At 43.0% G+C, this 288,358-nt stretch overlaps 6 protein-coding genes across 13 annotated transcripts; 3 read left to right on the forward strand and 3 right to left on the reverse strand.

The window, feature by feature from the left end:
- Positions 1–5,748: 5,748 nt before the first annotated feature.
- Positions 5,749–150,006, forward strand: LGR6 (leucine rich repeat containing G protein-coupled receptor 6). Its single transcript, XM_035121513.2, has 16 exons — positions 5,749–7,799; positions 70,113–70,184; positions 73,294–73,365; positions 83,906–83,977; positions 100,129–100,344; positions 108,360–108,431; positions 127,960–128,028; positions 129,677–129,748; positions 130,466–130,537; positions 131,629–131,694; positions 132,566–132,637; positions 134,759–134,830; positions 138,391–138,516; positions 139,827–139,987; positions 144,796–144,876; positions 145,677–150,006. The coding sequence occupies exons 1-16, from the start codon at positions 7,573–7,575 to the stop codon at positions 146,924–146,926; spliced, it is 2,772 nt and encodes a 923-aa protein (XP_034977404.2). The 5' UTR covers positions 5,749–7,572; the 3' UTR covers positions 146,927–150,006.
- Positions 150,007–152,817: 2,811 nt separating this feature from the next.
- UBE2T (ubiquitin conjugating enzyme E2 T) lies at positions 152,818–162,870 on the reverse strand. Its single transcript, XM_035122919.2, has 7 exons — positions 162,754–162,870; positions 159,740–159,852; positions 158,769–158,838; positions 158,179–158,284; positions 157,278–157,376; positions 156,731–156,814; positions 152,818–153,393 (listed from the first exon to the last, which is right to left on the reverse strand). Exons 2-7 carry the CDS (start codon positions 159,846–159,848, stop codon positions 153,265–153,267), a joined length of 597 nt encoding a protein of 198 aa, XP_034978810.1. The 5' UTR covers positions 159,849–159,852; positions 162,754–162,870; the 3' UTR covers positions 152,818–153,264.
- A 6,079-nt stretch (positions 162,871–168,949) lies between these two features.
- LRIF1 (ligand dependent nuclear receptor interacting factor 1) lies at positions 168,950–181,660 on the forward strand. The gene is made up of 4 exons (XM_035122965.2): positions 168,950–169,312; positions 173,435–174,932; positions 176,453–176,698; positions 178,830–181,660. Exons 1-4 carry the CDS (start codon positions 169,224–169,226, stop codon positions 179,292–179,294), a joined length of 2,298 nt encoding a protein of 765 aa, XP_034978856.2. The 5' UTR covers positions 168,950–169,223; the 3' UTR covers positions 179,295–181,660.
- DRAM2 (DNA damage regulated autophagy modulator 2) lies at positions 181,554–204,260 on the reverse strand. 3 transcript variants are annotated; one of them, XM_035122963.2, is made up of 8 exons: positions 204,166–204,260; positions 194,945–195,102; positions 189,367–189,434; positions 188,392–188,531; positions 187,394–187,571; positions 185,724–185,806; positions 184,000–184,092; positions 181,554–182,229 (listed from the first exon to the last, which is right to left on the reverse strand). In XM_035122963.2, the coding sequence occupies exons 2-8, from the start codon at positions 195,073–195,075 to the stop codon at positions 182,122–182,124; spliced, it is 801 nt and encodes a 266-aa protein (XP_034978854.1). In that variant the 5' UTR covers positions 195,076–195,102; positions 204,166–204,260; the 3' UTR covers positions 181,554–182,121. The 3 variants fall into 3 exon arrangements, with proteins under 3 accessions (XP_034978854.1, XP_034978853.1, XP_034978855.1); XM_035122962.2 differs by lacking the exon at positions 204,166–204,260 and adding an exon at positions 203,777–204,159; XM_035122964.2 differs by lacking the exon at positions 204,166–204,260 and adding an exon at positions 194,227–194,336 and having other exon boundaries at positions 194,945–195,074.
- Positions 204,261–204,374: 114 nt separating this feature from the next.
- CEPT1 (choline/ethanolamine phosphotransferase 1) lies at positions 204,375–232,465 on the forward strand. Of its 5 annotated transcripts, none has more exons than XM_035122756.2 (9): positions 204,375–204,534; positions 206,438–206,847; positions 213,550–213,697; positions 216,449–216,590; positions 220,753–220,837; positions 229,129–229,260; positions 230,269–230,427; positions 230,786–230,911; positions 231,402–232,465. In XM_035122756.2, the coding sequence occupies exons 2-9, from the start codon at positions 206,509–206,511 to the stop codon at positions 231,519–231,521; spliced, it is 1,251 nt and encodes a 416-aa protein (XP_034978647.1). In that variant the 5' UTR covers positions 204,375–204,534; positions 206,438–206,508; the 3' UTR covers positions 231,522–232,465. The 5 variants fall into 5 exon arrangements, with proteins under 5 accessions (XP_034978647.1, XP_034978643.1, XP_034978645.1 ...); XM_035122752.2 differs by lacking the exon at positions 220,753–220,837 and adding an exon at positions 225,927–226,011 and having other exon boundaries at positions 231,402–232,429; XM_035122754.2 differs by lacking the exon at positions 220,753–220,837 and adding an exon at positions 225,927–226,011 and having other exon boundaries at positions 204,379–204,534; positions 206,442–206,847; positions 231,402–232,430.
- A 4,571-nt stretch (positions 232,466–237,036) lies between these two features.
- Positions 237,037–275,323, reverse strand: DENND2D (DENN domain containing 2D). Of its 2 annotated transcripts, none has more exons than XM_060277198.1 (12): positions 269,736–274,867; positions 267,757–267,938; positions 263,228–263,340; positions 261,777–261,846; positions 252,964–253,041; positions 252,000–252,140; positions 245,307–245,455; positions 244,833–245,010; positions 243,730–243,771; positions 242,739–242,823; positions 241,455–241,694; positions 237,037–238,461 (listed from the first exon to the last, which is right to left on the reverse strand). In XM_060277198.1, the coding sequence occupies exons 1-12, from the start codon at positions 269,830–269,832 to the stop codon at positions 238,400–238,402; spliced, it is 1,437 nt and encodes a 478-aa protein (XP_060133181.1). In that variant the 5' UTR covers positions 269,833–274,867; the 3' UTR covers positions 237,037–238,399. The 2 variants fall into 2 exon arrangements, with proteins under 2 accessions (XP_060133181.1, XP_034978611.1); XM_035122720.2 differs by lacking the exon at positions 269,736–274,867 and adding an exon at positions 275,045–275,323 and having other exon boundaries at positions 237,040–238,461.
- Positions 275,324–288,358: the final 13,035 nt, after the last annotated feature.

The raw sequence follows: 288,358 nt of genomic DNA on the forward strand, positions 1-288,358 counted from the left end.
TTTGTGGAAATTCTTTTTTGGTTTAAATGCTTGTGAAATGTGAGTTCGAACTTTATTTTTAATAAGACTTGAAGAATGCAGCCAGCTTGTTAAAATGGAGTCGAGAAAATAAACTGTGATCATATTCCACCCCATGTGACAAGTTTTGACCTTGGCAGGATTGAACTATGTCAACAAAAAGGTATTCGCCTGAGTTCCAGCGGTCTGTTTTGACCTTAATGTGGGAAGCAAGAATAGAACTATGTCAAGAGGAGACACAACGGCAAGAGTTACAGCAACAATTCCAGATGGTGATGGCAGAATATGATTTCTTAGAAGATGAAGTTTTTGAAACTGAAGAAGACGAATGTGAGAATGACAATGATGGTGACTGTGATTTGGAAGGAAAAGATGAAGATGAGGACTGTGATGATTTAACACAAAATGAAGCCCACCACGAAAAAAATGATGACTTTACTCTACAAAAAGTTGGATGGAGTGCCTTTCCTTTGAGGGGGGCACGATTGGTATTACTGGAATTTCAGAATGCCCACAGGGAAGAGGGAAAAAATATGCAGAGAAGAGAAGAAACTCAGGGGTCTTGTATGGAGGCCTGGATGGCAAAAGATTGTAAACAGGGGGTGGGGTGAAGGGAAAGTGAAGTTTTGATTATAAGGATGGATTAACAGGTTTATAACTGGTCTGCTGATTATGGAATTTGCTGGATTGGGGGGGTGGAGCCGGTAATCGGGGATGTAAGGTTAAATTGGGAATAGTTATAGTTTTAAAAGTGAATTGATTTTGGAAAAATGTGAAAATATGGAGGCTTATAGAGGGGGTAAAAATTAGGCACGGGAAGATAAAATGAGAGTTTGATTTTTCAGTGATTTGGACATTAGGTGAAAATGATAATAATCAATTTAGAAGTAGTATAAGGTATAAAGGTGTATTTTTACAAAATAAGAAACTGTTGAAGATGATAAAAAAGGGATGAAAACCGGGGAAGGGGGGAGGGTGGGGAAGCCCACAAAATATGGTTTAATAATTATGAATGAAAGAAATTTTTTTTTCTGTTTTGTATTGTCTTTTTCTCTTTTTCGATATTTTTTTCTTCTCTTTTTTCGCTTTTTTTCTATTTTTACTTTTTTTTTTTTGGTATGATAATAGATGGTTGGATGGATGACCTCCTGCGTACTGCCCTGGTTTACTGGAGCTCCCTGGTGGCAGGGGGGGGGCTTTGGGGACAGGGGAGGGGGAGGAGGACAGAAATCCAAGCATAAAATGGACCATCTCTGACTGTTCACTTACATGGGATACTTCTGTGGCAGGGGAGGACCCATGGAGGGGGGTGGGAAGGAGGTGGAAAAGATGTTTATGTATGTACCGTTTTTTTGTAATTTGTAAAATTAATAAAAATTATGTTTAAAAAAAAAACAAATGGTGTGTCTGCACTGTGTCATGTGATCGATTATGCGGAGCGGGGCTTACCTGAGCCCCCAGAATATTTTATTCAAGTTGGCACCCCTGACACAGCCTTTTTCTGGTGGCACACTGTCTTTGGAACTCCCCAATAAGGCTGGCCTGGCACCAAGTCGACAGCAGAAGACCTTATTATGATGCTCTCTACAAGTGTGCATGTGATTTTAGTGTATATTGTTTTTTTTAAAAAAAATTGTGTTTTTATATGCCACTCCACTAGTCTTGTCAGGTGAAAAAGCAGGGCAATAAGTGAAACAAATAAAAGAGATGAAGAGATGCCAGCCTAACTACATTATGCTAGTGGCTAATTCCTCTTGGTGTTGAGAATCTCTATATCAAGGTTATCTGCATGAATATTTTTCTAATTCCTGCCTCATCCCTTGGTCTCAATGAGAAGCAAGCACTTTTGTTTACAGTGGTACCTCTGGATGCGAACGGGATCTATTCCAGATCTATTCCAGAGCAGTATGGAACCTGAAGCACCGAATCTGCACATGCTCACCGCACGATTCGGTGCATGCGCAAATTGCCGAACCCAGAAGTAACCCGTTCCAGCACTTCCGGGTTCAGTGAGTTCGTAACCTGTGATGTACATGCAGCGAACGTAACTAGAGGTATGACTGTACAGCTGCTGTTCCAAAGATTAACAATCCTCACATATATACTCTAGGTTTCCTAAAGTAACTAGATACCCTACATACAGCAATGAATGTAAGTGTATATGTACTTACATACTTCATCCTTTACCAAACCACTATTCCAAGAGTCTTTCCAGAGTTATTAATGAGAGTTAAAGTGGTGCAAAACTGATATAAATCTGACATCTGACAGCAAGTCCAGTGGGACCTGGATTATCAGAACAGAGATGGATGAATCAGTCTACTTACAGCCCATCTCAACATCACATCCATTCTTTCATGAATTTGTTCCCTCTCATTTCTGGCATAAATAATAAAAAAGGTTTTAAAATCTGTATGAAAATTAGTAGTTAAATATGTATTTCCTTACCACATGCACTATTCTAAATTTATCTCTCCCAAAAGCAAACATTTCTAAGCATATTTTATATCTAAATATGCAGTTTTTAAAAACATGTTGTTACTTATTTTTGAGCTGAGGACAGCATTGTAACATTTGGAGATGTACAAAATCCGAAGATTAGCTGCTTTCCAATCTGGACATTATTCTAGGAGGTGCATATTATGCCAGTTTGTATTGGATTAATTTATTTTAAGACATTTATATACAGTGCTTTTTTCTTTAAAAAATGTTTAGGGGTACTCTCATTTTCCAACTCTAATTGAAATACTGCTCCTCAATGAGGCCAAACTCAAGATTCACAAAATGTTTAGGGGCATGCGTACCCCTGCATCCCCCCAGAAAAAGCACTGTTTATATATCACTTAATTATTAGCATTTCTGAGCCATGAACATACAAATAAACTACACAGAGAATAAATCAGCATGATAAAATTGAACACTACCTTACAGGGCTTAAGGCAGCCCTGTATCGGAAAGTTTGTAATGTTTGATGTTTTAGTATGTTCTGATATATGCTGTGAGCTGCCCAGAGTGGCTGGGGAAACGCAGCCAGAGGGGTGGGGTATAAATGATGATGATGATGATGATGATGATAGGAAAAAAATGGGAACACATGGATTTTTCAAGCATCGCTATTCCAGATACCACCAGTGTATATTTACTTCTGGTAAAATATACAAAATAAATCTCTGGCTGTCAGGATGAGTTATTTGATCAACTCAAGTGGGGATCCTATGGTCCTCCAGTTTTTGGAGCCACAGCCTGCATTGCCTATGGTGAAAGGTGGTCTGGAGGATCCAATTTTAGCTTCTCTGATTAACAGATTGCTCAAGCTGCTTCTCATTCATAGTTTCTTAACTGTTTAGAGAGAACTGTTATTTGATGCTGGTTATTTGATTAAAATCCCTTTCTACCATCCACCCCCGTGTTTGGAAATTAAATGATTAAGGTTTCAAACCCTCTGTGAGTTAGGGACTTCCCCTGCAAGTGAAGACAGGCTCCGGCGGATGAAGTGGATGAAACCAGTAGTGGGTCCAACAGTCATGAAGGCGGTTTCTGCGCCTGCTGTAGAGGGAAGTGTGGGGCAGATGGGGTTCGTCCACCTGGGAAGGTAGCCCATCAAGGAGAAGGAAAACTCTAAACCTTCGCTGCCTTGCGGGATATTTTTGGGATAATTAAAGGCTAAGGAATAGCCTCCTTCTGGCAACTCTTGCAGCCAAGCTGGTGCCAAACGTATTGCTCTGCTTTCCTTTATGTAGACCTCCAAACACATTGCTCAAGCTTGTACCCTGGGGATGTCATTTCAGTGCTGCTAATGCAGCAGTTTGACTTCACCCCCAGAGGCGCACTCCATTGTCTCTCAAGACAAATGGATGCCAACAACCAATAAGGTCTGTCTCTAAACTGCCTCTTCCCTGAATTGAGAGTTAAGGAAACTTATGGATGCAATGGTTCAGAAGCTTGGTGGTTCGAGCTCACCCAAGGACAACTATGGGCGAGATTCCTGCATTGTAGGAGGTTGGACTAGATGACCCTCAGGGTCCCTTCCTACTCTACAATTCTATGTTTCCATCTAGTTGGACTTCATCAGGCTCTTTATATGACATTGTAGCTCTAAAGATGTGGTGCATTGGAAGTGCCAGTGCTTTGCTTTACTTAGTTAACAAATAAATCGTGATTGTGCTTCCCATGCTTCCCCAAAAATGCCAGGAAATTACAGCTCTTAGTGCCTCTGTTAAGGGTGTGACCTTTATTTAGGCAATACTGATATCTATCATTCTGTGTGGATGGTATTGGTTGTATTGTGAGACGGTAGCTTTAGCTGAACAGAGGAATCTGGGACTTAGCTCTGCCACCTACAGCCATCCAGCTCCTAGGGAGCAGTGAAGCTTGAATTAATAACAGGAAATAATGCCATATCATATCAATATTGCCTAAATAAGGTGTCTATTAATTGCATGGCCCTAACAGCTGTGATTTGCCTTCATTTTGTAGCTTGAGTGAACATGAGAAGCATGTAACACAATAGGTCAAACTGAAAGGTTGTTTTGTTTCTTTGTTCATTTGTTTTTGGTTAATTGTAAATGTAATTGTATTATATTTAGAGAAGGCTACGTTAGCAACTCTCTCAGCAGGCAAATTTGAAATTGAAAATGAGAATCTCAATGGAAAACTGAGTGGGAGAGATGAGAAGCAGGATTCATTCTATCAGCTCTGTTGAAAAATCAGCTTTATCATCTCATGCCCCAAACTATTTCCAGCTGGTCTTTATAAGAACTACAGTACTATTTAAGAATTGGTGCCTGGGTTAGCTTGTTCTTCTTCCCTCCTCTTTTCCTTGTGTGTTGTATCTTTTAGATTGCAAGCCTGCAGGCAGGCACTATCTTGTTGTCATTGATTGCATGTAAGCCACTCTGGGGAGACTTTTTGGCTGAACAAAAAAGAAAGAAATAGTATCATTAATAAGAAATTACACACCATTTGAAAGAGCAGAGATTTATATGCAAGCTAGGTGGCTAATTTAGGTTAATATGCCCTACATTCACATTTGCACATTGTACTGTTAAAGGGGCAGGGGCAGGCCAGGATGGTGTTTTCTTTAGGTCAATTGGCAAGCCTAGCCTTGAGGTTCACAAAAGAAAAAGGGAAAATTCAGAAGGAAAAAGTGCACACACAAGTCCCCTAAATCTTCTTTCTTACTTTTTCCCCTGAAGGCTCTCATGTGCTTATCAGAAATCCAGCTACTGTGTACCTCTGAAATATTTCTACCTCCCCCATTGCTCTCAAACTATGTTTACTCATCTCCCTGATTTCATCTTCCTATCTCCTTTAACTTCTAACCTCCTACCTTACCTGAACTGTTTAGGGTGAGCCCTGGGTCTGTGAGTACTTTCATATCTCTCTCCTCTCCTTCCCTTGCATCTTTTTCTGTCTGTCATACAGCCACAAGCTTTGATTGTGTACACACTCCCATTTACCCTGCACCCAGGGCACTCTCACTACTGGTTCAAGAAGTGGTGCACACAGGTTAGCCACAATTCACATCTATCCTGTTGTTTCTTATGAAAGACTGCATTTTGATGCATCTTCCCCCGAACCAGTTTTGATCCAAATTGAGGGTCGAAAGTGACCTAGATGTGCTCAAACCAGCCTGATGGCCATATTCAAGCCAGCCTTCTTTGCATTCACAGTCCATTCAACATCACATCTACAACCTTCTCTCACAACAGGTTCCTACTGAGCCTGTGCAGGGGGCATCCTTATGAACTCCCACTGATTAACACTGGCCACAAAATGCCCTTTTAATTAAATAAACAAAACAAATCTACAAACATCCCCCACAACTCGTGGGTAATGGCAAGTGCAAGGTGTTCCCCTTGACCTAATTCAAAAAAACCATTTTCCAAAAAGTGCAGTATAAATGGATGGATATTTCCCTAATAATTACTCTAGGCAGGTCTAGCTTGCATATAAATTATGGTACTGGAGGAAACTCTTGAGCAGGCTTCCCAAACTAAGGCCCGGGGGCCGGATGCGGCCCAATTGCCTTCTAAATCCGGCCCGCGGACGGTCCGGGAATCAGCATGTTTTTACATGAGTAGAATGTGTCCTTTTATTTAAAATGCATCTCTGGGTTATTTGTGGGGCATAGGAATTCATTCATATTTTTTTCAAAATATAGTGCTGTCCTCTACAATGTCTGAGGGACAGTGGACTGGCCCCCTGCTGAAAAAGTTTGCTGACCCCTGCTCTTGAGAGTCCCATGGACTGCAAGAAGATCAAACCTATCCATTCTGAAGGAAATCAGCCCTGAGTGCTCACTGGAAGGACAGATCCTGAAGCTGAGGCTCCAATACTTTGGCCACCTCATGAGAAGAGAAGACTCCCTGGAAAAGACCCTGATGTTGGGAAAGATTGCGGGCACTAGGAGAAGGGGATGACAGAGGACGAGATGGTTGGACAGTGTTCTCGAAGCTACGAACATGAGTTTGACCAAACTGCGGGAGGCAGTGCAAGACAGGAGTGCCTGGCGTGCTATGGTCCATGGGGTCACGAAGAGTCGGACACGACTAAATGACTAAACAACAACAACAGGTCTATGGATGAAAAACAAAAAAAACCCAAAAATACTACCCATCAACTTTGCAAAGTCACTTATTCTCTGTATAATTCAAAATAATTCGTTTCCTATGCCCAAATTTGGTATGGATTACTCTCAAACTTAACTCTTCTACACAGCTAAGTTTGAAATCAGTTCGTTGCACCATTTTCTAAGCCAGAAAAGCCTCCCACCCTGACTTCTCATTATAATGGCAGGATGTGATTCAGCTGACTCACCTTTAACAGAGTACCATGACCCTATAATAGGGAGAGCAATCAAGAGTCTCTTGGCACCTGAAAGAGGAATACATTTACAGGAAAAGATTCTTTTGTGGGCTAGAACTCACTTTGCCCCATAAGGGACTAACCCAAGATATTTTGCAGCTTGAGACAAAGGGAGAGTCCCTTCTTGACTGGCGACTGAATCTTAATTCAACACTGGCAAATGGACTGTGTCCTCCAGTTGGCCAGTTTAGGGGCCACGGGGGGGGCACAAACACCTCCATCCCCCAGCATCTGCTGTCTGATGAGGTTTTAGGCTCTGTCAGTATCTGTTCTTCTTCTTCTTCTCTCTCTCTCTTTAAAAAAACACGTTTCCAGACAAATTCCTGAGCTGCTAACAGGTCTTTCCCCTTTCCTTTTGAATGAAATTTCTGCCAGCCCTGAAGGAGGGAGTGCGGAGAAAGTTCCTCTTTAACTCCTCCCATGCGAGCCTCTCGCTCCCTGCCCAGCCCAGCCCAGCCCGTGTGAAACCCAATAACCGTGATCGTTCAACAATGCCTTCCCTTCTCTGCCTGCATCTTTGCTGCGCCAAGGAGGAGCGCAGGAGATTCAGAAGGTGCTCCTCCTGCCTGTGAGGTGTTGGGTCGGTTCCCTCCACGCGCTGAGCGGAGCAGAGCTCAGAAAGAGAGACACACAGAGAGAGGCAGTGTTGGTGAAGGAGGAGAAGCAGCAGCAGCAGCAGCCCACAGCATGCTTGCTGCCGCGGGAGTCAGGATGGAGCAGCTGTCGCCCTGGTGCTGGCTTCTCCTGTCTCTTCCAGGCGCTCTCCAGATCGCCTCTCTGGAACCAGGCGCTGCGCCTTCCTCGTGCCCTCCGCTGTGCCACTGCGAGGAAGATGGTATCATGCTGTCAGTGGACTGCTCGGAGCTGGCTCTCTCTTCCGTGCCGGGGGGCTTGAGGCCCTTCACAGCCTACCTGTAAGTACAAAACTGTCACACCTTGAGGTTTTCTCTCCCTCCTCGGTGGTAGAAAGTGTGCAGGGGAGCACCGAATTGTCTGCTGGGTGTCTTCAAGGCCACATTTTGCTGAAATAAAAGTTTCCCCTTGCAAATTAGAACCAATAATAACTTTTTAAAAATAATAAAAGCAGGCAGTTGTTATGGCAAGAACCGATTTTCTCTAACACCCCCCCCTCCTCCTGCCCACTCCCCTTGTGGTCCTCTGCAAAGCCTGTTTATATTGTGATGTTCTGCATGCTTTACTTCTTGATTGCTACGGATCAGAGGAGACAGAGCTTGTTTGCTGGGCTGATTCTGATTGTTTGGAAGCATAATGGAGTATTTATACTGAGTAATTACTGCAAACTGCTATGGGATCCGTCTTTCAAACATTTCAAGAGGCAACTTGACTTAGGGTCTGGAACCGTCAGGATCCGGCTTGAAGTTCCCAGCGAATTGGGAAGTCCAGTGAGCTTTGGGAAACGTTTCCCAGCTCTGCCGGGTACGGTGAACCTGAACGAGTCAAGGTAAAGGAGATTTGCTTTATTGGCTTCCAAGCAGCGTTTGAGAAGTTTCACGTCTTCTCTCGGGAGAATTGTTTGTTTGCTCATTGTTCGGTGACTGGAGGATGGCTTGGAAACTGGGGGTTGCCTTTCTGCACGCCTCTTTTCCTTGCCTCTCAGGGCTGGACGGGCGCTCTCGCTTTGAACAAGAGGAGCTGGAAGGCTGCTCGTGAAAGACACTTTGTCTATTTGGGCACACTGTTTGACGAGCGCAAAACTGTCCTGCACGATGGAAGCAAAGATGGGATGCAGATAACCTGGCTTTGCTTTTTATAGAAGGAGAGAATGTTGAAAGTTTGTGAAGGTTGCCTGGCTGTTGAAAAAAATTACACGGCAGACCTGGCAAAGAGGGCTGACGTTTGCTCATCCCCACTAAGCAGTGCTATATTGGGCAGTGTTTCCTAGTGCTTAGAGCGGAGAAACTGGCAGATGACTCAACTCAGTTCTGGTTTTTCCGACTTCCTTGAGTGCGATAACTCACCTGCTGTGCATTTCTCCTAAACACTTTGGAAAGTGTGCATGGACTTCGATAAAGGAAAATCCTGGACCCAGCCAAGATATATGTTCACAGCAAGCCAAGATGCTGCTCTAACGTCCATTTCCCTAGTGCCTCAGAGTAATAGTGGGAGGTGCCTATAAGTAGCAATACTCTGTTGGACCCCCTGGAATGAGTCAGTTGGGAAAGAAAGATACCACCATTTCAGAGGGATGCTATCCTAGCTAATTGGGAAGCGTGACACACAAGGGAACTTGCTGGAGTAAACCGCACACCAGAGCCAAGTTTCCCATTGGTGGTAGTGGTTTGTTGCGCCAGGGCGCTGGCCTCTCAGGGGCACCCTAGCAAGTGGGGGAGCTGTGCTGCTTTGCCGGCGGCCTCCCCTTTCCCTGCACACCCACCATCCCAAGCCTCCATGGGAGGAGAGCGTAGCTTCCCTCCCAAGCCTCTGTGAGGATCGCTCTCCTCCTGAGGAGGCTTGGGAGGGGCACATTTTCACTCGCTGTCCCGCAGTGGCATGGGGGAGAGTTGCGCCCCCCCCCCGGATGGCTGGCAGTGCACAGCTACAGCCACCCCAACACTATCCATGCTGATGTGGGTGCGCTGGGCGGACATTTGCACCCCGGCACTGCATCTGCTAGAGACGGCCCTGCTGCACACACTCATGGTACCCCCTAGGATATTGGCCTCGCGTCGCACTTCACATCCAGAGGCACTCAGCAAATGGATATGGCGGGATCGGTAGCTGCAGCTCAGGAGTTAAAGGGCGGCATTCAACTAAGTTTTACTCAGTGGAGCCATTGAAATCAATGGACCTAACTTGGCCATGTCCATTGATTTCAACGGGTCGACTCTGGTAAAATTTAGTTGGATGCCACCTGAAATCTTACATTCATAGAATTGCAGAGTTGGGAAGGACCACGAGGGTCATCTAGCCCAACCCGTCGCAGTGCAGCAATATTTTGCCCAATGTGGTGCTTGAGCCCACGGCTCTGAGATTAAGAGTCTTATGAGCTATCCTTCAGAAGGAGGCTTACTGATCAGTGGATTAATGAGGGGAAAGCTGGTTAGAATCATAGAGTTGGAAGAGACCACAAGGGGCATCCAGTCCAACCCCCTGCCAAGCAGAAAACACCATCAAAGCATTCCTGACATATTGCCGTCAAGCCTCTGCTTAAAGACCTCCAAAGAAGGAGACTCCACCACACTCCTTGGCAGCAAATTCCACTGTTGAACAGCTCTTACTGTCAGGAAGTTCTTCCTAATGTTTAGGTGGAATCTTCTTTCTTGTAGCTTGAATCCATTGCTCCGTGTCCACTTCTCTGGAGCAGCAGAAAACAAGCTTTCTCCCTCCTTTATATGACATCCTTTTATATATTTGAACATGGCTATCATATCACCCCTTAACCTTCTCTTTTCCAGGCTAAACATACCCAGCTCCCTAAGCCGTTCCTCATAAGGCATCGTTTCCAGGCCTTTGACCATTTTAGTTGCCCTCCTCTGGTTCCTAGCTGGCTATTTGACACAGCCTGAATAAAGAACTGAAGTGTATGTGCCCATGTAAGCTTTGAGCTACCCCAGATCATGCATCCCCATGACCAGAATACGGTCTCCTTTGAGATGCACCAGACTTTTTTCTGGACCAGTGTGTTGGTTTTGCACAGCACACTCCAACACATGATGCCCCCAGCCTTCATCAGGTGTTATAACTAGGTCAGAGGAGTCTGCTTGAGCAGGTCGTCATGTCATTGATCCTAGGATGCTATCTGAGAAGTGCTGTTATGGGACTCAATTTGCCTTTTAAATTCATCTTCACACATCCTGCCTCTAAAACCCAGCAGAAATCTCTTAACATTAGATTTGACCAGATCTTCACTTTCACCCTTCTGTCCTGTTGCCTTGAAGCTGCTTGTACCGCAACAGCAACAGCTGCTATTGCTGTCCCACTGCATTACTGCAGAGCTTGGCTATCACACAGCTAGAAATTAAGACGTGGCAAATGCCCCATTTGTTGGCCCCAAGGTCATCACAACCACCTTCCTACACCCAGACTAGATGATGCACACATAAACTGTGCATAGGAGAACCCACAAAATCTAGACACAAGAACAGGAATGTAGAAGGTGGATCAGGTGTCTGGGCCCAGTTTGCCTCATCAACACCCATAAACTTAGAACTAAACTGTGCAAGGGAGAATGGTAAACATACATTCAAAATCATGTGAGGCAAAAGCCTTTGGGGAAAATTTGGAGTAAATAAATAGTGAGTGGGGAAAGAGTTAAGCATCGCTTCCTTCTCTTTTGGTCTAAATTCCATCCTAAAGTAGTTTAGCTTTTAAAATGAGTTGCGGCATTGTTGCACATACTAATGTACAATTTGCCTCTTAGCTATTACTGAGTTTTGTAACAGTTCTAGCACGATTGCAAGATCACAAAGAACATATTCCTGGCCGTCATAGCTAAAGGAACAGTGCAGTAATCATGAAGGTTGCAACATCTGGGATATAAATATGTATCAGAATTTTCCATTTCCAGGGATATTTCAGCCTCCTTTTCTCTGACCAAGAAGGATACACCAGAATTTGCCACATCTGGAAATATTTGTTGCTTTACACTGATCTAACCCTATTTCTGAGCAAAGCTTTTCAGCAGGATGGGTCGCAAACTTTGCAACGTATCCCTCTTGTAGGCACTTGCCTAGTTTGGGCATGTGGTGGCGCCATTGACAGCTGTTTGTGGTAAGCATCCTTGCACTATAAAGTATAGATTCTCCCAAGGCCATCCTTCGAATAGAAAGGTTTTTCAGGTGTTCTCTATCTGCTCCTTTTTCCTGTCCTCCTGTGTTAGAGTTTCTGTCACATTTTCCAAAGAGTGGATGGATCCCATCCTGTTCGTGGATATTTCAAACTCAGAGGTGTTGCTTGTAACTGGTCATTGTAAGTGTGAGTCTTTCTCATCACCAAGTGTCTCTTGGTGCTATAGATTCCTCCCTCCCTCCCAAGCCCTGCACCTCAGGCTGTCAGGGGCATCCCAGTTTAAACTTGATTGGGAACTCCAATCTAAACGTGATTAGACACATGTGGATCTCGTTGCTCAAGCTTTACCCCATTGGACTAGAACTCTGCAGTGTGAATCAGCAGAGCAACCCCTACTGATGGAGTAGATATCAAGAATTCATGAAGAATAGCTACACTGGTTTATGGATTTGTCTGGCTTATAGATTTATACAAACGGCTTTATAAATGTGTCTTATTTATACAGTTGCTGGTTTCTAGCATCTAAATGCCCAGTTCCTCCAAGTCATTGTTATAAGCTTTCTCAGTTGAGCAGAAAGGGCATAGGCAGTAATGTTGGCAAGAAAAGGCCATTAAACAGAAGGCAGGTGCCATTTGTTCAGAGCATCTTCTTTTGATGCTTTGTATGTGAAAGGTTCTAGGTTTACTTCCTGGCAGCTCCAGGTAGGGCCAGGAATGCCCCCTGATTGGATGAAACCCTGGAGTGCTGCTGCCAATCAGAGTAGACAGTACTGGACTAGGTGGGCCAATGGTCTGCCTTGGTATAGGCCAGGGCAAGTTCCTAATATAAATAGGAAGCTCACAGTACTGTGAATGCCACCAGCTCTTTTTATATTCAGTTCCAGTGAACTGAATACATCATTGACCCTCCTTACTCACCTGCCCTGTTGCTGGTGTTGGGGATGAGGAAGGCACAGAACTCAGTATCTTAAGGCCTCAGGGCCCTAGTGCCAGTCCCTAACCCCTCCTGTTGCTTCCCCCCCACCACCACCACCACTGCCACTTACTCAACAGCTTGGGAAATGTGAAAAAAATAACAGTAAGAAGCAGCAGCCTTTCCCCGCTTGGCTTGCCCACTCTCTCTCCCTCTGGGCAGCGGTGAAAATTGGATCCAGTCGGCTTTCTTGCCCATCTGAAACAGGGCTCTTCACTCCGCTGCAATTCCAAGCGGAATTCAGTTGAGAAGGTGCTCCCAAAGGAGCTTTCCTATGGCTTTGACATTCTTTGTGGGTCTCTGGAATTTCGCAGCCCACCTGCAAATCTGAAACCCAAGTGCCACCCATCTCTCTTCGCTGTTTCTGCTTCCAGTATGGAGGATCACTAACCTTCCGCCCAAGAGGAGCCTGTTAGTCTGGGCTTGGCCTTGCTCTGACCTTTTCACTTGCCCCTCCTGTTGCCCAGCACTGGAGGGTGAGGGACAGACTGGGACCAAACTATGACAGGAATTTGGCACAAGAAATTGCCAGGAAGCTGTCATCTCTAACCCCAATGTCTGTTATGGGGTAGACGCAGCATAGCACTGAGCAGCGTTCATTCCTTCCTAGGGTGGGGCAGAAATATTCTCACTACACTCAAGTGATAATGTCTTCATCGGTTGCCTTTTAGCCCATCGACCATGGATGGCATCATACTAGGGTTTAGCACACCAAAACAATTAGGATATCTGTATCTCCCGTGTGAAACATGCCTTACCAATTCTGATTGCTCTCCATTTCAGTCAGTTTACATATTATTCCAGGAATGTGGCTCAACGTTCCTCTTTTAGCAAAAATGTTCTTTCCAGAACTTGCATTACAGCTACAATCCTAATATGCACATTTTCTGGGGAGTAAGTGTGCATACATAAGTCGTGTTATTCAGAGGAATATCTAAGCATATTTCTTTGATGGCCTGGGTTGTAAGTGTCTCTTCCATGTGGCACCTCATCAAGGAAAGAGGATATCAGATGGCCACCTTAAATATTGGGATTGTTTGTTTGTTTAAAAGGCTCATAAACAACAAAGTGATTTACAGTCACTAAAATACATCAGCAACAATAATTAAAATGCAATAATAAAACTATTGTGGCTGAATACAATAATACAAATAAAACATAGATTTAAAATAGGCTAAAACCAGGATTAGACATGTGGCTCAACCATTCTAACCCAACATTTTAATTGGAAAAGGCTGTAAAAAAATGCTCAAGTAGTACATCTTGGTCCTGAAGCCATAATGGACCAATAAGAGTGCCTATGCTGCTCTGCGTAAGACTTTGTTTGCAGCATTAATTAGGAATCCAGATTTTGTGCTATTTGTTGTGAGAGTGGTGTTGGAACAGTGGGTGGTATTAGCCCTTTCTCTGGTTGTGTACATGTGTCAATGCTTTGCTGTTAGGACTCCTAGCCAAGGAGCTTAGACATTCTCCCCACATTCATTCCTTGCAGAATCAAGATCAGGTAATACAATTCCATTACTAGAATGGTGTGTTTGTAAATTTAGTACTTGTATAGGCAGGATCACATGAACGCATTCATCTGGCCTTGCCACAGCATGATTAGCATTCAGAAAGATCTAAGACTGTTCAACCAGACCCCCAAGCCATCATGTGAGTTGAAAGAAAATCACATGTTCCATGATGTTCCACTGGAACTCAGCCTAATCATGCTAAAGCTGGCAGTTAGGCATCTTAGAGAAAGACGGGCACAAAAAGGGTATAATACAGATCACGCCACACCAAATGTCACCTTGCATTTTGTCTCTGGCTGGCAGCAGAGAGTTCCCATGATCCCCTGGAAGATGAAAGGGCAGTCACATTGGTTTACAGAAGGTTACTGTGAGGGGGTTGGTGGAAGGAGTAGCCGTGCAACATGCATTTTTTAAAGTCACAATTGAATGTGGTGTTGCTGGCAGCTGTGGGATGGAGAGCGAGTCCTCTTGTGCTTGGTTCCCGCTTGCGAGTTTCCCACAGGCACCTGAAGTAAGGTATGCATCGGATTGCAATCTCCTGCACGAGGCACCTGCCCTTAAACCTCATATTGAAAGCATGGGATTCAGAATCTTAGACAAATAGAGTTGGAAGGAGTCTTGTAGTAGACCGTCTAATCCAACTCCTTGCTCAGCACAGGAAATCCAAAGTCAAGAGCATCCCTGGGAAATGAGGGAATGAGCCTCTGTCTAAAGAACTCTAGTGAGGGACACCCCACTACTACCCCTCTAGGTAATTGGTTCCATGGTGGACACATGTGCAGTGTGGCCCGGGAACCAGAAAGGGGCAGTAACATAGTAGCAACTAAAGCAACATGACAAGATCTTGGAATTAATTTTGCCCCAACTTTATTGATTACAAGTGACCGTATGCTTTGGCATAGCCAACTGCTGGATGATTGCTCACAAGGGTTAAGGGTCCCCTCAAGATACAGATCAACTAAGGCGACCCCTCCCAAGTCGTCATCTGGACCTTCAGATGAAACTTCAACCCAGATCCCTTTACTGGGGTACCCTGAAATTTGTATATGCCCAAGGGGAGAGGCTCCCTCTCATCCCCGGGTTAGACTAAGGGTTCTGGTTCCATTGTTGAAGTTTCTCTTAAAGGTACTCCTGACCACTGAGGCCACCTGAGCCTCCAATGACAGAGAATGATGATATGGCTAATATAATTAACCATATGACATCTCATATATATATATATATAATCAGCCTGAACAGGGTTAATTCTAACCTTACAGGGTTGTTGTTGTTGTGACGATTACAATAGGATGTACACAAAGTGGTTTAAACTCTCAGAAGTGCTACAGAAATGCTGAGTTTCATTATAAACCAAAGTTAATTAAGCAGCTCAAATTTCTGTGGAGACAAGCCTTTTTGTGGATCTTCTTAGCCACACATGGTGCTGTAGATGAAAGACATCATGTCAGCAAGATGTCATCATTTTTAATTTTTGCTCAACGGGAAAGAAGTGCTCCTAGCTTAAGGGGAAAAAATGCATCCAGTCTCTGTGAAGGAAGCAAAGCACAGAGGGGACATCTAGGTGCAAAACCCAGAGCACCCCAGTGCTGGTGAAGAGTGCGGTGGAGCCTCGGGCTGGCACCGAGAACTGAGATGGCTGTAAAGGCTCTGGAGCGCTGCAGAATTAGTGGCTTGGTCAGGTCACAGCGAAGCAGCTGCTCCCACCCCCTGGCTTTGGGGAGGACAGTGGAACACAGCAAGCCTAGTCTGGCAGCTCCCTCTCCACCTCGCCCACCCCCCCTTTCTGAAGAAGCAACTTATAAATCTGCCCAGGGCACTGCAAGCACTGAGCTCATGCCCTTAGATCTGCGCGTGAGGAGCTCTAACTAGCGATTATAGGAATTTAAGACTGGCTTTGAAAAGGTTGTTTTTTTAGTTTTTTTTTATTCTGGCAGGTCTTGGGATGCCGAAGGGTGAATGAGGAGGGGCAGGGGCAGCCTATAATGCCATACACTCCTGCTACACCTGCTCATGTTCAGGAAGCAGCAGGCAAAGAGAAAGGCTTCACATTTTCAAACTAGCCTGAGTTTTGGAGCTTTTTCAGTCCACCCTGTCCTTTTTTTCCAGTGTAGTAAACAAGAGATCGGCCCACTTAGAGCCCCTCGGGATGGGTTCCCAGCCCCCAGGTGTATTCTGCAACATGAAACAGACAGACACAATGATAGTGTATCATCAGGAGATTTATACTAGACTGTCCACACAGCATTCAGCTTTCTTGATTGTTTTGCGATGCTTCATCAGGCTCACTGTGGAGGACTTCTGCACGGTGATGCAATGAAAGCAGGATGCGAAAAAGAAAAAAGGTAGAAGAAGCCCGGAACATTTGTAGTGTGAAAGCTTACAGGAAGTAGAAACAGTACTGTAAAAGAAGGATCGTGTGTAACTGTCCCGAAAGCATCATGAGCACAAATAATCATGAATGCATAATAAAAAAAAGACATCTGGAGCAGCAGCCCTGAGATGAAATAAATTATGGTTTATGAGTGGGAACGTCGGAGGCAGCAGTGGAATGCAAGAGAGTTCTCAGCCCTTTGTTTTTCTCTTTGAGGAATGGCTACGGTGACAACCAGTCCAATGATGCACCCTGTAAAATGGCTTTCATAGTTCCAATATTGGATTATATCGAGACACACACACACACACACACACACACACACACACACACACACACACACACACTTGCTGCAGTTTTGAATGGAACACCAGAGTCCATGTGTTGGAATGCAGCTTGTGGCAAACGGAAGTGCAGGAGGCTGGTACGTGGGAAGGGAGCAGCAAATCCTTCCCTGCCTGCATGTTCTCCTATACACCACCAGCCTGTAGCTGCTTTTCTCCCTGTGTAGCTTACACTGGTCTCAGAATCTGGCCAGGAGAAAAACAGCTGGGGGGGGGAGATGGTTCTGGGTGGAAAAGCACAGGCAAGGGAAGGGATCAGCACCCCCCTCACACCTGTTCCTTTTCCCATGAAATATAATCTCTCTCTCTCTCTCTCTCTCTCTCTCTCTCTCTCTCTCTCTCTCTCTCTCTCTCTCCCCTCTACACACACACACACACACACACACACACACACACACACACACAGGCAGCCTGTCACTCATTTGTGGGTTTTATTCAAGTGCTTACTGGGAAATTAGGTTTGCACAATTAAAGCACTCTTTCACCCTAGCACAACAATACAAATATATATGTAACCGGCTTTTTGTAGTTAGGAAAGGCATGGGAAAATGCACTGGAAAGTGAGGGATGAACAGCTAATTAATGGGAAGACCTCTAAACACTATGCAAGAAAATCAGGATGAGTGCTCATTGTCGTATAGCTACCCTGCAAAACCAATGTTCAATAAAGACTCTGAATAGTATAACCTGTGCATAAGCTTTGGGCAAGCAGGATGAATGTTCAATAAACTGATCATCTGAAGGAGGCCCGTATATGTTTGATGGTGACCAATGAGCTAAAACATGGGCTTGCCACTGTCCAATCTAGTTTAAACCCTAAGGGAGGCCCTCTTAAGTGTTGAATGTGCTGTATGGCCCATGTGCATAGTTCCACTGGTGGTATGGGGCTTCCATTTCCTCTGCCATCACTAAAATCTGCCCAGGGAGGAGGGTCAGCTGGAGGAGACAGGAGAGGAAGAGGAAGTTCCACTGCACGCTCAGAAGTTTGTTGCATCGGCAGAGATACAGCGTTGGGGATAGCCTAGTGTATTTAGCAGTCAAATGGTGAGTAGAGATGGAATAAATTATCAGAAATGAGAAAAGGTTTGTAAATGTGCTCAACTTCCATAATTCATACATGGCCTCTTCTGTAGCAAACATTGGGTGGTACTATGTGCTACAAGGTCTCTGATTCAAATGTTGCAGAATCATAGAATTGTAGAGTTGGAAGGGATCCTAAAGGTTATCTAGTCCAACCTCATGCAATGCAGGAATCTCAACTCAAGCATCCATGACAGATGGCCATCCAATCCCTGCTTAAACACCCCAAAGGAAGGAGAGTCCACCACCACCTGAGGAAGACTGTTCCACTGTTGAACAGCTCTTACAGTCAGAAATTTCTTTCTGATGTTTAGTCAGAATCTCCTTTCTTGAAGTTATTTGAAGATGGCTATCATATCTCCTCTCAGTCTCCGCTTATCCAACCTAAACATACCCAACTTCCTCAACCCTTCCTCATAAGGATCCTCTTGGTCACTCTTCTCTGCACATGTTCCAGCTTGTCAATATCCTTCTTAAATTGCAGTGCCCAGAAATGGACACAGTACTCCTGGTGTGGTCTGACCAAGGCAGAAAAGAGTGGGACTATTACCGTACTTCTCTTGAAGTACTAGACTTTTGTTGGTGCAGCCTAGGGTAGCATTAGCTTTTTTTTTCCTGCTGCATCACACTGTTTACTCATGATAAGCTTGTGGTGTACTAAGGCCCCTAGATCCTTTTCACATGTACTACTGTCGAGCCAGGTGTCTTGTAGCTCAGGAAAACGCAAAGGACAAATGCCAGCAAAGAAGCATAGGAAACAAAGAGAGCATGCTAAACCACGATGTAAGCACGCTACTAGCGAGCCATTGTTTTTGGTAGGCAACAGAATTTTCAGGATATTTGCAGGAAATGTAGGGCTTGCTAGAAGATGCTGTCATATTTGGCACAGACCGCGGCGTCATCATGGCACCAGTGTAGGAGAGATGGTAAACAAGGACATGATAGATTATGAAAGTTCTGAGGAGAACTTGAACGGTATGTTTTTGATTCACTGGAGAAAGTAAGAGCCCGTGGAAGTAAACAAGGATGGGACCGGCTAGGGTTGCTCAGTGGAGAAATATGTTTGTTGAATGTTTTTCTGTGTGTTTGTGTGTGTTTGTGTGTTGGATATATTACCTAGTCAAGGCTGGAGAAGGAAATATTGCAATGGTCAAAACACGTTAATGAGCCTAGAGGGAAACTCAGTTGATGAGAGCTTGGAGGGAAAGGAAAGTTTCATTTTTACAGATGTCACAGTTAGAACTTTTGAGAAATCACTGGCCAGGTTTCAGCCTATAAGATCTATGGGGTTTGCTCTGAACAGGCTGTGAGTACCTATCCTGTTCTCACTGGGCTCCCGAGGAAACAAGGGACTTGCCAGTGGCAACACCAATGGGGTAGCAACCAAAACAGTATCCAGGGCCAATCCAATGTCAGAGGCTAAGCAAGCAGAGTCTACAACAAAGGGTCAGGCAAGGGACAAAGTCAGGACAGTACACAGTCAGGTTTGGCATAGTTTCCAGGAACAGGCAGGGCACAGAGCTGGTACAAAGATATTGTTCCAGAAGCTCTTCTAAACCACCACTGGACTTGCTTTCCCTTGAATGTTCATAGGATTGAACATTCATAGGATTGTGCTCTTGGAATATTGCACATAGTTCTGCTTGTGTTGTCTCAAAACAGATATTATAGAATTGGAAAAAGTGCAGAGTATTAAAATGGTCAAGGAGTTGTGAGCACTTCCCTACAAGGAAACCACTTAGAGGTTTTCTTTAAAATTAAGTGGCATACAAGTTTTGTGAAATAAAAGTAAAATAAAGAGAAGCTTAAGTGCTTAGCTCTTTGTTGTTATAAAAAAAAGGGGGAAGGGGGGGGAATGATTGAACGGCATTAAATTTTATATGGTGTGGAAAGAAAAGGTACTGTAAGCTTCCCTCCCTCCCTCTTTCCCTAATAATTCTAGAACTTGGCTAGAACGCAATGGAAATGAGTGGGCAGAAGAGGTTCGAAGAGGTTCTTTTCCATGCAAAATAACAATGATATTGCCTTTAACATTTGTATAGAGCTTTCAAGTGTTCCAAGGGCTTCGTGTGCATTACCTTGTTGCAATCCTTAAAACAGTGCTGAAAGATGCACCAGTAATATAGGATCAATTTATGGAATTCACTACCACAAGATGTGATGATATTTAAAAGCTGAGATGCTTTTTAGAAAGGATGAGGCAAACTCATCAAGGATAGGTCTGTCAACACCTATTAATTGGAATCAGAGGTGCCAGCTTGCGACGGCAATTGGGGTGGGGGGGGTGATGTTGTGTGTGTGATGTACCAACGTCGCACACACAAATTCGGGACATTGGGAGGAGGCAGGGGTAGAACCGAATGCAGTGGCGGTGCAGCTTCAATGGCCGTCAGCTCCTCCTCTTCCTGCTGCCGCCATTGCCAGGGGGTGCTTCAACCCTCTGCAGTAGCAGCAGGAGGAGAAGGAGTCGGCCACTGAAGCTGTGCCGCACTCAGCTCTGTGCTCTGCCTCCTCCACCCCCTGATTTTTGGCACCGGGGGGGGGGGCGGCAAAAGGGCTCAGCCCCCATGAGTTGGCACCCCTGACTGGAATGTATGGATTGCTGTTTCTGATCCATGTCTATTGTGCATGTGCTAGTTCGTAAGACGTTTCTGTGCTGTTTCCACATCCGTCTGTGATTAATGGGGGAGGGGGAAATGAAAATTGCATTGTTTTCTATTATATTTGTTCCATTTTATATATTCTAGTATGCATTTTTACCCTAAAGCAGTGTTTCCCAACCTTGTGCCTCCAGATGTTTTTGGACTACAACTCCCATCATCCCTAGCTAGCAAGACCAGTGGTCAGGAATTATGGGAATTGTAGTCCGAAAACAGCTGGAGGCACAAGGTTGGGAAACACTGCCCTAAAGCATGTATTTCTGATACACTTTTGGTCTGTTTGAGGTAACTACATTGCAAAATTCAGAGAAGTGCAAAAACTGAAGAGTGCTCTAGTCCATGCATTAGACTGAAATGACACCCTCAGGTATGATTAGATTGAATGACATCCTCAGGTATGATTGTTGGCCAGTGTAGCTGACTGGAACTTCCTTGTACAGAGGTGCTCGTAGTACAGACTGCAGGGTAGCAAGGCCGTCCCTTTCATGCCTTTTGTAGGTGCCCAGAGACATCTGCCTGGCTGCTGTTTGAAACAGAATGCTGGATTAAATGGACCTTGATGTGATCCAGCAAGGCAGTTCTTATGTTCATTGTTGGAGCACTCCATGGGGATTTCTCTGTTGCAGCAAAACCAGTCAAGAGCCTCGTGGTATAACCTATTGTGGGTCATGCATCGGACTAAATGGGCTCCTCCAGTGTATTATTATTATTAGATACATTTTAATAATAATATTTTGTGGCTCTCTGTGATTTTATTATATTGCTTTTCCAAGCCTCTTTGAGGGAATAATACTAATACTAATAACAATTTTATTACTTATACCCCACCCATCTGAGTTTAAGTAAATAAATAACTTACCTTACAAGGCGGTTCAGAGGATTAAAAAAAATAAAATCATTCAAACATAACAGTTAGCTACAGGATCAGAGCACCCCACATTAGTTCCATGGCTTGTAATGACATGGAATAAGGGACCCTTGCCCCAGACAAAAAATACCGGTAATGGGTTCTGAGGAAAATGTAGAGCCTTCCTCCCCACCCCACCCAGCCTCGGTTAAAATTGCCTGGCTCTTCTGCCCGTCTTCATCCCAGAACTTTTCTGTAGCTGCCTAAACCCTGCTTGAAGAGAGAGGATTTTTCAAATGAAAGGAGCCCCTATGGGTGGGGGGGGGGAGTGAGTCAGGCACACCTGTACGTGTGGGAGCCGTTCTTGGAACCTCTTGGCTCCCGGCAGGAGCAGCCGCAGGTCCCACTACAAAGGGACCCCGGGGAGACTGAATAGTTTCCAGCCGAGAATGTTCCCCCAGGGCGGGCAATTAATAACATTCCCCCATGTTCAAAGGGAAGGCGAGGCCCAGGCGCGGCAGCATCTTGTTGGGACCCAGCCTGCTTCAGAAAAAAAAGGGATCTGCATGGGAGTGAAATAGAAAGGAAATACCTCCTGTTGACTAAGGAAAGGTGTGTGTGTCTGTGAGATTGTGCGAGGGAACGAGAGGAGAAGGATGATCATTTTCCGAGAGGGAAGGTGGTTTGGTTCAGCACACTCTGCATGCCCATCTAGGTCTCACAATGTCGTGTTTGGCCACCTGCCCATTCTGTTGATGGATTCTCCACATTTTGGGTTGTTCTATGTATAGCATGTAGAAAACGCATGATGGGTGCCTTAAAAGGAAAAAAAGAGTCGAAAAGCATAAGCAGCTGGTTCATTAGAAAAAAATATACAGTGGTACCTTGGTTTACGAACTTAGTCTGTTCCGGACGTCCGTTCTTAAACCAAAGTGTTCTTCAACCGAGGCGTGCTTTCCCTACTGAGGCCTCCTGCCGCCAGTGTACTTCCACCATTCGGCTTCCGTTTGTCTTCCGGGGCAAAGTTCACTAACCTGGAACACCTATTTCCGGTTTTGTGGAGTTTGTTGTCCAAATCGTTTGTTAACAGGACTGTTCGTATACCAAGGTACCACTGTACATAGCATCATAGAGCTGGAAGGGACTGCAAGGACCATCTAGTTCAGGGTAGGCAAACTAAGGCCCGGGAGCCAGATTCACCCCAATCACCTTCTAAATCCGGCCCGCAGACGGTCCGGGAACTGTTTTTACATGAGTAGAATGTGTGCTTTTATTTAAAATGCATCTCTGGGTTATATGTGGGGCATAGGAATTTGTTCGCCCCCCCCCCAAAAAAATATAGTCCGGCCCCCCACAAGGTCTGAGGGACAGTGGACCGGCCCCCTGCTGTAAAAGTTTGCTGACCTCTGATCTAGTCCAACCCCCTGCAATGCAGGAATCTTTTGCCCAACATGGGGCCCGAACCCACAACACTAAGATCTCATGCTTTACCAACTGAGCTTCCAAGGCAGATACATAACTCAAGCAGTGTGTGTGTAGGAGACCGACCCAAAATGACAACATGGAGTGCAAGCTTTTGAGTTTACCAGAACTCTTATTCAAGCTAGATGTTAAACAGAGAAATAAAGTGAGAGAGACAGGGAGATAGAAAGATGTTGCTGGCCTTGTTGGAACCCTGTGTCTGTACTTCATAACAGTTCAAAGGGAGAAGGAGCTTTGCAGACTTATCTAACCCGATTAAGCTTGCAAAATGCCTCCTCCATTATATCTGGAGAGTGTTACAAACACGAGCTTCTGTCATTCCCAGTAATACCTTTTCCCTTCCACCTTCCCCATTTATGTATTTGTTTATGGCTTAACATCCAGCCTGGAGAAGAGTTCTGGTACATTCGAAAGCTTGCGTGTGATTTTTAGCTGGATTTACTTCTACCATCTCCTTATGTTTTGCGAAGGCAGAGCTTTGTGCCCGAGTGATAAGTTCTGTCACTTGTTTCAAAAAAATAAAAATATGTATGGGGGAAAGAGACAAACAGCAAATTTGCTTCTTTAAAATAAATAAATAAATAAATAAATAAATAAATAGCTATTAAGAATTGCAGCCAAATCCTAAATAAGTTTACTTAGGATAAAGCTCCTGTTGAGTTCAGTGGGAATTATTCTCAAGTATGCTCAGTGGAAAAAAACTGCCCCAGGCACAGAAGAAGAAGCAGGGAGCTGTCTTTTGGAATCTATAAATATTTTGGAGGTGCTGCCTGTGTCCCTGGAGATCAGATGTGGGAGCTGTGGACTGTTGGGAGTGTTTAAGGCATGTGCCTCTATGTATGCTCAACCTGTGCATTTGCAAATAAATGCAAATACTGCAAATGTTACAAAATATCAATAAGCTTCCAGGGACCTTCAAAAGGCATCAGCAGGCGGTGGTGCCTTCCTAGTGGTGGTGTACCATGAAAAGGATGGCATGGGATGAGGCAAGGCACATATTTTGTGGCAGCTGGACACAAATGTTTCTTCTCCACCAAAGATGGTGGATTTTATCATAAGTGGTGGACATGCGAAAAAGTAAAAAGATTTTGGGAAATGATATATAATGAATTGAAAAAGGTGTTTAGGTATACCTTTCACAAAAAAACCTGAAGCTTTTCTATTGGGACTAATGGGAGAGGAGATAGCAAAAGGAGACCAGAGACTATTTATGTATGCCAAAACCACGGCAAGGACTTTACTAGCCCAAAAATGGAAACTACAAGAGATACCGACAATTGAGGAGTGGCAGACGAAAATGATTGACAAGCAGAGTTAGCAATGTTGACCTGCGGGATCTGTAACCAGGGAGAGACAAAGTTCTAAAGGGAATGGAGTAAATTCATTGACTATATAGAGAAGAACTGTAGAAGTTTAAAGACACTTGCAGGACTGAAATAAATCCTACTAACTGATTTAAAATGTGGGTAAAAAGGAACTGCGAGATAAGAGTGAGAAATAAAGCCGAATGATGGGAGGGAGGGAAGTCACAGCTCGGCAGAGCGAAATGAACTGAGGTGGGTGAATTGTATAAAAAAAATTGGTTTTGTTTTGTTTGTTTGTTTGTTTGTTTGGGAAAAGTTAATAAAAAAATTAAAAAACAAAAACAAAACAAAACTTTCTCCTCCACCAAGTTAAAAATGACTAAAACAGGTTAATGGGCTGTTTTATGTCCACATCTCATCAGACATTATGTTCTCAGGTCCTCCTGTTACCACAGGACATAGAATGGCCAATCCCCTGGAGGTCTCTATTCCCACTGTAAGTGGCCCTTGTTACAAGCAAAATCCACAGTTTATTTTTATTTATTATTGCATTTATATCCCACCTTTCCTTCAAGGGGCTCAAGGTGGCATATACAACACTGCTTTCCAAACTTCTGCCTCTTTCTTTGGCCAATCAGAGCCTGTACTCAGGCCTGCCCTAGGGTGGGAATTAGCATTTTGTCTCATTCCTATCATAACCCATCTTGTCTGCTGCAAAGCCAGAAAGAGTTCAGGACTCATAGCTTCATACAACTACTGATAGTGATGCCCCACCATATAAATGCAAGCTATAAAGCCTCTTTCATGGACCAGCTTCGTACGAAGATCATAGAGAAGGAATGTGTGTGTGTGTGTGCATATACTTCATGTTTTCCACCCAAGTCAAAAGCAACTGCTGCTCCCTTAAGTAAACAGTCCTGACATTTTTTAAAAAATGAGGAGAGTCACATAACAGCCTTTTACTTTTACTACTAATTTTCTCTTAATGAAAAGGAAGGCTCATTAACTCCTCTGTCTTCCTTCCTTTGGAACACTTAACTTCCTCTCATGTTGGATCTGGCCAGGTAGGGCTTACCCCAACATTGTTTTGCTGACATTCAGAGAATAGCTGTGAGAGTGATAAAAGGAAAATCCTTTCAAGAAAGGTTGAAGCAGCCAGGTATGTTTGGCTCAGGGGCCAAACCACATGTGATGTTGAGAGATCTGTGATTAGCACTCTCGCAGTTGTTGGACTGGTTTTGGGTTGTTGTTTTTTAAAAGTATTGTAAATGTGGCCACAGAGGAACCTAATTCAGATTGGGATTAGAGTGCGAGAGGAGGAGGGTGTTAACCCTCTCTTGCCATGCCATTTCCCTGATCTGCCCCTCGCCAGCAGGTGGTGCTATTTACTCTGCAAGGTGAAACATGCTAGCATCATATTGGATGGAGGAGTGGGATAAAAATATTTTCCAACTGGATGAAAATGTCTCTGCCTTAGGTGTTCATTTGGTAGTGGTGGTTTTTCAGTATTTATTTATTTATTATTTAAAAAGCTGTATTTATAGTGCGCTTGTAATTGACCTTGAGATGTATGTAAAAGATGGCTCATGAAATAATAGTGATGATGATGATGATGATGATGATGATGATGAAGAATCAGTAGGTTTTGCAACCTACCCATTCATCTTGCAGTCCATTTGTCCCTTGAAAATCTTATCTAGAGGACTCTCAGTTCCTAGGATTTGAATTATATAGAACATTAAACAGAAATAAGGATCTGGTAAACAATCCAACCATAGTGACTGAGGTGGACAGTCAAAGGCTGAAAATAATACTAGAGGCACGAAAATGGAAGCAACGTTAAAGGTATTCCAGATGTTCATCTACCTTTGTGTAAATGATTGAGCTCTGTTGAAAAACATTTTGTTATAATACTAGGAATTGATCATTCAGAAGTGGTAGAGCAGACTAGGTGAACTGGACAGGCAACTGGGGGAGAATTATAGACTAACTTGGCTCTTGACAGAAATTTAGTAAGTGGTTCTCAAGCCAGGTCCCTGTACCATCTAGGGGATGGGGAGAAATTTGATTCAGTTTGCGTTTAAAGGAAAATCTACTGTATTTCCATTTTCCAAACAATACATGAACCAAAACATGCCCATCCTTTGAAATGTGCTTTTCTCTGAATTTTGCACCTAATGTGTCCAAAAATGCATATACTGGGATAAAGTGTGCAGAAGAATGCATGTATTGGTGAAAATAACATAGATAAATTCAATAGGTTAAGCGCAATCGCTATGCAAAAGTTTTTATATTAGGAGATGTATTCACTAAGATGCTGATGAATTTTCATGAGGATTTTTTTGTCTTACGTTTTGCAAGCTGATGTGGAAACACGAAGAATAGAACTTAAGATTAGGAAAATGAGAAACTGGCAAGAAATCAGAGTGGTCAGATTCCCCCATCCCCACCTCTCCGTTCCCAATTGCCACTTCCCATTTTCCAACTTTGGGTGGGTCCAGGATATTACAACTGACACCTCAATTTGTGTCACTGATCATATCCTCCTCTTAACTCAGAAGCCAGGCATCCTGAGAGCTGAGAAGATGGTAATTAACTTTGGCTTTCTCTCCTGATAATCAACGGGGCATGTGGCACTACAAAGACCTTGCCACTCAGTCTAAATGAATTTCCCTTCGTCTTGTTCTGCATTCAGATCCTATTAGTACTGGAAGACTTAAGTTAAACCAGGCACCAGGCATGGCTGTGACCCAGTTATGACAGCACCAGTGTTGACTGAGTCAGACTCCACAGGCATTGCAAAACCTTGCAGGGACCAAGCTCAGGTTTCCCCCAGCACCCAGATTGGACCGTCCTTCCAAGTATGGTTTGGATTTCAAGATTTGCTTTCATTTTCCCTAGGTTGGTGTGTGAAACTTCGATAGCGCTTTGGATGGATGGTTATAACCAGCCTCTGAGGCATGGCAAAAGGAGTGTGAACCTTCACAGCAATTTTTTTTGGATGTCAGAATAGATCCTAAATTCCAGATCGGTGGTTTGCCAGCAGACTGAGGCAGGGAAGCCTTGCCTAGACTTTGGTCACATTGGCAAACAGAGCACAGAGCGTTGTCTCCATCATTCTTAAGTAGGGTTGCTATGCTTTGTTGGAGGCTGTCATACTTAAAATAATAGAATTGTAGAGTTGGAAGGCACCCCGAGGGCCATCTAGTCCAACCCCCTGCAATGCAGGAATCTCAGCTCAAGCATCGATGACATGGCATTTACACATATAAATCAACACATGCATATTTATACAAACCACCCTTCTCTTTTGCCTTTTTTGGACAATGTGTAAGTGTCCACCTTGAGGCTACTTTTAATTTTTTTAAGGGTTGAGGTGCTACATGCTACATGGGTGCTACATGCAAGGGTGTGTTGAGGGTAGTTTCCCCCCCTAGGACTGATCAATGGATGCATGTGCTGTGCCTAAACTATATTTCTCCCCTATGTACATGAAAGCAACTTCCACCCATAAAATACATTGATATGCAGGTCTAAATTTTTCAGTATGTGTTGTTGGGTGCCAGTAACAAACCACTTAAATTCCATATTATCTGTTTGTGAATCCATGGCATCGAATCCCCAGTGACGTACATTACTGCAGGATGACATTTTCACAGAATGTGAATGGTTTAGATACTTAATATGCAAGTTTGTACTTGGGGGGGGGGGGAGAGATGAAGTTGTATAACATCTACTTTAGCTGCTGCTCTCTGGGTCATTCCTCATATCTTGTTTTCTAAGGATGGTTCACACAATATAGCTTTTTCTGCATGCTAACATTTGGCTGCCCTATGGAAAACTAGTAGTTTTTGAGTATAGGAAGCTGGTACTCATGTAACATTCCTTTAAAAAATAGATATACAAGTTACCTTACAGATGGGTAGGCCTATATTAAAAGTTACTTAAAATGCTCAACAAGTCACGGAAGCAAACAGAATTAACAAATTATTAATAAATTATAAATTAAACAAAGAAATAACAAATTATTATTATTACTGTATTTATTATTATTATTCATTATAATATTATTATAAATTTTCACTACCTGTTTTCCCACTTTTGCAATGGCCAAAGCAGGTAGAGAAAATTTGTTAATTCTGTTTGCTTCTGTGACTTGTTGAGCATCTTCAGTAACTTTTAAAATACCCAGTTTTCCATAGGGCAGCCAAATGTTAGCATGCAGAAAAGGCTATATTGTGTGAACCCTCCTTAGAAAACAAGATATGAGGAATGACCCAAAGAGCAGCAGCTGAATGGTTCTAACAATTGACTACATTCCTGAAGGTTGTTGTCACCCTCTGCAGTGCTGTTGCTTTGCCTACATAAATATAGAGGGGAAGATTATGCAATGTGTTGTGGAAGGGAAAGATGGCCAAACTTCATTATGTTTAGACCACTACCACATCTAACCATCTCTCCCTTCCACAACCATCTTGGCCAGTACACACATTAGGCAGCAGCAAAACTGGGTTTGCCACCCTACAAAGAGCCAAAGCAAATATATACCTGCATGGAATATATGGGAATATATGGTAGCTTTTCAACCACCTGTTTGTCACATTCACAGTTTCCATTTTTAAATGCACATTTGCAAAATCTTGGGTATACGCGCTCAAAGTATAAGGTATGATGAAGCCATGGTAAGCTTTGAATATAGCAAATCAAAAACCCATTCTCCCCCATGAAGCTAAGGCGAACATTCTGTTCTCCATCTTCCACCAAGAATCTCACTGGCTTTTGAAAAGTAGAACATGAATTTCTTATTACTATCTGCAAAATCTTAACTTGGATGATGCATGTGTATGAACACAACCTTGATTCTGATTGCTTTGTTGATCATCTCATTTGTTTGTTTGTTTGTTTTTTAAAAAACCCAATATGCAAAGTGACCTAACAAAAATATTGTTGCATTAAAAATCCCCTAATGAGTACTAGCCTATCACCTAGATAGGCTAGTACTTCTTTCATGCTTCTGCCCGCCTCCACCACTGCCAAACTTTCATGCAAACTGACAAGCCTTGTAGCATTGTGAGCATTTTCTGATTCTTCTTTCCTTTGGGTGGGGATGGTCTCTGCTGTGTTAAACCCATATGGTTACAAGGAGAGCAAGGCTGAGTTAAGAAAGCTTGCTTAACCTCCTTACAGAAATTGGATTCAGGTAAGAGAGGTAGAGTTGCCAAAAGTAACTTTGCAAGAAATTAGGGAGTTGTAATGTCTCTTCAGTACAGTGCTATGGGGCTGCAGCATGATCTGAAAATGGAGACATACATTATAGAGTGCTGCCACATCCTGGGATAGAGACAACCTTTATAAAGGAAGGGAACACTGTGGGGTCCTGGGACCAGCAACCTTGAGCCTTTTATACATATTAACTGAGTTCAAACAAATGACCCTTTTCACATCTCTAAATCCCAGATTTAATTTGCCTGATATATTATATTGTGAACATAACCTTCTGTATTACTTGTTGTGCTGACTCTTGGAAACAGCTGCCTAGTCCTCTCTCACACATCCTATAGTAATCCAACGGACTGTAACAAGCACCACCCTGTGTGACCCAACTCTTTTTGATCCATCTATTTCCCCACCTTCTTGGACAAACAGAACCACAAGGCAGCTCTTATTTGTTATTGTAATAGATGCATAGACACGAAGGAGACAGGACTTGGCCCCTTTGTGTTTAGCTCCCAGGAAAAAACACACACATGGGAATAGCAATTAGGTACATTGTCAAAGAAAGTTGCTGCAAAGCAGACCTAGATTCTTTTATATCTGAGGAAAAGGTTGCTGGGGGTGGGCAGCTCTTCACTTTAATTATAGGTCTTGTGTAACACTTCCAGCAGTTTATGTACAAAAGTGAAGACAAAATGATTATTATTTTTTTGTCACACTCTGAGGACCTCAGGGTGGAGTTATCCCACCATACTTCTCTACTGATGAGGTAGGTTAGACAGAGAGAGAGAGAGAGAGAGAGAGAGAGAGAGAGAGAGAGAGAGAGAGAGAGACTGATTCAAGATCACCCAGTAAGTTTATAAAGGCTGAATGAGTATTTGAACCCAGGTCTCCGCAGCCCATTTCAGGCACTCGATCAATTATACTACATTGGATCACTTATTGTTGGCTAGCGGCTGGGGAAGGTTGGGTGGGTAGGAAAGACTTTCAACATGTGCAATTTCAGCTTCTGATCCTTGTCAAATTTCACCTTGCCCAGAGTAATAATTTCAGCAGGGGTCAATATTTATAGCTCCAAGAGGAAAGTGGCATATTGAATTGAGCAGAAGGGTTATGTACCAACTTTTGCATCTGTGTAGGAAATGAGATTCATAGCACATGCCAAACACTATCCAAAAGAGATGGTAAACAGACTGGTTTTTTTTTTTAAAAAAAGCAGCCTTTTCCCAGAGAATGAGTCATGTCCTGCCCACCGTGACGAATTTGCCACCTACATTGAAGGCACGAATCTTTTCTATGGAGCTCAGCTTCGGGATACCCGTTTGATAACAAAATTCATGGGACAAGAGTCTGAGCCTTGTGCAGTTTGGATCATTTCAGCTGACACGACCAGAGATGTGGGTGATGAGCTTAGAGGAATGCAAGCAGTCATGTGTGAATCAGTGCCAAACTAGACATAATGCAGGAGACCCATGAATATGAGTTCCTTTTAAAAAAGGTGTTAATATAGCAGCTGGGTGTGTGTGTGCTACTTTGAATTAGGACCATGGTACTGAGGATATAATTCTTTCCCCAGGCACTATTTTCCTGTCCAAAGTTGCCAGTTTACTGTAAGGACCAAAATATATAGATGCCCACTGGACTAATAGCAGCTATAGGAAGGTGATTTTCAATGGGAAAGTGGCATGTAGGTGGGGAGAGTTAATTCCCCCTCTCCCAATGCTACACCCCCTATCTCAGATTGAAAGGTGAGACATGGCTGATATTCACTGCATAGTTTGGCTGTTAGATACAGCAATGTCCCACTGTATTTATTAAAACATTTCTATTGCTCTCCTCACTCTTTTAAAAAAAACACCTGCAAAAGGGCCCTTTTTTTCTGTAGCGACATCACACCTCCTGTAACCCTGGCAACTTCCCCCTCCTAGTTCTCCAGTCTCTGTCCACTACTCAAGAGCCAGGGAATGGTGATGACAGTCTTTGCATTGTCAGTCGCTCTTAATGGCCCGGTAATCTGTTCTCTCTCTCTCTCTGTTTCTTAATGGCACCCCTATTAGCCAATCTCCTGAACAGGAAAACTTGTTTAGTCGTTCAGTCGTGTCCGACTCTTTATGACCCCATGGACCAGAGCACGCCAGGCACTCCTGTCTTCCACTGCCTCCTGCAGTTTGGTCAGACTCATGTTGGTGGTTTCGAGAACACTGTCCAACCATCTCGTCCTCTGTCGTCTCCTTCTCCTTGTGCCCTCCATATTTCCCAACATTAGGGTCTTTTCCAGGGAGTCTTCTCTTCTCATGAGGTGGCCAAAGTATTGGAGCCTCAGCTTCACGATCTGTCCTTCCAGGGAGCACTCAGGGCTGATTTCCTTAAGAATGGATAGGTTTGATCTTCTTGCAGTCCATGGGACTCTCCAGAGTCTCCTCCAGCACAATTCAAAAGCATCAATTCTTCGGCGATCAGCCTTCTTTAAGGTCCAGCTCTCACTTCCATACATCACCACTGGGAAAACCATAGCTTTAACTATACGGACCTTCATTTGCAAGGTGGCGTCTCGGCTTTTTAAGATGCTGTCTAGGTTTGTCATTGCTTTTCTCCCAAGAAGCAGGCATCTTTTAATTTCGTGACTTCTGTCACCATCTGCAATGATCATGGAACCCAAGAAAGTAAAATCTCTCACTGCCTCCATTTCTTCCCCTTCTATTTGCCAGGAGGTGATGGGACCAGTGGCCATGATCTTGGTTTTTTTGATGTTGAGCTTCAGACCATATTTTGTGCTCTCCTCTTTCGCCCTCATTAAAAGGTTCTTTAATTCCTCCTCACTTTCTGCCATCAAGCTTGTGTCATCAGCATATCTGAGGTGGTTGATATTTCTTCCGGCATTCTTAATTCCGGCTTGGGATTCATCCAGTCCAGCCTTTCTCACGATGAATTCTGCATATAAGTTAAATAAGCAGGGAGACAATATACAGCCTTGTCGTTCTCCTTTCCAAATTTTGAACCAATCAGTTATTCCATATCCAGTTCTAACTGTAGCTTCTTGTCCCACATAGAGATTTCTCAGGAGACAGATGAGACGATCAGGCACTCCCATTTCTTTAAGAATTTGCCATAGTTTGCTGTGGTCAACACAGTCAAATGCTTTTGCGTAGTCAATGAAGCAGAAGTAGATGTTTTTCTGGAACTCTTTAGCTTTCTCCATAATCCAGCACATGTTTGCTATTTGGTCTCTGGTTCCTCTGCCCTTTCGAAATCCAGCTTGCACTTCTGGGAGTTCTCGATCCACATACTGCCTAAGCCTGCCTTGTAGAATTTTAAGCATAACCTTGCTAGCGTGTGAAATGAGCGCAATTGTGCGGTAGTTGGAGCATTCTTTGGCACTGCCCTTCTTTGGAATTGGGATGTAGACTGATCTTCTCCAATCCTCTGGCCACTGCTGAGTTTTCCAAACTTGCTGGCATATTGAGTGTAGCACCTTAACAGCATCATCTTTCAGAATTTTAAATAGTTCAGCTGGAATATCATCACTTCCACTGGCCTTGTTATTAGCAGTGCTTTCCAAGGGCCATTTGACTTCACTCTCCAGGATGTCTGGCTCAAGGTCAGCAACCACACTACCTGGGGTGTACGAGACCTCCATATCTTTCTGGTATAATTCCTCTGTGTATTCTTGCCACCTCTTCTTGATGTCTTCTGCTTCTGTTAGGTCCTTTCCACTTTTGTCCTTGATTATGGTAATCTTTGTATGAAATGTTCCTTTCAGATCTCCAATTTTCTTGAACAGATCTCTGGTTTTTCCCATTCTGTTGTTTTCCTCTATTTCTTTGCATTGCTCGTTTAAGAAGGCCCTCTTGTCTCTCTTTGCTCTGTTTTTGGACAGGAAAACTGGTAAAGCCCAAATATTAGCGAAATTATAGGTGATAGGGTTGCCAACTATTTATTTCAGAAAACCTAGGCCCCTGGGTAACTCCTGGTGTTGCAACCAGCTTGGACAGGGGCAGGGCAGGATTTGCTTAACCAAGGATGGAGGATGAGGCTTTCAAAGGCAACTATTGTGGCTTCTGCCATGTTGTGGGATTCCCTCTTAAGAGAGGTTAGACTGGCTTCCTATTTGTTAGCCTTCCGCTAGCAGGCAAAGACCTTATTCAGACAAGCCTTTGAAAAATTAAGGTGCAGGCAATGGTGCAGGTCAGTGAGCAGCTGCCAGGGCAAACTGTTTTTAATTGCCGGTTTTAAATGTGCTTTGATGTGCTTTAATTATTGTTTTTAACTAGTTTGTTTTGATTACTTTGTGTTTTGCAATGTTTGTGAATGTTGTCAGCTGCCCTCAATCTCAACTGGGGAGGAATATATTAATAAATATAGTGAAGAGGAGGAGGAGGAGGAGGAGGAGGAGGAGGAGGAGGAGGAGGAGGAGGAGGAGGAGGAATAGCTATGATAGCTATGTTCCACCTCCTCTATCAGGAGCAGTATGCCTCTGAATGCTGGGAATTGCAAGTGCAGAGAGTGCGGTTTCACTCTGTGTTCTACTTGAGGGCTTCCCCTGGGCATCTGGCTGGCCACCATGGGAACAAGATCCTGGGCTAGATGGATCTTTCGACTGATCTAGCAGGGCTCTTCTGGTGGGTTTGTAGGAAAGCCAGTATGGAATCTGACTAGTATGGGTGCCTTACCTTCCAAGTTCCGGACTGCAGAATCCGGGACCGGCAGCCATTTTACACCGGAAGTTGCGTCGATGTAACTTCCGGTGTTGCTTTGCCCTTCTATGGGCACCCAAAATGGCCATCGCCGGCTTCAAAAGTCGCTTGTACGCATGTCAGGAAGTGTGCCGACGCAACTTCCGGTGTCGCTTCGCCCATCTATGGGCACCAAAATGGCCGCCGCCAACACCGGAAGTCACGTCTATGCACTTCCGGACATGCGTAGATGCGACTTTTGAAGCTGGCGGCGGCCATTTTTGGTGCCCATAGAAGGGCAAATCGGAAAGAAAAAAAATGGCCGCCGGCAGGAGAAAATAATGGAGAAAAACGGGAGACGAAGTGATACGGGGGACCACTGGGAAAAGGTAAGAAAAAAGGGGTTTTCCCGGGGAAAACGGGAGACTTGGCAGCTATGAATTGGGTGCATCCTTGTTGGGCCTGGAATTTACTGTCTTTTCAGACTGCAACTGGTACCCTGACAGAACGAAGTGTTACTGGCAGGGACTTTAATAGGCAGGTTGCCTTCGGCCGACAAATGGAACCTTGTTTGGACCTGTCCATAGCAATGTTCTTCTTTATGTGGGCAACAATTCTAAGAAAGCTACAGAGACTGGCACTTAGATGCCACCTGGTTGAGAGGCCTTAGCTAGGTATGTCTTGTATACATGTGATCAACATCTACGAGATGGCAAATGAAGATGGGCAGGTTGGCTGTATATTTCAAAAGGGTAAGCTAGCACCAGGCATAGAGGGACTCCTCCCCAAGGAGGCAGCAGGCTTGGCTACATTTTCACATTCTAGAGATAGAGGAGGTGTGGGTTGCATTCATGGGGAATGAAAGCAAGCAAAGCACCTGCAGATAAACTGCAGTACAGCAGGGCAGGGTCAGGCCAAATGACGTGCTCTTCTTAGAGCTAACATCAACATTAACCAGCGGGCAGGAAAAGCATTTATGCAGGCATAATCAACAGAGCTGATTAATTTATGTTTAGCAGTGGACGTCAGGCTGGGAAATCCAAGACACCCTATACTGAGAGACATCCTGAATCTTAGCATGTCACGAGAGCCATGCTGTGTGAGCCATGCTGTGCAAGCACAAATCCCAAGTGAATTCTGAGTGAGGTTTGTTTTGTTTTGTTTTGTTTTGGGATAAGGCCCAGTGCACTGTAATTAGAGATAGGATATTTGGCTAGATGGCCCATTGGTCTAACCTAGAAGGGTTGTTGTTCTTGCTGTTGCGTTCTTATAATTAAGAACAGGACAAGCTGAAGATATTTGTATAAACTCTGCCTGCAGCTTCCCAATTTGGAAAGGCTTTCTGGAGCCTCAACACTTCATGATCAGGTTTGCCTCTGGCCAGAAAAAAAAACCCCTATCCTAAATGCAATTAATACAACTTTCCCATTAACAGACACAATGGAATAATTCATAATTACTGAAGCTGTTGCACGCCCAGCTTTCCGGGAGCTTTCTCACAGCCACCAGGAATGTGCAGCCCATTGTACTTAGGGACAGAACTCCTCCTCTGAACAAGAAGATGCTCTACGAGAAGACTCCTCGCTTGTCCATTTTGCTAATCCTCAAAATATCTGCAAGAAAAACAATGTCTCCTCCTTGAGCCCGCTAGGCTCACCATCTGCCTGTTGCAGTAGAGTGCAGCCAATGTGATCAAAGGGCTTGTAGTACCTTCTGAATGAAGAGGGGGAAAGATGACGGGGTGGACAGAGCTTGTATAACATCATGAATGGTACAGAAAAGACTGGGCAGAGATTTTCTCCCCCTCTTCCATAGCACATAATGCTAGATTAGAGGTGGACACACAAAGCATTCAAAACAAAAGAAAACAAAACCCAAGACTGCTAGCACTCTGCTCCACTCCCACTTTCTTCCCAAGCAGGGTGGGCCCTGCTGTCTTCCTGCCCCTCAGAGCCGGTGCCTCACGTGGGGCTGGGCCTTGGCAGAGATAGGCTTTCCTCCTCCTTGCCCACTCTCTAGCAGCTGCTACGAGGTGACCAACGGACAAGGCTGGCAGTGGCAGCCATGAAGAAGCAATGGGATGCTTCCTCACAGCTGCTGATGCCACCACTGCCATCATTTGGGACAAGTGCCAGTTCATCTTCCTCCCTGAGCTCGGTGATGGCACTGGCAGGGGAAATAGGGACATTCCGAGATCAGGCTTTTGTAATTCTGGGACTGTCCCTGGAAAATCGGGATCCCTGGTCTCAAATGTGGTCCTCTCACATTTGAGACAAGTCTTTATTTTCTATTTGTAAATCACTTTTACCATCCCTGAAACTTAGCTTACTCCTACATCTCAAAATGCGACACAGGAATGGGTTAAATTCGTGTAGTTTTGAGAAAGCGCTGCCAAGCTGCTCCATGATTCTCAGGCGTATCCACACCCGAAAACTAAATTGGTGTCATAATTATTTCCTCTTCCTAAGGGATCCTGGGAATTGAAGTTCTGTGAGGAAGGGTAGGAACCTTAACAGAAAATTCCCAGCACCCTCCACCCACCAAAATAAAATTTCCAGAATTCTTTGGGTGAGCTATGATAATTACGACAATATAAAATTTGATAAAAGCTTGTAGTATGGACCTGTTCATTGCCTATATTAGAGGTGGGGCACCTGTCACCCTCCAGAAATTCAGCTGTAGCTTCCACCATGTTGTCTGGGGTGATGGGAACTGTGGTTCAACAACACCTGAGGCCCCATAGGTTTCTCACCCCTTGAAGAAGATCCAGTGCCTTTGCCAGCCAATGCAATTGAACTCCCTTTCCTGATCTTACCCTGCAACGCAACAACCTCAGCCTCGTCCAGAAGGTTCCCCAACTCCCTGGAGCATATTTTGGGAGCACAAGGGGAAGAGTAAATGCCATTTGCTCATGAAATGTCTATTGTACAAGCAGGTTGCCACAAATGGATATCACCCAATGCCTTTATAGTTCTTTCTCAGAATTCTAAGCAGCACAGAAGGAGTGACCCTAAAGGAAGTCATCCCTTTGCAGAATCACTTTGGGCAATGAGTCAGGTTGCTGTTTTCCGAAGATTTTTTCAGTTAATTGCTTGCCCTTCGTTCTTCATTGTTGATTGAATCTGTTGAAAACTGGGTCTAAATCTTTAAAATAATTCTAAAGTCCTTATAAACCACAAGCATTAGATAACAGGAATAACTTGGTAGGAACCCGCCAATGAAAAAACCTAGAATGCAGGGATTGGCCCTACAATCATCTGTCATCTATTTGTCAGTTCCTATAAACAAAAATGTGCCACCCCTTTCCAAAAAGTGCCATCCAACCTTGAGTTTAAAGTCTCAAATGTCTAGTTTTCAACTTTTCTGAAAATGTTTCTCAGAAAGTTTGTCAAAAGGGGGTCAGATTTCTGCTTAACCAGCAGCTTAATTTTTATTGTGAGTCCAGACATGAGCTAGCTGGCCAGCTGGAAACCTCTGCAATTAATAAAAATATTAACAGCTCTGTAAAAGGCTTGGAGGAACCACCTAGGAAGCCAATTAGCTACCATGCTGGTTAGTGGAGAAGGAGAGGGGTGGAACTTTAGAATAACAAATATTTTTGCCAAATATTACCAGTTCCTTCACATTTCCTGTACGGAATGCCCCATCTTCTATATTCTTTGAGGCTGCACTTTTTAGTCTGTTTTTTGGTTCATTGAATGTACCTTTCCTGGGGCATGGGGGGGCAGAGGCAAGTAACAATATTATTTCGCAATTATATAGTGCAACACATTTCATACACATTATCCCTAGAACAACTATAACTATTCGTCTATTATAAGTCTGCTAAAAAGTAGGTTGCCCAAAGCCACTCAGTGACTGCAGGGCTGAGATATTATCAGGAGACTTCTAGCTCATCATGGCTCGTACTCTTGGCTTCTATGCTACTTCAGCTGCTGGTATGAATGTGGACGCATTCCAAAGAGTGAGGACAACACACACAGCAAGCAATTTGCTAGCCATGTGGAGCCCCACATGCAGAAACATTCTGATCACTTCCCTAATGGGGCTGAAACACTTTTCTCAGTCCTTGTGCTCTATAAGTGCCACCACTAGAAGCCAGCATTGCACAGTGGTGACACCTAGTGGTTCCTGGTGGGATGTTAAATATGCAACACTTCCCAGGTGTAACAATTTAACGAGAGGTACAGTACTGTGATGATTTCATATTGGGGAGGGGGCAGTTTCTAGTGGGGTGGAGTTTGAGATCCCAATTTAAGATTTATCTTCCACACAGAAAGTTGGGATCTCATTGGTTAGAATGGCAACCTGAAGCAGGTCGAATGAATAAAGGGGACAAAATATATTTTAAAAATATAGCTAAGTGGGCTTTTTTACTTGTTTTTTAAAAAACCTTTATATTATTATTACCAGGCGTTTTCCCCCCAGTTCCAGCCATTGTCATTATAAGAGAACAAGGGTGAGTTCCAGCACCACTTTTTAAAATTATTAATTAATTAATTAACATTGCATATTGCCCTTCATTCGTAGATCTCAGGGTGGTTCACAACATAAAAATACAAGATAAAAAACACACAAAATATACATAATAAAAACAAGAACAGAAACATAGCCAACAGAACCAAATTGTTAATAACAGCATCAACAAAAGCACATCTCCACCAAACACAAACAAATGAGAAGAGGTTGATACTTATTTTCCACAGGGGGCAAAATGTATTTACCTTGGATATAATAATATAATAATAATTTATTATTTATACCCCGCCCATCTGGCTGGGTTTCCCCAGCCACTCTGGGCGGCTTCCAACCGAATATTAAAAACAGTACAGCATCAAACATTAAAAACTTCCCTAAACAGGGCCGCCTTCAGTTGTCTTTTAAATGTAAAATAATTGTTTATTGCCTTGACATCTGCTGGGAGGGCGTTCCACAGGGCGGGTGCCACTACCGAGAAGGCCCTCTGCCTGGTTCCCTGTAACCTCACTTCTCGCAATGAGGGAACCGCCAGAAGGCCCTCGGTGCTGGATCTCAGTGTCTAGGCTGAATGGTGGGGGTGGAGACGCTCTTTCAGGATAGCATGCCTGTTGCAGGGAATCCAGCATTCTTCTCACATTACTTTGCAGCTAGGAAATGCTGTTTCTCTCCAGATTTAACGCACTGGGTGCTCTGTGGGGTGGGTTAGGGTAGATGTCACAGACACCTATTTGCCAGTGCCTGTGACATCACTGCCAATGAGGGACACATCTTCCTGCACTCGTACCATTTTGTAATATTTAAAGACGTTTACTTCTTTGCTTCTTTAGTAACTGAGCTATTTTCCATAATATTGAGGGGGGGGGGATTTTTCACCGGTGCTGTCCCATTTATAGAACATCTTACTCAGACAAGAGAGGGGGTGTACCAGTTTTCAACCAGAATCAATATTTCTTGATTCTCTTTTATAAATATTTTTATTGGTTTTACAACAAAAGACGACCAAAACAAACAGCACAATAAGACACAATAAACACAAAAGCATAACAATAAAAAGAAAAACACAAAAATCCAAATACACAATCCTTTTCTTTTATTTCTTGATTCTCTGAGCCTTTTAGTGGTTGATTTTAATGCTGTGCTTATTGAATTCTGCTTTAACAATTTTAATAAAAAAAACAAAACCTTAATCTTAGATTGCATTTTATTATTGCTGATTTTTTGTCTGGACTTTTATGACTATCTTGATGCTTGTTCCAAGCCATTTTAGTAGAAAAGTGACAAAGAACATTTTAAACTGAATAAATAACAGGTTTGCAAACACATATTTGTCATGAATACAGTTTTATACTGGGCTTGGATAGAAAGTAGCCAATCCGGAGTTATACTGGATTGCTTTTCTAAATATTATTTACTTATTTACATTTAATTGGCCCAACGTCACCCAGTGAGCTTCATGGCTGAGTGAGGATTCGACCCCTGCTGTCCCAGGTCCTAGTCCAGCACTCTAACCATTACGCCACACTGGCTCTGTGGAAGTCAGCAAAAAGCACTGTGTCAAGGAGTAGAGTAGGCACAAGATGACCCAAGTGAAGGCCTACCAAATCAAGCATCCTTTTCCTCCCAGATGCTTCTGGGAAGCCCACAAGCAGGATGTGAGGGCAGTAGCTCTTTCCTGCTGTACTTTCCTTGCTCTGAAAGCCTGTTGCTGATGAGACATTTGCTAAACCTCTGGTGCTGGAAAACTGATAGAGAACCAGAAAGATTGTGTTACTTCAGAACAGTCTTGCAGGCTTCAGCTTCTATTGACTTCTGGAGTGTGAATTAGCGGTGTTACCTGGGATGCTGGGCTATGTTTGCCCTCAGCCTGGCCACTTCACATGTTGTGTTGGCTTCCCTGCTGTGAAAAGGGCCACCTTATGCCCTTTGACACTGGCCCAGCAAGATGCCTTCCAGACTGAGGAAGACCAGGAAACCGAGGGGTTGTGTTAGCCATGGCCATGGCCGTATCGGCAAGCACCAGAAGCATCCTGGAGGCCATGGCAATGCTGGGGGGGGTTTGCACCACTACAGAATTAATTTTGACAAATATCATCCTGGCTGGATTTCGAAAGGGCAGAGGAACCAGAGACCAAATAGCAAACATGCGCTGGATTATGGAGAAAGCTAGAGAGTTCCAGAAAAATGTCTACTTCTGCTTCATTGACTATGCAAAAGCCTTTGACTGTGTCGACCACAGCAAACTATGACAAGTTCTTAAAGAAATGGGAGTGCCTGATCACCTCATCTGTTTCCTGAGAAATCTCTATGTGGGACAAGAAGCTACAGTTAGAACTGGATATGGAACAACTGAGTGGTTCAAAATTGGGAAAGGAGTACGACAAGGTTGTATATTGTCTCCCTGCTTATTTAACTTATATGCAGAATTCATCATGCGAAAGGCTGGACTAGATGAATCCCAAACCGGAATTAAGATTGCCGGAAGAAATATCAACAACCTCAGATATGCAGATGACACAACCTTGATGGCAGAAAGCGAGGAGGAATTAAAGAACCTTTTAATGAGGGTGAAAGAGGAGAGCGCAAAATATGGTCTGAAGCTCAGCATTAAAAAAACCAAGATCATGGCCACTGGTCCCATCACCTCCTGGCAAATAGAAGGGGAAGAAATGGGGGCAGTGAGAGATTTCACCTTCTTGGGCTCCTTGATCACTGCAGATGGTGACAGCAGTCACGAAATTAAAAGACGCCTGCTTCTTGGGAGAAAAGCAATGACAAACCTAGACAGCATCTTAAAAAGCAGAGACATCACCTTGCCAACAAAGGTCCGTATAGTTAAAGCTATGGTTTTCCCAGTAGTGATGTATGGAAGTGAGAGCTGGACCATAAAGAAGGCTGATCGCTGAAGAATTGATGCTTTTGAATTGTGGTGCTGGAAGAGACTCTTGAGAGTCCCATGGACTGCAAGAAGATCAAACCTATCCATTCTGAAGGAAATCAGCCCTGAGTGCTCCCTGGAAGGACAGATCGTGAAGCTGAGGCTCCAATACTTTGGCCACCTCATGAGAAGAGAAGAATCCTTGGAAAAGACCCTGATGTTGGGAAAGATTGAGGGCAATAGGAGAAGGGGACGTCAGAGGACAAGATGGTTGGACAGTGTTCTCGAAGCTACGAACATGAGTTTGACCAAACTGTGGGAGGCAGTGGAAGACAGGAGTGCCTGGCGTGCTCTGGTCCATGGGGTCACGAAGAGTCGGACACGACTAAACGACTAAACACACACATCATCCTGGTTATTTGGGGGAAGTTGGTATGAGGCATTACCACTTGAAGAAAAAACAGCACTTCTGTCCTACAGTGAATCTGGATAAACTCTAGACACTTGTGGGTGAGCAGACAAGACTCAAAATTCTTCAGCAGAAAGGCAGAAGAGAAAAATCAAAGAAGTTGGTGGTGCCTGTGTGTTAGTGGCATAAAGGATTTTTCTATGTATCCAGGTTTCAATAAACACAATTTCAGCTGTGTATTCATTAAAAAAAAATAGCTAGTGGTTTGAGGAGTGGGGCCATGTGGCAAAGAGATGGGACCGTCCTCCCAGCTCAGACTGAAATGGGGAGTGTGTGGGGGGGTGACGCTCTATGCCTGTCATCCTACCAACTAGGAGGGAAAGGTGGCTTGTGAAGCTTAGCTTCCTGTAAGGACGTCAGCTGCTTTCATCTTATTATTTCCTCCTGCCTTCCCTCTTGACAATGTGAGTTTAATTTTCTTTCTGAAGATGATGGATCTGTTGTTTTCACCCTATTCTCCCCTTCTTTCCGGATGAATTTATTGCCTGTTGTGAGTGGCTATTGATATAGTTTGCCGAGGTTTCTAAGCTACTTTGAAAACACAAATCAAAATGAATAGAAAGTGTCTGGCAAGCCCAGAGGGTAGAGTCTTTGTAGCTGAGTCTCACCCCCCCCCCAACACTTAAAAAAAAAACATTTCTCTGCCAAGCTGCATCTTGGAGCTCAGCAGCATCCCAGGAGAGCCAGTGATCTAGGATGAAAGCCAGTTTCAGACAAAATCTTTGCATTCATTAACCTGGACTTGAGCCAGGAACCCATCGTCCAGAGATCCCAAGCCCAGAAGTCACATGTTAACAGAGACACAGGAAGCATGGTGAATGGGGAATTGCTTTTTCCCTCCTGTGTCTTTTTGGTACAAGTGTGCAATCCTACACGCACAGTTTCAGAGCACATGCATTACACATGGAAGATCCTAGGTTTACTTACCTAGGTTTCCATAGCAGGTGATCAGCAAGAGTTTTTGAAGAGACCCAAGAGATCCTCCTCCAATCAGAGTAGAGAGTGTTGGACTACATGGACAGAGAGGCATCCGTATACAGTATGGGCCTTTCCTTCCATTTCTACAATATTATTCTTTGAAATACACACCCTTTTTTGCAAAGCCATCTCCCTTAAAATATTGAATTTTTGTTATTTTCACTCTATGCATTTTTATGCACACTTCGCCCTGGCAAATGCATCTTTTGTACATGCTACTTGGGTGGAGAACCGCATTGCAAACTTTGGTGAATTTCAAAGGAGGGCTGTATTCCAGTTTGCATATTGTTTGGAAAGTGTAAATTAGGAAGCTTTGGCTTTAAATGCAAACTGAATCAAATTTCTACCCTAGGCAGTTTTGATATGTAACGGAAATATGCATATATTCTTTTTTTTAAAAAGAAGAAGAAAAGAAAATGGTTAAATCTTGAAAGTAATTAAAATGACTGCTAAATCTAAGTTGCAGGAAATGTTGCACAAAGTATAAGATTTATGGATTGGCTGAGCAGAGAATACAGCATTGTATAATTAGGGAGAGGGAATGTTATTTTCCGTGTAATGTTAAAACAGTAGAAAGAAAGATCACTCCTTTCTACACATTAATCTGTGGAATTTGCTGTCACAAGATGTGATGGCCACTAGGTTTAGATAGTTTCAAAAGAGGATTAGACAAACTAATGGAGGATAAGCATAGCTGCCAAGTTTTCCCTTTTCTCGTGAAGAAGCCTATTCAGCATAAGGGAAAATCCCTTTAAAAAAGGGATAACTTGGCAGCTATGAGGATAAGTCTGCCAGCGACAACTATATGCTACCTCCAGGTCAGAAGCAGCACGCCTCTGAATAACAGGTGCTGGGGAAGAACAAACTGCAGGGGAGAGCTATTGACTTCATGCCCTGCTTGTGAGCTTCTCAAAGACATATAGCAGACCCTCCAAGTGTCCCTATTTTCCAGGGACAGTCCTGGATTTACAGAAGCCATCCCGGTTTCTGATTTGATTCTGGAATGTCCTGCTTTTCCTTAGGACGTCCTATTTTCATCAGAGAAATGTTAGAGGGTATGGAGTTATGCAACCCCCAACCAAGGAGATAAGGAGATACAACCTTTAGAAGACATCTGAAGGCAGCCCTGTAGTTTTTATTATGTTTTTATATATGTTGGAAGCCACCAAGAGTAATTGGGGCAACCCAATCAGATGGATGGGGAATAAATAAATGATGGTGATTATGGAATAGGACATGCCTAATTTCATCAGAGAAATGTTGGAGGGTATGATATTGTGCGTCACTGGTGCAAACAAGATGATGGATTAGATGGTGATGAAATTAAAAGACGCCTGCTTCTTGGGAGAAAAGCAATGACAAACCTAGACAGCATCTTAAAAAGCAGAGACATCACCTTGCCAACAAAGGTCTGTATAGTTAAAGCTATGGTTTTCCCAGTAGTGATGTATGGAAGTGAGAGCTGGACCATAAAGAACGCTGATCGCCGAAGAATTCATGCATTTGAATTATGGTGCTGGAGGAGACTCTTGAGAGTCCCATGGACTGCAAGAAGATCAAATCTTTCCATTCTTAAGGAAATCAGCCCTGAGTGCTCACTGGAAGGACAGATCGTGAAGCTGAGGCTCCAATACTTTGGCCACCTCATGAGAAGAGAAGAATCCTTGGAAAAGACCCTGATGTTGGGAAAGATTGAGGGCACTAGGAGAAGGGGACGACAGAGGATGAGATGGTTGGACAGTGTTCTTGAAGCTACGAACATGAGTTTGACCAAACTGCAGGAGGCAGTGGAAGACAGGAGTGCCTGGCGTGCTCTGGTCCATGTGGTCACGAAGATTCGGACACAACTAAATGACTAAACAACAACAAACCAGTCTGTTATAGCTTTCTGTACTGTGTTAGGTTGAATATGTAGTTGTTACTGATTTTGTATTTTGTGCATTTGACTTCCTGGAAAGTCAGTAACTAGAGATCCTTTTGAAAATAGTTCCTAGCCTTGTTGCTGTTGCTTGGGCTTAATAAGCAGCACATCACCCTTCGTCCATTCCACTTTATTAAAGTAATGCCACATATAATTGTGGTTTCAGATTGGCTTGGGCACTACTATGAAATAGAGTGGCTGATCTGCTTTTCATAGTATGGTTACAGCCAAAGGCTACCCAGTGGCTGTTGCTCAGAAAGAATGTCGTAATTCAAGTGGGCAGGATACCTAATTAAACCGCAGCACGGGAGCTGCATGGTGAGGTTTTTAACAATAAAGTGAGTTGTTCTGCTATTGCACCGGGGGTCAAAACAGACAGATCTGCGCAAGGCGGTTCTGATAGTATAAGCAAGTATTATCCCACCACTCTGCCCACTTGCAAGTCTGCATGCATGCCTAAACAAAAAGAACAGAAACAGCACCATATTGCAGCAGGGTTGCCAGGGCAGTTGTCCTGAATTTATTCTACACTGCCTTGCTCAAAAGACTGATTACCCTTCACCTGCATCAGGCAGAAGAGAGAAAAGGAGGGGCCTTGAAGTTGTCCATCAACAGTTAGTACCCGGACAGGAGGCTGAGCAGACAGTCTTCCCCACTATGGTGAGGTGTATAATAATATAATAATAATTTATTATTTATACCCCGCCCATCTGGCTGGGTTTCCCCAGCCAACCTGGGCAGCTTCCAACAGAAATATTATAATACACTAATTTCTTAAAGATTAAAAGCTTCCCTTGTACAGTGGTGCCTTGCAAGACGAATTTAATTTGTTCTGCGAGTCAATTCGTTTTGCGAAAAATTCATCTTGCGAATCATAGGAATGCATTGAAATTTCCTTTTTTGCCCATAGGAACACATTAATTAAATTTCAATTCCTATGGGAAACCGTGATTCGCAAGACGAATTTTTCGCAAAACGAATTCGTCTTGCGAGTCACCATCAGATCGCAAGACGCATTCGTCTTGCGAAAAATTCGTCTTGCAGGGCATTCGTCTTGCAAGGTACCACTGTATTACTATTTAAATTCTAGTATTTTCCCCATATTAGTATAGCCTTGTACAATTTCATAGAGTCGTAGAATTGTAGCATTGGAAGGGACCCTGAGGATCCACTATTCCAGGCATCCCCAAACTGCGGCTCTCCAGATGTTTTGGCCTACAACTCCCATGATCCCTAGCTAACAGGACCAGTGGTCGGGGAAGATGGGAATTGTAGTCCAAAACATCTGGAGGGCCGAAGTTTGGGGATGCCTGCACTCGTCCAACCCCCCTGCAATGCAGGAATCTCAGCTAAGGCATCTCTGGCAGATGGCCATCCAATCTCCCCTTAAGACCCTCCAATGAAGGAGAGTCCACCACCTTCTGAGGGAGCCGTTTCCATCCATTGCATCCCCCTCTGTCATTTGCTTCCCTGCCTTCATGGCTGGCTGTCCACATATCAGGTTAATGGCTAAGCATTTAGGAAACATTGCTTTCTTAGAGCATTGCTGCACCATTCCTCAGCATATAAGCAACTGCCCATCTTTTAAGTGGTGATCCAATCTATAGAGTTGCTCTTTTGTTTAGACCTGGCATAGGCAACCTTGGCTCTCCAGATGTTTTGGAACTACAACTCCCATGATCCCCGACCACTGGCCCTGTTAGCTAGGGATCATGGGAGTTGTAGTTCCAAAACATCTGGAGAGCCAAGGTTGCCTATGCCTGGTTTAGACAAATGATCTTCAGAATCAGGTTTGAATGAAACTGGATCAGTGTACAGTATTGATTTGACAACAAAAGCTGACTGTGTACCGTGTGCCAATATTATTATTATTATTATTATTATTATTATTATTATTATTATTAAATTTTATTTATACCCCGCCCTCCCCAGCCAAGGTCGGGCTCAGGGCGGCTAACACCGGATATAAAACAGCTGATTGAATTACAATATAAGAACAAAATTAAATTAACATTAACATTAACATTAACATTGGCTGGAAACTGATGACATCACAAACCCCCTCCTCCCCAAAGCAATGTTTCCAGGCTATAACAAAACTGATTCTGCTTCCCTTTAAAGGGACACTGAATCAAATAATTGTACATGTAGGCAACCCTTTCAAAATAATAAGAAGAAGGTGGGGCCCATCCCCAAAACATGGAACCACTCCAAAATAGTATCCATCCCAAAACCACTGAAGGACAATCTCAAAGTAGAATCATACCGCCCGATTTCACTAATAAACCAAGACTACAAGATATTCACAACAATCCTGGCCAATCGCCTAAAAACTTTCTTAGGTAAATTAATAGCCCCAGACCAGACCGGCTTTGTCTCTGGTCGCAACATCACGGACCCCATCAGGAAACTACTGAACCTAATTGAACATAGCAAGGCAACTAAACTCCCATTGACAATTATGTCCTTAGACATCCTCAAAGCTTTTGATTGCTTAGAGTGGAAATACCTATTAGCAGTACTAACTAACATGAAATTTGGCCCCAACTTCCTACAAACCCTCAAACAAATATACTCCCAAGCCTCGGCAAAATGCAGAATTAATAGTATGGACTCGAATATCATAGCAATCCAAAGAGGCACAAAGCAAGGATGCCCACTATCTCCCTTCCTATTCATTCTGGCTCTAGAGCCCCTAGCAATCCGAATTCGAGCGTCCACAGACATCAAGGGAGTAGAAATAAAAGGCAGAACATACAAACTAGGGCTCTTTGCAGACGACCTAATGGTCACAACGCCAGACCCCCTAAACACAGCAATCTCCCTAACCAGAGAACTCAACACATTTGCAACGGTGTCAGGCCTACAAGTAAACTTTGCAAAATCAGAAGCTATGTGCTTCAACACTCCCCCTCACACCCAGAAAGAACTCACTAATATCACCAAGATAAAACTCTGTCATACCAAGTTCAGATACCTAGGGGTACAAATAACCAAAAACCTCAACAAATTATACCTTCACAACTATAAACCCCTGTGGCAGCAAATAAACAAAGACCTAAAGAGATGGAGCAATATGAACTTCACCCTCTCAGATAAATTGGCCATGATCAAAATGATCACTCTCCCAAAATTAACCTACTTATTCCAAACCCTCCCAATCTGGATCCCCCCAACCCAACTTCGCAGATGGCAGAAAAAACTACACTCTTTTATCTTCTCGCATAAAAAACCAAGAATAAGTACCAAATACTTGCACCTTCCCACCTCACAAGGAGGATGGGGAATCCCTAACATAGAAATATATTATAGAGCCAACCAAATACGACATATAATCCCATATATACTGGAAGACGAAACAAAACAATGGATACACTTAGAAAGGGACACGATCGATAGTATCTGCACCACAGCATACCCACTCCTCCCAAACAAACTAAGGAAGATTCCCACAACACTAAGTAGGTACACACAAACCATGTTCAAAGCATGGAAAACAGAAACAGACAAACTATCCCCAACCTCATCCCCACTAATCCCCCTGGCTTACCACCCGCTATTCCACCATGCAGCACAAAACCTTCAGATAAAAACCTGGCAGACCAAAGGCTTATATCGCCTAACAGACTTTTATAAAAATAACCAACCTATGACAACACAAGAAATACAGGACAAACTAGAAGACATCCAAATTTCCTGGTTAGCACAACACCAACTACATGCCCTCTTAAACAACCCAGTAGTAAAATCAGCAGCAACCAGGCCCCTAACAACCTTTGAGAACCTCCTCCTAACGACAAAGGGACACGGCAAAGGGATGGTATCTGCAATATATAAAATACTGCTCCAAAACCCCACAAACCCCCTAGACACAATCAAAAGACAATGGGAAGACGACATAAGCTATGAAATTAACCCCACCCAATGGACCAAAATGTGGTCTAAACCCCCCTTTAAATCCATATCAGCAAAAAGGAAAGAACTCACTCTGAAAATCATCTACAGGTGGTACCTAACACCGCGGAAACTAGCGATAATACGCCCAGGAACCTCATCAAAATGCTGGAGAGGATGCACCTCAACAGGCACATATTTCCACATGTGGTGGGCGTGCCCCAAAATCCAACTATTCTGGAAAACAACTATAAGAGAAATAGGTAAAATAACCCAACAAACTTTGGAACTCACCCCAGAATTGGCCTTGCTAAACATCTTCCAGGACAATAACGCGCACCTACATCACAAAGAACTCATAACCCACTTACTCTCAGCAACCAGAAGCACCATAACCAGACACTGGAAAGACCTATCAGGAATAAACATGGACCATTGGTACCAAATAGTATGGGAAACAGCCCTACTAGAAAAATTAACCAATAAACTGAAACTGGCACGGGGACTAATAGAAGAAGATGGCTTCACCCCGGTATGGTTCCCCTTTATCACATACACAGCCCAACAAGATAACGACAAAAACCCACCAACAGCATACAAATCAATATGGTTAACCTGACCCACAACACTCACCCCCCTGCTTACAAACAAACTAAAGACCACCACAGCTAACCACAAAGGAACAACCATATCCGAGGCCAACCCCAGCATCTCTCACCATCAAAAGGAAAACAAGCGAACAACAGAGAACCTATGCAAGCGCTGCTGACAAGAAAAAACCCACCCCATCCCACCCTCCCACCCTCCACCCACTATCCTTCCCCTCCCCTCACCAATGTCTCAACAAATGAAACCAAGCTGTAAAAGTGTTAAGAGAGACATTGCTCCTCTTATCTTTGTAAACCAAGAAAACCCTTAATAAAACAATTTAAAAAAAAAATAAGAAGAAGGTGGATAGCCCAACTGAAGCAAGGTGGGAAGGGGCAATTTATCTACAAAACCAGCTTGTTTCTTTTCTTTTTAGCCATCTTTTGATTTGCTGGCTAGTGGGGGGGGGGAGGAATGGCAGCTCATCCTGATTTGTATGGAAATCTGTGCATGCAGCATGCACCTTACTTACAAAAAAAATGGGGAAAAATGAGGAAGGACAGATGCCAACAAGACCCAGATAACCTGTCTGCTACCTGAGCTGAGTAAACAAGGATTAAAACGAGGGGCGGATGTTGATACAGAGCCACAAATGTACTGACTCTCCCGTCAAGACTCCCCACCCTCTTTGCCTTCTTTGATTCTCTCTTTCTTACAGTCCATCTGATGCCACCCAAACCCACTGTTTGTTTTCCCATTTGTGCCGGGGCAGGAAGCTGAGTTGCCAGACAATGGGCAGACTCGCTGATGACTGCAAAAGAAAGGCAAAAAGATTTGCTGCTGTGGGTGGGTTGGCCAAGGGGCATGTGCTCATTGCTTTAGAAGCTGCCGTCATTGTCCTGACTTTTCAACAGCCATGAAAACAAGTACAGGCAAAGAAGGTGGGGGGGGGAGGTTTATTATGGACAGGAGCAGGAGGTGGGGGGGAGGGGGGCAACAGAACAAAAACAAAGGAACCCAGGCATTCTGTGATGTTCTGAATCTAAGATTTCCTTAGATCCATCCTCGGTTGATAGGTAGCTTATATATATATATTCTAACCTAGGCAGAGAATGAGTCTTATTAGGTGCTGAAACCTCATCATTGTTTTGACATAATTGATGCATCTTTTAGAAGCACTGGGGGCCATTCTGCAGGATCAAAGCAAGCAAGCCTCAACGGCTTTTAGGATTAATGTTTGTCTCCTTAAAGAGACAATAGCACTATATATATACACACATATATATGTTCACATAATGGAAGTCGAGTGGCTAGCCTTGTTGCCGGGGGGGGGGGGGAGAGGCCCTTGTTCCAGGTATCATGTTCGCCCTTTTGTAAATGGAGAGGAAATGGGCATCAGCCTAGGAGAGAGGAGATCACATCCTGCAAAAAGTGAATGAATAGAAGAAAAAGGAAGTTAAATAATAATATCCATGAAATGGTATGTCATAATGGGAGGAGAGGAGAAAATTGCTGTTATTGGGCTTTGTATTTTGTTTAAGGACTACATGAATGCTCCTGATTTTAAGTTACATGACAGAACAGCAGTCCTTTAAATATGCTATTGGACAGAAAATATATGCTGGCAGATAGATAGATAGATTAGGTGGAGAGTTATCATTTTTGCTCCCCGATGCTTATCCATACAGCAAATGCAGTTGCCTCTCTCTGAGCGAAGTGTTGCATTTCCCACAAGTGCAAAATGTTGTGTTTTACATGCTGGGAAAATCTGACAACCTTGCAACAGAAATGCTACGTTTTAAGAAGATATGTAGCTTCCCCATGACCAATGAATAGCAACTACAGGTTAATTTTGAAAAAAACAACAACAATGAAACAGAAGGGACTGTTTGGAACTGTAGTCTTCAACACCCCACTGATCAAAATTAGGATACTCATTTTTGGGTCCCGAGCTCTTGCAGGAGCCAGCTGACACAAGGCCAAAAAAAGAGTGCCTGCTTGGAATTTATTGCCGCCTGTTATAAGATTCAAGAGAACGTCAGTGTGTTCTTCCTATGGAGGCAGTTGGGGATTCTTTTATATACCTTTGAAGCAAGGGTGTTTAAGGACTACTTTGGGACACAGAGAAAAGCAAATCCTATTTTCATGTTCCACAAAGATACCTGCCAAGCCTTTTTCTCAATATAAATCACTCTGGAGTGTTAAGATCCATGCAAACTAGTTCACACCTCTGAGTGAATTATTGCCTTCTATTCCTCCTTGAATGGGTTATGTATGTTTTCAGTACTGGAGAGCTCGGAGAGTGCTCCTTCTCTTACTTATTTTGGCAGAGAATGCAGCGTCTGGGAGAAAACTGCTTTTAAAAGGCCAGGCTCAGCACCGTCTCGCTTTTTAAGCAGGTGTCAGATTATGACATGGTTTTCCCTTCTCAGGGCAACTGCTCTGCAGATGTCTCATTATTTCTAAAGAGAGCAAATGGCCTGGAAACCATTTGCCAAGGCACTTTAGGCTGCCTTGTTCTCTACAGTCAGCCTGTCCTGCCTCCCATCCTACCCCCTTTCTTCTGCACTTGGCACCACTGGATATAGCCTTCTCCGTTTTAGAGGTCCATTTCCCTGCTTTTATCTGGCAACACTCAGAGAAATTTCTGTGTTGCTCTGCTTCATTGGAATGAGGAACAAAGCTTTGCAAAAGTGCCGCAAGTCAAGCTCGGAAGAAATGGCAGAGTTGGGCATCAAAGAGCAGTGAGCTCCTGAGTTCTTGGCACAGGATGGTCAGGAGCAGAGCCTTTGAAATCAGACAATAGAAGAGCTCTGACTTAAGACAAGCAGCTACATGGGGACACCTTCCACAGTTCCTGATGTTTCTCAATGATTGCCCAGAAAACAACCCCCCCCACTTACTATAGTTAGTGGCAGATCATAATTTTAAGGGCCAGTGGGAATACAGCTGTCTATATATTTAAATTCATAGCACCAATCCGGTTCTACCCATAATTTGTCAACTTCAGTTTTTCATTTTCCCAGTCTTCTGACATTTTTTATTTATTTTTATTTTTTGCAGCAATTTGCAAAATCGGCCTTGACTGGTCTGTTTTAGAAAAAAAAATTACTTAAGCTTCTTCATCCCAATAGGTCTTTGATATGAGCAGAGTGTTTGTTGAGCCAGTTTAAATAGTTTTGCTTTGAGTGTTTGGTTTGTTGTTGTTTTTAAAAATTGTTTCATAATTGGATGTGAGAACAGGATGCTGGACTAAATGGGCCTGATCCAGCAGGCTCTTCTTATGTTCTATTCTAACGGTGTTAATAACTGCCTTTATTTGATGGTTTGTGTTAAAAGGTCTTATTTTTGTGAGCCACCTTGGGTACCTAATGGTAGACAGATGGTATACAAGTACAGTGGTACCTCTACTTACGAATAACTCTACTTACGAATGTTTCTACTTACAAATGGAGCTTCGTCCGCCATCTTGGATGTGGTTTAGATAGGATTTTTTCTACTTACGAATTTTTAGATAGGGTTGCTTCGACTTACAAATTTTTTCTCCCAATGCATTCCTATGGGATTCGACTTACACATTTTTTCGACTTACAATTGTGCGTTCGGAACGCATTAAATTCGTAAGGAGAGGTACCACTGTACATAGAAATAAATCAATACTGACTCTGGTGTATATGAGAAGACACATCTCTGCTATGATGACACTGGTGACGGTGACTGTCACAACTACTAAACCTTCCGGGGGTGAAGTCAAACCACAGTGGTTTGACTATTCACTCGTAACTACCTCCTGCATTAGCACCCACACTGGCTCCCAAAGTCACCTCTCAGGTGAGCAAGCATGGGCTTCTGTGTATGGAGGTCCTGGGCTGCCTAGATGGCAAGACCCCTCCTTTGTCTTGCCTGTCTTTGCTCCAGCCTCTTCAAACCTCTTCTGGTTTGGGGATGTCAGGTGGGAGGGAAGCTGGTCACCACAGGAGGGGGGTACAGCCTGCCTCATCTCTAATTCTTGCTTCCGCTCCTGTCTAGCCTCTGCTTCTGCCTCTAATTTGGACTGCTCTCTGCCACTGACTCTTCCTGCCCACTAAAGCTCTTCAACTTCCAACACCTCCTCCCCCCCCCAGCCTGCTCTCCCTTCTCCCTCTGACCACTCACCATCATCCCACCACCCCAACCCCTGGCTTCTTCCCTTGGGAAGGTGCCTCCCACCTTCCTCTTCATCCAGCCAGTCCATGACTTGCTACTCTTGGGTTTAATTACAGTACAGTATAGGCTGAAATCAAAAGGGTTGAACCTAATATTATGATGCATTTGTGTGTGACACTTCTTCTTCTTTAGCCTTTATTACATGCTGTGGAAGACTGTGTGCAGCCTTTCATATGCAAGGGACCTGTCAGGTATAGGATGTATTCCATGTCTATTTTACATATTAAAAAGGTAAAGGTGGACGTGGACGACTCTGGGGTTGCATGCTCATCTCGCTCTATAGGCCGAGGGAGCCGGCATTTGTCCGCAGACAGCTTCCAGGTCATGTGGTATATACTTCTGGTGCAAAGAATGTGCAAGCCATCCATGCAATGTGTGCACCTAGTCTTGGTCTTTAAAAAATAAAATTAATTCCACCTTGAAATCCATGGCTCATTCCTCATATATTCTCTTAAAAGCTTTGTCAGCCCAAAACATGGCAAGCAGAGCCCTGATTTAGGCAACATTCCTTGGGGTCAACTCCTCTGAGATGCGTAGTTTGGCCCTTGTTGAATTTAACTTGGAAGGGACTCTCTGTCCAGCAAACTGAGTGAAGTCTGATTAAAGAGCACATTCTCAAAACAGATAAATAAACAGCAATCAAATAACCACAAACCAGCCTCACAAATTATGTTCTTTCCCCACAGTAGTTATCAGCTAAACTCTTCTGAAAATATCCAGAGTTTTATTATTACCATTTATTAAATTTGTATCCAACCCTTCATCCGAAAATCTCAGGGCAGTTCACAAATCCAGTGATTGGACTGAATCTAGGCAAACTAAGAAATTCATTAAATGATGCGCAAAGTAAGGTTGGATCAAAGTTAGCACCTTGTTCCTGCTCCCATGCTATGAGAAAGCAGGCTGGGTGATACATAGAAAATCAGCAGTAAGGTTTCTCGTGGGATAGAGATAGTGATGGATCAAGCCACCAGCTTCATTTTTGTTTTTCAGTCTGTGTGTCTTGCACAGGAGTAGACCTAGCATTAAAAAGTGAAAACTAATTTTCTTGTAAGACTGTAGCTTTGATTCTGCACATAACCACCTGGTGTGTGTGCGTGTGCGCGCGCATAACTTTTCTAGACACTTGTTATTTAAAAAGTGTTTTGATGCTGCATGTTTGAATGCTTAATAATGTAGTAGAACTTTTTTTATATGATTTGAAAATACTATAGTAGGTATATGGTATATAGATTTTGATGCATACAAGTCAGGATCAATATATTTCTGAAGTGGAAATGACACACACAAAGCCAATGACAATATGGTATTGTGGCTATCTGTTGGGAAACCCTGACTTAAATAGGATTTAATTTAAATGCCTGAAAAGAAGAGCTTTCATCTTTCCCTGCCAGGGATTGGTCTCCTGTACCTCTTTCATGTGTACAATATGCTGAAATTTCATCCAAGAAACTTGATGTAGCATAGAAGTGAACTGCATACCCTCCAACATTTCTCTGATGGAAATAGGGACCAGAGCCGGCTCTAAGGCAAGGCTGGGTGGCGAAATGCGCCAGGGTGCCGGGCCGCCAGGGTGCCGCCGCACTGCTGCGCCCGTCAGGAAAACGGGGGGGGGCGGGCGCCGGAGGGATCTTCGCACCTCGGCGCCACGGCACCAGATATGCTTAGGAAAAGCAGAACATTCCAGGGTCATATCAGAAACCGAGATGGCTTATGTAAATCTGGGACTGTCCATGGAAAATAGGGACATTGGTATGAAAAGGTTTGCCTGCATCATTTCTGTAGCTATTAAAGGCAGAGGAGTCTCAACAGAAACAAAAGGCTTGTCTCTACCTCAGTTTAATGTGGATTGTGAACCCCTTGTGTCTCCTTTAATTCCTCCCCATCTGGCATTTCCCTTCTGCTTTCCCACACCTTTTCCTATCTAAATCTGGAGATTCCCTATGCAGTTAATGTACCGGTAGCTTTCCTTTTTGGAGTAGAAGAGCCCAAAGCTGGCAACTGTAAGCCGTTCAGCTGCTCAGGAAATATTTGTTGAACGGAGACCATTTAAATTTAACATATAAATAAATTCTATTTTTTAAAACAAAAGTCTGACCTGATTAAACCAAAACTTTTTTCTAAAAGCTTTGAAATTGCCTCTGGATGTTCTAGAGCAGATTTAGCACCCAGAAAGAAACTCCTAGGACTAAAGATTTTAAAGAGGGTACAGTAATAGATAACGCACCTGAGAGTTTTTGGAAAGTTTATTTGTTGGTTTAAAGTCTGGTTCATTGGCCATTTTTCCTCTTGCAATACTTGGCTACCTCTCCCCAGGTTGACTAATCAGCACAAACAGCTTAGGGTAAGACATCTCTTACAGACCATGTCAGGAGCAGCCATTGAGGAAGCCCTAAATTGGGAAAGAAGAAAGTAGATAGAACATGCAGCAATTTTGGCCTCCCCTGGAAAAGAAAAGTGATTGCCACGCTTTGTGGCATGCAATCACACAGCCCCAATAATTTGCCACGCTACTATTTTCATTAAGTTTTCTTCCAAGCTCAAACGCATCATTCACCCTGGGAAATTGGAGCTGAGGTTGTGCAACCACATTGCATGTCCTGCAGCAATGCATGCCCTATGGCACTGGTTTTCAGAGTTGTGCCTTCAGATAATGTGTTCTACATTGACTCATCAGCTAAGGAACATCTGCACGTCTGCCATGGTAGCCTAACACATTGCAGGAGATTCTGGGGCATATTGTATTGTGGCCGCTCCGCCAGTTCATGCATGACATTAGCAAAGCCTGGTGGCTCCAGCATCACCTGCTGAGAACTATGAGTTTCTTTGAATAGGAAAGCTGTTTCCTTCAGCCACCTTACACCCTACTTGGAGTACTGAAGGCATGAAACTTGAGGTCAGTGGTAGCTGCTTGTGTAACATGCCATTCCTGCCCAGTACTGTGGGCTCTGGCAGTGTGTGCTGTGGTTGCTGCTGTTTTCACCAGACCGCTCCCTGCCAATCTACCTCGAAGCAGTTGGCAAGAGATCAGAGGTAAGGCGCTGCCAGAATTTTGTGGAATGGGCCATTTGCTTTTGTATACCTATCAGAAGTTTCAGAAAGTATCAAGGAGGCAGGGGAGAGCCTAATCTCTTGAGCTCCTAGAAATGGAATAGTTGAGGAAAGTTGCCCTATTATCAACAAGAGCCAGGCGCAAACTGGTTTTGCTGTCACAATGAGGGAAATGCCATTGTCTGCCTTGGTACATTACAACTTACAAAAATGGAAGAAGTTGCAGTGTTCTCCAACTGCTACTGTCTCGCCCTTTCTCCTCCTTAAATCTGGTCGATGTAGCTCTTCTGATGGGATTTTCAGAGCATAGGGAATATTTGGATTTAGGGAGGAGGAAGTGTATAATATTAATTATTTTAATGATGTATACCACAAGTTATACTTTTAAAATCAATTCCCTTAAAGTGGGTACATTTCTTCGTTTCCCTTTGTAGTTTATGGCCATCCTAGCTGCCATCAAAAAATTAATAAAAAATTTAATAACGCTAATAAAACTCACACGTAGCAGAATAATACCACCAGGGGGTCATCTGGAACCATAACCTGTAATTTCCCTTATGTTTTCACGAATCATATTCCAAAAAATATATAAACTTGGGGGCAATCTCTAACATGCATCGTCAGCTCCAGGGTAAATACAGCTCAGTCTTCTAGCAATTTAATAACATTTGAATATTCTTTTTAAAAAGTTCTTCAAATTCATACAAAATATTCCCGGGGGGCCCTACTTCCACATCAATTTCCAAAAAACTTCTGATGTAATTATACACAGGTATTGCTTCCATTTTCCTTTACTGAAGTTCAGGGTGGGTTATTCATTGGCAGAGGTGTTTGAACGACCTCTGGGGTTCTTTAAAAGCCAAAATCTGCACCGGATCCTAGACCTGACATGCCCGCAGACTCTTAGAGATCTTTGAAGCATCTATGTGGTTATACATATTTAAGGCAGTTCATTACATTTTCACACATTTACCTGGTACTTGGGAGGGAATGGAGACTTGTTATATAAAGGAATGGGAGGAGTCCTGGGGGAGTGAGTAGAATTGGTTTGTGATTACATGTTACTTTTAGCTCTCTTACTTTTGATGTTAATAAATCTTATTTTACTACCGGTAGATATTTCTGAATTTGGCACGGCACATTACTCAACAATCATAGTTCTGTCAGTGGTGTGCGACAAAATATGGTAAGAATAAAAGGAAAAACTGAGCACTTGAAAGTACCTGAGTTATGTTTGTGGCATGGATGGACTTTTAAGACTGTTTGTCCATGGCAGTCCATGTCCTTCGCATAGAACACAAAGTTTGGATTTAGGATCTCTTCATTGCAGATGCGTTATCAAAAGAGAAAGGTCCACTTCAGACATGATGGGGACTGGATTCAAATAAATACAGTGGTACCTTGACTTACGAATGACTCAACAACCAAATTTTTCTACTTACGAATGGGGCAAATGGTTTTGGGGCAAACGCTTACAAATTTCTCGACATCCAAACGGAAACTGTGGCAGTTTTAGATAGGGTTTTTTTCAACTTACGAATTTTTAGATGGGGTTGCTTCGACTTACGAATTTTTTCATTTCCAATGCATTCCTATGGGAAATCGCGTTTCCAGTGGCGCTTTCCGACTCCGGGGCAGTTGGGAGAACACCCAGAACAGAGCATGGGGGGAGGGGAGAAGGGGAATTAATTGGAATTTCCTCTTTTGCACATTAGTGATGTTCAACTTGTTTCTGGAGTTTATTTATTGGATCAAAGGTGTGATCCTGGATTAAGAGCAATAGTCAGCGGGCTTCCCTTAGATTTCTTTAGAGTTGAAAAGGGTGCCACTTTATTACAGTTTTTGTGTCATTTGACAATATGGGGTCTTGATTCATATGCAGAGGATATTGCGCTCTGTCTTCTGCACTTTCGAATTCTGGTGGGAGAATCAACCCTTTTGGAATGGATAGAGCAATAGTCATTAAGGGCAGGGTTTCCCTGCTGAGTCACCTAATACCTGGCAATGCAAATGAATCTCATTTCATATGAAGTACTGGACCTTTGAATTCTTAGAACTCATCCACATTTCCACTGGCCTGCAGCTTTCCCCGGAGTGTGTGTGTGTGTGTGTGTGTGTGGAACCCAATCTTTACTACTGAACTGGAGCAAATGCCATTCGGATTTTCCAGGGGTTGATGTTTGCTCTGATTCAGTGGTAAAAAGCAAGTTTTCCCAGGGAAAGTGGTGGGGCAAATGCAAAACTGTTTGGACCCATGCTTTCTAGGCAGAGAATAAGCAAAGTGTGAACAAGCCCTTGGAGATATCAGGGAGATGGTAAGGCGTCATCTAGCTTGCTGCATTGCCAAAGATTCCACCGACTCGAACAGATAGAGATCTTTAACAATGAATTTATGAGACAAGATTCACAATCAGAGAATGAATACTATTCCCATGTTTATTTATATTTTAAGAATGCTGCCAGTAAGAAATAAAATTTGACAAGAAAGACACCATCTTTATAGAATTTTTATGAGCATCTAATGTCAGCCCTAAAATAGCTTATAAAAAATTAACTTCCTCTAGGAAGGTGGCTTTAATTGCCAGATTTTAGTGGTGATCATAATGTTCTATGAGGCAATGGTCTTCAGACATCTCCGTGTATAATCTTGAGTAGAATTAGCTAAGTTACTTCCTGTTCATGACTGGGCACTTAATACTGGCCACAGATTTTGAAGAAACCAGGCCCACAACCCCCACTGGGAAGCATCTCATGCCACTGGGTAGATTTATCCAACCATATATAATCCTACCAGTAAATATGTTAAGAGACCAGAATTGTTTAGGGGAAGGGTCATTGTTCAGCACCAGATCTACATGCAGAAGGCCATAGGTTTCACCCCCAGCAGCTCCAGGGAGAACTGGGTGGTGTAGTGGTTAGAGTGTTGGACTAGGACCTGGGGTAAAGGTAAAGTTACCCCTGACCATCAGGTCCAGTCGTGACCAACTCTGGGGTTACGCGCTCATCTCGCATTATTGGCCGAGGGAGCCGACATACAACTTCCAGGTCATGTGGCCAGCATGACAAAGCCACTTCTGGCAAACCAGAGCATCACATGGAAACGCCGTTTACCTTCCCACTGTAGCGGTTCCTATTTATCTACTTGCATTTTGACATGCTTTCGAACTGCTAGGTTGGCAGGAGCTGGGACCAAGCAACGGGAGCTCACCCCGTCACGGGGATTCGAACCGCTGACCTTCTGATCAGCAAGCCCTAGGCTCAGTGGTTTAATCCACAGCACCACCTGGGTCCCTGGACCTGGACCTGGGGTACCTGGGTTCAAATTCCTGCTCAGGCATGAAGCCTACTGGGTAACCTTGGGCCTATCAGTATTTCCCAGCCTAACCTATCTCACAGTGTTCTTGGGAAGATAAATTAGAAAGGGGGAGGAGCTGTCTCTGTGGCAGCCCCCAAGTTGTGGAATTCCCTCCCAGAGAGGTGCACCTGGCATCTTCACTGTATAGTTTTCAGCAAATGCGGAAGACGCACCTCTTTACCCTGGCCTTTGACACCTGAGATGTGTTTTTAGGAGCTACTTATTCATATGGTTGTGATTTGCTTCAACTGTTTTCGAGACTGAACTTTAAATTGTTGTAACCTGCCCTGGGACCTGCTGGTGAAGGTCGGATAATACTAATACTAATATTAATATTAATGCTAATAATATTAATAATTAACTGCCTTCAGTTTCTTGGAGGAAAGTGGGGATATACATGTATTAGATAAAACCTAGACAGCTGCTGCCTGTCAATGTAGACTGGTAGTCTTAAACCTTTTCAGATCCAGGACTCACCTTTAACCCAAACATGCATTTTTAGGAACTTCTTTCTTTCTTTCTTTCTTTCTTTCTTTCTTTCTTTCTTTCTTTCTTTCTTTCTTTCTTTCTTTCTTTCCCATACAGTATATTTGTGTTATAGTAGTGCTTCTGTTGTGTCTCAAATTAAATTAGGCTGTGACCCAGCAGCTGGTCCAACCTATAATTTGAAGATCAATGATGTAGTAGACTATACTGAGCTTAGTTAGATGGACAAAATCCAACATCTTAAGTATGCAGAACGGCAAGGGAAGCTTGTTGGAGGAATGAAGCTGCAAGGGCTGGGTTATAGCATATATTATGGATGTGTCCTAAAATAAATTTTAAAATTTGAGGAAGATAAAGCAATGGAAAGTGAAGTGATAGCAGGCTATGCTTCACCCGTGGATCTTATAATTTTACTATCTGGATATGTTAAAGAAACTTTACTTATGCAGGACAGGGAATTAATACAACATCTCTTGACAACTGCCAGAATTATTATTTGTCATGAAAAACTGTCCATGAGATAATGGATAACTAAAATCTAGGACATGGTATGCATATTGAAGCTCACAGATATGGTTAGAACCAGTAAGGGTAGATGGCAAGATAATGTATTTATGAAGAAACAAAGTTTCCTTATAATGTAGTGGATTCTGATTTGGTCAATGGCAGCTCTTTTATTAACCATTCAGCTTGATTTGTTTGCACAGCTTGCCTGGAAGTTATATGACATTGGCTATTTATTGAGCCTTCCTTTTTATTTGTTGCATCCATCAAGCACTTTTCAATGCATTTTCCTGTCACTTTCCTTATGGGAGAAGTCAAATTTGGGGTGGGTGGGAAAGCAGGTTTATTGCACAAGGGCTCCAAATCCACTTTAATTGCCCAGCCTGTATTTGCCAGTATGCTATGGAACCCCAACCACAAAATAGGAATGTGGCCTAAGCATTAAGTGCCCCTGTTAGCTACTGCAAATTCAGCTTCACTTCAATCCAGATTTAACCTTATGGAAAACTCTAGCCTATATGTGTCAGCTGAAAGCTGGTGGGCTGATTGTGGGATTTTAACTTCATTTCATTTAGGTCCAACTAAGAGGTCTTTTTTGAATTTGCAGCATGTCCCTGTGGTCGTAGAAACAGCTAATGCTTAATTTGACCAGATATGTTTATGCCTTTTCAAGAGGTTAGGCCAGAGCAAGAGGTGCCTTTGAACCTCCAAAGAAAACCTCTTTTTTAAAAAAAGGTTTTTCTTTTTCTCCCAAGGCAAACTGAAATCTTGTGCAATCCATCAAAGATGGCCTGACATGGACTATTTGAGAGCTAAGTGGGTTGAGATTTCAGGGTAAAACACTGAACAGCCACAGTGGAGGGTGACCCTTAAATTGTTAATCTCATAATCTATTGGCCTACAGTCTAGGTCAGAAAATGTATTCTGTACTCAGTGGTGTGTCTCATAAAACCTTTGATGTTTGCTTGTTAAAATGATAAAATGCTAGTGTTGTGACAGTCTACAAGCAACTCTGGTCAGCATTTTGGAGATTTCCTAATAGCAAATATTTTTAGATTCTGACAGGCTCTATGGCAAGGATGGATAATTTGTTCCCCTCCAAATGTTGTTGGGCTCCCATCAGCCCCAGCCAGCCCAGGCAATAGACGTCTATATGAAGCGTAGTCCATCATCTAAAGAGCCACAGGTACACTATCATTAGACAGTGCAAGATGAATTTACTTTTTTAAAAAAATTCCTTTTGTTGTGGTGTATTCAGAATATTATTTTTTTTACTTCTTTGCATTGTTTTCATACCAACAAGCCTGTGTAAAGCAGTTTTTCAATGGAAAGGAGTGAAAAAGCAGTCAAGGCCGGAAGGCTCTCAACAGGTGTTTAGTTTGCGACAGAATCTTTGCAGCTGGCATAAGAGAGTAAGGAGACGAGAGTGAAATATGAACACTGAAGAGCAGTGGAGGAAACGGCAGAAGGAACTGCTGTCTTCTTTGGAGGTCTGACCCTATTGTAAGAACTTAGGGAGAGCCTGCTGGATCAGGCCAATGGCCCATCTAGTCCAGCACTGAGTTCTCACACTGGCCAATTAAATGCTTGTGGGATACCCACAAGCAGGATTTGAACACAAGAGCACTCTAACCTCCTGTGGTTTCCAGCAATTGGTCTCAGGGTGCTCAAGAGACGACAGATCTTGCAGTAGGTTCACTGGGATTGAAGGATTAGCCAAGTGTATGGTCCACTCCCGCTCAGGTGCATTCCTTCCTATGCCAGGAACTCTGCACACTGTATGCTTACTTCTTAGAGAACAGCTCCCTCATCCCCCCCCCACACACACCTGTCCCTTTTAAAAAATCTATTCAGTCCAGAATGTTTGATGAAAGCCACAGCTGACCAGAATGATGAAGTAGACAATTCTCCAAGGGCAAAGGGCTCTGAAGAGTTCAGGCATGAAAGCTGAATGAAAAAAACAGTTGTCAGGCCTCCTCTCAGCTATTGGATTGAGGACCAAACCAAATGTGATGTGTTTTAGTGGCACACTGCCTGTGTTGAGAGGAGAAGGGTGGTGGGTGGGGAGGAGAAGAGAGGAAACCCAGCAGAAATGAAGCAGCCATGAGGGGAGAAGGCAGGGGGGCACTGAATGTTCTCATCACAGAGGACACCACTGAAATTTGAAAGACCAAAGCTGGCCCCTGCTTCCTTGTTGTGGGGAAAAGACAGCGGTCTCTTCTTTTACCTCATGCTGTAATAAGATATTATTATATGTGAGGCATAAATAGCAGACCCTCCCAAGTGTCCCTATTTTCCAGGGATGTCCCAGAATATCCCGCTTTTCCTTAGAATGTTCCTTTGTTGTTGTTGTTTAGTCGTTTAGTCGTGTCCGACTCTTCGTGACCCCATGGACCAGAGCACGCCAGGACCACAGCACCCCATGGACCATAGCATGCCAGAATGTTCCTTAAAGGTAAAGGTAAAGGGACCCCTGACCATTAGGTCCAGTCGTGACCGACTCTGGGGTTGCGCGCTCATCTCGCATTATTGGCCGAGGGAGCCGGCGTATAGCTTCCAGGTCATGTGGCCAGCATGACAAAGCTGCTTCTGGCAAACCAGAGCAGCACATGGAAACGCCGTTTACCTTCCCGCTGTAGCGGTTCCTATTTATCTACTTGCATTTTGACGTGCTTTCGAACTGCTAGGTTGGCAGGAGCTGGGACCAAGCAACGGGAGCTCACCCCGTCACAGGGATTCGAACTGCCGACCTTCTGATCAGCAAGCTCTAGGCTCTGCGGTTTAACCACAGCACCACCTGGGTCCCAGAATGTTCCTTAGAATGTTCCTATTTTCACTGGAGAAATGTTGGAGGTTGTGGAGTTATCCAATCCCTGAGCCATCTGAAGGCAATCCTATATACGGAAGGGTTTTTAAAATGTTTAATGTTTTCATGTATGTTAGAAGCTGCCCAGAGTACTGGGACAACCCAGTAAGATGTGTGGGGTATAAATAGTATAATTATCATTATAGAATGGGACGTCCCTATTTTCATCGGAGGAATGTTGGAGGGTATGAAATAGGCCTGTAACATAATTAAGTTGGGGAGAATGTACATTGACCTAGAATTTTTGTTCTCTCTTTCTGTGTCACATTAGTAGCTTTCACTCAACTTGGGGAGCGGTGTTTTGTGTGAAAATGGTTTTAGTGTGTTGCTTAGTATTTTACATTTTGCATGCTTAGCTGTATGTGTGGTGCTTGGCAAGAAGTATACATAAAACGTTGGCCTCTGATGTGGCAAGTGGACTTCAGAAGCTCGTAAGCCTGAGGCTCCTGGTGTCCTTAGATTTAACAGCTGAGGCAGAAAACTGTCAGTGGACTTTGCAAAGTAATGTGAGGGGGGTGTAACTTCTTTTTGCCTTTTAGGCAAAAAAAGAAAAAAATAATGATGCTAACTAAAAGCAGAGGTAAAAAGGTTTGTTTATGAGAGGCGAGGGACATCAAAGAACTTGAATTAAGGAGCCCCTTGAGGGACAGGTGAGTTATGAAGCCTGACTCTGAATCACATGTGGTTCAGTTTCCAGGAACTTTGTCTTAATTTTCCAGTGTATTCAGGTTGGGAATTCATAGGGCAAACAGGAATAAGAAGCTCTCTTGCAAGCTTCTGAAATGTAAGGAAAGTGAGTTAAGGTCTCTAAATTTAGCAAGGCCCAACATTACATAGCACTGCAAAAACTGTTTGGGGCTTTCATCCAGAATGTTGACATTTTAGCAGGGTAGTAGTACAGTGAGTAAGGCTGACTGAAAGCATTCATTCTTTATACTGGGATGCTGCAGAGGCAATATTTTAAAAACTGCAAAAACTTGTTTTCCATTTAGAATTGTGTGTGAATAATATATCTTACCCTCCAACTATCAAGAAGTGTTTAGGCCATAGTGTGACTTAGGGCAGAAATCGGGTCCTCCCTAACAAGAGGGCACGTGTTGCAGTGTGACCTGGCAACCAAACCCTGTGTTGTGGGTGGGAACGTTTTGATGGCCACAACACCCTATTGGAGGTCCCTCGATGCTGGGTGCAATCAGACCAATGGGATGCCAGCTAAAGTCCATCGAGGGACCTCGATTTAAGCTCATGCACATGTCCCTGAGCTTCCTCTTTTGGGCCAGTGCATCGGAACACCCGCCCACCTCTCCCTATATTTAGGGCTTGCACGCATGACCTTGCTATGCCGCCGTGTGTCGTCTGTCATTAGGACAGGAATTTTCCCCACTTGGCTGATTGGCTGGTGCCATTTGGGTTTCGCCTGCCGTGTAGCAAATCGTCACAACTTGTAAGGTTGCAGATAAGCTCTGGTTCAGGTGATAGGGGTGGCAGAGCGGTCTGGCCATCCCTATGTGATGGGTATTCCGTTAAAGGAATCCTGGGACTCTTTGGTTGGTCAACCCTGAGAGGGGTTGTGCCCTGAGCCGGAGTCCATGGGGGCATCTGGCTGGTGGACTGGTTGGACACCGCCTTCCACTTTGCCGGGTGTTCACCCAAGGCTGACTTATGGTTGATGCCCAGAGTCAGCGCTACCTGCAAGAGTGCAGGGAGCTAGTTGAACCAGAGCCTATGCAACCACTCACTTGATTGTAATCAATATACAAAATCAATATAGGTTTTACTGTCCTGGCTTCCTATTGTATTTTACCGAGGATACTGAGAATTCTCTCTAAAATGCTGCATTGTTTAACCTGCCCCTAACATGTAATATAACATCATTTATGAAATGTTTACGTTGTTTCCTATGTACTTTATATGCAATGACCTCTATAATGTAGCTCCTAGATGAGCTGGACTCTGTTGGTATTTTGTGGCCTCTGTTGGTATTTTAATAGTACTCTTACACTTTAAAAAGTACTAATTTAACAAAATGCTGCATTTTTAGTGTATCCCTGGTGTGTATCCCTCACAAACCCTCTCTCACTTTCCTTCCCTTGCTCCTATTTTTTTGTATTTAATTGTGAACCACCCTGGGCAGTGTTTACCTGAAGGAAATAAACAAAACAAATAAGCAAAGAACAGGAGCCTTGAAACAGTTTGGGGCCCATGGGGGGGGGAGATGAAGGAAAAGAGGCATATTTCCCCCCCCTCTCTCTCTCTCTCTGCACCACATGAGGATGAGAGTTAATTTAACTTAAAGACGTTAGTGGCTCAAGAAGGCCAGTTTCACCAACCATCTTTATATCTTCTTTTCTTCTTCTTAACTTTTCATGGCTCAAATTCAGTCAGTCCTGGAAGTCACTGAACATAAGCCCATACTAGAATGCTGTTTTCAGGTTTTTTTTAAAGTAATCTTTTAATTTACAAAGTACTGTAATCTGTAGCGGCTGGTGGGGCAGAGCAGTGTTGGTTAGTGCTGTTTACCTGGCTTTCCAATGCAGAGGTGGCTGCTAGTAACAGAGGGGGAGGTGGTGGATAAGTTGATGCGGCGAGGAGCTTGATGTGGGCACAGAAGCACCGGGGGGGGGGGGGGCTCCTGACTATGAAGCATAGCTGTCAACCTCCCTTTTTTTGCGGGAAACTCCCTTATTCCAAGCCACAGCTGTCAGCCTTCCCTTTTTTTGGGTGGAAATTCCCTTATTCCAGCACCATTTCCCGCTGCTATCCTGGATTGTTAGATATACTGTATAGACCATGGGTGTCAAACACAAGGCCCGGGGGCCAAATCCGGCCCGCCAGACCTCGTCATGTGGCACGCCGAGCGCCCCAGCCAGTGGGACCCAGCAGCGGGACCTTGCTGCTTAAGTGCTGCGCTGACAAAGCACCGACAAACATCTGGGGCCGGGGGGTAGAAAGGCGGCCGGAGCAGCGCTGCGTGGAGCGCCCCGAGCCACAGCAGTAGGAGAAGGAGGAGGCAGCTTGCCGGCTCAGCGCCGGCAACGCCGCACGGAGAGTCCCGAGCATCTGCGACGCAGCAGTGCTCTGTAGCACTTTGAATCCTCCTCCTCCTGCCATGGCTCGGTGCCTGGAAATGGCTGCTGCTGCTGCTGAAGCTGAAGCACAGACAAAGCACCCAGCAGCGCCGCGTGGAGGAGGAGGATGATTCAAAGTGCTACCGAGCACTGCTGCGTCCCAGAGGCTCGGGACTCTCCGCACGGCGCTGCCAGGCACCGACCAGGGCAGCCGCCTCCTCCTCCTCCTCCTCTTGCCTCACCTCCTCCTCCTCCTGCCGCGGCTCAGCCTCATGAACATGAGCTCAGCAGCGGCTCAGCCTCACGAACGTGCAACTCTGAGGCTTTACGCACTTCTCCTAAAACGGAGACCCACTGCCTCACGCTGCACGGGAAATGCTTTTTGCCCCTGGGTCCCTTCGTGCTCTTTTCTGGCGCTGAATCAAGGCGGCGACCCCCCCTTCCCTTTCTTTTTTCCTCTCTCTCGTTCTTATTCTTTCTTTCCCTCTCCTTCCTTCCTTCTTTATCTCTGTCTTCTCTCCATCTTTCTTTTTCTTTCCTTCTTTAGTCCTTCTTTCCTGCTCTTCTTTCTCTCACCTCTTTCCTTCCTCTCTCCCTCCTGCTCCCTCTTTTCTTCCTTCCTTCCTTCCTTCCTTCCTTCTGTCCTTCCCATCTTTCTTCCTCTCCCTCATTCTTATTCTTTCTTTCCCTCTACTTCCTTCCTTCTTTCTCCCTTTCCATCTTCTCTCCCTCTTTCTTTTTCTTTCCTTCTTTATTCCCTTCCTTATTTCCTACTCTTCTTTCTCTCCCCTCTTTCCTTCCTTCCTCTCTCCCTCCCACTCCCTCTTTCCTTCCTTCCTCCCTCCCTCCCTCCCCCCCTCCCCCCTCCCTCTCCCTCTCCTCAGAAACATAGGATGCTGCTTCATACTTCTGGCCCTTAAACCCTGGAACCAGGAGAGCAGCTCCAGTGAGTCAACCTCAGCCAGTCCCTTTGGTGAAAGGTGGTGGCTCACTGGCAGAACATCCGTCCTGCATGCAGAAGGACCCTATTTCACTTCCAAACTGATAGGCATGGGACTACCCAAGTTCAGTATGATCGCCAAATGTTTTTCACCTGACTACTGCCGATGCTTACATGAGGTGGTGGTTCAGCCCACCACACCTTATGTTCTTCCACTGTTGCCTCATTAAAGAGGTATCAGTTGTTGTTGTTGTTGTTGTTGCTGTTAGTGGACCAAACTTCTTCAGCCATTATTCTACCCCAATCTTCTTCAGCATTGGAAAATTGTTTCCTTTTAAAATAAAATACTTCTCAGTGAATTTTCATCTCGCAGTTTTTGTCTGATAGCAGACAAAACTACATGCCTGGCTGCATCATAATCTTTAGATATGACGACTGCAATATATCTGAAATTTGTTTTAAGTTTTTCATCAGATTACTTTTTTTTAACCAGGTATGCTTGGAGAAAAGCACTGCACTCCAGTTTTATTTTTAAAAAACTCCATGCACAGTTCGTGGACAAGAAGGTATCTGTATAGGAAACTTGAAGAAATTGTTTTCAGCAATAGTGATGGGCAATGGCTAAATTATATTTTATGAGGAAGATTATGCAGATAATATATTTCTTGCTTGTTTGTTTCATTTGCGGTATTTATTTCTCATCTTCTTGCCAAAGACCCCAAGTTGGCTTACAATAAAGCTAAAATATGTCAAAAAACAAAACAGCTGCCCAGTAACATTATTCAGGATCATAAAAGCAGCAGATAAGGAAATTAAGGCCATCATATAAAAGCTGAAATGAAACATCTATAAAACAGCAGAAAGACGTTTAAAAGATTACCAAATACTGTTAAATGCCATTAAAGGCTAAGTCGGAGCACTTGCTGAGATTTGAGCCATAAAGTGCGTTTTGTTTAACTCAGTCCAGCTGATGTGTGCTTGTTTTTTTCCCCTCCACTTCCACACCTCTGGTGCCAATAGGATGTGGGGTGATCAATACAGAAGAAGAGACTTAGGGCTTATCCATACTTGCCTTTCCAGGCACATGTCTGCACTTTAAAGCTCCATGTCCAAGCGTTCCTTTTTTTCACCCCAGAGCTTTCTCCATGAAAATCCGCTCTTTAAAGCTGAAGCACAACAAACAGCAATTTGGGTTTTCTGTGGATTGGTATTTGCTCCGATTCTGTGGTAAAAAGCAGGCTTTCATGAGGAAAGCTCCAAAGCAAGAAACAACACCAAAAAGTGATTAGACCTGGAGCTTTAAAGCGCAGACCGTTCCTGGAAAGTGTGGAGGAAAGGTACCGGTAAGTGTGGATAAACTTTATATATTTATTTGTTTCAACTTTACTGAAATAGCTTTTTAAAATTGGAAACTGGGGCAGACAATGTTAGGTACACATCTGCGAGAGTGCAGAATGAATCAATAGAGTTGTGTGGCCAAATTTTGAGGGATGATACTGTTATGAAGGCCAGCACTTCCATGAGATTCTCAGTTATAGCAGATGAAACACTAGATCTTCCTGTCATCAAACAAGTGTCTAGCACATCACTTGACATCCGTTTTATTGTCTTGTGATCATAAGCAAATCTTCTTTGACCCTATAGCCAGTCACCTAAGCTATGCAATCTGTTAGATGTAATGGAAATGAAGGCACATATAGAAGCTGGCAGATGATGTGGATGTGGAACTTAAAGCACCTAGACAAACTAAACAACAGAAAAACCATGTTGGTCACCCCAGCCAATCCACAGAAGAGCTACATTCCTTACTTGGATTCACTTGTTACCTCACTGTGGGCTTGTTTCAGTGATGAAAACCAACCTGTTTAAAGTTTGCTCATACTATATCTATTTCAGTTGTACCACACTGAAGGAAAAGGCCTTCAAGCCCATGTGAATTCCACTTGGGAACTTTATTTGCAAACTTTGGAGACGAATCTGCTACATGGTATGAGTTGAGGGCAAAACGGCATAACAAAGCAATACACCTATTGTGTGGCATATGCAACATGAGCCTTACTGAACTATTCAACCACACAACACTTCCTGCTATTGAAATCGCCATCCAGACAGCATTTCCCCTCCCATTTACAATATGCACAATTGAACAAACCTTTAGCACTTTGTGAAAACATGGTTTTGCCTAACAATGAATGAAGATCTGAGCAGAGCCTACATGAGCAATAGGTTTTTTTTTTTGCAGGCTGGACTAGATCCTATAAGTTTACGTTTTACTCGGGTATTGCAAATGATCCAAACTCTGATTTCCTTTCCTTTCCTTTGTTTTTGTTTCTCAGTGATTTGAGCATGAACAACATCAGTGAGCTGCTGCCTGGGGACTTCCACCACCTGCGCTTTCTAGAAGAACTGTAAGCATAATGAGGTTATATGGCCTCTTGGTTTAGCATTCCCTTCCCAATTCTGAGGCAAAGTGATATAATTTAAAAATAAATTCAAGGGGTGCTTCTAGGTGGAATCAGTACTCCTCATGTTCACAAGTGATTACCAGTGTGCACATCATCAAAATACCAGTCCTTTTTTTAAAAAACATTTATTCCAAATTTCCCCTTCAAAAATTATTTGAACTGTTGCGGGTTTAAGAGATAGAATGTCATACTCAGGCTGAAATGTCACAAGAATAATAACCACACAAACAGAACCAACAGTTTTTACTGAACTTCGTTGGGCTGGCACTTTTCTTTACTCAAAGGAACAGATACTGGGATGGATGAAACCTGGGGTATGAGAGGATAGTGACTTCTTTGATTCCCCCCCCCATGCGTGGAAATGGATTCATAGACTGACTTCCTCCTTACAAAAAGTGGGCATGATTCAATTGAGTTGTTGCTCTAAACCTGTTCTAAATCCCCCCCATAACAGGTTTAGGGGGCACAGGGAGGGAGGAGAGAGGGGAAGAGTTCATTCCACTCATGCATCTCCCACTTAACGTTGCGTTGAATTCTGGCCAATGCTTCTGTCTACGTCCCCTGAAGTTACTTCACAGTGTACATGGCAGACCAGTTGTGTGTACCTCTTGGAAAACTGTCTACAGAAAGATGGGGGCGTAAAATGCCTAATGAAGCAGAGTCTTGTAGGAGCACAATCCAGAGCCCACAACACAGCCCTGGAATCCGAGAACAGCATGTCCACTTGTCACATCAGTCATCAAAATGGAAGTGACTTTGTTGAGCCAAGGCATACAACTTTGTCTTCCCTCTGATGGGGAGAATCAGGCACATGGATGTTTGTGTGAGAAAGTTGCAGCCAGCAAAGAAACTAAGTAGAACTGGGCAGGAATGGGTTTTGCTGATTGACAATAAACACTGGAAGTGCAATGGGAGTGGGGTGGGGGTGTGACCCTGCGCACAGAATGCTATTGTGTCAGGATATACAGGGCTAAATAGTCTGAGTGATTAATGATAGGGAACTGAAACCAGTGTTGACAACTTCAGTGGCATAGCTCCTCTCTCCCTGTTGGTTTGTGGTAAAAGCTTATTACACTAGGCACACACCTCAAGCTGCCCCCCCCCCACGAAAGGGCAAGCACAACAAACTAAACTTTCCCTATATACTTGATGATACAGGAGCGCGTACGCAGACACACAGTCTACTGGAGTCCTGTCTGTCCCTCCCATTCTGAGTTCAGTGCTTCGTCCCTTCCTTTTCAGTGCAAGGCACAAGGAAAACTCTGGAAAACTACTCCTGTGTGTGGAGAAAGGTAACCATCAGAGCAGCGCTCCTCACCTCATGTTACTAACTAGGATATATAGAAAGATAAAAATGCAGGGGGCAGACTCAAGCACATACACACCCCACTTATGTGGGTGCTCTTAGAAACTGTTCAGGTTTCTAAGGGTTAGAAATCTAGTCCCCAGGAAATAGCAGCATATAGAAAATGCACAGAAAGGAGGACAAAACAAAATGTGTTGCATGACCGCCATTTGTGTCATCTCCTATCAGAAACACCGTCCCCTTCAGGGGAGCAGAAATCAACCCAAAGAAGCAATATCAAAAGTTAAAGAGCCCCAGAGTGACAGTAAGCAGAAACTGCAAGGCAGCTGGTGGTGTACTATAAGGAAGGCAGGTTGAAACCTGCTCCTATATATTAAAGAGATGACCCTGTACTCTTTATGCTTTTATAGGACTAATTATGGGCGCCATTTCTTTAAATCCCAGGGAAGGAGAGAGAGACATGCAGCACTTGTCTACTTATGTGCATAAATGCATTCACAAAAGCAATCATACTTTAAATGGATGAAAAGTGACTGGTATTATGTCCATGTCATTGTGTTTGGATGACTCCAGAAAGTCTGCAGACTCCTACAAACACAAGAAGAGCTTTGTTAGATCAGACTGAAAGGACTACCTAGGCCAAAAATCTATTTCCAAAATTAGTCAGCGAGTTGCCTCTGAGAAACTTACTAGAAGAGAGGAAAGGCAAGATCCCTCTCCTCTGCTTTGTCCCCAGCATCTGTGATACTGCCTCTGAACAAGGAGGCTCTTTTCAGCTATCTCAGCTAATAGCCTTCAAGAAATATCTTCTCTATGAATATCTCGAGTCACAACCCCATAAGAACACATTTTTATGGCATTCAAACTAAAATGAGTGGTTGTTGTTATGTTGCCCATCTGACTGGGTTGCCCCAGCCACTGGGCAGCTTTGTAATATCTTAGTCTTAGTCCTAGCAGACTTACTTTAGACATACCCCACAACACAATGATCTTTTTTTGCATGTCACAGTAAGCCAAAGTAGGGCTTACTGGGACAGCACAAACATGTCAACTCCTAGATAAGAGCTCACTCCACCTCTGCTTCTCTCAGGGCTCAGCTCAGCATGGGACAGCAGTTAAGCCAGGGTTTGGTTTAGCATGTCATTTGATAATAGGGCCATGGTTCAGGGCTCTTCTCCTTAACCATATGAGCAAAACTTGGCTATAGACCAGGCATCCCCTCCAGATGTTTTGGCCTACAACTCCCATGATCCCTAGCTAACAGGACCAGTGGTCAGGGATGATGGGAATTGTAGTCCAAAACATCTGGAGGGCCAAAGTTTGGGGATGCCTGCTATAGACTATGGTTAAAGAAGAGCGATCTTAACCACAATCTTGGATTTGGACAACATTCTAAGCCAAACCTTGGCTTTACTGACATGCCCTGGGAGGAGCAATATGGGTTTATGTGCAAACTCAGCCAATGAAACCTTAGCTATAAAGCCAAGAGTAGCCTCTTGATACCGGATACTGCCTTCCACGTGGCTAGTATGAATAGTGACGGGAGGAACATATAGAATTGTTCACAGCAGTTTTAGAAATACCTTCTTCCTGAAATGACTGTTGGTTCCACTCACGAAGCTATATCTAGCTCAGGAGCAAGAGACTTCACTCCAGGTCATAATCATATTTTCTTACAAAAGGCACTAGTAGACTTTCAAATATGTTATCTTGTTATCTTGACCATGTCTCTTTTGTTTATTACAGGCGCCTATCTGGAAATCAACTCTCTAAGATTCCAGGGAAAGCATTTTCTGGCCTCTACAATTTAAAGATTTTGTAAGTTACAATTTCTTCAGTGTACTGCTTTATGTTTGTTCTCCAAACAGGCATTTAGGTCATGGGGTCCATCCCTGTGAATATGTGGTTCACTTGAATTCCCATGTATTAGAGACCATTATAAATATCATCACAGAAATGCTATGTACCAAATGTTCCTTGGAGCTGGGTTCTATCTGATTTCTTCCAAATCATGCTTGAGGGAGATTGCCATCCGAGCAGCTGCAAAATGTTCAGGGCTGCTCAAATCTTAATACACCACTGGAATTCCATTGTGTCTAGGGTATTTAATTTCACTTGAATCAATATCTTTCAAGTTATTTTTCTTCTGTTTTTATTTGTCAACAATTCATACAAGGACAACACATTGTTCAAAGTTATTCGTGTCTCCTTCGTTTCCTCATCTTGTTTCTTCACTGTGATGATGTATCAGTTGTAGGAGCAGGGATTTCTCTATACAGTGTGCTAAGAAATCCTTGTGGCTCTTGATAATGACTTCTATTCAGCCCCAAATAACAGTGGACGGTATCTCAACTTTTGACTTTCATGCTTGACTGCATTTGTAGGATGTAGGTGGAAAGAAATGGCAAAGGAACCAGAACTGTGATTTTGGCTTGGGGGGCATTTGTATGGAGCCTATAATATACAGAGATTAAGACAATTGCCAGTTGCTTTAAATGGCCTTTATTAGTCCAGAATCAATGCAAAGGCATTGGACTTATAGCTACACCTCTGTGATCTCTCATTTTCTGAAATAGCTCTGTCCCTGGTACTTGCCCTGCATTAACACTTCATTCTTAGCAATCGCTGCAGGACAGGCTAACTGAATTGGATATCTTTTCCTCCCGGTCAGCTGTGATTGCCTTAATAGGAAATGCACCTCCAGATATTATGGTGCATTTTTTATTTATTTTCATTTGTTAATTATTTTGCAACAGCAATCCGGTTCTGGTGAGTGTTTATTTAGGTTCTCAGTTCTTCATCTTCCCTTTTTCCAAGGAGATATTTTACAATCCCTTCTCTTTCTGCAATAAACATTTCAGTCCTGAGGGCATGTTTGGAACTCAACCACAATGTGAAATCGCTGTAGCCGACAAAGTTTATATGAACCAAGCAGGTAGTAACCTGCTCCCGGGATTAGAGAGTGCAGTGCTGTTTACTAGGCCTTCTAAAGAATCCTGCCCTAAATCCCTAGGTTTAGAGATGAGTTGCTGCTTTATCCACAGTCTGCATTAGGCACCGAATCAAAGAAACCAAGAAAACCACAGCAAACCCACCCTGTTTCAACAAGGGCAACACTATGCTCAGGGAACTCATGGGCTCTGAATGCCTCTTTTTATCAGTTTACATTGGAGCGCTTCCCAGCGAAATAGCTAAAAATGTTGGAAGTATGCAGGTTTCATTGAAACTAAAACAGCACCTCCTGCAGGTAATAATAGCAAAAACTCTGCTGGCATCAGGAGAAAGCATTGCTTGAGTTATTTTTCTAAGGCTGGAGGCATAGTGCACAGATGAACTGTGGCAATCTCAGTGGCATGGAAATCTGCGTTTGGGCATCCTCAGGTACATCCAAAGCAATCCTGTGAGCTAGTGATGAAGTAGAAGCCTACCTATTAGCTTCATTCCACTTGACAGGAACACAACTTGGGCATCCATATTAACAAAAGGATTGAGCACTATAGCTTTCATTTCAGCATGAAGGATTTATCATCTGAAGAAGTATGGGGGTTGTATCTCCAAGGAAAACATGCAGGTGACCCTATCTCCATGTGCGTACTGTTCCTGTGCTTCTCATTGCAAAAATCTAAAGGCATTTCCCCCTGCTCTATTCTGCCAGTCCACATGGCTGGTCAGAACTAGCATGAGATATAAACACAGGTTATGTTGTCCATGTGGCTTAATTTCCATGGGGATTATCACAGGTACAGTGCCCAGCTAGGAGGCAGAAGTCCCCTGCCTATGCTCAACAAGGGATGAGCCTTATTTTGGCCATTAAAGTAACTCATGCAATAAAGGAGAGAGCTGGGCCACATTTGCTAGCCGTTCACCATCCATTGCATCCATAGCCCCTCCGTATGTGTGGTAATAATAATAATAATAATAATAATAATAATAATAATAATAATAATAATAAATTTATTATTTATACCCCAGCCACTCTGGGCGGCTTCCAACAGAAATATTAAAATACACTAGTTTCTTAAAGATTAAAAGCTTCCCTAAACGGTCTGCCTTCAGATGTCCTCAAAAAGTCTGGTAGTTGTTTTTCTCTTTGACATCTGGTGGGAGGGCGCTCCACAGGGCGGGTGCCACTACCGAGAAGGCCCTCTGCCTGGTTCCCTGTAACTTGGCTTCTCGCAGCGAGGGAACCGCCAGAAGGCCCTCGGCACTGGACCTCAGTGTCCGGGCAGAGCGATGGAGGTGGAGACGCTCCTTCAGGTATACTGGACCGAGGCTGTTTAGGGCTTTAAAGGTCAGCACCAACACTTTGAATTGTGCTCGGAAACGTACTAGGAGCCAATGAAGGTCTTTCAAGAATCCTACACAATAAGGGAAGTCTGAAGCAGCCTACCACCATCACTTCAGACTATCCCAACCAATGTGGGAATGGCCAGCAAATACGGCATTTCTCTCTATATATTTTTCGGGGGGGGGGGTGAGGACTATGGAGAAGCCACAATGTACATCCCACCTAGAAAAGACGCTCTTCCGTTATCCACAGAGTAAAGGATGTTGCCATGTTATAATCGTTTTTATTTTTAATATTTTTGCAATCGAATGTATACCCCCACATGCGCAACTCATGCTACGGCAAACATTCTATTAAAATTAAAACAATTAAAACAGCTAAAACAATAAGATCCAAGGAGCAGCAAGCCGCTCCGTAAAACTGTTTGTTCCAACATTTCCCTGTTGAATCTTAGTTCTTTGCCAGGTTATAGACAGGTTAGGGGCCTTAGATGTTTTTGCACTTCGAGCAAAAAGTAACATGACGCCCAGAAACATTTTTCTCCAGTGAGAGGGAGATGAAAGCCGGGAAAACAGCATGCCTTCTTTTAAGGGGAAGGGCTTATAGAGAACAGCCCCCCCCCCCTCATCAGAAGCAGCCCATCTCCAAGCAGTCATGTAAGCGAAGGGACGGATGAGGAAAGTCAGGAGACGGAAAGGGAGTGCCAGACCTCTGGCAACATCCAAGAGCCCTTGCTCCACAGGCAGGAAGAGAGGGAGGGGGAAAGAGAGGAGAGGAATCAGGCAGAATGCAGACCCTCCCCCCCCCCCCCGACTCTGGAATTGAGGAGGAGGAGAAAGGGGAGGAGATTCACTGTCCCGAGGCTTTTATGTTTGTCCAAATTGCGGAAGGGGGCAGTGCCGGATTCTGATTCGTTACTCAGGAGTAGTCACAATAACCTCTGACACTTCTGAAATCTGCTGCCTGAAGCAAACTACTTCATGTTGCTTCTTGATAAGGTTGGTCCTGTTTGCAGCGATGTGCTATGCTTGTATCCACACAGAGTGCATGCTTAACTTAGTGTTTCCTGCTGAGAACCTGGTGAGAGGCTTTTCCTGTAATGACCCAGTGGGTGCTGCTCTAGGAGTGATCTTCCTGCTAGGCAGGTGGGTGTAGCTGCAATTCTTTGAAGTCTAAAGTGCCACTCTGCTTCTGTGAGAGCACACAGAACCAACTTTTGCTTATTTCACCTTTTTTGGAACTGTGGGATAACGAGGGAGGGCGCAAGCTGAGGAGAGACCAGTGGGACACAGAGGTGAATCTCTCCAGCGGCTTGTTGGAACGAGGCTTGAAAAACCACCAAGTAGGGGTTGCGGGAAGGCTCCTACTTTCATCAAGCCCAAGATGCCCCAGGCAAGGAATGCAAATTAAAACATCCAGAAAACAGCATGTGGGGCAAGCTTTGCCTCTCTCTCTCTCCCCACCTACCCCAGCTCCAGCATGTCAAAACATCTAATACAGCTTTCCATTTGTGGGGTTGCCCAGAGCGTTTGTGTGCCCTTCCATCACCTGGTGCACCACTACTCAGTTCTGCAGGGTGCTGGGCTTCCATGGACAGGGGTACATCATAGAATCATAGAGCCCCGAGGATCATCTAGTCCAACCCCCTGTAATGCAGGAATGTGTGGTTGGCCTATATGGGGACCAAACCTGTGACCATGGCATCACCACACATTGTTTATTAGGGACTCAGTGTTGCTTCATATACCCTTCCCCCAGTTCCTTCTTGGGACACCAGTTGGACTGAGGCTGAGGCTGAGGCTGAGGCCTCAAAACTCACCTTGTAGCTTGCCAGCCTCTCATGTTCCTTCCTAGCACCTTCTCTCTGCTGCACTTCAGGTCAACTAGAAAGGGGAGCAGGCCCTCTCTACCCCAGCCCTTCTGTTGTTCCTTAGTCATAAGGAACTCTGAAACCTCATGGTCAACAGTCGAGCTTCTCCCCAGCTGTTCCTTACCTGGTTTATCACCCAGTCATTCTTCACCAGCAAGCACAGCTGATGGGGGCCCTGATCCTGCGTCCACACGGGAGGGAAGCCTAGGGGGAAATGGGGCAATCCCTGGGGGCCCTTCACATTGAGTTTAATTTTTAGCAACAAGGGATTTCAACCAGGGTATTACTTCAATATGTAGAACACATTACTGTATATACCCATAATTCAATCTGGTTATACAGTGTCATGTCAGCAGTTCACCATACAGATCCTATCATCCCTACATTTCCAACTTGCCAATTTGGTCATGTGAACAAACCCAGGTTTTTGAACCTGGTTCTGTAGTAATTTTTCATGCGAGAGCTTTCAGCAGTAGAGAATCTGTGAGGTGGAGGAGAGGAAACTTTAGCAAGAAAACATCAAACATCCCCCCCACTGATTAGTTAAAATGCACTGTACAGTGGAACCTCGGTTTATGAACACCTCGGTTTACGAATTTTCGGTTTACGAACGCTGCGGACCCATCTGGAACAGATTAATTCACTTTCCATTACTTTCAATGGGAAAGTTCGCTTCAGTTTATGAATGCTTCAGTTTATGAACAGACTTCCGGAACCAAGTACACCCATGCTTCGGGTTAAGTACGCTTCAGGTTGAGTACTCCGCAGACCCGTCTGGAACGGATTAATCCACTTTCCATTACTTTCAATGGGAAAGTTCGCTTCAGTTTATGAACGCTTCAGTTTATGAACAGACTTCCAGAACCAATTGTGTTCATAAACCGAGGTACCACTGTATTGCACAAGAAGAATTGTGATTGTATATGCACAACATGCTGTTCTATGGGAGGGTGCGGAGAAGAAGAGCAGAATAGCAACTCCAAGCTTCGGGTGAGAATGTTTTTGTTACATGCAAGGAGTCATTGAGATAGGCTTCACGGAGTGTCAGTCAATTAGGCGGGAGAGGCTGCTTCAGATGTGGGGCTGTGTGGGAAAGCATTCCTATGATTAAATGAATGGCTTTCCCCAGAAGGCATGGGGAAACACATGAATCGATGCTGTCTCTTTAAATCCCTCCCTGGAGTGGCGGGCAAGCAGCCCTTGATCTATACCTTTCTCCCTTTCATCTTGCTCAATCATTAAAACCAAAGGGAGCAAATAAACATACAGAGACATTCTCCAGGGAGAAGTGGATCAGCCCCAGAGCCCTGCCCTGCCTCTATTACACATACAAATGTGCACACAAGCGTGCGCACACTCACACCCACCAGAGTCCCACTGGAACCCTTACTATCATATGCACAACCATACCTGCATGCAGCAGGCAATAGAGTTGCAGGAATCAAGAACAGGGAGTGCACCACATAGCAATATTTTGTTGCAGGTCCTACTTGCTCCCCCCTGTTTTCATATTCAGGTGTGAGTGTTGTTGCTTATGTAGTGAAAATGGCACCACCTACACACAAGACAAGAGGTTTCAGCAGTCTCAGGGTTTCCTGAACAGCTGTCAAGGCGGGTGGTCAGTAGCAGGTCAGCAATCATTCACACAGTGTCAGTTGAGTTAACTCTCTGGTGAACCGCACTGAGATCTTTTGATGGATAAATAATAATGATAAAATAATATTTATTTATTTTTTAAAAAAACAGCTCAGGAGGCCAGGCCAAATGAGCACAGCAACTCTTCTCAGTTCTCTTGCCCCAATATGGCAGTTGTGAGGACTGAAGGTCTCTGCCTTTGCCCAGCTCCCTAAGTCTCCTCCTCCCCAGCTCCTTCCCAAGCAATCTGAGGCTTCTTCAGTTTGCCCTCTTCATACCTCTTCTGGTTCAGGGAGACCAGGCTGGAGGGAAGTTGGTTGCAGCAGAAGGGGGAGACTGCCTGGCTTCATCACCAACCTCACTCATTATTGACTCTTTCCCCCCCTCCTCCCCAGCCTCCTCTTCTGTCTCTGATTCTGGACTGCTCTCTGCCACAGACTCTCCCTGCTCACTAAACCCTGTTACCTCTTCAGCTTCCAACACCTCCTCCTTCCAGTCTGCCCCCTCTGACCACTCATCATTGTTCCACCAATGAGCCCCTTGCCCCTTGGGTTCCCCAGCTGGTGCCTCCCATCGCTGATCTTATCCCATCTCCATTTTCCCCATGATCACTCATGAATTAAGCAAATAGTGAAATGTGCCTGTTAACCTGTCAATGAGTTTGTTGAAGAGTTTTCTTGAATTTGTTTAATTTATAGTATTTTGCTTCCATGTGTTTATTATCCGGATCACATTCAACAACTTTGCTATTTATATATAATTCTGTATCTGTTCAATATATTAAAAGGGCATAGTTAGAGCAAGTATATACTAGATCTGTGAAACTATGTTTGATTGTTTTCCTTCATTTGGGTGTTCTTTAATATGACGATGAGTGTTTTTCTTTTGTCCTCTGCTGTTTTGTACTGAAGAAAGAAAACACAGCACCCTAGGGACCTGCACTGTCCACGTTGTGCTTCTAGTGTTTACTTGGGTAAATGCAAATTACTATCATTAGTCAGAGATGTTTACTGAAAGCAGTGGGGCTGGCAGGCTACTCCCAGTGTAAACTGCAGCATGTCCACTGAGCCCTGTGATTAGAGCCATTGTTCCAAAAAGAGAAATGAGCTGCCTGGCCCCACACAGTGCAACTTTACTACTCCTTTTGACTGTGACGTCTGTCATTTATCCCTGGCTGGCTGTTCTTAACATGCTAAGCCAGTGCAATAAAGAAAGAGGTGGGTGGAAGACGGTCCCTTCTGTGCTCTACTGTTTCCATGAGAAGCTGCTTTGTAGGAAGTCAGACCATTGTCCAGTCTAACACAGTACTATCTATGTTGACTGGCTGTGGGTGTGTTGTAGCATTACCTGGTGATACTGGGCACCGAACCTCAAACCTTCTACATGCAGGTAGCTGTGATGCATCTCCATAAAGGCTTACCAGCATAGTCCAAGTTCTAAGCTCTGTGCAAATAATAATAATAATAATAATAATAATAATAATAATAATAATAAATTTATTATTTATACCCACCCATCTGGCTGGGTTTCCCCAGCCACTCTGGGCAGCTTCCAACAGACATTAAAATACAATACAGTGGTGCCTCGACTTACGAATTTAATTCGTTCCAAAGGCACCTTCGTAGGTCGAAAAATTCGTAAGTCGAAAAGCGCCATTGGAAACGCGATTATCCATACGAATGCATTGGAAACGGAAAAATTTGTAAGTCGAAGCAACCCCATCTAAAAATTCGTAAGTCGGAAAAACCCTATCTAAAACCGCCACGGTTTCTGTTCGGATGTTGAGAAATTTGTAAGCGTGCGGCCATTTGCCCCATTCGTAAGTCGAAAAATTCGGTTGTCGAGTCGTTCGTGAGTTGAGGTACCACTGTAATCTATTAAACATTAAAAGATTCCCTAAACAGGGCTGCCTTCAGATGTCTCCTAAAAGTCTGGTCGTGGTTTATCTCTTTGACATCTGGTGGAAGGGTGTTCCACAGGGCGGGTGCCACTACCGAGAAGGCCCTCTGCCTGGTTCCCTGTAGCTTGGCTTCTCATAGCGAGGGAACCGCCAGAAGTCCCTCAGCGCTGGACCTTATTATTATTATTATTATTATTATTATTATTATTATTATTATTATTATTATACTTTCTAAAGTGAATCCCAAGCCGGAATTAAGATTGCCGGAAGAAATATCAACAACCTCAGATATGCAGATGACACAACCTTGATGGCAGAAAGCGAGGAGGAATTAAAGAAACTTTTAATGAGGGTGAAAGAGGAGAGCGCAAAATATGGTCTGAAGCTCAACATCAAAAAAACCAAGATCATGGCCACTGGTCCCATCACCTCCTGGCAAATAGAAGGGGAAGAAATGGAGGCAGTGAGAGATTTTACTTTCTTGGGCTCCTTGATCACTGCAGATGGTGACAGCAGTCACGAAATTAAAAGACGCCTGCTTCTTGGGAGAAAAGCAATGACAAACCTAGACAGCATCTTAAAAAGCAGAGACATCACCTTGCCAACAAAGGTCCGTATAGTTAAAGCTATGGTTTTCCCAGTAGTGATGTATGGAAGTGAGAGCTGGACCATAAAGAAGGCTGATCGCCGAAGAATTGATGCTTTTGAATTATGGTGCTGGAGGAGACTCTTGAGAGTCCCATGGACTGCAAGAAGATCAAACCTATCCATTCTGAAGGAAATCAGCCCTGAGTGCTCACTGGAAGGACAGATCATGAAGCTCAGGCTCCAATACTTTGGCCACCTCATGAGAAGAGAAGAATCCTTGGAAAAGACCCTGATGTTGGGAAAGATTGAGGGCACTAGGAGAAGGGGACGACAGAGGACAAGATGGTTGGACAGTGTTCTCGAAGCTACGAACATGAGTTTGACCAAATTGCGGGAGGCAGTGCAAGACAGGAGTGCCTGGCGTGCTATGGTCCATGGGGTCACGAAGAGTCGGACACGACTAAACGACTAAACAACAACTTTCTAAAGTCAGGAGTACGGAATCTTTTTAAGCACATGGTGCATGCCCCAACGTCAGCTGATCATCAGAGCTTGTGAAGCCAGGCAGTGGCGGAGCTGGGTGCTCTGGCACCCGGAGTGGCACACATGCTGTGCACCCGGGGGCGGGGCGATCTACCCATGGGGCCGATCTCAGCATGGCTACGCGATCCTCAGCGGGGGGCCGCCCCCCGCAACCTCCAAGCCTACAGTGAGCCAGGGAAAGGGGGAGAGCCACAGCAGCTGCTTTGCCGCTTTGCCGCTTTGCCGCTCGCTGGGCTTGGGGGAGTCATGGGTGGGGGGCCCTGCGCCAAATGTCACCCCCCTTCAGGATGACACCCGGGGCGCCCCACACACCCCTTCCTACGCCCCTGAAGCCAGGCGCATTCATGCATGAGGGAGAGCTTTAGGCTGGAACCTTTCTCTCTGGTGTGCAATTTTCTGCCAGCAGAAAGTTTAACGTGTTGCATAAAAAATGTGATTCCATGTTTGAAGCCTGAAGCGTACAGTTCCAGAAGGACTTTACTACATGATTTTTCCTGTTTGTGGAGGTCAGCTCCAGATGCCTCAATGAGACCTTTTGTAGCAGTAGAGAAGTACAATATGGGCAAAGCACATGGCATATGTGATACTTTTAACAGTTTTGAAATTGGGTGCCCGTATTTTGGGTTTTATTGGAACTAGTGCGCATATTCAGAATCTGAAGTTGCATCCATGGGTGATTCTGCTCAGATCTGTGCAAGACATTCTCACTTTTCTGAGGTGTCCCAAAAACTCATGTCAAGAGGCCTAAAATTACTCGTCAGAATAAAAAATAATTGTGGTAATATAATATCAGAACTCCGATGAAATTTCACAATATCTATATTCTCCACAAAAGGAATAGGTACATATATTCTCCCAGACACCTGCATGCTATTTCTTTCAGATCCCTCCTCAGAAGCCACCTTTTCCATAATGCCTAGTTTGTATGCCATTCTGTGTCGCGCCTGTAACTAAGCCTAAGCACAGGGAGCTGAAACAATATCTCATTTATCCCGGTTACAATTTACATCATACTCCTCTATCGCTTTTCCTCTGTCAAATTTTAAATGGTTAGTTGTTTGGGCAGAGACGTGTCCTTTTATACCCGGTGAAGCATCACGCACACTGATGGTGCTATATAAAAGGTAACAATAATTATGAACAGAGTGGCCTTTCCCCTAAACTAATTCCCAGTCAGACACACAATTCCAGGTGTTCACTTACTTATCCAGAATACAGTATATACTATCATGGTGCTACTTTGTATAGATTTTACATTGAAAAAGCATTAGCCCTTGACAGGTTTACATTTCTGCCAGAGTCCCACGATTCATCCAAGCAATGGAGTCTGCGGTTTCAGGACAAATGAGTTTCGGAATGCCATTCCTATACCTGTATTCAGCAGCCCTGTGCCCTTGTTAATGGAAGATTTTGTGCCTTGAAAAGCATCTGTTTTCTGAAATCTTGTTTGGGGAGGGGGGTGGAATTCTGTATACCCCATTGTATTGAGGGTTATTTTTGAAAGTTGTCTTTTCCCCCCCTCTTCTAATTATAGGATGTTACAGAACAATCAGCTCAGTCGGATCCCAGCAGAAGCTCTGTGGGATCTTCCAAACCTTCAGTCACTGTAAGTCCTAATGGATTGTCCCTTTAAGCTGTTATGGGATCTCTGAAACAAGTGTCGTTCAATACTTTGTTTTATTTATTTCTTTATTTCAAAAAAAAAAAATATTGGTTAAAAAACACACCTCTGAAACATACTAAAACAGAGTAGAATTACCTCAGCGTTCTAAACATCTGAGTAGGCTTGTCTAAACAAGAATATTTTTAGCTGTTGGGGTGAAATGGGAACATAAGAAGCTGCCTTAGATTGAGCCAGACCATTGGTCCATTTTGCTAAGCATTGCCTGCACTGACTAGCAGTAGCTCTCCATGGTTTCAGATGGGAATCTCTCGCAGCCCAACCATGAGATGCTGGGGACTGAACCTGGGACCTACATGCAAAGCAGATGCTCAACCACTGAGGCATCACATTTTCCCCTCCCAAAAATCCAGTAAGGTTTTCATAGGAACCTTTAGGGCAGACTTCTAGCCTTCTGAGCAGGTGCTAGAGAAAAGAATATGGTACAAAGCATCATAAATTTTAGAACTGGGAGGTAATTTTCAAACGGACACAAATATTTGGAAGCATTTCATTAAAAAAAATTTTTTTTGAAGGATCAGATCTTAATGCGTTGCTTGCAGAAGGTCCCAGGATTAATCCCTGGCATCTTCAGGTGGGGCTAGGAGAGAATTGTGTTTGAAATCCTGGAGCCACTAGATCAGACATCCCCAAACTTCAGCCCTCCAGATGTTTTGGCCTACAACTCCCATGATCCCTAGCTAAGAGGACCAGTGGTCAGGGATTATAGGAACTGGAGTCCAAAACATCTGGAGGGCTGAAGTTTGGGGATGCCTGCACTAGAAAATGCTGAGATAGATGTCCAATGGTCTGACTTGTTATAAGGCAGCTTCCTATGTTCCTAATACCACCTTATGTCTTATTGCAGTATCTCGTTTGGCTTAATAATAATAATATTTTTTTATTTATACTGCACCCACCTAGCTAGGTTTCCCCAGCCACTCTGGGCGGCTTCCAACAGAAATATTAGAATACACTAATTTCTTAAAGATTAAAAGCTTCCCTAAACAGGGCTGCCTTCAGATGTCCTCTAAAAGTCTGGTAGTTTTTTTTTCTTTTTGACATCTGGTGGGAGGGTGTTCCACAGGGCAGGTGCCACTACCGAGAAGGCCCTCTGCCTGGTTCCCTGTAACTTGGCTAATCCATGGTTCCATTCTTTCCTTGAAAAAGATAATAGTGCGGAATTTGAGCTAAAGGAAGTTGGAAGCAGGAGTGCGGAGACATTTGATGTGGTTGCCACTCTATCTGAGTTCTCCCTGGGACCAGGATTAGCAGTTGAATGGTTGTGAGCTTCCATGGACTAGAGCCCAACTGAGCAGAAGCATGAAATGCTATCCTTTGTTTGTAAACACAGAAAAAGTTCATAGACTCTGGAGCCAAATGGCCACGGGGCAGCAGTAGTTCTGTCACACAACAAGTTACACACAGCATTAAGGGTGGTTCCATTACGTATCGGCAAATTCGCTTCCCCAAAATATTGGACATTTTGTGATACGGAAAATGATGGCAAAATGCACTGGGAAATGTGTGATAATACCTGCTTTGGTTCAACATCACTAACCTCAACAGCAGATCAAGATGAATGCCCAATAAACAGGTCACCTGGAATCACCTTAAAGTACAATAAACACAGTGGAATAAAACATATTACTCCCATCTGCTTAAGAAACATCTCAGTAGATTGATTGGTATGGAGGAAGCTAGTCCAAATGATACCTGGGTCTCAAGGAAATGAACCAGGATACAACATAGCTGTTTCAACAGAAGAGAAATATGATCCTGACACACAGTCTTGAGGCTCATCCACTTACCTTTGCCCCATGCTTTCTAGTAACAGGCCTGCATTTTAAAGTGCTGTGTCTGAGCACATTTTCTTTTTAATGTCCCAGCATGTTCCCCATGAAAACCCATTCTTTAATGCTCAGTTGCAGCAAATGACAATCCGCAGAACCTTAATTACCATTTGTTCCAATCCAATGCTAAAAAGTGGCTTATCACAGGGAATGCAAAATATAAAGGAGGGCTGTGCTGGCATCAATAATTTGTAAGGTGCTCATGTCACTAATCCCGGTGGTGTTAGGAATTCTTAGTATAGAGCAGGCATCCCCAAACTGTGGCCCTCAGATGTTTTGGCCTACAACTCCCATGATCCCTAGCTAACAGGACCAGTGGTCAGGGATGATGGGAATTGTAGTCCAAAACATCTGGAGGGCCGAAGTTTGGGGATGCCTGGTACAGTATAGAGATTAGTGCAGTCCCCGTGTGGCTTGCTAGTGTAGGGCACTAAATCTTCAAGCATGACACTTGCAAAACCCACTGTCTGATAGCACCCTGTAACAGCCATGTTCTGATGAAATTGCTTTTTAATGCTGTCACTCAACAATCTAGTCTTTGAGTTATTAGCCTCCATAAGAGGCCAATAGAGAATGCACATGGACAAAGGTATTATCTTTGGAATGAATAAACATGATCTTTGGAGATTTTAAAAGATAATTTTCCTAATGACAGGTGCTTTGCCTAGTTCCATGGCAAGTCATTATGCGGTCCCATTCATTGTACAATCCCTCTGTGATTCCTAATTCAAATAGCTCTCCACATCGTAATTTCCTTTCCCTCCTCCCTCGCACAGCTGTGCTGTTAAAACCATCCAGCCCATAGGTGACTGCATTTTAGCTGTGGGACAAATGAGCTTTTGCTGTCCTTGAGAATGGCCGTTTTCTTTTGTTTTTGAGGCAGTTCGCTCTCTGAAAGGGACAAGATCTTATTGCAGGAACTGTCTCCTCGAAGCAAATGGGAGTATGGACTTACCAATGAAATACCAGTCAGATTCTTATAGGATCTCTTTCAAAGCAAGTGCGCTTTCAATACAAAAGAGGTGATTTTGAACTTTCTCCTCCAATCATGTGGTCTGGAGAGCATCCAAGCACATGAAGCATCTACTTTCCCCCTCAACAATGAGCAGTAATGTGTTGGCTGAAACTGAATAATTAGCATTTGTTGTGTGGAGAGATCCTTTTCTTCCACCGAAGTGAATCATATAAGTATATACCTTGTACTGTGGAAAGGAGCAACAGTGTGCCATTGATTTAGGTCCTACACCATAAGTCTTCAAACCAATGTTATTCAGGTCTCCAAATGTCTGAATGATTGCAATAGTAATCATAATTGGGTATTTGTTCTCTCATCCTTGCTTCCATTTGGTTGGCATTCTTTGGCGTAGCCGGCTGCTGCATTTACACCTTGCAGGAAAATGACAGGGTGGAAAGGCCTAACTTTGGGAGGATTAAGCCTGGGAATACAGGGCCCATCCGCACTACCTGAAATCATCTCATTCCTTGAATGTTCTAGAATTTTTTATTGAGGGACCACACGATGTTGTCAGTGTTCTTCTGACATTTTGCATGTCTTTTAGAGGGGAAAAACAACAACCCCACATTTAGTCTGACCAGTAGTGGTGCAAAAAAAGGGATTCTTTATATGGTAACATGATGTTTTCCCCTGTGATGTCTGTTTAGCATAACAACACTGACCATATTTCCCCTTTTTTAACTCATAAGAGTGCATGCAGACCCAGCTTGGGAACCTTTGTTCATGGTGGTTGCATGATGGGCACCATTCACTGACATAATGCAATAACCATAATAAAGAAGGGCTGTGAATGGTTCCCTTCAGTAGAATCCTGAGATCAAATACTAAAGGTTATGCATCCACCCTGAACTCCATCCGTGTTTATAACATTTGGATTGAACATTAACTCCCACTGCATATGGTCAAAATTGCCTCCATGTCATGCAGCTTGATAGAACTTGAGTCAAATGCTTACCCATGATCTTATGGGGGTGTAACCTATAATCCTACTATAATCACTACCTCGCTATGGATATAGCCACAGATATTCCACTTTCATAAAATTGTTTTAAGCCACCATACCCATGAGTATTGCTTTCAGGTTGCTATTGATGAACAGTGTTACACACTGCAGCTGTTAAAGCCCATCTTCAGGAATGGGTAGGACACATCAAGGGGAGGCAATTTTAATGCAAACTAGTTTATACAGATATTTTACCTGATAAAAAACAAGCCAGAGCTCTCTTTGTTTATTGCACCCTCCCTACAGAAAGAAGAAACCAAAACCCCTCTACAATGGCAATTTATTTCCGGCATCCAGATTTAATAGAGGGGGGAACTCCTCTTTGGAGATCTCCCTACCCTCATTAAGTCCCATTAGGATAAATTAGGTCTGATTTGAGAGAGATGAAAAGTCGTTGAGTAAACAGTTTCCCCCTTAGCAAGGCTGCTTTGTGCGTTAAGCAATATCTGAAGCTAAGCTGATTTCCTCAGATTTCATTGGGGCTGCCAATACTTCTTTATTCAAATTGGCTTTGTGTCAAATGCCCTTCTCTTATTCCTGTATCTTCCCAGGGTTGGTCATTTTATCAGAAGAAAGAGCAGGTCTGTGTTTCCTTCCATCTAGGAGTAATTTTCCACAAGTCTTCTGTATATTTATTGCCAACCTGGAACATCCATAGATCACTGCCGAGTGGCTTCCAAACATTACAAGTTGAGTGGGGACCTGAATCGTTTATTTACATTTGCCTAGAGGCTGTGGTTTTTCCATCTGCCCTGAAGTGTTTCGTTTCATAGAATGCTAACTTACCTACTGCTTGGAAATCAAGCAGCACTCCATAAAATATTCCACACCGGTGTAGGTATTAAAAGCCTTGCACATTGGAGGCCAGGACAGGTAGATGATGCAGAATTGTACAATGTTGCCTTTATTGTTTCTCCATGTGATATTTACAGGTTTGAAATTGGGGGGGGGGGAATCCCATAATCTGTGCTGCAGGAGGTGTTTGTATTTATGATGCCATAATATATCACAATTAACAGACGGCCCTTCAGACTTTTTTTGACGAGGGTTTGTTTCTTTGGCGAGTGTATTCTTCAACATGTTACTGGTATAATAACAACACATTAGTGGTAGAGTTATGCTGGACTGTCCACATAACCATTCCACTTTATGCGTTCTGTGTTGCTGTACTAATGTTATTGCCTTATTGCTGTCTGGGAGTGGGGCACACTTGCACAACAAAAGCAGACAAAAAAATAAAGTGAACATTTGTGGTATAAAAAGTTACAGGAGTTCAGCATTTGTTGGCTGATGTGATGAACATTGTAGTCTGACAACATCTGGAAGGCAGCAAGCAGGCAAAGGCTGTTTTAGATGTTGCCTGGCTGCTCCATATCTGAAGCACTCATTTAACACCTCTGACAATCAGGACCATGAATTATTAGCAGCACCTGCTATTGCAGCTTTTGTCCTCGGTGTTTTAGACTTGCAGCTCTGTGCTGGCTGGAGGGCACCAGGTTGGCAAGGCTGTTCTGTTCTGAAGAGTCGCAGACAGAAAGCCTGAGGAGGAAGCAGCACGAAGTCATTAATGATGGGGTGAGGCAGGGCAAGAGAGTTTGAAGTAGTCCTTTGTGCAATTCTTGTGCTTCCTTTCGTCTGCATTCTTCTCATTTGCAGTCTGCACAAAATGAGAGGATTTGAAGAGGCACATCTACACCTGATGGCAAAAACTCTAAACTACATGTCAGATGCTAGGCCTTATTTAAGGCAGTGATTCAGTCGTGATTCCCTGGCAAAGTGTCTGTCTACCAGCAGTTTTATAGGTGTGGTAAAGGCATACCACGCGCACCCCAGGAGAGTCGTGTGTCAGGCTAATTAACAACTTTGTGGCTACAACAAGCTCTTACCTAAAGCAGATGGGTACACTCTGTTTCTCTGCCAGCCAAAAGTAAACCAAAGCAAGCAGGTGCTATAAGTTATAATTACTGCCTTTTCAGTAAGAGTGAGAAAAAGAAGAGAGCTTGATTGGATTAAAAGCTCAGACAAGACTCTTGAGGTTTGTCTTTCAAATGGAAATAAAAGGCAATGGAAGCAGCTTGGTTTTCTGTAACATTTCAAATGCACATCCCACAGAGATGCTTAGAATGCCATTTCATATGTCCCCATTTCAAGTACTATTAGAACTGAAGCATGGCAGATTCTGAAGCCCTCTTCAAAAGTCATCTTTCAGCCACCTTTTCCTCAGCATGGGGTCTCTGATCCTTAAGGCAATTTTATCTTTCACACACAAATTCGTATCACTCTAGTTATGTATATTTTTACATGTTACAGCATGGCAGCATGGCACCCAACTTTGGTAATATTATATGTGGAAGGCTGTTTTGGCACTGAGCAAAATATGCATTAATAAAGAATAAGAAATGTACAATTTCTGACTGCAGTTCCCCAAACTACAGTGAAGGTTTCCTCAGAGGGTTCCTTGACTTGTGGAAATAGAGAGTGCCTTATATAAAGGGTGCTTTAGAACAGGCATAGGCAACCTTGGCTCTCCAGATGTTTTGGAACTACAACTCCCATTATCCCTAGCTAACAGGGCCAGTGGTCAGGGATCATGGGAGTTGTTGTTCCAAAACATCTGGAGAGCAAAGGTTGCCTATGCCTGCTTTAGAAGCTCTGGTATTTGTACTTAGGATATTCTTTGTAGGCCATTTGAGGTGTTTCCGTGTTTCAACATCTGTGCCACATTTATATAATTGAGGTACCTTCTTCAAAAGGAAAAAGGTGAGGGAGGAAAATGGGCCAAAGTGCCCTGTCCCAGACTAAACACATGTAACACTGGTCATCTAGGTAGAAATTGGCAACTATCAATTCCTCAGCATGTGCTTAATCCAAGCCAGGAGAGACAGATGCAATAGAAGCCATTGTTCCAGCTGGCTGTTTTCCATTGTCACCCCATATTGCAAAATTATTCCAACACTGACTTCAAAGAAGAAGGAAAGACAGATGAATTTGCCCGATAAATGCTGTCCTTCAACATATTGACTTCTATTACACTGCTTGCAAAGAACCAGTGAGACATCTCAATCCATAGAACTGGTGCGCCACCCTCTCCTCATGTCTTTAGGAAAAACATTTTGGAAGCAGACAGAAAGAGTAAAGACCTCTTTAAAAATGTTAAGCCCATGAATAGGGTAATTATCATCATCATTATTATTGCTGAACGTTAAAATGCAAGGAGTGACTTCTTGGAAGTCACGGGGACAGTTGCTTTGATGTTGACAAAGGAGAAGCCTTCCCCACCAGACAAGTCAGTTGTAAGCATATATATTCTGATGACGGATGGAAGGAAGGAAAGGAATCACTTTGGAATTAGCATAGCCTGAGAGCATGTTCCCGCTTTCATAGGCCACCTTTGATCTGTTTGAAATGTGACAGCTCATTGTAAGAGCAATATTGCTTCATATAAATCATTTTTGATAGAATGTGCTTTTGCTTCTTAGAAAAAAAGAAAAAGAAATCTCTTCCACCGAATGTTTAAAGGATAAAAGGCAACAGAAATAGACTGGGGTGTTTAGCATCAACTTATAATTTATTGGCATGGATCTGATTTTGTGGCAAAGCCACATTAAGTATTGTTAAGGTAATTTATGAGGCATAAGCTTTTCCTGGAGCACAAGAAAAGTGAGCCTTCTGGCTGGTTGAAAAGAAGCCATCAAGTAATTGTGAATTTCAGACTTGTAGAGTAATCCACAAACAAGCAAAGCAGCCCTCCTTCAGGAACAACCATAGCTGAGTGGTAGAGCATCTGCTTTGCTTGCAGAAAGTCTTGGGTTCAACCCCCATCCAAATAGGGATGAGGGAGTTTCTTGTCTGAAACCCTGGAGAGCCACTGGCAGTCAGTGTAAACAATACTGAGCTGGGTGGACCCAAGAGTCTCACTCAGTATAAGGTATATTCTATATTCCTATGTTTTTGTGTTCTATGTTCTAAAGGATATACAGTAGTAGCCAATTGCTAAATAAAATGATGAAACCTGACTGGAAACTGCTTTATGCCTTAGAAGCCGTGCCCTATGATTTCCATTGTGTAGTTTTGTGCCTTGTGTGAGGAGAAAGTATTGTTACAAACTTTGAACTTGCCCTAGAGGTGAGAAATTCCAGGGGCAATGCTCTGTGAATTTAGCTTCCTTTTGATGGAGTGATGGCTGGAGAGTTTTTGTAATATTTACACCGGTAGTTTGTGGAGCTAGAGGACAGACTGGCAGAATGTTAGTTAGTTAGTTAGTTAGCATGTAGCAGATCCATTTCCCTATATCATATCCTTAGAGTAGGGTGGTCCAACTTTTCACACCAACTTTGCCACAAGAGTGCTTTAATACGGAACCCATGGGCCACACACTGTCTTGTTGTGCATAGAGAGGGGAGAAGCGAGGCCAAACGAGGTACTGGGCTTTGGGAAGGAGGCACGAGGCTCTGGCAGGGTTCTAGAGCCCTCCTACCTCCTTCCCAAAGCTGGGAAAGCACTAATTAGGCTTTGGTAAGGAGGAGGGAGGGACGGGGGTGGCACTATGGTCTAAACCACTGGGTTTAGGGCTTGCCGATCGGAATGTCGGCAGTTTGAATCCCTGCTACGGGGTGAGCTCCCGTTGCTCGGTCCCAGCTCCTGCCACCCTAGCAATTCGTAAGCACGTCAAAGTGCAAGTACGGTAGATAAATAGGTACCACTACAGCGGGAAGGTAAACGGAATTTCCGTGCGCTGCTCTGGTTTCACCAGAAGCGGCTTAGTCATGCTGGCCACATGACCCGGAAAAACTGTCTGCGGACAAATGTCGGCTCCCTCAGCCAGTAAAGCGAGATGAGCACCGCAACCCCAGAGTCATTCGCGACTGGTCTTAACTGTCAGGGGTCCTTTACCTTTATCTAAGGAGGAGGGAGAACTCTAGAACCCTGACAGAGCCCCCTTGCCTCCTTCCCAAAGCCAATCACCTCATTTACCCAGCTTTGGGAAAGTCACGGGTCACCCCAAAGAGGCTCAAGGGCTGCATACATTGTACCACCCTGCCCTAGAAAGGCATCCTGCACCACAAGGTGTATCTTTGAACTGCAGTTTCTTCACATGCCTATAAGTTGCATCCTCCGCTTCCAGGTTCTAGTAACCTCTCCCATTTGAAACCCTCAGGAAGGTTCTCCAGCTATTTCAAGTAGCTCCCATTGAGAAGACATCTATCAGTCATTCTAGGCCGTTGGCAAGCCATTTGCCTGACAAAGACAAAGCACAATTGGCCAGTCAGCTTTCATAGCATTATTAGCTGAAGCTATGAAGTATGAGTGCTTCATATTTAGGAATCTTTTTTTCTTGAAAAGGACATAAATATAATATTGAAGTACTGGTATATTCACAATAAAGAAGAATCTGCCCAATTGTTTCATGAGCCCACGGGAGGTGAAAAAGAAGGGGGAACATGTTGTGTCTGCTGCCGCTATAAGATCCTGTCTCTCAATGTCCCACAACCTGGTTATGACTGTGGCTTTGGCAGATTGTAAGGACATTGAGCGGAGGAGTTCTACTGAAAGCCCCAGTTGCTGTACCTTCCTATTGAAGTGTTGCAGCCCTGGGGGGAGGAAGGTGTCCGAAAGCATTACCTGGAGGAAGGGATCTCTGTCAGAGTCGAGGCAGATTTTTAGCCAGAATATAAGGAATCTACCCCAGGCGACAGATTCCACCTTGTGTTGAGCTCCCTCTAAACATAAAACTGCATATGGGACGCATCTTGGAACAGAGAAGATATTGTAGAGGAAGGCTGATTGCACTTGCTCTACTGTCTGGGTGAACCCCGGGATCCAGATTGGAATGCCGTAGAGCAGTTGTGAAATGGTCTTGGCATTGAAGATCTTGAGCGCAGAAGGGATATATTTTTTTTTACAATCTGCCCAATTAATTAAGGCTCATATTTTCAGGAACAGCAGAAATATAGCACCATTCCAGGGGAGAGGGGGGCATCTCCCATTCATTCTCCCCTGAACAATATGCCTGGAATATTCTTTTAAAATAAATTGTGTTCACCACAAAAAATGGCCATGAGTGGGGGATGCTATGACAGGTTCAATTTTTCAATTTAACTGAATGTATAAACAGGTATAAATCATAATTCATATAAATATGAATGTATAAATCAGCCCTGAGTGCTCACTGGAAGGACAGATCGTGAAGCTGAGGCTCCAATACTTTGGCCACCTCATGAGAAGAGAAAACTCCATGGAAAAGACCCTGATGTTGGGAAAGATTGAGGGCACAAGGAGAAGGGGACGACAGAGGATGAAGATGGTTGGGCAGTGTTCTCGAAGCTACCAACATGAGTCTGACCAAACTGCAGGAGGCAGTGGAAGACAGGAGTGCTCTGCTCCATGGAGTCACGAAGAGTCGGACACAACTAAACGACTAAACAACAACAACGAACAGGTTCAGAGTAATGAGACGTCAGAGCAAAATAATATTTAGTGAAGCAGAACTCTATGTGTCTCCTATCAGCCAGTGACCCATTCCCACCACCCTTCTGAGTACAGTAGTACCTCGGTTTACAACCACAATTGGTTCCGGAAGCGTACTTAACCTGAAGCGTACTTAACCTGAAGCGAACTTTCCCATTGAATGTAATGGAAAGTGGATTAATCCGTTCCAGACAGGTCCGCGGAGTACTTAAACTGAAAATACTCAAACCGAGGTGTGCTTAAACCGAGGTATGACTGTAATACTTCTCCCCACCCTCTCACTATACATAAGGGTCTGGTAACTTCTGTTTCAGTGTATCTGAAGAAGTGTGATGCACACGAAAGCTCATACCAAGAACAAACTTAGTTGGTCTCTAAGGTGCTACTGGAAGGATTTTTTAATTCATTTTGATTTGACTACAGCAGACCAACACGGCTACCTACCTGTAACTATATATGTGTCTCCGTTAGCCTATTGTAAAAGACTGTCCGCTGAAGTCTATTATAGATATAAGTATGCAGACTTTTCTAGTGAAATCAGCATATGGGAACTGTTGTCAGTCTCCCTGCTGTACTGACACATCTACTGTATTTAACATATGGGACCTATCAACCCAACTGCACAGACATATCTACTGTATAGAACATCTGGGACCAATCACCCATCTTCCCTGTTCTTTGGCTTTTCACTAAGGGAAATGTAACAAGTCATGTACTTAAGTGAGGGGGTTCAGGGTCATGGATCTTCCTAATCAAGGTCAATAAAAAGCACATTGGGGACTTTATAATATTGTTTGTATACTTCTGTATAGGCACGCAGGTTCTGTTGTTATTGTGGGTTTTTTACTCAAGATCCTATTGCATTTTAAGCCACACATAGGATGGCTGCAAGAGATTTTTTTCTGTACTGTACTACATGAGTTTTTCAGGGGGTGGGGAAATGCAAAAGATTACATTATTTGAGAAACTTGCATTCTCTTGTAGTTCTGTAGTCTAGCCACAAGACAGATGAGAAATTAATCTTCACTATGGTTCAAGACTTAAAAACCAGACACACAATATATTTAATTCAATAATGGTGAAATGGAGTAAACCTATGGCATGGCTAGAATTTCCACTTTTCTTCCTGTCAGTATTTATGTGATTTTAATAGTTGAATGGCAGGCAAAGCATGTGACTGATAAACCCTTTCCTGATATGGTTGATACACTCATGTGGAAAAATGAGTGACCTGCCAGAAAAAGGGTTTGCAATCCTACCTATAGATATGAGTGCTGAGATAGAGGGGGTGGACTGGGAAAGATTTTTTTTTTCACATGTCCAGGTTATACAGTTGGTCATATGGCACCTTCCGAGAACAAAAGAAGGTTCCAACAGATGCAAGTGATTTTATCTGCGACCCTCCAAATGTTGTTGGGCAGATAGCTCAGTTGGTAGAGCATGAGACTCTATCTCAGGGTCGTGGGTTCAAGCCCTACGTTGGGCAAAATATTCCTACATTGCAAGGGGTGGGACTAGACGACAACTCTACAATTCTATTATTCCAAGGCTCTTTATTTCCCCAACAGGATAGCTTAGTTGGTTAGAGTGTGGTGCTGATAATGCCATGGTTACAGGCTTGATCCCCAATGGGACCCCTGGTTTTCCTGCCTTCACTGTCACTAGGTAGGCTCAATGATGAACCCTCACATGTAAGATGTGATGTGTGAGATTGCATGTGCAACATTACGGTACCTTTATTCTGTGAACCGCCGTGAGACCTGCGGGTATAGGGCGGTATATACATTCAATACATACATACATACATACATACATACATACATACATACATACCTTGGGGCACATTCTTATACTGAAGATCCACCAGACAATGGGATTAAAATATTGGTGGAAAAGGTCTGTGGAGGATTGGTTTGGCCCTTCACTCGGTGCTACGATTTAGCATTACAGTTGAACCATCTCAGAGCCTCATCTGAGTTCCTCCATATGACATGAACATATGACATGAACATATGGATTGATGCTTGTGATGGAAACTGCAGCATGATCTGAGAAGCACAGCAAAATAAAAAATGTCAACGTCTATGTGGAAATGGAGCAAGTTGGCACTAGCCTACCCTGTCTCCTAATCTGCCCAATTATCCCAGGTATAAACCATAATAGAAAGTGCTTAAGAAGCCATAATCACACAGTGCAGAAAGAGGAGAGCCATGTGGTTGCTTTTTTGTTTTGCTTAATTGATATAATTAGCAGCTTCTTGGTGCCAAGGGAGCTGAGTTTTATATTCGCTCCATCTCTTCCTCAAGAAGAACTACATTTGGGAGCAATAGCAGTTAGTGAGCTTGAACTCTGCTACATGTTTTTATGACAATCCAACTTTATTTCAGAAAGCAAGCAAGCCAGGATACCAAACTACTTCTGGAAGCCAGTTTTCAGTTTATTTATGTCTGCCGGTGTTATTGTTTTCACTCCCACTTTCCCTTTGTGGTGAAGGTTCCAGGGCAGCTTTGCAGGATCGGTTTTTCTTTTGAATAACAGAGCAATGGAGAATTCTGCTGCATTTTGCAATAACTGTTTGTTTACAAATGCACAGATTGGGCAGGCAGCAAGCCAGTAGGACCATGTAGGTGGTGCAGGTTCCAAAATGGCATCAGTTCCTAAGCAACACAGCATCATCTCTAAACAGAAAGCCTGTCTCTTCAGCCAACCCCTGAAACTTAGAACTTCTTTTCCCTTCTTCCTTTAGTCCAATGCAAATTGCTTCTTTTCCAGGTCTCTGGCTGACCCAGTTGCCCAACTCCTTTCTAATTCCAAATATCTGAAGCAATCTGCTTCCCTGGTTCTCCATTCATTGTCTGTCTCCAAGTCACAAAGCAAAATAGAAGTTTTGAAGACTAAAAGGACAGCATGACCTGTATTATTACTGGGTTCAGGGGCACTCATCTATCGAATAAACTGGCTTTTATAACCATACACTCTGCAGTACTGTATTGGAGTCTTTATATTTAAAGACTTACCTGATGCAGCTTCCTCTGAATCCATTGGGAGCTTCATCAAGGGTATGTTATAAAGCCATATGTAGACCCTTCATTTGTTGAGTACTGGAAATTGCATAATTCTTTGGATTTACAAGATGTCGTTAACATGACTCGGTTGTACTTGGTGGTTTTCCAAGTACTCAGACCTCCAAATGATACAAGTGAGGGAAGGGAAACACTAGGTTCTCACCCTCTGCTAAACCTAGCCATTGTCATGGGCAGACTACTAGTTTGTGTAGACTCACAAGACTTTCAGCAGGTGCTTTTCCAAGAAACAGAACCCCCTGCCAAATAATTCCAAAACTGAGATGCATGCAAGGCACGAGAAAACAAAACCTATGGAGTACAAATTGGCATGCTGAGGATATGATATTATTCCATTGGCATTCAGTAAATTTTATTTTCTTTACTAAGAGTTTTATTCAATTCCTTTTGTGCTGAAGCTATTAGTCCCATTGCAAGTTGTTACTGAACACCTATCTCTATGGAACAGCTTTCCAAAGCAACTTGTTCCACCTTGTCACTACACTTTAATGGAAGCAGGGGTGGGGCAGACCTCATTTCCAAACCCAAACACATATAGGAAAATAGTAGGTCACAAAGTAGTAAAACCAGCATCTACAAGCAATGTTTTGGAGTGCCCATTCTTCCCCTAGCTGCAGTTGCGGCTTGAGCCAGAAAACTAAGATTCTCTATAGACTGATTGAAGTGGCCAAAAGATACTACAATAGAACACAAGACACATTCCCCCTAAGCGCCAAGAAAGTGTTTAATTTTCACTTGCATTAGTATTGCACTTGAGAGGTTTTGCAGATTATTTCTAGGACAACTGAAAAATTCATGTTAGATGAAACAGTATCTACATTTAAGAATTTACCATACAAACAAAAGATTAAGAAATTCAGCTTGTATTAGTCGGATGAAGGATATCCCCTTCTCCTCCATTTGCTGACTCATTCAGATGACACAGTAGCAGAAACTGGTATCAAACCCAGCTCTTTAACTGGGTTTAAATCCTTCTTTTTGAGCTCTTCAGCTTTTATGGAACTAAAGAATTCTGATTTTAAAAACCCAACTACTTCTCATTGGTGTCACATTTGACTTATACAGTACTACTGCAGTTCCTATACCAAACCTGCAATTTTTATTTTGTTTTGTATTGTAAACCCAAAAAAAAATGAACCAAACCACAACCTGTCATTCCATAGGAAATGATGTTCAGATACTTTTATTGTTTATTCCTTGGTTTGGGGAAGAGGATTCTGAAGACATCATGGCAGTTCAAGCTGGCCTTGAATCTGTTGTGTAAAGGGTAGGGCTGGGGGAGAATTTCAGTTCATTTCACATTTAAAGGTGAACCTACCTAATTACATTCCAAAACAATACATGAATCCAAACATAATCCCATTCTTCAAAATTTACACAAAATTTTGCACTGCAGCTCTCCAGCCAATTATGTGTACAAAATGCATATGCTAGGATAAAGCTTGCATAAAAATGCGTTTGTTAGTGAATATAGCATGCAAACAGAAAATGGCATTGCAAAAATGTGTTTATTAGGCAATCTTGCATACAGAAATGTGTATATTAGGAGATATTTGCACTATGATGCTGATGAAATTTCTTGGGGACTTTTTAATGAAAAAAAACCACCCACAAACAGATGTGGAAATGCGGAGAAGTAAATTTAAGATTGGAAACATGGGAAACTGAGAGAAACCAAAATTGACAGATTCATCAATTCATCCCTAGTAAAGGGGAAAGTTTATTTATTTTAATAACAGTATATTGTGAGGAATGACAATGTACATCGACAGCAACAGCAGAAGAATTCAGAAGAGCATAACTGTGCTTCCTATAAATTGACTGCACTGCACCTGTATAATGTAATTCTGAACAAGTCCCCAGACACTTTGCAAACACAGAAGATCAGCTAGTTAGATATTTGAATACTGTAATAAGGAGAGATGAATTCAGCATGTTTTCAGTGGTGAAGTGGTTAAGAGCGGTAGACTCGTAATCTGGGGAACCGGGTTCGCATCTCCGCTCCTCCACATGCAGCTGCTAGGTGACCTTGGGCTAGTCATACTTCTCTGAAGTCTCTCAGCCCCACTCACCTCACAGGGTGTCTGTTGTGGGGGAGGAGGGGAAAGGAGATTGTTAGCCGCTTTGAGACTCCTTCGGGTAGTGATAAAGCAGGATATCAAATCAAAACTCTTCTTCTTCTTCACCTGAAGTGGCTAATGTCGCTTCTGCCAAGGTGCTTTTTCTTTTGATTGATTTGAGTTGATTTGATGCAGAATTGCCCTCGAATATCTGTGTGACATAAACTGGAGCCACTGTGTGGGATAGCGGCAGCTGTACAATGTGATTTTGTTGAGATCCACCACCTACACAGGAGTCCAAAGAGTATTATCAAAGGAATTTTCATGCTATATCATTCCAGAGGTATAAACCTCACACCCTCTCTTTCCATTTCCTATCAGGTCAAATCAGCAGGAAGCACGGATATTCCATCAAAGGAAGCAAGAATGTGTAGCCATTTGCATATGTCAGTTGTGCCTCCTGAACCTCTCTATGCAGGCCACTGGTGCTCCAGTAACTTGCTCAAGTCTTTGGCCATTTAATGATAATCAACAGGACACTTTCTGCACTGTGCTATGTCCACACATGCTGTGTTTGTTTGTTTGTTTGTTTGACTGTCTGTTTATTTCCTTTAGGCGCCTGGATGCCAATTTGATCTCTGTGGTACCTGAGAAGAGCTTTGAGAGGCTGCCCTCCTTACGCCACCTTTGGCTGGATGATAATGCTCTGACAGAGATCCCTGTGAAAGCACTCAACAACCTGCCGGCTCTACAGGCCATGACACTGGCCCTCAACCAAATCTGGCACATTCCTAACTACGCCTTCCAGAACCTCACCAGCCTTGTGGTACTGTACGTGCCCCCTTTTACTTTCCTATTATTCTTTCATTATTTCTTTCAGAAGCCCATTTCTCATAACACAATGTACTGTTTAGACAAGCAGGAGATAGTTGCTTGATCAGTGTTTCAGTCTGGGCTGTGTCTCATAAAGGAAATCTCCTTAGTCTACGTAGCAAGTTCATAAAGGCACAGTTTTAAGTTTTTAAGCAGCTTTCAGTATAAAGCCGTCTTCACAAGATACAGTACAGAACAAATTAAAGGAATGATATTACTTCCGGTAACTGCCCATTTCCATATGGGACAGATTTATTTCACAAGCAAGTTTCCCCCACCCCATAGAATACCATACCATGATTATAACAATGAACTCTAATAACCACAAAAATGAGCACACCAGCGAAAACATCAGATAAAATGAAACATACAGTTTTAGCACCATTGCATGTGAGTAGGACCACAATATATATTTTAGGAAATCACACCTGTAGGTTACTTAAAGGTAAAGGGACCCCTGTTAGGTCCAGTCATGACCGACTCTGGGGTTGCGGCGCTCATCTCGCTTTACTGGCCTAGGGAGCCAGCATACAGCTTCCAGGTCATGTGGCCAGCATGACTAAACCACTGCTGGCAAACTAGAGCAGCGCACCGAAATGCCATTTACCTTCCCGCCGGAGCAGTACCTATTTATCTACTTGCACTTTGACGTGCTTTCAGACTGCTAGGTTGGCAGGAGCTGGGACCAAACAACGGGAGCTCACCCTGTAGCGGGGATTTGATCCGCCAACCTTCTGATCGGCAAGCCCTAGGCTCTGTGGTTTACCCCACAGCGCCACCCACGTTATTTAGGGCTTGCTTTAACCAATAGCTTATAGGTCTGCCCATCTTCTCAGATGGAAAGTTATGTGTGTAAATTTGTTAACTGTATATTGTTTGGTGTTGATTAGGAAGTTTTGCTTGTGATTACCAGCTGTCTTAGAATTATTACCATACTCATGAGATATAGGATTGAAACAGCTACTCCCGCTCTGGAAATGCACATGCTTTGTGGCTAGGCTATAAAAAACATCATCAGGAAACTAATACTAAGCCAAAGTGTAGCAAGTGTTTAATGGTAAGACTACTACATGCCTTATGAAAAACAAATGAGGAAAAGAGGATTTCCTAAATTCTCTATGCATTGACTTCAACTGCCTGAACAAAATACAGCAGATTGTTTGAGAGTGATGATTAGAAAATTAAAATATGCAGTTTATTTCCCAAAAGCTCCCGAGAGGCTTATTGTGTAGGACTTTTCCAGCTGCTTAGAGAAAACAAAAGTTATTCAGGCTACTTCTATTAATGCAGGAACAAGAGAAAAATAATAATGAAGTGTTAAATCATGTTCTTCGTGAATGATATTCACCTGTACAGTGGAACCTCGGTTTATGAACACCTCGGTTAATGAATTTTCGGTTTATGAATGCCCCGGACCCATCTGGAACGGATTAATTCATTTTCCATTACTTTCAATGGGAAAGTTCGCTTCAGTTTATGAACGCTTCAGTTTATGAACAGACTTCCGGAACCAATTACACCCATGCTTCAGTTTATGAACATTTCAGTTTAAGTACTCCGCGGACCCATCTGGAACGGATTAATCCACTTTCCATTACTTTCAATGGGAAAGTTTGCTTCAGTTTATGAACGCTTCAGTTTAAGTACTCCGCGGACTGTCTGGTACGGATTAATCCACTTTCCATTACTTTCAATGGGAAAGTTCGCTTCAGTTTATGAACGCTTCAGTTTATGAACAGACTTCCGGAACCAATTGTGTTCATAAACCGAGGTACCACTGTATTGACAACACTACAAATGTGGGGCCCATAGAAATATCTAAATATTCCCATTCCTTGGGGGAACTCTGTGAGCTAGTAGAGTTTGGGCCTTGGTTTGGCGACACTTGAAGATAAATTCTCACCCAGCCATGAAGTTCATTGGATGCAGTGCTTAATCCACCTCAGCTAGCATTGTGAGGATAAAATGATAAAACTTAAGAGATTTTTTTAAAAAATACCCAAATTTTTAAAAAGAATACTACCACTCCTATCAGCCAATCACTCATTCCCCCCACCCTTCTGAGTAATACCCCTCCCCACCCTCTGACTATACATAAGGGTCTGGTGACTTCTGTTTCAGTGTATCTGAAGAAGTGTGCATCCACACAAAAGCTCATACCAATGACAAACCTAGTTGGTGTCTAAGGTGCTGCTGGAAGGAATTTTTTTATTTTTTGGTACAAGACAGGAGTAAGTGATGGCCACCAACCTGGATGGCTTTAAAAGAGTATTTGACAAGCCTACCAACAGCTGCTAGTTGTGATGGCTGTGTTCTACCTCCACCTTCAGAGGCATCACACCTTTGAATACCAGTTTCTGGGAATCACAGGTAGGCAGAGTCCATGTGTGTGCTCATGTCCAGCTTGCAGGCTTCCCATCAACTATTGTGAGAGCGTGTTCCTAGACTAGATGGGCCGTTGTCTGGATCCAGCAGTCTCATGTTGTGTTCTCTTCCCCCAACCCTTACTATTATATATATTTTTAAACTCCAGACATGACTACTTACCATGCATTAAAAGTAGCATCCGATTTGGCCCTTTTGGTGTGTGTGTGTGTGTGTGTGTGTGTGTGTGTGTGTGTGTGTAAGAGAGTAGGTTAAGAAACAGGCATGTGGAGGCAGAAGAAGGGCTTGTCACTGCCATAAACTTTCTAATCTGGGAGCTAATGAAATAGCCACCTTTGGGAGGGGGCCAAAGAACAGCTGTGGAGGGGTACTGGGGAAGATGTCATTTACAGCCTGATTAATACTTCTGGATACCCCCGATCAGCAGTTTCATAGCTAAGGACATGACCTTCCCAGGTGCAGCAATGCTCTTTCCTGCTGCGCACACCTTGGGCCTGTGGGAGCGAAATGGCTGATCATCTGCTGATGGCGGAAAGAGCCAACATGAAAATATACAAGCTTCAATCTGGAACAAGTTAGGGGCATCAGCCTCTGCTAATAAATTATATCCCCACTAAGGAATTCTGCACACCAGTTCCCATCCATTTCTCGCATAGGTTTGTAACGGGGGATGCGGGATACTTTCTGCACAAGGAAAAGTCCTGTAATGTATAGATCTGCATTCTGTTAACATAACCGCAGAAATCATCCTTTCTCATTCTATCATGTCTGGAAATTATGGCTTTATGTACAGTGAGATTTTACACATCACTGCTGCAAGGGAGAAAACGTGCTTAATAACCTCAATGTTTAGGAGACTCACCAAGGGAAATCGAAACACCTACAATCTAGCCCAAAATGAAAAAGACAAAGCATCATTTCATCTTTCCAAGGATTCCTAGATTTCTAACTTTAGGGAATGAAAACATGTGAGCACAATCTAGAGAAGTGCTTTATTTTGTTTTTGAACTTTGCAGATTGATATCAGAGAAAAGGGAATTCAGAACAGACTGATAACAACTGTTGTTGGGGGGGTTGTACCCCCCTGTTTATTTCAATCACTGGAGCAATAGACATCAAAACAAAATTCCTCCTATTTTCTACACAAATTTGACACCCAGAGGCTAAAAGAAGAAATTGGTGCTCTTTCTGTCTGTGAGGTAGACTAAATCCCTATCTGGGAAATTTTTTTTTTCTGTCAGCAGGAAAAAATATAGAAAAATGAGATTTTAAAAGAAAAGGGAAAAATACTGATTGTTTCCAATCTATTCTGAGAAGAGATCTGTAGGTGGGTCAAGTAGGATTATAGTGGGAAAAGACAGGTATTCTGTACTCAGCACAAGTGAACATATTAAACTCATTTTGCAGGATCATTTTGGGGAGGCGCCTGATGTTTGTTATGGGTGCTGGAAATTGCTGTTTAGAGGGGGCTAAACTTTAGTTCCCATGATTCGTTGGGAGAAGCCAGAACTGTGAAAGTGTGGCTGTGACCTAAATGAGTGGATTTCCCTACATGGGAGTCACAGCCAATAAAAGATTGGACCTCTGCTTCATATTTAAAGGGGGGAAACAGCAGTATACACCAGCATTCTTTGGAAATGATGTATTTGTACACAGAATGTGGCATTAGTTGTCATCTTGCCTACACTGGCTATATCCCTATTGCAAGTTTTCCCCTGTGATGCTTAGGAACGCTCAGAACGCAGTGCCGTAATTATCACATTATGTGTGTTTCTTCCTACGTGCCATTAGCTGGCACTAATGTTCTGAATTGCTTTGCAGAAAATAAAAGAAAGTGTTTGATCTGGATTTTTATTTTAAACAAAGCAATTCAAGACCGTGCTATTCTGAAAGCTGCCTCCTTTTTGGAATGATCCCAACTCTCCTTCTTTTCCTGGATTCTGATATGTTATACATATTGTAAAATAGCTCCATTCTGTTTGTCATTGATTCATCAGAGGAAATATGGTCATTAATTTCTCTAGAAACCTGAATGAAATGAAGAATTATAGAACTGTGTCTTCATTTTGTCAAAGCACCACTTCTGCAATTGTCAAACCATCTGTGACTTACCAGGAGAAATGGCTCTGTGTGAGCAGGGAACAGTCTGGCAGGCACTGGAGCGACTGTGATTCCACTTGCTAAAGTAATTTATTTAACATGGATGAGAGGATGGAAGAACGGAAGAGGAGTTCCTCTCCTCAAATATTTACCATCCCAACTTGGACTGTGAGTCAAACTCCCTTTTGTTTATGTTCCTACGGAGCTGATGGCAAAGATTGGGTTCCATTTTCCATGAGAGCCCCAGCATTTCAGATGCTCATAAGATTACAAAACTGTTCTGTGGGGACTGGAATGTTCATGGTTTGCTCCGTTTCAAAACAGAACAAAACATTCCAGCCAAACTTAAGCCAGAACAGCTTGACCTTTGTATCTTTCTGGTTCTCCTATAAAGTCATGACTCTATTTGTGTGATGGTACAACTGGCATTCACCATCTAAGTTTTCCAGTTTAGAAACTTAACTGTTTCCCTGGTTATACAATGCTCGTGTGTCGCCATCCCCCTCACCCCAAGTCGTATTTTATCTAAAATTCAGTATGATGTAATTATACGATGTAATTGTGTGATGTATCTAAAATCAAGTATGATGTCCGAGCACTTTTTGCCCTGCCACCTTCTCTGCCTTTTGCTCCCAGTGGTAAAGAACAAGTTTTTGTGAGGAAAGCCCTAGGGAGGAGGGGAGCTCTCACACATGGCACTTTAAAGTGTCAATCTGTGTTTAGAAAAGGAAGTTTGGATGAGCCCTAAGTTCTATTAAGGTCACTGGGACTTACTCCCAGATAAGTCCCATGGACTGCAAGAAGATCAAACCTATCCTTTCTTAAGGAAATCAGCTCTGAGTGTTCACTGAAAGCACAGATCGTGAAGCTGAGGCTCCAGTACCTTGGCCACCTCATGAGAAGAGAAGACTCCCTGGAAAAGACCCTGATGCTGGGAAAGATTGAGGGCACTAGGAGAAGAGGACGACAGAGGAGGAGATGGTTGGACAGTGTTCTCGAGGCTACCAACATGAGTTTGACCAAACTGTGGGAGGCAGTGGAAGACAAGAGTGCCTGGCGTGCTCTGGTCCATGGGGACATGACTAAACGACTGAACAACAGCAAAGTGTGTATAGGATTACAGCCTTAGTCCCACTTTCTCCTGTGTTCGGATGAAGGGCACTTCCAGACAACCTGTTAGTTGAACATTCAATCTGATTAGTTTGTGGGGAGGCAAGACAATGGGCTCACTCACGCCATCATGTAAAATTGCTTAAAACCCACATTTTCCTTATTCACACTGCCCCATCATAGTCCAAACCTGAACACCTTGCTTCATACTTGGAGCAGACTTTTCTCCTGACCAGGTCCCCTTTTTTATTGGTTCGTTTTTTCCTGTTTACTTGCCTCTGGCCTGCCTCTGCACCTACTTTTCCTCCTCCCTCACTGATCAAGTGAGCTTGGGCGAGTAAGATTTCATGTGTGTTTGGTCCTTGCTCAGTACCTGAGCGTGCAGTTCAGAGTGAATGTGTTCCCCAGATGGAAACTTATTCTACTCAAATGTAATGTCTGCTAGATGCATTTTTGCCTTTATTTAACTTAGAACCATTCCTATTGCTAATTAATCAAAGGTACAAAAGGTGAATCATAGCTTTCCAATTACTAGTGTGCAAGTTTTGGGTATTGTTTCAAATATGGCAATATGTCATGTGTTACTAGTTATAATAGATTTGAACTCTGGATTGCCAAGCCTGGGATCCAGCATTCAGAGCCACTTAAACTGCAGGTGTCATCTTTGTGTAAAGGTCCAAGGTGATGTCAGGGCAGCCTGATCTAGAAATGCCCCATAAAATTTGATAGAGGAAACCATCTGGATATGGGTTTTTTTTTTTTTTTGCTTTCCTACAGTCAGGGAGGAATAACTGTTTTATGCTCTAATCTCCTGGTTTAGTTTTTGAATGAAATTGATCTTCTCAGTTGAAAGTTAGACTGGATCCAAGTTTTCTCTCAAGCATCTGCTTTTCCCTGTTTCCCACTTGCTTTAGAAAAGCAAGCAGTATTCTTTTTCTGCAAAAGAGCAAACACTCTAAGTGCTCATCAGAAACATCCCGGGATGTCATAGGCTTCCATTTACCACCACATATTTACTCTGTTCCTTGTAAATTCAAGCTGCCTTTACATGGAACTCTGCTCTCTGCCAAACCTCCAGTTCTGGAGACCAGTTGGAATGGGATTTCTTTTTTCACTGACACCAGACCAAACACAAATAATTAAGGTGCCATTAATTTCACCTGCTGCTGGGTGGAATCTCCCTGGGGGCTGCATTACATCATGTCACGGCCCCAAACATTGCTTGCTGTTACAAACCAGGATAATATGTCTCTGTTCCATCATAAAGAATATAATGGCCATGAGCTTATCAAAAATATTCCTTAGTGAGTTGGCCACCTCTTTTTGCTCTGTAATGACATCTACTGCCAGCCAAAATTCCAGCATACCAGAAATGATCTCATGGCTGCTCTGGACCCTTAAAAGTGACAAATTTTTCTCTCTACGCTTCCTTTGTGGGTTGGGTTTTAATGAGTAGGAGAGGATTTTGAGGAAGCCCAGCTACAAAGTAAGCTGGCTTTCCCCTTCTTACTCCGCTTAACAAAATATCAGACAACAAAGATTAAAAATATATTCCTGCGTATAAGACTACTTTATAACCCAGGAAAATCTTTCCCCAGGAAAGTCGGGGGTCGTCTTATATGTCAGGTCGTATTTCTTATACGGCGAATATATCCCAAACTCTATATTTTAACTGGAATAGCATGGTCTTGAATTGCTTTGTTTAAAATAAAAATCCAGATCAAACACTTTATTTTATTTTGTGCAAAGCAATTCCCAACATTAGTGCCAGCTAATGGCATGTAGGAAGAAACACTGCCATTGACCACTAGATCTCTGTGCTTCACCTTAAGCCTGCTATCTCTGGGCAGTGGGGAGGTAGGGTTGCCATATTTCAAAATGTGAAAATATGGACAGAAAAGTTGAGCTTTTTTGGGGGGGGTGAGGCATGCAAAGGAGATGGGAGTGAGGAGACCTCCAAGCTTGAATATGTCCCAAGTGACATCATCAGAAGCACAACGGCAACATCGTCTGATTAAGGCATGGGGAGATCTTGAAAATTAGCCAGTCCGGACCCCATCCAAATTCAGTACAGATTAACTAATTTTATGAGCACACAATTTGAAATCAGATAGGGGAGTCTCCCCCATCAGTAGTCATGATGACTGGGGCATATTGCATACAGACAGCAACTGGGTATGCTCCCTTCCAATGATCCCTATTAATTTTGAATACATTCAGTTGTCTGCCATGTTCATGAGTGCTTTGGGAACTCGTGAACACTTGTCTAGGGTCATCTTGCCCTTGGCAGCATTTAGCTTTCAGTGCTTCTCTAGGCAACAAACAAAAAAATCTGTTTGCTGATGTTGAGAATCTAAGGATCTCCTTTCTCTCTGCAGACACCTGCATAATAACCACATCCGCAGCCTCGGACCTCACGGCTTTGAAGGACTCCACAGCTTGGAAACTCTGTAAGTCGTTTCCTTTTTTCTTTGTACCTAGCACTAAATCATCCTTCTTGAAAGAATGGGATAGTCACGCTCTGTGTATTCGTTCCATCTCTCTGCAAGAGGATCTAGAATGGCTTCATCTCTTCAGCTATTGCATCCGAGAGCCAGGGGCATAGCTAGCTGCTCCGGCACCCAGAGTGGCGGGGGTGAGGCGAGCTGCCCATGGAGGCGGGAGCGAGCCGCGCATGAGGGCGCCGTGGTGATCCACGCACAGGGGTGGGGCGGTGAGCCGCGCAGGGGGGCAACATAGCAAGCTGCCCACAGAGTCCGCCTGGCGGACACAAGCCCCACACTGCCGTTTCAGGCAGCGCGGGACCCCAAGCCACCGTGTCACTCCCAGAAGAGACGCAAGGCTTGGGCGTGCTGCAGGCCCCATGGTAAGTGCTGCCCCACAGTGTGCCATTTTGTCACCACCACCCCAAGGATGACACCCGGGGCGGACCACACACCCCTCACCCCCTTTCTACACCCCTGCCTAGAACTGAGCTAGGAAATGGCTATGCTATACCTTTCCGGCACTCATGCCTCTTTTTTCTGGATATAGTATCAGCACTGGAGGAATCAGAAAAATTCAATAAGTCAATGTTGAAACTTTCCCAGGCAAAGCTACATAGCAGACTTTCTTACACCATGCCAGCCTATAGACTTGGGAGGAGGGGGGATTGGACTAGGGGTGAGTAAGCATCCTGCTGCTTGCCTGAGAGAGATTGAGTCTCTGTAGGTATTTAAACTGAGGTTTTTGCAAGCCCTCTATTTGAATGCTTGCCAAAAAAAGAAAGGAAAAGAAATACCTGGCTGGGTGCTCACAAGGCATATTCTGCTGTTATCTACCACTTCTCCTGCTCTCTAAGGGCTTGGAAGCCTATCTGGGTCAGGTCAGGAGAAGGCAGCAGAAATCCTGTGAGACAGCCCTCAAACTTCAGCAAAATGTCTTTAACTGCTGAGGATGAGACAGTGGGTGCTTCCAGACCGTTGCCGTTTTCAGGTGGGATTCTATCACATCCCAGCAAATGCCGGTTGTGCAATTGAAGTTGACTCAGAGCACTAGTGCAACAAACCCACTTCCCTTCCCCAACCACATTGGACTTTATGCACTAAGGAATGAGATGGAGAAATGTGCTGGGCAGTGTGGGACAACATTTGCTTGATGTAACATCATCTAAAAAAGGTAAAAGTTAAAGGACCCCTGACAGTTCAGTCCAGTTGCAGACGACTCTGGAGTTGCGGCACTTATCTCGCTTTACAGGCTGAGGGAGCCAGCGTTTGCCTGCAGACAGTTTTTCCGGGTCATGTGGCCAGCATGACTAAGCCGCTTCTGGTGAACCAGAGCAGCGCATGGAAATGCCGTTTATCTTCCCGCCGGAGCAGTGCCTATTTATCTACTTGCACTTTTTGGCATGCTTTTGAAGTGCTAGGTTGGCAGGAGCTGGGACAACGGGAGCTCACTCCATCACGGGGATTCGAACCACCGGCCTTTTGATTGGCAAGCCCAAGGCTCAGTGGTTTAGACCACAGTGCCACCCATGTATAAGACAACCCTATTTGGGGGGACTCCAAATTAAGAAAACACCCGTTAGCACTACCCATGTATAAGACGAGCCCCAATTTTAAACCTAATTTTTTAGTAAAAAAAAACAACCACTAGCCTTATACATGGATACGGTACTCTATCCAGATACTATCTGCGCAGCATAGAGCCACATTTGGAGGAAACAACTCTCATGTTACAGGGATAATACATGAATCAGGCAAGATATATCTAGATCCTAGAGTTGCACTGGACTTCAAGGGTTATATGTTGCCTCCCCAAACCAAGACCAAAGGCCTTGCCTAACTACTGTGGTGGAAACAGCTTTCTTTGTTATATGATGGCCTAGTAAAAAATAACAAATGAGATAAAGCAGCATTCCAAACATGAAACTAAGAGGTCCAGAGACCTTTGCATCCACTCCAGTAAAACAGTCCTTGACTTTAATGATGGAATCAAACTGTCAAAAGAACAAGAAGGACAAAATGGGGAAAGAGCCAGTAAAAGAGAGCAAAACTCTATCCCAGCATAAAAGTGTCATTCAAGGAGACAAAGCTGCCACCAAGATGTGAAATTCTGCCAAGGATGTCTGTTATCCCCAGAAGCTCTGAGCTAGGAATTAGGAAGAGGCAATATGAGAAATTATGTTTTCCAGACAATAGTATATATAATATCCTCCATTCCTAGAGCCTCCATTTAGGAAGGAGAGAAAGTGGATAATAATAATAATAATAATAATAATAATAATAATAATAATAATAATAATACACCCCACCCCAGCCACTCTGGGCAGCTTCCAGCACACATAAAAATAATAATAAAACATCAAACATTAATAGTAACAGTCTGATCCAAAGTGAGCCATTTGTGATGCACTTCCCAGACAGCAGTGATTGCTGTCTACACAGTAATAAACAAAAACACAAAAAACCTGTCTCTGATAAGAACATGGAGGCTACAGTCTCTTCCTTGTATGCCAGGAAAATGTACTGTGCACACGATCTAAGTTTGTGCACATCATGTGCAACATTTCAAAATATATCTTGGAGTGAAGTTCTTGGATCACACAGCCCCTTGGGGCGTCAAAATGTATAGCACCCAGAAGACAGTGTGTGTGTGTGTGTGTGTGTGTGTGTGTGTGTGTGTGTGTGTGTGTGTTGACAGCAGTGTTATTTACATGGGATGACTTACATCAGAAAAAATGTTTAGGCTGAAAGTCCTAAAGATGGTGGTATCTGTGCTTCAGTTCAGCCCCATCAAATCAAAACAAGGACAATCCAAGAACATTACAGTGGTACCTCGGTTTACAAACACAATTGGTTCCGGAAGTCTGTACTTAACCTGAAGCGTTTAACCTGAAGCGAACTTTCCCATTGAAAGTAATGGAAAGTGGATTAATCTGTTCCAGACAGGTCCGCAGAGTACTTAAACTGAAAGTACTCAAACCAAGGCGTACTTAAACTGAGGCATGACTGTACTTATACCATAGTGCAATAGGGGAACCCTTATACTTAGCCACAACATTGTATTTTAAATTGTTGTAACCTACTCTGGGACCTTAGGGTAAAGAGCGTATAACAACAACAACAACAACAACAACAACAACAACAACAACAACAACAACAAGAGCATTTCACACCATTGTTCCATATATATTTTCATTAATGCAGAGCCAAATTCTGGTGTATATAACCTCTCTTTTAAAGTCACAAAGAAAATAATGTCTAAGATGCAAAGGTTCCTTGTGTGATACATTGTTATATTTTCAAATATCCCTGTATTTCATATTTCTTTATTATTATGTGTAAACACTTCCTCACAAATGTGGATCAGCACAGTGTCTGTCAGTGGCCATTATAATATTGCTAGGATTGTGCTTTTGAAATTCAGAAGACTTGTAGGTGCTCAAATTCAGTAATTTCTAGCAATATGGTAAGGGGCCTCCATAATTTATATTGGCCCAGTTCACATATGCAGGCAGGCATATGAGTGGACACACTGGTCCCAGTACAGTTCCTTGGGAGACTCCATTGTTTGCTTCTTACTGTTCTCCATTTTGTAAGCGAATCATTTATTCCAACCCTCTGGTTCCTGTTCTTTAACCATTCCTCAAACTCTGTGTCTCCTAAATTTACAGAGGGGCCTTCAGTACAGAGCTTTCCCAAAACAAAATCCAGCCACATCATGTCCACCAGGTCAGCCCTACCTACATGCACATTGACAGTTCTAAAAGGCTTGTTGGGCAGGACTGCCTTTTGTGGAAGCCATGTTGATTTTCCTCAGCAAGGCTTGTTAATGTGTTTAACAATTCTGACTTTAATAATACTTTCTTCCAATTTACTTGGAACAGAAGTTACGCTGACAGATCAGTAATTTTCCAGATCCCCTTAGGATGAATTCAAAAAACAAAAAACGGTGTTAACTTTGGCTGCCTTCCAATCTTCTGGTAAAGAGGGTGATTTTCATGATGTTGTATACTTTTCTTAAAAGATCAGCAATTTAGTATTTGAGATATTTAAGACTTTTAAAATGAATGCCACCTGGTCTCAGTTGTCTATAGACCTTTCTATTTACCCAGTTAGCTTTAACAACAGAATCAAGTCATATAAAGAACAACAACTAAGGAGAGAAAAATAGATTTTCTAATTTGCAGTTTTTAAATTAGCTCTAAACCTTGTTCACCTCTGTTGGACATATCTCCTTAGATGCCCTTTCTGAAAACAATGGTACATATGTGGGCATCTCCAACATCTTCCAATTACATAAAAGGCCAGCACAGAGAAGGAATTCATTTAGCCTCTGTACCATTGCCCAGTGTTCCTTTACTACTCCTTTCATGTCTTGGTTGCCATCTAAAAGTCTTACTGCCCCTGGTTGGTTGGTTGGTTGGTTGGTTGCTTGCTTGCTTCTTTACTTTTCACATTACTTAAGAAGAGAGGTTTGTTAGTTGCTTTGTGTCATTAGTAATTTGCTCCTTAAATTTCTTCTTTGCTTTCCTTTATCAATTTACATTGTACTCATTTTTAAATTTTCCTCTGATGCTAAGATACACAGTCATCCACCATACCTTGCCTCCTCGCCCCCCAGTTTGTCATAATCTGCACATACATTTGCCCAAAGGTGGTGATGATCTTTGGCACCCATTATCACAATATTTCCCCTTTTGGCTGCCTGCCTGATTTCTGTCTATATCAAGAACATCACCAGAATTTATATTCATGTTCTCCTTTTATTACTAGGCATTGTAACATGAAAACCAACCAAACATCTCATAGCAAAAATCACAAGCAAAGAAGATATACTAAGGAGGCGGGCGGGAAAGGTGTTTATATGGTAATGCTCACAGCCTCAGAGCTAAGATGATGAGCAACCTGGATTAGACAAATTCATGAGGGATACAGCTATAGCTACCTGCCATTATGACTATGTTCTACTTCCACTGTCAGGGGAAAGAGGCTTCTGAATACCAGTTGCTGTCCAGTCCTGAATACCAGTCCTATCCAGCTTCCCATAGGTATCTATTTAGTCACAGTGAGACCAGGCTGTTGGACTAGATGGGCATTGTGCCTGATCCGACAGGGTTCTCTCGGTGTTCTCCACTATTTCTATGTGATTAAAAAGGTAAAAGGCAAACAACTCTGGGGTTGCAGTGCTCATCTCGCTTTACTGGCTGAGGGAGCTGATGTTTGTCCGCAGACAGTTTTTCTGGGTCATGTGGCCAGCATGACTAAGCCGCTTCTGGCGAAACCAGAGCAGCGCACAGAAACGCCATTTACCTTTCCGCTGGAGTGGTACCTATTTATCTACAGTACTTGCACTTTAATGTGCTTTTGAACTGCTAGGTTAGCAGGAGCTGGGACTAAGCAACGGGAGCTCACCCTGTCATGGTGGTTCAAACCGCCGACCTTCCGATCGGCAAGCCCAAGGCTCAGTGGTTTAGACCACAGCTGTCCTCAGTTTGAGGGCACAGAGCGCTGAGATGATCATCCCTAAGGGACAGGGGTGTTGCTAGGTACATTGCTAACACATAGTGCAGACTCCTGACTTGAAGCACCCTTGTTGCCTGTGTGCTGTAAAGAATATGTGGTTTGGAATTGCTCTTTACCTGGGAGGGATAAATATTGCACGTTTTAAAAGGGTCCACATCCCACAAGTTGTGAATGAAGCAGGTGCTGGAACATGGCGGCAGTGGTGAATGCTTGCTTGACTTGTAGCCAAACTGCAGTGAGGTCCCTTTCCCACCACGCATTGCTCTTGTGCAACTAATTGGCAAGCCATCTCCCCCTGTAGCAATCCCTGATGTTGCCACTAAGTCATCTCCTCTCCTGTGAGATAACAGGAAGAAATAAGGAAACCTCCGTGTTCATTCTCTTTTGTGCGGTTTGGCAGGTTTCCTTTGGAAGTCATTAGGGAGCCTAGCCAGTTCACCTAGGGATAGAAGACACAATGCATGCATGCAGAGGAGAAACTGAAGCACCCCGAGGGCACGGTGGTCACAGAGCCAGGCTTTATTCCGGGAAGCTGATTGATATGAGCATGTTTTTGAAACGGCTTGCCGGGGCTTTTTACCGAAACTGACATTAAATCTCATGAGTTCAAGCTATCGTATGGAATGCTGTGCAAAAAAACAGAGGAATAGTCACGGGAATTAACCTAAAGGAGACGCCAAGCTTTATGGGCACAGGACTGAGGGCAGTGATGAATGTGGCTCTCCAGAAAAGTAAAAGAAGGAAGCATCTTTTAAAGGGTTTGGGGTTTGTTTGTGTTTTGGGTAAAATTGCAATAAGAGAGGGAATTGGAAGAAAAGGAAATAGCATACTTCACACACACAAAATAGCAGGTTCAAGGAACAGAGTTCTTCCTGCCATAGGCACTGATGGTCAAGCCATGAATATTGCTGCATTGCATATACCCTTCAAGCTTATCTATCCAACCCTCAGGGCTCTTCCCCAGCCACACCTCCTGCAGGCCATGCTTTGCTGCCTCCTTGAGCTTTTCTGCCTGATTGAAATATGTCCTTGAACTCTGACAATTCCTTTGCTTCCCTGGACGGAGCATAGAGAGGTGTGTTTGAGCATGTGGAGAAACTAGCCTAGGGCAGGGGTCAACAAACTTTTTCAGCAGGGGGCCGGTCCACTGTCCCTCAGACCTTGTGGTGGGCCGGACTATATTTTGAAAAAAAAATAATGAACAAATTTCTATGCTCCACAAATAACCCAGATATGCATGTTAAATAAAAGCACACATTCTACTCATGTAAAAACACCAGGCAGGCCCCACAAATAACCCAGAGATGCATTTTAAATAAAAAGACACATTCTAATTATGTAAATATATGCTGATTCCCGGACCGTCCGCGGGCCGGATTTAGAAGGCAATTGGGCCGGCTCCGGCTCCCAGGCCTTAGTTTGCCTACCCATGGCCTACTAGGGTATGAAGGCAGAATTTACATTCATTGCTCAGCTTACCTTTGGCTCTGGCATGCCCACCACAGAGGACATGTGGCCCTCAGAAGATTGCCCAGGAGGAATTAGAGCCCTCGGATTGAAGAAGGTTCCCCAAACCATAGCTATGGGTTCACCCTCTGTCTAACAAGCAAGAAGAAACTTGCCTTCTCCCTCCAGATAGTATATTCATGCTAAAGTGATCTGCCTTGTTTTTATGAGCTCCAAACACTTGCACTCCTAAGGCTTCTTCCTAGCCCCTTTTCAGTCTTGGCCTCACCACTGTTCTTTCAGCCCTATCAATTCGGCTCTCCTAGTGGGACAGAAAGTTCTCCCTGAGCCAGACGCAAGGTGTGCTCCTTTGTGTGGGGCAGGGATGTCGATTCTTAAGGAGACAGCACCCTCTTAAGGAAGTTCTAATAACTGACATATCTAAGATCATGGATGTCATAACAACTTAGCACACTCCACTGTGTGAGAGGTACATTTTTCAAAAGCAAAACTTTCCTCTTTCTGAACTGAGAGAATAAAAAAAAATCGAGTGGGGCAGAACAAAGCAAAAGCTGTGCCAATCCTGATAGCCCAGTTATGTTGAAACATGTGATTATCACTTTATTACACACAGTGCTTTTTTTCTTTTAAAAAAATGTTTAGGGGTACTCTCATTTTCCTACTCATACTGAAATACTGCCCTTCAATAAGACCAAACTTAGATTCACAAAATGTTTAGGGGTATGCATACCCCTGCATACCACCCCCCCCAAAAGAAAAGCACTGATTACACATCATTGGCAATAACAGGACTTCAGTTGGGCTGCAGCCCAGATTTAAGTGGGTTATGAAGTAAGCTATGCTGAGACATATTAAAACAGTATTAAATGCTCAAAATGGGTTAATTATAGAATGTCCCTATTTTTTGAGGGAAGTTGGAGAGTATGTGTATGCCCTCTGATTAATGTTTTGGGTACATTTGGTTTAGGGTGTTTTAATTTAAATGTTATTTCCCACGATGTTACAAACATTGGCGAAATGTTGCAACTGGAGGAAAATTAAAATTTTGCACTATTTTAAAGTTCGAGAAAATGTCATAATCTTAATTTGAAACATTTTCAAATAGTGCTTCTGAACTTTATCTTTGAGGGGGCACTTTTCTCGACTTTTGTGTATGTTTAAAAGCCTCAAGATCCAATAACATCCATAATCAGAAATGTTTAAAAATGAATTGGAATATTACATTTGAATTTTTGTTTTATGCAAAACAAACTAGGGGAATCTGCTTGAGAATTAATTTTTCTCAGCTGACGTTCAAAGTGAGCTAAGAAAGAAAAGGGACCGTAGCCCAAGAAATCAGCAATCAAAGGCACGTTATCTGTTCATATGACTCTGAGGAATGGCACAAAGCTGAGCAAAGTCACATAATAGGCTAACATGACAAGTGCAACTTTTCACTGACTACTAAGACTGTCAGCCACAGCCTCCAAGCATCTGGTCAGTGTGTCCAGGGCTGAGTCAGGGTGGCCGTCCATCAGCAGATATATTTTGCAATATACAACCACTGTAGTAACTTTATTCTTTCATTGTAATCTTATATTCTATGTAATTAGAAAGACCTAAAATTCAAAATCCGTCTTTGCTGAATGACCAGAAAGCCCCTCAAAATCAATTTTCAAGTTCACTGATTAGGTCCAAAGCCAACGTTATCCATTTACGCAGACTCTAATTCTGTAGCAATGTTATTTTTCTGGTATGAAAACATACCACTAAATGAGACATACACAATGTGTACCTGATGATAAGTCAGATAAGGAGCTTTTGAATGGATCAGTTTATGACTTATTTCCATTAGAATGGCAGTAGCGCTATGCGCTTTGGCAGTGTACAGGAATAAGCTGTGGGGAGCTGGCTGTGAAGACAAAGAGAGCATTTTGTTTTTAACCAATTAATCTGTTTTGAAAAAGTTGCACACTTGAGGTATTTAAAGCCTGGAGCACTGGCAGCAATCTTGTATGCTGTTTGAAGTCCCATTACGCAAGCAATTCTGTAGCATATAATGTAACAAAAAAAAGTGGGTGGTATGGCAGAATTCCCTACCGATCTCAAGATCATGGCTTCCATTGCCTGGGAATTGTATCCTGACTGGAATCAAATGTCATCACATTACAGTGATTGCAGTCTGGACTAGTATCATTTATGATATGTTATTTTCTTTCTAATCTTAGCTTTTGCCTTACCGTATCAGATACAAGCTGCTTAAGTGTGATATTCTTGTAATGCTTGTTCCTCTAAATTGCACATGCAGATTGGGAATTGGATGTATCTGTTTGTATTATAAAGAGACAATGCACCGTACCCAAATAATGAAAGCTGAGCTGAAGTTTCAGCTTTCCTCTTAAGAGCTGGAGTTAGCAAGAGACTGAGGGAAGCCGGAATAATGAGCGTATGGAATAAGAGCAAGAAGATGAGGAGGAAACGGGAACTAGAGGGTGGGTGCAGATCTAGGAAGACTGTAATGATACATGGGTAGAAATCTGAGAAAGGAAAAAGTATCCTATAATAACAGAAACACAGGAGACTAGAAGTAGATTCTGCTCTGTCTGTCTGGCCTGTGCCAGTTCTCCAGTTTTTCTGAGCATTGTGAACTGAACAGGATTAATCCACCCACTTAAGGTGCAGTTCAATAGGCCTTTCCAGAGGTCATATCCTGGAGTATAAAATGCCAGCCACTGAATGTGAATCTGATCGAACTTTTTATAGTTTCTGACCCCGGGATATGAGCTGTGAAAGAATGTGTTTGTTGTTTGGTAACTGATAGAATTTGACAGATGCTCATGGAATGTAATTTTTGTTTTGCTTATGGTTTTAAGGTCTAAAAGAATTAACTGCTGTTTGAACTTTCATGGTGCATAATGTCTATGTTTCAAATGTGAACCAGGGTCACATTAGAAATCCTTGATACACTAAAGGGATTTAGCAAATGTGCATATTCTGTAGTTATTCCTAGTTGTCCGACACATAGCTCATCATCTGCCCTATCATTTGTGCAGTTTATGAAAGAGGTTTGCATGTATCAGTTTAAGCTTCATTTCCCCCTGACCCCTACCCCCTTTTTGTATGAATGGCATGACATTCCAAATTGAATTGGCACAATTCCACCCTTCTATTCCTAGAGTTAATTTCCGGTTTCTGCTGCCTTTAGCTAGGTGTTGTTCTACTCTCTTGACAAGGACAGGCAATCAATTGCCATGGGTCTCTGGGGCACTTTGGCTCAGTCATCTCCATCACTTGCCTCCATCACCTTGCTGACAGCTTTCATGTTAATGGTGGCATCATGTCATGTGCTTTAAATATATACTGTGGATCTGTAATTTGTGCAAGGCAACTGTCCTCCTGTCTCGGAGGAAGGGGGAATCTCATGCTTTTGAGAGGGAGGAAAGTAAAGTGGAAGCCAGAGCAATACCAAAGCTCTTCATGATCTTTCTGCTCATTCCTGTCCTATCATTTTCAATGTCAACTTCTCCTTGCTGTCTTAGAAAGGACAGCTTCAATGTACAACCTATTCTAGATTCACCTATTCATTCCACAATGCTCTCCAAACCATAAAATGAAATTGGATTTGTCTTTACTGCCAACACAGAAATCTGCAGACTTTCGTATGGTACTTCCCATAATTCATACTGGCATCTAGCCAATGAAGGCACTCTGAGTGTTTCTGGTAAAACATTCACGGCTATTACATCATAAAAAAGCGCCCATGAGGTTGCTTTAATGGCATACTATCATTTTTGTTGTGTATTGAGTCAAAGGATTTTATATCTGTATTCCTATTGTCTGTATTTGCATTAGGGTAAAGTAACTGCCTTTTAGTTCCAGAAGGTACAGCTACTATTGGTTCATTTAAGCTGTTGTATTTGGATCCTCTGTCTTATTGGTTCTCTCCAAAAGGCATCACTGTGATTGCCTGATATTGTTCCCTCCAAAATGTATCCCTTTCCCTGTCCCTATAAATGTTGCTTTCCTCTCCTCAGAGCTCAGTCTTGTTTGCTTTAATAAAGAAGTGTTACTAGAGAACTGTCTCCAGCATATTATGTCAAGAGAGCTGAAATCACGAACCCCACGTCACAACAATTTTACCAATATACATGCATTAAAAGTAAGGGAGCACTATTCATACAAAATAAGTAAATAAATTGTAGAGGAGCATTGCAGAGGTGCTTGCAGATCTACTCTTGGTTTCCTAATCTATGTCTATCATTCTGAGCGTCACCCAATTATGTGGAATTAGTCCTCTCAGGGGTTCCCCCCCCCCCTCTGTAGCTGCAGCCCTGGTGTGCTCATTCATTCATACAGATCCTTCCTGAATCTGTATAGTGAAGGACCCCCCAGGAGAGTCCAGCTCCCGAAGGCCTACTTTTAGCTTGTTAAATAAATTCAGCCCAAATTGAAACCATATTGAATCCAGAAGCTTCCTCGGCTACAGAACAGACAGCTGAGAACAAACACTTTCCAGAAGCATTAAAGAAAAAGAGCTTAGTGTAAGGGGAAGGCCTGGGGGGATTGAAGAGACAGCTGAGTTTTGATCCTATGAAGTGACACTAACGTCTTCTCAGGAACAGTGTGGTCACATTCTAGGACCATCCCAGGTTTGGGGAGTTAAGAGAAGGGGTGAGCTCTCAGTGTTAAGCTATCTGGCTTTCACTGGTTGCAACGTATAGCTAAATACTGTCCTCAAAAAGCCTGACCACTAGCAGTTGTCCCACTCCTCGGCAAAAAAATCTAAATTTATGGTACCATTTCTGTTAGCAGTGACTCGTTTTCCATATGAAGAGGGAAAGCTGATGATGCAGGTAAACCACAATCAAAACCTAACCTTCATCTTTCTTTGGGATCAATTTATTTGAGAAGCGCACAGGGGCTTCTTTCAATTTCTTGTATGAACAAGGCACTCTTAATTCACCTGCCATGCTGAGGTTTATCACATTATGACATAAGAGTGACCCCACTTCACTATGGAGAGTGTGTAGCAAAAATATCCTTTAAAAATTATTTAATTCAAGGGGGAGTTGTTATCCCAGGATAGCAAGCCTGGTATACCAACTTCTAAAACTTAGCTATGTAAAAACAACTTCAGAGTCAAAGCAGATTCCCATGTAACTCCACGCGAAATTTCCTGGGAAATTTTAGCCGGAGTGGATTCTTGCTGATTTGACTTGAGCTAAATTTCTGTAATGTTTAACTCCATGATCCCACTCCCAGTTATACCTCACATTTTGCTCTCTTTGAATGTGGCACGCACCCATAATATTTGCACTGCCCAGATGTGGGCACATGCCCACTCCAAAAAAGGTGCTCACTAAAACACTTCCTGGCGGCCAAAATTATTGGAAAATATCAGCTAGCAATGTAGAAATAATGCCCTAGCAAAAAGTCTGGAAGTGCTATGGACCCCTTTTCCTGCTTTCTTGGGCAACAACTGCCACAGAGTTACAGCAGCAGTCCGAATTACTGGAAGGGGCTGGAAACAGTATGAAACTAAACAGAAAATTTCCAGCTCCAATTTCTGATCTTACTGCATCTGTAGGTTTATTAGCTGCAAATTTGTGGTGTTCTGTGGAAGAGTTTATGGTTCCATATAGGTTTTTTTTCCCCTTGGCTTCCTAAGCAGAACCACTAATAGCCTCTAAGAGGCAGAAAATTGAGCTGAGGCTATCTGTTTTCGTCTCTCTCACTCTCCGGCCCCTCACGAGTTATTATTAGTTCCAGGCTATGTGTCATTGGTTCAAACAAATCACTCTGGCAGGCCAGTCTGGCAGTCATCGTTTTGCTACTGTCGATTTACTTTTACTCTTAAATAAACATTGATCGAGGTGTTCTAAATATGGGTCCATGGAAGCTCTCTAGAACAATAACAAGTTCAGACTAGGCGGGAGTTTTAAGAGGTTCCTCTTTTAAAAGCAGGAATAGGTGAAAAACCTGAACTGGCAGCTCTGAATGTGGTTAAGCGAATAAGGGTTTTATAGCCATACCCCTCACACCCATTCCCCGCCCCCCCCCACCTTTGGCAGAGGACTGAGCTTCAAGAAAGACCATTAACATGGACAAGAGACTCTTTTCATATGCCGGTTTATTTCTATTTGGAGTTCTCTGGAGTGACACGGAATATAGCCTTGCTATTGTTTGCCAATTTTCTTTTAGGGGGGATTGTTTTAGTTTTATAGAATTACAGGAACATTCTCTCGTTGGAGCTATTAAGCAAGGGAGTACTCATCCAACAATATTTTATTTTATTTTTAAGTAAGGAAGACATGAGCAAGTCCTGTCAGGGAGCTCAGCTACTCAACATAATTAATGTCCCAGGCACCAGTCCCAGTTGGTGGGTCACACGACGCTTTCCAAACTGCAGTTGTGTTATAAATTATAGTGCTGGCCAGAGAGAAAACTGTGTTTTCCCAACAATGATACAGCATTCTTCCAGACAGGGACATAGTGGGCCATTCGGCTATTGTGAACAGGTTGTTGACAGCAGGTTGTATGTTTTTTAAATGAATTTCCAAAGAAAGTGGGATTAAATGGGGGGCAGAGGAAATACGGCGTATTGATACCCACAAAATCATGTGGACTCTGTGACAATGCAGTTCTAAGTGCTGTGAAAATGCAGCATCCACCAAGACAACTAGAGCCTTTTCATCCAAAAAAGCAACCAGTTCTTAGTATAACATTCTGTTTTTTCCATGATGTTGACCATTGACTATACGGCTGCTATTTTATATTGTTTTGACTTATATATTTTATTCATTCTACTTTTAGTCTATGCTTTTTATTGTATCTTTTCTTTTGCATTTTTAATGTTCACAGCGTACAGGGAGGGGGAAGGTTTGGACTAAAAAAAATGGTATATAAATTGACCATAGCAGCAGCAGAAGAAGCAATTGCGGCTGCACTGAGCACAGGGCCCCTCCAGCCTAGTGTTTTATCACGGGTATATTGACAATAATAGCGATTTAGTGGTGGGTTTTTAGTTTGTTCTGTGATGCTGTCCCAATGCTACAAAAGAGGGGTACAAATAAACCCAGAACATTTGTGATATAAAAAGTTACAGGATTTCAGCAAGCAGTTATGGGATATGCACTGACTCGTGTGACCACCCCAAAACCTTTGCAGGTGCAAAGAGTATTGAATGCAGAATCACGTCTGACTGCCCTGATAGCATCATGAGCATAAATCATGAATGTGCAATAGAAAGCACCTCTGGGGGCTCCACAAATGAAAAAGTGAAATTATAATCTTACTAAGTAAGCCCTTTGAATCATAGATTCATTTATTCTGCATCCAGTGTGCTCCCAACACACTGGGAAGCAGTGTGCCCACAAAGTAAGCCGCGATCTATATCTATCCTGTATCAGTCCTGTTGCTTTTTATTACATGTTGTGTTTTGATGCACCCCCCCAAAAAAAAACAAGCTTTGATCCAAATTAAGAAAAAGAAAGTCCTTGCTGCATTTTAAGATGCTAATGGATTCGCAGCTTTAGTAGATCCTGCAGCCTGAAGTTTTCCCACCTTAGTGCAAATATTTTTCCCTGTTTTGTTTTGTCTCATTTCTGTTCTCATCCTGAAGCAAAGTTCTTAACCCGAGGTACTATTTCTGGGTTAGTGGAGTCTGTAACCTGAAGCGTCTGTAACCCGAGGTACCACTGTAGTCTAGTGGAAACTAAAGTATTATTCTGAAGGAAATCTTAATTCCTAAATTGGTAGCAAAGCTATACAGTCATACCTCAGGTTACAGATGCTTTAGGTTGTGTGTTTTCAGGTTGCGCACCTCACCGAACCCAGAAGTACCGGAACGGGTTACTTCCGGGTTTCGGCGCTTGCACAGAAACACTAAATCACAATTTGCGCATGCTCAGGAGTGCTGAATCATGACCCATGCGTGCGCAGACACGGCGCTGCGGGTTACGAACGCTGAAGGTTGCGAACGTGCCTCCTGCACAGATCATGTTTGCAACCCGAGCATCCACTGTATTGCAAAGGTTTCTCAAGCAGCTCTTTCATATTTTGCATTGCTCAGTGCTAGCATTCCTAAGAGCAAGCTCTAAGAAAGGGGCTTTTGTGTGTCTCAGTTCATTTGCATTTTGGTATAACTTTTGCCCCTCTAGCAAGTGCATTCCCAAATAGAGTTCAGGAATGGAACCCCTATTCAGAGGGATCTGCTGAAAAATACAGTAATTTTCTCTCTGCCAAGCAGAAACTGAGAGGTTATCCAGATAGGCTCTGTCTGAATGCCAATGCTTATTCGGAAAGAACTATTCTTGTATGTGCTTGCATACTGCTTGATATGCAATCAAAAATTACAACTGTCAATTAAAGCCTGTGAAAGTGCTTGGAAGAGCAACTGAAAAAGCAAATGAGCGGCTTACGTTTTACTAATTATATTAGCTATCAATTGTTGCTTTGTTTTTACTAGTTCTAACATGGATCATGTCAAAAATTGTCAGACTTTTCATGTTCATGGGAGAGGCTGCTCGGAGGACTAGAGTGTCATAATGGAAATATTATATTTCACAATTCCCCACCCTGCATTCATAGGAATTCCATTAGTTATGGAAATTTTGATCTAAGCATGCGCTATATCAACAATTGCAACCCAATATAGTCATCCCTTTAAAGGCTGTCGCTATTTCTGAGTGGGATTCAATCACATATTGGCAAACTCAGGTTGTGCAATTACAGTGGGAAGATCTTGTGCAAGAAACCTACTTCCCCAAAAGATCAGCCTTTTTTTTTTGCAATAAGGAAAATGATGGGAAAATGCAGTGGGAAGTGCATGCTATGATGTAACACCATCTAGTCTTCCCACAAACCAATCAGAGTGAATGCTCTGTAGCTGATGTCTGATCTCCCTGCAAACAATCAGGATAAATGTAAACATCACCACCACCACCCACCCTTCACCACATGGTCTCAGGGAAGGGCGCAACAATTCAAAATATTGAAAACAATTAAAAACAAATCAGACAATATTCCAAGTACACTGCTTTCCAAGTGCCATCGCATCATAAATTTGTGCAATGGCTTTATGATAATGGCAGGTTTATTGTCAGTCCCTTTCCTAATAAATCCTAATACGGATTTTTTTTTTTAAAAAAAAGTAGTATCACAATGGGCACTTTCCAGTCCTTCAATATGGAGGCTGATCTTAGGGACAAGTCACATATTTTTTGTTAAAAGATGAGCAATTTAACACTGTAGTTCTTTAAGAACATTCAGGTAGATGCAGTCTGAACACAGTGATTTTTCCGTTTCCCATTTATCAATAAGGTCTAAGCCTTCCTCTAATTCCCTTCTTGAGAAAGTTAGTTCAAGCACAAGTGATCTGCCCTACGTCTTTCACTGTGTAAACAGAATGCAGAGAATTCATTCAGCTTCTCTGCAATGTCCTTGTCTTCCTTTAGCACACCTTTTACTCCTTGTTGTCTAAAGGCCCAACCACCACCTTAGCCAGTTTCCTCTTTCTAATGTAATTAAATATTTTATTGGTGATGGTCTTTATGTCTAAAATGATGTGCTCCTCAAATACTACTATTGTTACTACTACTACTACTACTAATAATAATAATAATAATTGCATCCTTTCTTGTCTGCTTACATTTCTTTTGCTAAAGTTTGTGTTCCTTTTTGTTCTCTTCATCTGGGCAAGACTTCATTTTACTGGACCACAATTTCTTCCACTCTTCTTGAGGCCTGACTTCTCCCCTTAGCACACTGCTTCACTGGACACCTTTTTAAAAAGCTCTCCCAACCCCCCACATTACCTTTGTACTAATTCTTCAAACCCCATTTTCCCTCAAGCCCATCATTCACTAACCTCCCCACTTCCTGTGGAGATATGATGTAACATCAGAGTCACTCAGGCAGTAGCAGTAGAAGTGCCTTTATCTTATCCAAGTATTTTAGTCCATCTCTGCCAGGAGATTCACCACCACTGCAAAATCTCACAAAGCGTTAGATTATAAAATGATTAGCCATAGTTTTGGGTGTTTTTTTTTAACAGTGTGTATTGCTTAGGCTGTTCTCAAAAGCAGTGCTTTTATCTGAGTTTGCATTTTTCCACGTCTGTAACTGAAGGAAAATATATACTGTAGTGAGAAGATAGTACATCCAATATAAAAATGGCTCTGTAACAAGTGAGACATTTAAGACTCACCTGTTTCTATGTCACTTGAGAAAACACCATTGTAGTAGTGAAGTTTGAAATTAGAATGTCATAGAAGACTGGTGCCTTTAAAAATTGGGAAATATTTCTGGTCACAAGTGGAGCATGCTTACCTCCACTGCAATCACGTACCTTAAGCATACAGAGCAAAGAGTTTTGTGGCAGCTTAACACTAACAGATTTCGCTACAACACTAGATTTCATGGACCAGAGCTATCTTCAGTTGCATGAAGTGTGATTCAGTTTTCAGGTATACATACCCTGGATGTAATGGTGTGTGTGTGTGTGTGTGTGTGTGTGTAAATGTTGGAATTAAGTGTCGATGGAATGCAACAAGTATAGTCTGACAGTTCAGTCAAAGCTCAGATATCTGTATAATAACCCTTTGCAGCAACAGTGGCTGGTGACAACAGAATTGTTTTAGCATTGCTGAGAAAATTCACACCTATAGTGGAACAGGAAACCATTATCTCTACTTTGACCCAAATGAATAGAATTCAATTTTTTGATGTTACAGTTTCACACTGGCGTTTCTCTTTGAAGTTCCTTTGTTCCAGGGTAGCCACTAGTGTGTGTGTGTAAATATCTGAGATGTTCACCTACTGGTCTGCTGTATTGGGGCCTCTGAGTTTAAGTAGGTGTTATAGCATATGGATCTAACTGCATGCAAACACTTTTGACACTGATTTGTGTTACATGGTGCTTCTTTCCGCTGCTAATAAGAGGCATGTCTAGCCCTGCCTACAATGGATAAGGGCACAGGGGAGTTACAGCGTAATTATGAGGCAGTGGTTGTGGGGGAGAAAGGGGGGAAGTGGGCGTTACTAGGCAATTAGACGGCAAATCCCATTTAATTCCAGAGTAAATTCATGGTTGTTTCTGTCCTTTAACCACAATCCCATTCATGTGGTAATTACTTTGGGGTCCATTAAGTGCAATTACAAAGTAATCCACAGGAGCCAGTAATTACTCAAAGGTTCTAAGATATTCACCAATTAAAACCCACTGGGCTACCATGTAAATAGAAATGGTCACATGGCATTTATGAGTCAGGATAGTTCCCTGCAACGTGTTTTATTGTGCTCATTGGCAGTTCAGATGTTCAGGTGGCATCATATTCTTTGGGTTAAGTTTAGCTAGGAGCTTCTCTTGTCTATCTTCATCACTGGCTCAGAAATACAGATAGAGGAGTTTCTCCTGGAAATGGGCATCACTCTCTCAACAATTGAATTAAACCGGTTGGGGGTGAGGGGGACACTATATTAGTTGAAAATTTAAATCCAAATACAGTAGGAGGGTTAACACACTTTGACCACTGAAAAGCATAATGTTGGGGCCTTCTTGCATGTAACTCATGATATATCTCATTTCCCCTTGGAGAATTACTGGTGCTTTCAGATGTTATAGTCACTCAATTTGACATGTGGCAAACATGCCATGCCAACACCAGCATTCCAGAAAAATATATTAAGACCAGTTTCTTAACACAATAAAGCATTAGCTTAGCAGCAAATATAATAACAAACACCAAAACACAACATTTCACTTGCAACAAGATTGCATCGTCATCTTAATTTTATTGGTGTTGAACTACAACTCCCATCATCCCTGGCTATTGGCTGTGCTGGCTGGCAATGATGACAGTTACTGACTCCACACCACTGGGGGGGGGATCATTGGCCATCTATGCCTCTCGATTTCTTTAAAGTACAGTCATACCTCGGTTTAAGTACCGGTACGCCTCGGTTTGAGTATTTTCAGTTTAAGTACTCCGCGGACCCGTCTGGAACGGATTAATCCACTTTCCATTACTTTCAATGGGAAAGTCCCTTGTAGGCTACAGCTGCTGCTTCCCCCTTTCTCTGAAAACTGGGCAAGGCCAAGCAAGCTGTGAAGAAAGCACTCTGTTTGAAAATGCTTTAATAATTTCCTTGCCATTTTGCTTCGTTTTAGAAATGTGCTTGAGAGGAGGACAGTGGTGGTGGGTGAGTGTAGAATGCCAAGTCCTAGAAGGGAAGCTAAGATGCATCAGAGGGAGTAGCTCAGATAGGGTTGCTGGGGGTCCAGGATGGTGGTATTACTAGAGGTCTCTGGAGCTTGGCATGGCTCAGGCCTGATTTGTCTCCTAACAGGGAATATTCCAGCATTTCTTTGATATTGTGTTTCCAGACATGGGTGGCTGGATAAACATACTTGGAAAGCTCATCTCCAGTGCATAATGATTGTGTTTTTCCAACCCTTTGGAATGTGTCACACTCTGCTGAGCTTTTCTAGCTTTCTTAATGATGCCTTTGCTTTTCTCTCTCCCAGGGACCTAAATTATAATGAGTTGGTGGAATTCCCAGTGGCCATTAGGACACTCAGCCGACTTCAAGAGCTGTAAGGCATTTCTTTTGCTTTCCTCGAGGAAGAATTCTCAAAGAGATAATCTGGCCTCAGCTTTTAATGTGGACGGAACTGCCATTCCAAATGCTAATGCGCATTCCTCTTTCACCAGTCCTCTCATAAATTCAGCATGCCCCTCTCCCCGCACTGCAATAAAATGCCTCACGGATATCATTAGTGCCAAATAGAATTTCCAAAGTTGTGGTACCAGTGGGCAGATCGCCATGGGGTGTAATAACTATGGCCTTTGGCCAAACACATGAGCCTCTCGCACACAAACACACCTCCGCAGAGAACTGCTGAAGGACCACAGCACTGATGGGATAGGCATATTTTGCTGTGCCAGTTTCTGCAGCCCCTGCTGCTTTCCACCTCCAGGGCTATGTTCCTTCAGAAGAAGCTTTGAGGCTCTAATTATTACCCTCAGTGGAGCATTCTCATTTTCCACCTCGCTAAGGTCCATTCATTCTTCCAGGACATGGGCAATTTCTGGCTTTCCAAGAAACAGACGTGCATTGTGGGTAATAGGTTTCTCAGCCCTTAGGGTGTGTTCAGATGGTCCTAATTTGGGAGTGGCATGCACTGTCTCAGTGTTTCCCGTTTCTAAAGTCCACATATCTGGGCTGTTTCAGCTGCCCTGGTTCCCACCAGATTACTGTGTCCCAGGATAGGGGTCTAGACTGTGAAGCTTACATTGTTAGCTTGCCAAGAGCACAGGGGGTGTCTCTTGTACTTATCTGCATATATTCTGCTTACATTATAACTGTTGTTTGTGATGTCAGGTTTGACCAATGCTGCTAATTCAGTTTGGCGAAAATGCAGACTTCATTAAATGGTCTTGTCCTATCTTTGCATCTCAAAAATTGATATGCATGCACATTCACTGTAAAGTTGTTGGGAGGCTAAAATCAGGCCCGTCCTAGCCATAGAGGCTAGTGGTGCGGAGAACCACGGCGCCGGGCGCTGGAAGGGCACCAAGTGAGCGCAGGGTTCCAGCGATCTGGCCAGGACTGCGCTCCTTCTCCGAGAACTCCACACTGTGCCTCCTTCTCGTTTCCCCAGCGCTGGGTTCCGCTCAGTCAAGCTTCGCCACCAGCGCGCGCACAGCGCCCAAGCGGCTTTTGCTGGTCCCGCGGTGTGCACGCTGGTGGCGAAGCTTGACTGAGCAGAACCCAGCGCTGGGGAAACGAGAAGGAGGCGCAGCACGGAGTCCTTGGAGGTGGCCTCCCGCTGCTGCCGCGGTCCGCTTGGCACTCCTGGGCCCTTGGAGAGGCTCTGGAGGGGGGCGCTGGAGGGACCTAGCGCCAGGGTGCTGGGTGGGCTTAAGACGCCCCTGGCTAAAATACTTTGAGCTTCATAGAGAATTGAAGTGCATATATTAAGAAATAAAATATGGTAATCATGGCCACATAATGGGCATGTGTCTGTTTTGCAGCATGTATACAAACAACAGGAGGGAAAAACATAAGTGGTGACAGCTCCCTGCCACATCTTCACAAACGCAATGGACTACATTGAAGATTCACACACTATCCATGTAGTAAATTTCATGTTGTGAGAAAGCTAACTTAAGACTTTCCATGTTTAAACAATACTTCTGTGTTCTAATCCTTAACTGCCCTGGTGTTTTCTTGCTCTACAGGGGCTTCCATAACAACAACATCAAGGCTATTCCACAGAAGGCATTTGCTGGGAATCCATTGCTCCAGATTATGTAAGGAATAGGAATATTAAACCCAAGATCACTGCATAACCCCACCACGCTTGTCATCAGGGAGCTCATCATAATTCCCAGGCCTATCATTTCTCTATTTCCTGAGGGGAAAGTTAAAGAAAGGAAACCAACACGAGTTGGAAAGTTGTACTCTAAATTTCCTTTACCTGTTTCTAATGCCATGTAATTTACTGTATTCCATCAGGGGAATGAAAAAGAGGAATCAACAGGTTATAACTGCAGTGTTTTCTTCATCCATATCAGTGCAGGTTCATTGTCCCCTTTCAGCCACTGGAAGATAGGAAAATGTAAGTGAGGTGCAATGCAAAGGAAGCTCCTGAAGGAGCTGCCCAAATATGCTTTTCAGGCAGTTTTCCACTTTCTTTCATGGTGCTGCTTTTTTTAGAATTACTCTGTGGCAGGCAAAGCTTGTCATTAGCTGGACAGGCTATGTCAGAGCTTCATTACTGTAGAAATTTGACTAGGCAAAGGGTATTCTTGGGTCAGCTGGGAAAACATTCTTCACTTTTCCCCATGGTCTCGTACCTGCTTTCGTCCTATTCCCCCAGATGTGATAGACTTCTATATCCCACATGGTGCACCTCTTTTAATTCTCTCCCAGTCACCTTCCTAAGTAGTATTCATACAAGCAACAGGGAAGAGGCCAGGCCTTCCTTGCATATATTGGCATTAACTGTGCCTTCTCCTCTTCTATAGGACTTTGACCCGGGCTGGCATCCATTTGCTTCCTGGAGGAATGTGCCAGCAGTTACCCAGCCTACGAGTTCTGTGAGTTACAAACACGCTTCCCTTTCTTGCTAGGGCTCTTGGCAGGCATATTTCCTACCAACACAGGAAGTCATGGCTCCCTGTTGCTGACCAGTCTGGCACAGAAGTGTACTGGGCAGCCATGGCACATTTTCCACCCTTCTGCCGTCTCCATTCCAGGGAGCTAGCATTAATGGGCTTTCTGGAAATCATATTGTGTCGCTTCAGTTCCATCTGTAGTCATCACTCTTAATCCCCGAATTTAATGAACACCAGTATTGGTACATATTGGGTTAAGAATATCATGGTGATGAGTGGGCAGAAAAACAGGGCAGAGATTATCCAGGATTAAGATCAAAGTTTGTCTTTTGCACAAGTTGAAAGAAGTGCACAAGTTGAAAAATTGCAGACTCTGGAGTGTCATCTACAGCTCTTGCCTAGTCCTCAGCTAACACACAATACATTAAACTGTGGTGTTTTTCAGCTATGCATCCCCAGATGTTGTTGGACTACGGTTCCTATAATCCCGTCATTTTAGCCAGTGATCAGGGATTGCGGGTGTTGTACTTGAGCAATATCCTTGGGACACAAGGTTGAAGAACACTGGTTTCAAGTGAACAGCATCATGCAGAAATATGCTTTATACCAGGCATCCCCAAACTTTGGCCCTCCAGATGTTTTGAACTACAATTCCCATCTTCCCCAACCACTGGTCCTGTTAGCTAGGGATCATGGGAGTTGTAGGCCAAAACATCTGGAGGGCCGCAATTTGGGGGTGCCTGCTTTATACCCATATGTCAACTTAGATAGCCACCAAGTAGTAGCCAGTTACTGCTCTGTTTTTGGCTTTTTTTGGTGAGTCGAACACAGAAAGAAGCTAAATTGAACAGAGGAAGGGTTGAATAATCTAGGAATAATATCAGGAAACTGGGCATATAAATGAATGAAAGGACTGGTGCCAAGCATGGGGTGGGTGCAAAGAGGATATTACCTGTCTCTGGGGTTTCCTGCTTCCCCAGCTGCATAGCCTGGGGACACCCACTCCTTTCCTCCGAACCAAATACATTTCAAGAAGGAAGGCTTTGTTCTCACCTTTGTTGTTTTCCCCACAGTGAGCTCTCGCACAATCAAATTGAGGAGCTACCCAGTTTCCACCACTGCCAGAAGTTGGAAGAGATGTGAGTAACTCTTGCTTCGGGGCAAGCTGAGGTGGAATCCCCAAGCCTGCACAACAAGTTAAGCAGTCTGGAGGTGGATAAACAGTCTGGAGATGGATGCTGTAGCACAGGGACCTAATCAGGATCTTCCTGGGGTTTAATAACATCTCTGGGTTTCTTGTGCCCTGTGTATAACTTTTTGCATGAATGCTTGAAGCTGCCTTATGCAGGAAGCTGCCTTATGCAAAGCCAGGCTGTTGGTCCATCTAGCTCAGTATTGTCTGCACTGGCTGGCGGTGGCTCTCCAGGGTTGCAGGCAGGAGCTTTTCCCAGTCTGACCTAGCATCGGTTGAACTTGAGACCTTCTGAAGGGAAGGCATATGCTCTACCACTGAACATAAAATAGTTTTGAGGGATTTCAGGTTGAGAAGGTCAGGGCAAAACAGACCAGTGAGTATGAGGGCACTGAGTCTTTGCTTTCCCAAGAGTTCCCTTCTCCCCACCCACATGGTATTCCCATGGGTGGGAGCACCAGCTGGTGACACCGAGCCCTGCAGGCTTCATAGTGTGAGCAGATGCTGAAGAGGCCTGGGAACTGCTGGTATAAAGAAACCTTGGTGCTTGTAACTGCGCCACCCCCCCCCGCCTCCCTCAAGCACACTTTTTATTTGAAGGGGGCACTGTCCCAGGCCTGGGGCAGTATGCAGGGAAAGGGGTGGGTGGCAAGGAGTTGTTTTGTTTCTTGATCCACTTTCCCCTTGAAATCTGAACCTTTTCAACCCTGAATAGAAATAACCTTCATGGCTGTCCTCCTTTCTTCTGCTGCCAATGAGGATGGAGATCTCTGTGAAGCAAGTCTCCCTCTCTCATTTCAGCCTCTCTGTCTTTGCAGTGGCCTTCAGCACAACCGCATCCACAAAATTGGAGCAGACACCTTTGGGCAGCTCACAGCCTTGCGCTCCATGTGAGTACAGCCTGCTGGAAGCATCACAAGTTTTTATTTTAGTGGAGTAGTGCTCTGGGCAGTGTGCTCTGGGCATGATTGCAGACGCAGCCGTACAAGGATCTATTCAAAACAAGCCAGCCATGCTAGCCCATGGACAGACAACAGCCCATTCTTGTTATGACATCTACCTTGCCCCCACCAACCGGAAAAAAGGAGCAGTAGCACTGAGTGGAATATGTACAGTAGTTCAATGTGTTGGGCCCAGCTCCAAGCCTGCAAAAGTACCAGATGCAGATGAATTTAAAATATTGTTGCAGAAGCTGGGTGCCACACCCACTCTTTGGTAGCAAGATTCCAGGGGATTTCAGGCACTCACCCAGGGTTTCTGCTCCTTTGGAGGCTTGAAGACCCAGCGAAGACTGTTGTGGCTTTAATAAATATAATTCATTCATCTATTTACACCTTCAGCCTGCATGGAGCGAGTCTAGATTTTTCAGCATGGTCATTTCAAGAGGGGCTTGTCCCGCACAGCAGCGCAGCACTGGAGTCAAAGTTATCTCTCCCAGCAAGCCTTCAGCCAGCCTGCCCAAGATGGATCCCAGTCTCTTCTCTCCCCTCTTCTTCCCAGCACACCTCACTCCAAACTCTCTCTTTTCCTGACACTTCAGTCATACACCTTATCACCATAGCAACCTCTATCTGCCCAGGCCCAAGAATTCCTCTCAGGTGGACCATCAACACCTTTTGTCATGTTTATTCCTCTATCCCAGGTGAGGCCCTGGCTTGGAAAGGAAGCTTAGTCGGTATTCTTCCACTGGCCTGCAATTTTCCCTTCAACCTTCCAACTAATCAAAACCCTACCATGTATTAATTTCTAGGGTTTAGGGGTGCCCCCTTGAAATCTACAACAATATGAACACACACTCTATATCTATCACATGCCTCACACATAGAGAAGACTTGTGATATATTGCATTCCTTAGAGTTACAAGCATACCAGGAACAAGAGATTATTTGTGCACCAAAAAGTTTCAACCCTTTGGACTGAAAAGGGGGGGATTCAAAAATAAGTAAAAACAATGGTTCATCACTCATCTTTCCTGCTCCTTACTCAAGTTCTCGAACAGAGTCCTCTGCTCTGTCCCAAAGCTTAGCCCTAGCCTAGCCCTATCTTGCAAACCTCACAGCCTTGCACTTTCTGTTCAGGCTGTTCCTTACACAACTCTCCCTGTTGAAGCTAGAGGACAACAGCCCCTCATACCCTCCATGGATCGTTCAGAAGCTGTAGGCAAGAACCCTGTTGTGTGACCAGCCAGCTTGTATTCCTAAGGCCCATACTTCTGAGGTTCTGCTGAAATAACAATCCATACCATACCCATACTAAATTCACACATAATAATTCCTCCACCACCCTTTGGTGGGTGGGGAGGTCACAGTGCACAGAAAGGACAGGGTCAACCCTCTCTTCCCCAGGTGCAACCTTTCCCCGAAAATGCCCTCCTGCGCTGCTATCATGCTTAAAAGAAGCTTTCTGTTGCATCCAACAGAAGGCTTTTGAAGCCTAATTGCAGAAAGAGAAGGGGGGACAGGATGCTGCAAGCTGGATGGAGATGCCCCAGGTGCCAGATCCAACCCATGGGTCGGTTGCTACCCCTCCCTAGAAAAATGTGGTTATCTTTTTTTTTCCTGCTTGGACTTCCAGTGGGATGACTTTTTTCATGTGTTCAAGCTTATTCTCTTCCTCATCCTCAAAACTGTGCGGGCAGAGGGTGGGTCCGGTGGGAGGAGGAGAGTGACAGCCTGCCCAGGTGTTTGTGCAGGCAAAGGGTAGGTTCACGAGGAGGAGAGCCAAGGGTGAGAGCATTAGTTATTGCAGGACACAGGTAGGGGGTGGAGTGGGGCAGGGAGGAAGAGTTAGAAAGAGGGTTTTTGCACAGGCAGAGGGTGGGTCACAGAATAAACCACTTTAAACCCTGTGTCATTTCTGCACCAGGTAAAGTAATTTTTAGCCCCACAATCCCCCCTGACCTGCCCTTTATTTTGCCCAACCAAAGGTGGCAACCCTAGCAGTTCCCCACCCCTGACTTACAGACTCTTCAGCATACTTTCTTCATCACTGCATGTACTTTTGCCTTACAGAGACCTGAGCTGGAATTCCATTCAATCTATCCACACGGATGCCTTTGTGACCCTCCGCTCTCTCATCAAGCTGTAAGTTACAGTGGCAGGGATAAATTACTGTTGTTTAAGTTAAATTTATACGCCACCCTCCCTTCCAAAGCAGGCCAGGGCAGTAAGAGAGGTAGGCATTATGTCAAAGGTATGCATTGTGTCAAAAATTAAATACCCCAAACTGAGGTGCTACAGAAGATGTTAATCTACTTTTACACACAGCTAAATATGCTTTTCACCTGACCCAAACCTGATTGCTTATCCATTTTCAATGTCTAAATTAAAAGCATAAAAGTGCTATCACTTTATAATATTTTTAACACCAGGCAAGTGAAAGTCCTTAGTTCTGCCAAGCAGTGAAAATTTTGGAATTATTGAGGAGCTTCAACATCCTAAAGGCCTTCCTTGGCTCCACTGTGCCCTCTCATTTAAACAATAATATACCATTAAATGCCAAGTGTTGTTTCTATTATAGAACAGAGTTTAGCTGAAATAACCCATACAGCATGTTCTGTTACTGGACTAAAACAATGTGCTTATTTTCAAGGGAAAATCAGGTGAAAAGAAAAGAAACATCTTGCTGGCAGATCCCCTTAAAAGTGGCAGGCTAACAGTACAGGGTACAAAAGCCTAGCTCCCTAATTTCTAGGGATAATAGGGTGGGATTTACCCAACCAGCCCCAGCAGTGGAAACACAGTGCATGGATTGCCTCTGGAAAATGAGGCTTTCCCTTCCCCTCCCCACACACCTTCCCATGCCCCCTGAAAGGGGGGTAGTTCCATTTAGCAAACTAGAATGCCAGATGGAGCAATTGGAAGAGCATGATATTAAATTCCACCAATGGACTTTTGTCCAAAGTAAGTCTAAATAGCATGCTTAGGGACAGCAGGCCGCTGGACTGGATTGTTTGAGAATCCAGGCATGGACCCTTGGGTACTGCATGGGCATGTGGAAGCTAGGAAAAGTGTCAGTGTCCTTATAGAATACTTCAGAGTAGGGGGTGGATTTAGGGGCAAGTCTTGCGGGTGGCGCTGTGCTGATCAGAAGGTCGGTGGTTCGAATCCCCACAACGGGGTGAGCTCCCATTGCTCGATCCCAGCTCCTGCCAACCTAGCAGTTCAAAAGCACGTCAAAGTGCAAGTAGATAAACAGGTACCGCTCCGGCGGGAAGGTAAACGGCGTTTCCGTGTGCTGCTTTGGTTCACCAGAAGCGGCTTAGTCATGCTGGCCACATGACCCGGAAGCTGTACGCCGGCTCCCTCGGCCAATAGAGCGAGATGAGCGCCGCAACCCCAGAGTCGGTCACGACTGGACCTAATGGTCAGGGGTCCCTTTACCTTTACCTGCTATCAACAAAAGAGCAACTGAGCATCTAGTACTGCAGCAATAAAACTGCTTGCACATTTGCAAAGCTAAGCAGGGTCCTGTATGATTTCAAGTTGGATGTGGGGCGCTGTGTGTTGAGATTCCTGCATTGCAGGGGTTTGGACTAGATGACCCTCGGGGTCCCTTACAACGCTATAATTCTATGAACTGCTATGGAAGAACCACAAATCAGAATTGCTAAAGTGATGGGCCAGGTGTACATGTGCTGCATTGGCACTGCATCTTCCCGTGGTCTTATTTTGACATGTCTGTGCATAAGCAGAAGCACAGGAAGCATTCCTGAGAAAAGTAGGTAGTTTTCTTGTGGGGCATGCCTCTGCCGACTCCTGGAACTCTGTTGTGCTGAGAACACAACCCACACTGGTCCCACAGCCATTGCAGTTGGCAAGTGTGGGGCCAGTGAATAGACACAAACCGCTTGAGCCATTGGCTTGCAGGGATAAATGGGTCACAAAGGCATATCTGATCACTATGTTGATGTGATGTAAATGTCTCACTGCACTATTACGGTATATTGCAACGTGTGGGACAAAAAGGAGTGCATGAAATCTGTCTATGGGCCTGAGGCTATTATTCGTCTGGCATTTTGGAGAAAAGCCTTGCTTTTTTATTGTGTGGAAAAGATAAAAGGGATCGTGTCTTTTGCCGGCGAAGCTAACAGAGCAACTATACTGAGAAACAATCAGCTACACATAGTGAACTTTGTTGGCCTCTCTTTCCTTAGTGATAATTCAACCTATACTTGGAATCTTTCTGCCATTCAGCACAATAGCTTCCCCTCATACATCCTCAGTGGGTGGATCATGTATTAAAGCTACTTGCTGGCTAGCCTGGGAAGAATGTATAGTATAATAATGCTATTTACATATTTTATTACACTTTTGTACCATTCTTCTTCCCAGGTAGCTCAGGATACTATAAAATATCATACCCTTTCCTATTATAACAACACAGCCACTCTTTGAGGTCACTAGTTAACTTGATTAGCAAAGCAGTGGTTCTTTACCTTTGGTCTCCCTGAGTCCTAGTCCTACACTGCAGCATACCCTCCAACATTTCTCCGGCGAAAATACAAAATGCTACTACAGAGAGCAAAAGAGGCCCACACCTTCCAGAATCTCTGTTTGGTTAGTTTCCCGTTGGGAGACCTTATAGGAACCATGTGTATGCTTCCTTGAGTTCCATGATGGAAGAAAAGTGGGCTTATAAATGATAGAAAATAAATAGATAAAATAAACAAGACTAGTGAGAAGGTTATAGGTTGAAGAGGAAAGAGAAGCCACAGAGATTCACAATGTGTGGATGCTTATTTTTCTTGGCTTCGTGTCACATACAAACAGGGGTTCGTTGTGAATGACCAACGGTTGTTGCATAATTGCTAGTTGATAAAGAAGGCAACTTGAAACCATGAGTCATGAAACTGGCTTGAAACCTATAAGGAGCCTTGTCCATGTAGCCCTAAACCATGATTCAGTTTGACATGTCGTGGAGTGCTTTAAAGCACTATACAGTATATTTTCTAACTGGTAACATCTATTTTTGATGGAAAGAGATCTATTTAAAGCAAATACATCTCCTAAAAGTTAGGTTATTTACCAAGGATTACGTGATGAGCACAAGTTTTCCTGTTCCTATGAATAGTTGCTGCCTTAAAGATGCATGTTTTGGTCAGTGGTTGCCATTTTTACCGTAGAGAAATACAGCATTCTTGGTTCTTTTGGGGGGGGGGCTCTGCTGCTACATTTTGCTGCAAGAAGAATACTTTCCTGTGTAATGTGAGTTGGTGTTTGGCAACATGGTGTAAATGCATCCTGTGTCCTTTCTCCAAGCAGCCTGCCAATTCGTAACAACTTAACCTGAACAAAGGTGTGGAAAAAGCATCCGCCTTTTGTGTTCTTTTCCTTTATTTGTTTATGTAACACAATCTATTGATTTTTAACAATATCCCAACAACTCCCCCAAGGGACTATCAGGATGATTTAACAAAAAATATATTTAAAAAGACATGGCTCTCCTTTAATTGTTTAAATAAATCAACCTTTTAAAAAGTATTTTAAAATCCTCATTAAAACAGTAATGATATAAATTCTAAATATCCTGAACAAATGTATTGTGAGAAGCTCATCTCTTGGGCCCAGCACACTTCTCACTAACCTACACCAGTGTCCCCTCACTTACTCACCCACCCACCCACTGCCTTTTTCTCCAATAGAGATTTGACTGACAATCAGCTGGTTACGCTGCCATTGGCTGGGTTGAGTGGACTGACTCATCTGAAACTTAAAGGCAACCCTGCACTGTCTGAATCCTTCACAAAAGAAAGTTTTCCCAAGATCAGGTGAGCTTTGTTTCTGATTTCTGGCTTCTGGCTCTGTATGATTGGACTTCATTTATTTGCTTTGATCTGCCTTCTGCTGTCCGTGTTTACTAGACGTTTCCGTTAATGCTCTTTGGCCGGAGGTTTGAGCAAGCGTGACTTCCTGCTCATACTCTGAATCCATTGCTGCCTTGAGAAATCGATGAGCCACTGAACGTCTTGTCGCTGGCATCATCCAAGCTCACACACAAGCAGAGACCTTGGAAGCAGGGGGCTCACGCCTGGGGCTCAGCAGAGCGGAAAACCTTTGCAAAAACCAACCTCAGTTAATGACATCCAGCCTTCCCACAGTAAATGCTGTTTGTGTGGCCGTGTCTTGTCTGCTGCGGATTAATGAGCTGCCTGGAGGGATTAGTAAGCAGCTAAGACAATACTCTGTAATGTTCAGAAAACAATGGCAGAAGTGCCAGCAACATGTGGTGCTCAGCACTGGTCCTGCTCAGAGTAGAACCACTTAAGCTAATGGACATGACTAACTTAATTTCAACGCATTCGTTCTGAGGTGCACTTGGCTAAATACAACCGTTAGCACTTACAGTATGTGAATGGGGAGTCTGTGGCATTCCATCCCCAGTTCAGTGCCCTTGCAGTACAGTCGTACCTCGGAAGCCGAACAGAATCCATTCCGGAAGTCCTTTTGACTTTCAAAACGTTCAGAAACCAAGGTGCAGCTTCCGATTGGCTGCAGAAAGCTCCTGCAGCCAATCGGAAGCTGCAGAAACCACGTCGGACGTCCGGGTTCGCAAACCGGAACACTCACTTCTGGGTTTGTAGCCCTCGGGAGCCAAAACGTTCGACTCGCAAGGCGTTCGACTTCCGAGGCACAACTGTATATGGATCACAACGTTCCTTGGATTCGAAACATTATCAGAGACTCAGTATTGTACTCAGGCTCTACCAAGTTTATGGAAAGAAGGCAGTGAGAATTAGCCATGAGCTTGGAAATCAACCATTAAGATGCAGACAGCTGATATAGTTGCAGCCTTTAAAAAAACGGACAGACCTTTGTGTTTGCAGGAAGAGACAGGAACATGGGGCAGGAAGGAGGAAATACCGTAGGAGCACAGATATTGGGAGACCACCTAAATAAACACCTGGGACCGTGTATGTGCTTGTTCTATACCAGTGTAACTATCTTGGCTTGTCCCATATAATATTCATAATTAAAGTGTGGTGAAAGTTCTCTTCCAGGAATCCCTAGCCCCACTCACATAACTACAGTCCTCCCAAGTTCCTTCAAGTAACTAGTAGCTCTATATTCTTCTCTCCAGGGTCCTGGAAGTGCCCTATGCCTACCAGTGCTGTGCGTATGGAGCCTGCAGCAATTTCTTCAAAATGTCTAATCAATGGGACTCTGAGGATATGAGTCCTGAGGATGAGGATAGCCACAAGAGGACCTTGGGACTGTTTACAGGCCATACTGATAATCACTGTGAGTAAGACCGATTTCTGGGTTGCAGTTTAACTTCTGCTTGCAACCCGAGTTTGTTAAATCAGAAGTTAACCTGGGGGGCGGGGGAGTGCAGTCGCTAAGAGGGAAAGCAGGCCTGTGCTCTCATTGTGTTGGAGCAAACTGTGCACTTTCCTGGTGACCCTAATATTTTGATCACTCTGCTAACTGCAGCTTCTCGAGTGCAAGGAACAGAAAGGAAGACTGGGGTGTATTTCAGGGAGGGTTATGTGCAGCAGGGATCAAAGTAGGCCAGCCTAATCGATGTGGCTGTTGCACTGAGGGGGTCTGCTGCTCACTTGGCTGAATCTTTCCTAGCAGGGGGAATTCTCTGTGACAGCAAGTCACATGCAGAAAGCATTGGTGGAAATACACAGATTCCCAAACCACAGCTTGGATTGTTTGTTTGCTGCATGACATGATTGTATAAACACATGGCCCACACACACTGACAAGACCGAGAGACTTAAGTTGAAATGAGAAATACATTCGACACAGTCTACCATTGGGGAGAGGAGACTCGTCATCTCTTGATCCTTCTGAGAAAGCCTCCTGGCCTATATTATAACAGCCGTGTTGCTTCAGTTCTGGAAAAGTCAAGGATGCCCTTCTCACATTTTGTAAGGCAGGGCTCCTGCTTGTATGGGGAAGACCACCACCTGCAGTCTGAAGTTACCATCGCAGTATGGTTGATGCTGTCTGTTTTTTAATAGAATTCATATTTAAGCTTAAGTTTTCTGTTCATTAATAGGTAGTACCAGACGCTTTCCCCCCCTTATTCATGCTCCTTTTTTACACTTCACTGGAGTCGGGGAGCTGAGAAGCATTTACCTTTTTGTGGGAATCCTGGGTGTGCATTTCTTCCCTTTCAGAAAAATAATAATAATTCCATGGAAGGTAGATTTTCTACACCTCACAAAGATACTCTCGGGGTTGCACCCTACCTCCTGCCACCTTCTCTTTCAAAGAGAAGAACTTGGAGACAGTTGCTTCATTACTCACAAAGTATATTTTGAATAGCTGGTTGGTTGGTCACCCACAATCTGATTCCTGGGGGGATGGCAATGCTTGAGTGGACTGATTTGCTCACGGCTCTTCCTGGAAAAGCTTTGCATCGGTCACAGTAGAGGAGGTACTCTACTTTGGAATCCACATAGTGGGTTCAAATTGCCACAAGGAATGGTCCCTGCATACCTTTTATACTGTTATGCTCCTGGGCTTGCATCCAGCAGTGCAGAGAGTAGGGTTTTCCCTGCAAGTTCAGTGGAAGCTCTGTGTGGTTCCCTTTGTACAACCAGCTATTTTGATGGCAGGATGTTTGTGGGAAAGGATATGCACTTTTTTGAAGTTTGCCCAAATCATGTTCTTGACACCTCCAGTAAAATACACAGCCGAGACTCAGCTGTCTAGACTGTTGGGCAACAGGTCTTACTCTTACAGGTGCCAGCATATTCCTAGCCTAGCTGGGATGGAACTGGGCTTTCTGCAATAAGAAGGCATCAGCGATGTGCTGTACACCTCACAGCCGTTCAACCAAAGTTCCTTAGGGAAATATTCATCATAAATTCCATTCTGTCCATGTGTGTGACTATTCAAGGCATGAAAAAAAGCTTACAGAAGAGAGAAATACTTAATACTACATTTGTTGTCATATTTTTTCCCCCAGCAAAGGCTCTCTGTCTTTAACAGCTATTTGACAGGCAGAAATTCTACAGGGGCAGCTTTCTCCATTGCTGTCCAGGCTCTCAGCCTAAAACATACATGCAGAGGATCTTACTTGTAGGGAAGAAAGAGATCTTTATTCGGGCAAGTAACAGTGCAGGCTCAGCAACAGACACAGGGCTCAGGAGTCACAACTCAGGAGTTCAGGGGCAGGGCAAGAAGTTTAGAACAGGATGGAGCAACAAAGATGTCCCAACAAGTTTCCACGCCCTACACGCCATGCTTTTCAAGGCAAGGCATGGCATGCTCAGTCATAAGACTAGGTTACCTTGCAGAAATGTCAAGATGGCAGAGGTGACACCTGGTTTAATGTGACAAGACTGTACCCTCCTGATCTGCCTCCCCAGCCCTCAGCTGTTCAGAGCCCTTCCCAGCTCCACTGATGCTCTCTGCTCCACAGGAAGTTCAGGAAAAGAGCAGGTATCCCTACCCCCCCCCCTTCTGAAGTGGCTCAAGTTGGGGTGAAGATATCCTCCTTCCTCTAACTGAGTTCCCATCATTCAGTCCCACCTTGCCATTTTTTCTTCCTCTTCTTCCTGCATTAGAGCCTGCCAGTCTGGGCTAGATCCTGACCATATTGTGGGGCTCGTGGCAATTACCCCATGATGTGGAAAACTGCCCCTATAGAATTCCTGCATCTGTGAAAAACACAGGGTTTCTCTTGGGGGGGGGGAGAGAGTGGCAAGCCTCCTTTAAAGGACATTCCTTCCGAGCTCTCTCTCAGTGCCCAGTGCTGCCAATTCAAAACTCTGTTTGCCTATTTCAAACATTTACCTTGGTAAATGTTTCCAGCAGTGGTGCACTAATAATATAGATCTGCTCAATATCCATATTCAAAGGCCTGGAGAATTTAAAGAAAGAGATTGTGTTACACACAAAAAGAAATCTGCAAAAACAGAGCTAAACACCTTGCAACCACTCGGGAGTGGGAGAACTTTTTCAGTCAGGCAAGCAAAAGGCATTACCAGAGTGCAAGGACACCTTCTAGCCAGGCAAAAACACCCAAGGAGGGTACAAAGCAGGATCAGTGAGGGGCATGGCTGGGGCAGGAATGTGGCCTAAGGAGATATTATTTGATGATGATGATGATGATTATAATTTATATTCCGCCCTTCATCCAAAGATCACAGGGTGGTTCACAACATAGAAATACAAAATGAGAACACAAAATACACAATAAAATCCAACCAATTACCCCCTCCCACAAACACATTTAAAAGGACGTAGAATGTTAACCAGCCTGGTTAAAGAGAAACGTTTTTGCCCTGGTGAGAGCATTTCACAAACGGGGAGCCACCCCAGAAAAGGACTGTTTTTATCTTGCCACCGTGTGGACCTCTCATATAGGAAACACATGAAGAAAGGCTTCAGATAATGATTGCAGGGTCTGGGATTGATTGCACTAGGCCAGGCATGTCCAAAGTCCATTTCAGGGGCCTAATCTGGCCTGTCGGCCAGTTTAATCCAGCCCCTGTGGCAGTTTATTTCCCGGGGTAAAATCCTAAAAGCTCAACAACTTTGGTTGGCCCCTTGGTCAGCCCCCACGGCCCTTCACTTCATCAAATCTGGCCCTCTTTGGAAAAAAGTTTGGACACCACTGCACTAGGCAAAACCCAGACATGCTCTCGCTGAGATAACAGACTTTCATATTTAAGCTATGGAAAATTTCCTTCAATACTCAGCAAAGTACAATCATTTTGGTAGATTCATTTAAAAAATAAAAAGAAATGTGAAACCACAGTAAATTATAACAGTACCCCATGAGACAGTACCCCTATAGAAAAGAGCAAAACACATTACCTTATCAGAAATACAAATTTGTATTCTGTAGCAGTGTGCAATCAATTCCCATTCCTGAAACTTATTTATCTAGTATATAAAAATATTTATTTCTGTGTCTCTTAACGGGGTGGACCACTGGGTTTGGACTACTCAAATCCTCTCTAGAGTTCTCATGATTTTTCATCGTCACTATTAATTTAATAACTGCTAATTTGCTCCTATAACTTCCTAATCGACCTGGCTTTTGGCTTTCCTTCAGAAGTCTAGCAAATAAAATTCTGGCCAAAGTAAGTATATGTAATATTTGCGCCTGACATTTTTTCTGGAACGCTATGCTTCACAAAATTCATTAGACCTGTTAAAGGAAACTTTGGGAAATGTTTGTTAATGACACCAGCCTCCACAGACCAAACTTTTTCTGTTCTGCTTTTGGGAATTTCCACTACATATGATAGAACTCCTTGTTTTCTCTTTACAGAACCAACATGCACTGTCCTCCCCTTCTACTCTTTGGCTGTGTCTGATGCCATTGCATGGCTGTCCAACACAGTTCTCTTTATAACATACAGCCACCCAAAAAGTTGATTTCTCACTTTAAAACAAAAAACGCACCTCATCCAGACCTGTGTTACATACCTTTGTTTCAGTTCTCCAAATAGACTTGCCTTCCTTGAAAATGCTTCTTTAGTAACATTTGATAAACTTCGTGGAATATTTTTTTCCTCATTTTTAACATTTCAAATTCAGTTTTCTCCAGGTGTAACTCGTGTTTCTGCCCAACCCTATGTATAACAGGGAGTGAGAGTCCTCTTGTGCTTGCGTCCTGCTTGTGGGTTTCCTACATAAAATCATAGAACTGTAGAGTTGGAAGGGACCACTAGGGCCATCTAGTCCAACCCCCCTGCAGTACAGGAATCTTTACCCAATATCTTTTTGGCCACCATGAGAACAGAATGCTGGACTTAATGGGCCATTCACCTGATTGAGCAGGCTCAAAATTAAGGGTTGACTTTTTGGTTTTGAATAGGATATTATTATTATTATTATTATTATTATTATTATTATTATTATTATTTACCCCACTTTTTCCTCCTCGTCGTGTAACTCATAAACCATCATGTTCCAGTTATGAGATTAAGAAACATAGGAATGTATAACAAAGATGACTCTCTTTCCATTTTAACAGCCATGACTTTATGAAAACAAGCTACATGTCTGGCTCACAATGCAAAGCTAAGCATTAACACCCCTGTGATGTTGGTCTTTCTTTCTATATGACTTTCCAGATGACCTGGATATGGATGATTTCCAGCTGGAACTTGAGGATTCAAAGCTGCACCCCAACATCCAGTGTACCCCGAGCCCTGGTAAGAAATAGTATTGAAACACAGCACTTAAATCTTTAAATAGAAGCATGGTTGCTATAGCAGCAAATACTGCTTCTGTGGTGGCAACAGATGAGTGTTACATACATTGCTCCATTCAGAATTGTGTTCTTTTGTGGCTGAATTCTGCAAGCATGGAATTGGGAGTGGGTGAAGAATTCAGCAAATTTGTAATCCCCCCTTTTTAAAAAACTATTCTTCTAGTCTTCAACGCCACAAAGAAAGTGAATATCAATGTTTGTGAAATCTCAGGAGGGGGTGAGCAGGATTGTTGTAGCCTGGGACAGTTTTCCATGTCCCATCTAGCTCTTTGCCCCACCCCAACAGCTCCATAAGCGGAATCAGAATGAAAAATAAGCATTTTGTTCTGTGAATGTTCTGCTCCAAAACCCTGGTTGCGGCAACTGGTTTTTTAAAGCTGTAGAGCTGCATGTACAAGACCTGCCTTCTGCATTGAGCCTCCTTGAATTGTAGCCATGAAGTCCCTCAGCCTCTGCTTGCTTATTCAGCAAGTGCCTGTTGCTTCATCACATATAAATGTAAGTGGTGCAAAATGGTCAAATATGATAAGAAGCTGCCTTATACAGAGTCAAACTAATAGGCCATCTAGCTCAGTAGTTTCTACACGGACAGGAGGCACCAGGAACTGAACTTGGGACCTTCTGCATCCAAAGCGCATGCTGTACTACTGAGCCACAAGCCTGTACTCAGCAGTGCCTTGTGCCAGCTGCTATGCTGCAGCATCCAATTTGTAATGTGGCTCCTTCCTTCTTTTCTTCTAGGCCCGTTCAAGCCTTGCGATCACCTGTTTGAGAGCTGGGTCATCCGCCTGGGTGTCTGGCTGATCACGCTGGTCTCCATGCTGTGCAATGGGCTGGTCATGGCGGTTGTCTTTGCTTCACCCAGCTATCTGTCCCCTGTCAAGTTTGTCATTGGCACCATTGCTGGAGCCAACATGCTGACGGGCACATACTGTGCCATCCTGGCCTTCGTGGACGCCATCACCTTTGGTCACTTTGCAAAATACGGGGCCTGGTGGGAGACGGGCGCAGGGTGCCAGGTGACGGGGTTCCTGTCGGTGTTTGCTTCGGAGGCTTCCATCCTTCTGCTGACCCTGGCCGCTGTGCAGTGCAGCCTCTCGGTGTCATGCATGCGGACCTATGGGAAGGTGCCGTCTTTCGGCACCGTCAAGGCAGGTGCGCTGAGTTGCCTGGCGCTGTCTTCAGTGGCTGCAGCACTGCCTCTCTTCTCTGTTGGGGAGTATGGGGCATCCCCCCTCTGCCTACCCTACCCACTCCTGGATGGGAAGCCTTCCATGCTGGGGTTCATGGTGGCCTTGGTGCTGGTCAACACCCTCTGCTTCCTCATTATCACTGGAACATACATCCGCCTCTATTGCAACCTGCTGAAAGGAGAGTTTGACTCTGTCTGGGACTGTGCTATGATCAAGCATGTGGCTTGGCTCATTTTCACCAACTGCCTTCTCTATTGCCCCGTGGCCTTCCTGACCTTTTCTTCCATGCTCAGCCTCTTCCTCGTTACCCCCGAAGTCATCAAGTCTGTGCTGCTGGTGGTGCTTCCTCTGCCGGCCTGCCTGAACCCCCTGCTCTACTTGCTGTTTAACCCACACTTCAGAGATGACCTACGGCTCCTGAGGCAGAAGAGCCAGGCCCGGGAGAGCTGTGCCCAGTCCTGTGTGTCAGAGGACACAGAGAAGAGCTCGTATGACTCTACCCAGGCCCTGGTTGCTTTCTCTGACATGGATCATATATTTGAGGCACCAGACATCTTCAGAGTGCCTCCTAGGTGCTCGTCGGTACTAGATGCCTACAGCTACCCATCAGTGACTCTCATCCCACACCAGCAAAAGGCAGGTGCCGGAGGACACAACAGTGGCTTCTCCACTCACCTGTCCTACCTTGCTGATGATGAGTTGCTCATCGCATCGGAAAGCAGAGACCCGGCAAGGAGCAGCCTTAGGATTGCCTTGTTTTCCACACCGCCTGCACCAGCCTTCACATCTCACTTATAAACAGTCGTTCAGCCTCCCAGACCTGGTACACATTCACTCTGTGAAAAGCCTATGCAAGAGCCCACCTGTTGCCACCAACAGCTTTGGACAATGGCTGTTCTGGGGAAAGGGTGGCACAGTTTATTGCTTCTTCTGGGGGGGGGGCTTGAGAGCCTGCAAGGTGCTGCCAACTACATGTATCCTAGCTTACTGGAGCTCTCCTGCCACACCAGTGTGTAAGGTAGTGTGGGTCCTTCAAGGGGGGGGGGACGACCAGGGGAACATTGAGTTAAAATCTTCTGATACACAAAAGCAGGCTATTACCTAAGAAAACCAAAATGTAGCAAAACGAGAAACTGCTAACCCAGTGTTTCTCAACCTTTTTTGGGCCACGGCACACTTGTTCCATGAAGAAAATCACGAGGCACACCACCATTAAAAAGGTTAAAAAATTTAACTCTGTGCCGCCCTATATTATAATTATGACTGTAAGAAACACTTGCCAAATATTGCTTTCCGGCGGGTTAGTGCTGTGTATTGGCGGCTGCCAGGCTCGTTTGCACTGAGCTTTGGGAAAGAGGAGGAGAAATATTGCTTTCTGGCGGGTCAGTGCTGTTTATTGGCGGCCGCCAGGCACGTGACAATGCAAATCGCCCTTCTCGTCGCCGCACGTCGCGGCACACCAGCCAGCGTCTCGCGGCACACTAGTGTGCCGCGGAACAGTGGTTGAGAAACGCTGTGCTAACCAACTATGATGCAGCTTCCCAGGATACATCTGGTTCTGCTCCTTATAAATTGTGTGAAGCAGACAACAGATGGCAACAGAGCACTATCCCCAATGAACCTTGCCTTAGAACGACAACAGATTACAAATAAGGCAGTGACTGAGCTGCTATATAGACATGACAATGCCTGCCAGGGTAGATAGCCCAACACCAGCTGAACATCTGAATTGTCACTAGTCTTTCTTCTTCACTCTCTGTAATGAGGTGTGCCATCAGTTCTGTTCTACAAATGGAGAAGAGGAGCTGAAGGTAACATATTATTCTTTAACTTGGGTTGCTTCAGTTTCACTAATCCTGGTCTCTTTTTTTAGGAATGATGCACCTATCCAGGCTGCAGATGTCTAAAATTTACTTCTAAGGCACCTAAAATGAAGTGAGAATCCCAGGGCAGTGACAAAGTCAGGATTAGATCTCACCAAGAGCCAAACCATGCCACATTTTAGGTTCACCATTTAGGATAGAATGAGCTACTTGTTCCTGGTCTCACTGAAGCCCATAAATGCAAAGCATGAGCTAAAATGCAATGTAATGAATTTGGTGTTTCTATAATCTTTTGGAACTTATGGAAACTCATCCCAATGAGCACATAATGAATATTCTACCTTGTAGCACCCCCCATTTTTTTTTTGGAAAAAAAACAACTGCTAGTGTTGCAAGGAAGAAGACTTGAGTATAGCGAAAGACTGAAGAGAAGAAATTTAAGGCCCAATTATACTCATTCACCATAAGCCAGAAATCCCCAACATAAAAAAGTATTCTTGCCCTCTAAGCCAAGCCTGACAAAGGGCAACTGCAGCTAAAGCCAACCATTTACAGATTCCAGAATCCAGTTGCATTGCTCCGGTTCTGCAATTCAGCCTTCAATTATCCTCTCGCCTTCTTTGCAACTTACATATAGAAATCATGAAAGCAAACTCACATCTCTTGCTTTTCCACCTAAAAGCACCTATGCTCTCAGTAAGAACTATAGTCCTACTGACAGATGGGAAACAGTGACACAGGACTAAATCTTGATTGGCACAGGAACAAACCTTAATTGAAGTCACTAGGAGGTCAAGGTGTAACTTGCTGCTTGATGGATGCTTCTAGAAAGAGCATGATACAGAAATTATCCCAACTGTTTAACAACTACAGCTTGCTGGAATTGTCCAGGTTAATTTCCAGCCTTTTTTTTCCTGAGAAGGCATAGTTATCGATTAATAACTTGTCCAGGGAGGTAGGAAAAAAATCCTGTCATAGGGGATTTTATTGCTAACATTTTAATACCTTGCAGAGCACACTATCAAGCATATAGTCTAGACTACATATGTAGTTCTGCTTTTAGGAAAGTTCTTAATATTGTCAGGAGAGAAATGTAGACTGAAACACAGAGAAGGATGTGGAAAAATGTTACAAACACACCAGGTGCCTTTTCCTTCAATCCCCTTAAGGATGATTCTGCTGAAATAATAATTTTGGTTACTACAGTGTTCTGGTTGGGTAGAACTCCAGGACTCTTGAAGTCCCCACTTGCTACTTTGGCTTACTTAAATACAGTGTATGAATGGAAGCTGGCCTAAATGTCTTGGGAAGATTCATTCTGACCTAGAGAAAAAGGTGCAACACATATAGTGGGAAGCCCTTTTGCTGCTCAGCTTCTCCAGAACTAAAATTAGTATTAACCATCCATACCTGGAAATAATTGTCCTCCTTGGGTGTAAATTTGAGCGCAGCTCAGTCGACTTTTAGAAATGCAGAATTCCTACAACTCGTACCATCAATACGTCCAAAATCAACCACAGGAAGTATCAATTTAAATGCCTTTACACACCATGTTTGTTATTGTCTGTATATACACGTTGCCATATATGATGGCATACAATGCTAGCATGAGCGTGTTTGTATATTATGTGTATATTTATATAGAGAGCTATGTAACCATTTGCCCTCTCTTTTTGACCCTTGTGTCATCTTTTCTTTTCTTTTTTGTATATTGATGTGTAAAGCACTCTGGAAGACCTTGTAGAAAATTAAAAAATTGTTAATTTTAAAACCATGCTTTATTTTGTTTCTATGACTTAGGTTGGGGAACCACAAACCCACAGGCTTGTTCCTACATGCTCATTCCTTGTGACAGCTTGTGTTTAGGCACAATCTTATCACAGATGTATCGCCACGGATATAAACTGAAATGTTTTCCAGCTGAGTTGGTTCATGTGTTCAGTTGCCAGTCAGCAGGTTTAAGAGTTCTCTAGTGACCTGCATGAAGGTGAACAAGCTCCGGTGTGTATGCTAGGAAGTACCAGCATTATCTAACATCACAGCAAGTGTGGTTTGGGAAATATAGGGGGAGGGGAAAAGACAGACATAATCTCAGACGGAAAGTGAAAGCCTCTCTTTTAACAAAGGAGTCTGACTTGACAGCACCAAAGATAAACTAGCTGCTAAAGCATTACATCAACTCTTCAAGGAAACCCCTCCCCACCCCCCCAAATCTTATCTGGGTCTTGCATTTCATGCCTTTATATGAAGGCCCAAGGAGATGAATGAATGAACACTCCCACTTCAGTGACAGTTGGCTTTAAAGGAGGCTTATACACAATTTTGATAGCCTGCGACTTCAGATAGCTGAAGAACAAAACGGTACATCAAAGTTGTTGTTTTTAAGGCAGATTAATATAGCTGGCCAACCCACAAGGATTGGAATGTGAACTAAGCTCATCAGAGTTCCTTCAATTTTTGAAAAATCTTAGTAACAGCATAGTCATTTGAAAAAACACACACAGTATAATGAAATACTGAGAACCTCTACAATTCCATACCAGTCCAGATGGCCTCAAATTCTGTATTTGGAACCCGTTGTGGAAATTTAGATGTGTATACAATTGTATGCTTGGTCTGCAAGTTTGGTTGCTACATTGGGATTTTGTCAGATTTGACTTTGTTATTTAAAAAACACACACAATTGAACCAAAAAATTTTTTGATGCAAGAGACACAGATGGGGCAACAGTCAGGTAGGGAGACAAAGTCTGAGAATACAGTAAAGTTATTTGTGTGGAAGACACGTCTTGACACACATACCCTATTTAGGCATGATGCGTTTTTTTCACAGTCTCTTCATATGAAAGCATGAGAAAAGGGATTAAAGTTTTTTAATCATGAAAACTGAGACTCTTTCCCAGAGTCAGTGTTTCTCATCTACCCTATCTCAGCACTACGATGTGGAGTATGTGGCAGTGGTGGTGGGGACCTCAGGGAACTGTGCAAGAGACAGCATTTCCTCTCCTCCCCATCATAGCACTGCAGTGGAGAATATTTACTTGCAAATGCACCTCTTTGAGCTTAAGTTTTGATTATATGATACAATCGCCTACTCTCTAAAATTGTGTTAGGAAAATTATGCAAATTACAAGGGGTTTTCATTTAAACCTGCCCTACCCTCACTTTGAACTGTGATAAATGCTTTTCTTTTTTTCAGCTGCCCTGAATACCGAATGAATGATATATGTTTATTGTGCAAAGAGGCTTTTTTTTTAAAAAAATCTGCTTCAGTGTCTCTTTGGAGTGTTAAAATCTTAGATTGTGCCACCTGTACATAAATTTTTGAATTTTTGAATTCTATTTTGTGATATACAGGCAACCCCTGATTTCCGCAGGGGCTACATTCTGGGTCATCACGTGCGATTGCAGAGCATGCATAAACCCAACCCGCCCCTTTCCTCGGTTGCCACGATGCGTGCGTGGTCACGCATCAATTGGACGCACATAAATCAGTCGTTGCCTGTGTATCTATTTGTGTGTGCTTGTAAATACATGCACACATATACACACACTTTAATGTAGACGATTCCTAGCAAAACTGATTACACTAAAAGAATTTTAATTCCAGTTAACAAATTAATCCCAGTTGCTGTGCTCAGTTCCGGCTTGCAAGCTTCTGTAGGCATCTGACTGGCCACTGTGGGAACAGAATTCTGGACTAGGTGAGCCATTGGTCTGATCCAGGAGGTTTGTCTTGTGTTCCCATGTTCTAACAGCCCCTTTGTGACCAAAAATAATTTATTACCTCCGTTTCCCATACATTCAAATGGCCTAATAATGTTTTCCCCTCTACCAGTGTTTTGGCAGTTTGCTCACTAGGAGGATTACTTTGGGGAAGAAAACCCCAAATATTGACATATAGGCAATATAGTTCCAGCTGGAAGGTAGCAGCAACTGCCTTCTGTCAGAGAAGACAAAATGTGATAAACTGTATGGCTGATAATTTGCTAGTGTAGGTTTTTGCCAAAATACGTTTTGAACCCATATTTAAACCTACTGTATAATCTGTTTAGAAGAGTTCTGCTTAGGTTTCTTTTCAGAGTTGGAAAAATTGGGATTAAAGTCAAAACACAGTTTCAGTCCAACTTTCTTCACATCCCAGTTCTAATAAAGACACTATCCAGTCTTCTCCATAGGCATGTGCTCAACTTTTCCTCAAGCACACCTTGCAAAATAACAATTTAAAAAATACAAACTTACCCATTTTTAATTCAACGTGGGGATGCAATGGGAAAGTAGATGGAATGCTTGATGCATTTCTGTTGCCTGTCAATAAAATTATATTTCTGAAAAATGTTATATATCCAAAGAATTGCTTACTTTGGTGGAAGTATAACAGTAGCTATGGATGTGTACAGTTATCTTTAGTAATTTATTCAAAGGTATGTTCGCAACTGGCTGTACTTATACTGATTAAAGACCTGTTCCTTTTAGCTTTGACCCAGAATAGGAGTGCTTCACTGAGAATATAGTACATTGACGCATTTTGTTGTATGTCCCACTTTTACTACTAATTACCTAAAAATATTATATTAAACGTAACAGATTTAGTAATGTGCTCTAAAGGTTTAGCAACATTGGTAAAGAGCAGTGTCCACAAGGAAAAGCCAAACTCACGTTGCACTTTTACAGTTAAAGATGCCTAATTGTTTTTAGTACTGCTTCTGTCTCCACTGTCACACCCTAAATTTAGAGGAGGAATCCAGCACACTGAAGATACTTCTCTAATTAAACAGTAAGGGATTGGAACCTGGGCATGCAAACCGTGAGTTCTTCCTTGGAACTGTGGGTCCTTCAGACCCATGCTCAACTTGCTGGAGGTGTGCTTCAACTTACAAAGCTGCTAAGAAAGGAGCAGATACATAAAATATTATTTGCACTCATTTATAGTCCAGCAAGTGAGGCCAAAGGTACACACAGCTTTAGCTTCCAGAAATAGTTTAAATACCATTCATGGCCATTAGTCATAGCAGGACTAAATATGTTATTTATTATTCTCTCATTGCTGCCTTCATTCAAAACATGCGCAAAATACACAAATTAGACAATGAAAGACAAAACTGCTGTAAAGAACTTAAGAAATCTGCAGAAGTAAAATAAAATGTTTTTAAAAACAGACAAGTGCTATATTGTATCACTGACACAGCCTTAGAGGCATTGCATATAATGAGTAAATAATACATTAATTGCAACAAGTCTACTTAAGAGATGGAAAGGAACACTGAAACACACAGAGAGCTAGAGACCGGGATATTGCATGACAGCAACGCTTCTATGATTCTGAGCAAGGTTTTTTGGACAATCCACTGATACTGCTTCCTTTCCTTTTCTGGGAAATGTGAGAATCTTTGGGTGGGTTGACTGCACTTTGGTGGTTCTCTTCATCGGTGGTTTCCAAAGTCTGGAATAACATCAGAGAAAACCAACTGAGAGAGAAAAATATTGGTTTCTGTGTTCACACTTTGCTCAAAGAACCAATGCTTTCATTCACATCTTGCAAGTATGCAGACTCCCCAAGTTAAGAATTCAAAAGTCATGGGGCACATTTTGTTCTTTAAAGACACAAATCAGCTAACTCCTCATCCTCTTACCACCCCACTCAGAATTCCCATAGATCCTCATTATACAGCTCACCACATTTAGTAGCTTGACAGCCAAACTTGTGGTGCTACAGAAGAGAAAATGTGCCCTTTCCTCCATCACTGGACTGTTCTTACATGTTCTGGGAACTAGAAAACCTTCTTCAGAAATTTGTGCAATACAATATGCATGGCTCTGCAAGATTTGTATAGGCTGTTCATAGATCACTTCCATAGCACAGATAAATACCAGTTCTTTTACAAGCAAATTCTGGGCAACACGGAGATGCTACCTTGAAACAGAAATTAGTTCTTTCTACAGGCAGGGCAAATTTATCCAAAGCTGAATATCTGCTGACAGCCTAAGAAGAATCAGCTTCTTCACATTAGTTAAGAAACAGCAACAAGGAAAGAAGCTGTATTATTTAAGGTTCAGATGCCCCCAAGTGTTTCAGCTGTGTAATTTCACCCCAATTTACCTGGAAATGTCAATACAAATAGAAGGCATAGTTGTGAATTACTGAAGACCACTCTGTGCTTTATTGGGGCACACAAAACTGTGGAAGATGACACAGGCTAATTTATACAGAGCTGATTGCTACGTCTACTTTCTGCTTGAACTCATTGCTGGTGCTGGGTTGGGTGCTCTAACATGGATGACTCCAGTAGTAAGTGCTCCCTCAAAGTTTATTTCCTGCTATTCTATTCACTCCCCAGCTTTCAGTCACTGTAGAATACAGCCCTTTCTAGTATGCATTAAATCCTTGCTCCCCTGAATGGTGGCATTTGCACTCCCAAACATGTTTTGCTTAGCTCCTAAATATAACTAAGATCCAAGTCTCATGTGACCACCAACCTTTCGATCTGTTCATTCGATGTTAATATAGAGCAACTACAACAAACAGAAAGTTAGGGATCCACTTTTTGAACAGAGAAGTGAAAAGTTACAGAAGAAAGGCAAGGAAATCAGGGTTCTAAACCAGATTGAATAGGAAGCCATCCAAATGCTTGAACAATTAGTTCTAAAAAATGCAGGAAGCCTACAAGAGAACAGCTGTCTCCCACTACAGACGTTTGCCCTGAACACTTGGGAAACAGAAGCAACCGTGCAACAATGGGGGCAGTCTAAAGGTACAGCCCCTTTTGTACTTGCAGTGCCCCTATATGCAAGTAAAAACTGAATAGGGTCAAAGTGATGGAGGTGGCAGAATGGACTGTACCACTTCAGACTCCAAGTGGAGGAAATTATTATTACAGTACTTAAATTTCTATTCCGCCCTCATCCAAGGATAGCAGGTCAGTTTACAACATAAAAACACAAAAATATATACCATGGTAACAAACAAAAACAGTAACACCTACAACCTGTTGCTTTTGGAATGGTATTCCATGCTCACCGAAGCCATGGAAGAGCAATGCTTTCAGACAGTTACAGTAGGAGGTGAAATATCCTATCAAGCATTAAGATCATAGCCAAAGACTACATCCCCATCATTTTGAAGTTACAGTATCAAGTTCTATATGGAAAAACTTCAGAAATGCACTGTGAGAAGAATCAGTAATATATACAGAATGTCAAAGGACGATCTCTCAGCCTGCCCTTAACCATGCTTTGTCATCTCCTATCCACTCCTCACATCACCCAGTTTGCTTGTCTGGAATGCTATAACCAATTCTGTGACTGGGAAGAGGCCAGAATAACTACAGTCGTACCTTGGTTTTCAAACAGCTTAGTTCTTGAACATTTTGGCTTCCAAACGCTGCAAACCCGGAAGTGACTGTTCCGGTTTGCGAACTATTTTTGAAAGCCGTCTGTCCGACGTAGCTTCCTGCAGCCAATCAGAAGCTGTGCTTTGGTGTCCGAACGTTTTGGAAGTCGAACGGACTTCCAGAATGGATTCCGTTCGACTTCCAAGGTACGACTGTACACTGGTAGACTTGTTTGATAAGGATAGACCTTCATCTCATAGAAGCTTACCTCCTTCTAACCTGACTTTGGAACACAATGGTTTAAAGCCCTGCAGGTGAGCAGCTTGACATTCAGGTTAAAAGCACTCATCTTTGAAAGTGTTTACAGTGGTTAGTGCACAGGAAGGGTATTAACTACCCTCTATGGAATCCTAATTGATTCTTTTTGCAGGGACCCTAATGGTCCTTGCATGATGTAGGAGACTGATATTGGCAAACCAATCTCTGAAGCTTCCTGGTGTGCTCTGTGGTCTCATGCACCCTTTAAAACTGTATCAGCAGCTGTCAAACAAGCTTCTCAAGTTAGTTTAAGCAATATAAGGTGTCATCGGTGAACTAAGTTATATGAATCCCCCTCTACAGTGAGCCTGCAACTTATGCGGGGGTTGTGTTCCAGGGATCACACACCTACAGCCAAAATCACATGAAGTCAAAACACAGGTAGAATTGTTAAAGTCAGACACCTGCCCTTTATTTATTTATTGCCAAGTGCGTGAAGCTGAATGCGCACAAGTTAAATATGCCTAAGTTGTGGGCTTGCTGTATTAAAAAAAGAAACTTGTTTTGCTGCATATGTAGACCAGATATAACTGGGATAATTTCTAGAAATTACTTCCCAGATCAGTGAACAAGGCTGATTCCACATCCTAAATTTCACTGGAATCAATGCATGTTTGGCTTGGGGTACTGGAATGATTTTACCAAAAGATCTGTGTCTCTACTGATGAATTCCTCCCCTCATACAAATACATGGAGGATGTGTGCTGTCTGCAGATTTAGAACCATACTACAAGCCAAATAAAATTCCATATAAAATGTTTGCAATAGCGTAACTTCCAAATATTCTTACCCAAGGCATATTCTACAAGATCAGACACAAATAAAATACAATAAACTCTGAACAATCGCTGCATTTTTCTATGACATTTTAGAGTTATGACAACATGGCCAAGAAAGCAAAACAAAAACTCCCATTGCCAGAAAAGGTAGTCTACAAGGGAGAAGTTAATCCAGACACTTGTGTTTCATGGCACATTCATAGTATTTCCATCCCACAAACTCAATTATAGGAAGATGGGCAATTATAGGTGACGCAGATTTGAAGTATTCCGTTGGGCACAGCAAGACTGCACATGTGAAGATTAACCTACACCCCATTCCTGTCTAACAAAAGTGATGTACTTTCCTTACCATTGTTGTCTGGCTTGCATACTTCTCTGTCCATTGTCTGGCATTTCTTAGGAATGTTTGCTTGTTGTATTTATACTCAGAGGACTAGACATAATTTTTTAAAAAAGTAAGAGACAAGGATAATTATGGCCTCTCAACCATAAGACCATAGTTAAGTTTGATGACAGATTTACTAGACCGCATGGAAGACTACTTAACCACACTAGGTATTTAGGAAGACAGCAATCGCCATGATGTTTTGTATCCTGTATGCAACACGTATATGCCCATCCATCCATTTATAAGCATGATGTTTCAGGATGGAAAGCATTGACCTCACTGTCAACAACAAATTCTATTTGAGCATCCCCCACCTCCACCTCCCCACACTTCCAGGTCAACATGGCCTTTTCTCAGTTGTATTACTGGAAAATTTGTACCCCAAAGAAATGAACTGCAAGGGGTACATCTATTGCACTCTGTGGTTTCTTCACAGACAGAGTTATAGCATAGTTATAACTTCCAAAAATACAACACACATTCCACCAAAATAAAGGAGGAAACTTACTATGTCAGCCATGAGGGGGTCATCAGGGTTGGGTTCATTCATAAGTATCTGTATTGAAGTCAGCAAAGTAGCAATATTCAAAGACGGTCTCCATGCACCCTGCACAAAACGAAAAATTACTTGGGTGAGTGGGGGTATTATGATACAAAGAGAAGTGTGTTTTGTTGGGAGTTACTTTGCAGGCCCAAGCTATAATTTCCCCCGAGATTTTCTGGGCAACATTGCAGAAATTTAGAAGCAACCTGTATATAAATTAATATATACAAGTGTGACACGCAACAAAATGTTGCAATGTATTCTCTTCCGATAAAAGGAGTGCTTCTGTTTCCTCCAGATAGTAGTGAGGGGCTTAAGTAGTCCAATTCACATTCCTTCCCTAAATTCTCTTTTCTAAAATCTCACTCTACATTCCATGGCTTGAGGAGACCACCCTTCACCCTCTATATTTATTGAGTTGATTTTGAAGGGGTGCACTGCCCTCTTTTGTTTAACTCTTTATACACTTCTGAAAAATCTTAGAATAACCCCCAGCAAACTGTTCCCCCCCCCTCCAAACCCTGTTTGGCAACAATCACAGTGACACTCACCAACTTCGGTATTATCAATATGCATAGCCAGGTCAACATGCTGCAAAAATATGTGGTATTCAAAACCCCAAAAGCTTCAATCCCACCTCTGCCACACACACACCAAAGGCAATTAAGAAAAGATTAGGTTTACAAGGAGCTTAGACCAGTTGACTGTAACTGTTTCTGTCCAGGTCTCCTCAGTAGGGAAATACAAGCAAGTGACCTCTTTCAACCAATACACATAGCAGGATCTGCACTTGCAGATAGGAACAGCTGTGCCAGGCGGTCTACTGCTGCTCTCATTAATCCCTGTAAGAGAGGCAACTCATTACCTTAGGTGGCAATCTGAGAACATCCAGGCAAATTCTTCCAGCTGAGTCAATGTTGGGATGGTAGATGGGAGTCAGAAAGCGTATCTTTGGGGGTTCAAATGGATACCTAATTAAAAAACACTTGGTTCTCTTATTTTGAAAGAGAATTTTCACAAGTTAACACCCACAAATCCCTCGTTCTTATCCATTTCTGAACATGCATGAGCACACACACACAGCGTGATATCCAATTATGGTATCCTATTTAAGCAAGAAGGGTTTACACTTCCTTACCTCTGCAGTCCCCTACATGCCACCAAAAGCTATTGTTTTGGAGGGTTAGGAGAACTCCTGTTGCACCCATTGGCATAATATTGATCTCACTCACTAGATCTAGAGCAGGCACGTCCAACCTCCAAGCGCCTGCAATCTACTCCCTCTTGGACATGCCTGATCTAGAGGAATCAGCTTGATCTTAAAGCAGTTTAACAGCTCTCTAGTTCCTAATCCTGTAAAAGGAACTGCAGTCTCATGAGCTGTATTTAACAAACCTACCCTTCCATAACTGCTTAGTACATTGAAGCACAAAAGATTTTCAAAAATCTACTTAACTTTCAGGCACAACTACTTCCAAGTTAAAAATTCCTTTCTCGTATGGTGTATCTGCAGAACCCAACATTTCTAAAGAGAAAAAGACATATTAAGATACATCAATACTGCCCTCTTTAGGTAACTGCTTCAGTCACTGCAAAAACAAAGTTTGATCACATAAGCCACAATATATTCATAATACGGTATATTCAAAATACATCCATCCAAGGAACTAGGCAGGAAAAGAACAAAAGTTGCAAGGAATGTAATAATTATTTATTTTTCAGACTTATTGTTCAGTGCCAGAATTCTAAAAAGACTTGGATGAGGATGTATTTTTATCTTCCAGGAAAGGATCTTTATACTGGCCAACAAAATAAATTTCTATCCAAGAATAATTAGAAAATTATGAGCATCTTCTAATCTTTGCCACACCAAACATTTGTTTTAGAAAAAGGAGCTACTTCTCTGTTTCCTGCTATGCAGATGACATAGTATCTTTACCTTTTATGGATTATATACATAATTCTGATATACACAACACCTTCCCTTTCATTATTAATCACAACTAAATTTAGCTTCTTAAGCAACATTTCCTCAAATTCTAGTGAATCATTGGCAAAAAAACTAAATGAAATAATTGCATTAAAACAATCTAGAAAAGGGCTGGGGAATCCATGGCTCTCCAGACGTTGCTGGACTGCAGCTCCCCACCATCCTTCACTGCATGCTTTTTGGCACCACACAAGTTTACTCTGAAACAAATCCAACTTTTTTTAATGGAACTTGCTTCTAAATACAGTATACAGTATATTTGCATGTATACAGAAAAAGCAAAACAGAAAGTTCTCTGGAACTTTTTATTAATGCTTATGTGTATACGGTAAGTTATAGATTCTAACCTCTAACTATTTGTATATTGTTTTGTTTATTGTTGCTGGGTTACTGGGGTAAGGAGGGCAGAAAAGATCGAATCCAGACAGATACATACGGGCTTGAAGATCATCTATACGGCTTCCATTTTGCCAGCAAGTAATTCCTGGTGGCGGCTGTGTAGTCAACAAATGTAGCTCCCTCTTAAGTCGTGAAGCCCTTTGCATTGCTCTGCAATAGTGTAGGGGAAATTTGCATCATTTAACTTTTCTAATTTCAGCAACTATAAATCCTTTCTGATAATGAATTGCATGTCAGTGCAGTAGTAGCAGAATTTTCAGGTAGCTGTATAAGCTTTTTATAAAAAGTTTGTACAGACTGTTTAAACAACTTAGCTTGGAAATGCTGATCCAAACCCAGTCTCACACTTAGAGATCACTATCAAAACAATTTCTCCATGTCAGAAGCAGTCATATTTTACATCAATCAATATTAAATAGGATTGAGATACTAGGTAACATTTTTGCAACTTGGATATGATCTTGTAGAGATCATTAAACACTAGGCTGAGATCTATTAGCAGGCAAGGCAGCACAGTATTTCAGGAGTACAGTGGTACCTCTGGTTGCGAACTTAATTCGTTCAGGAGGTCCGTTCTTAACCTGAAACTGTTCTTAACCTGAGGTACTTTAGCTTATGGGGCCTCCCACTGCCGGCGTGTGATTTCTGTTCTCATCCTGAAGTAAAGTCCTTAACCCAAGGTACTACTTCCAGGTGAGCAGAGTCTGTAACCCTAAGTGTTTTTAACCAGAGGTGTTTGTAACCCGAGGTACCACTGTAGTTGGAGAGAGCATGCCTTTTCTATCAACTTATGCTTTGTAGAAATGGGTGGACATCAGATTTGTAGACTTTACTGGCTTCTGTGGTCTCTTTTGAAGAAGGTAGGCCCCCTCCCACCCTGCTAGGAAAGTAGCATTATTGGGTATTGGGTATCATTGAGCAGGATTCAACTAATGAGTCCCATCAGCAGACAGCCATGCAAAAACTTCCATATGCACAATGGGCCTCCCCCACTTCCCCCAGCCAATTTCTAAGGGGGGGGGGAATATAAAATATAAAATAAAATCAGCAATTTTTAAACACATTACGATTACTAAAAATGCTTACTAAAGTTATATGCTTGGGTACACTTGCATGAACAAAAAAGGTTATAGCGAGCACTGGGGGGGGGGGATACAGTGAAGGAATCTGCCTAATATTAATGTGCAGGGAATTCTGAAGTGAGGGTGCTGTTGACTTGTTGCAAACGTGGGGCAAACGCGATACAGCACTTGTTAAACTGTGAGTTCTGCAGATCTAAGCGGTGAAGGGGGTACATATTGGGGGCAAGTAGGTAGAAGTAGCCTTAAGCGCCAGGAGGCCTTGGAGTGGCAGCCAGGCCCTTTCCTACTGTTTTTAAGTAAGGCTAGAGAGGGGCATTTCGTTAAAAATGGGAGCCAGTCGGGGAGCTGCAGTTTTGATTTCATTGCCTCTTCTCCCTGGCTTTTGACACTATAGAGCAGGCATCCCCAAACTGCGGCCCTCCAGATGTTTTGGCCTACAACTCCCATGATCCCTAGCTAACAGGACTAGTAGTCGGGGAAGATGGGAATATATATATATATATATATATATATATATATATATATATATATATATATGAAGGCAAAGGACCCCTGACAGTTAAGTCCAGTCGCGAACGACTCTGGGGTTGTGATGCTCATCTCGCTTTACTGGCCGAGGGAGCCTGCATTTGTCCGCAGGCAGTTTTTCCAAATCATGTGGCCAGCATGATTAAGCCGCTTCTGGCGAACCAGAGCAGCGCACGGAAATACTGTTTACCGTCCTGCCGGAGCGGTACCTATTTATCTACTTGCACTTTGATGTGCTTTCGAACTGCTAGCAGGAGCAGGGACCTAGCAACTGGATTTGAACCACTGACCTTCTGATTGGCAAGCCCTGGGCTCTGTGGTTTAGACCACAGCCCCACCTGCTATGTATATACGGTATATATAGGGATATATATATATATATATATGGTGTGTGTGTGTGTGTGTGTGTATATATATATATTTGTTTACAGGTAGGTAAGCCGTGTTGGTCTGGGTCAAAGTAAAATAAAAAATTCCTTCAGTAGCACCTTAAAGACCAACTAAGTTTTTATTATGGTATGAGCTTTCGTGTGCATGCACACTTCTTCAGATACACTGAAACAGGAGTCCCCAGGCGCTTATGTGGAGAAGGGGTGGGGAGGGGTGGGGTGGGGAGGGAGTATCACTCAGAAGGGTGGTGGAAGTGGGTGATTGGCTGGCTGATAGCTGTTGATGACTGAAAACGACTGCAAATGGTTTTGCATGAAAAAGCAAGGATTGAGATGGCTGAAGATATCATGTATGAGATAAGAATCCTATGTCTCTGTTCAAACCAGGTCCCTCCATGGTTTTGAGCTTGGTGATAAATTGTAATTCAGCAACTTCTCTTTCCAGTCTATTTCTGAAATTATTTTGTAGTAAGACAGCTACTTTGAGATCTTGTATAGAATGTCCTGGGAGATTGAAGATATTTGTTGTAACCCGCCCTGGGAACCTGAGGGTGCCAGATAAGATAGCAAAATAAAAGTAATAGCAATTACAGTGGTACCTCGGGTTACAGACGCTTCAGGTTACAAACGCTTCAGGTTACAGACTCCACTAACCCAGAAATAATACCTTGGGTTAAGAACATTGCTTCAGGATGGGGACAGAAATCGCGTGGCGGCGGTAGCTGGAGGCCCTATTAGCTAAAGTGGTACCTCAGATTAAGAAGAGACCTCCAGAACGAATTAAGTTCTTAACCCGAGGTACCACTGTATAACACCCCTAATTCGAGCCTCAGTAGATGCAGAGGGATGGCTATTCCTCCTCCCCTCTCCCCCTAAAAAGCGAGGAGCGCGCACTGTGCGAAACTGAAGGGGCGCCTCCTCTTTATGAAGCGAAGGAGAAGCGCCAGTGTGAAGAGGCTCTCCCAGCCCCGCCTCGGAGGGCTTCCTTCGCCAAGGCGGCCTGCGAGACCCCGGGCCCCGTCCCGTACGAAACCCACCCGATGCTTACTAACCCCTCTCGGTTTCTGAGGAAGCGGGACGTTCCGCTGCCTTCCTCGCCCTTTCAGAATGGATCGGCAGCTGCAGCAAAGCTGGAAGGAAGGCGAGCTTCGGGAGGCCTTTAGAAAAACCCGCGCCACAGGTTAGAAGCACGAAGGCCCGACATGCTTTGCACGGGCCGCGGCGTGAATGGGCGTTCGAAGTGCCCGTCAAAATGCGACCTACTACGGATTGGCCAGCGAGGGCGGAGCGGCTGCAAGCGGGGAAACGGCACAATCAGGTTTTTGCCGACACTTCGGGAGCGAAGTCGAACTGCCCTCTCTGTTCCAGGCTGCTGAGGTTTCGTTAGCAGCAATCACACCTTCTTTGGGCGCCTGCTGAAGATATTCTTATTTTTGTTAGGGAGGGGCAGCCAACGTTGTTCAGCTTTTTTTTTTAAGGTAATCAGGTGTAAAAATACCCCGTAAATAGGACATTGCGGGGGGCAGGCTTCTGCGGGGGTGCGGGGACAGAACGTTAGATAACTGAGTACTTTCAATGCTTGTCAATCATTTTTGTGTGGGTCTAGGGGGGGGGCTGCCCCCCCAGGCTACACCCATGAAGCCTACCCAGATGTTTTGAAAGTTTGTACGGGTTTTAATTTGTTTCTAGTCTATTCTATTGTGGTTTTAACTTTATGTATGTTTTAAATCATGTTACAGGTAAGTAGCCGTGGTGTTGGTCTGACGTAGTCGAAACAAAATAAAAAAAAATCCTTCCAGCAGCACCTTAGAGACCAACTAAGTTTGTCATTGGTATGAGCTTTCGGGTGCATGCACACTTCTTCAGATACACTGAAACAGAAGTCACCAGGTGCTTATACTGTATATAGTGAGAGGGTGGGGAGGGGTATTACTCCCTCATGTGGTCACAAGGAGGGAGTAATACCCCTCCCCACCCTCTCACTATATATAAGCACCTGGTGACTTCTGTTTCAGTGTATCTGAAGAAATGTGCATGCACCCGAAAGCTCATACCAATGATAAACTTAGTCTCTAAGGTGCTGCTGGAAGGAATTTTTTAATTTTAAATCATTAATTTTAACCCACAGTGATAATCCTGATTGCATTATTTTTTTTTGTAAACTGCCTTGGGTTTTTCCTACAATCAAGTGGTATATAAATTTTATGGAACAAAAATAAAATAGATATATTATGAATGTGCTGATTTTGCAGATATTTAAGATTTAATTGTCACAGACTCTAACTTTTCCCGTTGCAGAACAACTCATCTATAACATCTTGCAGCACGCATGCACACACAGAGAGAGTTTTTAATGCTTTTAAATAAAACCAAATACCTTCCGCGGGCCAGATTTAGAAGGCGATTGGGCTGCATCCGGCCTCCGGGCCTTAGTTTGGGGACCCCTGCTCTATATGTTGGCCATTCTCCCTTTTTTCCAATGTTTTAAGTGACAATGCTTCAATAGGTGATAACCACCAGGGTGTCTTGGGTTCTAGTAAGTCTTTATATTTTCCCCACACTTTGAACAATGATTATGTGAGTGTGGAACCCTTTGTGTATTTTTGCTTTTTGAATAGTTTGGAAGAGAAATAACATCCTTGGAAGTACATTCATTTTTATAGTTGCAATTCTTCCCATTAGAGAGAGATTCATCCTATTCCATATTTCCAAATTTCTTTTAATTTCATGCCAAGTTTTTTCATAATTATCTTTTAAAATGTTTATATTTTTTGTCATTATCCATACTCCTAGATACTTTACTTTTTGTATGCTTCTATCCCTACCATCTCTATTATTTATTTCCTTTCCGATTATTTAAGGTTTTTAAATAGCAATTTACTTTTGCTTTTATTTAATTTAAATCTTGCCACTTGACCAAACTCTTGTATTATAGTCATTACTTTTGGGAGAGAATTTTTTGGATCTTCCACAGTTATTACCAAATCATCCGTGAATGATTTCAATTTATGCTCATTTTTCTTTACTTTTATTCCTACTACTTCTCTATCTCCTCTTATCCTTCTTGTCAGAACTTCCAGTACCAGAACGAACAACAGCAGTGACAATGGACATCCTTGTCTTGTTCCTTTTTGGATATTGCATTTATCCGTTATCACCCGATTTACAATTACCGGTATTTTTTGCATTTTGTTCTGAATAAACAGCTTGCATTCCCCTTTTAAAATTTACTCCAAACCCCATCACCTTCCTCATGAAGCTCCAAGAAACATTATCAAATGCTTTCTCTGCATCTATAAACATTAATGCTGCTTTTTTTCATTTCTCACTTCCAGGTATTCTATAATATTAAGAACATTTCTAATATTATCTTTAATTTTTCTGCCTGGAAGGAATTCAGATTGACTATGATGAATAAAATCTTTTAGAATTTTTTTTCAATCTGTTTGTCAAAAAAAAATGCAAGCAATTTGTAATAATTAAATCGGTCTATAATTTTTTTATGAATATCACATCTGAATCCTGTTTTGGTATCAAAGTTATATAGGCTCTTTCCATGTTTCCAGGACTTCCCCCGTTTTCAAGGCCTCATTCATAGTATCTTTCAAAGAGTTCACAAGCTGCTCACTCAGGTTTTTTTTGTAATATTTGGCTGTTATTCCATCTGGCCCTGGAGACTTCCCTACCTTTGTTTGGTTTATTGCTTACTGGGATGAAATTTTCATATTTAATACTCTCATTTGCTCCTCTGTTATCTTTGGTAGCTTACTATTTTAAACATAATCTATCATTGTCAAATTTTCTTGTCTTTTTTAAAATAAAGATCAGTAAAATATTTTACAAATGCCTCCCTTATTTCTTTTGCTTTCTCAGTTGTTCTGCCGTTAAGCTTTATCCGATTCACATAATTGTTTTGTTCACTTTTTCTCAATTGCCATCCCAAAGGTTTCCCTGGTTTATTAGTGTTTTTAAAAAAAATCTGTTTTTTTAATTTTCCATGCTATTTTCTCATTAATTACCATAGAATATTGTGATTGTAATAATTTTATCTCCAGTTTTGCTGTTTCTTTATTTGGTGTTCTTATTACTTTTTTCCTTTTCTGCTATTTTATTTAAGATCTCTTTCTTTTTCTTCTCTATTATCTTCTTTTTAATTGAATTTTGTTGGATGAATAGGCCTCTCATCACTGCCTTGCTGGCGTCCCAGACTATTTGGGGTTTGGTTTCATTATTCAAATTTTGTTCAAAATATTCTCTTATTGTCTTTTTTATCTTCTCCAGAAAAACTTTGTCATCCAATATTTATTCATTCAGTCTCCACCGAATGGTGGACTGAGTGTCTTTTTGTATTTCCATAATTATAGAATTATGATCTGACAATGTTCTTGGATATATTTCGATTTTTTAAATTCTTGACTCCAAGTCCTTAGAAACCCAAACCGCATCTAGTCTAGCACTGCTTCCATGAACATGAGAGAAAAAAGTGAACTGTTTTTCAAACGGGTGCTTAACTCTCCAGATATCCATCAATTTTACTGTTTCTATCATTTCAAAAAAGTTTTGGGAAGCCTACCTTATTTCATGTCTTTTTTCCTGATCGTCCTATTCTTCTCTAGTGATGGGACTCTATTAAGGTCCCCCATCACTATTATTTATCATCTGCAAAATCTAGTAATTCTGTTTCTAACTCTTGGGAAATTTTTGATTTATTTTCATTTGGCGCAAATATCCCTACCAAAATTATTTTTTCTCCTTGAACTTTAATTTGGACCATCAATTTTCTCCCTTACTCAGCCTTTTGAATTAATTGTGGTTCAAGCAATTCCACATGTTTTGGAAATGTCTGATGCAATAAATTGACTCCCTAATCTTTTATTAGTCAAAATTTTCTCATGTTTCCTTGCAACATGAGTCTCCTGTAGGCAAATTATATCCAAATTTCGTTTTAAAATTTCATGCCACACCTGCCATTTTCCCCACCCCCACCCCACGTGTTAAAGTAGAATTTCCCCAGAAAGTCAGTGCAGAATGGGGAAAATAGTCAAATGCATTTTTTTTGAGACATAATGTTCCATATCTTTCTAACTGATAAAAATGTTTCAGGCAAATCCTGGGTTTTAGTGTATTTTGATAAAAGAGCTATATATGTATATTCTAGGATTGCCCATGTCAGAAAAGTATCACTAGTTTTGGGTTTCCAGTAACTAGTATTTGGCAATAAGTAAGCTTGGTTATATAATTTAATTTTTGGAATGCCAAATCCTCCTTCTTAATTTGTACTTGCTTTTTAAACAACAATAATATTGGGAGTTGAAGAAACCCATAGGCATTTCCTTAATAAGGAGTTTATTTTTTATAAATGATTTTCCCAGAATATGAACTGGAATTCCTTTCAGAATATAGTTTAATCTGGGAATAATATTCATTTTGAGAACCATTCCACAAAGGGTAAATAAACATTTTTGATTATTTTATTAATATTACATAACTGGGTTATGTCATTTGGTATTAAAATACCTATATATTTAATGGATTTTGAACAAATATGGAATTTTGATATCTTAAAAGTAAGTGAACACCTTTTCACTTATTGGTATCAATTCTGATTTAAGCCAGTTAATAGAGTAGCCAGTAAATTTGACCAAAAGTATATTGTTTGCATCATCCTTAGTATACTAGAGTGAGATTTTGTAATAAACAAAAGTATATCATCCAGAAGTAAAACAAAATTATATTCAACTGAGTTGTGAACTGCTCTGCAAATCTCACTAAGCTGTCTATCACCACAGGCAAAATGTTCTAAGCAGATTATTTAACAAAAAAGGGCATAGGAAGCATCCTCATCTAGTTCCTCTATATAGGGGAAAGGTTTTGGACATACCGGTAATGCCATTTGTTTTAACTCTTGATGTAGGTATATCATACCTAAAGGAAACCTGAATCTATTTAATGCATCCTGCATATAATGTTTATAAATTTTATCAAAAGCTTTTTCAACATCTAATGATAATATAACAAATTGGCCTTTATTTTTAATTATATTAAATCTATTACTGTTCTAATATTGTATGATGTTTGCCTAGTTTTTTGTTTTGATATATAAATCCTGCCTGATTATTTATTATAATAGACAACATCACTACTTGTACTCTTATTTGCCAACATTTTTGTTAAAATCTTTATATCAGTGTCGATCATTTACAAAATGAGGAGTTTCTGTTAAAGGGAGCCCTCCCATGAGAGGCGTTTATTGTTCGGTTTTGTAGGCGACAAACCAATGCACACATATTTGGGAATAAATGCCTGCGATTTTCTTTCTTCTTTCCACATTGTCCCCACTTCTCTCTTCCCACTCCACATTATTCATTATGGATACAAAAATAAGCAACTATGTTTACCACCTGCAGGATCAGGACCAGAGCCAGATCAGAGCCAGATTAAGGTGCTACTGAAGGAATTTTTTTATTTTGCTTCAGATCAATACCGTTAGAGGTCCTGAGCACCAAAAAGCTTATGGTGCCTCTCAAATATAATTCAAAATAAAAACAACACTAAACCATAAAATAAGATTTTATTGGTTACATTTCATCCTGTCTCTTATTTCAGTTATCTGAAACTAAAATGGCAGGTTAAGACTGTTCAAATCTCACCAGTTGTAATGTGGAGGGCAGTGAGGAATAAATAAATAGAAGTTGATTCATTCAACAGAAAATTGTTCGTGTGAACTGGAGTTAATAGTACAATTAAGATAAATTTTGAAATTTTGCAAATCTTTGTTCACTGTTCAAAATGAAAAGATGAAGTATTGATTGTGCTATAATCATTTCCCCACTGGTCCTGAGCCACTGCTTTGGACTTTATTTTCAGCTTTGATGCCTGAAATGAAGACTAGATAAGTTCAGTTACTACTAAAGTCTCTGAATGATGGGAACTCAGGACATTGGGTGAAATCTGAACATATTATCTGTTAAAGAACTAATTAGCTCAGTTTAATTAAGTATGCTTTATTATGAATCTTTTATACCAAAATTAGACTCTAAAAAATTGAAAATGTCCATCTCATAGGTTCCTCAGCCTTAGTTAGACTTGAACCTGGAAACAAAGACACCAGGAGAAAGTAGCACTGTGGTGTGTGACAACACAGAGCCAACAGTTCCAGTTTTAAAGCCATTTAAAATAATATCCCCCAACAGGAAGTGCTAGCTGCAACCCGGAAGTCATTCTGGCGACTTCCCGGAAGCTGTAAACTGACACGCTTGGGCAAAAAAACCGCCTTCTTCCGGTGGCGAGCGGAACGGAAGCAAGAAGGAACATGGCGGAAGTTGATAGGCAAGAAAGCACCAGCTAGTGGTGCCTAGGAATAAGCGCACCGGAGACGGATGCAGTAGCCTTGACGGAAGCTCCCCGAAGTCGGAAGAACGTCACAAGGTTGGGCTCAGACTAATACACTAGCGGCGGGGGTAGGGGAAAGTTGGCAGCTGGAAAGCAACTGAGGCACTTGGGCTCCGTTTTCCTCGTCACTATGTCCCGAATGCCTCAGGGGGCAGCTCAGAGCGAGGTCAGGAAGGGCGAAGGGCACGAGGGGTCCGGCGCTTCCGCCGCCTCGCCCTGGTGAGTAGCGGGCTTCGCATCTCCATCAGGTCTGCCTTGTTTTGGGGGGTGGGCGGCGGGTTAGAGCACTTGAAAGTATCGGGTTTCGGATCCTTTCGGCGGGGGAGGGGATGCCCGCGGCGGCGGCGACGTGAATCTGAGGGGGGAAGCAAAGCCTTTGTTGCCGCGACGTCGTTGTCTGGCCCTCGCGCTGAAACTACCACAGCGCCGCGTAGCGTTGGGTTCTTGCATTGTGCGCTCTTCGATGCCCCCTGGCGGTTTCTTGCGCCTAAAACAGCTGAAGCAGGAAACCCGCCGCTCTTCCGCTTGGCTCGGTGAAAGCGCGATCAGTCTTTTTGGGTGGTTTCCCCCAAGTAATAGTTACGGGGAAGGTTCTTGTCCTTGCCACCAGACAGACAAACAAGATGTGTGTGTGTGTGCGCACACAGTAGGCTGTCAACCAAAATAGTGCCCTGCCCCAGCTCTGTTCGTAGTGGTTAAGCAAAATGATAATGGATTAAAAATTTATCTGGAATTCAGTGGTGTCATAAAACAGGAGACTAGCCTCCGAAACTGGTTTCATTACCTTGCTCTAATTTCTTGTTTTGTTACACCATTTCTATACCGCTTAATAGAACGTATCTCTAAGCAGTATACATGAGAAGGCTGAAATAACAATTATTTTTTTAAAAAATCAAACTATAAAGGTAAAGGGACCCCTGACCATTAGGTCCAGTTGTGACCGATTCGGGGGTTGCAGCGCTCATCTCGTTTTACTGGCCGAGGGAGCCAGCGTACAGCTTCCAGGTCATGTAGCCAGCATGACTAAACCGCTTCTGGCAAACCAGAGCAGCGCACGGAAACGCCATTTACCTTCCTGCTTGGAGCGGTACCTATTCATCTACTTGCACTTTGACGTGCTTTTGAACTGCTAGGTTGGCAGGACCAGGGACTGAGCAACGGGAGCTCACCCCGCCGCAAGGATTCGAACCGCCGACCTTCTGATCAGCAAGCCCTGGGCTCTGTGGTTTAACCCACAGCGCCACCTGTGTCCTTTAATCGAAAAATACAGTCCTCTGATTAGGAGGTGCTGTTGTTGAACGCCAGATCAGTCAACAATAAAACCATAATAAAACGTTTTGATTGGGGATGAGTGGGCTCATCTGGCTTGGATTACCAAGACTTGGGTGAGGCTGCTGTTAGGCAAACTCAAGACTTCATGGCCTCTATTACAACCATGGGACTCTCTTAGATGGTTATCGGTCCAACACACCAGGCAGGGCACACATTTGATGTGTTTTTTACCCAAGTGATATGAGGGATGGACTGAAGATAGGGGGTAGACAATACACTCCGCTGTCATGGTTAGACCACTGGACTGACAATGGCAGTCCAGTGTAAGTGTGGTGGGCCCATTTGAATACCCCACCCTTGGAGACTGATGGAACTGGATGTGTTCTGGAGTGCTCTGGGGGATTTTCCAGTGGAGAAAGCTGATGAGCCTGTTGAAGCCCTGGCCTCACTATGGAATGGTGAGATGAAATGGTTGACACGGTGGCTCATTTTGCAGCTCGTATTGTGTCCTCTACTAGCTGCCCATCTCTCACAGTCTAGAGGTTACTAACTCCTTGTATGGGGGAGGGACCTCTAGAATCCTTTAAGGATAAAGCCAGTAAACTTTGGTGTGATACTGACTCTTCACTTGCTGAAGCTCTGGTTGTAGTACCCACTGTTGCTATTCAGGATGTTTTGTGGGATCAGATTCACCTTATGCAGTCAGCTGATGTGGACAAGGTGCTGGTGGCAGTGCCTCTGACCATGTGCCACCTCAACACCTGTCCCTCCTGGTTTATCAAATCTAGCAGAGGGGGCTGACTAGTTGGGTTCAGAGTGTGGTTAATGCTTTGCTATGTGAGGGGGTGGTTCCTTCAGCTTTGAAAGAGGCAGTGATGTAAGTCACTTGTGTGACCACTACTAACCAAACCAGCTCTGGGCCCTTCCTTTCAGTGTTAGAAACCGGGATAGAAAAGCTAGGAGCCAAATGGCTTCTGGGACCTGGGTTATGGGAGCCAAGACAGAATGTCTAGTCATCACGGGGTGGGTGGGTTGGCAACACTTTTTATTTATGATTTTGAAAAGCATGAATTAATACGCAATTCACATGTGACACATTTTTAGCAGAAAATGTGAATACATGTTTAATTTAGTGTTTACAATAAAAAATATTGGTACCATACTTCAGTTTTCAAAACACTCTATATTCTTTATTGTTAAACTCCTTATTATCTATTCTTAACATATACTTTGAGGCTTCAAAGCATATACATTTCAGTAATCCTTGAGTGTCAGCCAGGTGCAAAAAATGGCACCCAGACTTTTTGAGGTGCTTGCAAAATGGAGAGCCTTTAGGCGCAAAATGTGCCTGGTGCCCTGCTAATTTCAAACCCTGAACTTCCTTTGGATTGGAACAGCTTTCAGCCAATTGCCAATTCCTGTTTTGGGGGGAAGGTGCAGATCTGCACTGGTTGCCCATTTGCTACTGGGTAAAGTTCAAGGTGTTACTGTTACTGGTAGTATATAAGTTCTTAACAACTTGAGACCAATTTGCCTATGAGATCACCTTGCCCTACATTTGTTCACTTGACCACTTTGATCGTTGGAATTGGTACTACTACAGGTGACAAATAATACCTGTTTCACATTTGTAAGGACTCTAATGTTTGGTGGGGCAGCGCCTACATTTTAGAACTCCCTGCCTATTGAGATCAAGCAGGTGCCTTCACTATGCTATTTTCAGTGCCTGCTAAAAACATTCCTGTTTTGACACACTTAGATGCTTAGAAAGCTGAAGTAATTTTAATTTGTTTTAATATGTTAACTTGCGTTTTAAAATAGCATTGTAATTTGTTTTTTATTTGTGTTATCATTTGTAATCTGCTTTGAGGTTGTTTTTAATCAAGTGGTGTATAGATTGTATTAAATAAATAAACAAACATTAGCCACCCCTCTACTCACAGTTCTTTCTCCACAGTTCTGCCCCCTTCTCCTCCAGCAGCTTTATTGTACCATAGAGAGGGCTTGCTTTTATGGAGAGGCACCAAGGGAGATGGCATTTCCTGAGGCTGCCCACAGTTGTGCCCCATTAAGCAGTCAACTGCACTCTCCACACACAGCTTCAGGTGAATGAGGTTTGGTGAGTTTCCCAGAGTCCCAAGGATGGAAAAAGAACACCCCACCAACCCAGTTTTTTCTTCAGCCTCTGCCCCTTCTCCAGCTGCTTTGATTCCACTCTCTTGCTCTAGTAGTGCCTTGAAGATAACAGGGGATTCTCAAGTGTGCAAGAACATTTTTTTTATAATGACCTCCCAGTGTGTTTCAAGACGGGTTGTTCCTTAGGAGCACATTTGAACAACTAGTTTGAACAACTGTTATCCACACACTGTTGCAATTGACTGTTCAAGAGTGTCCCTGAGAAATAACTCTGTCTGAAATATATTGGACCCATAAATAGATCTTGAACACTAGGAGGCGATCTTCCTTCTTTTTCCTGCAATTGGTACCTTCCCATTTTTCTTCTCTGCCTCAAAAATAAATGGCAAACTGAATGAGACAGGTGAGCATCTTTCTTTGGAAAGGGGAGCCCTTCCTTTCTGCACCTTTTATTAAAGTGTGCTTTCCCCTGGTGCTTCAGTGTTGTAGACTGAATGAGTGAATCTGTTAGGCTTGGTGTCTTTTTCTCAACAGAAATTTATGTGCCGTCAGCAAGGGCACTGAAGGCAGAAATTATCCCATCTCTAGTAGGAATACCTTTTAATATTTTTTTTACCCGGCATGTAGCTGTATAAAGGCTTCCATTGGGGAAAAAAATCTGATGACCTTCTACAGCTAATTAGAGAGAAAGTGGTTCTCCTAGTGATCAGTGATGAAGCATGCCATGTTGTTATGACTATAAGCTAACAAATAACACAAATTACACTGGTTTTGCCTTCTAAATTAGCCAGGATGCTTTTCAGTTGTTGGCTTGATTCTAATAAGCCTCTGATATGTTCAATGTAGACGTACCGTCCACAGGACATAGAGTTTAATGCAAAATAATAATAGTGTATGAGTGATAGTTATTTATGTGACGTTTTCCCCTTCAAGTGTTACAGGTCATATATACAAAGTAGTTCACACTACTGGGCTGGATGGAAAAAACCTTCTGGAATTGCTTCCACTTTCTAAACGTATAGGAAACATTGTGTCGTTGGTTCAGCCACCAGTCATCTCTGATGCTAAAGGGGAAGACTCCATGTCTGGTCATGTTCATCTTAAGGACCTGTTTACAAATATAACTCCGTCTTCATTTGTTAAAGCTTCTGAACTTAAGACAGCTACTCCTGGAAAGTTAATTTTACCAAAGCCATTGGAAGAAATGGAAAATATGGAAGTAGCTCCTCTTGCAAAAGAGAACCCAACTACGCCACCACCTTCTAGCATTCACAGCAGTTATCATTCAGCTGATAATTCCTTGGAAAAGGATGCTACCCTAGTTTCCCCACACAAGAGCTGTGCAGTATATGTACCTTTGAATAAAGAACACCCAGTTACTGTGAAGAGTCCTGCAGTGCCCTCTGGACATCACCTCCAAATACCAGCTCACGCAGAAGTAAAATCTGTCCCAGCTTCTTTTTTGCCTCCAACAATTCAACAGAAGATACTGGCCACAGCAGCCTCAAATGCCTCTCGAACATGTGAAGTTACAAACGCATCAACTGTTATATATGTGTCACCAGTAAATACAGTGAAAACACATTCAACACCATTGCCAAATTTATGTCCAAAGCCTGTCAGGGAAGTTTCAAAATCTTTGATGCTGACAATGGCACAATCAGCAGCCAGTAGTTCTGCCCTGGCAACATCTGATAGCCTGGGAAACCAATCATCTCCTATGAAGTGGGTTGTCGAAGAAAACCCACAATCGGCATCCTGCCTTGTTCCTGTAAAGTCATCAAACAGCGTGGCATCAAATATCTTAAAAATATTGGTTAATCCTGAAGACGGAAAAAACAACCCTGCCAGTATTCTGCCTACTTGTTCGAACAACCTGAATGAAAGCCAAGCAAAAATGCCCTCGATTAATGATAATGCTCTGGTGATGTTCAATGGGAAGGTGTATTTACTGACTAAGAAAGAGTCCACTGTGACATCAGCAAGCAAATGTAGCAAGCAAGTATCGCTCGGTGCTGAAACACATTTCAGAAAAAATACATTACAGTTAATTAATTCAGCTGCAGATAGTACAATAACCAACCAAGTTGTCAATCTAGTATTGTCGAAGAACAAAGGAATTGCCCCTTGTGCAAAGGATCCAAAATCCAGTGAGAATATGAGACTTTTCCCACAGTCTGAACTAAAGAATTTTAAAGTTACGTCTCCATCTTTCACACCACCACATGGGAATCTGCAAGTAAGCAGCACCAGCCAACCGGAGGCAGTGTCCACACCGGAAAACGTCCCAGCTGGGATAAATGTTGCTAAAAAATTAGTCACAAAAGAAAGGTTAAAGCATGGCTTACAGAAAATTATGTCTCCAAAATTACCTGCTGCTGCTTTACAGCCATCTACAAGGCATGGTACTTCTGAAGAGCAAGATCAAAAGGTAACTTTCTCGTTAGACTATATTGTACCAATGGTGCAATTGTCTTTGAGTCGTCTTAAATGAGTACTGTTACATAATTATTTTGATAGGGAGGATTTTAATAGGCCATCTGAGAAGCGAGAGTAAAAAAAAAAGTGAAACTGGTTTCATTGCCTGCTGCCTCAAGTCTTTCACTGAAAAGAAATAAAATCTGAACCATCCGCTGTTGTAAGGTTCTGTGTTTCTCCAGCAAAAAATACTTTGTTGATGTCTATAGTATTAGATACAGAGGCTCTGAAATAGAGCTACCATGCAAGCTACCAAGCTGTTGGGGCTAGGCGTACTGCTTGCCCTGGACAATTTTGATATTTGATCCAAAGGGGCAATGTTCTGGCAGTTCGGAAGGGGTCCTGTTTGTTTACTTGGGGCAGTATTGAACTAAATAATTGTACAAACACAAGGATTATAATAGTGTAACAGGACTTCCACCCCTCTCCTCTCAGTACGTGTACCCTGCATTGTCCCCAGAACTGCTCTGGAAGGTTGTGGACACCACTAAAATAGATGTAAGAGGGGGAGCGCGTTCTGTTAAATTCAATACAACCCCATAGCTATTTATTATTTATACATACATATGTGGAAGGCAATTCAGTAATACGCCCCGAAGCGATTTACAGTCATATCCTTAAAAAGAGCTAACATAATTTTTTAAAAGCACACAAACAGTACAGATTTAAAAACAACACAAAATGAACACCTAAAGAAGAGACCTTTCCATCTAGCTGGAAAACCTTGTCAAAACAAAAATGTCTCCATTTGTTTCCAAAAAGCACAGATAAGATGCACTGGAGAAGGAAGTTAAAAAGAAGTTAGTTTTCCTCAAGCTACAAACCAGCATTCACAAATAGCAAGTGTCCAAGGCTATCCAATTCTAGGGCTATCACTTACAGCAGGGCTGGGGAACCTGTGGCCCTTCAGATGTTGGACTACCATCATTCCCTGATGACTTGGCCATGCTGGCTGGGTCTGTTGTGAGTTGTGAGTCCAACACTACCTGGAGTGTCACGGATTGCCTGCCCACTGGCAGCTGCTAATGGATTAAGCTTCAGTATATGTTCCTTTGTAACCTTTTCCGGCCACAGACAATCTTCCAGGGGCTATATACCAGTGGCAGGCAGGTTCAGAGGTAAACTGAGTGGAGCCAGAAGCAAAATGGGTTCAGTAACAGTTGTTACAGTCTCACCACATAAAAGCCAGAGGTTTCTACATGCAAACATTTCTCCATCTAGGTGAGCAGTAGGCATTATCATTGCTCAATCACATGTTCATGCCAGACAAGACCACTCATGAAGGCTATGGAACAGGGCTAGTAAGGGGTCTGGCTTGAGGAGGAGCATGACTTGGGAAGAGTCCAGAGCGCTGGATTGAGAGTCTTGGAGGTCCCCCCCCCCCCAATTAAAGCTTTGTGTACAATACCCTTAATCATTGTGATGTTCTGGCAAGCTTACGGTACCATATATAATGAACGTTTATTATTTCAGATGGAGAAGATACTTGCAGGAGTGGCTGCTCAGATCCAACAAAGGAAACACAGAAAACACCGCCTTGAGTTGAGAAAAAAATTTGGCCTGCATAGAGAAGAGAGAGTATATCTGCAGAGAATTCCTTTATCAGTTATTCTCAGAAAATCAGAAGCGGCTGTGTGCTCCAACAATGTACAGATGAGTGACTCTTGCAAATTGTCACCGGCAGTACCTATTAAACCTGGACCTGAGGAAGAGAAAGAGGTATCCGAAATGTTTATGTCTCTCACCATATCATTTTGTTATTTGAATTATTTTCATATTCATCAGTATTGTTACTCAGTCATTGAAGCGTCTTGCAATGATTGGCTGAGCTATTGTTATGTCGCAGTGTTTTCAAAATATTCTAACTGCTGAGCAAGCAGACCAACTTCTGTTTGGTTTGGAATAAACTAATAGGTATAGAATGAGCCATGTGGAAACGTAGTAAAGCAGAGAAAAATGAATGGAGAAGGGAGAATGAGTATGCTGTGTACAAAAAGAAAAAGGATCCCGAGAGGATGGGTGGAGTAAATTGGGTGAGGGAAAACAAGTCCAGGAAAGGTAGAGAAAATGAGAAAAGGTATTGTGAAAAATCTTCATGGGGCCCTGGCACTCAAAAGTAATTTCTATGATTATATTAACTTGGGAAATATTTTGACATATATTTAAAAGCTACAACTGGTGCAGAATTGTTGTTGATTACGGCACTCCATCAACACCATAGAAAATATTGGCTGAGGGAGCTGCATAGGCTGCCAATATGCTAATAAGTGCGGTTCAAGGTTTTGTTGTTTAGCATTTAAAGCCTTGAACAATTTGGGACCAGGGTACCTAAGGACAACCTTGCCCCAGAAATGTGCTTTTGTACAGGTGGTGACAATTTTGTGGGGGGGAGTTCTGTTCGCAGCCCCCACATGCATCAGTGGAGCACATATAAGCGCTGCCTACCCCGCCAGGTACATAAGGACCTGCATGTTGGCAATCACACATCAACAGGACATGCCTAAAATGGTCATTACCTGTACTAGAAACTGGACTTTTAGTGTTTCGGTTTCAACCCTCTGGAATCAGTTACTAGCTGAAATTAAAATAAAATTCCTTCAGTAGCACCTTAAAGACCAACTAAGTTTTTATTTTGGTATGAGCGTTCGTGTGCATGCACACTTCTTCTTCTTCTTCTTCTTCTTCTTCTTCTTCTTCCTCTTCCTCTTCCTCTTCCTCTTCTTTTGTGCATGCACACGAAAGCTCATACCAAGCATTCGTGTGCATGCACTCTTCTTCTTCTTCTTCTTCTTCTTCTTCTTCTTCTTCTTCTTCTTCTTCTTCTTCTTCTTCTTCTTCTTCTTCTTCTTCTTCTTCTTCTTCTTCTTCTTCTTCTTCTTCTTCTTCTTCTTCCTCCTCCTCCTCCTCCTCCTCCTCCTCCTCCTCCTCTTCCTCTTCCTCTTCCTCTTCCTCTTCTTTCGTGCATGCACACGAAAGCTCATACCAAAATAAAAACTTAGTTAGTCTTTAAGGTGCTACTGAAGGAATTTTTTTTATTTTGCTTCGACTCAGACCAACTACCTACCTGTAGCTGAAATTAGACAGCCTAGTGTCACAATGTTTAGTCGCCTACTTAAATCATTTTTAAGAAGCCTTTCTCTGAAGTCACTTATTGAACAATAGTGTATCTGAATAAATAGCTTTACTGTATTGTTTTTAAATTTTTCGAAATACTTTAGAAGAAATGGCTTTAATGTTTTAGAATTTGTAGAGATTGTATTATTATTTCTTGAAATGATGTTTTTAGAACTCATGTTTTATTCTGGTTTTCATATTGCACACTACTTGGATGGTTTTATGATATGAAGTGGTTTATGAATTTGTTAATAAATAAAATTAACAAAAATTGGTACATATCCAGTAGATTTTAGGACTGTAGGTCAGAATTTTAGGAAAATCTAGCCCAGTGTTGTCCAGGAATTGGTTGGGACTTTCTGCGTGCTCTATTGCTGAGCTGCAGTCCTTCCTGAGCTTCAGAATTGAGTCGCAGTAAGGGGGGGGGGGAATAACATTAATGAATTTTTACTATTATTTAAAAAAAACATGATTTGTGAGTAGGGCATATTCCACGATGCTAGGTGGATATTTTCATACAAATATAGCCCACTCCTTTTCCATAGACACTGAAAACTTTCATTGGCTATAGAGGTTTATACAATCCCAAGGCATGGAATACATTGGTGGTAGTTAAGCAATTAGAATAGTTCAATTTATAAAATAGCTTTGTGGACTATATATTTTATTTTTTTGAATAATTATAATGTTGCAATAATATAGTATTAACTAATATTCTCCCCCCCCTTACATACAGATAACTGAGGAACAGGAGGAAGAGTTGAATATAAAGAGGAAGGCAAAAATGGTACCAATACAAGAATATACAAAGAAGCAGAAAACAGAAATAGAATTCATACCAAAACCAAATTTGGAATGTGGCAACTCTGACTCAGTAGTGGATAACCTGAGTAGCTCTTGCACACAACTTGTATCAGAGCAAGGAAATCCTACAAGCATTCTGCAGTTCTCTCAAAGGGTGGACCCTCACTCAAATCTTTGTGTTCAAAGTAATGAAGAGAACAAAATTTCAACCTCTGCTTTACACTACAGTGAACATAAAACTCCTTTAAGCAAGGGTTCTTTCAGAGAAGATTTTTCAATTAACCCTCCAGATCTGGAGGAAACAATAAGGGATGAAAAAATTGCAAAGCTTAAACTCATGCTGAGGGAACGAGAGGCAGCACTAGAGGAAATTCGTAAAAAAATGCAGCAGACGTGAGAAGCCTAGTCCTTACCTAGCCCCAAATTTTGCTGCAACCCCTTTGCAACTTGTTAATGTTATTTCTTGTTTCTTGCATATAAAGCAAATAAAAAATCTACTTTTTATGTTTACATATTGAGTGCAAGTATAAACATTTTCAAGCCTAGGAACTTATGTAGCAGAGTATTGTTTGCAGAATGTGATACTTGTTAGTTCAATATATTCTCTCATTATTGCAGTAAATGCAGTTTATATTCTTGTTGTTTATTGAGGTTGTTTCATAGAATGAAGTGTAAATGATCCCCCCCCCCCAGTTTTACGTTAAAAGGAACAGCTTAAGTTCGTTTCAGAAAGATGAATTTTCTAGAAAAATTGCTACTATTAACTTACTTGAATTGGGTAATTGGAATCAAATGTCAATGAATGGGGTAACAGTATTGAATTCATCATGTTTCTTTAGTGATAAAAGTTTGTTTGAATTTCCTAAAGCCAGATTTTAAAAAATCAACTCTTTAACTTCACCCAGATCAGTTTTTAATTAGAGCAGGTGAGATCTGCAACAAAGTGGTGCAGTAATGTTCGTATTCAGGATGCCTGACAGCCAGCCATGCTCTTTTCTGAGGTACCTCTTTCCCCTATTTGTAAAGCTCTTGCCCTTGTTGAAGTGTATGTATCTTCTGGTTTAGTCTGAATATAATTCTTACTCATCTAGTTTGGTATGTTTTATATCATGTTGGAACATATCTGACAGTAAAAATGTATTCATCAAGGCACTGCCTATGTAGATTCCTGCCACAAAATGTTCCAGTAGTGTTCTTTGTTTGTTTGGCACTTTCAAGATGCGGTTACATTTAAACCATTGGCCACAATGCCATATAGAATATGTTCCCTTAGCTAATTATTCTTGGCAATCCATTAATAGCCAGTTACCTTGAATTGTATATGAATACAAGTGGTTTAAATGGTTTTGGTTGTCCTAAAATATATACAAACAAGTTCATCTCATAACAACTTTTTGTTTTATTCAGTTGCCTACTACTGTTCAGTTCCCTCTTGCTATGTAAGAGAAGACAGCCCCATCACCTGAGTTCCATTGACACTGGCGGTACCATAATATTACTGTTTATGAAAACAAAATTTTAACTTGTCTTTCTTGTTGATACTGGCTTATGATCTCAGAATATGTGTAGAATATAGAAAACGTTTGTTCTTCGAAAAGACAAATGGTTCTGATTTTTAAAATCCATTCAAGTTTAGAATAGGCATATTCCAACTTGTGGGGACGCGGCTGGCGCTGTGGGTTAAACCACAGAGCCTAGGGCTTGCCGATCAGAAGGTCGGCGGTTTGAATCCCCGTGACGGGGTGAGCTCCCGTTGCTCGGTCCCTGCTCCTGCCAACCTAGCAGTTCGAAAGCACGTCAAAGTGCAAGTACGGTAGATAAATAGGTACTGCTCTGGTGGGACGGTAAACGGCGTTTCCGTGCGCTTCTCTGGTTCGCCAGAAGCGGCTTTGTCATGCTGACCACATGACCTGGAAGCTGTACGCCGGCTCCCTCGACCAATAATGCAAGATGAGCGCCACAACCCCAGAGTCGGTCACGAATGGACCTAATGGTCAGGGGTCCCTTTACCTTTATTCCATCTTGTCCTTCTCCCTTAGAATTGTAGAGTTGGAAGGGTCATGTAGTCCAAATCCCCTACAATGCAGGAATCTCAACTATTGCATCCATGACAGATGGCCATCCAACCTCCGCTTAAAAACCTCCAAGGAGAAAGAATCTACCACCTTCCAAGGGAATCTGTTCCACTGTGAGAAAGTTCTTCCTGATGTTGGTATCTCCTTTCTTGTAACTTGAATTCATTGGTTCATGTTCTGGAGCAGGAAAAAGCAAGCTGGCTCTAAACACCATCCGAATTTTATTAAGCTGCAGGGGAAGTGATACCATCAGTAGTTTTGGAAGGAAATCTCCACATGTTGCTTAGCAAAGAGAAGGTTGCTGTTTGATTCAGAAATTCTACAAGGTCTAGTATGAAAATACAATTATGGGAGGAGCTGCACAGTGACTGTACCTTCTATGTCTCCCCCCCTAACATGGCAACCATGTTGTGGCTGGCACCCTCAAAACTCTCAAAATTCCAGATGTGCCCACTGGTCCAGAAAGATGGTTGACCCCTAATTTAACCTATATATGGAAATATTTCAATCCCATCTCCTTTCATGAGTATGCAGAATTCATGGACTTTAGTCAGCAAACTTTAATCTGTATTTTATTATTCAGTATATATAAAAATCTAGAAGAAATGTTGCAGGCTGCTACTGGCAGTATTACTTCATATTTGGAATTGCATTGCTTTATGGGTTAATTAAAAATATTTTCACATAAGTGACCGATTTCATTAACAATCCTTCATCAATATTTGCCTATAAAATGACACATTTTTACTGCTTGTACAGAATGTGCTAAATCTTATAACACATTTATAGCGTTGTAGATGTGGTTGATGACAATGAGATAAGTAGGCATCTATCTTGTTAGTTGCATATTAAGACTGATGGCATAACTGAGTGAAATCCAACGGTGTCTGTGCTCAAGAGCAATTGCACTTCACTTTACTTAGGTGACCCTCCAGGACAGATTTGGGGAGAAGATATGGAAGTCCCATTGTGTGAGCAGAAGTGCACTCAGGCAACATTGGATTTTTAGACACAAAACCAACACAGGTTCATCTGATATTAAAAGCCAGTGTTTGATCCAAAGTTTCCCTTCTGACAGAAAAAGCCATTCTCTGATGGACGGATTCCACCTTTGGATCCAATCCATACCCATTTTCCATTGTTCTCTTCTCATATATTCCCTGTGGTTGGCATTCCTTGGTCATCTGCTAGTAGCTGCTGATGTGTATAATAAAGATTGTGTCCATGCAGCAGTGCTTCTGTACGCAAGGAGATTTTCTGAAGAAGGGAACAATAGTGGAAAAGAATGAATAAGGTCTGTCAATCCATTTTCGCAGAGCAACAACTGCAACATCAAACAGTTCTCCACTAGATCTTCCTTCACTGGGTGGTGATGGTGGAATTGATGGGTCTCACTGGTTTGGATTACTATTGGCTGTTTTTTAATTCTATAGATGTGTGGTGGGATTTTTCCCCGCTCAATGGCTGCATTTCCTCATAGGGAACATTCCAGCGGCTGCATGCCAGTAATACCGGTAGGTGGGCCCAGAGGTAAAAGGAGGTGAAACAATAGATGCAACTCTTACCTATTTACAATAGGCTACATTCCAGCTATACAAGTCCCACATCTCTCCACCCACATAAACCAGAGGAATTATCACAGTTTAAGGACACATTCTAGCAAGGCAAAAGAATTTGAGGAGGGTATTGAGTAGGGCTGTGACAAGGACTGGATAGAGGGGCCTTGAAAGCTGTATTCAACCCACAGGGCTGAGGTTCCCCACCTATGCTACAGATGTACCTGGAGGGATTTTGTTGAAACACTTAAACTAGGGGTGGGATACCTGTGGTCCTCCAGATGTTACTGAACTCCCATAATATCTGACCTGTGGCCATGTTTGCTGGGGAAGATGGAAGTGGGGAGTCAAATGCCATCTGGACTTCCTACCTGGCTTAAATAGACATGACCAGATATGGCAAGGCACTAAATGTGTCCTAATCCTCAAAAAAGGGTGGTGGTGGGGAATCACACTTTAAGGGGAAGGTAGAATATAAATTCATTAAATAAATAACATTCTGCAGTGTGTAGCAGAAATGGGCAATTTTTAAATGGTTTTCCATCACTAAATCCAGTGATCCATGAGACACGTGTAAAGAAAGGTTTAATGCATTGCTTTGTAATTTGGTATTTGCTCATAAGCAAGGAGCTAAAACTAGGAGCTAAGTGCCCATGCAAGTCAGGAGCTGGCCTCATCATGAGCACAAACTTGACGTTTATCAATGTATCTGAACCAACCTGAAGAAGACATACAAAACAAAGACCATACATGGGAGCCTTGTTGCTAGATTCCTTCATGTACACAGTCTTATCTAGAAAATTTACTACCTAGTTGAACTCTTGAACTCGGTTATATTGAATGGCAAATTGCAAGACTGCATATATTCTTGTCAAGTTCTTTGCGACTACCTACATGCCTTGTGTGGATTTTATTTTGAATCATAATACCAATTGCATTGGGACATTCAGTGCATATTATACTTTCACTGTATACAGAGTTGTGTTTGTTTTTATAAGCAAAGGAGACAACGCAGACAAAATGTTGTTCTTCATGCTTAAAAACAGATTTTTGAAAAGATAATATTGCAAGGCCAGCCTCTGAAAGTAAAATATGCTTGTATGAAGTGTCCTTTTTTCTCTTGTAGCTCGGAAAAATAGCAATTTTAATTTCTGTGCTCCATCTAGTGCACATACTGTCTTAATAGTGGCGATCTAGTGTACATACTGTCTTAATAGTGGCAATCTAGTGTACATACTGTCTTAATAGTGGCCAGTCATGTACATCAAAGAGGAAATTTACAGATCAAAAGCCACAAGCTTTTAGCATGGGTGATATTTACTTTACATGATTTGCCATGGAAATTCACATTTCATATTATCCCATGAAGTGCCTTCCTTCTTGTGTTAAGCCACCCCCCAAAACTTCAGGGTGGTTAAGAATATCTAATATCGCTTAGAAGCTATTCAGCTAAAAACCTGCATTGGTTTACCTGGAAGTCACGAATATAAGTAAGGAAAAAGCTGAGGAAAGAGAAAGCCAAAGACCACTCCGAGACGGTGCTCATGATGTGAATAGTGTAACCCTGTAGAAGACAAAAACAGATTTCTATGAGAATACATCTTAGTGGTGAAAGATCACTAATGGCAATTAAGTAATTGTCAACAAGTAGTCAAAACAAGAGGGAAGTTTCAGCATGCTCAGGGGAACCTCAGATTGCAAAAAAGTATGAATTGTATCTGAAAAGATGAACACTTAAGGGGGCAAACCCTATAAAATCAGCTCATGCATGACTAAGCATGTTCAGTAGGCAAAGTGTGTACAGTAATACTTAGAAAAGAAAAATGGAACAGATGGGGATGAGTTGAATACTGTATTTAGAGGGAATTAGGAAGGGCGGATGAAACCCTGAATGCAAAACACCCTTTTACAACTGGGGATACACTGCAGCATTTTGTTGCAGGTTGCTCTTGTTCCTTCTAAAATAGTGTTATGGATAATGTGTATGGAAAGTGTGTTGAGGGCTGATTTTCCCATAGCCACCTATTTGGACAGTATACAGAATGGCAGTGAATGAGTTCTGATTTGCGCTCTATACACTTTTGTTTGGTTATTTCCATTCAGAGGCAATAGGCCAGTGAATAACCATGTTAAGGAGGAATGCTACACCATCATCTAGTGCTATGTGAATGAGCTTAGGTTCCTCATTCACATAGCACTAGACACTAGCTTTTTCTTTCCCTTAACTGTGGTTTGTCATTTCATCCAAAAAGCTAAGTAAGGTTTGTTAATATTAATTAGTTAATTTCAAAATAAGCCTCCTTCAAATAAAGATATATCGTGTTGAAGCTAACCATAGTGTGTTGAACCACAATTTACAGTTCAGACAAAAACAGGCCAGAGTTAAGGAAAGCAAAAGCCTCACTTCCATGTGAAAGGAAGGGAAACATGCAAGCCTAGGCTACACTTACCATGTAGCATAATGGGAGGAAACCCTGTTTTAACAAGGGATTTGCATGGAATCTTGCCAAACAGAGCAGGGTTTAACCCCCACTAAGCAGTTGGGGGAAATGGCCTCATAGCCCAACTTTGACCCCCCCCCTTTGGTGGGCAAAGTTTGGCTTGTGAGATGGAGAATTTCCATCCCTGGTTTAGAACTATAACTGAAGATGGTGAATGCCGTTTGCTGAAGAGTAACTGTGGGATATTACCTTCATACCTTGCTTGTGGGCATCCCACAGACATCTGGCCTACCCAACTGAGCTCTTACACATTTCTCTAGACTGGACTGACATGAAATGGGCCACAATATTTATAGAAAATGTGAGGAACACTTGTCTCATACTATGTTTAGGGTTATGTTTGTTAATTTATGTGCTACTTTATCTGTGTGTGCTACTTTATCTGTGTGGGGGGACTATTCAAAGAAGCTAGCAAATTGGCAAAAGCTCCGACAGGGCAACTGTCATGCTATCTGGTTTCTAACTTTCCAGGTAACTTCTGGTTCAAATAGTCAAGCCAACAGTGGGTTTTGAGCTCCCTACATTACTACTGCCTTACTTTTTTGTGCCCTGGAAATTTTTTACTGTGACCACGTAGCTGTGTGTTTTTAGGGTGGGTGTGTGCATAGCTCTCCCTCCCCCCCCTATATATGCTACAATGCAGAGGACAAATTTCCATTGTCTTCATCTTTTCTCATAAGAATATGAAAGTTACCTTCTCCTGGGGATCCCAATGCAGCTTCTGTATTAAACCTGTTCCACACAGGCCACTGTACAAAATGACTGAAGAAATAAACACTTTTAGCAGGTTAAGGAACATCCATGAGGCATATGGAGCACTCTCACTTTACATTCATCCTTGCTTGCCCTTATTTGCTTTTTCTCTGATCTAGGGGCTCTCTGGTGTATTGGCTGACTCATAGCAAGAAATAGAAGAGATATTATTTTTCCTGGTATGGCTCTTCAGTTTTGCTGGTCTCTTCAGTTTGTCCATGACCTTAAAAATGTGATAACCAAAAAGCAGACCAAATGCCCTAGCTGAGACTTAGGGAGCAATCCAAATCCAAGATCTGCCAGGATGAGTGGAGTTTGGAACAGGTGTATCTCTGGGCTTAGCCTAAGCTCAGCCAGCTGAAGACCCTCATCTTGGCTCAACTGGAGAATACTTTTCCAGCCAGCACTGGAATGAGTCCTGAAAAAGTTGTGTTCTGTGGAGAGGCAGAAGACTTGCTTCCATTCCAAATTCAGCTCAGTCACATGACTTAACTGCTCAATGGTAATTTTACTTGCAAAAAGGGTGGTGGAAGACAAACTCTCTATTTAAAGGCTTGTTTTCCCTCTTCAGGCTTGGGCTCACTCAGCCCTACTCCTGAATGGAGTTTGGAATAGGAGTGAATTAACAGCAGCATAATTTACCCCAGTGTAATTAACACTGGCTTCCCACAGGTTTGTTTGCTCTCCCCATCAATGCCAAACAGAATATGTTTCTTACCTCTTGTGAAATGTATACCAATATGGTTGAGATTTAGAGACTCAGAAATGGGTTTCCTTTCAAAACCCCTAACATCTGCTTTGCACTTTCAACATTTGAGAAACCATTCAACTTTATCTTAACCAGTCATTTATTTACAAAATAGATTTGCAGCCTAGTCCTTATGCAGAGAAGTATGAATGCATTCAGCATGTTTTTGAATAGTAGATGCAGATTGTGACTGTGATGTGCAGGGAGGGAGGTTAACCATTTCTTTCTGTGCTGCAATCCCTATGAAAATCCCTATGCTTTATTTTTCCTGGGGGGGAGGCTGCAAATGGCACCAGTGGCATCATCGTAATGCCATTATACAAATATATGATGCAGCTGCATTTAGAATCCTATGTATACTTAAATAAGCATCACAGAACTGTGAAAATGCAAAAAAGAAAGAAAGAAAAAAGAACCAAAACTATCCGAGGGCTTGAGAACCTTCCATAGAAGGAAAGGCTAGAACATTAAAAACCTTTGGATTAGGAAAAAAGTCAGTCGGAAGTAAAATACTGGACTAGATATACCTTTGGTCTGATCAAATAGGGCTCTTCTTATGCTCTTATACTAACACCCACTGAAGTCACAGAGACTTCCAAAGAGAACATGGATGAGTTGAACTGCAGTCTTATGTTCACATTCTACTAAACAGATCCCACTGAATTAAGATTTGCTTCTTTTTGATGGCAGACATATATATGGAAGGAATGAAGTGCACAATGTATATTTTAATAGCCACTGAAGCTAATATATTCTATGATTCCCCCCCCAGTATTACCATAACAGTTGGCACCTTTTAGCCACTATTTGAATATAAATTATACATGTTCACTGTTTTAATGACATTTCACCACAAAGGATACTACTCACTATGCTGGATGTACACCACAGCAGAACTGTCAGTCTGATCCAAAAAATGCCCTTCCCATGAATCCCTGGTTGCATCTTGTAGGAAAGAATTGTTTGAACCAGAATGTAAATGGCTCCTATTCCGAACGTGAGACAGGCTCCAGTTACATGCACAGAAAATAAAGTGCTTTTCTGGAGGAAAAGAACACAGGTTTCAAAGCTGGTTTGACCAAGTAATATTTGAAAGCTGAACAATTCAGTCAATAAACTGAGACTTTAGAGGGGTGGCTCCCGAGGAGAGTTCACGTTTTTTAAAAAAATGTGGTTTGATAGCAAAATCTTACATCTGTCTCCCAGACTTAATTCATGTTTTGTATTTTTTACACTGAAAATATTTTTACCCTACTCTTTAGTGGAAAAGAATAGTTTACATGCTAGCTTTGCTCCAGGAAGCTCAAAGTGGCACACATGTGGCTTCCAGATAGTCTCTCATCCAACTACTGACCAGACTCAGATATGCCTAGCTTGAAGGTTGCTGCATTACGTGTGTCTAGAACTCTGATAGCGCTTTAACCTCAACAACTCTTAGAAGGTTAGGCTGAGAGATTGCAACCAGCCCAAGGCCATCCAATAAGCTTTGTGCTTGAGCATTTCCTTTCCTTTCCTTTCATTTCTTAGACTTGTCACCTGAATATCTCCAAGTGGCTTACAGCAAAAAAGGTAACTTGTTAACAAATCATGTGTAAATATTGAAATTCACACCAATAAAACTAAACTGCACTAATTGCTACTAAGTAAATATACAGCAAGATCATGGCAATCGTACAATTGTGGCCTGACAACCAAAGCCCAATTGTAAACACAAACCTATTATGAGATGAAAAATTGTGTTTCATGTGCATTCACTGCCCAAATTTATGCTGGAAGGCAATCAGTAGGCAACTTCTCTGGAGAGAGAGGAAAAGGCCTATCATATCCTATATTCCAAAACAATTAAAGATGAAGTACAAACCTGGAAGTTCGCAATGATGCAAAGCCCAAAGCAACTAACTGTTCCTAACACAAAGCCAGCTTTATTTAACCTTAAGATCTTGGGGTTGTCAGGATTCAAAGCATCAACTTGTTTGTATCGGACATACATGGTTGCCATGCCTGTGAAATAATCCAAATACAGCTTAGTAAGACTATGGTATAAAAGACTGACATTGGAAGAAGCCAGGTATAATTGGCGGCCACATAAAACTAGCTGTCAGGTACTCAAAATGCAATAGGAGGGAAGAGAGTCCTGCCCTGAGGGCAGATGAATTTTACTTATATGATGTATACTTTTAGAGTAGCCATGTTAGTATGTTGCAGCAAAAAGAACAAAGTTTATCATGGCATCTTTAAAAGACTTAACAAATTAATTAAGGTAGAAGCTATTGTGGACCTGTTCACTTTCTTAGAAGCATGAAGTATTCTCCTGAGTTATAGGGATATATTCACATGGTTTTGCAGGAGCAAAATTGTAAACAGTATGGTCAGAAGGAAATGAAATACAGGAAGCACAAAACAGTGATAATCATGTATTAAGAGAGAGAATTCACAAACAGTTGTTAGGTATAACAAACATCCTAGCATTGGTATGGCTATTAACTATGTAGTATCTCAAAACCCTTTGTCTTCCACCTTAACACATTTCTAAGTTTTTAAGCTGTCACAAGATTCTGTGTCATACAATTACTCGTCTACTATGAGACAGGCATATTTAGCAGGATTATTTATGGAATAATGAATAGTCAATAATCATATTGCCACCTGTATTTGCCATGGCAATCTTTAAGAACAGTTGTTGTGGTGTCCTTGTCTTGCTTCCATCAGTACACCTTTTCCACATGACAAGGGCATCTCAATAGCTATGCTACAGATACAGAATTCCTTCCTTCTGGAGCCTGACAAAGCCAAAGCATCTTTCAGAAGCCTAGGATTCTTTCCCCCCTGTACTTACCCAAAAGAGTGGAAATGTTTAACATTATCCCAAACAAACATCTTTCAGGGGGTGTTGTTCCTGTGTCACTGAAAGAAAAGCAATGTAAGATACAGTGACTCTAAAACCCACCAAATGCAGAACTAAAAAATGGGAGACATTTAAATTTGTAAGTATCAAGAATAAGCAGTAGATGGGGGGATATACAACTATCAAAAGGGAAGCAACCAAAAAGAAATCCATGCCCATGTAGTACTTGAGGCATGACTCATTTGGTTTTTGTATTATTTCAAAATGCATTGAGTAAGTTTTTAATGCTGGAAAATCTAGCACAATTATATTTACTAAAGGAACAAGTTTTTAAAAGACTTATAAAAGGTTGTTTGCCAAATATAGAGCCTTTCTATTTATTTGTTTAGTATAGCCAGCTATGCATGGCTAAAGTTTATTGATGTCTGACCAATTTTCTGACTCCAAGTCATTTAAGAATTTCAATACACGAATAATGGCAAAGTTCTAAAAGGCAAAGTGCAGTCTTATTAGGCTGCCTATATACTATCTCTATGTATTCATCCTTCATGGATCAATGCCTTGTCGTGGCGAAGGGGCTTGAATAACTCGGAGAAGCTATGAGCTATGCCATGCAGGGCCACCCAAGATGGACAGGTCATAGTGGAGAGTTTTGACTAAACGTGATCCACCTGGAGAAGGAACTGGCAAGCCACTCCAGTATCCCTGCCAAGAAAACTCCATGGACAAAGACAACAGGCATATAAAAGTTATGACGCTGGAAGATGAGCCCCTCAGGTCGGAAGGCGTCCAACATGCTACTGAGGAAGAGCGGAGGACAAGTACAAGTAGATTCAGAGCTGATGAAGCGACTGGGCCAAAGCCGAAAGGACGCTCAGTTGCGGATATGCCTGGAAGCGAAAGGAAAGTCCGATGCTGTAAAGAAAAATATTGCATAGGAACCTGGAATGTAAGAACCATGGATGGAGGTAAGCTGGATGTGGTCAAAAATGAGATGACAAGAATAAATATCGACATCCTGGGCATCAGTGAACTAAAATGGAAGGGAATGGGCGAATTCAGTTCGGGTGACTATCATATCTACTACTGTGGGCAAGAATCCTGTAGAAGAAATGGAGTGGCCCTCATAGTCAACAAAAGAGTGGCAAAAGCTGTAATGGGATGCAATCTCAAAAATGACAGAATGATCTCGATACGAATCCAAGGCAGACCTTTTAACATCACAGTAATCCAAGTTTATGCACCAACTACCGGTGCTGAAGAAAGTGAAATTGACCAATTCTATGAAGACCTACAACACCTTCTAGAAATGACACCAAAGAAGGATGTTCTTCTCATTACAGGGGATTGGAATGCTAAAGTAGGGAATCAAGAGATAAAAGGAATAACTGGCAAGTTTGGCCTTGGAGTTCAAAATGAAGCAGGGCAAAGGCTAATAGAGTTCTGTCAAGAGAACAAGCTGGTCATCACAAACACTCTCTTCCAACAACACAAGAGACGACTCTACACATGGATATCACCAAATGGGCAGCATCGAAATCAGATTGATTATATTCTCTGCAGCCAAAGATGGAGAAGTTCTATACAGTCAGCAAAAACAAGACCTGGAGCTGACTGTAACTCAGATCATCAGCTTCTTATAGCAAAATTCCAGCTTAAACTGAAGAAAGTAGGAAAAACCGCTGGGCCAGTAAGATACAATCTGAATCAAATCCCTTATGAATACACAGTGGAAGTGAGGAACAGGTTTAAGGATTTAGATTTGGTGGACAGAGTGCCTGAAGAACTATGGATGGAGGCTCGTAACATTATACAGGAGGCAGCAACGAAAACCATCCCAAGGAAAAGGAAATGCAAGAAAGCAAAATGGCTGTCCAACGAGGCCTTACAAATAGCGGAGGAGAGGAGGCAAGCAAAATGCAAGGGAGATAGGGAAAGATACAGGAAACTGAATGCAGATTTCCAAAAAGCAGCAAGGAGAGACAAGAGGGTCTTCTTAAATGAGCAATGCAAAGAAATAGAGGAAAACAATAGAATGGGGAAAACCAGAGATCTGTTCAAGAAAATTGGAGATATGAAAGGAACATTTCGTACAAAGATTACCATAATCAAGGACAAAAGTGGTAAGGACCTAACAGAAGCAGAAGACATCAAGAAGAGGTGGCAAGAATACACAGAGGAATTATACCAGAAAGATATGGAGGTCTCGTACACCCCAGGTAGTGTGGTTGCTGACCTTGAGCCAGACATCTTGGAGAGTGAAGTCAAATGGGCCTTAGAAAGCACTGCTAATAACAAGGCCAGTGGAAGTGATGATATTCCAGCTGAACTATTTAAAATTTTAAAAGATGATGCTGTTAAGGTGCTACACCCAATATGCCAGCAAGTTTGGAAAACTCAGCAATGGCCAGAGGATTGGAGAAGATCAGTCTACATCCCAATTCCAAAGAAGGGCAGTGCCAAAGAATGCTCCAACTACCGCACAATTGCGCTCATTTCACACGCTAGCAAGGTTATGCTCAAAATTCTACAAGGCAGGCTTAGGCAGTATGTGGACCGAGAACTCCCAGAAGTGCAAGCTGGATTTCGAAAGGGCAGAGGAACCAGAGACCAAATAGCAAACATGCGCTGGATTATGGAGAAAGCTAGAGAGTTCCAGAAAAACGTCTACTTCTGCTTCATTGACTATGCAAAAGCCTTTGACTGTGTCAACCACAGCAAACTATGGCAAGTTCTTAAAGAAATGGGAGTGCCTGATCACCTCATCTGTCTCCTGAGAAATCTCTATGTGGGACAAGAAGCTACAGTTAGAACTGGATATGGAACAACTGATTGGTTCAAAATTGGGAAAGGAGTACGACAAGGTTGTATATTGTCTCCCTGCTTATTTAACTTATATGCAGAATTCATCATGCGAAAGGCTGGACTAGATGAATCCCAAGCCGGAATTAAGATTGCCGGAAGAAATATCAACAACCTCAGATATGCAGATGACACAACCTTGATGGCAGAAAGCGAGGAGGAATTAAAGAACCTTTTAATGAGGGTGAAAGAGGAGAGCGCAAAATATGGTCTGCAGCTCAACATCAAAAAAACCAAGATCATGGCCACCGGTCCCATCACCTCCTGGCAAATAGAAGGGGAAGAAATGGAGGCAGTGAGAGATTTTACTTTCTTGGGCTCCTTGATCACTGCAGATGGTGACAGCAGTCACGAAATTAAAAGACGCCTGCTTCTTGGGAGAAAAGCAATGACAAACCTAGACAGCATCTTAAAAAGCAGAGACATCACCTTGCCGACAAAGGTCCGTATAGTTAAAGCTATGGTTTTCCCAGTAGTGATGTATGGAAGTGAGAGCTGGACCATAAAGAAGGCTGATCGCCGAAGAATTGATGCTTTTGAATTATGGTGCTGGAGGAGACTCTTGAGAGTCCCATGGACTGCAAGAAGATCAAACCTATCCATTCTGAAGGAAATCAGCCCTGAGTGCTCCCTGGAAGGACAGATCGTGAAGCTGAGGCTCCAATACTTTGGCCACCTCATGAGAAGAGAAGAATCCTTGGAAAAGACCCTGATGTTGGGAAAGATTGAGGGCACTAGGAGAAGGGGACGACAGAGGACAAGATGGTTGGACAGTGTTCTCGAAGCTACGAACATGAGTTTGACCAAACTGCGGGAGGCAGTGCAAGACAGGAGTGCCTGGCGTGCTATGGTCCATGGGGTCACGAAGAGTCGGACACGACTAAACGACTAAACAACAACAACAAATGTATTCATCCAGAAACATAGACCTTCACCCCCACCCACTTAAATTATCTGCTGAATATAAAGGGGTAAAGGGACTCCTGACTGTTAGGTCCAGTCGTGGATGACTCTGGGGTTGCGGCGCTCATCTCACTTTACTGGCCATGGGAGCTGGCGTTTGTCCGCAGACAGCTTCTGGGTCATGTTGCCAGCATGACTAAGCCGCTTCTGGCAAATCAGAGCAGCGCATGGAAACGCCGTTTACCTTCCCGCCGAGTGGTACCTATTTATCTACTTGCACTTTACGTACTTTCGAACTGCTAGGTTGGCAGGAGCAGGGACCGAGGAACGGGAACTCACCCCGTCGCGGGGATTCAAGCCGCCGAGCTTCTGATCGGCAAGCCCTGAATATATTTGCTAGTAATCCTTTCTCTTGCTTAAAGCATGCTGGATCTCTGATTCTTAACACTGCCCAGTGAATTACATAAGGCAGGAGCAGGAAACCTCAGGCTGGCAGGCCACATGTGGCGCCCTTGGAGCTCTCCCTAGGCCACAACACCTTGCTGGCCTTGCTTCACACCCCAACAATTTTTGCCAGACTAGAATGTGGCCATGTATTCTGATAACGCCTCTTGCTTTTCTACATGGAGATACAAAGGGGTCTGTGAGTATGTGCAGAAGTTCTGCCTAACACTAGCATGTGGTCCTTGAAAGGTTGCCCAAAAGAGGATGCAGCCCCAGAACTGAAAAAAGGTTCCCTGACATCAGGCATGACAAGGGCTAGAGATGGATAGGCCAGTTAGTGAGAGCATGGTGCTGATAACACTAAGGTTGCAGGTTCGATCCCTATATGGGACAGCTGCATATTCCTGAATTGCAGGAGGTTGGACTAAATGATCCTCTGGGTCTCTTTCAACTCTGCAATTCTATGACGAAGGTTGAGAGGTAGTGACTTTGCAACACTCCCCCCCCCCAACAGTTTTCTTGTAAAAATGTATATTTATTCAATGGCATTTAAAACTATATATTTAATTTAAAAAGTAAGAAGCTCTTATGGATGTTTGGTTACAAGCGATATATGCATCATAGGAAAGAGATCTAACTGACCTGCTCTAGGACCTGTAGCTGGCATGTTAATGGGGAAAATGGATAACTCGGATGCAGGTTTCTCCCTGCCTCTTGGTTTCCAGTGATCACAGCAGATACACCCACATTGCCTGGGAATTGCCAAATAGGAATCTGTATATTAGTCAAAATGTGTATGCAGTTTATTACAGCTGCAGATTCTTACAGTCTCCTATAGTTAAAACATGGCTGCAGGCAAGTTATAACCTATAACCATTTATTGATTTTGCCATACCCATCTGTAAGGAATTGGGAAGTGTATGAACTTTACCTTCCAGCAAAAGCTGAGGGGAGAGCAACAAGTTTTTCAGCATTGCTAGATAGAAATGAAAGGACTTTAAATTGGTATGCATATGACTTTTTAAAAATTAGGAGTCCCTCCCAAAGGGGGGGGTGCTTTCCTATGCAGTGATATTTTGGTATACAGTGGTACCTCTGGTTACAAACTTAATTCATTCTGGAGGTCTATTCTTATGCTGAAACCGTTCTTACCCTGAGGCGTGCTTTCACTAATGGGGCCTCCTGCTGTGCGCGTGCCTCTGGCGCACGATTTCCGTTCACATCCTGGGGCAAAGTTCGCAACCAGGAGCAGCTACTTCCAGGTTAGCGGAGCTCGTAACCTGAAGTGTTTGTAACCAGAAGTGTTCGTAACCAGAGGTACCACTGTATGTAACAATGCAATAGTAAAAGTCTTACTGACCTGATGTAGGGCACCAAAGGGTCAACATGATGTAAGACGACTGCAGTAATGTATGAAAACACAAAGGAAGCAGATGTCCAAATAACGAGGGCAGAAGGCAAGATGCTCAGACCTTGCTGAAACCACCACATCTCAAAATCATCTTCCAAGTCCAAACACTGTGAAGAATGAAGAGATACCATTAACTATGTTTTCTCTTCCCCTTCCTTTTCGTATGCAGTCTTCTTTGTGTTTCGAAACACACCCAGGCAAACAATTTTACTGACTCAAGACTTTTCTCCCGAGAGATTAGATTGTTTCACTTTTCATGCCTGCACTGCAATACCAACACAAACCAGGAAACAGAAAGTTATTGCAATACAGAAGCTGAATGGAAAACAGAAAGCAGAAATGTATTTTGGATATGTGCAACACTAAAAAAAATATTTTAGAACAAGGAGATGGGGGGCAGGGGAAAGAAAGAATCTAATAAACAGTGTCAAATCTTCCTGGTTTTCTTGGCTGTTTCATCTCTTGGCAGAAATATAAAAATGATCACTGTTTTACCAATTATGTGTAATATCGTAAAAGCGTAAAAGAGATGGATGGCACAACAGTAATTCCACATATATTGAAAAATAATCTTCTAATACACAATGGAAACATATGAAAACCTGCATAACTGTTAAAGAGGATTAAAAAAACCAAGTACCATGACTAAAGACTAAATAAACACATTAGAAAAGAGCAATTATTGTTTTCAAGAGAGGAGCAGGCTGATACTACTTGGAATAACCCGGGTCAATCTCCTCCTAAAGTTGGAGAAAAAATATGGGCATTGTAAAAGTGAGGTCTTTTTTAATCTAACTGAGGGCATAACTTCATGTTTACACATTAACAACAGCAATCCCAGCCTTAGATATTGGTTTGTCCAGCTAATGCTGCTCAGATTTTTGCTTAAAAATGGACAACACAGTGTAGGGGAGCATCAGTGGGCTTGAAAAGAATGCAGCTCTTCCTTTCTACACTCCATTATTTGGTAATGTGCTGGAACCCCACAGTATGCCAACATCTTCATGGCAGATTTAGAACAACGTTTCCTTAACTCCTACCCACTCAAACCTCTCCTGTACCTGCGATACATTGACGATATTTTTATTATCTGGACACATGGACAACAGACCCTGGAAACCTTCCACCAGACATTCAATGACTTTCACCCCACCATCAACCTAACAATGAACCAATCTATGCAAGAAATACATTTTTTGGACACTACTATAAAAATACAGGATGGACATATAGACACCACCTTATACAGAAAACCAACTGACCGACAAACATATCTACATGCTTCTAGCTACCATCCCAAACATACCAAACAATCCATCGTATACAGCCAGGCCTTACGTTACAACCGCATCTGTTCCAACTCTACAGACAGAGAATCTCACCTAAGAGATCTACAGCAAACCTTTTTAGAACTAAAATATCCACCTGATGAAGCTAAACAACAGATCAACAGAGCCAGACAGATACCTAGAGAGAACCTGCTGCAAGACAGACCCAAAAAAGAAAATAACAGAACACCACTAGTCATCACATACAGCTCCCAAGTTAAAACAGTACAACGCATCATCAGAGATCTACAGCCTCTCCTGGACAATGACAGCTCCCTTTCTCAAGCTCTGGGAGGAAGACCTTTCATTGCCTACAGACAGCCACCCAATCTTAAACAACTCCTCACCCACAATAATACAACCACCAGACTTAACATGGACACTGGTACCAGAGCCTGCAATAAACCCAGATGCCAACTTTGCTGCCACATACACCCAGACAACACCATTACTGGCCCCAACAACATCCAACATACCATCTCAGGACTATTTAATTGCTCATCCTCTAACATTGTGTATGCCATCAAATGCCAACAGTGCCCTTCAGCTCTCTATATTGGACAAACAGGTCAAACCCTACGCCAAAGGATAAATGGACATAAATCTGACATCAGGAACCAGAAGACAGAAAAACCAGTAGGAGAACACTTCAATCTCCCAGGACATTCTATACAAGATCTCAAAGTAGCTGTCTTACTACAAAAGAATTTCAGAAATAGACTGGAAAGAGAAGTTGCTGAATTGCAACTTATCACCAAGCTCAAAACCATGGAGGGACCTGGTTTGAACAGAGATATCGGATTCTTATCTCATTATACATGATAAGCGATCTTCAGCCATCTCAATCCTTGCTTTTTCATGCAAAACCATTTGCAGTCGTTTCCGGTCATCAACAGCTATCAGTCAGTCAATCACCCATTTCCACCACCCTTCTGAGTGATCCCCCCTCCCCCTCCCCACCCCTCCCCACCCCTTCTCTACATAAGTGCCTGGAAACTTCCATTTCACTGTATCTGAAGAAGTGTGCATGCACACGAAAGCTCATACCAAAATAAAAACTTAGTTGGTCTTTAAGGTGCTACTGAAGGAATTTTTTTTATTTTACTTCGATCCAGACCAACACGGCTACCTACCTGTAACCAGAACTATGGAAGGCACCACATTGAGCCGCATGAAATGGAAGTCCATCAACCTCACCAAGAAACTTGCCCAGGTACAAACTGACATCCTCTTTCTGTCTAAATGCAAAAACCTGGACATTGTACCTAAGGGTCTTAGAATTAAGAACCCTCTTCAATCAACTTATCCCACAGAATATGCTAGAAAACTATGCCACACTTTATCTAAGAAACTGCTGAAACATCTTATCGGCGTTCTGTATTCCAAACAGAAGTTAATAAAGGAGGAACTATCTGCACTGGACAACTCCATCAGGAATCACCCAGCCTGGCAGAAGTTCCACAAGGAAAAACAAACCATTTACCACTCTCAACTGGAGTTACTGAAGAACCAGAAAAATAAAAAACTCTGCAACCTTTCCAACCTACAGGCCACCAATCAAAACAAGATCAACAACATTGTCAATCTTTCACAGCAAACACTCAGCCCAGCTGAGGAATCCGTCCTTTCACGGGGCCTATCATTCTGCCCTGCCAAATCCCAACACATGATTCAGTTCTGCGGGGACCTGGAAGCATTTTTCCGCCGTTTACGCCTGAAGGAGTATTTTCATCACACACAAGAACAAGACAAAGTAGAACAAACTACATCCCCACAACACAACACCTCTCAACTTACTGGGGAACAACCATCACCCTCCAAACGCATCAATGAACAGAACATTGACCACCAACTACCACCGAAAAGAAGTTACACAAAAAGGGACTCCACATGGACCCCTCCTGATGGACGCAATACCACACTAGATCTGTACATTGAATGCTTCCGCCACAGAATCCAAACAGATGAGACCAGAAAACACCATCGCTTACAACAAAATCTAAACCATGCTGAAAGGAGAGCCATAGAAAATCTCAGGAACAACCCAGACATTATAATTAAAGAGGCAGACAAGGGTGGAGCTGTCGTCATCATGAACAAAACTGATTACATCCAGGAGGCCCACAGACAACTTTCCAATACTGCCTTTTACATGAAATTGGACTCAGACCCCACACAAGCATACAAAAAAGAACTGAACAAGATTATTAAGGAGCTACCCCTACACATCCAAGAACAGATCCTCACAAACACACCAGCGGAACCTCGGCCAGGAACTTTCTATCTTCTACCCAAAATACACAAACCAGGAAACCCAGGACGCCCCATCATCTCAGGTATTGGCACCATTACAGTGGGTGTTTCTGGCTATATGGACTCTGTTCTTAAACCATATGCTATCAGTGCTCCCAGCTACGTACGTGACACCACAGATTTTCTGAGGAAAATACAATATTTGAACAATCTTCCTAACAATACTATACTAGCCACTATGGATGTGGAATCTCTATATACCAACATCCCACACAATGATGGTTTACAAGCCATAAGGAACACCATTTCAGATAAAACCACAGCGGACTTTGCTACCAAACTCTGCCACTTTGTCCTTACCCACAACCACTTCAAATTTGGTGATGACCTGTTCCTCCAGATCAGCGGCACAGCCATGGGCACCCGCATGGCCCCACAGTATGCCAACATCTTCATGGCAGATTTAGAACAACGTTTCCTTAACTCCTACCCACTCAAACCTCTCCTGTACCTGCGATACATTGACGATATTTTTATTATCTGGACACATGGACAACAGACCCTGGAAACCTTCCACCAGACATTCAATGACTTTCACCCCACCATCAACCTAACAATGAACCAATCTATGCAAGAAATACATTTTTTGGACACTACTATAAAAATACAGGATGGACATATAGACACCACCTTATACAGAAAACCAACTGACCGACAAACATATCTACATGCTTCTAGCTACCATCCCAAACATACCAAACAATCCATCGTATACAGCCAGGCCTTACGTTACAACCGCATCTGTTCCAACTCTACAGACAGAGAATCTCACCTAAGAGATCTACAGCAAACCTTTTTAGAACTAAAATATCCACCTGATGAAGTTAAACAACAGATCAACAGAGCCAGACAGATACCTAGAGAGAACCTGCTGCAAGACAGACCCCAAAAAGAAAATAACAGAACACCACTAGTCATCACATACAGCTCCCAAGTTAAAACAGTACAACGCATCATCAGAGATCTACAGCCTCTCCTGGACAATGACAGCTCCCTTTCTCAAGCTCTGGGAGGAAGACCTTTCATTGCCTACAGACAGCCACCCAATCTTAAACAACTCCTCACCCACAATAATACAACCACCAGACTTAACATGGACACTGGTACCAGAGCCTGCAATAAACCCAGATGCCAACTTTGCTGCCACATACACCCAGACAACACCATTACTGGCCCCAACAACATCCAACATACCATCTCAGGACTATTTAATTGCTCATCCTCTAACATTGTGTATGCCATCAAATGCCAACAGTGCCCTTCAGCTCTCTATATTGGACAAACAGGTCAAACCCTACGCCAAAGGATAAATGGACATAAATCTGACATCAGGAACCAGAAGACAGAAAAACCAGTAGGAGAACACTTCAATCTCCCAGGACATTCTATACAAGATCTCAAAGTAGCTGTCTTACTACAAAAGAATTTCAGAAATAGACTGGAAAGAGAAGTTGCTGAATTGCAACTTATCACCAAGCTCAAAACCATGGAGGGACCTGGTTTGAACAGAGATATCGGATTCTTATCTCATTATACATGATAAGCGATCTTCAGCCATCTCAATCCTTGCTTTTTCATGCAAAACCATTTGCAGTCGTTTCCGGTCATCAACAGCTATCAGTCAGTCAATCACCCATTTCCACCACCCTTCTGAGTGATCCCCCCTCCCCCTCCCCACCCCTCCCCACCCCTTCTCTACATAAGTGCCTGGAAACTTCCATTTCACTGTATCTGAAGAAGTGTGCATGCACACGAAAGCTCATACCAAAATAAAAACTTAGTTGGTCTTTAAGGTGCTACTGAAGGAATTTTTTTTATTTTACTTCGATCCAGACCAACACGGCTACCTACCTGTAACTAGTTTTACCCTTAATATTCTTCTGAATCTGTTCCAAACTCTAAAAAATATTTTGTAAGAATATTAATTTTAATATTACCAGCATGCTGTTTTTATCAAAGATAAGAATTTAAACAGGGAATCCGATCCATTCCTGTCTGAAGCCTTTCCACTGCTTTGTATTTTTGGGAGTACACTATGGTTGAATAGCACTGCAAATTGATGGTAGGGAACAAATGGGACTATTTAACATTTCTTAAGCATTAACAGTGTGTGGGGCACTATATGAGCCTCTGACTATCCTCAGATAGTGAGACTTCTGCACAAAGGCTAAGTAATTCTTTTAGATGAGAAAAGCATATATTATTGGATTCTTCATATCCTGCAGCAGCAGATGTCCCACAGAAAAACAGTTATCACATTCAGCACCAGAGACAGAGAACATTCAGAAGACCTGTAACATGGTTGTGCTTTCCTGGATTTCAAACCATAGATTGTAGGTTAAAAGGTAAAAGTAAAGGGACCCCTGACCATTAGGTCCAGTCGCAGACGACTCGGGTTGCGGTGCTCATCTCGCTTTATTGGCCGAGGGCGCCGGCGTACAGCTTCCGGGTCATGTGGCCAGCATGACTAAGCCGCTTCTGGCGAACCAGAGCAACACACGGAAACGCCGTTTACCTTCCCGCTGAAGCGGTACCTATTTATCTACTTGCACTTTGACGTGCTTTCGAATTGTTAGGTTGGCAGGAGCAGGGACCGAGCAACGGGAGCTCACCCCGTTGTGGGGATTCGAACCACCAACCTTCTGATTGGCAAGCCCTAGGCTATTGTAGGTAGGTGTGTTCAACTTCCAAATTCATACAAGTACATGTAAATGTGGTACATGGCATTGTGGGCAGAATTCAGTTTGCTGAGATTTTCACCTTTCATTTAAAAAAGTGTTTCCTTCCCTTGTGGTTGTAAAAATAGGACACAAAGTATGTGAGCGATACATGATGAGTCTCAGGTGGGTGGTGGAGTATTTCTGGGGGGTGGGGGTGGGGAGTGTTTCAATGCCTTGCATGGATCTTTACACCTCTCCATAAGAGGTTGAAGCAGACTACATTCTAATCTGAATAAATTATATAGATTACAGAATTAAAGAGTTTAACACAGCTGCAGAATTACTCTAATTGTGAACATGGAAATCTTCTCAGTGGCTATTCCAGCGGGTCACCAGTTACATAACTTTTAAAAATTAGTACTTGAATTTGTTTGTTTTCCCCTTCCCTTTCCACTCCTTTTCCTTTACTATCATGTCTACCGTAAACATTTGTTAATAACTGTGCATCACTTTAAAGTGTTAGCAGTTGTATAAATTATAAAGTAGTAACGGAAACAATTAGAACTTGGCTTAGCTCTTATCCTATCCCATTTGCTTTTCATATTAGCACTCTACTTTGTCAGGGCCACTGACCCCAGGTTATTATCATCACTATTATCATCAGTTGGAACTGTCAAATGCAACTACAATTTCTACCATTGTGTGGTGAAAGGTTTATTCTAGCTGGAATGCTTGATCATTACACTTGATATGCTGAAGCCACAGGAGTACTGTGCATGTTGTTTTTAGCTCACAAAGTCCAACTAGAAATTAATCAGGGACCATAGTGCAACTCTTTGGCTGTAGTGGGTACTACTAAGCTACTTCCCCATGCACCCAGTTATATGTAGGATGTAGCTTAAATCAACTATGCCACAGAGGGCCAACCAGGATCAGATTCTCAATGTCTATGATAAAACTCCCAATTCTGTTGGGTACAGGAAAGTTTAGGTTGTAGGACAGTTGAGTTATTGGAAATAGAGACAGGATTTTATTATTTTAAACTGTTTATAAAGTTTCAATATTGTAAGGCTTCTGGGGCTCCACTTTGGGCATAAATGTGATAAAATAAATATTTTATTTTCCCTGAAATAAGAATGGCACACACAACATAGTGTGGAACTGCAGGTGTTAATGCAGATTTCAAGATACGGGAGATACATTCTGATGAATGTGGATGTGTCCGACTCTATGAAAAAGGAAAATTAGGAGTTTCTGAAACTACTGTGGTTGCAGATAAAAAATACTGATGAGCTCTGGCAGTAGGTCACATGCCATTCATGAGAAAGGGTTGCAACATTTGGGACCTTTTCGTTTAGAGAAAGGCAAGTAAGAGGTGGCATGGTAGAGAGAGAAAACTTTACTTCCTCTCTCGTAACACTGGAATTTGAAGCTGAAAGTTGGAAGATTCAGGGCAAAATAAAAGAAGTACTGTACTTATTCATTTGGCACATAGTTAAACTATGGAATTCACTCCCACAAGAGGCAGTGATGGCTGCCAACTTGGATGGCTTTTTAAAAAAAAGATTGGACAAATTAATGGGGAATAAGGCTATCAATGGCTACCAACCACAATGCCTATGCTCTGCCTCCATGGTCAGAACAGTATCCTTCTGGATACCAGTTGCTGCAAACTACAGGAGGGGAGAGTGCTCTTAAGTTCAAGGCTTGCTTTTGGGTTTCCCACAGGCATATGGTTGGTCACTGTGAGAGAAAAGTTCTTTAGTTACTTCCCATTTTTCTTTCTTGTTGGAATTGTCTGCATTTGCACCTTCAATATTTCACTTTTAAGATTCTCTTCTCTTTGAGTATTTTGGATTCTCTTCTCTTTGAGTATTTCAGACTATGAGATCTCACCTGCATCTTTTAAGTTACAATGGATAAAAATTAAACTCCTTTTCAACATTAAAAGCTGCAGTATTTAAGCTGTATATCTATAGTAGGAAATTCGGTTTCTGAAAGTTCCATGGCTCCCAGATTTTAATTTAAACTGATGTTGCGATTATTTTACTCTTCCTCCTCATCACAATGTTGACCAAGCCAGCTACGGTATTTCATTGGTTCAAAACAAGAAAAAATGCTACAAGAAAAAAAGATTTGTGGCTTTCTAGTCAATAAAGACAGCTTCAAGCTGGACACGACCGCAGAACATAGCACAGAACTAATGCCCTACCCTCTAAGAGTGCAAAGAAGGATTCTTCCAAGCACAGTCATTCGATTACAAAGCAGAGCCCAACTAATTTAGGAGACACAAAAAAAGCCTTCATTGGGGCAAACAAAGGCATAGTCATAACGCTAATTTCGTCTTCTCAAATGCGGAAAGTCATCCCTCAAATGGGAACGTCTCAACGTTTGCATTTTTTAAAAAAAGCTACCAGAAAGTTACCATGCCTGATTCTCGGGCAAAAGGGGGGAAAACCCTGAAAAATAAAGACTCTTACCAGCCACCAGCTCTCTTTCGTCTGAGGAAGGGGACAACTGCAGTTGCTATTCTCCCTCCACTTTCCCGACTCGTGTGCCTTTAACAGCTACCAGAAGTTCAACTGGGGGGGGGGATATTCTGCGTATGGGGCTGTGTTTAATGGGGAAACTAAATCCGTTGAACGTCTGCCTGTCATGCGGCTGTTAAAGCCACAGCCCCTCCGTCTCTCGGGGCTGGGAGAAGGTGCCCCTTGGCACGCACGAGTTGTCTTCATGCGACGCTCCTGAGGAGGAAGGCGAGAGGCAGGCGCGCTCCCTTTCGTCGCCCGCGGCACCTGATGTGACCCCGTCCCCCTCATGCCAAAGTCCACACTTTGATATTCGACCCTCCAGGGAGGTGTTAATTTACCGTCTCGCTCTCTCCCGCGGCCTCCTCATCTCACTGCTCCGGCCGCCTCCTCTCTGAGGGAGCTCGTGGGCGGCGCGGGGGGTGGGGAGCAGTGAAAGGGCGGACGCGGGAGGAGGAAGCAGGTCAGGGGCGGGCGCGCGCGCGCGCGGCGCTCCATCCTCCCTCAGCCAACCCCTGCCTTCCCTTCCAGGCGCGCCCCTGGAGCCAGGCAGGCAGCCTCCCGCCGGCCCGCGCGCGCTCCCGCCGGCTCCCCGTTAGGAGCCTCTGCCCACTCGCGTGCCTGTCCTAAGCAACCACCAATCCGGCCTTGTTTACGGCAGCCGCAAAAGGGACGTAAAAGTGCCGCCTGGGCGAAGAGGCTGGTTTGAGGTAAATGCCGGGTGTTTTTCGGCGCGCTTCAGGGCGATGGTCTCTGTCGGACGGGGGGCGGTGTTGGTGGTGGGAACTCGGCCTTCGACAGCGCCGGGTCTCCTCCGGGCCCAGCGGAGGGTTGGCTGACGTGAGTTCTCCCCCCCCCTCAGCCACCGGGGTCCTTCGGCGAGACGGACCGCGAGGGTCTCTTCTCGCTCGCCCGCCCTCCCGCCGAGCCTGCGGGGCATCTGCGTAGGAGATGGTGGGCGGGTGGCTTGCGCTAAGCGGACCCCGGAGGTTGCCCTTGCCGTTGGCTCCTCTCCCCGGCCGCCGCGCCTGGGAAGGTGCGTGGCTCTCGGTGCCAGAGAGAGAGGGGTGGGCTGCCGCAGTTCGTGTCATGTCAGCCAGTCCTTGGAGCCGTGTAATCGGAGCGGGCGCCACTGCTGGGACAAGTCAAAACAGCCACCCTCCGCGCTCCGAGACACAAACACACACGCAGGCATGCCACAGTTTGCGTCAGGTACAGGCGTGGCAGTCTCAGGACAAGGCTGCACCTAGTGTCTCGAGACCGCAGGAGGGTCAGCCTTGCATGGAGTCCAGAGCATTGGCCCATCTAGCCCAGGTAGCGGCCCTTCAAGGTCTCAGACATAGGTCTTTGAATCAGCCTCACTGCCTGCTTCCCTTCAGCCGCAGACTGAACCGAGCACCTTGCACATTTTAATGCTATGCCATCCCTGTTCTCTTTACAGGAGGCTTACATGCAAAGTATGTGCCTTGACAGTGAAAGTGCAGTGCTTTCACTTCCCTACGGGCAGGTGTGGGGTTTCCTCACCCCCCCCCCTAATCCTTGGAGTAATTTCTATAGCCTGGTGACCAGAGAGGAGACCAGAGAGGACTGGATCTTGGCACTGTGCTTTTTCTTTAGTTTGTGACTGTTGATACTGTATTGACTCAGTGCTTCTGACCTGCTTATTTAACTGAAGTGAATTATTAGCAAGGGTCTGGCAAGCTTCTGTTGTTCTTTTCAGGCATAAACAATTTCTGGAACTTGAGTCTAGGCAACCTGAGGGGGGGGGGAGTTCAAGAAAAAAAATGCTTTCATTTTGTATCATCCATAAGGCTTGAATAACATTTCTTCAGTTTTATCTCTTTATCTTCTATTTATTTTGTTGAAGTCTGTAAAAGTTTTCTTCTTTCCTGCACTTCTTGTCACTCTTTGCAAAACTACTTCTCATAATGCACCAGATGGATGCTATCTGCTTGTATCAATAGCAAGGAACTAATAAAAAGGTGTTCTTTGAAGTACAAACTTAAGTTTCAGTTAGAGAAATTGGCCTGTCCAAATACCCCCAATCAAAAAGAGACTATTTATTAAACTTGCTCCTTGTATTTACCCTCAGATAGTTCTAGTCCTTGTCCTATGTCCCTGAATATGTCCAGATTCTCCTAAAGTAACTTATAGTTGTGACTAATGGCTGCTAAATGCCATGTTGGTAGCCACAAACTAATAGCAAGTCTTGGCTGATCTGTTTTCTCTATCCAGAGCCAACAGCATAGCCTGGGACAGACACTGTAGCCATGCTCACATGTCATTGTAAATTGTAAGCCATGGATTACCATGCATGAACTGATTGCACATGCCTTGCTCGTCCCTGCTAGTGCTGGGAAGAAACTAACCATGACTCCTGCTGTCTTGAATGCATTAAAATAAAGAGATCAGCAACAGCTGCAACTTCAATTTCTGGTTCCTGTCTAATAGTAGTGGGGGGCACTTATTCTGTCACGTGAATCTCTGAGCACTGTTTGTTTTGTTTGTGAGTAGGCTTGGGCCTTCAAATATCTCATGTTTTGCTATGAAACGCTTGAGACATTCCTGACAGCTTTCCACCTGTTACATTAATCTAAATACTTTATGTTCCAGATAGACTAGGATCTTGAGATACTTTACAACGGTTAAAATCTGTCAAATACAACATCAAAGCTAATAAATCCATGAGTGGGAATCGATCCGTGAAGAAACGATGTGGGGAATTGCAGTTGGAATCCCCTGTGCGCTCTGGTCACATCGCTTCAGCAGGATGTACATTAAGCAAGCTGCTTCAGTTGCCTACTCCACCTTTGACAAAGCATCAGCTAAAACGTTTAGAAGAACACAAGTATCAAAGTTCTGGACGGTCCCTGCTTGAACCACTAATGCAAGGTTACTGGGAATGGTTAGTTAGAAGAGTACCAGCTTGGATTGCCCCTAATCTGATTACAATAGTTGGACTGATAATTAACATCTGCACAACCATAATATTAGTGTGTTACTGTCCGACAGCTACAGAACAGGTAAGCTAAATATCTCTTAATGTTTCTTTGAGGAGGGGATTTTACTCCTGTTGAATGGCTCAGTATTATGTTTTACTTTGGTGTTCTGTTAACAGACATATCTGGAGTTTTATGTATGTAATTTTTGCTCTTAAAGGATCTAAATTATGTTTCTAAAATTCCCAATAAGACGGTACTTGCACAATCCTTAATTATTTTAAAATAAGATACATTGTTTATTTTCGCAAAGGTTTTCATAATATCATGAGCACTATGCAATACTGATGTGTGACAGAATGTGAGAATGATAGAAAGCAGTGGAGTTCATAAAATTTGTAACAAGGGCAGAGATATCAAACATAAACATGAAAAATATAAAGAATATCAAAATGCCACTCTCCCAAGGTCTGATACTACCTGGCTCTTGTCATCCAGTGAGATCTGGAGATTAAAAATGTTTTAAAATATATGTGGGGGGAAGCAAAATTTGAGCTGTTTATTGTTGGAATTCAGCTATCAAATATTGGGGGATTCTGCACGCATCACACCATTGCAATAGATATCTTTTCCTTAATCCAAGAAGCTTTCTGTAGTACATGATCTCAACTTTCCTTCCATCTGTACTGCTATGAAATATATATGTAATAAGCTCTAAGTGACTCAGCACCCTACTAATGAAACTTGCTTATGCTGAGATACTTGTTTTTCTGCCTTTACTTATGTAGTGTTTAGCAGCTGCTTAGCAGGATTCCTGCTTGAAAACTTATACGTGAAAGGGATTACTACTGATCTGTAAATTATTGTGCTTGGCCAGGCTCCTATATAGATAAAGTGAAGATTATACAAATTTTTGAATAAATAAAATATACCAATAGCTTGCTAAAAATAGAAACTTAAGGTTTGAAAGCATCATCAAGTATTACCTAATTAATCTCTCTTCTTCTAAGAAAGGAACAGGTTTCACCTTAAGTTTCCTGACGGATGCCTGTGCATAATGGGGATTCCACAACTTCTCAAGTAGTTAGTTCAGTGACTGTTCCAAATATTACCTTCCTGTTTTTTGACTAATCGGTAGGTAAATAATCCCCCCCTTCCTTTCCTTCCTGAATCTTTGTTCTTTCCTAGGATAACCATACTTTCTTCTTTTTACTCTTCTGGCAGTTGATCATTTTTATAGCTCTTCACTGGATCTTTTCCAATTTTTGCATATCATACATTAGCTTGAGTATCCGGAATTGAACATGGTACTCCAAATGAGGCCTTATATTCAGCCTGTGAGCCTAATCTTGCCCACCAAACCTCCCCATTTGGCCTGCCAGACCATTTTGGCCAAGGCATGCCCAGCTGCCTTGACTTCATATACAGTGCTACCTCCGGTTACAAACTTAATTCGTTCCGGCGGTCCATTCTTAACATGAAACCATTCTTAACCTGAGGCGCGCTTTTACTAATGGGGCGTCCCACTGTGCCTACAGTGTGCAACTTCCGCTCACATCCCGGGGCAAAGTTTAAGAGGTTTTCTGCTCTGGTCCAGTAAAATGCTTGCGCTGCGCAGACCAGAAACAGTTCTCTTTGCAGAGCATTAAGCACAGCGGCTGGATTCTTGTTGTGGTAGCAAAAGCCTTGTAGCTTTGCCAGTAACGACCCATGGAAGCCCAACTTTCGAAGACAGCTTTATTGCAGAAAAATAACAGAAACACCTCCAGAGCTTTCAGACATGACTGCTCCACACCCACCAGGCAAACAAAACAAACGCTCTCTATATACTGAGCATCTTAACAACTTAAATCACATGACCTTGCTAATTTGCCAGCGTCTTAGGTTTAAAGTCCTAACAAAGTTCGCTTCTGGGAGCACCTACTTCCAGGTTAGCGGAGCTCATTACATGAAGCGTTCGCAAGGAGGACGGTACATAACCAGAGGTATTACTGTATAGTGTCAGGTGTGGGGAGGTAAAAAGGTGGTGGGGTTGGGCCAAAGGTAGCTTTTGAAGCACCACTGTTAGTTGGTTGTCAGGACTTCACAGCACAACCTCAGCAGTTTTGCAAGCCTCTTTGCAATCCTCAGCACTGCTAGGAAATCCCAATGATCAGCTGGTCACCAGCACTTTGAAGAGCTCTGTGCAGTGCATTAAAGTCCCCAAAATCAGCTGATTGTCAGGGCTTCAAATCCCCGTATCACTTGACATCATTGTAATATCAGGTGCTTGAGAGGTGGACAGCCCCACCCCTGTGTCAAATTTGGCCCATGAGTTAGAAGAGATAAGGCTCTGGCCCATTATCTGGATGCAGTTTCCCACCCCTGTAGTAGTAGTAGTAGTAGTTGTTGTTGTTGTTGTTCATTACATGTATTACTTACCCTTCATGAGCATGTCCCAGTGTGGGTTACAACAATTTAAAATTCAGTATTATAACTGTTAAAATTGATTACAATCAAAGGCATATAGTGGGCCCTGAAAATATCCATTTCAGGTATCAAAGACCAGGGTAAAGAGGTGAGTCTTCAGCATTTGCTGGAAGCTATATAGTGAAAAAGCCAGTTTCACCTCTGTGAGGAGGGAATTTCTCAATACTGTAGAGAATGCTCTTTTCCAAGCTGCCGCCACCCTAAACTTCTAAGAGAGGTAGAACTACTAAGATGGTCCTTTCTGCTGATCTTCACATTTGCGGGGAGGGGGTGTCTGTAGAAAATGAGGCAGTCTTTAATATATTTGAATCTTAAGTCATTTAGGGCCTATACAGGGCCTATACAGAACAATATTATTGCCTATGGTAGGGGTGAGGAACCTCAGACCCAGAGTCAAAGAGAGGAATTCAATGTAGCACTAAGCAGATTGCTCCATCAGCACAAGCACTACTGTTTTCCTGATAGAATGAACTTCCCACATATGCTGTTCTGGGTTTTTTTTTCCAACCCTCCCCCAACACCAGTTTGTGGGGTCATGGGGGGGGGATAGGGGGCTTCTGCTTATGGGACTGTTTAGTGAAACTGAGCCTCTATGTGCAGCCCATGGGACTCTCCACAGACCACCCAGTCTTCCTAGGCCACACTTCTTAAAGGCTTTGCCCAACATGTGTTTTTCTCTGGTTGAAATGTGACCTTAAACTGTGATGACACCTCTTGCTTGCCTGGATGAAGGGATGACTTGCTTTGCATGGTTGAAAGGAAGAAAGTTAAGAGTCACTTTACTATGCCCACTTTTACTTCTGGACCCTTGTACAACTGGCATTTGCTCCCCTGAAATATTCCTCACGAGGTAATGCAGGTTCTCTATCTCTGGTTTACATAGTCTTTGAGGAATTGCTTCAATAATGAAAGTAACAATTTCAGCATCTCTTTTGATTTCAGGTCAGATTGTTGACTTGTGCTAATTTTGTTTCTGTTAGTTACCAAAAAATCTTTAGTAATCCTACTGCTTGTCTGGATCTTGTTTTCAAAACTCACACTTTCCTCTGTTACAGCTTCCTTCCCTTTGAATTTTTAATTTTTTTGCAACAAGTGTTGGCAATCCATCCTAATCTGTGTTTTTTTGTCTATTTGCTGTCCACTCCTTCATCCAGATAATTAATGAGGGCACAGAGCTGCACTGTGGCCTTTGCATAACTCCACTTAATACTTCTTTCTTTAATCTATCAATTAATCTATCCATCTACCTTTCAGTATTATTGAGTATTTCCAGTTGCTGCTCATCTAGACAAGAGCAAAATTAGGAATGCAAAGAGTCATAAGATTTTGGGGATCAGTACTTCTGGACCTGCACTGTACAAGTAAAAGATCCCATAGATTAAAGATCCCATGGATCTGACATTTTAGAAGAACCACTTTATTCATTACCACAGTTAAACTCAGCTATCAATAGAGGCATTTTCCTTCTGACAACAATCCAGTGTGAATGTTGTACTTTGTATCAGACGCTCAGAACACAATTGGGAGGGCCTTGAGACACATCCTTTATCTTGTAATTCTTGTTTCCCTAAATATTTAAGGTACTTCTTGGAAACCCCATATATGCTGAAGTTACTTAGTTACATCTGTCTTTGTTTATTTATTCCATATGCCTTCCGCATACTCATTTACATACCCATTTCACAAATATACATGTATGATTCAATGTCACCTTCTAAACAATGAGCAAGAAGGCTGCTTTACTATAAGTTATTCTCAAGTAGTACAAGTATGTAAGATAGTACTTTGCAAACATCCAGTTGAGTAGCAATCCTTGAGAAGTACAAGTTGACATATATTGAGTTACAGTTAAAATCCTGCCTCAGCTCTTTGAATAACTATCTGTATATACACCCTGAGACATGCACAGAGTTGTTTCTGTAAGACAGGGAAACAATGTTTACTTAGGCTTCTGATGATGTTTAAATAGAGGGCGAGGAGATAAATAGAGCAGAGAAATTATAGTTATAGGCGACATTCTAGGGGAAGTGTCATAGAAATATATAAAATGACTAGTGATAGTATTTATTACAAAATTGAGATTAATGGATACAGACTGAGGCATTCTTGCTCATCCAGGCATTAAAGATCTAGATCAGCATTTATTATATATTGCTGTAATGCAGAGCACTGTTTTGGTTTTCCTTTTGAGGGTGGGATTGATGGCTGGATCAGCATATTTTTTCTGTTATTGTCCTGACTGAGAAATTCCCCCTGAGAACAATTCTCTTGCATTTCAGTGCAATTATAATATTAATTTATGTAGTCTTACAATACAAATTAACATACAAATAAGAGAAAGGGACTATATTTCTACATGCTGGAATTGTAATCATTCTATGTTACTGTACACCATTGTAAACAATGCAAAAAGGTTTATATTAAAGATAATTCAGCATCCTTTTTGAGGTATCAGAATATGTTTTATTATTTTCCTTTTGCATAATATTTTTACTGCACTATACATGCTTATTTTTTGTGTAAAACAAAAAAAATGGCAAAAAAACAGAAAAAATATACACCAAAATCCAAATCACTCATATCTGTATAGCAAGATTTGTTGAAATTTTCTCCCCTTTACTGGATTTCTCTTAAATACATACAGTATTGGGAGTTAAACGTTAACTATTTCAAGAATGGGTGCCAGTTTGTTTCTAGGGTGGTATGCAATTATAAAATGCAGGAATCAAAAATTCCCAATTGACCATGGGGCCTTGGAAATTTCTATGCATTTTTGAAATGTATTGAAATAGTGATTTAGATTATTTGAGGCTTGGCCTAAATGAGCTCTGAAAATTTCCCCATTCCTTTGTGTATCTTAAGCATGGCCAGAGATTGCCTTTTTACATTCTTGGCAAGTAGGATGCAGAGGTGTTTCTAGTCCTGGTAAGAATCACCAATAGGAAAGCTAATGTAGTGCTCAAAACTGGAGAAGTAATTGTTTGAAGAAGTTATTTACTGAGGGCTTTATATAGTATTGACATTTAAAAAATCTAAGAAATTTGGGAAATAGCATAATCCTAGACATTGTAAATGTTTGGTAAAAATCTGTGCCATAGAATCTGTGCTAAGGGTAAATTTTGAAAGAAATTGTTTCTTTCCAGTATGTTACATAAACTGTAAAACTAAGACAATAACAGTGCATAGTTTGTTGTTGTTGTTGCTATTTTATTTATGTGTCACTTTATACTCAAAATAAAAAAATTCTTTCCAGTAGCACCTTAGAGACCAACTAAGTTTGTCATTGGTATGAGCTTTCGTGTGCGTGCACACTTTTTCTTCAAAGATATTGAGGTGATTTACATAGTAAACAAATATGAAAAACTTACAAGTGATCAAACATTTCCACAAACATGCCAAAGTACACATCTCCTGCTATAAAACTATTACAAGCCATCACAATAAAAATGCAAGCAGCTAAAAAACCACCCACTGAGAGTGAGTAAGAGACAGGTGTCAACACTCAAGTGTTTGGGTGTATAAAACAATGTCACAACCTGGTGCAGAAAATATTTTGGGGAAGTCTGTGGCTCAGTGATGGAGCTTTTATTTTGCATGCAAAAAGTTACAGGTTCAATATGTGGCTGGCAGAGACCCCTGTCTAGAAATAATGCAGACCTACTTCCAGTCAGTGTAGATAGTGCTGTGCTAGATGGACCAATGGTCTGACTAGGGATGAGGCAGTTTCTTATGTTCCTGTGTTATGCCTGGAGCCAGGTACGCTTTTCTGGGATGAATGTACCAGAGATCCATTACAGAATTAGAACTCGTTACAGGTAGGTAGCCGTGTTGGTCTGACGTAGTCGAAAAAAAAAATTCTTTCCAGTAGCACCTTAGAGACAAACGAAGTTTGTCATAGGTATGAGCTTTCGTGTGCATGCACACGAAAGCTCATATCTATGATCAACTTAGTTGGTCTCTAAGGTGCTACTGGGAGGAATTTTTTTATTTTTAGAATTAGAACTCGTTGGACTGTGAGACTTATTCTCACAGGTATCCTGCACAATACATGGGTATTTGGGAGTGGGCCCTACTGAGCAGAGTGAGACTAGCTTCATGTGTAGGATTAAACTGTAAGAGTACTTAAGGCAAGCCATGTCGTCACAGCTAGGTTTTCCACACTCCAGAAAAGTGGGAATATTTATAACCGTTTACAGATAGTTAAAACTGGGAATAAATTTGCAGCATGGGAGAACCATGCTGGGAGAACCATGTCTGATTTAAGACCCTGTAAGCCTTTTCTTTACAATAACTGCAGTCACATTCTTTCTCTTTTAGGCACCTGCTTGGGCATATATTGCATGTGCTTGTGGCCTTTTCATATACCAGTCTTTGGATGCTATAGATGGGAAGCAAGCAAGAAGAACCAATAGTAGTAGCCCTTTGGGAGAACTTTTTGACCATGGCTGTGATTCATTGTCCACAGGTATTAAGTCATATATTACTGAAATATAACGGTCTGTTAAGTGGTTTATACTTTGAAGGATACTGGGGATACTGAACTGCAAACAGAAAGAAAACTGTTGGCACTCTGGCAGAATGAAAATAATGTACTCTGATTGTATAATCCTGCGCCATCTTTCAAAGTTTGGCTAGTATGTTTAATACAGAATCAAAGTTTCACTAGGTAATTTTAATTTCATAGTAAATAGTTTAAATTCTTATTTTAAAATGACAGTAAATCTAAAGTATTAAAATATTTGAAATATGATTGGGCATTTAGATTTTTAATCTACCCCCTGTCCAGATTCTTTGAACAAAGAAGCAATAAAGTAGAGCTGAGTACCTTAAACTATAGTTAAAATAAGTGATGGTTTAATGTGAGCATGCAGCATGCTTGCACATGCCACTGAAATCACAGGCACTTCACCCCTGCACCTGCCATGTTGCTGGGAAGCAGACCATACATAGTCTGATTTAGTCTTTCATCCAAACCTGGACTCATGATTCTTCCCACCCCGCAAAAAAACCCCACAAACCATAAGTGGTTAGCATACCTTGGTTTTTCCATGTTTTTGGAGAGAAACAAACCACAAGCCTGGGTTTTAGGGTAATGCTATACCAGTCTATGGTTTGTTTCCTGGCTGGAGCTAGACAGGAGTAAAGCACTTAGAATGCTGCACATTCACATTAAACAATAGCTTACAGTATGTGATGGGCAAACTGATCTAAGTCTTTTAATTTCATTATTACTTCATTATTGTTGAAAAGCACCATGATTTTCCAGTTCCCCTGAAATTTCATTCATTTTCCAAACAAATCCTAGACATCAGAAGGGAGTTTATGAGAGATTTTAAGGTTGTTTAATAAGATGCCAGAAATTGTGTTAGCCCACATGCTACAACTAAGGGAAGCTCCTGAGCCTCAGGAACAAAGGCTTTGTGGAATCCCTAAACTTGTCCAACCAAACCTGAAGCCAACTGCACCTTAGGCCATGAGATGGACCTCCCTTAGTCTCAGCCCTGTGGAAAGGACTTACAGAGATTATATGTCAAAATCCTGCTTTGCTTTAACTTGGTCCAGTCCTGTTCACACATGCTCAGTGATTGCAAGTGCCTAAGACTCAGAAGCTTCACAAACTGTCCTGTAGGCTAGCTCAGGGACTGCACAATTCCTTGAAGCCCCCAAAGTAGCTTTAACAGGTTTTTTTTTATAAAAAAAAAATTATCTAAGATGTGACTAGTGTGAAAAATTTGGATGCAAAGTTCACACACACACACACACACACACACACACACACACACACACACACACACTGAAATGGTATGTGTAATTTTCTTACCTGTTGGACCATTTTGTCGAACTCACTGAACATCCAAATTTTGACATGAAAATTGAAATTGTGATGTTTTAGCACAGTTCTACTGCAAGTTGGATGTTAAACATAAAATAGAATAAAACTTTTAGTTAAGAAATAATGTTTAGTAAAGCATTATTAAGCACCCCTAAACCTACTAAACAGAATAAAACATGAAGAGCCTCTCTGATATAAACACTAAAAAGTCTCATCCAGTTGCAACCAAAATTAGCTGTGACGCTTAATGCCAGGGGTCTCCAAACCTACCTGGCTTTGGGCCGGTGCCTCGAGTGCCAATCGCACAGTGGGCCAGAGCGCGCGGGAGCACACACCCATATGCGTGCACACACGCGATTTCCAGCGCACTTCCAGCAACCAGGAAGTGGACAGCCACACCACGCCGATAAGAGCGGGCGCCGGGGTCCGGATAAATGAGCCTCGCGGGCCGTATCCGGCCCCCGGGCTGTAGTCTGGGAACCCCTGCTTAATGCTATGATGCATTAAGTCAGGCATCCCCAAACTGCGGCCCTCCAGATGTTCTGCCCTACAACTCCCATGATCCCTAGCTAAAAGGTCCAGTAGTCGGGGAAGATGGGAATTGTAGTCCAAAACATCTGGAGGGCCAAAGTTTGGGGATGCCTGCATTAAATGGTTGAGTTCCTGTCTAACAACCTGTGTACTAAGTACTTTGCTGCAAAAGGGCAGCAAAGTGAGCAAAGCTATTTCAAATATCGCTTCATCAATTTCACCACTCCTTTACCTTGATTAGGGGAAGCAGGAGGAATTATAACACAAGAAAAGGAAACAAATGTGCTTAATCCTAATAGTCAGATTTCTCCTCTTTCCTATTATGTTTGCAGAACTACAGTATCAATCTAACAATTCTGGATCTGCTCTAGTGCCACATTAACTTAACCATAACAGTATTGGGCTGCCCAGTGGTTATGAAATGTTACTTTCCTTGGAGTTGTCTTATGTGTGTCTACTTGGAAGTAAATCCCACTCCGTTCAATGAGACTTACCGTACTCCCAGACAATTGTGTTTAAAATCATGCAGTTACCGGTATTAAAACTCAATAGTATTTTTATTTTCATATTTAAAATGTGTAACAGTATAAATTCTGATGGAACTGAGAACCCACCAGTTTTCTCTACTGTAGTTTAGTTACTTTGACTGTTGAAATTTGTTTCCGACTATACTTTATGCATATATTTGATCTGGAATCTTAACATTCTTATGACCATGCATCAAAAATACAGAGCAGTAAGTAAAACAGAATGCCAACTGCATACTACAGACTATTGAACACATTTGTTTGTTCATTCTTTGCTTTTGAAATCTGTAATCTATGCTCATTTTAACTGATTTTTTTCCTGCAGTGTTTGTGGTTTTGGGAACGTGTATTGCTGTGCAGCTGGGGACAAATCCTGACTGGATGTTCTTTTGCTGTTTTGCTGGAACGTTCATGTTTTACTGTGCACACTGGCAGACATACGTCTCTGGAACATTGCGCTTTGGAATGTAAGTAAACCACCTAAGAGAGAAACCTAATATTGCCACACATTACATTGCTAAGTGATTAAGTCAGTCAGAAGGTACATGCAAATCTGTAATCTATGGAAGAGTATATTGAAGCAATGTTTTGGCCTAAACAAAAGTATTACTAATTAAATTGTTCTTTCAATTCGGCACATTTTCATCATCCTATATAATAAAGTCCCTGTGTCTCTGCGTCCAGATTCCCTGTGTCCCATTTCCGCGCTACTGCGCATGTGCCCCACGGACACAGGGATTGGACCAGAGACTTGGAACGCACACGCGCGCGCTCTCCCCCCCAACCCCTCTGCCTACCGTTTACCTACCTGCGGCCGCCAACCACTTGCTTCTAAGCAGCAGTGCGAGGAGGAGGCTGCGAGATAGACCCGTGCGCTTCTCTCTCTCTCTTTCTTTCTCTTTCTCTCTCTCTCTCTCTCGCGCACACACACACACACACACCGCCCGCCCGCCCGCCGCCACAGCAAACCACCTCAGGCGGTCACTGGAGGGAAACGCATCCGCAACTTTCCCCTCTCACAGCTGCTGCTTTTTCCCTTCGCCCCTCTCACAGCTCTTTCTCTCTCTCTCTCTCTCTCTCTCTCTCTCTCTCTCTCTCTCTCACACACACACACACACACACACACACACACACCGCCCGCCGCCACAGCAAACCACCTCAGGCGGTCACTGGAGGGAAACGCATCTGCAACTTTCCCCTCTAACGGCTGCTGCTTTTCCCCTTCGCCCCTCTCACGGCTGATTCTTTTCCCCTTCGCTCGCGCAGGCAGCGCGTCCCGGAGAAGCCCCGCTCGCTTCTCTCTCTCTCTCTCTCTCTCCCCCGTTTTTTGAACGGGCTGAAATACACTAGTAGTGAATAATCAGATTGAAAATAATCATATGCAGAGGCACCAACTTGTACCAAAGACTGGGGCAGTGTCGCACATGTGATGTCAGGAGGAGGCTCAGCATGGTGCAGTGCAGCTTCAGTGGCCAGTGGCTCCTCTCTCTCACATGGCCTCTTTCCATGGCAGGAGGAGGAGCTGGCCACTAAAGCTGTGCCATGCTCGGTTCCATGCTCGGTCTCCTCCACCCTCTCAAAACTGGGGGCCCCAAAATAGCTCGGCCTCCATGAGCTAGTGTCCCTGATCATAGAGTTTATTAGCAGCACAGATTGATTAAGAATAGTGTAAGAATTAGAGGCATAATTAGGTGCCATGCAATTCTGTTTTTTCCATTTTAGACCACAGTTGAAACTCCCTCCTCTGGCTAGCAGGGCTTTGTAAAGCCGTTGAACAACTGCTGCAGCTGCTGCTCATGGTGGCCACAGTGGAAGGTGGGGGCGGGGAGGGGGAGAAGAAAGAAGACACTTAAAAAATTATTTTTAACCTCTAAGCTCATTCTGAGCTTTGGCCCACCAGACGTTCCCTGCAACTGTTGGCTACTCGTGTATACTCTTCCTTTGTGATTTCCCCTTTCTTCCATTTCTTATACATGGCCTTCTTAAAATTCAGCTCATCTGTAAGCTCCTTATACAGCCATACTGGTTTCTTTAGATGCCTCCCACTTTACCTGCTTTGGTATGCAGATACAGGCCAGAGGAGAGGAAAGAAATGAGTGGGAAAGTTTAATGGAGTGCACTAGAGTTCAGTGTTGCATAAAAACATTGCAAAACTAGCTTTGAAGGGCAAAAGTAATTCAGGCAAACAAGAGTGTTGGGTAAACTTTAAAAAAATGGGGAAAGGAAGGACAGTTGCCAAGATTAATCCATTCTGTCCCTCAAAATTACAGTGGTGTGTTAATTACTTAATATTAAAATTAGTGCCTCAGAAGGGAATTGCTTTCTTAGAGCATTAATAATATCATACATCCAGTAGAAAATAGACAAATGTGGTCCATTCAGTTGCTGGTATGGAAGCTAAAGTTTCTCTCAGGCTGAAGTGTTGCAGCCCAACTTCATTTCTTCAAATTCTAAGATATGCTTATTGGAATCTGTGTATATGTCTATTTTTTTTAAATTGCTCACCCTTCTCCAAACTCAAGATAAATGTTATGTAGCTGTTTTATGCAGTGATTTCATGCAACTGTATTTGACCCACAATTCTGGATTTTGGTGAGCTCACTGAACTCCAGCTTAGGCAGTCACTAGGCTGTCACTAGGTTAGTTAGTGCATATCATGAAATGAAACCCAAGCTTGAGTGTAACACGAGGTGAGACATAAGCTTAGCAGCTTTGCTGGCAAAAAGAACTACATAATATTAAATAACACATTGTTAAATATAGTATGCTATACATTTACATTTTTACAGTTTGAAATGTACACTAATTAACCTATTTTGTTTTATTTGACAAAGCAAGAAAGAACAAGCATTCTGTTCTGTAACCTTTAAGAAAATGTGTTATATGTTTGGGAAAATATGATTAGTTCATTTCAATCAGGTAAATTGCTAGTTAAGCTAGCATTGTTTCATTAGGTCTTCTCTTTTATTTAAATGTTTGATTATAATGGCCTAATTTTTTTTAATGTAGTTATAAGGGTGATATCCAATGACAGTCATACCTAGGGTAGATCCATTGAATTCAGTGAATTCAGAGTATCTATGCTGCGTATGACTAATGCTGAATATTACCCACAAGTTTAAACACAGCATTCAAAAAGTCAGATGCATTGCTTAGATTGCAATAATTGTTTACTGTTCCTTTCTTTAGCTTTACCTGTCATGGAATGTTTCTTGTTTCCTCAACACAATTCATGTTTTAGTACCTATTTTTAATACTGTATAGTGTTTACAGATCACTAGTTAAGGATTTAGCAGGTTTAAAAGGCAAAAAAGCATTATTTCTTCCTAAGTTATAAAATCACTGACTAATCAAATGGGAACATGCAAATTATTGTCCACACCCATCTCAAGGGTAGGAAGGTTGTTTAGCAATATCTTCTTCTCGCAATATCTTCTTCTCGCATTCGGCTTTTCTGTCTCCTATCTTCATTGTGGTGCCACAAGGTATAATGCTAGTGTCACCAGTTACCATTCATACAATTTGAAGAGTACATTTTACTAGATGCAAAGCTTCATAGATAATGTTAAAGCAGGAATGATAGTTGGGGGAAACAAGCCTTAACAATACATTGTGACCGAAACATTAGCTAAATTTGAAAGTAGTGCAGAAAGTGCTTGGTGCAGAACAAATAGTGTTCTGTGAACAAAGAAAATAAGTAAGTCTCACGTGAGTTCAATGTTCTGTATACGATTGCAGCCTTAAAGTGGAATATTTTAATAAATATAAAATAGATGCACAGCCCCCTTACATTCTTCTTATTGCTTTATTTACAAAGAGACCAGTGTAAGTGCTTAAAGAATCTAGTATGAGTAAAGTTTCCTTCTTATAGCTTCTTTTCCTGAGTACAGTGGTACCTCGGTCTACGAACTTAATCCGTTCCTGAAGTCCGTTCTTAAACCAAATCCATTCTTAAACCAAGGCACGCTTTTCCTGATGAGGCCTACCGCCACCAGTGCCCTTCCACCATTTGGCTTCTGTTCGTAGACCGAGGTAAAGTTCGCAAACCAGAACACTACTTCCGGTTTTGTGGAATTCATAAACCGAATAGTTTGTAAACAGGACTGTTCGTAAACTGAGGTACCACTGTATAAGCAAAGTTATACGCAAGTTGTAGCATGATTGTAAAAATATTATCTTTATTTGCATTCATTGAGTTAAAATATTACTGTTACAAGTAACATAATATTTAGTTTCAAATTTCATTGTATTAATTCAGTTTTGTTATTGAAAATGTAAATCTTTAATTTCAATTTCTGTGGTATTTGCCTAGTAACTTGTATTTGAATTATGTACTGCTTTTATAATATTTTCAGACTCCTTATGAGTACAGTCCAAAGCCATTAAACTCAGTAGGAACTTTACCATTGACTTCAGTGGGATTGAATTGAATTGTATGGGATGTGGATTTACTACTACTTTTCATTTCTCTCTACAATTGTAATAGCAACTGTCATAACATTCTGAAGGAGATTACCCTGATTTGAAGTCTGTATCCTTAATTGTGTGTGAAAATCTGTTCTTATGGAACTATTAAGCTGAAGATTTCTAAGCAAGCTGTTTTTAAATGTTTCTTTCCCTCACACATAGATTTGATGTTACAGAGTCTGAACTCTGTCTTGCAATAGTTCAGCTTCTCACAGGAACTCTGGGACCTGGGTTCTGGAATAACACGGTAACAGATGCAAATCAATGTTACCCAGTGAACAATGGCACGAACTCTCTAGAAGCAGCACCTTTTGTCATGCACAGAGTAACTGCAAAAATGCCAATTGTTTTCCTGGTGATATTTCATGGACATTTGTTTTAAAGGCAACTCATAATGGCTGAATGAAAAATAAAAACTCACTCAGATTATCAAACTTTTCCTCCCCTGTTTACTCTAAAACAAAACAAAAAAAGCTTTGTTTTGAAACTCTGGTGTTTTCTCCCCTATTGGCTACTGTAAAATATGCAGAACTGACTTCACCTCTTTGAAGAGCAGAATGCCAGAGTGGTAGAACCATCTGGATTAATTTTGTTGGAACACCTTTGGAATATTTCCTCCCTTTTTTTTTTCTAGAAACCTTTCCACCAGGAAAAAGAATTGTTAGCTATCGTGAAATATATTGATGTTAGAAAAGTATTCTTACAGGGCAATCCTAACCATTTCTACTCAGAAGTAAGTCTTACTGAATTCAGTGGGACTTATTCTCAGGTAAGTGGGGTTAGGATTGCAGTTTTAGTCATGTTTTAGAGTTCCTTGCCTTCACGCTTAGGAAAGAGCGCTCTAGGATCTTTCCTAACCATCTTTGTAATAGTGATGTAATTTCCTCATAAACAGAAGTTCCCATTGCCATCTTCCCTTTCCTTAGATATTAGGAAAGTAAATTGAAGATCTTAGAAGGGGTTTTGAGCTTTTTTTTTTTTTTTTTTTTTTGCTTGGTAGAATCCCGAATGAGTATGTTGATTATGTAAGATGACATAATTCTAAGAAAGAAACTAAACTTGGGTCTTCTGAATCTCTCAATATGTTCCTTTGCTGTCCTTTTCTTATACCTATTTCTATTAATATTATTTGTGTCAGCAAAAGTCATTTCACACAGAAAGATTGCTGGACAACCTTTCTCAACCTAATTTGTACCTGTTGCCAAGTAGCATATGGGTGTGTTTTTTCCAGTAGTTGCTAAACTTAGGGATTGAAGTCTGTTTCACTCCTGATACAGTCAAGCGGGGTGGGGGTGGGGTAAGGGAGTCCCATTCCAAACAAGGCTCTCACAAGCACATGGGCACGGGAGCTAGCTGTACTCTGCTCATACTGAAAGTTGCAGGAAATACTGATTACCTTGGACAAGCATAGCTGGCATATTGTATGAAGCAACATAAAGCTTGGATGACTTGGTGTGGGGCACAAAACAAGCTGCAGAGCAAACTGCTGATAAGTTTGAAGCAGAGTGCCAGCTGTGCCAGCATGTAATATCAGTAAGGGGGGGGGGGTAGCATTTATATCATGCTTTCAGCTGTTCAAATGCATACATGGGGTCTGTAATCCTTATAGCAACAATGTAAGGTTTGTGGTATTATTACCCCCCACTGCAGGTGAGGCTGAGGAGGACAGATGCTGGGGCATAGTAGCTTTGCTGCAACCCTGTAGTGAGTACTGGTTGAGGTGGCATTTGAACTGAAGACCTCCTGGTTTGAGGGATGCACATAACATTATAAAACTATGACAAGTCAACGAGACCCTGAATATTTTTTCCACAAGTTTTACAGCTAACTTGCTCCAACTCTGTGGAGCAGCTGTCATTTTTATTTCTATTTTCATATATACGTCTGATCAGGTTTTTTTTAAAAAAAAGCAAGACAAAATGAGTACATGGAGAAATGAGAACTGAGGTAGAATGGCCCCTGGAGTTGCACATAACTGGCTGAACATTTTGAGGTAAATAAGCTGCACCTGTGAAAACTTCGTTTTAGAGTATGCACCACCACAAGTGGTCTTTCACAGGTGCAATCTTTAAAAATTCCCCATCTCAGTCTAATAGAGCTGCGTTCCACTAAATAGAAAGATTTAAAAGGCTGCACCCATGAAAATGCCCACCTGAACACCCTTGGATTGGCAGCATTCTTTGTGGGGGCTACCTGCCCCCGTTTATTTTTATGAATACTGCTATCAAAGATACAGGCATTGGAAAGGCCTGCAACTCTCCCTGACCATGGTTACCCTTGATAGCTTTGGGCAGCCAGGAGATCAATCCCAGTGGGACTTCTTCTGGTTACACAAAGCAGTCATGTAGTAGGTGGGGTGTGTGTGTTGGGAGTAAGCTAGAAATTCTGACCATAGCTGCCAAGTTTTCCCTTTTCTCGCGAGGAAGCCTATTCAGCATAAGGGAAAATCCCTTTAAAAAGGGGATAACTTGGCAGCTATGATTCTGACTCAGATTTTATGAGAACCAAAGAATAAGTTGGTGATTTGCAGTATGTGCCTCTTTCAGGCCAGTAATATGGCTTGCAAGTTCATTTCTGAACTTGTGCCTGGTGATTTTAACTGGCATCTCAGCTTTGTAAAAGCCTTTTAATGTAAAAAAAAGTTGAGATCTCACATCTTAGATTTTAAAGATGTAAATGATGCATTTAATACCTTCAAATATAAAATAATGGTTAATAAAATCTGAATTAAAGCAAAAATAGTAAATTGAAATGCAGACATTATTTCTGTCACAAGGTCAGTTTATAATAGGGATTCTCCCTGACATAAACATAATTGATAGTGCAAGTGTGCTGATCATATGTGGGACATGAAATGGGTTTGACACAGTTTGTAAGTATTTGTAGGTAGCGTTTTGAAAATGTTACAGTCTCTCGTAAGGCTTCATATGTTAATCTATTGTATTTTCTCACAAACCCATCCTGTTCCCACTTTCAGATATTTCTTCCTCTTCTGTACTTTCTCTGCTGCCTCAGTTTTCTCTTTGACTAACAGTGATGATTTACACAAGGTTGCTTAATCCAGTTCTTCTCTGTTCTTGGTGTATATTTCCCATCCTGCCATCATAGATTAAGCTAATTAAAATTTCTGAACCAGTAATTGCATCTGTCACAGCAGAGTATTAAATGTTTTGTTAGCAGTGATTTGAGGCCAAATGTTTGTTAGACGTTATTAGCCATACACTTAAGCAAGTGCCTTCAGAAATTATGTAACTCATGCTGCGTGTGAAGACACTTTCCTTTGTAATTGGCCTTTGGATGTGGTCACATCCCCATTTGGCTTTGGAACTTGAACCTATGTAGATTGTAGGTATAAAGTACATATAAACAGAAGCATTTCATTTCTAGTGCTAAGGTCTACATTATGTTTCTCTTGTGAAGCATGGAAATATGGGAGTGCATTGGTGTCCATTAGTAATGCCTGTGGAAAAGAAAGAGAGTAGAAAGCATGTGGCAAATTAAGAAACAATGATTTATTTATTTTTCTTTATATTATGTACATACAATTATCAACTTTATCATTACAGTATACAAATGGAGTATGTACCTACACATGTGCATCTTTTTTACTCTCTGTGAATTCAGCAGCATCCCTTCTCATATATGAAAGACAAGACAGGATTATTTTATTATGTCTCATGGAAGAATCTTAATTCATCAAACAGAAAGTCAGCACTGTCAGCTTTGTTGGCATTGCTCACCTTTGAGACAGGAGAAGAGGGGAGGGTGCCCAGGAATGTGCCCTCACTTTCTAACATGGTCACCTGCTTAACAGGAGCACTGTACTCCACAGCCAACCATGGCCTCTTAGCTAACGAATCTGCATAAGTAACAATAAATGGTGAACACATGTATTCTGCATGCAGTCATTACATTGATACATTGGGGCTACTCTGAGTATGGCTTATTCATACTACCCATAAGTGTAAATTGGCCTATTAAGGAAGACCCAAACCCAGGGGTCTCCAAACCTACCTGGCCTTGGGCTGGTGCCTCGAGCCCCGATTGCACAGTGGGCCAGAGCGCGCAGGAGCACGCACCCATACGCGTGCGCACACGTGATTTCCGGCACACTTCCAGGTCTCCGGAGCGTCGGAAGTAGCTTGTACGCATGGGCCTCCTCTGACCCAGAAGTGCGTCGGAAATAGCTTCCGGCGACCAGGAAGTGGGCAGCCACACCGTGCCGATAAGAGCGGGTGGCGGTGGGGGGGTCGCAGGGGGCCAGATAAATGAGCCTTGAGGGCTGTATCCGGGCCCCGGGCCGTAGTATGGGGACCCCTGCCCAAACCCCTCAAACTTCAGAGTTGCAACCAAGTGCCCTTCAAAAGAACAACAATAGCTAAGACTAGTAGTGGTGTTTATGGTTCACTGAAGGGGTAACACTGCCAAGCATTTCACCATGGTTAAGATATTGGTAGCAAGCTGCAGGCTTGCACCCTTCCTCCCTTTTCTGGTGCAAATTCCCCTTACCTTATTTGCCTTAATCAATTTGGTGTTACTCAGGGATGCTTCTTAACCAAAGTTTGCAAACCTGCTTCAAACCCTGGTTAGTGTTAACCATGGTTAGTAACTGGTTACTGCCCGAAGGTATCACATTTAACCATGGGAAAAATGAAGAGGGAAGATTTATTCTTGAGATGCGAGGAAGGAGGGGTCCCAAACTCTTATCTGTGGTTAGGAGACTGGTAGCAGTATATCAGTTCCATGCCTATGTGAATAGCAGGACAAGAATGAAAGGAGATTGTGATGAGGCCAAACATTTTTTTTCAAGAAAGTAACACTCGGAATTCTTTTTTTTGGTGGGCAAGGTTTAATGCTTACATTTCTGCAACTGCTTATGGTTAGCTGAAAGAAGTAAACAAGTTCCAACTTTTTTGGCCACACTCCTAGACAGCCATGATGTAGGTAGGATAGAAGCAGAAGTGCAGCCAGAGGAGTTTTGAAAACTTGTGTCCAGCAGCCAATCATCGGTGGAATGGGAAATCTATCTTGCACTTAAAATCAGTTTGCCCATCCAGCCAGTTGATTGACTTCAGTAGAAACCTTTAAAACACCTCTGGCTATGTATGTTTGACACATGTCTATTCTAGAACTGTCTAAAATTGTGATCCCTAACTAGATCTCCATTTTCTGTGCTGTGATGACAAACAGCAGTACAGCAAGAGTATATCATGAAAACATTTTCTCCATTGTTTCATTTTACCTTGTGCATGATAGAGGAGCGCTGCCATGCTTGCAAATTGATTATAAATGGCTTTGAGTAATTGTGCTTTTTTGGCTTTTTTGTACCTAATCAGAATTGATGTGACTGAAGTTCAAGTCTTCATAATAACCATGCATTTACTGGCAGTGATTGGAGGACCAACATTTTGGCAAGCGATGGTAATTCTGTTCATCTTGTATATCACATGTAACTTACATTGTTTATTTTTCCCAACCCATTTTGTTACACATTTAGAACAGTATCTCTTTCCTTTTTTGTTGGTGAGACCTTCCCATTTTGGCTATATTGCACTGCTTCATCCCATAATATATTTAAAGCCATCATTCTTTTGTATTATGTGCTGCCATTTAGGCAGAGGGAGCCCAACACATATTCATTAAGGAGAAACTTGGTCTGTTGGTTGAACAAAGCATTTACATCTTGATGGATAGTTCACAAATCTGCTAAATTTGGAAAGGGAGGACTATTGCAACTGGATGCAGATCTTGAGCTGTAAATGCGATCACAGTGGTAAATCTTTGGTAATTACTTCCAGCTAAATAATTTTCTAAGATGATTTGGCTGCCATTGTTGCTTGAGCATGCTATATGTATGTCTACTAAAATAGAAAAAAATGGTCCATAACATAGCTATGTGTGTCTTGTTTTGTAAGCTATCTTAAAATCAATCAAAAGCTAATTTGCTGCAAATTAAATTTCTGCTACAATTTAATTATACAGTGCAATAAATAAATAAAATAATGTGGATCTTGCAAAATATTCCCTAATGTGAGTTACACTTAAAAAGAAGTGGTGTGTCAATAAAAGGCTGGTTAAAAGTAAGCCTAGCTTTCTTTGAAGTATAAAACACATAAAAGTATTTTGAAGTCTGCTCTGAAAATTTAATATGTGCTATTTATATACACAGTGCTTTTTTAGATTTTCTTGACAGCTGCTGCTTATTTTGGTGGTTTCTTATACTGGAGAAAAAACACAACTCCACTTGTATAGAGGAAAATATATCATTAAAATGTTTGCTTATTATTTCAATTGCACATGTACTCAATCATTCCACTTTTCTCTTTAGGGCCTTTCTGTGGTACTTCAGCATTTGCCCAATAGTTTCACAAGACAATAGAGCAATATTCTGTTCACAGCTGATGGAAGAGAGGCAGAGGGCGCTGGGGTGGGGGGTGGGGGTAGGGAGAGATGATACTATACTGCTGTTACCTTCTATGCCTTTTGTTGACCTTGCTACTAGGTATGCAGCTCAGCAAGGGAGATGGAAAGTGCACAGCCTCCCAAAGAGTAAATGAATGCATGCACAAATGTTTACGACATGATGGGAGAGAGATAGTTATGCTGTTCCTCACCACTCTTTTAAAAAGAAATTTAAAAGCATTTCTTTTTAAAGCTGCACAGTGGTGGTGCAGCTATTATAGAATTTAAAAAATGGCTGTTTACAAAATTGCTTGATAATGGGAAACTTTGATTGATTGTCATTAATTGACACATAGAATTGTAGAGCTTGAAGGGACCACGAGGATCATCTAGTCTAGTCCCCCTGCAATGTAGGAATCTTTCACCCAATGTGTGGCTTGAACCCATGACTTAATTAGCCAAAAACCTGTATCAGGGTTGAGTGTTCCACTCCTTACCCGAATCTCATTGTGTGCCAGCATTGGTGTGAAGATTGTTACACTCAAACTGGGGGACTTTGATTTAATGCCATTGGGGGGGGGGACGTCCTGTTCCCCACTGATTTGTCAGATGGCTTTTGCAACACCATCTGTGTGTGCGTGGGTGCCAGTTTGCCAAGAGCACCCTCTAGTGTTTGCCACTGGCAAGAAACTAATGGCCATTGGGATGTTGCATTCCCTGGGAAGAAGACATGGCAAGGGGAAGATCAGCCTGGTTCCATCCATTAGCCAAGGAAACAGCTGTTCCAGGAAATTTCTTCCCCGCCTCTTATGCTTAAAGAGAACACTGCTACAACTGTCAGTTGCCCTGGGACTTGTGAGAGCATCTATCAGCCAAAGGACTAAGGTTTACTAGGTTGTGTATGTGTGAGCTTGGGTTGATTTGCTTTATTACCCCTTACTTGTAAACCGTCTTGAGAATCATTTGATTGAAAGGCAAGGTATAATCTTCAAATTAAATAACAAGCCCCTTTTGTTTCTTTACAGTTCTCTTGGTTTTGTTAAGTTCGTATCACTGTTTTTCAAATACTGTTCTTAGTTCAAATTTCAGGGGAAGAGTTTCAGAATAACACCGTAGAATAAGTGCAACGTCCCTACCAGCTGTAGTCTGGTGGTGGTCAGGATTTTGCAAATTAATTATATAAAAGAGATTGACGGTGGCTGTTCAGAATTGACAAAAGGAAGTTCTTTTTCCACATAATGCTATTTTGCCTAGGGAATTAAATGCCACAAGATCCAGTGATGACCACAGGCACAAGTGGCTTAAAAAGAGAATTTGATAAATTCATGGAGGGTTGATCAACAATGACTGTTATGCATGATAATGGAACCATCATATTTCAGGGACAGTATACCTTTGTCAGATCCCGGAGACAAACAACAAGGAATGTCGTCACCCTATTGTTTAGCTTTACGAGCATCCCAAGAACATCTCTCTGGCCACTGTCCAGGGTACAGAAATTGACCATGTTTTCACCCAGCACTGCAGCCCCAAGTACTTTTCTATTTGCTTTTCTTCATTTCTAAGCTCTTAACATGAAAATTTGAAATATATTGAAATGTCCTTTCCTAATTCTTTAGACATATCCTGTCTACTCTGGCCTCTATGTGACTTCTCATTTCTTTATTCATATTATTTAATGTATATCTCACCTCCCCTATAGGAGCTCAAGGGGATGTGCAGGGTGCCCACTTTTTTCCTTTCACAACAACTTTGTAAGGTAGAGTAAGGTGAGAGTAGAGTGGGGATTTGAACCCTGCACCTGTCAGTGGTAGGTCAACATTAACTACCACACCATACTTCATGGATCCTGGTTTCTGACTACCTCAGAATGGAAACCTAAATAATGACTCCTCTGTCCATTCAGTACTGTCTGCTCTCCCCAGGAATAAGTTCTCAAATACTGATATTTCTCCTGTGTGTCATCATGAATACAGGTCTTCAGCTTTCTGAAAGGTAACGTGTGAAAGAATATTGTACCCCCTATTGTTCCTAGGTGGTTCCCAAATATAGATTTGGAAAAGTGGAATGTTTGAGTTTACTTGAAATCTAGAATTCTTTAAACTGTGTCCATATTTTTCTTCCTCTCCTGTTAAGATTCCAGTGCTAAACATCCAAGTGAAAATACTTCCAGCTCTTTGTACTGTAGCAGGAACCATATTCTCCTGTACAAACTACTTTGGTGTGATCTTCACAGGTGGTGTTGGCAAAAATGGATCAACTATAGCAGTGAGTTTTTCTTTACCTTTTGGGTAACTCAGTCTCCCTTTCCCCCTGCCAGTCTTTAGAATGCTATATGTCTTCAAGTGGACTCATTTTATTGGTACGATCTCCTACTTTGCATACTGGCATAAGGAACACAGTTGGGAAGGAGTTTGGCTGTAGAGTCCTGTTGCCGATCGAAACCTTTCTCTGTGCTCAGTACAGAAGCCAAGCAAGCTGCTGATGGAAGAAATTGGCAACATTTCCCATTGGCAACTTGCTGAGAAAGGGAGCCCCCTTTCTCAGTGGTTGGCAAAAGATCATTTTGTATGGCTGTGTGAAAATTGAGAAGTGTGTGTGTGTGGATGGAGTGTGGGCAGAATGTTTGTGGCATCAGCCCTGCTGACCACTGACATGCAGACCCCAAGTTACCCTTGAGGGAAGGGAGCCCTCGAGTTAAAAAATATATTTCTTTTAGGGCAGATTCATAGATTTCACACGGTAAAAGGTTCTTCGTTTTTCACCGACGATGAAATAACCATGTCTCTGATCTACCACACTTATTTTCAGATTTTAGTACAAACGTTGATCTTCAATAAATGTGTTTGTGGATTTTGCATTTTAAACTAAGATGGTTGACTTTTTAGTATGTAGTGATAGACATTGTTTTTGTTTTGCCATCCAGATGAAAATATCTGGGCCACTTGTGCTTTAAAAATTCATCTGTTCACATCTCTTAGGCTAGAACTGGGTAAGAATTGCATTTCATCAAGCTGTTTTGTGACTGAAATTGCACTTAGGCCAGGCATGCAGCACAAAGTTCACCATGCCTGCTTTTCTGTTAGAGACTGCAACCACACAGCCAGGTGACATCCTCTACACTTCCTTACTGCCAGCTGAGTGAATTCAAGAAGGTAGCGTTAGAATGTTACAAAAGGACTGTCAGCCAGCCTCCAGTTGTTCTGAAGATAGCATGTTGACATATTTGTTTCTGTAATATGCCCTTGATAAATACAAAGCTCTTTCTCTGTGTAGGGAACAAGTGTCCTTTCACCATTTCTTCACATTGGATCCGTCATTGCGTTAGCTGCTATGATCTACAAGAAATCTGCAGTGCAACTCTTTGAAAAGCATCCTTGTCTCTACATACTGACTTTTGGTTTTGTTTCTGCTAAAATAACTAACAAACTGGTGGTAAGTTAGAGAATTTATTTTATGAGGTGCCCCATAAATACAAACAAAGTACTTAACTCTTATTATTTGCTGGTCTTATATGGTATACTTTGTTGTGAAAGGTTTGCTTTCTTTCTCCAGCTGTAAACAATGATTTTCCAAACTTCTTTCAAATACTGCATTTATGAGAGCTGTAGAGTGGTATATGTAATGATATGCCTCATTTGCTTCCAACAGAGTATGCCATGGGGAATTGGTGATAACCCAAGCTATAAAGAGAAATCAGAATTCAGTTGTTTACCCCTCCCCTCCAATATTAAATTATTCAGTATAGATGCTGAAATAGAATATTTATCTGAGTTTTAATTTTTCCCAACAGGTTGCACATATGACCAAGAGTGAGATGCATCTGCATGACACAGCATTCATAGGCCCAGCACTCTTGTTTCTGGACCAATATTTTAATAGCTTTATTGATGAGTATATTGTACTTTGGATTGCCCTGGTAAGTATTTCCTTATTTTTCTGGGCATGAAACATATCATTGTGCGTTCTTTCACGTTAATGTAAGCAACTTTAGTTTTGCAGCAGTCTAATGAGAAAGAGGGAATGGCACATAAAAAAATCTGGGCAGCATAGATAAGTTTCCAAGCAGTTGTTTTATTCTTGCATGCTGGCGTACATTTGGGGTTTTTGTTTTGGATTTGATTTTTAATCTTGTTTTATATTTAATTTATTGTACATAACCTAGACCTATAGAATTCATTATGAGGAGTCGAATATCAATGAATAGGGAATATATCCCTGCAGCTGGAGGTTGGGGAAGGCTGCTTTAGAGTATAGAAAAAGCCTTTTGTTTCAGAAAGACAAGGGTAATCTTCACTTAACTGAAGAGAGGAACCCATTGCATAGAGAATGGATATACAATTTGCAGAACAAATTATTTCTGAGCCTTTATGTTTGGATGTCACATGTAACCTATGTTCTTCTTCCAGATCTTTTCCCTTTTTGATTTGCTCCGATACTGTGTCAGTGTTTGCAATCAGATCGCTTCCCACCTTCACATCCATGTCTTCAGGATCAAGAGCTTTTCCACATATTCTAATCATCATTAGTTAACTTGGTCACTGACACAATAAAAAATAACTCACAACTGTTTTCTACAGGAGAGGTTACAACCATACTGAGGAGACTATGAAAACTGGAGCAGATAGGAACAAATCTAATTTATAATAATGTTGTATAACTTCTACTCTTTGTTACTCCTTAGCTAGCCTCCTCCAACGAAAGGGGAATCCCAAGCACTCTCCAAGTCAAACATGCATATTGCCTGCTCTGCTGGTTGTGTGCCCAGGAAAGCATGCAGAGTAAAGCTTTGTCTTTGTAATTACCTTGACTACACGACATAAACTCTTGGGGAAATGGATGCCCAATAACAGAGTACTCTAACACAGTGTAATTACAAGCTGTAAGACAATTTGCTTTCTAATTTTAAGAAATCATCTATTAGTAAAAAAAAACCTCACTTAGTACTCACTCAAAAAATAATTAATAAAAGAGTTGAGCTTGTGAAACACAGATTCCCCCCACTAGGCTTTTGTGGCTGGAATGTCTTTGACTTTTGAGTCTGGACTGTGATCTCATTATTCACCTGTTACTGATACCAGAGGTAGATTTTTAAGAATCCAAAACGGCACTTAGGCACAGCACTGTCACTGGAAGCCAGGCATCGAAAGTGCCATCTTTGCAAGCAATCCACTGTGGCTGGGCAGTCTCTGTTCATTTCAGTTGGGTGGTGTGTGTCTGCTGAATTCAAGTTGCTCAGCTGCTGTGCTTGTTGAACTGCACCTTTTGTCTTTAAAATTCTACCCCCGGTACCCTGTGATGTGGGGGTGAGCGTCCGCATGCGGTAGTGTGGTTATCTCAGTTTATTTTATTTTTTAAAAAATAAACATTTAAAGAATTTATTTCTGTTTTCTTCAGTGGAAAGTCTATACAAAATTTACAGTTACTTTTTTTGTATAAAATTTATGCAAAAATTTATTTCTGCTCTTTAATAAATAAGAAAATTCTCATAACTGTGACCATCCTTGTGTTTATTTTGAGCCATTCTGCAGAGTGTTTATTTGAACTGATAAAAGTGCATTCTTGCTGTCAAAGTGACTCCCATGTTTTGCACATAAAATATTTAGTTTCTCCTAGCAAAGGCTTCTTGCGAAGCAACTGGGACAAGCCTTGTGTGGTCAGCACAAGGAAGGGCACTTACTATTCTGAAGGCTGAAGGTGGCTGAGGGGCCTCAGGAACAAGGCATGGTGGCTCCAAGTGCAAAAATGGACGTATGCGAGTGGGACAATATTGCTGGAAGTCCTTTGGCCTGCCTGTGGAAAGCTCCATAAGGTTGAGGTTCTGCAGGCAGAATAGGTGCAATAGGATGTGTACAGCATGTATCTGGGATGAAGGGCACAGGGATACCATATCCTAAGTCCTAGTGAACTGATAGGGCAAAGGATTTAGGGGCTAGCAGCTCCTCCCAGCACACTGGTAAAGACAGGTAGTATTTACTCTTTAGTCATATAAAAGGTAAAGGACCCCTGACAGTTAAGCCCAGTCTCAAATGACTCTGGGCTTGCAATACTCATCTCGCTTTACTGGCCGAGGGAGCCAGTGTTTGTCCGCAGACAGTTTTTCCGGTTCATGTGGCCAGCATGACTAAGCCGCTTGTGGCGAAACCAGAGCAGCGCATGGAAACGCCATTTAGTTATATAAATACAGGTAAATTCTCAGGAATTCTGATTTCTACTCCTTTTGTAGCAGCAAAGGCAATTGCTGGTTTAACCAGTGGGGAACTAGTGAAGTGACTATGAGGGAAACTTCAGGAAGAGATACCCTCTGAAGTAAGTAGATGGTTCAAAAGAATATATTCTTGTGACTGAGCCTTGGCACTAGAAGGTGAATGCTGGACTGAATATTTAGCTGGAGTAGGAACAAAGAGGGCTTTGGGCAGAGCTGTCAGCTGTTGTCACCAATGCTTCTAAGGGTGCATCTGCTGGTTGACTAGTTCAAATGGGTTCAAATGAAGCAGGCACCAGCAGCCTTTCCCTTTGGTACATGTGGCAGATTGCCACCCTTTCCCCATTGCCCTTTTCTCCTATATAAACAAGGATTTAGATGAAGGCCTTTGTGGAACCTTAAGAGTCAAGCACACGCTCCACAGCTGAGATTATGTAGGTTCCAGTGGCATTGGGAATATAGTGCATTGCATTTCACAGCAACAATGAGACTGTAGCAACTGAACACAGAAGTCAGGAAAGAGAAACTGCAATAGCACTTCCAGTTGTTCCACCGGTAGTTAAATAGGTTGGTATGTTGCCTTTCAAAGTGGTTTAATCCCTACCTTTGTACATGAGAAGCACTTCCTCAAAGAAGATTTAACTGTTATACTCGGACTCTACAAGTTAGTGTTTTAGAAGTGGATTCTCAATATATCTCTAAAAGTAAAACAGGTATTTAAAATATAAAGGCAAGTCTTAGAATAAACAATGTAGGAATCTGCAGATGTTCTAAAATGAGTTAACTGGAATTCATTGAAACCTTAAAATACCAGGCCAACTGGGAAAATGTAACTTTTCTGATTTAAAACATTTCAGTATTTGTTCACTTACGGCAGGCATCCCCAAACTTCGGCCCTCCAGATGTTTTGGACTACAATTCCCATCTTCCCTGACCACCGGTCCTGTTAGCTAGGGATCATGGGAGTTGTAGGCCAAAACATCTGGAGGGCCGCAGTTTGGGGATGCCTAACTTACGGTGTCACATCACAGCAGCCTTTGCTACCGGGTATCTGTTGACCTCATTGTATGGTTATGATGTCATAGTCCTTCAAATAGCATTCAGCGGCTCTATTGTTCCCATTTCAACAATCTCCAGCTCAATCACATGCCACACCCAATTTATAAGTCATATATTATGCGAAAGGAAAGTCCGATGCTGTAAAGAAAAATATTGCATAGGAACCTGGAATGTAAGAACCATGGATGGAGGTAAGCTGGATGTGGTCAAAAATGAGATGACAAGAATAAATATCGACATCCTGGGCATCAGTGAACTAAAATGGAAGGGAATGGGCGAATTCAGTTCGGGTGACTATCATATCTACTACTGTGGGCAAGAATCCTGTAGAAGAAATGGAGTGGCCCTCATTGTCAACAAAAGAGTGGCAAAAGCTGTAATGGGATGCAATCTCAAAAATGACAGAATGATCTCGATACGAATCCAAGGCAGACCTTTTAACATCACAGTAATCCAAGTTTATGCACCAACTACCGGTGCTGAAGAAAGTGAAATTGACCAATTCTATGAAGACCTACAACACCTTCTAGAAATGACACCAAAGAAGGATGTTCTTCTCATTACAGGGGATTGGAATGCTAAAGTAGGGAATCAAGAGATAAAAGGAATAACTGGCAAGTTTGGCCTTGGAGTTCAAAATGAAGCAGGGCAAAGGCTAATAGAGTTCTGTCAAGAGAACAAGCTGGTCATCACAAACACTCTTTTCAAGCAACACAAGAGACGACTCTACACATGGATATCACCAAATGGGCAGCATCGAAATCAGATTGATTATATTCTCTGCAGCCAAAGATGGAGAAGCTCTATACAGTCAGCAAAAACAAGACCTGGAGCTGACTGTAACTCAGATCATCAGCTTCTTATAGCAAAATTCCAGCTTAAACTGAAGAAAGTAGGAAAAACCACTGGGCCAGTAAGATACAATCTGAATCAAATCCCTTATGAATACACAGTGGAAGTGAGGAACAGGTTTAAGGATTTAGATTTGGTGGACAGAGTGCCTGAAGAACTATGGATGGAGGCTCGTAATATTATACAGGAGGCAGCAACGAAAACCATCCCAAGGAAAAGGAAATGCAAGAAAGCAAAATGGCTGTCCAACGAGGCCTTACAAATAGCGGAGGAGAGGAGGCAAGCAAAATGCAAGGGAGATAGGGAAAGATACAGGAAACTGAATGCAGATTTCCAAAAAGCAGCAAGGAGAGACAAGAGGGTCTTCTTAAATGAGCAATGCAAAGAAATAGAGGAAAACAATAGAATGGGGAAAACCAGAGATCTGTTCAAGAAAATTGGAGCTATGAAAGGAACATTTCGTACAAAGATTACCATAATCAAGGACAAAAGTGGTAAGGACCTAACAGAAGCAGAAGACATCAAGAAGAGGTGGCAAGAATACACAGAGGAATTATACCAGAAAGATATGGAGGTCTCGTACACCCCAGGTAGTGTGGTTGCTGACCTTGAGCCAGACATCTTGGAGAGTGAAGTCAAATGGGCCTTAGAAAGCACTGCTAATAACAAGGCCAGTGGAAGTGATGATATTCCAGCTGAACTATTTAAAATTTTAAAAGATGATGCTGTTAAGGTGCTACACCCAATATGCCAGCAAGTTTGGAAAACTCAGCAATGGCCAGAGGATTGGAGAAGATCAGTCTACATCCCAATTCCAAAGAAGGGCAGTGCCAAAGAATGCTCCAACTACCGCACAATTGCGCTCATTTCACACGCTAGCAAGGTTATGCTCAAAATTCTACAAGGCAGGCTTAGGCAGTATGTGGACCGAGAACTCCCAGAAGTGCAAGCTGGATTTCGAAAGGGCAGAGGAACCAGAGACCAAATAGCAAACATGCGCTGGATTATGGAGAAAGCTAGAGAGTTCCAGAAAAACGTCTACTTCGGCTTCATTGACTATGCAAAAGCCTTTGACTGTGTCGACCACAGCAAACTATGGCAAGTTCTTAAAGAAATGGGAGTGCCTGATCACCTCATCTGTCTCCTGAGAAATCTCTATGTGGGACAAGAAGCTACAGTTAGAACTGGATATGGAACAACTGATTGGTTCAAAATTGGGAAAGGAGTACGACAAGGTTGTATATTGTCTCCCTGCTTATTTAACTTATATGCAGAATTCATCATGCGAAAGGCTGGACTAGATGAATCCCAAGCCGGAATTAAGATTGCCGGAAGAAATATCAACAACCTCAGATATGCAGATGACACAACCTTGATGGCAGAAAGCGAGGAGGAATTAAAGAACCTTTTAATGAGGGTGAAAGAGGAGAGCGCAAAATATGGTCTGAAGCTCAACATCAAAAAAACCAAGATCATGGCCACCGGTCCCATCACCTCCTGGCAAATAGAAGGGGAAGAAATGGAGGCAGTGAGAGATTTTACTTTCTTGGGCTCCTTGGTCACTGCAGATGGTGACAGCAGTCACGAAATTAAAAGACGCCTGCTTCTTGGGAGAAAAGCAATGACAAACCTAGACAGCATCTTAAAAAGCAGAGACATCACCTTGCCGACAAAGGTCCGTATAGTTAAAGCTATGGTTTTCCCAGTAGTGATGTATGGAAGTGAGAGCTGGACCATAAAGAAGGCTGATCGCCGAAGAATTGATGCTTTTGAATTATGGTGCTGGAGGAGACTCTTGAGAGTCCCATGGACTGCTAGAAGATCAAACCTATCCATTCTTAAGGAAATCAGCCCTGAGTGCTCCCTGGAAGGACAGATCGTGAAGCTGAGGCTCCAATACTTTGGCCACCTCATGAGAAGAGAAGAATCCTTGGAAAAGACCCTGATGTTGGGAAAGATTGAGGGCACTAGGAGAAGGGGACGACAGAGGACAAGATGGTTGGACAGTGTTCTCGAAGCTACGAACATGAGTTTGACCAAACTGCGGGAGGCAGTGGAAGACAGGAGTGCCTGGCGTGCTATGGTCCATGGGGTCACGAAGAGTCGGACACGACTAAACGACTAAACAACAACAACAACAACAACAACATATTATGTGTCAGGTGAAAGGGTCCCTTTAAAAAAGAAAAGGATGCTTTGAACTAGCACCTCTCTATTGTGTGGTTCAACAGGGTTGGGCTGCTTGTTCCCCTTCATAGTGTCAAAATGAGATTGCATGAAGGTTGCTTTTTAAATCCCTGTCTCACTTCCACATTTTCTATTCTTTTATTCCTTTCAAATCAGTTTGAGAATCTTCCTTTCATTCCTTTGCATGCTACTACTTGCCACCACACCCCTTGAGTATTATTATTTAGTTGCTTTACTCATAAAAATGACAAAGCAATTTACAAACACAATGGAAACACTAAAACCAATGACAATTAACACAGTCATGAAAGTCTAAACAAAAGCAAATCCATCTATACAAATACAAATCCATCTACACAGATCCTGCCCCACCCACCAAAAGAGGCCTCAAATACTTTAGAAATCCTTTAAACCAAGGGCCAAAAGCCCTAGGTAAGAAGGAAAATTCAATACGTTTTTCCCCCTTAAGAAAAATATACAGTATGTGAACAAATATGTGAGCAAGTGGAGCCATTGCTACTTGACTGAGTGTAGAAACACAACTTTACAAAAATGGAAATAAGAGCAATGAAATAAAAACAGAAATTTGATTCCAATAATAGGATGCCAGTAGAAGCAAACACTGAATGAAACCATTGATTTGGAAACCATTTAATGAGAACAGAAATGTTTCCCATGAATATATTTTTTCTCATCACTTGCTATACAATCTTTGTCATTATTAACTACCCCACATCTCCTTCATTTGACTGAATTTCTAGAGTCCTGTTTTGACCAAGATGATCACTTGGTTCATTTCAGTTTTATGCTGCTGTTTTCTTAAAGAACTGCAGTCCTACTTCCAAGCCAGGCTGTTAAATGCAGCCAAACTTTATCTACTGTATATGATAGAAAAGCTCTGTAGTGCCAGTCTTGAAAAGGAAGAGAAGATTAAAAAGTAGAGCTTGAAGTGAAGTTGGCATCTCATGGTTCACAGATGAAGGATGGGCTACATTGAGAACCAGCATATCCAATAACATTCTTCCTTCTAGGAAGTTATCTTGGTCCAATTACTTTAGGCACAGGCCTGTCCATCTGCTGGTGAGCAATCCTGAGAGCCCATATTCAGGAGAGTCTCCTTTGCTTCTTTTGTTCTTCATATTCATTTAATCTCTTCTGAAAATATCCTGGGAATAAGAAACAAAATGCACCAATCACTACATATGGATTTCCCCACGTAAAGGATCTTGTCATCTGCTTCCACATTGCAGTAAAGCTGCCTTATACAGAGTTAGGCCACTGATCCATCTAAATGCTGTCTACACTGTCAGGCAGCAGTTCTGTCTGGGGGTGAGGAACAGTGAATCAGTGGGGCAGTAAACCCCAAGAACAAGGGCGTTGGGGTACTAGGACCCAGAAACCTACATGTTCAGGGAAATCTGGGTAAATGAGCTCCACAACAGGTGTGCAGCAATCATTTATTTGTTGCAGGGGATCCAGCTGTCAGAAGAACACTGGTGGCATAGCTGCCAAGTTCCGCATTGAAAAATAAGGGATCAGCAGACTCACCCAGCGGTGCGGCACCGGAAGTAATTTCTGCACATGTCTGGACATGCACAGAAGTGACTTATGGTGCTGGCTCTGCCAGGGCCGTCTTAAGCCTATCTGGCGCCGTGGTGCAAAGATCCCTCCGGCGGCCCCCCCCCCCGTTTCCCAAAGTTGCTGACCTTTTTAAAGGGCCAAAGTAAGCCAAAGTAAGTTGTACGTCGCTTTCTCCCCTGCTCCATTTTATCCTCACATCACCCCTGTGAGGTAGGTCAGGCTGAGAGGGAGTGATTGGCCCAATAAGCTTAAGTCACCCAATAAGCTTCAGGGCTGAGTGGGGATTTGAACCCTGGTCTCACAGGTCCACACTCTAACATCACCCTGGCACCTCTCACTAGGATTTGGGGGTACGGGTGGGAGGCAAGGGGTGGGCAGTGAGGGGGGTGAGCCCATGCATTCCCACTATTCCTTTGAAGACAACTACAGCACGGGATTGCACTGGCTTTGAGTGCTGCATTGGAGTAGGGTGGGTGGGTGGGTGAAGAGGGACACAACTTTTAGGAAATGCAGCGCTTAAACAAAGGCAATGGAAGAATTTGACCCACTATGAAAGCCCTTTTTCTAGGTACTATTTCAACATTACTGTCTCAGTTGCTATCTGAGCCATCTTAAAGAGCCTGTATAATGTAAACTGGTTGCAAGAAACACTTGAAAAACCCCAACTTCTATGGACCTGTGATTATAGCATTACAGCACCATAAGAACCACTCCTACACACAAGCCCTGCATATCAAGGCCCCTAACGGTACTATATCTTTTGCTGAGGAAAACTATGACATCGAAAGGATTGTAAGTGGTGGGAAATAGCCCTTCTGTGTGGCATACAAACACAGATACACATTTCTGGGGAGGTATTGCAGCGAAATAGTGCTGCTTAAACTTTGTTGCAGAGTAGACTATATTCTCATTTGCTTTTTCTTTAAGACACAGGAAGTTGCCTTATACCAAGTCAGACCTCTGCTTCGTTTAGCTCAGTATTGTCTACACTGACTGTAGCTCTCCAGATTTCAAGAAGAGAAGGATTCCCAGAATCAAAGAATTGTAAAAGTTGGAAGGGACCCTTGGGATCCTCCAGTCCAACCCCTGCAATGCAGGAATATGCACCCTCTGGGGGGAGAGAGAGGAGACTCACCAGATCCCAGGAGGGGACAGCAATGCAGCCCTTGCAGGAGAGACACCAAAGCAACACCCCCGTCCTTGCAAGAAAGGACTGGGGAGGGAGGGGCCTTGGCTCTGGAGGACCTGGCCCCCTCTTGCTTCCTGTCCTTTCTAGGAAGGCAGCTCAGTTTCCTTTAACCCTTGCATAGCCGAGTCCACCCAGCTCAGCCCTCTCTCGTTTTTTTTTATAGTTAGGGTGGCTACTGCAATGCCCAGATATCCTTTTGGGGGTGTGGCTCTTGGCTGCATCCTTGAAAGGGTCGTTTCTCCCCCCCCCCTGATTTGGCAAGCAGAGAAAAGAAGAGGAAGGCACAAAAAAGAGCCAAGTTCCTCTACCCGCCCTTGCAAATCCACGTGGGCCATTTTAAGCACCTTTAAAGCAGCTTTCTCCCTTCTAGATCACAGCAAATAAATCATCTCCGGAATAATTTTACAGAACTATCCCTGTGCATGCTCCACTACAGTGGACGGTGGGTCAATCAGTTGCGGGGGGGGGGGAGGGAAGGGGGGAGGAGAGGAGAGAAAGGAAAAGAAAACAGGCGGGGAACGGATTTCCCACCACGTTTCCAACCCATCCTAAACGATGCCTCCAAAAACAGCTGCAATATTCTCCCCCCACCCCCGCCTCAAATGCAACTCACCAGCGAGCCCTGCCAGACATCCTGCCTTTTCCCCTCTGCGTTCAAATCATGCGATGGCCAAAATAATAATAAAATGAACTTCCAAAAGAACAGAAAAGGCTACCAGAACTTGGAGGGGGGGTGGGGGACGGATGCCACTCAAGGACCCCCTCTGAATAGCGTGCACAAGCCAGGCTGCTGCTGCTACTGCTGCAAGTGCAGCTCCGTGGCTCGTGCCCGCCCGGGACTCTGAAAAACACTTTCCTATCTCGCATCAACTCCGCCCACACAGGGTATTCTTGGGAGGGAAAAAGAGGAGGCGGAGGAAGAAGAGGTGGGGAGAGAGAGAGAAACAAGTGGCGAGCTGGCAAATTGCAGCTTTGTATACAGTACTTATGTCTGTCTGGGCACCGAAAATCGCCAGCAGGGAGGGAGAGGAGCTGCTTCCCCTCGGAAATACGGTAAATTACGGGAATTTTTTACAATCCAGGGTCACAGCGGGAAATGGATTTAAATCCGGGGGTTTCCCACCAAAAACGGGAGACTTGGCAGCTATGACTGGTGGGCATAATATTCATTTTTGCAGCATTCAAACTTCGATGATTTCTCAGGGGGAAATGCACACACACACCCCGCCCCCGCTGCAACTAGCTCTCAACTGTGATAAGTAATTATGTATGGATTGTGGTTGTGAGAAAGACTCCAATTTATTCAGCCTGAAATGCGAGTCCTAATATCCAAACTATATTTATAAGGGCTGTTTAAAGGAAGAATGGTTTCACTTATACCAGTTTTACCTTCAACACTCCTCTTGTTCCTTTCTGCTTCTTGAATAAATAAGGAGAACATCTGCGTCTTCACAAACTTTTTCAGGAACTTGCGATTGGTCTTGGAGGTGAGGGCCTTGCAGAACGACCTCTCCTGGAAGCTGCCCTGACCATTCTTGCCCCATTTGATGTGTGCCGGATAGTGGCCAATTGTTTTGACGAAAAACTGCACAAAGGCGTCTGAAACACGCGTGTTGAGTTCCTCAGATGCTTGGGGGCAGGGAGAGAAAATGAGATAATGTACAGTTCAGGCCTAGAACAAATGTCGCTCCTTTCCCAAGCCTCAGGATACAGGACTGTGTTCCCTCCGTGTGTGTGTGTGTGCGTGTGTGCCTTTCTGCAAAGCACCAGACGGCCTTTTTGTCAGCCTGCCTCTCTTTCTGTCTCTCTTGTGTGTTTTCTTGCATTGAGAGAGTCAGCCAATATTTACCATGGATGCACACAAATGGTTCAATATGTACCCATTTATTATTGATTGCACTTATAGACCCCTTAACCATCAGCATTTCTAAGAGGTGTACATAAAAATAAACCATGCAGAGAAGCCCTGTTTCCGGTGGTTACAAGCTATATATCTGACCCATGGGGAACAGCAACACAGACTCCCCAAAAGATCTCAGTGACTGGGCAGGGATATAAGGAATCAGGCGGCCCTTAAGATATCCCGGACTCAAGCTGTTAAGGGCCTTGCAGATTAATAGAAGAAGCTTGAACCTAGTCTGGTGACATACACAAATACGCAGACCCCAGGGAACAGACATTACTCATCCTTGCTGAGTTTTCCAGGATTCTCAGACATTAATAATCTCTAATAGGGATTATGGAGAATTCACGTGAACATAGGTACTCTTCACTCTCACAGCCCCTTTAATCAAAGAGCTTTAAAGCTCTGCATACTCATTTTCTAAATGAGGAAATGTCTACCACAGTGGAAGCAGTATGGCGTATTAACTCATCAACTAACTGTGGCGTCCTTAAGTCATAAAACCCAATCCCCTAGCATTAAACTGCTAAGGAGCTGTTGCCATGGAAACCTAGGGCTCCAAAGGGAAGATCTACCTGCACCAATAGCTTGCATATAATCTGTAATGGCAGAAAGAGACAAGAGATGCAAAATCGTCTCCTCCGTCTTTGGAAAGAAGGATCTTCTATCTGAGCTCATCTGACCAAGGACAGCCATTTTGGAGCCCTTCCCTCATCACATTTCTCAAATAGCTCTGTTTTCCGTATATACAAAGAGAAAGGCAGGCTTACTTTGTACGTTGTTGTTCATCATGGGCAGAGACGACAGCATCTCGCTTTGTAGCTTGGCAGGCAAAATCTCTTCTTCGTCACCAACCTGCAGAATTATAAACAGGGAGGTTTTGACAATAGCCAGCCACTGAAAATCAGCAGATGTGAGGACAAGGGGCTGTCACTCAAAAACAACCCCTTTCTGGTGGCACTTTCAGCTCTGCAGGGCTATAAACACGTCTTGCCACTAGCTCCCCCAAGACACATCCTGCACAACGTACAGACAGATGTAACCATATGGATACGCAGTCTCTCATTAGCTATCAATGGGAGCCATCCCATGGTATCAGAGAGGGTACTAAGGAGAACAGAAAGATTATCTCAGAAAGAAACCAAGAAACAGGTAGCATGACTTCGCCCAGCGATAGGGTCAGCAGCAGCGGGTCAGGAGGGAGCGGTATGGAGGGAGGGCTCCAAGATGCTGCTGAGCCCTTGGAACCGACTCAGACGGCCAGTAGAGGAAGGAAGGCTCAGCAACACAGCGGAGTCACAGCAACGTCACAGCCAACAAAGGGGAGATGGGACGCAGCCCCTTCCAGCGTCTGATTTGAGGCGCATGCCCAGACGTAGGGCGAAGGGGAGGCGTTTGGGGGTCCCCAAGCTCTTATGTTGGACCAGAAACCGGAAGGCGGTATTGCCGGATTCTGAGAGCGACTGCACAATAAAACTCTTAAAGACAGAGCAGACTGGAGCGTCTTTACTCGGGAGTAGCCACAACAATCCCCTGACAGATACACACACAAATTATATCTATTTTAAAGGCGGAAAAATAAGAACTAGAGCTCCAGGCTTTACTTGATTTACTGGAGTGTTTCATCAACTGAAAATGGCAGTCAGCCTTCTTTGATACTGCTCTAAATGTTTAGTGCAGAATGGGGCCCTAGCAAAGCATAATTGCTGGGAAGTGCCCATTGAAGACCCAAGGATAATGTTGGATTTGGATCAAACTTACCAATTTTAAGAACTTTCCTTTGCACAGATCAACAAGGAGCACCTAAAAAGGCAAAATTAAAATAAGATCCAGCTTTATTTTCCCGGAACTACTTTAGGAATGAGCAAACTATCCAGAGAATGTTCAAAATTGGAGAGATGGAAGAATGCAGGGGAATCAGAAGGCAGTGGCTTCAACCAAGTTGTGCCAAAACACCCACTGACATTGTGGGTTCTGATGTCCAGTAATCATGGGATTTTTTAATTTTTTATTTATTTGCATTTATTAGTGACTTTATACAAAAGTAAAAGTCCCAAAGCAAATTGACAAGATATAAATACAACAAATAAAATCAATTTAAAACCAGAAAAGTGTGAAACCATGAACAATAGAAAATATATGAAACAGACATTCATTAAAATATTATAGGTCCTACCCAACCCATGAAAATATGAAAAACACTGTAAAAGGCAAATTAATTATCGAAAGCTTGAGCACACAAAAAAGTCTCAGCCTGGCACCTAAAGACTGACAAAGACGGTGTCAGGCACATCTTCCCAAGTAGAGTGTCCCAGCGATTGCACTGGGGGGCACCACTGAAAAGGCCCATTCTTGTGTGGCCACACTCTGTACCTACTACTGGCGGGGCACATGGGGAAAGGCATCTGATGAAGACCAGAGTATCCGGGCTAATTCATATGGAGAGAAGCAGTCCTTGAGGATTTTGTTGTTTTGAGTTTCTTTGGTTTATTTCAAGGTTTTGATGCAAGTTCCTTTGAGGGGTTTGAGTCAGGCCAAAAGGTGTAAACTGACATCATCATAAAATTAAACCAGGAGCCAAACTGAAATATTTGCACAGGGGAAAAAATAATCTAGGCATATTGTAGTTGGACGGAAAAACCAACACTGATTTTATGAGAGCCAAATGACCATGCCAAGCCTTTAAGATGACATGAAACTGGATATGAAGGTGGAAGTGATGAAGAATAGCAGCCTTGCCAGCAGGAGGACATAGGGGGACACCACGAATGCCCATCTTGGGTGCTGCGATAGCCCCAAACACACAGTCATGTTTTGCTCTCTTGCCATTCAATGCCACTTTCCCCTCACTCAAGAGACAGTACCTCTTCCATGGGTTGCTCCTGAACCTCGTCTAGGTAGCGCTTCTGGATCCCAACCATGAAGGGTGTGGGGCAGCAGACAGTGCTGAGAAGCTGCTCTGGAACCACCGGGATGTACGTATGGGCCCAGGTGAAGGGGTAAAGGAGAGCTGCAGCTGCATGGATGCACTTGGAAAGGGAACTGAAAAGGGAGTCATAATGCTGATGAGATGGTTACTGAGAAACACTCAAAAAAGTTAGGTGAGCACCAGGCCCACAAATACCCTTATTTCATTACTTTCATTTAGCGCCAGTAGAGAGGGCCAAACAAAGTGGCTAGATGGGCCACACCAAGTCATTATCCACCCCAATCTACGCCAAGAAATTCTGACTTATCACTACACTTCCTGACAGTACAAGCATCAAAGTCATCCCATTGATTTCAGTGGAGCTGAAGCGCAATTAGTTTTCGGCCTAGACTGAAGCCAAGGTATTCACCTGAGTTCTTCGGCCAGGAATACTATCCGTCGTTCCAGCACTGCAGAGGCAAATATCTGGAGTATCTTCTCGGGACTGAGGCACTGAAAGAGGGCCTGAAATTCCACATGTTCCAAGTGAGAGTCCAGAGGCCGTGTTAGCTCAATATGCTGTGAGGAAGAAACCGAGACATGGCAGGATGACTATGTTCAGGAGTTGATATATTTTGTATCATAGGCTTAACAAAAAACACTCCCCGTTTCCCCCGCCCACTATCTCCAGCTACTCAATGAAAAGGAATCATTATGACCGACTAAAATTACTGCCCGAGAATTCAACCTAAATGCCCTTTTTTGAATGTAACACTAAGCTATGATTTTGTATCATGTGCACAAGCAGCAGAAAGCCTTGGGTTCGAGTTCTACGTTACATCTGAACTCGGGAGAACTAAGGCTTGTTCAAATAGACCAAGATCATCAAACTGTGAGAGAATCCAATTACAGTAGATTAAATGTTTCTTATCTCCTTGTAGCTACACCAGGGAAGAGAGAGAAGGAACAGCACTTGAGCTCCAGGCTTGCTGCTGCTTGTAACCTCCTGTTTTAGACAAGAGTTTCATATACAGTGGTGCCTCGCTAGACGAATTTAATTCGTTCCACGGGTCTTTTCTTATAACGAAAAATTCGTCTAGCGAATCTCATAGGAATGCATTGATTTTTTTCCGATTTTTTTTTTTGCCCATAGGAACGCATTGATTGAATTTCAGTGCATTCCTATGGGAAACCGCGATTCGCTAGATGAATTTTTCGTAAAACGAATTCGTCTAGCGAGGCAACCTCCGCTCGAAAAATCCTTTCGTTAAGCGGAAATTTCATTAAGCAGGGCATTCGTTAAGCAAGGCACCACTGTATTTTATTTACTTCCATATTATAATGCTAATTTTCGCCTGCAGAGGGCAGTGCGCAAACATTCCTGCTATACCAGTGGCACCACAAGACTCGCATGTCTGAAAATCCACACGCTGAGACAGTCAACAAGCCAGGGCCATATGCACACACCTTACACCTGCCAGGATACATTTAATAGGTAAAACAAGCAAGCTGTGCACACAGGGTGGGCCTCAACCACTTGCAGTTTTGTGAGGCAGAGCACAGGCTTAAAAGAGCATCTCCCGAGTGGAATGGAGCTGGTGTGAATGGAGTAGGCTGGGCTAACACCTCTTCCACTCCCTCTGCTTGCCATGAAGGATGGTGGAGAAATGTGATCCAGTTTGCATTTCAAACTGAATTTGCCAAATTTGCGCTTTCTGAAGCAAAATGCGCACAGAAGCACAGCTGTCGTTCAAAATTTGAACGTACCTGAATTTAAAGGTGCAGTGATCCCAAGAATGCACATATTGTTGGGAAAATGTGCGTAAAAATGAACATCTTTGTGAAAATATCATACAATAATGCACTATATTTGGGGAAATTACTTTCAAAAATGTGTACATTATTCAAAACTGTGCGTGTGTATGTATGTGTGTGTGTGTGTGTTTATTAGGAGAAATTAAATTTAAAAAGTGACTAATTTTCACAAGAATTTAAATAATAATAATAACAACAACAACAACAATTGCAATTTGCTGCAGAAATGTGGAGAACTGAATTTCAGATCGGAAAAATGAGAAACTGAGAACCCAAACTGACATATCCTTCCACAGACTACTTGCTATTCAGCAACATCAGTCAATGTCTAGAGCAGGCATCCCCAAACTGCGGCCCTCCAGATGTTTTGGCCTACAACTCCCATGATCCCTAGCTAACAGGACCAGTGGTTGGGGAAGATGGGAACTGTAGTCCAAAACATCTGGAGGGCCAAAATTTGGGGATGCCTGGTCTAGAGGCAGCCCGTCTGCCATCATCACTGACTGGAGAGCAGAGAGACAGCCAGGAAGCAGGGAGGACTTTGCCACCTCTGGCTGCAATCACATGCACACTTACTGTTGAGTATGTCCCATTAAAACCAGTGGAATGCACATCTATTTCCTCCTCTTAAGTCTGTCATAATCCTGTCATAATTATACCCATAATCCTTTATTTCAAAAGGCAACAGTGGTGCAACAGCTTCCGTAACCTTTGGACTTTCCATACTGCAAGTGACTCACTACAGCCAAGGCAAGGAAGCAAATGCTTGTTTCCAGGCAGAACTAACTATACTTGTTTATTTTGCAAGCTTAGGGTGGAATTCACTGCAGTCCTAACGAGATCATTTCATGGGCACAGTCATTTCTGCTTGCCTGATGCAACATTCCCTTCTCTCCTCTCCTGCACTGTTCTGGGGGTTCCCTTGACCCTCCAGAACAGATCTGGGGGATATGGAAGGGTGGGAGTGCAGAGGCAAGGCAAGGCAAGGCAGGGCAAAGTTCTGCCGTGCTACTGACAGTCCTTGTGCTGGCTTCAGCTAGCAGGACTGGGTAGTTAAAACCCAGATCTTAATTTCAGCTGCCCACTAAAAACATACAAAAGAGTATGGCCTGCTCAAAGGTGGCAGAAATGTGGAATAAGGTATTCTCTGAGACCTCTTTGATAACTAAACTAACTATTAAGCCATCATTCCACCTGATACTTTTGAACCTGTATATGGAAACAGAAAAGCAAGTCTCTTCAGTCTTAATAATTTGGATTGCTGGTACTTTAAGGTTTGGCAAATTGCCCTCCTTGAAAAGATATCTCATAAACTACAAGCATCTAAAGCTGGAATGAGCTTTTTTGTTTGTTACATGGCATGGTTTTATTTCTTAAACGAATACTGAGGTACATGTGCGACGATTGTCCCACCGCTGCCACCAATTAAATGCGACGAACCCAGGACGTTGTCACCAATTAATACGACAATCCCAGCGTTGTCACTAAAACTTCAGATGATCCCACCTAATATGTGCGGATCCCACCAATGCGATGTGCCTCCCTTTCTATACCACTAGCAGAGTGTTGAAGGAAATTGGTTATTTCACAAACAACCCACCTATCTTTCTTCCTCCCTAATAAACTGCCTGTTTATGTTTGGGGTCTGCTAGTAATCGAAGTGCAGTTCCAGTTCTCCCAATAACGTGGCTCAGTATCCCTTTTTAACTCCCGGCAAGTGTATCATGAACCACCTTGTGCTCACAGTCAGGATTCCCTTTTCCCTAAGGTTCACCTCCGCAGCCTGTTGCTACTTTGTGGCACCTTCTTCCTGGCACTTGTCTTCCCTGGGCTTGATCTTGAGGTTTTAAACTATTTTCCTGCTCCTCAGGTTTAGTCTAACCTCCTCACTACAGTCACCACCCTCTTGAGTTAGGATACTTCACTGGAATAACAAGGCACATCCGTTTTTAACGTAACATTTAAGAAAGCTTTATTAAACTAGAGGACATGTAAAAATGCGTAATGGTTTCATGCGTATAAGCTCTTAGATCATGTTCTTAGTTACAGATAACGTTGGCTGAATAATATAGTTCTAATAAACTTCTCCAAAAACACTCTAATATCTACTCCTACTACTACCCACACGCTCCCGCTCCCCAAACCCCTCTCAACTCTATCAACTCTAACCACTCTATCAACTGAAATAACTGCTCCCCATTCCTTTTAAACTCATGGCAGTTCCGCCCCTCAGGAATGGAATGTGTCACTCAACAAGGAGGTTGGGTTTAACACTTTCCACTCTGGGGTTTCTGTCGCAAGCCAGCCCAGTCCGTTACAACATGGTTGTTCGCTGCCATCAGCATGTGCAAACATATGGCTCATCTAAGATGTTATAGAAGCTTTATTCTCAACAATGATGGAATCCACAGGTGGAGAATATTTTTCCATATCTTTATGGAGAAGGGAATTTTTTTGCAGGAGTTAATACTTTATTACCCCTTTGAGGCCATGTTGTATCTTTGTACTTTTGTCCTTTCAGGCTGTGATGCTTTATGGGTTATAATACGTTATATTCTTTTTATTTCTTTTGCTCCTTTTTTGGGCTAACAAATCAATAAATGATTATTTTGTTTTAAACCATAGTAATCCCAGCCAAAGCTGCCTATAACTCTATTGGGCCAGAAAAAAGCCACATGGAATTAGAACAGCTTTTTGACCATTTGCACAGAGAAGACAAATCTGTGTGGTAGGTCCAAAAGCACATACTATATACACCACACAGGACTTGCTGCAGGTTTACCTGCCCTTCCATTGCCACTCTGTTTCCTTCTGACAGTTCATTGTGCAGCAGGCAGCTGTTCTGCCTCTCCTGCCAGAAGCAGTAGACCTCTGAATACCAATTGCTATGAGCCGCAGGTATGGAGAGCGCTGTTGTGCTCAGCCCCTGCTTGTGGCTTTCCCACGGGCGTCTGTTAGGCATTATGAGAACAGGAGGTTAGAGTAGATGGGCCGTTCCCCACTTCTCATGCTTTAAATTATCTGGTTTTAAATTTTATTTTCAAAGCACAATGGAGTTTATTCAAGTTGTTCCCGCTTTCTCATTTTTTTAAAAAAAGCAGAATCATTCTTTAAAACATTTCGCAACTATTCCCGTAATGGGGTGAGAAAATGTAGTTTAGTGACAATAATGTCATTCCAGCCACTCCACATTGCCCTAGGGTCAGCTTCCACCACAAAGATGAGAAACTGGCTCTTCCCTGAGCAAAGTCTGCAATGCAAACACAAGGAACTGGTTTCCTGAGCAAAATCCTGCAGAGGAGGTTTATACATGTGCACAAAAGGCAGCAAGGGCACTTCCACAAGGGTGTGACTGCTGAAATAATCTGTTTTCTGTGCGCAGTTTCTCCTTCTCTGTAAAAGCCGAGTTCAAAAGTGTCTGGTGGAAACATACTGCTATGCCCATTTAAGGATAATGAAAAGACGTGGATGCTTTTGAGGAAAATGCAGGCAGCACCCACTATCTAACTTTTCCAGCTGCCTTAAACATTGAGCAAGCCAGGAAATCATACCAGAATTTCACTCTCTGGCAGCTGAAAGAAACAAACTTTTGACATCATAACAGGAAGTCAAAACTCACTAGCACAGAGCACAGAAAGGCAAGTCATGCTTTGTGGCCGAGGACCTAACTAATATTTCTAAGTAAGAGGGCCTCTCCCTAGGGAAGAAACTTGCTATGGGCTAGAAGAGATGCCAGACACATCAGAGGGCAGGTCTCTTACACCTTTCATGGCTGCATCAAAGAGGGAATTTGGGTAGGTGCTGTTGTCATGTCTTAGTACGGCAGGAGGGAATCTACATCTGCTCAAATCTGTGCAAATATTAAAATGTACACCAGTCCTGTCCTCCACTGTATCTGGCCACTTTTTTACAAGGTAGAAAACCACATTCCAGTCCCACTGTAGGGATTTTCCTGCACTATGTTCAGCATGCCAATATCAGTCCAAACCACTCATGCTGTTATGATCAGACAAGCAATACTAATGGGGCAGGTAGATGGAGAAGCGGTCACAGATTTTGGATTTCTAATACAGTAGTTATAAAGGACAGAGTGTTTTTGGCAGGCACGACTGTAATAAAAACTACACCTACACAAATTCCCCCTCCTATGCAACTGTTAATAGCCTAGGAGTCTTTTCTTGTCCTCCTGAATGACAGTAGTGGAGCACAATCTTTGCATACAGATTCAATCCCTCACCTGTCCAGGTGGAATGAAGGTCAGGTAGTATGTGACATGAAAGACCTCTTTCTAGGATCCTAGAGCAGCAGTGGGAAATCTGTGGCCCTTCCCATCATCCCAGATTATTGCCCATGCTGGAGGCAGCTGATGGGAATTAGAGCTCAACAACATCAGGAGGGGCACAAGTTCCCTATCCCAGTCCTAGAGAACCACTTTCAGTCAGAACAAACAACAGTCAAATAGCCTGACCTAGTATAGGGTACCTTCCAAAGTTCCTGACTGTGGGAACCTAAGCCTCTCAAAGCACATGCTGGACAATTCATGTGTCTAATCTTTCCATGCTAATTGAGTTCTCTTCCCCTGCAGTGGAGAAATCATCAGTTTTGTTAGTCATACCACTTTCTGAAGTGAAAAATTGTGGTTTGTGTCCATGACCAACAACCCATGTGGTCCATGTATCAAGATGATAAAATTCAGGCAGACACATATAAACAAAAGTTAGTCACATAAAGGCTCACTTCAAATGTAGTGCAGATGTATGTTTTGTGATGCTAACCATAGTTAAGTGAGCAACCCATTTTAGTTTCAGATGTACAACAGGCAAACCATGGTTTAGAGCTTCTTGACCAGTCCTTTCCATCTCTCCACAGTTCCTTTTCCTAAATACTGCACAATGGAGGTGGCAGTGAATTTAGGGAAAGGAATTGTGGATAGATGGAAAGGACTGGTCAAGAAGCTCTAAACCATGGTTTGCCTGTTGTACATCTGAAACTAAAATGGGTTGCTCACTTAACTATGGTTAGCATCCCCATATGGTCAGCATCTTCAGGAGGAAGCATGGCCCTCACAGTGGTTTGTCAATGCTCTGTGAATTGTGATGCAATGCGAAACCATACTTAGCTCAAACTGCAACTTGCAGACCAGCTTCAAACCATGGCTTCAGCACCTGGTTTATCCCCAAGAACTATGTTTTTGGGGCAGGTTTGGGTTCAGATGTTAACATAAAACTCCCTGCTGAACTACCACCATTACTAACTTATTTACTAGTCATGATAGAACCAGCTGAGGTTATTATCAGCAGTTACAAACCTCTGTCCCTGAGTCGGGGATGAAGCTTTTAATGGTGACCGTTTTTCCTGGTGCTGGAAAAGGGGATTCACGTAGACCCTGCATAAAGGGGTAGATGACAGCTGCTGAGATCTGCCGCCTTTTCTCCACCTCATCCAAAATCTAATGGGGAAAAAGAAGGATATCAGTCACTTGATAGCCACTCTGAATCTGCTTGCACCCCTCCAGGGACTTTCCAAAGAAAGAGAATTCCCAGCAAGGAAGCCACATTGTGATGCACAAGACTTAATGTTGCTTCTTTCATCTTTGATATCTTGGTGCCAACTCCTCTTGTAAACTGCCTTTCCTCTAAGGGCATCTCATCCTTCCAACCACTCTGCAGGACTGGGGAGCTTGAGTGGCAGTGCTTCCCATACAGTGGTACCTCACAAGACGAATTTAATTCGTTCCGCAAGTCAATTCATTTTGCGAGAAATTTGTCTTGCGAATCGCGGTTTCCCATAGGAATACATAGAAATTTCTTTTTTTGCCCATAGGAATGTATTAATTAAATTTCAATGCATTCCTATGGGAAACCGTGATTTGCAAGACAATTTTTTCACAAAATGAATTCGTCTTGTGAGTCACCATCAGATCGCAAGACGCATTCATCTTGTGAAAAATTCATCTTGCAGGGCATTCGTCTTGCGAGGTACCACTGTACCTAGGTTACTGTACCACATTGGCTCTTAATTTTAATAATGATGTGCAGAGCACATTTCCGCTGATCAATAGGTAAGGACATCTGAGATTACAAGGCATGACATCTAGGCAAGATGGAGCCTATTTCTTTGTACTGGTTCCTCATAAGGGGAATACCAGAAGCGGACAGATTTAACCATGGAATAACAACACAAGCAATTCTGAGCCAAATCTATTTTTCTGTATGTGCTGAAGAGTAAAAGGGATGACTGGGGTGCAGGGAGAGATAGTCCAGAACTCCTACCTTTGAAAACAGGCCAAAACAACCCAGGCAGCTTACAATGCAGTAAACCTCTGGAAGACGAGCACCTCGTCCAGATGGCTGAAAAAATCATTTTGCACAAAGGTTAACCACCACTAAATGTCATGTTCAAACTGCATGTTTATAGTACGGTATGCAAATACACAAAAACATTCCTATAGCAACTAGAAGAGGTGACTTAAGTCACTAAACACAACTTTCAAGGCCCCTAAACTGAATTGTTGGTTGTGGAGTGGCGAAAGCAAAAATGCAAGGCTATTTGCAACAAGCTTCTTTGGGGTGGGGTGTATTTCTTCCACATTTTGTCATCTAGGATGATAGGACAGAAAGAAAGCCCTGAACACCACACCAGTTTGAACGTCCCTCTGCTCTCTCTCAAGATCAACAAGACACCAACTTAACACACTGAACACAGAAGAAAGGTGAATTCTGGATGACCCAGTTTTGTGAAAATCAACAACGGAACTTGAAAATTGGGTTTAGCAACAGGAAGCAATGCAGTTTCACTATGCCAACAGAGGGGGAGAGGGGGAATCTCCTGGTTTTCTTTATAAGCTAACTGAACAGTTTATTTCTAAATTTAGCCGAGTCCTGATTAAGTCACAGTGTACATTTCCATGAAGCATCCTCATGACACAAAATGAGCCTCAAGTGATTTCCTCCCCCCCTTACCCCACTGCCTGAGACATGAGAATTTAGTAGATGTGAAATAAACCGGACAGTGAACAGATGGTTAAGCTCTTTGACACCATAAAAAAAACAACCTAGGCTGTGGAAGGACCAAGTATAAACAGCTCTGCATGGATGAATATTGACTGGGCAGAAGGCATCTGTGGGGGGTTTCCTTTTGGAGCTCTGACATGCTGAGGCTGCAGCCCCAAACCCACCTATTGGGGAGCAAGTTGCATTAAGTTAATTAACTTCAGAGTAACACGTGCATAGGACTTGTGCTGCCAAGTGAGAGCAAACTGCCACTGCATGTAGGTGGACATAGCACCTGGACACAACCATGGCAGGTTTCCTGGTAGTCCACATGACAAGTCAAGAGAAATCAGCATGCAAGTCCAGGGCACTGCACAACTTTTTGGGGCTGGAGAGGCAGGGGCGACACTGCTTCCTGAACTTTCATTTTCACACAAAAGCACTGAAACAGGCACAAGGACAGCTTCCCTGGGCACATGCCCTGGTTCTGAGTCTGGAGTTTCCTCAGAACGCAGGTAGGAGCAATGATGGCGTAACTCAAAGTGAGTCATACAAGAGCCTTACGGAATGTGAATACACAGATTTAAAGGGCAGCATGGGCTGGTGGTCGGAGTAAAGCAGGCATCCCCAAACTTCAGCCCTCCAGATGTTTTGGACTACAATTCCCATCTTCCCCAACCACTGGTCCTGTTAGCTAGGGATCATGGGAGTTGTAGGCCAAAACATCTGGAGGACCGCAGTTTGGGGATGCCTGGAGTAAAGCATCTCCCTCACCTACACACCTCTCCTAAAGCCCCTCTTCAGCCACTTTTCTCCCTGTGTGTGTGGAAGGGGGGAGTTATATGTGGACACAGAATACCACTGGGAGGGTGGGGGATGGCTTTTTAGAAAAGCAGCAAGGAAGCAGAAGCTCAGCTCCCTTCTATGGTATGTTTTAAAGAACCACACACCCAGTTGTAGGGGTTTGTCGGTGACCCCACCCTGATGTCATGCCCTGTTTGGCCTCAAGACAATTCCTTCTTTATGGTCACACATCCAACTGCCACCCCCTTCTTCTGAATCCCCACTACATTTGAAGTATCTCTCCCCCCCCCCCCCCCGGGCAACTGTCCCTTCAGCTGTTTGGGATTTTTCTTTGCAAATATTTCTATTGAGTGGTTTTCTGAACATACAAATAGCAGACGTCAACATGAAACAGAACCACAGCATATCTGCTGCAATAGTGTTCACTGTGGAGTCCTGTAGATTAACTTAAAGAGTCTCTCCACAGGTCTCCATGGGTTGATGGAGGAATTATGGGATGACTACTAGTTCTGTTAACATATGAAATAAAACAAAAACACATCAAAGTCAGGGCCTTCAGTCTTCCTGTTGACTTTTCAACTAAGCAGCAATTGAAATATTTGCCCTGAAAGATGTGTACGTGTTTCTCTCTCCTCCCCACTCCCCTGCCTAACATCAAAGCTTTATCAGCTGGAAAGTTGTGCCCTGTAATTATTATGCAGAAATTCTTGCGCACACAACACTTTCTCATTTGTCCTCACAAAGTGTTATGGTGTGGGTGCATGCCAAGCGAGAAAACCAGGTTTCCGAGGAGCCACGTATTTGTGTCACAAGAAGTGACAGGAGGTACTTCTGCCTCGAGCTTCAACCTCACTGTACGGATGCAGGAACAGAGACACAGCTAGCATCTTGCCCAAGAATCACGGAATTGTTCAGTTGGAAGGGACCCTGAGGATCATCTAGTCCAACCCCCTGCAATGCAAGAATATGCAGCTGTCCCATATGGGGATCGAACCTGCAACCTTGGCATTATCAGCACAGTGCTCTAAACAACAGAACTACCCAGGACTAGAGTTCATCTTTCCAACTGAGATCCTCTGGGGGAAGGATTTGAACCAGATCACCAACCTTCAATTAGGCAACAATGGGTTCTTCAGCCATAGCAAACGAAACAGCCACATTTGGTTCATTAAGAGAGGGGTTGCAGGGTGTTCCATGATTTTAAAATTTATTGTTTATATGAGATGTATTGATTAGCTGTGTGTGTGTGTGTGTTGCAATCCCCTTGGTGTGGGTCTGTATCCTAAGAGGCAGGGCACAAACACATCCGTTCATTCAGTAAATTACTTCTTAAAAATGTACAAGATAATCTGAACGTCGGACATTATCATGACAAATACTGATTCCCAATCTGTGATTATTTTCCATTTCAGCTTCCAATCACACTTAATAAATCAATTGGTTTTAAACTGAGCCTAGATTCCACGTGCACAAAAATGGTATTATTAACAAATAACTGGAACTGTTTGACATGCAGAAATGAAAGTACATAGCCTGCTTCATACGTTAACCAGAACATCTTTAGAACAGTATAGAATACAGGGCTGGTCTTGTCATTAGACAGAGGAAGGAAACTGCCTCAGGGCTTAGAGCAGTGGCAAGGTGAGAGCTGTGTGTGCCATGTGGCCTGACCTGCATCCCCTAAGCCAGTGATGACGAACCTATGACACGCGTGTCAGACATGACACACAGAGCCCTCACTGCCGGCATGCACGACGCACTGTTATTGTTGTTGTTCCCCCCCCATTTGTTCTTCCGCTCCTCCTTGGATCCTTTTGTTGTTGTTGTTGTTCCTGGTAGCCAGAGATTGTGTTCAATGATTGGTCTGTTTTTCAATTTGCTGAGTCAGTGGAGGTTTCTGATTGGGTGCAACAGGTTCGTTTTTTAACCCTTTCTGTGCTGTTTTTATTTGGCCCTTTTTAACCCTTTCTGTGCTTTTTTTTTTGGCGCTTTGGCAGACTATGTCAGTGCTGCGTGTTAGTTCCAGCGAAGGTATTATTCGTCATTTATTTCTGCTCTCTTCCCCCCCCCAAAAAAACGCAGCAGCTTTGTGGCATACCCCCCCAAAAAGCAAAGCAACTTTTGCGTCCCCCCCCAAAAAAGCTCCAAAGCTTTGGTCAGCAGCTCTCCCCAAAAAGCTCAACAACTCTGGGCACTTTGTGATAAATAAGGGTTTTTTGGTTTGGTTTGGTTAAATAATTAGTTTTTGGTTTATTAAATACAGTTATATATTACAATTATACATTTTTGTTATTTAAACTATAAATATTGCAAAATTATGGTTTTTCCCTCGAAGTGACACACCACCCGAGTTATGCTCGGTTTTTTGGCGAATTTTGACACACCAAGCTCAAAAGGTTGCCCATCACTGCCCTAAGCTAATTTGCAGTCCTCAGGTGCAGTGAAGGAAGATGACCTGCCATCCGTGTTGAAGGAAGATTCAACTGCCCATCCTGGAATGGGCATGTGTGCCATGCTGACTTGTAGTGTGCCTCAGGCAGCAAAATGTATTGGTCCAGCCCTGATCTACAACATCCACAGTTTGCAGTCAGTTTTCATTGTACCTCTAAGCACAATGAAATCTGACTGTAAGCTTTGAATGTTGCATATCTTGTCAAAAGAGCAAACAACCCAAACAAAGGCATTGGTTACGCTAGCGAACAGAAAGCCAACATGTAAGCTTCTGAGAACATACAAACCCACTTCTGAATCAGACTGCTATGAACCAGTTTGTAGGGGAATTAAACTAGTAGATTGTGTTGTTTTCGGCTAACTAGAAACAAGCAAAGAGAAAGCTCCTATCTCGTAAACATCTCCCATTTACAGGTGGATATTAAGAATATTCAAAATAAACTGAAAGGCAAAGGAAGAAAGGCAGTGCAGAATGTCTAACAGTTAATTTAAGATATGAATATTCCAGTTCACCACCTCATATTTAACGAAGTGCACAAAATAGGCTTCCTCAAAGAGAGGTCACAAAGTTTACGTGAAAGTGAAATGAGGACAAAAAACAACTGTCCCTGCGGAACAGAAAGAGACAACAGGCACTCCCTTGTGTTGAAAAAGGAACACATCGCAATGAATGATGGTTGTTCAGTCTAAGGCTGAACAGTGGGTGGAGGTAGCTGTGAAGACTCCCATTTCATCTGTACAAAGAGTGGTCAAGAGGCCTTTTCTGGCCTTATTCACAGCAGCCCTTACTTGAGGGTTCATTGCTTCCCACCCCCGCCCTCTGGGACTTGGAGTCTCACATCTTTCAAAAGCCTGTCCCTTTGTTATCATCTGAGTTAAAGAACCAGTAATGAAGGCTCTGGTTTCCTTTCCTACTTTTATCTTCAGCAGGAATAGAGAAACTGTGACACTGGGGGTCACGTGCAGACTTTGTTCTGATTTCATGGGGGTAGGAAGTGGGGAAACAGGAAGGGAGGATTGGGAGGGGGAGTGGGAGAGTAGTTGTGGCCATGCTCCATCTACATTTGCCTCTGGCCTCCCCACATCACTGGCATGCTCCAGATTGAGCCAATGCGAAAATCCCCACCACACTGCCAAGCTTTCCCTCCAACTTATGTAGGGAGTGCTCCAGAAATGGTCACTGTTGCAAACAAGAGCAGCCAGTGCCGTGGAGGCAACCAAAATGGTCAAAGGCCTGGAAGCGATGCCTTATGAGGAACAGCTTAGGGAACTGGGTATGTTTAGCCTGTAGAAGAGAAGGTTAAGGGGTGATATGATAGCCATGTTCAAATATATAAAAGGATGTCATATAGAAGAGGGTGAAAGGTTGTTTTCTGCTGCTCCAGAGAAGCGGACACGGAGCAAAGGATTCAAGCTACAAGAAAGAAGATTTCCACCTAAACATTAGGAAGAACTTCCTGACGGTAAGAGCTGTTCGACAGTGGAACTTGCTGCCAAGGAGTGTGGTGGAGTCTCCTTCTTTGGAGGTCTTTAAGCGGAGGCTTGACAGCCATCTGTCAGGAATGCTTTGATGGTGTTTCCTGCTTGGCAGGGGGTTGGACTGGATGGCCCTTGTGGTCTCTTCCAACTCTATGATTCTATGATTCTAGGTGCACTCTTGAACTGGCGCCATTTAACTGGATGGTGGGGGGGGGAGGACAGGCAGCAGTGAGATCGGGACTGTGGGAGTGCCAGCTGCAGTAACAAGAGCCCTGATGGAGGAAAATTCAACTGCCAACCTGGAATGGGCATGTATGCCATGCCCTGATGGAGCCAATCCAGAACTCGGTCGTCACGCTCACAGAGCCCCAATCTCACCCCCCCCCCCCCTACACTGGCAGTGATTCTGGCATCAGGAATGTTTCTCCTCCCATTTTCTCTCTCTTTCTCTGCTCTTACCTTATCTGCTGCTAAGGGAAAATCCAACCTTGTGTATGTATTTTAAAAAATAAGCAAATGCTTTAGACACCTCACCTCGTACACTCCTGGTCAGAAATACGTAGCTGCCTGAACCAGCAGTCTCTGCTGGTCCTCTCTGCATCCACCTCTCTATGCCTGCCTTGTCTGTTCAGGCTGTATATCCCTCAAGCTAATTATTTATATTTTGATCCCAGTGTGTGTTTGTCCAACTCTTTGCACAACAAAGCCCCCCTCCCCTCCCACTGTTCCCTTGAAGGAACAAACATAATAAACATAAAGCAACTCAAGGGCAACTGTGCTGTGATTGATACAAACACACACACATTTTTTTTTAAAAAAAAGATCAGTTGTTGTTTCATTTATCTGAGAAATTGCCCCAGAATTTGCATCAGATTGCCTTGGAATGTAAGCCTAGATGTCTCCAGAGGCAAAGGGCCTTGACTATGATCCAAGTGTCTTTTGTAACATACAGTGCAGATCTCTGGCTGGTCATTTTTTGATTTTTGCAGAAATGGAGTGGATCCAAGTCACTCACTCAAAAAGAAGGCTCTTTTCCTCCTCTCTCAAAACTCTTAGCCACAATCAGGAACTAAATTTGGCTGTGGATTCTTGCTTTTCGCTTTTCCTATTTTCTTTGGGAGAGGTGATCTGAGTATTATTATTATTATTATTATTATTATTATTATTATTATTATTATTATTATCCACCCATCTGGCTGGGTTGCCCCAGCCACTCTCCAACACAGGCATATGCAACCTTGGCTCTCCAGATGTTTTGGAACTACAACTCCCATGATCCCTGACCACTGCCCCTGTTAGCTAGGGATCATGGGAGTTGTAGTTCCAAACCATCTGGAGAACCAAGGTTGCCTATGCCTGCTCCAACACAAGGGCTGCATATACAGTCACAGATTTTTAAAGCTAAAGGCACCATTGACATAGCTCAGAGCAGCCTTTGCCAGTCAGGTGTTCTCAATGTGTTTTGGACTACAACTCCCATCAGCCCCGGCCAAATAGGTTGGGGAAGGCTGCCCTACATAATGGTAGGGACATAACAAATGTTCCATTCTAAGCATGGATTTTACGTAAGTGTTCACCAGGGCTGGGACCCCATGAGACTCTTTACCATTATTATTTATTTGTAAATGTAATTTTTTAAAAAAAACAGTGCGTGTTTTTACTCATATGGAAAGTTCTGCTTGCACACGAGGGGGAGGGGAATCTTCTTTTCCACCTCCACAAAGGAACAGCCTTATCAGCTTTTAAATGTGGAACTGTGGTAAGGGCAAGGGGCAGCTTAGACACTCTGCAGCAGCAGACAATTGTCCCATGATGCATTTTATAAAAGTTGTAACACTATGCTTGGATAAGGGCACATATTTTGCAAAGGTCTGCTCATACAAAAAGAAGGTTATGAATTGCCCTGGGATCTTTGGATGAAGGGCAGTATACAAATTTTAATAATAATAATAATGATGATGATGGTGATGGTGATGTCTGTGATGGAGAAGCAACCCAGTCCTTTGGCAGTCTAGCCCACTCTCCTACTGCCATCACTATTATTACTACTAATTTGGGTTGTTTTTATCATTTGAAATTAATACAGTTTTCATTCCTCACACATGACCTTCATTCTGCCTTTCTCCTCTAATGTGTAAGTTCTCTTTTTATACCTGACAAGGCTCTTTCATTAAAGCTCTGTACATTTTGGGGAAGAATCTGGTGGTTTTCATAGAATCCCTGCCAAATCCTGCAATAGCCCAGTGCTGACAAGGACTTGACAAGTTCTCATGCCCTGGAGAGGCCCCAGTTCCTTCATCCAACACCCTGCTGCAGAGTCAAGAATTTCCATCACACTCTCTGCCCTTGCCTGCACTGCTAGGCTTCAGAAACAAAAATTCCATTACAGCTAAACTAATGCATTTGTCCATCGTATTCTATCTGGGGAGCTCCACTCGCTGAATTTATCAACCTTGTTTTCTGATAGTGAATTTGGGACTAAATCCAATCTGCGGGCCTAAATCACATCTTTAGAAAGAAGTACAAGGTAGTGCATCGCTCATGATACGATCAAGGATGAATAAGCTGACCGGCTGGTATGCATTATCCAGACCTTGCAAAACCTTTTTAGTCCCAGTCAATTCAAGCCAGTTATTTTGTGCAAGAGCAACTTATGGTCATTGGGTGGGAAGATGGGATTGTTGCTGTAGTGCCTAGGGATCCTTTCCTCTTTGCCAGATGCCCAGTCCAAGATACAGTCCATTTGACTATAAACACTTGGTATTGGGCAACTGGCACAGAACAGGGATCCTGCTGTTGTCATGACCACCTCCCTCCCTGAGTGAGCAGTGAGATTGTCTTGGGCCTGGCATTGGGGACTCCTTAAAGAACAGTACTAGGGTACTGCAACTTCAACATTGAGACCTCCTTAACAAGTGCAGATCGCGATTCATGGCCACCTTGGATCCAGTCTGCACGTATTAGGTCCAAAATATGCAACAGGGCAACACTGGATCAGGTTTCCTGTACTGACCAAGATTAGCGTGATCCGTGTGTTTTGTGCACAGAGAGGGGAGTGAGTCCCACCTGCAGTTTAAAGTGGTAACACCCAGGCACAGATTTGGCACTTCAGTAAGGACTGGGGCTAAGGCACTGGATTCAAACATGTATTAGCAACTTCCTTCTTTTGTAACTCTTAAAACTATTGGTCCATATGAAAAACTATGTCTATTCTGCCATAGTGCAGACTCAGCGTGGGGTTGGGCCTGACTGCAAAAACTGCGAGAGCTGCTTGGATTAGCCAGCCCCACTTCCACCCAGGGCCTAAACAACAAACTAAAAGGAACATTTGAAAAAATAATAATAAAAGAAATATTCACCAACAGTCGCCTGCAGTAGCCAATCTTTCTACTTCCATCAACATTGGTGAGAACAAAAGAAAAGGTTTCACTGTAAAAAAAGAATAAAAGACTTAAGAGTATTGCCAGTCTGCTAAGTATTGTATGGGGCGAAAGCAGAATAAATCAGGTACCTAAATGAAGATTTGGGAAGCAGGCTGCAATCCTCACCTGATTTAGCTGTGAGTAAACCCTACTGAATTCAATAGGGCTTACTTCCGAGCAGACAAGATTAATATTGCACAGTTGATCTCTGAATGTTTCAGGGCTCAGCAAATACAGTCTTCAGGTAATAACTCAGGAACCTTACGAACCATGTGTCAGAGAGTTTCTATGACTGGTCCAAACAGGTGGAAAACACCCCCAGCCCCCAGGAAGTGCCTTGGGACCCATTCACACCACTCAGCAGAAGACAAGAGTGTATTCTTTGGTCAGCAACGTTTTTGGGAGCAAACAGATCATCTGAACCGTTCCTTGCAAGCATAAACTACGATTTTGCACTGCAGCCTCACTCTTCCGAACATAAGCTGAGCAGTGGCATGGAAAGCAGGGGTGTTGTTTTTTATGACAAGTGATTCCAATGAACCTGTTAACTACAAGAATGAAACCAGCAAAGCAGTATTTCCCTGAAGATCATTAAGTTATAAACGCAAACTGGGTAACATACAAAGGTCACATTTTCGAGGCACATTACGGGTGTTACCAGCTTCCCTTAGCACACTGCGCTGCAACAGGCAAGCCTTACTACCTCTTCCTGTGAAGGGAAGTGAAAGATAACAAAGGCTTACTCAAAACTAGGGCAGTCAGATGCAGAAGCTGTGTAGAAGGGGGGAAATGAGCAGGTGCTCAGAACTAAACTTTTACATTTGTTATGTGTGGCCAGTGCATTTCAGAGGCAGGGGAAACCCTAAGATTTTTATCACACTGAAAAGTCATCAGAGAGAATGGTATGAGATTGTGCAAAAATAATCAATTATCACAATCTGCAGAGAGAGATTACAATGACAGTTTAACTTCATCCCTTTGCAAAAACCAAACCAAAACACTGCACTCAACAGATGCTGGCTAAACTAGAACCAGGATTATAAAGCATCATTATATAGCTCCACCGATTATGAGCAGTTGGTTTTACAGAATTTCAAAAAGAAGGTTCTGCTCACAAACATACAATTTGAGGTACACACCATACAGTTAAAGCTGTATCGTGGAAACTAGCTTGTTAAGGGTGGCTGAGAACTGTAGTTCCATGAGGATAAACTACAGTTCCCAGTACTCTTTGGGAGAGGCCACATGCTTTAAATGTGGTTTAAACGTATATCATGTGTATGCAGCACTAGGTCTTCGCCCCTTGGTGTCTATTTTGCTTTCCTAATCCCTTTGGAGGACAATACAGTGCTAGTCCCTTGCTGGCTCACAAGTCACATGACGCTTACCTGTTAAACTCTGTGAGCGGTGCCCATTCATTGCCATCAGGAAAGCAGAAAAGGGGAATGGCCTGCAACAACCTTTCCTCTTCTTCACGCTGTCCCCTCATCAAGTTCTCACGCTGTAATGAGAAAAAAGCAGAAAAGGAGATGAAAGAAGTTGCATTCCATTGATACTGAGGAGATTTCTGTCAAAATATGAAGTTCCTGGCTTGTTTTATTTATTTTTACATTGCATTTTCATTCCACCTTTTTCTCCAAGGAACTCAAGGTGGCATGCACAGGTCGCCCTTCCTCATATAATTCCCCAAACATGTGTGGTGGGTTAGGCTGAGAGGCAGCGATTGGCTCAAGGTCACCCTGTGAGTTTCATGGGCAAGTGAACCTTGGTCATCCAGGCCCTAGTCCGACACTTGAACAACTACACCACACTGACTCAATTGCTATGGGGTCCAAGAGTCCACACAGAAGATCTGATCTGCTTCCGAGGTCAGTTCTGACAGATTCTATAAGACCGAAGATCATATGTAGCCATAAGAAAGGACTTTGAAAGAAAGTCCTCAGTCCTTATGTGTGGATCATTGTTTTTGTATTTGTAAGTACAGTAGTACACTGCCAAAACTAGGATTACCACGGTAAGGATTTATAAGAGAAAAAATACAAAGCACGTTGCAGTTAACATGGCAGCTCATGGCAGCCTGTTCTTTGGTTCACATACTGGACTGAGAAGCTGGCAAGGCCAGTATGGCATGCTGGGATCACCCCCCTCTCTGACCCCTAACTCTCATTTTGTGACAAGCATTTAAAGATCAGACCATCTGACTCTGGGGTGCAATAAGGCAAAAACTGGTAAGGGTTAGCTATCTAGAGGTTGACTGAGGTGGAGGCCCTTAACTAAATATCCTATCGTACTCTAGGAAAACAGGCTTCCTCCTGCCAAGTGGTCAGATTGCAAAAGAAGGGAAAGATCTCTGCTGGGGTCCCAGGAAAGCCACTGTCAGTCAAAGAAGACAATAGCAGCTCAATGATCTGACAAGCACAAGACAGCTTTACATAGCCATACTAGGGCTGCCATATTTTGAAGAGCAAAATACCCCTACTATATGTAGGCTATAGAAACTGTGATAAATTGCTGGGCGGGGGGGGGGGGGCAGGAGAAGAGAAGAGAAAAGCAAATCTTCAGCCACCAGTTATGTCTAGGTTTCATCCAGAAAGCATAGCCAGAGACATTTTGGCAAACTTAAAAAAATCCACCCGGACATAAAGTTTACCCCTGTAAAAGAGGATGTGTCCTGGAAAAAGAAGACACATGGCAAATACATACTGAATATGTTTCTGTGTCTGAGATGGCAGGAACCTAGCAGCAGATAGTACTTTGCAGAGGAAAACAGTTGCTGGCTAGCAAGATGAAGAGAGGTCTAGTTTGCAAGTGATGTTTGGTGATCTCACTGAAAGTCTCTTGAGCAAGGCAGTACTTGAGCGTGGGGCTTAAGGGCACCTGCACAGCTGTCTGCATAAAGGTCAACCTGGGCCTAAAGCCGGTCACATATTAAATTCACATACTACACTGAACAGTGGATGGGGTCACTACACAGCCTGCAGCACACATGCATGAAATAACTTTTGAGTCTGGCGCAATTCTGTACTTTTCCTCTCCATGCAGACCGAGTGGTGAGAAGGTATGCCCAGATAAAATGAAAGCGTTGCAGTGTGAAATCATGCTGCATGAAGCGAAGCCACAAAGGAAGATGGTTTTATTCTGCTTTTAAAAGAAACGCTGAGGCACAGACTTTCGGGACAGCTGTTGCATCTTGTACAACAAGAAGAGTAACAAGCCTCTTTCTGTGCTCACTTTGCAAAGACTGGCCACCCCATTTCAGCCTCACGTGAACTTTTTCAATCAGGCAGAACTACTTTAGTAAAACGCAACACTAGATCCAAGACAGCATGGGATTCTGTGGAAGACCCCTGCATTTCTCTAGCAGTCAGGGTACTTCATTGAGATATAATGTGCCACTGAATCCTGGGCCCAGCAGTGCTAGATAAAGTCAGGAAAAGAATACACAAGCCACCTCCTTAAATACATAAAAAACCAACTCCACACATATGAATTGGAAATTATTTCAGTGAGATGCTTAAGCTTACAGAAAGGGGTGAGCAACCTCAGGCCAGAGGCCAGTAGACCTATGTTTGGCCCTCAGGGCTCAGCCTCCCTCCCACAGGCCACATACTCCCCGTTGCCTGGTTGCAATGTGTCCCTTGAACTGTGACATGCCTCTTGCATGCCTGGAAGGAGCATGGAAAGATGCATGAAGTGTGTGAGCAGAAACCTCTGACACGTACATGGATGAAATGTAACATACAGCACAAAGTTAAGAGTCACATCCATTGCTCTGCCTGCTTTTGCCTCAAGGGAATGTGGCCCCTGAGCTAAAGATGTCCCCCCACCCCACCCCCTCTTCTTCTAGGTTATGATTTTAAACCAGAGATTAGTACAGAAGTGTCAACACACTTGGGGCATTTGCTGTGTGCTCTTTTCACTGCTCCCATACCTGCCTAGACCAGCCTCTCCCAATGTCCTTGCTGGCTGAAGCTGATGTGCATTGTAAACCAAAGCATCTGGAGGCACCAGCTGGGGAAGGTAGGCCTAGGCGACGTCATTTCTGTCCTAGCTTAGTGACTTAGGGAGTAAGTCCATGTCTGATCGATGCCATTGCAGGCTGCAGGTAAGGGCTTACAAGACAGAATGTGCCTCCACAATAATAGTAAGTAAATTTCTTCAGATACTAATCTAGAACTCTTCTTCCCGACATTCAACTTTGCTACATGGAGGGATTTTTTTTTTTTTGTAAGGAGGAGCATTCACTCATTTGAGCTCCAACTCCTGCGGTCTGAAGTGGCACAGCCCAGACACAGGCCCTAGTCAGAGCTAGGTCTAAAACAGGCATCCCCAAACTTTGGCCCTCCAGATGTTTTGGACTACAATTCCCATCATCCCTAACCACTGGTCCTCTTAGCTAGGGATCATGGGAGTTGTAGGCCAAAACATCTGGAGGGCCGCAGTTTCGGGATGCCTGGTCTAAAAGATATGTAAGATATATGTAAGGTAAAGGTAAAGGGACCCCTGACTGTTAGGTCCAGTCGCGGACGACTCTGGGGTTGCGGGGCTCATCTCACTTTACTGGCCGAGGGAGCTGGGGTATAAATAATACATTATTATTATATTATAAGACAGTTTCCGGGTCATATGGCCAGCATGACTAAGCTACTTCTGGCAAAACGGCACAGAAACGCTGTTTACCTTCCCGCTGGAGCAGTACCTATTTATCTACTAGCACTTTGACGTGCTTTTGAACTGCTTGGTTGGCAGGAGCAGGGACCGAGCAACAGGAGCTCACCCCGTCGCAGGGATTCGAACCGCCGACCTGCTGATCGGCGAGCCCTTAGGCTCAGTGGTTTAGACCACAGCGCCACCCACGTCCAAGTTATATGTAGCCTGCAACAAAGTTGGCTTCCCTGCAGATGGTGTATGATTATATTCCACAGCCACAGAGACCACTTATGTTGATATTCTTTCTCATGCCTTCTTGACACGCTGGGCTTGATGTCCTTCCTTGCTCCATCAGCAGTATCCCTCCTACTTTCACAATTGCCAAGGGAGCACTTTCCTTGGCACAACGCCAATGGATAGAGAGAAGATACACCACGAAGCAAAACAATGAGAAAGATGCTGCAGGCACTGGTTTTTGTTAGCAGGATTTTCTGCATTTCTAAAGATAAATCAGTTTTACAGACAGTTTTGCAATGCAAGCAAAAGGAAGGCACGCAAAGAGAATCTAAAAGATGTAGGATCCAAATCAGCATTTTTTTCCCCCAGCACCCCCTCCCACCTTCATTTTCAGGGAATGCTTGGGCCTGCCACCATGAATTGCAACAGCAAAAGTGGTCCAACATTCCAGTTACCCCGTTTTGAAGCAATCTGGGTTTTGGTTTTGGTTTTTTAAAAAATCATACTGTACTCCAACTTGTGTTTACAGGTAGGTAGCCGTGTTGGTCTGAGTCGAAGCAAAATAATAAAAAATCCCTCAGAAGCACCTTAAAGACCAACGAAAGCTCATACCAAAATAAAAACTTAGTTGGTCTTTAAGGTGCTACTGAAGGATTTTTTTATTTTGCTCCAACTTGTGTGTTTTCATTTCAGCTTCTGAAATGATACACACATACACTTGCATGGGCAGAGGCTCATCTCAAAACAACACAGAAGTTGGAGTACAGCAGCCTGGTGCCTTGCAGATGTTTGCTAAGATTTATAGCTCCCCTCATACTTGACCTTTGGCCATGGTCACTGAGACTGATGGGAGCTGTAGTCCAAAACATACAGAGAACACCAGGTTAGGGAAGGCTGAAGCAGAACCTGCCATCATGACACTGCTTTGCTTCTAGCATTCATCCCTCCTAGGTATAATATCTGAGGAGCATTCCTCACTAATGCGCTCAAGTTTTGTCATCTGGCAAAAGAATCACGGTGGGTATCTTACCTTTGGAAACTGGTAGGTAATCTTGGGCTCATAATCTCCTTTAGCATTCTTTTTGAGCGAGACCACAACCAAATATTCAAAGAACAAGTGCCCTGCAGAGCTGGGGAAGCTGCTTCTTTCTCCTGGCCTCTCGCCGATATCCGGCTTGCTTTCAGTAGGGTGTGCATCCCGGGAGTCATCCGCTGCACAAGATGACAGTGACACAAAACCAAGAATTAGGCCTTACAGAAGGATTTGAGGGATACATAACCATTTCTGAAAAACCAAACAGATGATGGCCTGTGCACAAGGAAAGTGGTCTGGGCGCACAGTCACTGCCCTGAAAACAGATGCCTCAGGCGACAGTGAATTTGTGTTCAATTGCTTTAGAATGTATCTTCTGGGGTGTTCACTGGTGGAAACTGGGCCATGGCTATCAGTGGTGGCTGATGCTCACTAGAACTGGTGGGGAGGAAGGTGGGGAGGCCAGCAGTAGCTGGAACCGCAGCCAATGACAGGCAGAGCTACCTCCTGACTGGTGTAAGTAAGAAGTAGGGCCGGCTCACCCACGATGGAAGGTGAGGCAACCACCTTGGGCAGCAGGATGCATAGGGGCAGCAGATCCGGCCTCCAAGGAATGTATCATCCACTGCTGCTGTCGGTGGAAGTGGGAACTGCCACCTCCTCAGCAGCCTTGTGGCTGGTCTCCTCCTGCCTGCTGGTCTCCTCCCACCCTTCCTCTTAATGTATAACTTTGTTTCCCCCTGGTTTTGGATGTACAGTGGTACCTCGACTTACGAGTAACTCGACTTCCGAAGGTTTCGAGTTACGAAGAGAGTTCCGCCTGCCATTTTGGATGCGGTTTAGATAGGATTTTTTCGACTTCCGGGTTTTTTTTTTTATTTTCCCCTCCATTGGCTTCTACAGTGGTACCTCTACTTACGAATAACTCTACTTACGAATGTTTCTACTTACGAACGGAGCTCCGTCCGCCATCTTGGATGTGGTTTAGATAGGATTTTTTCTACTTACGAATTTTTAGATAGGGTTGCTTCGACTTACAAATTTTTTCTCCCAATGCATTCCTATGGGATTCGACTTACAAATTTTTTCAACTTACAAATGTGCGTTTGGAACACATTAAATTAGTAAGTAGAGGTACCACTGTACTTATGATTTTTTTGACTTACGAAGGTCCGTTCAGAACGGATTAACTTCGTAAGTTGAGGGACCACTCTAGATCTTCACACACCCGTTTTTCTTGGCCGGTGTATGTGTCTGTGTGTGCCATTTTGTGGTTCACCTCAGGTGCCAAAATGTCTTCGGCCAGCACCGTAAGAAAGCAGGCCAGGGGCAGGAGCTACCTGGCTCCACTCACCCTAATGATCCAGACCCCTCTGAGGCTACTGACTGTACCCACAGTGCCATTGGTCAACACCCCCCATGATCCACGTCTTTGGCACCCATGAGAAAAGGGGCTCTATGCGTGTACAACTGTATTTGTTTATGTATCTTCCCTCAAAACAACCCCTGTGAGGTAAACTAGGTTAAAACACAGTGACTTGACCAAGGTCACCCAGCGAGTTATATGGCCGAGCCAGGATAAAATGAGGAGGGGGAGAAGCACTGAGCTTCTTGGAGAAAAGGTGGAATATCAATGGAAAAATAAAAATGTTCACTATGCCAGAGATGCCTATGGGGAAAAAAGTATGATCAACACATCCCAGAATGCTACCAGGATCAGGAGCCAAATTCAGCGGAATAAGATTATGCAAACAGCCACAAAAATGCTAACCTTTGAACAAACAGAATGGGGTATGATCCAGCATAAATATGAGAATAAGGCTACAGTTCTAAGACTAGTTACTGATTAAGCCCCATGGTATTTCATTAGACTTTATGCTCAAGCTGCAAATCTCCCACAAGCTTTGCTATGTCTGGATCCTTCCCTTAGTTCGCTTATTAAGCAATGCTCACTGATCCATCAAATGCATACTTACCTGCCTTGTGAATAACCTTATGTTTTCTGAAATGGGGAAAAAAGCCCACACTAGAAGACTCTTTCTGTACTTTGGAGAAGAGCCCATAACTTCCCATTGCTTGGTAAATTCATGCAACAAGCTGTAGCTTGAACCAAAGAAATCTCAAATTCAGTCTTACAACAGGACCTGCTTCTTTCCTCAGAAACGGTTACAGGACGTGGAATGTCCCAGGGTTGCCACAAAGCGCTCAAGTCAGGTGACTTGCACAATTGTTTTCAATGCTACCGGATCTTGAGGTTTTACAGCTTTCTCTGCACAGGTGTTTGGTTGCTGCACAGGAGTCTTTCTTTCTTTGATTGCAGCAGGAAAGTTTAGATGGCTTGAGTCCAAGCCCCCAAAAAGAAAAAAAATCACAATTGGGTGGAGGAATAAAGAATTAACACCACCCAGGAAGTAAATTCACTTGAATGCACCCAGAAAGGAAACAGGGCAAACAGAAAGCCTGTGCCATTTGTTACAACAGGTTTGGCAACAATTCTGCAGCTAGGGATGGGTTTTGGTTAATTTCAGAATCTGATTTTGGCTGCTGCTGCAGCAGCAGCAGGATTTTCCCCACCTGCCTAATTAGCAGCAAGTTCAAGAAACTTATAGGTGGCTGTTTGCACAGGAAGAAAACAAATCGGGCCTTTGTTCCACACTGGGGAATTGTGCTTGTTGCAATTACCCGCTGAGACCACTAAAGGTAAAGGTAAAGGGACCCCTGACCATTAGGTCCAGTCGTGACCGACTCCGGGGTTGCGGTGCTCATCTGGCTTTACTGGCTGAGGGAGCCGGCGTACAGCGTCTGGGTCATGTGGCCAGCATGACTAAGCCGCTTCTGGCGAACCAGAGCAGTGCACGGAAACGCCGTTTACCTTCCCGCCGAAGCGGTACCTAGTTATCTACTTGCACTGCGTACTTTCGAACTGCTAGGTTGGCAGGAGCTGGGACCGAACAACGGGAGCTCACCCCGTCACGGGGATTCGAACCGCCGACCTTCTGATCGGCAAGCCCTAGGCTCTGTGGTTTAACCCACAGCGCCACCCACGTCTTGCTACAGCGCCACCCATGTCTTAGTATTAAACTGTGGAGACAGGATTCTCCTATGAGAACAAGAAATTGGCTCAAAGACAGGCTGGATTAAGACCTTCAGAAGCCCTAAGCACTTAAAAGATTTTGGTGCCCTCAGTTACCAGATTCTAATTCTGTTGCATTCCCAGGATTAATGTACTGTATATCATTAATCTCTATTATTACTATTTCATTGTTGTTTTTTATTGTTTATATCTGTTTCATTTATTGTGGGAGCCTTTTTGTTCAACCTGGTTCAGCTGCACCATTTAGACCAGGGTAAATCCATCAATCGCAAATTTCTGTGGTGTCCCCCCCCCGCATGTATATTGCACCCTAAAAGTTGCTTTGAGGGGGCTGGACTGGATGGCCCTTGTGGTCTCTTCCAACTCTATGATTCTAAGTTTTATTCCTACTTCTTAAGACCTGCCTGAACTGTACCTTTACTGTTGAATGTCACACACATTCCCCTTTGGGGAACCTTTTACTGATTAAAAAAAAAAATCCAAATTATTACGCTTCTATGTTGGGGGCCATCAGTAGCGCAATTAGGGGATGATTTTATGTTCTAGACTTGACGGTTTTATAATGTATACTGCTTTGCTTGCTTCCATTTGTAATAAGCCTGCCCTGCTGCTTTTTGAGGCCCTCCTTCCTGTTCTGCTGAGGCGTCCTGGGTGCCTACGCTCACGGTGCCACCAGGTGCAACTCAAACCTTCTGCTTCACCACTGTGCCATTTCCCTCACATTTGCTTCTGTGAGCAATAGACTGCAACAAAGGAAATGTTCTCTCTCCACCCTCCCTTGGTAAGCTTGCAAGGCTTTCTTGTCTCTGCAGTTCCTGAAACACCAAACATGTGGGAAACGTTTGGCTGCTTTCCAATATAGATTCATTGGGCTTTTCCACAGAAAGTGTTTTTTTGGGGGGGGGGTGTTTGATACAAACAGAGGGCTTCTGGTGCTTCTTGCTACACCAGCCCCATCAACATCCCGGCTGGTTTAGGGCCAAGTTACACATCGTGCTAAAACACTTCACTTGAGAGTTACATGAATTTGACAGCCACCAACTGGGGCTCACCATACCTTTGCAAAACAACCTCAGAAGTGTTTTATTTATACACAGTTTTCTAATAATGGAATGGTTCTCTTTCCTGGAATGGAAAGATCTGCACCAAGAGGCCAAGATAAACGGAACCAATTTGCAGGTAAAAAAACACACCCAATTTTCATAGTGCCTATGGTTAGGGCTGGATTAGGGATTAGTCTCCATTTATGACGGCATGAGATGCAAAGCAGCTTGCTCCAATTGGTGCATTCGGCAGTTGGGGGAGCAAAGGTGAAGATCTCTAAGCAGAAGGTATGTAAGGAGAACCCTTTCCGTGTTTGCCTTAGGCAGGTGACTCCTGCAGATAATGAGGTGATGAGTGCCTATTATCAAGCATGGGGTGTATGCGGGTATGCAGAAGGAACAGCTGCTGAATGGAGTTACTGTTCTTCCAGCATAACTGCCGGGGAAAGTTTACCAAGCTGGTTTCCAAGCTGATATTTAGACAAGTCGGTACCTTGTCCCTATAGAAATAAGCCTAACACACAGCATTTGAAATCTTGGGGCAGATTGGGAAGAAGTCTTCATGACCACAAGAGAGCATAAAATTGAGTCGCAGTTAAGTCCCCTTGCCCCCAGCTACACTAGGTTGGTGTGTCTGGACAGGAATGAGATAAGTTTCATACATGACATGGTGGCAAGTTGTCCGCCAATATGGACTTGTCGGTGAGTGTACCTGTATGATTGCAAGTGTTTGCAAACATGCATTAAGGCTTTCATAGAGCTCTGCACATAGTATGTTGCTGAATTTGGAAGACGGACATTTTATTCCTCTTTAAAGAGATGCAAAAGGTTTGTAGCTGTGATCTTTTATGTGGCCGTGATCATCTTTTTCCTTCAAGGAGACATAGGGGTTGTAGCCGGTGCTCGTCTACTCTGAGCCGATCCACTGCGCTTAATACGCCCAACTTTATTTCCATTACTTTTAATAGTAAAAGTAGAACTCCGTTGGCTCCAATCCAGAAGATATTCTTCTCCGGCCAAATATGTCAAAATGAACCCTAAACAAGTCGTGGGGAATCTGTGTTGTTCCGGGTCTTGTTTCATTACAGCACCCATCATCCCATTGGCTATGTGCTGGCTGACCTGAAGGGGGTTGGGAATCCAAGACTATTGGTTCAGCCAAAGGTTTCCAGACATTTTTCAATGGTGTTTCCAATATATGTGATTTCACTTAAATGTGTGGTGCCTTGGAACGTAAATTGGGACTTGCCTGTTTTTAAACTATGGAACTTGCTCCTGCAGGAGGAAGTAATGGCCACCAACTTGACTGGATTTAAAAGAGGCTTAGGCAAATTCATGAAGGGTAAGGCTATCAATGGCTATGAGCCACTGCCTCCATGGCAGGGAGGTGTTAATGTTGCTGAACACCAGGTGTGGGTGGGCAGAATGCTTCTGCAGGCTTCCCACAGGCACCTGGCTGGCCATTTGGAGAACATGATGTTGGGCTAGATGAGCCTTGGGCCGGATCCAGCCAGACTCTTTATGTTCTGTCCTCTTTGCATAAATCTGGCAGCTGCACTGAACATAGGGTGGCAAGATGCAATCTCTCCCCCTTTTCTTCCCTTACTGGAAGTCTGTTCCCATGAACCACATTTTCATATGAAACATCTTTTGTGTGATGGCGGGAAAGGTATGTTTCTGTTCCTCTTGTTGCACAAAAATGTTTACCAGCCAAGTAAATGTCAGTGGCAGGCCTCTGAGAACCACTACAAGTATGAAACTGGAGTACTGACAGTGTAATTGTAAAATGGATGCAACAACTGGAAAAATCAACGACAGTTGCCAACTTGCAGCCACACAATAAACTTTAGCAAAAGTTGTGGCCTTGTGGTTTTTGACTTCCTTCTTTATTCTGTAACTCAAATGTTTATCTCATCAGTCTAGGGTAAAAGTGTGCATAAAAATGCATGCATTTGTGAAAATAGCAAATCCCCAAAGCATTATATTAGAGGAAAGTGCTTTGCAAAAATGTGTGTATTAAGAGAAATTTAATCAAAATGCTGGTCATTTATTTATTTATTTATTTATTTTGTTTAAAAAATGCTAATTGGCAGAGAATTTAAGATTGGGAAACCAAAAATAACAGATCCATTCATCCCTCCTTACCAGAGCTTAGAGAGCCTCTACTGTATCAGTATTCTGTATTACAACCACAAATCTGCATTAAGAGTTAAGAGTTAATACTTCCTCCAGAAGTATATATTCTAAAAAGGCTACCTTTAAAAATCATTTGCAATGTTAACTTGGCAGGCTGCACTTTTGTTCTCTGCTTTAATTAACCCAGAACAACAAAAGCCATCTGCTCTGGTGCTCCCAGTTATAAATATAATTAGATTCCTGTCCTCACAAGCATGTATGATAGTGCTATTAAAAAATAAATACCACCCGCTCATATTTTAATATCCCATTATGAGCATCAGGGGAATAAGAAGCAACTAGCCCATTTTACGTAACTGTGTCTACACCCCTTGACTGTGAAAGCCTGTCTGAGGCTGCAATCCTACGCACACTTGAAAGCAGCAGCGACGACTTTAAAGAAAACACACTGCAAAGCGTCGTTCAGGGAGCTGCACGTTTCCGTGCTGTCTTTTTTTAAAAAAGCACTCCAACAAGTGATCGCCCTTCCTTGGGATTGCCACTCTTTCCCGGGGTCATTCCCGAAATGCCCACGGTAGTTACACCCATTTCCTCACACAGCATATACTTAAACGGCGCTTTCTCTCTCCCTCCCCGAGCTAAGCACGCGTGGGGACTTTCCGACTCCTGGAGAGCAAGCCCGGGATTCTCCAGGCGTCCGGGAACGGCGCTGGCTGGGCTGCCACCCGGGGCGGGGCTCGCTCGGCCTCTTCCTGGAAGCTTTGGCGGCGAAGTTCACGCTGGCAACTGCAATGGACCCCCACCCACCCCACGCCGGGGGCGCGCGCGCAGATACCGGGGGGTCGGGCGCGCGCTTTGCTTTCTGCCACCGGGGAGACCTGTTGCCTCCGAAAGACGCTCGCGGGAGGCAGGCGCCGAGGAGACGCGGAACTGGAGCCAGGCTGACGGGCGGACGGACAGGGGTCGCCGGGTGGGGAAGCCCGGGCAGGGGCGCCGCTGCGGCTCTGCTCACCTCTCCTGGACGACCTCCGGCGCAGGCTGTTTCGGAAGAAGCGCACGAAGCTTTCCCCCGCCATGCCGCGCAGCCGCGCGCACTCCCCGGGCGGCCGGTCCGCCCTCTGCTTCTTCGGCGAGCGCTCAGCTTCTGCCCAGCGCCTCCTTCTCTGCCGCCTGGCGGGCTTTCGCTTTCTCCGCCGCTGCTGCGGAGCCGTCGCACACCTGAGAGGCGCGCAAGGAGCCGGTGCCGCGCGGAGAGGGAGGCGGCGCCCCGTCGCTCCCCAGCGGACGAGAGCGGAGCAGCCAAGGGAGCAGCAGCCCCTGGAGGCCGCAGGGAGAACACCTGAGCAGAGGTGGGGTGGACCATGCCCGGATTGATTGATTGGTTGGTTGGTTGGACGGCCAAGGCCTTCCTGTAGGCAAAGGGCGCCGACGCCGTTGAAACCCACGCGACGTGTACGTGCGCGCACGTGGGTGTGTTCTGCTGCCCGGAGACTGTGCGCTTGTCTCGTTTTGGCATTATTTCTAAACCGTTTTTTCAACGGTGTTCAGAGTTTCTTAATAACTTGCAGGCTTGCGAAGAAACTATGAGCTAGGTGATTTTGCAAAACGTTTTTTAAAAGAATAAGAATAAGAATAATACAAGCATGAAATAAATACAGTCTACGGAGCAGAAAACAAATACTTAATACTACACAAACACATAATACAGTAAAAATGCAGCTACAAAAGGTACTAAGAAAAGATCGATCATATTGAAAATACAGACTATAGTAAGTTTCTCAATTCCCAATTGCACGTGCAATGTGCACAGACTAGGAAAATGTACACCCATGAAATGCACAATTTTATGTGGGTGTCATAGACATTCAGAATTTATTGTGTCTCCCTTAATTTTCCAATGATGAAAGCGCTGCTTTCAGGAGTTAAACTGGAGAATAAAGCAGAGCAAACTCCCAAAGGATTCCAGTCTGTTACAAGAAGATAGTCTTTTAAACATGTATTTGAGATAACAGGATTAGTCTGCAAATCTGTTTGTCCAGCCAAAGCCTTTTGTCATATGCCCAATTATGCACTGATAATGAAAGTAATATGTTTTGTTGCGTTCTGGTGCATTAAAGAAGGGCTGTGTCTAATATTATTTAATCCACATATTCTGTCTGTTTTGGTGCTGTGGTTTTATAATGTACCCTCTTTAATCTGGTTGTGATTATTTGCTTCTTGGATGAGATCTTCCACTCTGGGAGCCACATATGTAACATACATACATATCTGAATGAATGAAGTGTTCCCCCAAACTTTACAATGCTGGGTTTAGACAGACTGAATTTCCCATGTGGATAAATGCTCTTATGGTTTGTTCCAGCCAAATTACTTTGCATTAGTAATGTTCAGTGGTGACTGTCCACTGAGGCTTGTGGGGCAGAGGGCAGGACTGGCAGAAGTTAAAATAGGGAGAGAACACTTTACACACATGTGCACATAGGGGTAGGAGGAAAGAGAGTAAGGCTGTGGGCTGAAAAGGGGAAATAATAGATTAAGGCAGGCATCCCCAAACACAGCCCTCCAGATGTTTTGGGACTACAACTCCCATCATCCCTAGCAAACAGGACCAGTGGTCAGGGATGATGGGAGTTGTAGTCCCAAATCATCTGGAGGGCCGAGTTTGGGGGTGCCTGGGTTAAGGGGTGGTGTGGAGAAAGAAAAAGGCTAATTGCTAGCATATCAGAGGAAATTTCTGGGTTTAATTCTGCAGCAAGGAAGGAAATCCATTTCTTTCAGCACAGCAAATCAACCAAACAATCTTGTTGTCATAGTTGCCTCCCTTGCTTTTTAACCAAAGCAACACAATCTAACTGGTGCTTCCCAGTGGGTGGCATAGCTGCCAAGTTTTCCCTTTTCTCACGAGGAAGCCTATTCAGCATAAGGGAAAATCCCTTTAAAAAAGGGATAACTTGGCAGGTATGGTGGGTGGCGCTGTGGTCTAAACCACTGAGTCTCTTGGACTTGCCAATCAGAAGGTCAGCAATTCATATCCATGTGATGGGGTGAGCTCCCGTTGCTCTGTCCCAGCTCCTGCCAACCTAGCAGTTCGAAAGCATGCCAGTGCAAGTAGATAAATAGATACCACTGTGGCAGGAAGGTAAATGGCGTTTCCGTGCTCCAGAAGCGGTTTAGTCATGCTGGCCACACGACCTAGAAAGCTGTCTGTGGACAAACGCCAGCTCCCTCAGCCTGAAAAAGAGATGAGCACCGCAACCCCATAGTCACCTTTGACTGGACTTAACCGTCCAGGGGTCCTTTACCTTTTCACCTTAATGTGCTGGCCAAGCTCCTCTCTCAGAACAGAACTGTGGCAGCTGCAATGTGATTGGTTGAAAGCATCTGAATTATTTCTGTTTGGTCCGAGGACACCAATCAGAGTAATTTTGCTGCCCGAATTGAGAGAAAAGATGGGCAGCCCCTCTCCATTGCATGTACCAGCCAACCAGACTGGTAGTTGAATCTTACTTCAGCCAGGTGATAGGTGAGCATCTTCCAGCAAGCTAGTTTAGTGCACCATCCCAGGCAACCAATACACAGTTCTGTTCTCCACTACCTCGCTACTGCTAGCTGCTCCCCAGAATCTGCTGCCTGATTCAGCTGACTCACTTAGCCTAATGATAGGACTGGTCTCATGAACAGAGTAATGTTTCTTACGCTCTGCTACCCTAGGAAAAGGACCCCCTTTGTATGGGCAGTACAGCTGAAGTTTTCAGTTTGAAGAATTGGCCTGAATTCTCTTTCTGGGGAGACAAAAACAGCCACCCACAGTGTGAAAGGAAGAATGGTCCCCTCATAGGACGCATCTTGTGCTGACTGGGCTGGTAGCCAAAGCAGCAATGGAACACACAGCAAGGTCACTTTCCCTGTTGATTCTCAGAAGAGACAGTCAGAAGGGAGACATGGTCTCTAGAGCCCATCAGCAGAAGCTGGGTAATTATTTTCTGTCAACATTGTACTCTCCCTGATGAAATGACTTGCTCTCAGACTATGTAAATAGATGACAGGTGGCAGGTTGGGAATGCTTTGGGGTCACTCAAAAGTCCTTGAAACTATAATTTAGCAACTGACATCCATTAAGTTCACACCCATAAAGTGCATGCATGGTCTCACCCTGACACCCGCTCTATGGAACATTGTTGTTGTTGTTTAGTCGTGTCCGACTCTTCGTGACCTCATGGACCATAGCACGCCAGGCACTCCTGTCTTGCACTGCCTCCCACAGTTTGGTGAAACTCATGTTCATAGCTTCAAGAACACTGTCCAACCATCTCGTCCTCTGTTGTCCCCTTCTCCTAGTGCCCTCAATCTTTCCCAACATCAGGGTCTTTTCCAGGGAGTCTATGGAACATTAAGGAATGTTATATGTGATGTAAAGTGATTATACTCAGTTATAGTTATTCTACGATGCCCAAAGAGAAACTAGGGAAAGTGGTCCCTGCTAAAGAATGGACCCGGCTATGCCCTAATACTTACCTTGTAATAAGTATTTAAGGTGCTTATTATTACGTGCTATATATTGCACGTAATAATAAGCACCTTAAATACTTATTACAAGGTAAGGTTGTATATTGTCTCCCTGCTTATTTAACTTATATGCAGAATTCATCATGCGAAAGGCTGGACTAGATGAATCCCAAACCGGAATTAAGATTGCCGGAAGAAATATCAACAACCTCAGATATGCAGATGACACAACCTTGATGGCAGAAAGCGAGGAGGAATTAAAGAACCTTTTAATGAGGGTGAAAGAGGAGAGCGCAAAATATGGTCTGAAGCTCAACATCAAAAAAACCAAGATCATGGCCACTGGTCCCATCACCTCCTGGCAAATAGAAGGGGAAGAAATGGAGGCAGTGAGAGATTTTACTTTCTTGGGCTCCTTGATCACTGCAGATGGTGACAGCAGTCACGAAATTAAAAGACGCCTGCTTCTTGGGAGAAAAGCAATGACAAACCTAGACAGCATCTTAAAAAGCAGAGACATCACTTTGCCGACAAAGGTCCGTATAGTTAAAGCTATGGTTTTCCCAGTAGTGATGTATGGAAGTGAGAGCTGGACCATAAAGAAGGCTGATCGTCGAAGAATTGATGCTTTTGAATTATGGTGCTGGAGAAGACTCTTGAGAGTCCCATGGACTGCTAGAAGATCAAACCTATCCATTCTTAAGGAAATCAGCCCTGAGTGCTCCCTGGAAGGACAGATCATGAAGCTGAGGCTCCAATACTTTGGCCACCTCATGAGAAGAGAAGAATCCTTGGAAAAGACCCTGATGTTGGGAAAGATTGAGGGCACTAGGAGAAGGGGACGACAGAGGACAAGATGGTTGGACAGTGTTCTCGAAGCTACGAACATGAGTTTGACCAAACTGCGGGAGGCAGTGCAAGACAGGAGTGCCTGGCGTGCTATGGTCCATGGGGTCACGAAGAGTCGGACACGACTAAACGACTAAACAACAACAATTATTACATGCTAAAACTGTAGACAGTAAAGCCTAAGTGAAACAATGGGTGATGTGCTTCATTCCATCTCCCAGTGAATCAGCGGAAGTGCTTAGCTTTGCCTGGGTTGTTCCTACATTCTGCACTATTTATTTTATTATATAATACTGGGTACTGCTGTATTTGAAGGACATGGGTGGCGCTGTGGGTTATACCACTGAGTTGATCAGAAGGTTGGCGGTTCGAAAGCACATCAAAGTGCAAGTAGATAAATAGGAACTGCTACAGCGGGAAGGTAAATGGCATTTCCGTGTGCTGCTCTGGTTCACCAGAAGCGGCTTTGTCATGCTGGCCACATGACCTGGAAGCTGTACGCCGGCTGGACCTAATGTTCAGGGGTCCCTTTACCTTTACTACTATATTTGTGAGCCAGTGTAATGTAGCGGTTACAATGCTGCTGCAGGACCTGGGAGAAGACGGACGGTACCAATTTCCCCTCAGTTATAAAGCTTACTGGATGACTTGGGGCCAGTCACTATCTTTCAGCCTAACCTACCTCACAAGGTTAATCATAGAATCATAGAGTTGGAAGGGTCATTCATCCAGCCCAACACCCTGCAGTGCAGGAATCTTTTAGCAAGATAAAATGGGGAGAAGGAGAACTACCGTATGTATGCCACCTTGGAGTGGAGTATAAATGTCATAATAAATTAAAATCTCATTGTGCACTGTTAATTGCAGCAGTCTCTGTACTTTTCCTAATAATCCCCAGCCTTTTTTATTGGCTCCAATATGTCGTGTCAGTATTTCTGGGGATATTCACAGCAACTCCTAAGTAAATTGTGCGATTATAACTGCGGTTATATTAGCAGTTCAACATTATTTTGCATTTAGTAGTGGCTCATCTGCCATTTGCTTGTTGCTGGTCAATTATTTCTGTTACTTTTCATAGGAAGGTTTATAGTTGGATTTAGCCTCGCAGACTCAAGAGGTGCTCAAACGCCAGCACCTTTTTATTCTTAATCAGGGCTTTTTTCCAGCCAGAGCTGATTAAAGTAGGTTTGGTGCTCTTGTGCAACAAACCGGCATCCTCCCCACTCCCTGCAAAAAATAAGGAAATGCACTAGAAAGTATGGGGTAACATGACATTCTGTAAACTTCCCACAAACAAATCAGAATGAATGCTTAATTCAGCTAACCTCGATGTCATCTAACCTAAGGTTGCCAGATTTTTTTCAATGAATCTGGGGACACTTTTCAACTTCAATGGATTTTATATGGGGACAGATTTGTAAATCCGGACCCTGTCCCCAGGAAATGGGGACGTCTGGTAACCTTAATCTAACCTCTCTCCCTGCAGCCTTTGTGCAAACAAATAAGGATGAACATGATCTGAAAGTTAACTTAGTGAATTGATTTGTTGCAGATCTTTTTCCCTACCACTAGGTGTCAGGAGAACAACAAAGAAACTTCGTATAAGCCAAGATCCATTTGCCTCAACAGGCACCCTCGGCCCTCCTGTCAGGAACAGCACAAAGGGATTCCTTGCTGTGTCAGACCATCCTGAAGCGAAGCACTGCCCTTTGAAGAGCTTCATACCTGAGGTGGTGCCTGTGTACTTTTATCGTATGACGATGTAAGGAAAGCAATGATGATGGCAGGCTGGGGAGGCCCTATTGCCAGAGGTTGTACAACACAGGTGAGGAACCTCAGGTCTGAGGGTTGAATGCCCTTGAGACTCTAGACCAGGCATCCCCAAACTTCGGCCCTCCAGATGTTTTGGACTACAATTCCCATCATCCCTGACCACTGGTCCTGTTAGCTAGGGATCATGGGAGTTGTAGGCCAAAACATCTGGAGGGCCGCAGTTTGGGGATGCCTGTCTCCTAGACTATTCTCCCTCTCCCCAGTCCCCACTCCTGTTCCACATCCTTGAGTGCTTTTGCTTGGCTATAAAGGTAAAGGGACCCCTGACCATTAGGTCCAGTCGTGACCGACTCTGGGGTTGCAGCACTCATCTCATGTTACTGGCCGAGGGAGCCGGCGTACAGCTTCCGGGTCATGTGGCCAGCATGACAAAGCCGCTTCTGGCGAACCAGAGCAGCACACAGAAATGCCGTTTACCTTCCCGCTGTAGCGGTACCTATTTATCTACTTGCACTTTGATGTGCTTTCGAACTGCTAGGTTGGCAGGAGCTGGGACCAAGCAACGGGAGCTCACCCCGTTGCTTGGCTATAGATGCCCTTAAAGTCTGATGGTGCTTCTTATGTGCCTGGATAGAGGATGGAGGTGTGTGTTTGTGTATTGAACCCTCAAGCTTTTGTGTAGTTGAAATGTAGCCTGCAAAAGGCAAGAGTTTAATTCCCCAGTCCCTGTCTCACCTTGATGAGGAATCTGTTAGCTGCCCTTCTTCCTCCTACCTAAAGCCACCCTGAGTAGCATTTCTCTACCCCACATGGAATACAATTCAAAAGGAGATTTCTGTAGCAACAGCAACATCACTCTGACATTTGACAAAGAGAAACTGGTGTTCCTATGTAATGTAAACAAGGGTTTAGTACACAATCATTAGACCACTTCCCTCTTGAGATGTCATAACAGTTGTTTGCTTGTATTATTATTACACAGCAGGCATCCCCAAACTGCGGCCCTCCAGATGTTTTGGCCTACAACTCCCATGATCCCTAGCTAACAGGACCAGTGGTCGGGGAAGATGGGAATTGTAGTCCAAAACATCTGGAGGGCTGAAGTTTGGGGATGCCTGTTACACAGTATCTCACCCCTCCCAAAAATGCAGATTTTTCCCCCAGCTGAAATATACTAGCAGCTATCCAGTTTCTCAGGGCCAAACTAGACATGATACTAATCGCTTGCTTGTTTTTTGTTATGTAAATAGCAGGCAAAAGGAAACCTGAGCAGCCTCAGGTTCATGGAGAATAAGGAATTTGTCTGATTTTTTTACGTGCGACATTTTATTCCAAAACATTAGAGACTGAGTACTGTACTTGTTTTTTCTATGTAGTGCAGTCCTGATCTATTGCATACTTTCTGCCCCTGAAAAGAACTTCTTGAGAAGCTGGTTCCATTCTGAAAATAAGAGCTGATTGCAAATCGATTCAGCATAACTCCACATGTGAAGGGACATGTTTATTTATTTAATTTCATAAAATTTACATACCGCTTGATTGTAGAAATAAACCTCAAAAGCAGTTTACAAAAAAGAAGTTCACATGCACCAAGATCACAACCGCCACTTCCTTCTTCACTCACCTGGGGCATTTGCAGGAGGAAAAGACATGGATATCCTAATGGGGAAGGGTTTTGAAATACGTATCAAGTAGCCGTATAATCCTTTTGGATGGCAGGATCCAAAATCAATAGAGATTGAAATAAGCATGCTAAGGATGAGAACAAACTATTCCATATTGAGAAAAACTAAATTTTTATGCCGCAAATGGATTGGTGTGTATGCAGCTTCTCTCCCTGGTATGATCCCAACAAAAACCACTTCAGCCAAGCCTCTATTTACACGTCACCCCTGTCCTGAGACTGTTCAGGCTTCGCCTCAGCTGCAATTTACAAAACAAGAAATGTGCATGTTAACTGTACCTGCACAATTAACTTCATGGCTACGGTGGCCCTAGAACGTCTTCAGCTGGCAGGTAAGCTTGACATGCATACACAATTACACAGAAGCAACTAAAACAGAAGCTGTACTTTCTCATTAGGCATTGTTGGAGAGCTTGTTATGAAAGACTGCTGTGTCTGTCCCAGTGATGACAAATCCTAGTATCCCTCAATACCTTGCAACGTTCTCAATGGCTTTGTGAAATTCTCATTCATGCGTAGCTATTTCCAAGTTGGAAGAATGATTACAATAAATCATCTCTGTTCCCAGTGGAATATAAGGGGGCTGTGTCGGCCATTGCTTAGGTTTGCCAGGAGATAAAAAAGGCTGGAAGCTTTGCCCAATCAGTTTGGAAGTCTTGTTTAATAAGTTCTGATAATCCCCAAGTATTTGTTGGCATTTGAAGCAGTAATTTTTTACTATGTGCCTCACCACATGGAGTACTTTCCAAAAGGCCATGCTAAGTTTACTCTGGAGTTTGCAGTATCAGGTATCGGGGTTGGGGTGGGGGAGTTCTCTCTCCTTTCGTGCTCTCACTTTGCAGACCTTGGAGGATTTGTGCATTTCACTGGTAGGTTTGCATCCTACAAACTCACACATGTCAGACAAAATTAGCCCTGCTGGAGAGGATGCTGTGAGAGAGACCCTTCAGTGTGGGGATAAGACAGATGTGTACATTGCAAGTTCCTTGAGCGCCCTACCCACAGAACAGATGAGGATTGGGTAGGGGTAGCACCAGAGATGATTATTATTAAAACTACTAAGTCATAAGGGTAATAGCCACCAATTTATATGGCTTTAAACCAGTATTAGACAAATTCGATCTGTGGCTATTCAGACTGACTATATGCCACCTCCAGTATCGGAGGCTTCTGAGTACTATTGCTTGTAGGTTTCCGTAGGAACACTGGTGGGCCAGCCCTGGTCTCCAGACAGGATGCTGCCTTATACCAGGGGTCCCCAAACTTACCTGGCTTTGGGCCGGTGCCAGCCGCGCCGATCGCGCGGAGGGTGGGGGAGCGCACGGGAGAGCGCTCCCATGCACATGCACACATGCTATTTCCGGCGCACTTCTGGGTTGAAGGAGTGCCGGAAATAGCTTGTGCACATGCACATGGGCCTCCTCCGACCTGAAAGTGCACCGGAAATGACGCGTGCGCACAAGCTGTTTCCAACACTCCAGCCACCCGGAAGTGGGCAGCCACGCTGCGGCGTTAAGAGCGGGCGGCGGGGGGAGCCGCATAAAAGAGCCTCGTGGGCCGCATCCAGCCTGCGGGCCTTAGTTTGGGGAACCCTGCCTTATACCATTGGTTTATCTACACCAGGCATCCCCAAACCTCAGCCCTCCAGATGTTTTGGACTACAATTCCCATCATCCCTGACCACTGGTCCTGTTAGCTAGGGATCATGGGAGTTGTAGGCCAAAACATCTGAAGGGCCGCAATTTGGGGATGCCTGATCTACACTGACTAGAAGTAGATCCCCTGGGTTTCAAACAACCCTTATATCCCCGCTCAATCATTAAGGTCATCTGCAGGAGTGTCGGTTATTGTGCAAGTTGGTGAGGCTCATTTGACAACAAGAAACAGCTTAGTCCTGTGGAGTGCTTTGTCAATAAGAGATTCAGCGGGCACCCTCTGTGCCAACTTTTAAATAGCTGCTGAAAACTTTTTTATTCCACCAGGCCTATGCAGGCAATTAAGAATGCATCCTTCCACAATGGTTACTTGATGTCTGGTTTTAACTGCTTTATATGTTTTTACGGTATGTTTAGATGATGGCGCCGTATACATTTGGTGAGATGCTAAAACCTTTTGTTGTTAAAAGGCTTCCTCAAAAGGAGTTCACTTGTGATCAATATTGAATGTTTCCTTCTTTTTCTTAGAACTATCTTACTCATTTTTGTTTGTGATTTCAGCAGTTTATACACATTTCTAATGAGTTAATAAATTATTATAATCAATAATAACAAAATAAATACCAATGACAGTTTCCAATAAACTCAGTTGTTTTGTGCTTTCATGATATTTGAGTCTGTGAAGTATTCCACATATATCAGCAACTGGAAAGCCTGAATAGAGATCCACAGCCTATACCAAGGAGAAATAACAAACCGAGCTGCTAATATGCAGGCAAATAATAACCAGCATGAATATATTAACTGAAAAGCTTAGCCTTAAATTTCCCCATGAGACACAAACTGTCTGGGAAGTCAAGTGCCCTTTTGCAAGATCCTTTGGGGCCTCACAAGCTGTGAAAATTTAAAGTAAACCTCTCACAGCAAGGCACTTCCACTCCCAGCCAGATACTTAAAAGGGTTTATTGACTAACCTCCCAAGCTATACAGCACCCCATTTCCCTTGGGATCCCGAAGATTTACAGGCTGGGTGATAACTTGAATCCTGTGCATTCCAGCAGTTCTCACCCCAGAGGGTCCCAAAGGGCTTTATAGGCCACAAAGTGAAACTCATCCCTCGCATTCCTGCCGTGATTCGCCTTGGCAGAGTCCTAGAGCATTTATAGACTCTGTGAGATCTGTACACCCTAGCAGCCTTTCTTCCTCCTTAGCTGGGCTGTGAGTACAAGAAACTGCATCGTTCAATATCTCCTGCCCATCTCTTATAGGTTAAGCTGGAGGTTTCCACTCTAATGCTGGTGCAAGGAGTTTGGGAGCCCAAGGTGGAAATTCCAATGGCGCCCATCACCATCACCAATTAACATAGGGAGCATATAGGGCTCTTGCATAAGAGCACTAACCTGTGGTAGGTTGGGTTTCACTTAGAGGGTCAGTTGTTCAGGGTCGCTCAAGGTCTATCTCCCCAAATGGAAAAACAGCAACTTTTTCAATGCAAAGAAAGCTGCCACAGTGGATATATTACTTTAATATTAGTCCTGGACAGAGAAGAGTTCTGGATCTGCAAGACCAGGAGGAAAAACGCACAGATCATTACAGAACTTGGTTTCTGGAAACATGGGTGATCCTTCACATCTGGTTGACATGTCTTGTAAACCCCACATCATCCCAGTGGCTTATAATATACAAGAAGTAGAGAGAGCCTTCCTGATGGCGGTGCTATGGTGATGAAATGCTCCCCTCAGAGACCCTTGCCTAGAATCTCCTACACAGCAAGTGAAGATTCCTCTCTTCTCTCAGGCTTTTCTTAGGGGAGCATTTAATCTTTCCCTAGTTGGTTCCTAATTCTGCTCCTTGGTTTTATGCTGTTGTGTGGTTTTATTCTGCTTTTAAAATTAATTTTGTCCTAATGTTGCTTTTATATATTTGATTTTACTTTAGCACTGTTGATTCTATTTTTATTTCCTTTAAATTGTGAAGGTGTCGGAGAACAGCTGTGTTATACAAAATAAATAAATAGTTCCATTCAGAAGATTTCTCTACAACTTAGCCCTGTTCTCAAATCTATGTGTGCCTCTTCTATTCTCCTTGGCAAATGTGTCAAGACTAAGTGTTTGTTCTCGAAGTTTCTTGAAATTCCCTGCTTATTCCATTATTTTGAAAATTCCCAGCCAAGAAAAAGCCACTGATACTGTTTTTGGTTCAGCATTGTTTTGTGTACATGACAGGGCTAGAGATCTCACTTTAGAAATGCTCTGGCTGTCAGCAAGTGAATCTTCTAGATAACTTCAATATACACACACTGAGAGTTGCCAAAATGAAGGACAAAATGGAGAGGATGCAGGCTTGAAGAAATTCTGTATCTTGGAAACATTGTAAGATCTCAGCAATGGCCAGAGGATTGGAGAAGATCAGTCTACATCCCAATTCCAAAGAAGGGCAGTGCCAAAGAATGCTGCAACTACCGCACAATTGCGCTCATTTCACACGCTAGCAAGGTTATGCTTAAAATTCTACAAGGCAGGCTTAGGCAGTATGTGGACCGAGAACTCCCAGAAGTGCAAGCTGGATTTTGAAAGGGCAGAGGAACCAGAGACCAAATAGCAAACATGCGCTGGATTATGGAGAAAGCTAGAGAGTTCCAGAAAAACGTCTACTTCTGCTTCATTGACTATGCAAAAGCCTTTGACTGTGTCGACCACAGCAAACTATGGCAAGTTCTTAAAGAAATGGGAGTGCCTGATCACCTCATCTGTCTCCTGAGAAATCTCTATGTGGGACAAGAAGCTACAGTTAGAACTGGATATGGAACAACTGATTGGTTCAAAATTGGGAAAGGAGTACGACAAGGTTGTATATTGTCTCCCTGCTTATTTAACTTATATGCAGAATTCATCATGCGAAAGGCTGGACTAGATGAATCCCAAGCCGGAATTAAGATTGCTGGAAGAAATATCAACAACCTCAGATATGCAGATGACACAACCTTGATGGCAGAAAGCGAGGAGGAATTAAAGAACCTTTTAATGAGGGTGAAAGAGGAGAGCGCAAAATATGGTCTGAAGCTCAACATCAAAAAAACCAAGATCATGGCCACTGGTCCCATCACCTCCTGGCAAATAGAAGGGGAAGAAATGGAGGCAGTGAGAGATTTTACTTTCTTGGGCTCCTTGATCACTGCAGATGGTGACAGCAGTCACGAAATTAAAAGACGCCTGCTTCTTGGGAGAAAAGCAATGACAAACCTAGACAGCATCTTAAAAAGCAGAGACATCACCTTGCCGACAAAGGTCCGTATAGTTAAAGCTATGGTTTTCCCAGTAGTGATGTATGGAAGTGAGAGTTGGACCATAAAGAAGGCTGATCGCCGAAGAATTGATGCTTTTGAATTATGGTGCTGGAGGAGACTCTTGAGAGTCCCATGGACTGCAAGAAGATCAAACCTATCCATTCTTAAGGAAATCAGCCCTGAGTGCTCCCTGGAAGGACGGATCGTGAAGCTGAGGCTCCAATACTTTGGCCACCTCATGAGAAGAGAAGAATCCTTGGAAAAGACCCTGATGTTGGGAAAGATTGAGGGCACTAGGAGAAGGGGACGACAGAGGACAAGATGGTTGGAAAGTGTTCTCGAAGCTACGAACATGAGTTTGACCAAACTGCGGGAGGCAGTGCAAGACAGGAGTGCCTGGCGTGCTATGGTCCATGGGGTCACGAAGAGTCGGACACGACTAAACGACTAAACAACAACAACAATTTCTTTGTGCTGGCTTTTTGAAGGTCATGTATAAGTGAATAGTTTTTTTCTTTTAAAATGTATTTTAGTGCTTGACTTTTCTTCTGTTTTTCACGGTACATGAACTAA

Source organism: Zootoca vivipara, chromosome 7 (assembly GCF_963506605.1).
Source record: "Zootoca vivipara chromosome 7, rZooViv1.1, whole genome shotgun sequence".
Lineage (NCBI taxonomy): Eukaryota > Metazoa > Chordata > Lepidosauria > Squamata > Lacertidae > Zootoca > Zootoca vivipara.

What these genes read in the sequence shown, in the direction of transcription:
- LRIF1 (XM_035122965.2), top strand. Translation starts at nt 169,224, where the DNA reads ATGTCCCGAATGCCTCAGGGGGCAGCTCAGAGCGAGGTCAGGAAGGGC. An exon ending in CTGAAGAGCAAGATCAAAAG is followed by an intron (nt 174,933 to 176,452) that starts GTAACTTTCTCG and finishes TTATTATTTCAG; the next exon opens with ATGGAGAAGATACTTGCAGG. An exon ending in GACCTGAGGAAGAGAAAGAG is followed by an intron (nt 176,699 to 178,829) that starts GTATCCGAAATG and finishes CCTTACATACAG; the next exon opens with ATAACTGAGGAACAGGAGGA.
- CEPT1 (XM_035122756.2), top strand. Translation starts at nt 206,509, where the DNA reads ATGAGTGGGAATCGATCCGTGAAGAAACGATGTGGGGAATTGCAGTTG. An exon ending in GGAACATTGCGCTTTGGAAT is followed by an intron (nt 216,591 to 220,752) that starts GTAAGTAAACCA and finishes CCTCACACATAG; the next exon opens with ATTTGATGTTACAGAGTCTG. An exon ending in CTGGGTTCTGGAATAACACG is followed by an intron (nt 220,838 to 229,128) that starts GTAACAGATGCA and finishes TCTCCTGTTAAG; the next exon opens with ATTCCAGTGCTAAACATCCA.
- LGR6 (XM_035121513.2), top strand. Translation starts at nt 7,573, where the DNA reads ATGCTTGCTGCCGCGGGAGTCAGGATGGAGCAGCTGTCGCCCTGGTGC. An exon ending in CTCCACAGCTTGGAAACTCT is followed by an intron (nt 108,432 to 127,959) that starts GTAAGTCGTTTC and finishes TCTCTCTCCCAG; the next exon opens with GGACCTAAATTATAATGAGT. An exon ending in TGCCAGAAGTTGGAAGAGAT is followed by an intron (nt 131,695 to 132,565) that starts GTGAGTAACTCT and finishes CTGTCTTTGCAG; the next exon opens with TGGCCTTCAGCACAACCGCA.
- DENND2D (XM_060277198.1), bottom strand. Translation starts at nt 269,832, where the DNA reads ATGGGAAGTTATGGGCTCTTCTCCAAAGTACAGAAAGAGTCTTCTAGT. An exon ending in GTTTTGGCCTGTTTTCAAAG is followed by an intron (nt 252,141 to 252,963) that starts GTAGGAGTTCTG and finishes TTTCCCCATTAG; the next exon opens with ATTTTGGATGAGGTGGAGAA. An exon ending in GATGAACAACAACGTACAAA is followed by an intron (nt 241,695 to 242,738) that starts GTAAGCCTGCCT and finishes CCTGCCCCCAAG; the next exon opens with CATCTGAGGAACTCAACACG.
- UBE2T (XM_035122919.2), bottom strand. Translation starts at nt 159,848, where the DNA reads ATGCAAAGGGCTTCACGACTTAAGAGGGAGCTACATTTGTTGACTACA. An exon ending in GAAGTAGTTGTGCCTGAAAG is followed by an intron (nt 158,285 to 158,768) that starts TTAAGTAGATTT and finishes TTTTTTAATTAG; the next exon opens with GTATCCATTTGAACCCCCAA. An exon ending in TTCTCAGATTGCCACCTAAG is followed by an intron (nt 157,377 to 158,178) that starts GTAATGAGTTGC and finishes CGTTTTGTGCAG; the next exon opens with GGTGCATGGAGACCGTCTTT.
- DRAM2 (XM_035122963.2), bottom strand. Translation starts at nt 195,075, where the DNA reads ATGTGGTGGTTTCAGCAAGGTCTGAGCATCTTGCCTTCTGCCCTCGTT. An exon ending in AAACATTTCCACTCTTTTGG is followed by an intron (nt 188,532 to 189,366) that starts GTAAGTACAGGG and finishes ATTATTTCACAG; the next exon opens with GCATGGCAACCATGTATGTC. An exon ending in CTTATATTCGTGACTTCCAG is followed by an intron (nt 182,230 to 183,999) that starts GTAAACCAATGC and finishes TCCCTTCTTCAG; the next exon opens with AAAATCTCCTTGCGTACAGA.